Below are 288358 nucleotides of genomic sequence, written 5' to 3' on the forward strand. Positions count from 1 at the left end.
ATGTGTAGCCAGTCTATACATAAGTGTGTGCAGAATGTGTAGCCAGTCTATACATAGGCGTGTGCAGAATGTGTAGCCAGTCTATACATAGGCGTGTGCAGAATGTATAACCAATCTATACATAGGCGTGTGCAGAATGTGTAGCCAGTCTATACATAGGCATGTGCAGAATGTATAGCCAGTCTATACATAGGCAAGTGCAGAATGTGTAGCCAGTCTATACATAGGCGTGTGCAGAATGTGTAGCCAGTCTATACATAGACGTGTGCAGAATGTATAGCCAGTCTATAGATAGGCGTGTGCAGAATGTGTAGCCAGTCTATATATAGGCGTGTGCAGAATGTGTAGCCAGTCTATACATAGGCGTGTGCAGAATGTGTAGCCAGTCTATACATAGGCATGTGCAGAATGTGTAGCCAGTCTATACATAAGCGTGTGCAGAATGTGTTGCCAGTCTATAAATAGGCATGTGCAGAATGTGTAGCCAGTCTATACATAGGCGTGTGCAGAATGTGTAGCCAGTCTATACATAGGCATGTGCAGAATGTGTAGCCAGTCTATACATAAGCGTGTGCAGAATGTGTTGCCAGTCTATACATTGGCTTGTGCAGAATGTGTAGCCAGTCTATACATAGGCGTGTGCAGAATGTGTAGCCAGTCTATAGATAGGCATGTGCAGAATGTGTAGCCAGTCTATAGATAGGCATGTGCAGAATGTGTAGCCAGTCTATACATAGGCGTGTGCAGAATGTGTAGCCAGTCTATACATAGGCGTGTGCAGAATGTGTAGCCAGTCTATACATAGGCGTGTGCAGAATGTGTAGCCAGTCTATACATAGGCGTGTGCAGAATGTGTAGCCAGTCTATACATAGGCGTGTGCAGAATGTGTAGCCAGTCTATACATAAGTGTGTGCAGAATGTGTAGCCAGTCTATACATAAGTGTGTGCAGAATGTGTAGCCAGTCTATAGATAGGCGTGTGCAGAATGTGTAGCCAGTCTATACATAGGCAAGTGCAGAATGTGTAGCCAGTCTATGCATAGGCGTGTGCAGGATGTGTAGCCAGTCTATACATAGACGTGTGCAGAATGTGTAGCCAGTCTATACATAGGCGTGTGCAGAATGTGTAGCCAGTCTATACATAGGCGTATGCAGAATGTGTAGCCAGTCTATACATAAGTGTGTGCAGAATGTGTAACCAGTCTGTACATAGGCGTGTGCAGAATGTGTAACTAGTCTATAAATAGGCGTGTGCAGAATGTATAGCCAGTCTATACATAGGCATGTGCAGAATGTATAGCCAGTCTATACATAGGCGTGTGCAGAATGTGTAACCAGTCTATACATAGGTGTGTGCAGAATGTGTAACCACTCTATACATAGGCATGTGCAGAATGTATAGCCAGTCTATACATAGGCGTGTGCAGAATGTATAACCAGTCTATACATAGGCGTGTGCAGAATGTGTAGCCAGTCTATACATAGGCGTGTGCAGAATGTGTAGCCAGTCTATAGATAGACATGTGCAGAATGTGTAGCCAGTCTATACATAGGCATGTGCAGAATGTGTAGCCAGTCTATACATAGGCGTGTGCAGAATATGTAGCCAGTCTATACATAGGCGTGTGCAGAATGCATAGCCAGTCTATACATAGGCGTGTGCAGAATGTATAACCAGTCTATAGATAGGCATGTGCAGAATGTGTAGCCAGTCTATACATAGACGTGTGCAGAATGTGTAGCCAGTCTATACATAGGCATGTGCAGAATGTGTAGCCAGTCTATACATAGGCATGTGCAGAATGTGTAGCCAGTCTATAGATAGGCATGTGCAGAATGTGTAGCCAGTCTATAGAAAGGCATGTGCAGAATGTGTAGCCAGTCTATACATAGGCGTGTGCAGAATGTGTAGCCAGTCTATACATAGACGTGTGCAGAATGTGTAGCCCGTCTATACATAGGCATGTGCAGAATGTGTAGCCAGTCTATACATAGGCATGTGCAGAATGTGTAGCCAGTCTATAGATAGGCATGTGCAGAATGTGTAGCCAGTCTATACATAGGCGTGTGCAGAATGTGTAGCCAGTCTATACATAGCCGTGTGCAGAATGCGTAGCCAGTCTATACATAGGTGTGTGTAGAATGTGTAGCCAGTCCATACATAGGCGTGTGCAGAATGTGTAACCAGTCTATACATAGGCGTGTGCAGAATGTATAGCCAGTCTATACATAGGCGTGTGCAGAATGTATAACCAGTCTATACATAGGCGTGTGCAGAATGTATAGCCAGTCTATACATAGGCGTGTGCAGAATGTATAACTAGTCTATAGATAGGCGTGTGCAGAATGTGTAGCCAGTCTATACATAGGCGTGTGCAGAATGTGTAGCCAGTCTATAGATAGGCGTGTGCAGAATGTGTAGCCAGTCTATACATAGGCGTGTGCAGAATGTGTAGCCAGTCTATAGATAGACATGTGCAGATTGTGTAGCCAGTCTATACATAGGTGTGTGCAGAATGTGTAACCAGTCTATACATAGGCGTGTGCAGAATGTGTAGCCAGTCTATACATAGGCGTGTGCAGAATGAGTAGCCAGTATATAGATAGACATGTGCAGAATGTGTAGCCAGTCTATACATAGGCGTGTGCAGAATGTGTAGCCAGTCTATACATAGGCGTGTGCAGAATGTGTAGCCAGTCTATACATAGGCGTGTGCAGAATGTGTAGCCAGTCTATACATAGGCGTGTGCAGAATGTGTAGCCAGTCTATAGATAGGCATGTGCAGAATATGTAGCCAGTCTATACATAGGCGTGTGCAGAATGCGTAGCCAGTCTATACATAGGCGTGTGCAGAATGTGTAGCCAGTCTATACATAGGCGTGTTCAGAATGTGTAGCCAGTCTATACATAGGCGTGTGCAGAATTTATAGCCAGTCTATACATAGGCGTGTGCAGAATGTGTAACCAGTCTATACATAGGCGTGTGCAGAATGTGTAGCCAGTCTATACATAGGCGTGTGCAGAATGTGTAGCCAGTCTATAGATAGACATGTGCAGAATGTGTAGACAGTCTATACATAGGCATGTGCAGAATGTGTAGCCAGTCTATACATAGGCGTGTGCAGAATATGTAGCCAGTCTATACATAGGCGTGTGCAGAATGCATAGCCAGTCTATACATAGGCGTGTGCAGAATGTATAACCAGTCTATAGATAGGCATGTGCAGAATGTGTAGCCAGTCTATACATAGACGTGTGCACAATGTGTAGCCAGTCTATACATAGGCATGTGCAGAATGTGTAGCCAGTCTATACATAGGCATGTGCAGAATGTGTAGCCAGTCTATAGATAGGCATGTGCAGAATGTGTAGCCAGTCTATAGATAGGCATGTGCAGAATGTGTAGCCAGTCTATACATAGGCGTGTGCAGAATGTGTAGCCAGTCTATACATAGACGTGTGCAGAATGTGTAGCCCGTCTATACATAGGCATGTGCAGAATGTGTAGCCAGTCTATACATAGGCATGTGCAGAATGTGTAGCCAGTCTATAGATAGGCATGTGCAGAATGTGTAGCCAGTCTATACATAGGCGTGTGCAGAATGTGTAGCCAGTCTATACATAGCCGTGAGCAGAATGTGTAGCCAGTCTATACATAGGTGTGTGCAGAATGTGTAGCCAGTCCATACATAGGCGTGTGCAGAATGTGTAACCAGTCTATACATAGTTGTGTGCAGAATGTATAGCCAGTCTATACATAGGCGTGTGCAGAATGTATAACCAGTCTATACATAGGCGTGTGCAGAATGTATAGCCAGGCTATACATAGGCGTGTGCAGAATGTATAACTAGTCTATAGATAGGCGTGTGCAGAATGTGTAGCCAGTCTATACATAGACGTGTGCAGAATGTGTAGCCAGTCTATAGATAGGCGTGTGCAGAATGTGTAGCCAGTCTATACATAGGCGTGTGCAGAATGTGTAGCCAGTCTATAGATAGACATGTGCAGATTGTGTAGCCAGTCTATACATAGGTGTGTGCAGAATGTGTAACCAGTCTATACATAGGCGTGTGCAGAATGTGTAGCCAGTCTATACATAGGCGTGTGCAGAATGAGTAGCCAGTATATAGATAGACATGTGCAGAATGTGTAGCCAGTCTATACATAGGCGTGTGCAGAATGTGTAGCCAGTCTATACATAGGCGTGTGCAGAATGTGTAGCCAGTCTATACAAAGGCGTGTGCAGAATGTGTAGCCAGTCTATACATAGGCGTGTGCAGAATGTGTAGCCAGTCTATAGATAGGCATGTGCAGAATATGTAGCCAGTCTATACATAGGCGTGTGCAGAATGCGTAGCCAGTCTATACATAGGCGTGTGCAGAATGTGTAGCCAGTCTATACATAGGCGTGTTCAGAATGTGTAGCCAGTCTATACATAGGCGTGTGCAGAATTTATAGCCAGTCTATACATAGGCGTGTGCAGAATGTGTAACCAGTCTATACATAGGCGTGTGCAGAATGTGTAGCCAGTCTATACATAGGCGTGTGCAGAATGTGTAGCCAGTCTATAGATAGACATGTGCAGAATGTGTAGACAGTCTATACATAGGCATGTGCAGAATGTGTAGCCAGTCTATACATAGGCGTGTGCAGAATATGTAGCCAGTCTATACATAGGCGTGTGCAGAATGCATAGCCAGTCTATACATAGGCGTGTGCAGAATGTATAACCAGTCTATAGATAGGCATGTGCAGAATGTGTAGCCAGTCTATACATAGACGTGTGCACAATGTGTAGCCAGTCTATACATAGGCATGTGCAGAATGTGTAGCCAGTCTATACATAGGCATGTGCAGAATGTGTAGCCAGTCTATAGATAGGCATGTGCAGAATGTGTAGCCAGTCTATAGATAGGCATGTGCAGAATGTGTAGCCAGTCTATACATAGGCGTGTGCAGAATGTGTAGCCAGTCTATACATAGACGTGTGCAGAATGTGTAGCCAGTCTATACATAGGCATGTGCAGAATGTGTAGCCAGTCTATACATAGGCATGTGCAGAATGTGTAGCCAGTCTATAGATAGGCATGTGCAGAATGTGTAGCCAGTCTATACATAGGCGTGTGCAGAATGTGTAGCCAGTCTATACATAGCCGTGAGCAGAATGTGTAGCCAGTCTATACATAGGTGTGTGCAGAATGTGTAGCCAGTCCATACATAGGCGTGTGCAGAATGTGTAACCAGTCTATACATAGTTGTGTGCAGAATGTATAGCCAGTCTATACATAGGCGTGTGCAGAATGTATAACCAGTCTATACATAGGCGTGTGCAGAATGTATAGCCAGTCTATACATAGGCGTGTGCAGAATGTATAACTAGTCTATAGATAGGCGTGTGCAGAATGTGTAGCCAGTCTATACATAGACGTGTGCAGAATGTGTAGCCAGTCTATAGATAGGCGTGTGCAGAATGTGTAGCCAGTCTATACATAGGCGTGTGCAGAATGTGTAGCCAGTCTATAGATAGACATGTGCAGATTGTGTAGCCAGTCTATACATAGGTGTGTGCAGAATGTGTAGCCAGTCTATACATAGGCGTGTGCAGAATGTGTAGCCAGTCTATACATAGGCGTGTGCAGAATGAGTAGCCAGTATATAGATAGGCATGTGCAGAATGTGTAGCCAGTCTATACATAGGCGTGTGCAGAATGTGTAGCCAGTCAATACATAGGCGTGTGCAGAATGTGTAGCCAGTCTATACATAGGCGTGTGCAGAATGTGTAGCCAGTCTATACATAGGCGTGTGCAGAATTTGTAGCCAGTCTATACATAGGCGTGTGCAGAATGTGTAACCAGTCTATACATAGGCGTGTGCAGAATGTATAGCCAGTCTATACATAGGCGTGTGCAGAATGTATAACCAGTCTATACATAGGCATGTGCAGAATGTGTAGCCAGTCTATACATAGGCATGTGCAGAATGTGTAGCCAGTCTATAGATAGGCATGTGCAGAATGTGTAGCCAGTCTATACATAGGCGTGTGCAGAATATGTAGCCAGTCTATACATAGGTGTGTGCAGAATGTGTAGCCAGTCTATACATAGGCGTGTGCAGAATATGTAGCCAGTCTACTATACATAGGCGTGTGCAGAATGTATAGCAAGTCTATACATAGGCGTGTGCAGAATGTGTAGCCAGTCTATACAAAGGCGTGTGCAGAATTTATAACCAGTCTATAGATAGGCATGTGCAGAATGTGTAACCAGTCTATACATAGGCGTGTGCAGAATGTGTAGCCAGTCTATACATAAGTGTGTGCAGAATATGTAGCCAGTCTATACATAAGTGTGTGCGGAATGTGTAGCCAGTCTATACGTAGGTGTGTGCGGAATGTGTAGCCAGTCTATACATAGGCGTGTGCAGAATGTGTAGCCAGTCTATACATAGGCATGTGCATAATGTGTAACCAGTCTATACATAAGTGTGTGCAGAATGTGTAGCCACTCTATACATAGGCGTGTGCAGAATGTGTAGCCAGTCTATACATTGGCGTGGGCAGAATGTGAAGCCAGTCTATACATAGGCGTGTGCAGAATGTGTAGCCAGTCTATACATATGCATGTGCAGAATGTGTAGCCAGTCTATACATAGGCGTGTGCAGATTGTGTAGCCAGTCTATACGTAGTTGTGTACAGAATGTGTAGCCAGTCTATACATAGGCGTGTGCAGAATGTGTAGCCAGTCTATACATAGGCGTGTGCAGAATGTGTAGCTAGTCTATAGATAGGCATGTGCAGAATGTGTAGCCAGTCTATACATAGGCGTGTGCAGAATGTGTAGCCAGTCTATACATTGGCTTGTGCAGAATGTGTAGCCAGTCTATACATAGGCGTGTGCAGAATGTGTAGCCAGTCTATACATAGTCATGTGCAGAATGTGTAGCCAGTCAATAGATAGGCATGTGCAGAATGTGTAGCCAGTCTATACATAGGCGTGTGCAGAATGTGTAGCAAGTCTATACATAGGCGTGTGCAGAATGTGTAGCCAGTCTATACATAGGCGTGTGCAGAATGTGTAGCCAGTCTATACATAGGTGTGTGCAGAATGTGTAGAAAGTCTATACATAAGTGTGTGCAGAATGCATAGCCAGTCTATACATAGGCGTGTGCAGAATGTGTAGCCAGTCTATACATAAGTGTGTGCAGAATGTGTAGCCAGTCTATACATAGGCGTGTGCAGAATGTGTAGCCAGTCTATACATAGGCAAGTGCAGAATGTGTAGCCAGTCTATACATAGGCGTGTGCAGAATGTGTAGCCAGTCTATACATAGGCGTGTGCAGAATGTGTAGCCAGTCTATACATAAGTGTGTGCAGAATGTGTAGCCAGTCTATACATAAGTGTGTGCAGAATGTGTAGCCAGTCTATACATAAGTGTGTGCAGAATGTGTAGCCAGTCTATACATAAGTGTGTGCAGAATGTGTAGCCAGTCTATACATAGACGTGTGCAGAATGTGTAGCCAGTCTATACATAGGCGTGTGCAGAATGTATAACCAGTCTATACATAGGCGTGTGCAGAATGTGTAGCCAGTCTATACATAGGCATGTGCAGAATGTATAGCCAGTCTATACATAGGCAAGTGCAGAATGTGTAGCCAGTCTATACATAGGCGTGTGCAGAATGTGTAGCCAGTCTATACATAGACGTGTGCAGAATGTATAGCCAGTCTATAGATAGGCGTGTGCAGAATGTGCAGCCAGTCTATATATAGGCGTGTGCAGAATGTGTAGCCAGTCTATACATAGGCGTGTGCAGAATGTGTAGCCAGTCTATACATAGGCACGTGCAGAATGTGTAGCCAGTCTATACATAGGCGTGTGCAGAATGTGTAGCCAGTCTATACATAGGCGTGTGCAGAATGTGTAGCCAGTCTATACATAGGCATGTGCAGAATGTGTAGCCAGTCTATACATAAGCGTGTGCAGAATGTGTAGCCAGTCTATACATTGGCTTGTGCAGAATGTGTAGCCAGTCTATACATAGGCGTGTGCAGAATGTGTAGCCAGTCTATACATAGTCATGTGCAGAATGTGTAGCCAGTCAATAGATAGGCATGTGCAGAATGTGTAGCCAGTCTATACATAGGCGTGTGCAGAATGTGTAGCAAGTCTATACATAGGCGTGTGCAGAATGTGTAGCCAGTCTATACATAGGCGTGTGCAGAATGTGTAGCCAGTCTATACATAGGTGTGTGCAGAATGTGTAGAAAGTCTATACATAAGTGTGTGCAGAATGCATAGCCAGTCTATACATAGGCGTGTGCAGAATGTGTAGCCAGTCTATACATAAGTGTGTGCAGAATGTGTAGCCAGTCTATACATAGGCGTGTGCAGAATGTGTAGCCAGTCTATACATAGGCAAGTGCAGAATGTGTAGCCAGTCTATACATAGGCGTGTGCAGAATGTGTAGCCAGTCTATACATAGACGTGTGCAGAATGTGTAGCCAGTCTATACATAAGTGTGTGCAGAATGTGTAGCCAGTCTATACATAAGTGTGTGCAGAATGTGTAGCCAGTCTATACATAAGTGTGTGCAGAATGTGTAGCCAGTCTATACATAAGTGTGTGCAGAATGTGTAGCCAGTCTATACATAGACGTGTGCAGAATGTGTAGCCAGTCTATACATAGGCGTGTGCAGAATGTATAACCAGTCTATACATAGGCGTGTGCAGAATGTGTAGCCAGTCTATACATAGGCATGTGCAGAATGTATAGCCAGTCTATACATAGGCAAGTGCAGAATGTGTAGCCAGTCTATACATAGGCGTGTGCAGAATGTGTAGCCAGTCTATACATAGACGTGTGCAGAATGTATAGCCAGTCTATAGATAGGCGTGTGCAGAATGTGTAGCCAGTCTATATATAGGCGTGTGCAGAATGTGTAGCCAGTCTATACATAGGCGTGTGCAGAATGTGTAGCCAGTCTATACATAGGCACGTGCAGAATGTGTAGCCAGTCTATACATAGGCGTGTGCAGAATGTGTAGCCAGTCTATACATAGGCGTGTGCAGAATGTGTAGCCAGTCTATACATAGGCATGTGCAGAATGTGTAGCCAGTCTATACATAAGCGTGTGCAGAATGTGTTGCCAGTCTATAAATAGGCGTGTTCAGAATGTGTAGCCAGTCTATACATAGGCGTGTGCAGAATGTGTAGCCAGTCTATACATAGGCATGTGCAGAATGTGTAGCCAGTCTATACATAAGCGTGTGCAGAATGTGTTGCCAGTCTATACATTGGCTTGTGCAGAATGTGTAGCCAGTCTATACATAGGCGTGTGCAGAATGTGTAGCCAGTCTATAGATAGGCATGTGCAGAATGTGTAGCCAGTCTATAGATAGGCATGTGCAGAATGTGTAGCCAGTCTATACATAGGCGTGTGCAGAATGTGTAGCCAGTCTATACATAGGCGTGTGCAGAATGTGTAGCCAGTCTATACATAGGCGTGTGCAGAATGTGTAGCCAGTCTATACATAGGCGTGTGCAGAATGTGTAGCCAGTCTTTACATAGGCGTGTGCAGAATGTGTAGCCAGTCTATACATAAGTGTGTGCAGAATGTGTAGCCAGTCTATACATAAGTGTGTGCTGAATGTGTAGCCAGTCTATACATAGGCGTGTGCAGAATGTGTAGCCAGTCTATACATAGGCAAGTGCAGAATGTGTAGCCAGTCTATACATAGGCGTGTGCAGGATGTGTAGCCAGTCTATACATAGACGTGTGCAGAATGTGTAGCCAGTCTATACATAGGCGTGTGCAGAATGTGTAGCCAGTCTATACATAGGCGTATGCAGAATGTGTAGCCAGTCTATACATAAGTGTGTGCAGAATGTGTAACCAGTCTGTACATAGGCGTGCGCAGAATGTGTAACTAGTCTATAAATAGGCGTGTGCAGAATGTATAGCCAGTCTATACATAGGCATGTGCAGAATGTATAGCCAGTCTATACATAGGCGTGTGCAGAATGTGTAACCAGTCTATACATAGGTGTGTGCAGAATGTGTAACCACTCTATACATAGGCATGTGCAGAATGTATAGCTAGTCTATACATAGGCGTGTGCAGAATGTATAACCAGTCTATACATAGGCGTGTGCAGAATGTGTAGCCAGTCTATACATAGGCGTGTGCAGAATGTGTAGCCAGTCTATAGATAGACATGTGCAGAATGTGTAGCCAGTCTATACATAGGCATGTGCAGAATGTGTAGCCAGTCTATACATAGGCGTGTGCAGAATATGTAGCCAGTCTATACATAGGCGTGTGCAGAATGCATAGCCAGTCTATACATAGGCGTGTGCAGAATGTATAACCAGTCTATAGATAGGCATGTGCAGAATGTGTAGCCAGTCTATACATAGACGTGTGCAGAATGTGTAGCCAGTCTATACATAGGCAGGTGCAGAATGTGTAGCCAGTCTATACATAGGCATGTGCAGAATGTGTAGCCAGTCTATAGATAGGCATGTGCAGAATGTGTAGCCAGTCTATAGATAGGCATGTGCAGAATGTGTAGCCAGTCTATACATAGGCGTGTGCAGAATGTGTAGCCAGTCTATACATAGACGTGTGCAGAATGTGTAGCCAGTCTATACATAGGCATGTGCAGAATGTGTAGCCAGTCTATACATAGGCATGTGCAGAATGTGTAGCCAGTCTATAGATAGGCATGTGCAGAATGTGTAGCCAGTCTATACATAGGCGTGTGCAGAATGTGTAGCCAGTCTATACATAGCCGTGTGCAGAATGCGTAGCCAGTCTATACATAGGTGTGTGCAGAATGTGTAGCCAGTCCATACATAGGCGTGTGCAGAATGTGTAACCAGTCTATACATAGGCGTGTGCAGAATGTATAGCCAGTCTATACATAGGCGTGTGCAGAATGTATAACCAGTCTATACATAGGCGTGTGCAGAATGTATAGCCAGTCTATACATAGGCGTGTGCAGAATGTATAACTAGTCTATAGATAGGCGTGTGCAGAATGTGTAGCCAGTCTATACATAGACGTGTGCAGAATGTGTAGCCAGTCTATAGATAGGCGTGTGCAGAATGTGTAGCCAGTCTATACATAGGCGTGTGCAGAATGTGTAGCCAGTCTATAGATAGACATGTGCAGATTGTGTAGCCAGTCTATACATAGGTGTGTGCAGAATGTGTAGCCAGTCTATACATAGGCGTGTGCAGAATGTGTAGCCAGTCTATACATAGGCATGTGCAGAATGTGTAGCCAGTCTATACATAGGCATATGCAGAATGTGTAGCCAGTCTATACATAGGCGTGTGCAGAATGTGTAGCCAGTCTATACATAGGTGTGTGCAGAATGGGTAGCCAGTCTATACATAGGCGTGTGCAGAATGTGTAGCCAGTCTATACATAGGCGTGTGCAGAATGTGTAGCCAGTCTATACATAGGCATGTGCAGAATGTATAGCCAGTCTATACATAGGCGTGTGCAGAATGTGTAGCCAGTCTATACATAGGCATGTGCAGAATGTGTAGCCAGTCTATACATAAGCGTGTGCAGAATGTGTTGCAAGTCTATACATTGGCTTGTGCAGAATGTGTAGCCAGTCTATACATAGGCGTGTGCAGAATGTGTAGCCAGTCTATACATAGTCATGTGCAGAATGTGTAGCCAGTCTATAGATAGGCATGTGCAGAATGTGTAGCCAGTCTATACATAGGTGTGTGCAGAATGTGTAGAAAGTCTATACATAAGTGTGTGCAGAATGCATAGCCAGTCTATACATAGGCGTGTGCAGAATGTGTAGCCAGTCTATACATAAGTGTGTGCAGAATGTGTAGCCAGTCTATACATAGGCGTGTGCAGAATGTGTAGCCAGTCTATACATAGGCAAGTGCAGAATGTGTAGCCAGTCTATACATAGGCGTGTGCAGAATGTGTAGCCAGTCTATACATAGACGTGTGCAGAATGTGTAGCCAGTCTATACATAAGTGTGTGCAGAATGTGTAGCCAGTCTATACATAAGTGTGTGCAGAATGTGTAGCCAGTCTATACATAGGCGTGTGCAGAATGTGTAGCCAGTCTATACATAAGTGTGTGCAGAATGTGTAGCCAGTCTATACATAGGCGTGTGCAGAATGTGTAGCCAGTCTATACATAGGCAAGTGCAGAATGTGTAGCCAGTCTATACATAGGCGTGTGCAGAATGTGTAGCCAGTCTATACATAGACGTGTGCAGAATGTGTAGCCAGTCTATACATAAGTGTGTGCAGAATGTGTAGCCAGTCTATACATAAGTGTGTGCAGAATGTGTAGCCAGTCTATACATAGGCGTGTGCAGAATGTGTAGCCAGTCTATACATAGGCGTGTGCAGAATGTATAACCAATCTATACATAGGCGTGTGCAGAATGTGTAGCCAGTCTATACATAGGCATGTGCAGGATGTATAGCCAGTCTATACATAGGCAAGTGCAGAATGTGTCCAGTCTATACATAGGCGTGTGCAGAATGTGTAGCCAGTCTATACATAGACGTGTGCAGAATGTATAGCCAGTCTATAGATAGGCGTGTGCAGAATGTGTAGCCAGTCTATATATAGGCGTGTGCAGAATGTGTAGCCAGTCTATACATAGGCGTGTGCAGAATGTGTAGCCAGTCTATACATAGGCATGTGCAGAATGTGTAGCCAGTCTATACATAAGCGTGTGCAGAATGTGTTGCCAGTCTATAAATAGGCATGTGCAGAATGTGTAGCCAGTCTATACATAGGCGTGTGCAGAATGTGTAGCCAGTCTATACATAGGCATGTGCAGAATGTGTAGCCAGTCTATACATAAGCGTGTGCAGAATGTGTTGCCAGTCTATACATTGGCTTGTGCAGAATGTGTAGCCAGTCTATACATAGGCGTGTGCAGAATGTGTAGCCAGTCTATAGATAGGCATGTGCAGAATGTGTAGCCAGTCTATAGATAGGCATGTGCAGAATGTGTAGCCAGTCTATACATAGGCGTGTGCAGAATGTGTAGCCAGTCTATACATAGGCGTGTGCAGAATGTGTAGCCAGTCTATACATAGGCGTGTGCAGAATGTGTAGCCAGTCTATACATAGGCGTGTGCAGAATGTGTAGCCAGTCTATACATAGGCGTGTGCAGAATGTGTAGCCAGTCTATACATAAGTGTGTGCAGAATGTGTAGCCAGTCTATACATAAGTGTGTGCAGAATGTGTAGCCAGTCTATAGATAGGCGTGTGCAGAATGTGTAGCCAGTCTATACATAGGCAAGTGCAGAATGTGTAGCCAGTCTATGCATAGGCGTGTGCAGGATGTGTAGCCAGTCTATACATAGACGTGTGCAGAATGTGTAGCCAGTCTATACATAGGCGTGTGCAGAATGTGTAGCCAGTCTATACATAGGCGTATGCAGAATGTGTAGCCAGTCTATACATAAGTGTGTGCAGAATGTGTAACCAGTCTGTACATAGGCGTGTGCAGAATGTGTAACTAGTCTATAAATAGGCGTGTGCAGAATGTATAGCCAGTCTATACATAGGCATGTGCAGAATGTATAGCCAGTCTATACATAGGCGTGTGCAGAATGTGTAACCAGTCTATACATAGGTGTGTGCAGAATGTGTAACCACTCTATACATAGGCATGTGCAGAATGTATAGCCAGTCTATACATAGGCGTGTGCAGAATGTATAACCAGTCTATACATAGGCGTGTGCAGAATGTGTAGCCAGTCTATACATAGGCGTGTGCAGAATGTGTAGCCAGTCTATAGATAGACATGTGCAGAATGTGTAGCCAGTCTATACATAGGCATGTGCAGAATGTGTAGCCAGTCTATACATAGGCGTGTGCAGAATATGTAGCCAGTCTATACATAGGCGTGTGCAGAATGCATAGCCAGTCTATACATAGGCGTGTGCAGAATGTATAACCAGTCTATAGATAGGCATGTGCAGAATGTGTAGCCAGTCTATACATAGACGTGTACAGAATGTGTAGCCAGTCTATACATAGGCATGTGCAGAATGTGTAGCCAGTCTATACATAGGCATGTGCAGAATGTGTAGCCAGTCTATAGATAGGCATTTGCAGAATGTGTAGCCAGTCTATAGAAAGGCATGTGCAGAATGTGTAGCCAGTCTATACATAGGCGTGTGCAGAATGTGTAGCCAGTCTATACATAGACGTGTGCAGAATGTGTAGCCCGTCTATACATAGGCATGTGCAGAATGTGTAGCCAGTCTATACATAGGCATGTGCAGAATGTGTAGCCAGTCTATAGATAGGCATGTGCAGAATGTGTAGCCAGTCTATACATAGGCGTGTGCAGAATGTGTAGCCAGTCTATACATAGCCGTGTGCAGAATGCGTAGCCAGTCTATACATAGGTGTGTGCAGAATGTGTAGCCAGTCCATACATAGGCGTGTGCAGAATGTGTAACCAGTCTATACATAGGCGTGTGCAGAATGTATAGCCAGTCTATACATAGGCGTGTGCAGAATGTATAACCAGTCTATACATAGGCGTGTGCAGAATGTATAGCCAGTCTATACATAGGCGTGTGCAGAATGTATAACTAGTCTATAGATAGGCGTGTGCAGAATGTGTAGCCAGTCTATACATAGACGTGTGCAGAATGTGTAGCCAGTCTATACATAGGCGTGTGCAGAATGTGTAGCCAGTCTATACATAGGCGTGTGCAGAATGTGTAGCCAGTCTATAGATAGACATGTGCAGATTGTGTAGCCAGTCTATACATAGGTGTGTGCAGAATGTGTAGCCAGTCTATACATAGGCGTGTGCAGAATGTGTAGCCAGTCTATACATAGGCGTGTGCAGAATGAGTAGCCAGTATATAGATAGGCATGTGCAGAATGTGTAGCCAGTCTATACATAGGCGTGTGCAGAATGTGTAGCCAGTCTATACATAGGCGTGTGCAGAATGTGTAGCCAGTCTATACATAGGCGTGTGCAGAATGTGTAGCCAGTCTATACATAGGCGTGTGCAGAATGTGTAGCCAGTCTATAGATAGGCATGTGCAGAATATGTAGCCAGTCTATACATAGGCGTGTGCAGAATGCGTAGCCAGTCTATACATAGGCGTGTGCAGAATGTGTAGCCAGTCTATACATAGGCGTGTTCAGAATGTGTAGCCAGTCTATACATAGGCGTGTGCAGAATTTATAGCCAGTCTATACATAGGCGTGTGCAGAATGTGTAACCAGTCTATACATAGGCGTGTGCAGAATGTGTAGCCAGTCTATACATAGGCGTGTGCAGAATGTGTAGCCAGTCTATAGATAGACATGTGCAGAATGTGTAGCCAGTCTATACATAGGCATGTGCAGAATGTGTAGCCAGTCTATACATAGGCGTGTGCAGAATATGTAGCCAGTCTATACATAGGCGTGTGCAGAATGCATAGCCAGTCTATACATAGGCGTGTGCAGAATGTATAACCAGTCTATAGATAGGCATGTGCAGAATGTGTAGCCAGTCTATACAAAGACGTGTGCACAATGTGTAGCCAGTCTATACATAGGCATGTGCAGAATGTGTAGCCAGTCTATACATAGGCATGTGCAGAATGTGTAGCCAGTCTATAGATAGGCATGTGCAGAATGTGTAGCCAGTCTATAGATAGGCATGTGCAGAATGTGTAGCCAGTCTATACATAGGCGTGTGCAGAATGTGTAGCCAGTCTATACATAGACGTGTGCAGAATGTGTAGTCCGTCTATACATAGGCATGTGCAGAATGTGTAGCCAGTCTATACATAGGCATGTGCAGAATGTGTAGCCAGTCTATAGATAGGCATGTGCAGAATGTGTAGCCAGTCTATACATAGGCGTGTGCAGAATGTGTAGCCAGTCTATACATAGCCGTGAGCAGAATGTGTAGCCAGTCTATACATAGGTGTGTGCAGAATATGTAGGCAGTCCATACATAGGCGTGTGCAGAATGTGTAACCAGTCTATACATAGGCGTGTGCAGAATGTATAGCCAGTCTATACATAGGCGTGTGCAGAATGTATAACCAGTCTATACATAGGCTTGTGCAGAATGTATAGCCAGTCTATACATAGGCGTGTGCAGAATGTATAACTAGTCTATAGATAGGCGTGTGCAGAATGTGTAGCCAGTCTATACATAGACGTGTGCAGAATGTGTAGCCAGTCTATAGATAGGCGTGTGCAGAATGTGTAGCCAGTCTATACATAGGCGTGTGCAGAATGTGTAGCCAGTCTATAGATAGACATGTGCAGATTGTGTAGCCAGTCTATACATAGGTGTGTGCAGAATGTGTAGCCAGTCTATACATAGGCGTGTGCAGAATGTGTAGCCAGTCTATACATAGGCGTGTGCAGAATGAGTAGCCAGTATATAGATAGGCATGTGCAGAATGTGTAGCCAGTCTATACATAGGCGTGTGCAGAATGTGTAGCCAGTCTATACATAGGCGTGTGCAGAATGTGTAGCCAGTCTATACATAGGCATGTGCAGAATGTGTAGCCAGTCTATAGATAGGCATGTGCAGAATGTGTAGCCAGTCTATACATAGGCGTGTGCAGAATATGTAGCCAGTCTATACATAGGTGTGTGCAGAATGTGTAGCCAGTCTATACATAGGCGTGTGCAGAATATGTAGCCAGTCTACTATACATAGGCGTGTGCAGAATGTATAGCAAGTCTATACATAGGCGTGTGCAGAATGTGTAGCCAGTCTATACAAAGGCGTGTGCAGAATGTATAACCAGTCTATAGATAGGCGTGTGCAGAATGTGTAACCAGTCTATACATAGGCGTGTGCAGAATGTGTAGCCAGTCTATACATAAGTGTGTGCAGAATGTGTAGCCAGTCTATACATAGGCATGTGCATAATGTGTAACCAGTCTATACATAAGTGTGTGCAGAATGTGTAGCCACTCTATACATAGGCGTGTGCAGAATGTGTAGCCAGTCTATACATTGGCGTGGGCAGAATGTGAAGCCAGTCTATACATAGGCGTGTGCAGAATGTGTAGCCAGTCTATACATATGCATGTGCAGAATGTGTAGCCAGTCTATACATAGGCGTGTGCAGATTGTGTAGCCAGTCTATACGTAGTTGTGTACAGAATGTGTAGCCAGTCTATACATAGGCGTGTGCAGAATGTGTAGCCAGTCTATACATAGGCGTGTGCAGAATGTGTAGCCAGTCTATAGATAGGCATGTGCAGAATGTGTAGCCAGTCTATACATAGGCGTGTGCAGAATGTGTAGCCAGTCTATACATAGGCGTGTGCAGAATGTGTAGCCAGTCTATACATAGGCGTGTGCAGAATGTGTAGCCAGTCTATACATAGGCTTGTGCAGAATGTGTAGCCAGTCTATACATAGGCGTGTGCAGAATGTGTAGCCAGTCTATAGATAGGCATGTGCAGAATATGTAGCCAGTCTATACATAGGCGTGTGCAGAATGTGTAGCCAGTCTATACATAGGCGTGTGCAGAATGTGTAGCCAGTCTATACATAGGCGTGTGCAGAATGTGTAGCCAGTCTATACATAGGCGTGTGCAGAATTTGTAGCCAGTCTATACATAGGCGTGTGCAGAATGTGTAACCAGTCTACACATAGGCGTGTGCAGAATGTATAGCCAGTCTATACATAGGCGTGTGCAGAATGTATAACCAGTCTATACATAGGCATGTGCAGAATGTGTAGCCAGTCTATACATAGGCATGTGCAGAATGTGTAGCCAGTCTATAGATAGGCATGTGCAGAATGTGTAGCCAGTCTATACATAGGCGTGTGCAGAATATGTAGCCAGTCTATACATAGGCGTGTGCAGAATGTGTAGCCAGTCTATACATAGGCGTGTGCAGAATGTGTAGCCAGTGTATACATAGGCGTGTGCAGAATATGTAGCCAGTCTACTATACATAGGCGTGTGCCGAATGTATAGCAAGTCTATACATAGGCTTGTGCAGAATGTGTAGCCAGTCTATACAAAGGCGTGTGCAGAATGTGTAACCAGTCTATACATAGGCGTGTGCAGAATGTATAACCAGTCTATAGATAGGCGTGTGCAGAATGTGTAACCAGTCTATACATAGGCGTGTGCAGAATGTGTAGCCAGTCTATACATAAGTGTATGCAGAATATGTAGCCAGTCTATACATAAGTGTGTGAGGAATGTGTAGCCAGTCTATACATAGGCGTGTGCGGAATGTGTAGCCAGTCTATACATAGGCGTGTGCAGAATGTGTAGCCAGTCTATACATAGGCGTGTGCAGAATATGTAGCCAGTCTATACATAGGCGTGTGCAGAATGCATAGCCAGTCTATACATAGGCGTGTGCAGAATGTATAACCAGTCTATAGATAGGCATGTGCAGAATGTGTAGCCAGTCTATACATAGACGTGTACAGAATGTGTAGCCAGTCTATACATAGGCATGTGCAGAATGTGTAGCCAGTCTATACATAGGCATGTGCAGAATGTGTAGCCAGTCTATAGATAGGCATTTGCAGAATGTGTAGCCAGTCTATAGAAAGGCATGTGCAGAATGTGTAGCCAGTCTATACATAGGCGTGTGCAGAATGTGTAGCCAGTCTATACATAGACGTGTGCAGAATGTGTAGCCCGTCTATACATAGGCATGTGCAGAATGTGTAGCCAGTCTATACATAGGCATGTGCAGAATGTGTAGCCAGTCTATAGATAGGCATGTGCAGAATGTGTAGCCAGTCTATACATAGGCGTGTGCAGAATGTGTAGCCAGTCTATACATAGCCGTGTGCAGAATGCGTAGCCAGTCTATACATAGGTGTGTGCAGAATGTGTAGCCAGTCCATACATAGGCGTGTGCAGAATGTGTAACCAGTCTATACATAGGCGTGTGCAGAATGTATAGCCAGTCTATACATAGGCGTGTGCAGAATGTATAACCAGTCTATACATAGGCGTGTGCAGAATGTATAGCCAGTCTATACATAGGCGTGTGCAGAATGTATAACTAGTCTATAGATAGGCGTGTGCAGAATGTGTAGCCAGTCTATACATAGACGTGTGCAGAATGTGTAGCCAGTCTATACATAGGCGTGTGCAGAATGTGTAGCCAGTCTATACATAGGCGTGTGCAGAATGTGTAGCCAGTCTATAGATAGACATGTGCAGATTGTGTAGCCAGTCTATACATAGGTGTGTGCAGAATGTGTAGCCAGTCTATACATAGGCGTGTGCAGAATGTGTAGCCAGTCTATACATAGGCGTGTGCAGAATGAGTAGCCAGTATATAGATAGGCATGTGCAGAATGTGTAGCCAGTCTATACATAGGCGTGTGCAGAATGTGTAGCCAGTCTATACATAGGCGTGTGCAGAATGTGTAGCCAGTCTATACAAAGGCGTGTGCAGAATGTGTAGCCAGTCTATACATAGGCGTGTGCAGAATGTGTAGCCAGTCTATAGATAGGCATGTGCAGAATATGTAGCCAGTCTATACATAGGCGTGTGCAGAATGCGTAGCCAGTCTATACATAGGCGTGTGCAGAATGTGTAGCCAGTCTATACATAGGCGTGTTCAGAATGTGTAGCCAGTCTATACATAGGCGTGTGCAGAATTTATAGCCAGTCTATACATAGGCGTGTGCAGAATGTGTAACCAGTCTATACATAGGCGTGTGCAGAATGTGTAGCCAGTCTATACATAGGCGTGTGCAGAATGTGTAGCCAGTCTATAGATAGACATGTGCAGAATGTGTAGCCAGTCTATACATAGGCATGTGCAGAATGTGTAGCCAGTCTATACATAGGCGTGTGCAGAATATGTAGCCAGTCTATACATAGGCGTGTGCAGAATGCATAGCCAGTCTATACATAGGCGTGTGCAGAATGTATAACCAGTCTATAGATAGGCATGTGCAGAATGTGTAGCCAGTCTATACAAAGACGTGTGCACAATGTGTAGCCAGTCTATACATAGGCATGTGCAGAATGTGTAGCCAGTCTATACATAGGCATGTGCAGAATGTGTAGCCAGTCTATAGATAGGCATGTGCAGAATGTGTAGCCAGTCTATAGATAGGCATGTGCAGAATGTGTAGCCAGTCTATACATAGGCGTGTGCAGAATGTGTAGCCAGTCTATACATAGACGTGTGCAGAATGTGTAGTCCGTCTATACATAGGCATGTGCAGAATGTGTAGCCAGTCTATACATAGGCATGTGCAGAATGTGTAGCCAGTCTATAGATAGGCATGTGCAGAATGTGTAGCCAGTCTATACATAGGCGTGTGCAGAATGTGTAGCCAGTCTATACATAGCCGTGAGCAGAATGTGTAGCCAGTCTATACATAGGTGTGTGCAGAATATGTAGGCAGTCCATACATAGGCGTGTGCAGAATGTGTAACCAGTCTATACATAGGCGTGTGCAGAATGTATAGCCAGTCTATACATAGGCGTGTGCAGAATGTATAACCAGTCTATACATAGGCTTGTGCAGAATGTATAGCCAGTCTATACATAGGCGTGTGCAGAATGTATAACCAGTCTATAGATAGGCGTGTGCAGAATGTGTAGCCAGTCTATACATAGGCGTGTGCAGAATGTGTAGCCAGTCTATAGATAGGCGTGTGCAGAATGTGTAGCCAGTCTATACATAGGCGTGTGCAGAATGTGTAGCCAGTCTATAGATAGACATGTGCAGATTGTGTAGCCAGTCTATACATAGGTGTGTGCAGAATGTGTAGCCAGTCTATACATAGGCGTGTGCAGAATGTGTAGCCAGTCTATACATAGGCGTGTGCAGAATGAGTAGCCAGTATATAGATAGGCATGTGCAGAATGTGTAGCCAGTCTATACATAGGCGTGTGCAGAATGTGTAGCCAGTCTATACATAGGCGTGTGCAGAATGTGTAGCCAGTCTATACATAGGCATGTGCAGAATGTGTAGCCAGTCTATAGATAGGCATGTGCAGAATGTGTAGCCAGTCTATACATAGGCGTGTGCAGAATATGTAGCCAGTCTATACATAGGTGTGTGCAGAATGTGTAGCCAGTCTATACATAGGCGTGTGCAGAATATGTAGCCAGTCTACTATACATAGGCGTGTGCAGAATGTATAGCAAGTCTATACATAGGCGTGTGCAGAATGTGTAGCCAGTCTATACAAAGGCGTGTGCAGAATGTATAACCAGTCTATAGATAGGCGTGTGCAGAATGTGTAACCAGTCTATACATAGGCGTGTGCAGAATGTGTAGCCAGTCTATACATAAGTGTGTGCAGAATGTGTAGCCAGTCTATACATAGGCATGTGCATAATGTGTAACCAGTCTATACATAAGTGTGTGCAGAATGTGTAGCCACTCTATACATAGGCGTGTGCAGAATGTGTAGCCAGTCTATACATTGGCGTGGGCAGAATGTGAAGCCAGTCTATACATAGGCGTGTGCAGAATGTGTAGCCAGTCTATACATATGCATGTGCAGAATGTGTAGCCAGTCTATACATAGGCGTGTGCAGATTGTGTAGCCAGTCTATACGTAGTTGTGTACAGAATGTGTAGCCAGTCTATACATAGGCGTGTGCAGAATGTGTAGCCAGTCTATACATAGGCGTGTGCAGAATGTGTAGCCAGTCTATAGATAGGCATGTGCAGAATGTGTAGCCAGTCTATACATAGGCGTGTGCAGAATGTGTAGCCAGTCTATACATAGGCGTGTGCAGAATGTGTAGCCAGTCTATACATAGGCGTGTGCAGAATGTGTAGCCAGTCTATACATAGGCTTGTGCAGAATGTGTAGCCAGTCTATACATAGGCGTGTGCAGAATGTGTAGCCAGTCTATAGATAGGCATGTGCAGAATGTGTAGCCAGTCTATACATAGGCGTGTGCAGAATGTGTAGCCAGTCTATACATAGGCGTGTGCAGAATGTGTAGCCAGTCTATACATAGGCGTGTGCAGAATGTGTAGCCAGTCTATACATAGGCGTGTGCAGAATTTGTAGCCAGTCTATACATAGGCGTGTGCAGAATGTGTAACCAGTCTACACATAGGCGTGTGCAGAATGTATAGCCAGTCTATACATAGGCGTGTGCAGAATGTATAACCAGTCTATACATAGGCATGTGCAGAATGTGTAGCCAGTCTATACATAGGCATGTGCAGAATGTGTAGCCAGTCTATAGATAGGCATGTGCAGAATGTGTAGCCAGTCTATACATAGGCGTGTGCAGAATATGTAGCCAGTCTATACATAGGCGTGTGCAGAATGTGTAGCCAGTCTATACATAGGCGTGTGCAGAATGTGTAGCCAGTGTATACATAGGCGTGTGCAGAATATGTAGCCAGTCTACTATACATAGGCGTGTGCCGAATGTATAGCAAGTCTATACATAGGCTTGTGCAGAATGTGTAGCCAGTCTATACAAAGGCGTGTGCAGAATGTGTAACCAGTCTATACATAGGCGTGTGCAGAATGTATAACCAGTCTATAGATAGGCGTGTGCAGAATGTGTAACCAGTCTATACATAGGCGTGTGCAGAATGTGTAGCCAGTCTATACATAAGTGTATGCAGAATATGTAGCCAGTCTATACATAAGTGTGTGAGGAATGTGTAGCCAGTCTATACATAGGCGTGTGCGGAATGTGTAGCCAGTCTATACATAGGCGTGTGCAGAATGTGTAGCCAGTCTATACATAGGCGTGTGCATAATGTGTAACCAGTCTATACATAAGTGTGTGCAGAATGTGTAGCCACTCTATACATAGGCGTGTGCAGAATGTGTAGCCAGTCTATACATTGGCGTGGGCAGAATGTGAAGCCAGTCTATACATAGGCGTGTGCAGAATGTGTAGCCAGTCTATACATAGGCGTGTGCAGAATGTGTAGCCAGTCTATACATAGGCGTGTGCAGATTGTGTAGCCAGTCTATACGTAGTTGTGTACAGAATGTGTAGCCAGTCTATACATAGGCGTGTGCAGAATGTGTAGCCAGTCTATAGATAGGCATGTGCAGAATGTGTAGCCAGTTTATATATAGGCGTGTGCAGAATGTGTAGCCAGTCTATACATAGGCGTGTGCAGAATGTGTAGCCAGTCTATACATAGGCGTGTGCAGAATGTGTAGCCAGTCTATAGATAGGCATGTGCAGAATGTGTAGCCAGTCTATACATAGGCGTGTGCAGAATGTGTAGCCAGTCTATACATAGGCGTGTGCAGAATGTGTAGCCAGTCTATACATAGGCGTGTGCAGAATGTGTAGCCAGTCTATAGATAGGCATGTGCAGAATGTGTAGCCAGTCTTTACATAGGTGTGTGCAGAATGTGTAGCCAGTCTATACATAGGCATGTGCAGAATGTGTAGCCAGTCTATATATAGGTATGTGCAGAATGTGTAGCCAGTCTATACATAGGCGTGTGCAGAATGTGTAGCCAGTCTATACATAGGCACGTGCAGAATGTGTAGCCAGTCTATACATAGGCGTGTGCAGAATGTGTAGCCAGTCTATACATAGGTGTGTGCAGAATGTGTAGCCAGTCTATACATAGGCGTGTGCAGAATGTGTAGCCAGTCTATACATAGGCGTGTGCAGAATGTGTAGCCAGTCTATAGATAGGCATGTGCAGAATGTGTAGCCAGTCTATATATAGGTATGTGCAGAATGTGTAGCCAATCTATACATAGGCACGTGCAGAATGTGTAGCCAGTATATACATAGGCATGTGCAGAATGTGTAGCCAGTCTATACATAAGTGTGTGCAGAATATGTAGCCAGTCTATACATAAGTGTGTGCGGAATGTGTAGCCAGTCTATACGTAGGTGTGTGCGGAATGTGTAGCCAGTCTATACATAGGCGTGTGCAGAATGTGTAGCCAGTCTATACATAGGCATGTGCATAATGTGTAACCAGTCTATACATAAGTGTGTGCAGAATGTGTAGCCACTCTATACATAGGCGTGTGCAGAATGTGTAGCCAGTCTATACATTGGCGTGGGCAGAATGTGAAGCCAGTCTATACATAGGCGTGTGCAGAATGTGTAGCCAGTCTATACATAGGCATGTGCAGAATGTGTAGCCAGTCTATACATAGGCGTGTGCAGATTGTGTAGCCAGTCTATACGTAGTTGTGTACAGAATGTGTAGCCAGTCTATACATAGGCGTGTGCAGAATGTGTAGCCAGTCTATAGATAGGCATGTGCAGAATGTGTAGCCAGTCTATACATAGGCGTGTGCAGAATGTGTAGCCAGTCTATACATAGGCGTGTGCAGAATGTGTAGCCAGTCTATACATAGGCGTGTGCAGAATGTGTAGCCAGTCTATACATAGGCATGTGCAGAATGTGTAGCCAGTCTATACATAGGCGTGTGCAGAATGTGTATCCAGTCTATACATAGGCCTGTGCAGAATGTGTAGCCAGTCTATACATAAGCGTGTGCAGAATGTGTAGCCAGTCTATAGATAGGCATGTGCAGAATATGTAGCCAGTCTATACATAGGCATGTGCAGAATGTGTAGCCAGTCTATACATAGGCGTGTGCAGAATGTGTAGCCAGTCTATACATAGGCGTGTGCAGAATGTGTAGCCAGTCTATACATAGGCGTGTGCAGAATGTGTAGCCAGTCTATAGATAGGCATGTGCAGAATGTGTAGCCAGTCTATACATAGGCGTGTGCAGAATGTGTAGCCAGTCTATACATAGGCGTGAACAGAATGTGTAGCCAGTCTATACATAGGCGTGTACAGAATGTGTAGCCAGTCTATACATAGGCGTGTGCAGAATGTGTAGCCAGTCTATACATAGGCGTGTGCAGAATGTGTAGCCAGTCTATAGATAGGCATGTGCAGAATATGTAGCCAGTCTATACATAGGCGTGTGCAGAATGTGTAGCCAGTCTATACATAGGCGTGTGCAGAATGTGTAGCCAGTCTATACATAGGCGTGTGCAGAATGTGTAGCCAGTCTATACATAGGCGTGTGCAGAATTTGTAGCCAGTCTATACATAGGCGTGTGCAGAATGTGTAACCAGTCTATACATAGGCGTGTGCAGAATGTATAGCTAGTCTATACATAGGCGTGTGCAGAATGTATAACCAGTCTATACATAGGCATGTGCAGAATGTGTAGCCAGTCTATACATAGGCATGTGCAGAATGTGTAGCCAGTCTATAGATAGGCATGTGCAGAATGTGTAGCCAGTCTATACATAGGCGTGTGCAGAATGTGTAGCCAGTCTATACATAGGCGTGTGCAGAATGTGTAGCCAGTCTATACATAGGCGTGTGCAGAATGTGTAGCCAGTCTATACATAGGCATGTGCAGAATGTGTAGCCAGTCTATACATAGACGTGTGCAGAATGTGTAGCCAGTCTATACATAGGCACGTGCAGAATGTGTAGCCAGTATATACATAGGCATGTGCAGAATGTCTACATCGTGCAGGTGAGCCTTTTATTAGTGCAGGTTACAGGCTCATCTTATTTAACTGTCCTCTAAGTCAATATACAGAGTTTATATTATTAATATTACTACTGAGTTACCTTTGGGGTGGGCAAACGTTTTTTCACACCAGGGCACTCTGTTGAGTAAGTCCGCTACTGATTATACAGACTGAGGGCATACAAGTAGTTCTAATTCTTAGCCTGAGATAAGAAGCAGTATGATGTATGCCCCATTACAACGTACTAGAAATAAAAACATCTCTATATTTTGGAGTTAGCTTGTGCTGTTTTTATTACTGCATATATTTGCCTGAAAAGATAAAATGATAGGTGTTTTTTTAGCTATGCTAAGTGGACTTTTTTACTATGCATATTTTAATACATATGCACACATTTAATGCAGAGTTAAATTTAGTCTAATGACCCTGTAATGGAAATTCACCAGAAGAATATTATTACTTATCTCGGAAAAAAATAGATTTAAATGAATAAATATTCCATTCTCCTAGATTCTCTAAGTAGATTTTTGTAGTGCTATGATGCAGACTCACATATATAAGCGGATTTACACCAGAAAGGGATAACGAAACATCCCTTTCATGCATATTCTGATCTGAAGCCCAGCATCTCTTGCCAAAAGGAAACATTACTGTTGACATGCAGCTCTTGCCAGGACGAGTGTGTGAGTTACTCAACGCATTTTGCAGACGGAATATTTTTCAGAAGCAATAGGATGAGTGACTAACTAAATATATAGCTTTAGAAATTCTTTGTGACTTACTAAATATACTTTATATACTCACTAGACAATTAAGTAATATGCTGAGAAAATATGTTTCTCCTACAACTATGTAAATATTGACAAGTTTCTTTTAAACCATGGGTAGCTATCTTATCTATCATCTATCTATCTATCTATCTTTATTATCTATTATATATCCTACTATCTATCTATCTATCTATCTATCTATCTATCTATCTCTGTCTGTCGGTCAGTCTCTATGTCTGATCTTCATTTTGAAGCTTTAATTGTTGCATAGTTGCCTGAGAAAATACAAAACAAAGCAAATTAAAACATATAAGCTTTATTTATTGTCCAACAGTGCAATTATAGGTAAACAAAAACAACTGTAGATCTAGGCATAATTGTTCTAAATGTTTGCATTATTTTTCACTAAGAATAATTGGGGCTAGATTTTGATTCTGATGCAGAAATGGTGCTGGTATATGAAAAAAAAAAAAAAAAAAGATGGTTACAATAACCTACCCCTGATGAAATAACACTGATATTAATGTCACTTAATATATGACCCTCGGAGGGGCTATTAAACCTAACAGTGACCACTGTGTGCAATCAACTCTATACCTACTCTGTACTTTTTGGCTGACTCCAGACCCCCGGTCATGCCCAACCTTGACAGGGGGTCTGGAGATATTATTTCCGGTTATCAAATGTGACTTTAGTTTTCAAATGCTCATAATTAGATTGAATATCCACATTCGAAATTTCCAATGTAACATTTGATTTAACAAATACTATACAGAAGTTCAATAGTTCATTATTTTTGCACCAGGAATTTGCAGCAATATTGAGATCTAGACCTTTTATGGTTCATGTATGTATTTGTTACTTTTGTGCTTTATTTTTTTTTTTAGGAGAAACTAAGGGATCGCTCCTATATGACCAAGGTTGCATAATTACTTTCTGGGCTGCCAGCCCTTTTTTCTATAAAAATAAATATTGAAAATTATATTTTAAAACTACGACTGTAAACCAGGCTGTTTACTAATGCAGTGGAAGTATTGTGCAAAGTAAACTGGATTTAAATAGAAATAGAAGCATTATTGTAATATACTTCCATTAGCTAAAATGCTTCCCTGTAAAAGTTATTACGTTTTTTCAGTGGCATACGCACATATGCTGTTAGGGCCGTGCACCAGTTTTCAAGTTTAGAAAACTGGCAATGGTGTGCATTGTGTCTGTGAAGTCTTTACTTGTGTAATACAAGTCACTGCTGGCTCTGAGAAAGTCTACGTTTGAATACTGCTCACAATACACAATTTTACAACAGAGCCCTCCATTGGTTTTTAACAGTTAAAGGGGCAATCTAGTCAAAATTAAACTTTCATGATTCAAATAGGGCATGTAATTTTAAACAACTTTCCAATTTACTTCTTTTATCTAATTTGCTCAGTTCTTTAGATATCCTTTGTTGAAGAAATAGCAATGCACATGTGTGAGCCAATCACACAAGGCCTCTATGTGCAGCAACCAATCAGCAGCTACTGAGCATATCTAGCTTTTCAGCAAATGATATCAAGAGAATGAAGCAAATGAGACAATAGAAGTAAATTAGAAAGTTGTTTAAAATTACATGCTCTTTCTAAATCACGAAAGAAAATTTTTGGGTATCATGTCCCTTTAAAAGCAGTTTAAAAATAAATAAATTAAATGTAATAATATTGAAAAATTGTAAGTTTTTCTATTTTCCTCTTTTTATCCCTTTTATGGGACAACATTGTCTGATACATTGTACCATGGGTTCTGTGATTGCTAAGAGAGCACCTGCTATTTAAAGGGACATGAAACCCAACGTTTTTCTTTCATGATTCAGACAGAGCATGTGATTTTAAACAACTTTCCAATTTGCTTCTATTATCTAAATCGCTTCATTCTCTTGGTATCCTTAGTTGAAAAGCATATCTAGGTAGGCTCAGGAGCAGCAATGCATTACTGGAAGCTTGCTGCTAATTGTTGGCTGCACAAAGAATGCCTCTTTTAATTGGTTCCCCAGATGTCTTCAGATAGCTCCCATTAATGCATAGCTGCTCCTTCAAAAAAAGATACCAAGAGAATGAAGCAAAGTGGATAAAAGAAGTAAATTGGAAATTTGTTTAAAATCATGTGCTCTATTTGAATCATAAAAAATAAGAAAAAGGAATGTTTGCGGTTTCATGTCCCTTTAAAGTATGAGCTCTTCTTACTAGTGATTTTATTATCTAGAGCTTTATCCTATTTTCTCTCTGATGTCTTTTTATTTATTTCAATTTTAAACGGTTGATCTCAAGAGTAAGTTATTTCATTATTAATACACATTTAATTGTTTTAAAAGATAGATAATCCCATTATTACCCACTCCCCAGTTTTGCATAACCAACACAGTTATAATAATATACTTTTAACCTCTGTGATTATCTTGTATCAAAGCCTCTGCAAACTGCCCCTTTATTTCAGTTCTTTTGACAGACTTGCAGTTTAGCCAATCAGTGCCTGCTCCCAGATAACTTCACGTGCACGAGCACAGTGTTATCTATATGAAATACATGAACTAACACCCTCTAGTGGTGAAAAACTGTTAAAATGCATTCTGAAAAGAGGTGGCCTTCAAGGTCTAAGAAATTAGCATATGAACCTCCTAGGTTAAGCTTTCAACTAAGAATACCAAGAGAACAAAGCAACATTGTTGATAAAAGTAAATTGGAAAATTGTTTAAAATTACTTGCTCTATCTGAATCATGAAAGTTTTTTTTGGCCTAGACTGTCCCTTTAATTTCGCTCTTCTGGTTAGATTACTGGTGTGTTTATACACATGGGATCACTTTTATAGGCTGATTTTATAATAACAAAAATGGTTGTTGCTATATTTTGTAACATAGCTTTATATTTGTGATTTATGTGTAATCTAGCCCTAAAACAAATTCTATTTTACCTATTTATTTAAAGTGATGGTAAATTAATATAGTCTGGTAAGCTTGATTTGAAAATATATCTGATAAACAGTCCAGTCGCTAACTTTATTTCAGAAAAAAATGATAAAGTTTTATATTCCTTGATTCTTACTATTTTATTGCGGCATCCGTTCGCTCCGCACCCTTGCTGTTCCGGCTTTATGCACAGTGCCGTTGTAGAGCGGTCCCACGCAAACACATTGGCTAAATATTTTTTTTTTACAAACATGCCAGAGTGCCAGGAATGTGATTGGATAGCTGAGAAAACATCATTAAAAACCCCCCACAAACACTGACTGGCAGGGCTGCCGGAGCGCATATTACAATCAGACCAGTTTGCTTTAGTTTAAATATAAATACAAGGTGGTATTAACGTTTTTGATAAATGAAACACCTACTTATTTTTATAGTTGCATTGATTAATGATAGTCAGGCTGTTTGAATTTACCATCACTTTAACCTCTCACAATTGCAATATCTAAACACAATATATAGTTTTCTGTGTCATAAAAGGGCAAAACGAAAATGCTCTAATGTGCTATAGTATTTGTTATTGCTCTATTGCAGCATAAAACTATGTTTCTTTCATGTAATTGGCAAGACTCCATGAGCTAGTGACATATGGGATATACAATCCTACCAGGAGGGGCAAAGTTTCCCAAACCTTAAAATGCCTATAAACACCCCTCACCACACCCACAATTCAGTTTTACAAACTTTGCCTCCTATGGAGGTGGTGAAGTAAGATTTCTACGTTGACATGCGCTTCTCAGCATTTTGAAGCCCGATTCCTCTCAGAGTACAGTGAATGTCAGAGGGATGTGAAGGGAGTGTCACCTTTTGAATGCAACGGTTTTCCTCACAGTTGATCTATTTCATAGGTTCTCTGTTATCGGTCGTAGAGATTCTTCTCCTACCTCCCTTTTCAGATCGACGATATACTCTCATATTCCATTACCTCTACTGATAACCGTTTCAGTACTGGTTTGGCTATCTGCTATATGTGGATGGGTGTCTTTTCATTACTTAAGACACTCTCAGCTATGGTTTGGCACTTTATGTATTATATAAAGTTCTAAATATACTGTATGTATTGTACTTATATTTGCCATGATTCAGGTTTCAGTATATTTCCTTTTGCAGACTGTCAGTTTCATATCTGGGAAATGCATTTTTAGTAGTCTTTTTTATAGTCTTTTTTCAATTGACTGTCATTTTAAATTTGCGGGCAGAATTAGGCTCGCGAGGGCGCAAAATGTCAAACTATATTGCATCATTTTTGGCGTGAGATTTTTTTGGTGCGAAGTTATGTTTGATGACGCAAATTCATAATTTCCGGTGTCTTTGTCGATGCCAAGTCCTTTCACAAGGTTGCGTCTTCATTGACGAGAGTGTGTCATTTCCGGATGTTGTTAGCGCAAAATTTTTTTCTCTGTTTGTGCGTCATACTTGGCACCAAATATTTTAATTATTTTAAACCCCATTCCTTTATGCCTTTTGCCTTTTTTCTCTATCAGAGGGCTATGTTGTTTGCATTTTTTTCCCATTCCTGAAACTGCCATATAAGGATATTGATAATTTTACTTTTTATGTTGTTTTTTCTCTTACATTTGCAAGATGTCTCAATCTGATCCTGTCTCAGAAATCACTGTTGGAACCCTGCTGACTGATAACAGTTCTACCAAAGCTAAGTACATTTGTTGTAATCTTGTGGAGATTATATCTCCAGCTGTGGTTTGTAATAAGTTGTCATGATAAACTTTTACATGCAGAAAATGTGTCCTTCAGTAATAGTACATTGCCTGTTGCTGTTCTTTTAACATCTAATGTACAAGATATACCTGTGAATTTATAAGAATTTATTGCTGATTCTATTCAGAAGACTTTGTCTGCCATCCCGCCTTCTAATAAATGTAAAGGTCTTTTAAAAATTCTCATAAGTTGATGAAATTTCAAATGACCGACAACATACTGAATTATCCTCCTCTGATGAGGATCTATCTGATCCAGAAGATCCTTCCTCAGATATTGACACTGACAAATCTACTTATTTATTTAAAATGGAGTAAATTAGTTTTTTGTTAAAGAAGTGTTGATTATATTGGATATTGAGGAGACTAGGCCTCTTGATATTTAAACTTGTAAACGTTTCAATTCTGTTTATAAACCTCCTGTGGTTATTCCAGAGGTTTTTTTCCAGTTCCTGATGCTATTTCTGATATGATTTCTAAGAAATAGAATAGGCCTGGTGGTACTTTTATTCCTTCTTTAAGGTTTAAAACATCCTTTGCCAGCAGTTAGATTGGAGTTTTGGGAAAAGATCCCCAAAGTTGATGGGGCTATCTCTACTCTTGCTAAACGTACTACTATTCCTACGGAAGATAGTACTTCTTTTACAGATCCTTTAGATAGGAAACTTGAATCTTATCTAAGGAAAGCTTATTTATATTCAGGTCTTCTTCTTAGGCCTGCAATTCATTTGGCTGATGTTGCAGCTGCTTTAACTTTTTGGTTGGAAGCATTAGCTTAACAAGTATCGGATCATGATTTGTCTAGCATTTTTAACATGATTCAACATGCTAATAATTTCATTTGTGATGCCATTTTTTGATATCATCAAAATTGATGTTAAATCTTGGAATGCTGATATGACTTTTAAGTCCAGATTGCTATCTCTTTCTTTCCAAAGTAATACATTATTTGGTTCACAGTTGGATTCAATAATTTCAACTGTCACTGGGAAGGGAGTTATTTTGCCTCAAGATAAAAGATCTAAGGGTAAATCTAAAGCTTCTAACCGTTTTCGTTCCTAAATAAGGAACAGAAACCTAATTCTTCCCCAAGGAATCTGTTTCCAATTGGAAGCCTTCTTCAAATTGGAATAAATCCAAGCCATTTAAGAGATCAAAGCCAGCCCCCAAGTCCGCATGAAGGTGCTGCCCTTTTTCCAGCTCAGCTGGTAGGGGGCAGATTAAGATTTTTCAAGATGTTTGGATCAATTCGGTCCAAAAACATTGGATTCAAAGTATTGTCTCTCAGGGGTACAGAATAGGATTCAGAGTAAGACCGCCTGTGAGAAGATTTTTTTCTCTCATGCATTCCAGCAAACCCAGTAGAGGCTCAGGCTTTCCTGAAGTGTGTTTCAGACCTGGAGTTATCTGGGGTAATCATGCCAGTTCCATTTCAGGAACAGGGTCTGGGTTTTTATTTAAATCTATTCATTGTCCCAAAGGAAGAAAATTAATTCAGACCAGTTTTGGATCTAAGAATTTTGAATCGATATAAGAGTACCAACTTTCAAAATTGTGACTATAAGGTCTATTCTGCCTTCTGTTCAGCAAGGGCATTATATGTCCACAATAGACTTACAGGATGCATATCTTCATATTCCAATTCATCCAGATCGCTATCAATTCCTGAGATTCTCTTTTCTAGACAAGCATTACCAATTCTTTGCTCTTCCTTTTGGCTTAGCGACAGCTCCAAGAATCTTTTCAAAGGTTCTCGGTGTCCTACTATCTGCAATCAGAGAGCGGGGTGTTGCAGTGTTTCCTTATTTGGACGATATCTTGGTACTTGCTCAGGCTTTACATTCTGCAGAATCTCACACAAATCAACTACTGTTGTTTCTTTGATGACATGGTTGGAGGATCAATTTACCAAAAAGTTATTTGATTGCTCAGACAAAGGTAACCTTTTTAGGTTTCCTGATAGATTCAGTATCCATGACTTTGTCTCTAACAGACAAGAGACGCTTGAAATTGGTTGCAGCCTGTCGGAACCTTCAGTCTCAGTCATTTCCTTCAGTAGCTATGTGCATGGAAGTTTTAGGTCTCATGACTGCAGCATCAGATGTGATCCCCTTTGCTCGTTTTCATATGAGACCTCTCCAGCTTTGTATGCTGAACCATTGGTGCAGGGATTATACAAGGATATCACAATTAATATCCTTAAATCCCAATGTTTGACTTTCTCTGACTTGGTGGTTAGATCCCCATTGTATAATTCTAGGGGCCTCTTTCTTTCGTCCAACCTGGACTGTGATCACAACAGATGTGAGTCTTTCAGGTTGGGGAGCTGTTTGAGGATCTCTGACAGCACAGGGGGTTTGGAAATCTCAAGAGGCGAGATTACCATTAAATATTTTGGAATTCCGTGCGATTCTCAGGGCTCTTCAGTTTTGGCCTCTGTTGAAGAGAGAACCATTCATTTGCTTTCAGACAGACAATATCACAACTGTGACATATGTCAATCATCAGGGTGGGACTCACAGTCCTCAAGCTATAAAAAAAAGTATCTCGGATACTTGTTTGGGCGGAATCCAGCTCCTGTCTTATTTCTGCGTTTCATATACCAGGTATAGACAATTGGGAAGTGGATTACCTCAGTCATCAGACTTTACATCCGGGAGAATGGTCCCTCCACCCAGATGTGTTTTCTCAAGTTGTTCAGATGTGGGGGCTTCCAGAAATAGTTCTGATGGCATCACATCTAAACAAGAAACTTACCAGGTACCTGTCCAGGTCCAGGGATCCTAAGGCGGAAGCAGTGGATGCGCTGACACTTTATTGGTGTTATCAACAGGCTTATATTTCCTGCCTCTAGTTCTTCTTCTAAGAGTGATCTCCAAAATCATCATGTAGCAATCGTTTGTGCTGCTGGTGGCTCCAGCATGGCTTCACAGGTTTTGGTATGTGGATCTTGTTTGGATGTCCAGTTGCCAACCTTGGCCACTTCCATTAAGGCCAGACTTTCTATCTCAAGGTCCGTCAAGCCCTGCCTCAGAGAATTACAGCTCATTCTACTAGTTCAGTTTCCACTTCCTGGGCTTTTAAGAATGAAGCTTCAGTTGATTTGCAAAGCTGCTACTTGGTTTTCTTTGCATACATTTACTAAATTCTACCATTTTTATGTATTTTCTTCTTCGGAAGCAGTTTTTGGTAAAAAAGTTCTTCAGGCAGCTGTTTCAGTTTGATTCTTCTGCTTTTGATTTAAGTTTTTTCCTTTCATTTATGAGAATAAACTTATATTTTGGGTTGTGGATTAATTTTTTTCAGCGGAAAATGGCTGTTTTTATTTTTATCCCTCCCTCTCTAGTGACTCTTGCGTGGAGTTCCACATCTTGGGTATTGCTATCCCATACGTCACTAGTTCATGGACTCTTGCCAATTACATGAACGAAAACATAATTTATGTATGAACTTACCTGATAAATTCATTTCTTTCATATTGGCAAGAGTCCATGAAGCCCACCCTTTTTTTATGGTGGTTATGATATTTTTGTATAAAGCACAATTATTTCCAAATTCCTTTGTTGATGCTTTATTACTCCTTTCTTTATCACCCCACTTATTGGCTATTCGTTAAACTGTTGTGTGTGTTGAGGGGTGTATTTATAGGCATTTTAAGGTTTGGGAAACTTTGCCCCTCCTGGTAGGATTGTATATCCCATACGTCACTAGCTCATGGACTCTTGCCAATATGAAAGAAATTAATTTATCAGGTAAGTTCTTACATAAATTACGTTGTTTAACCCTTGCACTGGAGTTAAATTGATAGTTACTATTAGATCCAGAGCAGTTATACATAGTAACATAGTAACATAGTAGATAAGGTTGAAAAAAGACTGAAGTCCATCGAGTTCAACCTATACAAATCTAAAATACTTACAAAAAGCTCCAGTTAAGCTTAAATAACCCCATTAAAATGTGACCCATTTAATACTAGCAATCATATCCATGAATTTTGTTTATATACAGAAATGTATCCAGACTATTTTTAAATGTATCTATGGTATTGGCATTCACTACCTCCTTTGGTAATGAGTTCCACAATTTTATTGCTCTTACAGTGAAAAAACGTTTCCGTTGCAGGAGATTAAATCTCCTTTCCTCCAACCTTAAATTATGACCTCTTGTCAGAACCAATTTTCTTGGAATAAAAAGAGCTTCTGCCATCTCTGTATATGGGCCTTGAATATATTTATATAAAGTAATCATGTACCTCTCAAGCGCCTTTTTTCTAAAGAGAACAGACCCAGTTTGGCTAGCCTCTCCTCATAGGTTAATTTCTCCAATCCCCTTATTAGCTTTGTGGCCCTTCTCTGAACTTTTTCTAGTTCTGCAATATCTTTTTTAGCAATCGGTCCCCAGAACTGCATTCCAAACTCAAGGTGAGGTCTTACCAGGGCTTTATATAATGACAGAATTATGCTTTCCTCCCTTGAATCAATGCCTCTTTTAATACATGCTAGTATCTTATTAGCCTTTGAAGCCGCTGCCCTGCATTGTGCACTCATCTTTAGCTTGTTATCTATTACTACTCCCAAATCCCTTTCCTCCTGTGTTTGGCTAAGTCTTGTCCCATTTAAAAAATACATAGCCTGCTTATTTTTACTTCCAAAATGTAGAACCTTACATTTTTCCGTATGCACTACTGGGAGTTAGATAAACACATCCGGTGAGCCAATGACAACGGGTATATGCGTGTAGCTACCAGATTCCAGGTTTCCAGTAGTGCACAGCTGCTCCTGGGCCTACCTAGATATGCTTTGTAACAAAGAATACCAAAAGAACAAAATAAATTAGATAAAAGTAGTTATTTGAAAAGTCTCTTAAAATGGCATGGCTCTGAACCATGAAAGGTTAATTTTCACTTTCATGTCCCATTAAAAAGAGAATATTATATATATATATATATATATATATATATATATATATATAGGAAGTGTACAAAAAAACAACAAAAATAAATCAGACTTTAATAAAGAGATTGTTACTGAGATATTGGTGTAAATAAATTGACCTGACACCTCATTATACACTGTTTGTGTCAAGTGTCTGCTATGCTTTCCCCTCTTATTATACTAATGGATTTATCTGTGAATGAAAATGGAAACTTATATAAATAGAGCAGGTTAGTGACAATACAATAAAATACCTAAGTGTACTATATACTCAGTTTCTTTAAAGGGATATGAAACCCATTTTTTTTCTTTCATGATTCAGATAGAACATGCCATTTTAAGCAACTTTCTTATTTACTGCTATTATCAATTTGTTCTCTTGATATCTTTAATATCTTTATTTGAAAAGCAGGAATGTAAGTTTAAGAGCTGGCCCATTTTTGGTTCAGCATCTGTGTAGCGCTTGCTCATTGGTGGCTACATTTAGTCACCAATCCGCAAGTGCTACTCAGGTGCTGAACCAAAAATAGTCCGGCTTCTAAGCTTACATGCTGCTTTTTCAAATTAAGATACCAAGAGAAAATTAAGAAAAATGTATAATAGGGGTAAATTAGAAAGTTGCTTAAAATGGCATGCTCTATCTGAATCATGAAATACATTTTTTTTAAGTGACCACACTGTGTAGAATAACATAAGGATCAGAGAGAATTGAGAGGCTGTCACATGCCACCAGATTCATACATCTCAACTTTGATCTCATAAGTGATCAGGAGGCTTAGGAAGAGTCTGGGTGACTCTGTGGCTTTGTTCAGGTGGACTGTAGGGCTGACCCTGTTTCTCAGGGGCAGGGTTTGGATATTCCAGGGTGGGACTATACAGAAACAGGAGTAGAAGAGTGGTCAGAGTAAAGGAAAGAGCTCACAATCAATGACAGTCCCATAAAATGCAGGAAGGATGGAATCTCTGTATATTCATTGTATTTGCAACTGATGTAGTACAATTACTAAAACTAGAATTAAAACCAACAAGTAAATAAGTATTTTATTATGGCCCTAATGCTTGTTTATACGTATGTATATAACCCCTTTGCATGGTTAAAGTCCGTCTGCCGATGAAATACACAAAATGTGATTGGCTATTTTTTTTTGTCAATCACTTTGACATATATTGTTTAGACGTACCGACTTTATAACCTTATGTCCGATTGGACACATTGCTTTTGTCACTATCTCATTGGCAAATTTTCTTGTCAATTACTATGACACATATTGTCTGGATGTGCTGATTTTATAACCTTATGTCCGATTGGACACACTGCTTTAGTCACTAACTCATAACCAATAAACATATCTCTCTAAAGAAATGGTGGAAGAAAGCGTTCTATTGGCTTTCGAAAGTGTCAATCTCTGATTGTAATGAGGATTGTTTATGTATGTCATGTTGAATTATTGTATTATTAATAGATATGAGTTAGTTTTTGTACTTGAGGAAAACTATGCTATGGTTTCTATCAGTGCCTACAATCTATGCATATATGTCAATAATTAGCGATATTTATAATGTTAATCAGACACTGTTTTATGACATTTTATGATGTATATAGATTATAGGGTTTAACTAAATGGAACACCTTTTAGCTATAAAAAAAAGCAAAGCTGAACATTGCGATCCAAGCCACCTGAGGAAGAGAAGTGTTTCAATGAAACGCGTAGTAGAACTTTTTGGATTATTCGGGCGGTTATCCTGTTCTCCTGGTTGCAGTTTATTTGTTACCAACTGTTGACCGTGATTCCAGTAATTACATTGTGACACTTTAAGTGCAAATATCACTTCTATATTAGTACTTGTCACTTATTTTTTGTCATGTTTTTGCATATGTGAATACACCTATATATGTGTTTTTTTTATTTATTTTTTTAAATTTTTATTGAGGACATATATGAAAACACTAGACATACAGGCAATATGATAACAAAAAGCTTACATAAGAATTACAGTTGCCTATAGAGCAAAAGAAGACATGTACTGTATAGTCCTTGTTTCCATTCCTCCGATCTACAAATCAGACCACTCTTGGGTCTTTTGTGTTTAAATATATTAATGAGATTGTAATTTTATGCTGTAATCACAAATGCATCATAAAAAGAAACATGGAGCTATATTATAGTGAGTTTATAAAGAATAAAGATGTATGTGCCAGGACTGGACATTTTTATAATATGTAAAACATAACTGTAGTGACATATGTTTATAACCTGCAAACAAAAGTAAACATCAAGCCACAATCTTAAACTTATAACCAAAAGAAATGTATCTAGGTGCTAAGTATATTCTCTAGGATAAGGAGAGAAGATTGTTACTTGAAAATAGCAGTTGTTTTTGGTGCATGAGTTTCTCCATCCATCCTAGTGTGCTAATGTGGCCACCTAGTGGGTGCAGCATGGTAATGCTTGCCATTAAATCAACATAACATTCAGGAAAACTGCTAAAATCAGGGGTTATTGTTAAATGCAAGTTTGAGAGGTATAATATTGTTAGGATCTAATACAGTATAATGGAGAGATAGATTCCCCAATCCTACTTGTTTCTGTAAACAGGTCTTATCCATAAACTAGGAGTATACTATGGTTCTTTGAATATATAGTAGTCTGAGCTCCTGTACTCGTCTTTGGCCACTAGCCGCAATGCAGGAACATGTTACTGAGAGTCATTTAAAAGCCATTAATGGGAAGTAACATATATATATAAATGGTGTTAAAGTAAGTACACATTACTTTAGTCCTGTTATTCTGATTTTTCTTAGGGGAGAACTATAACTTCTAAATGTATCTTGTTTCTATGGTCATTAAATATAATATCCCACTTACATACTGAGTACATTGTGAAACAGTGATATAGACTGTTATAAGATACTATTCCATAATGCGGATAAAGTATCCATTAGGAATTAATACAATATGAGCCTACTAACATTAACAATAAAGGAAATTGGCAACAATGCAATAAAATGTGATCCTTCTTTTTCCAAGAGTGTATCGATACTAGGCAAATGAATGTAATGCTCTACCAAACTTACGGCTAGATTTAGAGTTTTGTCGGTAAGGACCCAAAAAGCTAACGCCGGCTTTTTTCTGGCCGCACCATAAAAATAACTCTGGTATTGAGAGTCCACATAAAGGCTGCGTTAGGCTCCAAAAAAGGAGCGTAGAGCATATTTAACGCAGCTTCAACTCTCGATACCAGAGTTGCTTACACAAGTGGCCAGCCTCAAAAACGTGCTTGTGCACGATTCCCCCATAGAAAACAATGGGGCTGTTTGAGCTGAAAAAAAACCTAACACCTGCAAAAAAGCCGCGTTCAGCTCCTAACGCAGCCCCATTGTTTGCTATGGGGAAACACTTCCTACGTCTGCACCTAACACTCTAACATGTACCCCGAGTCTAAACACCCCTAACCTTACACTTATTAACCCCTAATCTGCCGCCCCCGCTATCGCTGACCCCTGCATATTATTAGTAACCCCTAATCTGCCGCTCCGTAAACCGCCGCTACTTACATTATCCCTATGTACCCCTAATCTGCTGCCCTAACATCGCCGACCCCTATATTATATTTATTAACCCCTAATCTGCCCCCCACAACGTCGCCTCCACCTGCCTACACTTATTAACCCCTAATCTGCCGAGCGGACCGCACCGCTATTATTATAAAGTTATTAACCCCTAATCCGCCTCACTAACCCTATAATAAATAGTATTAACCCCTAATCTGCCCTCCCTAACATCGCCGACACCTAACTTCAATTATTAACCCCTAATCTGCCGACTTGAGCTCACCGCTATTCTAATAAATGTATTAACCCCTAAAGCTAAGTCTAACCCTAACACTAACACCCCCCTAAGTTAAATATAATTTTAATCTAACGAAATTAATTAACTCTTATTAAATAAATTATTCCTATTTAAAGCTAGATACTTACCTGTAAAATAAATCCTAATATAGCTACAATATAAATTATAATTATATAATAGCTATTTTAGGATTTATATTTATTTTACAGGTAACTTTGTATTTATTTTAACCAGGTACAATAGCTATTAAATAGTTAAGAACTATTTAATAGCTAAAATAGTTAAAATAATTACAAATTTACCTGTAAAATAAATCCTAACCTAAGTTACAATTAAACCTAACACTACACTATCAATAAATAAATTAAATAAAATACCTACAATTACCTACAATTAAACCTAACACTACACTATCAATAAATTAATTAAATACAATACCTACAAATAACTACAATGAAATAAACTAACTAAAGTACAAAAAATAAAAAAGAACTAAGTTACAAAAAATAAAAAAATATTTACAAACATAAGAAAAATATTACAACAATTTTAAACTAATTACACCTACTCTAAGCCCCCTAATAAAATAACAAAGCCCCCCAAAATAAAAAAATGCCCTACCCTATTCTAGATTACTAAAGTTCAAAGCTCTTTTACCTTACCAGCCCTGAACAGGGCCCTTTGCGGGGCATGCCCCAAGAAGTTCAGCTCTTTTGCCTGTAAAAAAAAACATACAATACCCCCCCCCAACATTACAACCCACCACCCACATACCCCTAATCTAACCCAAACCCCCCTTAAATAAACCTAACACTAAGCCCCTGAAGATCTCCCTACCTTGTCTTCACCTCACCGGGTTCAGCGATCGGTCCGGAAGAGGGTCCGAAATCTTGATCCAAGCGGAGCAAGAAGAGGTCCTCCATCCAGTAGAAGTCTTCATCCAAGCGGGGCAGAAGAGGTCTTCAATCGGAATTCGAGGGACCCCTATATTATATTTATTAACCCCTAATCTGCCCCCCACAACGTCGCCTCCACCTGCCTACACTTATTAACCCCTAATCTGCCGAGCGGACCGCACCGCTATTATTATAAAGTTATTAACCCCTAATCCGCCTCACTAACCCTATAATAAATAGTATTAACCCCTAATCTGCCCTCCCTAACATCGCCGACACCTAACTTCAATTATTAACCCCTAATCTGCCGACTTGAGCTCACCGCTATTCTAATAAATGTATTAACCCCTAAAGCTAAGTCTAACCCTAACACTAACACCCCCCTAAATTAAATATAATTTTAATCTAACGAAATTAATTAACTCTTATTAAATAAATTATTCCTATTTAAAGCTAGATACTTACCTGTAAAATAAATCCTAATATAGCTACAATATAAATTATAATTATATAATAGCTATTTTAGGATTTATATTTATTTTATAGGTAACTTTGTATTTATTTTAACCAGGTACAATAGCTATTAAATAGTTAAGAACTATTTAATAGCTAAACTAGTTAAAATAATTACAAATTTACCTGTAAAATAAATCCTAACCTAAGTTACAATTAAACCTAACACTACACTATCAATAAATAAATTAAATAAAATACCTACAATTACCTACAATTAAACCTAACACTACACTATCAATAAATTAATTAAATACAATACCTACAAATAACTACAATGAAATAAACTAACTAAAGTACAAAAAATAAAAAAGAACTAAGTTACAAAAAATAAAAAAATATTTACAAACATAAGAAAAATATTACAACAATTTTAAACTAATTACACCTACTCTAAGCCCCCTAATAAAATAACAAAGCCCCCCAAAATAAAAAAATGCCCTACCCTATTCTAGATTACTAAAGTTCAAAGCTCTTTTACCTTACCAGCCCTGAACAGGGCCCTTTGCGGGGCATGCCCCAAGAAGTTCAGCTCTTTTGCCTGTAAAAAAAAACATACAATACCCCCCCCCAACATTACAACCCACCACCCACATACCCCTAATCTAACCCAAACCCCCCTTAAATAAACCTAACACTAAGCCCCTGAAGATCTCCCTACCTTGTCTTCACCTCACCGGGTTCAGCGATCGGTCCGGAAGAGGGTCCGAAGTCTTGATCCAAGCGGAGCAAGAAGAGGTCCTCCATCCGGTAGAAGTCTTCATCCAAGCGGGGCAGAAGAGGTCTTCAATCGGAATTCGAGGGACGCCATCTTGGATGACGTCCCTTAAAGGAACCGTCATTCTTCAGTTGGACGTCGCCGGATGAAGATGGGTTAGATTAGGGGTATGTGGGTGGTGGGTTGTAATGTTGGGGGGGGTATTGTATGTTTTTTTTTACAGGCAAAAGAGCTGAACTTCTTGGGGCATGCCCCGCAAAGGGCCCTGTTCAGGTCTGGTAAGGTAAAAGAGCTTTGAACTTTAGTAATCTAGAATAGGGTAGGGCATATTTTATTTTGGGGGGCTTTGTTATTTTATTAGGGGGCTTAGAGTAGGTGTAATTAGTTTAAAATTGTTGTAATATTTTTCTTATGTTTGTAAATATTTTTTTATTTTTTGTAACTTAGTTCTTTTTTATTTTTTGTACTTTAGTTAGTTTATTTCATTGTAGTTATTTGTAGGTATTGTATTTAATTTATTTATTGATAGTGTAGTGTTAGGTTTAATTGTAACTTAGGTTAGGATTTATTTTACAGGTAATTTTGTAATTATTTTAACTATTTTAGCTATTAAATAGTTCTTAACTATTTAATAGCTATTGTACCTGGTTAAAATAAATACAAAGTTACCTGTAAAATAAATATTAATCCTAAAATAGCTATAATATAATTATAATTTATGTTGTAGCTATATTAGGATTTATTTTACAGGTACGTATTTAGCTTTAAATAGGAATAATTTATTTAATAAGAGTTAATTAATTTCGTTAGATGTAAATTATATTTAACTTAGGGGGGTGTTAGTGTTAGGGTTAGACTTAGCTTTAGGGGTTAATACATTTATTAGAATAGCGGCGAGATTCGGTCGGCAGATTAGGGGTTAATAATTGAAGTTAGGTGTCGGCGATGTTAGGGAGGGCAGGTTAGGGGTTAATAAATATAATATAGGGGTCGGCGATGTTAGGGCAGCAGATTAGGGGTACATAGGGATAATGTAGCTGGCGGCGGCGTACGGATGGCAGATTAGGGGTTAATAAGTGTAGGTAGCTGGCGGCGACGTTGTGGGGGGCAGATTAGGGGTTAATAAATATAATATAGGGGTCAGCGGTGTTAGGGGCAGCAGATTAGGGGTACATAAGGATAACGTAGGTGGCGGTCGGCAGATTAGGGGTTAAAAAATTTTAATCGAGTTGCGGCGATGTGGGGGGACCTCGGTTTAGGGGTACATAGGTAGTTTATGGGTGTTAGTGTACTTTAGAGTACAGTAGTTAAGAGCTTTATGAACCGGCGTTAGCCCAGAAAGCTCTTAACTACTGACTTTTTTCTGCGGCTGGAGTTTTGTCGTTAGATTTCTAACGCTCACTTCAGACACGACTCTAAATACCGGAGTTAGAAAAATCCCATTGAAAAGATAGGATACGCAATTTACGTAAGGGGATCTGCGGTATGGAAAAGTCGCGGCTGAAAAGTGAGCGTTAGACCCTATTTTGAGTGACTCCAAATACCGGAGGTAGCCTAAAACCAGCGTTAGGAGCCTCTAACGCTGGTTTTCACGGCTACCGCCAAACTCCAAATCTAGGCCATAAGGTCAGAAGTATAGATTTAACATTGTAAAACTAACAAATAAAAATAAAGTGAGAAACACAATGTTCAGATCTTGCATGTGTAGATGCAAACTCTAAAAACATGCAAGATCAATATAGCTGATTCAGGACTCTCATTAGCCAGTATCAAAACTTATGATCACCTGAATGGTTACTACAGAAAGGTGCAGTGGGCACCATGACTTGTCGACTGGCATTCCATTTACAAAGGATATCACAATTAGATGTTTTATTATTGTGAGTCCGATTATTGCTGATCCTTTACCATGTGTTTTTGTGTCCCTATAGTCATCGGTGAGGGGAGTTCCCGGTGGGGGCGATTCCACTGTACTTTTTGGAACTTGCAATACGGGAGTGAGAAGATTGTTATTTATATCAGATGGTAAGGCTGATGTCGTTAAGTGTTGTTGTGCTGGTCTGGGCAGCAGGATAAAGCTTAAGATTGAGATCTCCAGTTGATCAAGTGTTTGCTTAAGTAGCATAGTGTGGTGGCTGAGTGGATCATAAGTAATGACTATGGTAATCTCCCAATCCTCTGGTTTAGCCGATGGAACATGTGGAAGAGATGGTGTTTATTCTTGGACCTGCCGCATGTTACGGTTGTTCTCTTTTGTTACTCCATTTGGAAAGTTTGGTTCAAATTCTTTTTCATGCGATCCTTGTATTAAAGGTTCAGCATTCTCTATGATAGCTCTAGGTAGAGATTGTGGTATATGTTGAATAAAAGACTGTCACGGATACCGGGCTGCCAAGGCTACCCCCCCATACCTGGGTCACTGTTTATTACTACGTTTTCTGTCTCCTTGTGGCTTACGGGATGTCCCAAACTCCCTCTATTTTGTGTTCTCACTGTTTGTACCTCCTCATGGAAGAGCTGATTGCTTACCACCTGACCCCGTCCCGGCTGGCCGGACTCTTGGAACTACTAGCCAGCCGGGCTACCCCTACACCCTGCTGACCTTTACCCTAGGTCGCTCCAGTGGCCCTTTGTCCCAGAGCTCTGCTCTTTTGGGGATTGGTACCCCATGGAGGAGTGATTGCCAAAAGGGAGCTCCCTTGGGAATTTGGGGTTTTGGACCACCCTATAACCCCTACTCCCCCTGGCTTACCCAGTGTACCTTTGACCCACTGTCACTCCATTCCCCAGCGATGGATCATGATGCTTTTTGGACTGGGACACCTTGGGGTCCGGAGCTCTTCATTGGTATCCAGAAATAGCTGCTGCTCCCTCTGGATTACCCCAAAACCACCACCTCTGTATTACAGAGACTCTATGGGACTGTGGCTCCTATGGGGGTGCCAGTCTGTCTTGTGGGGTGGGAATGGTGGGAGATCTGGGGGCAAGGTAAGACCCTTATCATGATGAGCAGTGTGTTTCACAATAAAGTCTGTTCATGTTTCACCTGAATACTGGTCTTGTCTGGTTATTTGGGTGGGCTCTGGCTATAATCACTTCTCTCCGCTCTATAGCTACAAGTTCCAGGTACAGGTAGGACCCTCTTGGCGGAGCTAAGCTGGTGTCCGTCACAACTGGTTGGCAGCGGTGGGATGCTTCCGTCTACCTAGAATATCCAAACCACCAATTAAGCCCTCTTTGGATGGAGCAACGGTACTCTGGGCTTAAAAGAAGTACCCTTAAAGATTTGCTGGAAGTTCGTGGGAAAGTGGCCAGCAACAAGTCTAAGGCAGTGATCATTGCAGAGCTGATGGAAGGCGATCAGGCTAGTGAGCCCGGCAGTAGCCGGGGCAGTGATCGAGCCAGCGAGCACTCAACTGGGGGGACTGATATGTCTGAGGTTCAGAATGAGATCCGGTGGTGACTGGAACTCTATGAAACCACCCCACCACAGGAGATTATCACCCAGATAATTGCCAACACAACCTGCCTCAAGATGTTGGAGGTCCAGAAGGCTATGGGGGAAGCCGTGCCGGTTGATCTGGGGCCTGCTCCCCCTCCAAAGAAGCTGCACATGAAGCTTTCCATGCCTTTAAAGATGGAGACGAGGAGATAGACAGGTACTTACAAGTATTTGAGACGCAGTGCGAACTGCAAGGTTAACCTCTTGATTGAGAAGTTATTGGGAAGAGCATTGGAAGCCTTCAAGGCTATCCCCTCAGAGGGTAAAAGGAACTATGACCGGGTCAAAGAACACATTCTAGAGAGATACGCCATCATGCTGGAAGCTCAACCGACTGAAGTTCAGAGGATTACGGAGAATAGAGGGACAGCCTTTCACTGAGTGGGCGCACCAGTTCCCCCACTACTACCAGGACTACTACCAGTTCACCTAGGCTTCCAAGTAACCACCCTGGCTCAAGCCTCCCAGCTCATTCTCCTGGAACACTTTTATGATCATTCCCCACCGGAGGTATGAGAATGGGTCAGGGATCGTAAGCCCCGAGACGGTAGACCAAGCTGCCATCCTGGCAGATCAGTTTTTGTATGCTCGGTGTCAGGCGCAACCCGAACCTTGCCCAGCGGGCTGCTCCACTGCAGCTCCGGCTCGCCTACCGCAGGTACAACCCCACTCCTCTCTGCCCCAGTCCACCCCGGAAGACAGGAATCAGATGCTATGGATGCGACCAGGTGGGTCATGTCCGATCTAACTGTCCAAGAAACCCCCCCCGCTCAATGGACAAGAGCCCCTGCTGGGAGCTCCAGGGCCGCCGCTCACTGCTTGGAAGCAGAGAGCCCTGCTGACTCTGCTGCTTGGACCAAAGAGGAGTTTGGGATCCTACATGAGGTGGACCCAGTTCAAGCAGCCACAGACAACAACCGCCTACACCACCAGCAGTTTGCATGGATCAACGGCCAGCAGGTACAGGTACTACGGGACAGCGGAGCAACTGTTACTGTTGGGAGTAAGGTGCTCCGTATTCCTACAGCACAAATTCACCTGGATTGGGGTGCCAGCTCCCGTGCTGTGGAAGAAGGGGTCATGGCTCACTTACCCGCAGAAGTCTTGCTGGGGAATGGATTTGTGTACTGGGTGGCCCCACAGATGCTTACCCAGTTACCACCCGCCAGCAAGCTGGACTTCAGGCCACTGCACCTGATCAGGGGACCCAGGTAAGCCACTACCCCCTGACTTCTACCCCAACCGCTGACCCGGTCTCCTGGGCGTCCCTCACCGACTTCACCTAGGAGACATTGAGTGACCCGACATTGGCTCCGACCATGCCTGGGCAGGGATTGTCCCAGGGGAGCTAGGAGGGGACCGTTTTGAGTGGGACAGAGAGTTCTTATACAGGGTTACATAGGGGGGAGGCCCACAGATGGACAAATGCCAGCTGGTGGTACGACAAAAGTATCGGTGGACCTGCTGCACATAAGGCAAGACATTCCCCTGGCAACAACATCTAGGGATTACTAGGACCCGTCACTGATTTACCTAGACTTTATTCTGGCCAGGGATTACAGGGGATGTTAGGCAGTACTGTCGGACCTGTGATGTTTGCCAGAGAGTAGGCAAGTCAGGGGACTGCTCCAAAGCCTCCCTGCATCCCCTCCCTATCATCGATGAACCCTTCAGCAGAGTAGCTGTTGACATTGTTGGCCCATTGCCCTGTCCCAGTCCCACAGGGAAAAAATATATCCTGAGAGTGGTAGACTATGTCACCCGATACCCGGAATCAATCCCCCTGACCAATATCAGGGCAGAGACAGTAGCTGATGCGCTGCTTTGGATATTTCCCAGGGTGGGTTTCCCCCAGGAGATTATCTCAGACCAAGGAACCCAGTTTACCACTGAGCTCACACAGCAGCAATGGAGGCTTTGCGGGATAAGACCCCTGTCAAGCTCTCCATACCAAGACCACCGGGCTGTGCAAGAGGTTTAATGGGACCCTGAAGCAACTACTTAGGACGTTTATGGCCTCTCAGAAAGATTGGGAAAGATACCTGCCGCACCTCCTGTTACAGAATCCACTGGGTTCTCCCACTTTGAGTTAGTGTATGGCCGGAGGGTGAGGGGGGCCCTAGACTTACTTAGAGCCCACTGGGAAGGATCACTCCATTGTGGGTTATGTCCTGGAGTTCAGGGACTGACTGAAAGACCTCACCACTAGAGTACAAGAAAACCTTCAGATTGCCCAAGGTAGGCAGAAGCAGTGGTACAACAGGAATGATCATAACCGCACATTAGACGTAGGACAAAAAGGTCCTGGCCCTGAAGCCTGTAAAGACAGACAAGCTACAATATTCCTGGCAGGGACCCTATTGAGTGGTAGAGCAACTCTGTGATACGACCTACTTGGTAGCCAAATGTTCAAATGAACGGGTCTACTGGACCTTTCATGTTAACATGCTGAAGGCATACCAGGAGAGGCCGGAGGAGGTAACTGCCATATGTGCTCCTGCCATGGAAGACTCAGAGTCTCCACATGCCGGAGCTACCCAGCTGGAATAGGGCGCCCACAGGCGCAGGGGACATAAAGCTAGATTAGAGGCTAGGGACTGTACAGAGGGAGCAAGTCAGACAGGTATTAGAGAGCCGGCGAGACATGTTCTCCACTGATCCTGGGTACACCACAATAGCGGTGCACTGAGTGAGGACCACGGGACAGGCGCCCCTGCGGCAGCCGGCGTACCGGGTCCCCAACTTAGTTAGGGAAGATTTGTGCAGTGAGCTCAGGGAGATGCTTGACACAGGCGTTATTGAGCCATCCAACAGTCCCTGGGCATCCCCGGTGGTGCTGGTACCCAAGCGAGATGGGACTATCCAATTTTGTGTAGACTACCGTAGACTCAATGACAGAACCACAACCAATGACCTCCTAGACCGCATTGCCCATGGTAACTTCCTGACCACCTTAAACCTCTGCAAGGGGTACTAGCAGATTCCCCTGGATCCGTAATCTATTCCGAAGTCGGCATTCATCACCCCCTTCAGCATATACCAGTTTAAGGTCATGCCGTTCAGGATGAAGAATGCTCTGGCGACCTTCCAGAGGAGGGTGGATTGCCTCCTTGATGGCCTCCAGGATTATGACTGTGCAGACGTCATTGTGGTCTTCAGCAATACCTGGGTGGACCACCTAGTCCATCTAGGTACCATTCTGGACCCCAACTATAGTGCCCTGGCCAAACCTTTGACCGACCTGACCAGAAAACCCCCGACAAGTCCTGTGGTCCCCCGAGTGTGAGGCCGCCTTCCAAAACTTAAAGACAGCTCTAACTTCTGCCTCTATCCTGGCCGCTCCTAACTCATCCAAATGTTTTTGTGTCCATACAGATGCCTCTATGTTCGGGTTGGGAGCAGCCTATATCAGCAGGAAGCTATTGCCCAGGAAAGTAGGCTACGCGGCGGTGGAAAAAGAATGTTTGGCACTGGTGTGGGCCCTCAAGAAACTGCAACGTTATCTATATGGAACGGACTTCACCATGCTCACTGACCACAACCCCCTAGTCTGGCTCAACAGAGTTTCTGGGGACAATGGACGGTTGTTGCGGTGGAGCCTAGCCTTGCAGCCCTTGAATTTTACTATTTAGTACCAACTAGGAAGGAGTAATGGGAATGCTGATGGACTCTCCCGGCAAACTGAATTGGAGTAACTCACCAGACAGCTCCAGGCAAAACCGTGTGTGGATCTAGCCGGATCTGCCGGACTTTTCGAGGGGAAGCATTGTCACGGATACCAGGCTGCCAAGGCTACCCTGACTCCCCCTATTCCTGGGTCACTGTTTATTACCTAGTTTTCTGTCTCCTTGTGGCTTATGGGATGTCCCAAACTCTCTTTGTCTTATGTTCTCACCGTTTGTACCTCCTTATGGAAGAGCTGATTGCTTACCCCCTGACCCCTTCCTGGCTGGCCGAGCTCATGGAACTACTAGGCGGCTGGGCTAGCCTGGCACCCCACTGACCCTTACCCTAGGTCGTTCCAGTGGCTCTTTGTCCCAGAGCTCTGCTCTTTTGGGGATTAGTACCCCCTGGGGAGGGCAAGAGGTGGGGTGAGTGCCAGAAGGAGCTCCCTTGGGAACTTGGGGTTTCGGGCCCCCCTACAACCCCTACTCCCCCTGGCTTACCCGGTGTACCTTTGACCTGCTGCCGCTCTGGGCCCCATCGACGAATCATGGCGATTTTTGGAATGGGACACCTTGGGGTCTAGAGATCTCCATTGGTACCTGGGAATATGTGCCACTCCCTCAGGATCACCCCGAAACCACCACCTCTGTATTACGGGGACTCTATGGGTCTGTGGCTCCTATGGGGGCACCAGTCTGTCTGGCGAGGCAAAAATAGTGGGAGATCTGGGGGTCAGATAAGACCCTTATCATGATGAGCATTGTGTGTTTCACAATAAAGTCTGTTCGTGTTTCACCTGATTACTGGTCTTGTCTGGTTATTTGGGTGGGCTCTGGCTATAATCACTTCTCTCCACTCTATAGCTACAAGTTCCAGGTACAGGAAGGACCCTCTTGGCGGAGCTACCCAGTCAGGGTAGCCGGTGTCCATCACAAAGACTCTCTACTTTAGCAAAGCGTTGGTCCAGGGTTTGCGTTAAGTCACTCGCCCACTTGGCCGCCATCTTGGTACTCTCCATTTATAAGGGGGGGGTTATGACTTAAAGGTAGGCTGCCACCTTAGGCCTTATACTTCTGGTCTGTAGCCCTGTTTTCACAAAGACAGCAATTATGAGCTGGAATATATTCTAACGGATATCTCAGAAATTGACGGATTAGTGAGGATCCTTTCAGAGCTCCCAAAAAATGCGTAATGAATAATTGATTTATTTATTAGTGCTGTCTGATTTTTTTTTAAAGGGATACATACATACATAAAATAATTACTAAAACTAGAATTAAAACCAACAAGTAAATAAGTATTCTGTTATGGCCCTTTTGCTTGTTTATACGTATGCGCATAACCCCTTTGCATTGGTTAAAGTCAGCTCTGCCGATGAAATAAACTGCTTATGTTCAGAGGCCTTGTTCAGCTGTGCATTTGTCAGGCCATAGCTGACTTTAACTATGTGTTTATTCCCATTGAAATAGAGTATTTTTTCATACTGCAGCCTTCTATTCATTTAATGTCTTTATAAAACATCATTACAATATGTTACATGTGGTAATGCATTATCTCAGACAAGAGCTAAAAGCAAAAGTGGTTGGTCAGTTTCACATTTCGACAGCTGAGTGTTGCAAGTTCCTTATTCAAACAAATGTTGAAAACTATGTAGATTGTATTTTTGATTTATTTTTTCATAGGTCCCAATTTAAATTTGCAAATAGGGGTTTACACACATATGGTCTGATTCTCTCAAGCTCATCACTCAGACAAGACTATCTAAAAAAAACATTTGTTAGTATTACGAGGTACTAACAGGATCTACAGAATTTTGGAAAGGCGAGTTTTACCTTGGGAGCTGTGTATCTGACTAAGGGGCATTCCCTACATTTCTGTATGTGAAGACTTCAGAACTTAATCAGGCAGACAAAAGGAAAGGTAAAGTCCAGGCAGAAGGTTTAAATACCATAGAAAACAATCAACCAGGCAACACGACAAATAGGGAATCCATAAGCAAAACCAGTAGAGAAATTCAGAAAAGCCAGCAAGTTCAGATGAAATCAGAAGCTCAAACAGAATTAGGTTTGATGTTAGGGCAAAGAATATAAAGCTCAGTAGCCTTAAAGGGACACTAAACCCAAACATTTTCTTTCATGATTCCGGTAGAGAATACTATTTTAAACAATATTCCAATTTACTTTTATTATCTAATTTGCTTCATTCTTTAGATACCCTTTGTTGAAGAAATAGCAATGCACATGGGTGAGCCAATCACACGAGGCATCTGTGTGCAGCAACCAAACAGCAGCTAATGAGCCTATCTAGATATGCTTTTCAGCAAAGGCTATCAAGACGATGAAGCAAATTGAATAATAAAAGTAAATTAGAAAGTTGTTTAAAATTGCATGCTCTTTCTAAATCATGACATAAAAAATGTGGGTTTCATGACCCTTTAAATAGTCCTAGGCTGATTAGATAACTACCTGCAGTTGCAGGCAGGTGGAGCTAGAGAGCCAGCCAGTGCAGGTAGCAGGGGTAGGAAAATATCAAACTGAGCCAAAGCCTTCCAGTGGCTCAGAGGAATGTCACAGGCCCTGTAGGGTTGAGCCTTCTCTTCAATCTGGGTTCCAGTCTACTAACCGAGAAAGTCCTTACAGAATTTGCTGTGATAAGTAATACAAAAATGACATGCTCTAAGGATCAGCATGCCATGTTTTGTATTAGAATGTCCTTTAATGTATATTTACCATTAGCATTTTTACCACTTGTCAAGAATTAATTTCTAAAATATTAATAACAGGGAATACAGCCCATTTTGTAGCATGACAGAATGTTTTCTGCAATTAAGAAATTTGAAAGCACTTGGGGTGGCCTCGCTAAAATTTAGTGACATGGATTGATTCTTGCATGGACTCCCTATTTACTCAAGTCCCAGTGAGGAACAAGCTACCTTCTTATAGAATGTAATGAAGCTCTGTGGAATGGAGAATCTCATAATGAAAAGCGAACATGACAGGGAGAACCTGGCAATGATAAAATTTTTTTGAAGCAAATAAAAATCAAGCAGCGCTGTTACCAGTGTATTTTATCTTGTATTTACTTCTAGTTTCACATATATGTCTCTTTCTATTAGTGCAGTAGTGCATTTTGTGTTTAGAGCAAATTACATTTGGTAAGAAAAAACTGTGAGAAATGAGAGACCTGTGGGAAAACTTCAGACCTGTGCAAGGCAACGCTCCTGTCCATCGTGCTCATCAATGCTGCAAGACACAGTTTAAATTTGTACTTTAAATTAATTTTCTGCAGCGTTCTATGTGATTTTAATGTGCATTAATATAATTTTTAACAAATACTTTGATTTTTCCCCTTGCACACAGAAATGCAGGGTATGTGTCCCTTAGCGAGATACACAGTTTTCAAGGTGTAACTTGTCATTCCAGAATCCTGTAAAGGACTCCGAAGCACTGACTTTTTTTTTATAGATAATCTTTCCAGAGAGCTTTACAGAATTGTGACCTTACATTTATCTGAAAATAATTGTAAACCAACATGCTTGGAAGCACAGATATTTTTCAATACAAAATCTGTTTTGTTATTGGCTCATTCTTATTTTTGAATACACATATATTCTGTGAGCTTGTTGTAGCAAATAAATATGACATAGCTGGAAAATCAATCCAGCTCTATACTTTGTTGAGTAAAATGAAAGCTTTGTGAAGGACATTCTTTTATTGTACAACAGTGACAACTAGTGGTGTTTCTCTTGAATTGCATATGTAAGAAATAAGGCAACAAGCTAATTAAACTCATGATTTTCTCTAATTAAAAGTGTATAATTGTCTTTTAATGGTCTTGCATGAAAATATTTTTTTCTTAATGTGTTTTATTTAATATCTGCCTTGCTTCCAGATTAAATGTTTCCACTGTTCTCCCTCTGGTTCAGTTATGGATAATGCCTGTTTTAATTTTTGCTTGGCCACTTTAATCATGAGTGGTCTGCCAATCCCTGTTCAATAAATATATACAAATTGATGATGAGGATTTTTTTTTAGGCTCAATAATTTCTGGCAGGTTAGGCTATCATACTTCTAAATATTGTAAATTTATATTACAGAGGATTTTTTTCAGCATGTTTAGATTTTGTTTAGCTTTTGATTAATTGTATTTTTTTTATTGTTAAAAGGGACAGTAAAGTCAAATTTAAACTTTCATGTTTGTAATGTAACTTTCCAATTTGCTTGTATTATCTAATTTGCTTAATTCTCTTGGTAGCCTTTGTTGAAAGGCATACCTAAGTAGGCTCAGGAGCAGCAATGCACTTCTGGTATCTAGTTGCTGATTTCACATATGTTTCCTGTCATTGGCTCACCAGATTTAGTTAATTACCAGTAGTGCATTATTGCTCTTTCAATAAAGGATACCAAGAGAAAAGCACACGTTTTATAACATAAGTGAATTGGAAAGTTCCTTAAAATGGAGTGCTTTGTCTAAATCATGAAAGAAAAAGGTTTGGGTTGCATGTGCTTGCAGTGCACCAGAAAACAGATGATTTCTTTCTATGATATACAATATACCTTACATATTCAATCCTCTCACTGAAAGCATTTTTATAAAACCATGTTTAAGACCTCCCAACCATCTTTGATCCTCTATAATTGTCACAGGTTAGGAGATCTGCCTGCTTTCCCATGCTAGTTTCTAAAGCCAGGGCAAATGTCCTCTTTTTTTTTAGGGACTCCTCTAGCACCGCCCAGGATATGCTCAGCTCATCAAGGCTCCACCCACCTTATGCCCCATCCACCAAGCAAAACACGTGGCCTCATCCCTCTCGACATGTCCCTACCCACAAAACATCAGTGGCCTACAACCCACAAGACCCCTGACTTGACCCTGAAAGTCTTTGGGAAATACTGAGAGGTATTCTCATTCCATTGAATATTCAAATACATTTTATATACAAGTAATCATAATTTTAAGAGCAATCCTGCAAAAAAACCCAACAAACGATTTGGCATATTTTTGAGCTAGTGGTAGGTATAAAAAAGAATGACACATGCCTCCTGAGCATACAGATATTAAATATGTATATGTTCCTTGGCCCTATGCCTACACAATATCCCAGATCTTGCAACATGCTAAAGGCCTTCACAAGCATGGTGTTTTTATCACATACCTTAAAATGTCTGTATTTAGTTATCTGACAGCTCTACTTTAACCCCATAAATCTATATATTTTTCTAAAAGTGCAAACCTTAAGGAATATAAAAGTCCACAACAGATGCGGTATGGGAGATAACCTTAGAGGCATGTGCATAAGGTTGGGAGAGGATTTGAGGATGTGTATCAGGAAGAGAAAACAGCTGTCCATAAGAAAAGTAGAGAAACTGGGTACATGTGTAGTAGTGGGAAGAGTGCTGGCGTGTGTGTGCAGAAGGAAAGGGTTGTATAGTGTGAGTGTGTGTAAAAGATTGGGAGAGCATTGTGGTGTGCATACGGGGGGGGAGAGGGTCTGAGTGTTTGCATAAAGGTTGCAGAGCACCTGACAGTTTTTAAGATTAGGTGTGAGAAGATTCCTGGGGTTGTATGCGTAAGGGTGGGAGAGTACTTAGGGGTGTGTGCATAAGGGTGGGAGTGCCTGGGGGTATGTGCATTAGGGTAGGAGAGTGCCTGAGGGTGTGAGTGTAAGGGTAGGAGAGTACCTTGGGGTGCTAGTGTAAGAGTGGGAGAGTGCCTGGGGGTGTGAGTGAAAGGGTGGAAGAGTACTTGGGGGGGGGTGCATCAGTAGCGGACATACTAAACAAAAGGTCCTGGTGCAAGATTGGTTTTGGGGTCCCCCAAAGGTAACTTAGTAGAAAGCAAAAATATTAATTTACTTTCTGCTCTGTATAATAATTTTGAGGATAGACAGATGGACCTACAACCTGAACTAATAAAAGGCTCCCCTGCATTAGGATTGTAAACATTCTGCACACAACTGTATAGACTGGCTGTAATGGACCCCCTCCAACTCTTGGGTCCTGGTGCCAGTGCACCTGTTGCACCAATGGTAGTTCCGCCCCTGTTGTGCATAAGGGAGGGAGAGTTCCTGAAGGTGTGTGCATAAGAGAGGCGGAGTGCCTGGGGGTGTGAGTGTAAGGGAGGCAGAGTGCCTGGGGGTGTAAGTGTAAGGGAGGCAGAGTGCCTGGGGGTGTGAGTGTAAGGGAGGCAGAGTGCCTGGGGGTGTGAGTGTAAGGGAGGCAGAGTGCCTGAGGGTGTGAGTGTAAGAGAGGCAGAGTGCCTGAGGGTGTGAGTGTAAGAGAGGCAGAGTGCCTGAGGGTGTGAGTGTAAGGGAGGCAGAGTGCCTGAGGGTGTGAGTGTAAGGGAGGCAGAGTGCCTGGGGGTGTGAATGTAAGGGAGGCAGAGTGCCTGAGGGTGTGAGTGTAAGGGAGGGAGAGTGCCTGTGGGTGTGAGTGTAAGGGAGGGAGAGTGCCTATGGGTGTGAGTGTTGTATCTTTTGTTGAAAAGCTCAGAAGCATGTGCCAAGATTATATGACAACAGTTTTGCAAGACTGTGATCCATTTACATGATCACCAGCACTATTTCCTGCCATGCAGTGCTTCATATAACTACATAAGTATCTTTTAAATAAAGAATAGCATGAGAACAAAGCAAATTTGATAATAACAGTAAACTGGATTTTTTTTTAAATTGTTTGCTCTTTGTGAATCCCAAAAAATAAATGATTTTGTTCCATAATAAGAACGGACTGGATATATACTGTATATATCAAATGGTAAAAATTGTATTACCATTAAAAAGGTTTAGCTTCTTCACTACCAGGAGTTTCAGAGAAAAACTTGTCAAAAATACAGGTGATGATTTTTTTAGCATTTTTGCTAATACATAGTAGATAAGGTTGAAAAAAGACTGAAGTCCATCGAGTTCAACCTATACAAATCTAAAATACTTACAAAAAGCTCCAGTTAAGCTTAAATAACCCCATTAAAATGTGACCCATTTAATACTAGCAATCATATCCATGAATTTTGTTTATATACAGAAATGTATCCAGACTATTTTTAAATGTATCTATGGTATTGGCATTCACTACCTCCTTTGGTAATGAGTTCCACAATTTTATTGCTCTTACAGTGAAAAAACGTTTCCGTTGCAGGAGATTAAATCTCCTTTCCTCCAACCTTAAATTATGACCTCTTGTCAGAAACAATTTTCTTGGAATAAAAAGAGCTTCTGCCATCTCTGTATATGGGCCTTGAATATATTTATATAAAGTAATCATGTCACCTCTCAAGCGCCTTTTTTCTAAAGAGAACAGACCCAGTTTGGCTAGCCTCTCCTCATAGGTTAATTTCTCCAATCCCCTTATTAGCTTTGTGGCCCTTCTCTGAACTTTTTCTAGTTCTGCAATATCTTTTTTAGCAATCGGTCCCCAGAACTGCACTCCAAACTCAAGGTGAGGTCTTACCAGGGCTTTATATAATGACAGAATTATGCTTTCCTCCCTTGAATCAATGCCTCTTTTAATACATGCTAGTATCTTATTAGCCTTTGAAGCCGCTGCCCTGCATTGTGCACTCATCTTTAGCTTGTTATCTATTACTACTCCCAAATCCCTTTCCTCCTGTGTTTGGCTAAGTCTTGTCCCATTTAAAAAATACATAGCCTGCTTATTTTTACTTCCAAAATGTAGAACCTTACATTTTTCCGTATTAAATCTCATTTTCCATTCACTTGCCCATAGTTCTAATTTTAGCAAATCCCTTTGCAAAGAGAGTTCATCCTGCTCTGACCTAATGACCTTACTTAACTTAGTATCATCTGCAAAAATAGAGATGTCGCTATTTAATCCTTGCTCCAAGTCATTTATAAAAATATTAAAAAGAACAGGGCCCAGTACTGATCCCTGGGGGACGCCACTGATTACCTTTGTCCAATCTGAGTATGATCCATTTACTGCTACTCGTTGCTCCCTATCTTTTATCCAGTTATTTATCCATGAGCTAACATTTTCAGCTATTCCCAGTCCCTTAATTTTGTGCATTAATCTCTCATGTGGCACTGTATCAAATGCCTTTGCAAAATCTAAGTATATCACATCAACTGATTCCCCTTTATCTATATTTTTACTTACTTCCTCGTAGAATATAATTAGATTAGTTTGACATGATCTATTTCTCCTAAAGCCATGCTGATTAGAACTCATAATCTTGTTTACACGAATATGCTCATCAATATAATCCCTTATAATCCCTTCAAATATCTTCCCCACTATTGATGTCAGACTAACTGGTCTATAGCTTCCTGGATCATCCCTGCTTCCCTTTTTGAAGAGTGGCACCACATCAGCTTTACGCCAATCCTGGGGTACCATACCTGAGGATAATGAGTCTTGAAAAATTAAGAGTAAAGGTTTGTCTATAACAGTGCTAAGTTCACTTAACACCCTTGGGTGTATTCCATCTGGGCCTGGAGTTTTATTTACCTTAATATTTTTTAGTTTTTTCCTGATATCCTCTAAACAAAACCCAGTTAGTGGTATGGACTGGCATGTTCTATTCTGTTCCAAAGTATCATTCAATGGTTCCTCTCTTGTGTATACTGAAGAAAAAAACTGGTTTAGTACCTCAGCCTTCTCCCTGTCATTATTTATCATGCTACCCTCCACACATTTTAATGTACCTATATTATCCTTCTTAGACTTTTTGCTATTTATGTACTTAAAGAACCTTTTAGGGTTAGACTTAGAATCCTTGGCAATTAATTTTTCATTTTCAATTTTGGCTAATTTGATTGATTTTTTGCATGCTTTGTTACATTCCTTATAAATATTGTATGCTGAGTCTGTACTATTTTCTTTTAATAATTTAAATGCCCTACGTTTTTTCCTAATTTCTTTTAACACATTTTTATTTAGCCATAACGGCTTAGTTTTTTTATTTTTATTTTTATAACCATATGGTATGTATTGATATGTATATTTATTTAACAAATTTTTAAATATTATCCATTTATCCTCTGTATTTTTATTAGAAAATACATTGTCCCAATTTATATTATTTAATGATTTCCTTAAATCGTTGAATTTTGCTTTCTTGAAATCATTCCATTTAAACATAAATAGAGCTTTAAAAAAAAAAAAAAAAAAAAGGGATATAGATATACTGTGTATATATATATAAAAAAATAAGATTTTTTTATTGAAGAAATGTACTTTACAATTATAAAACTGTCATACATGGAAATAAAAGAGAAGTACAAGTAATACTTAGAGGAGATTTTTGCACATTTTGAACGATATTCATCTTTGTCCCTATTGTTTATAGTAAGGACCTCTCTTGGGCCATTAATTTTAACATAAAAAGGGGTATAGGGATGTTGTGAATTTAGTTATTTTATTAAGAGCATAGAAGTGTAATTTAAAAGTAGAAAAAGTAAAAGGGAGGTAAAAAAAGGGAAAGGAGTCAGAGGATGAAAGAGGCCAGAACTGGTCATTCTGTTTACGCTCTGGAGCTTAATATGTTAGGAGGGAAAGGTCTCATATATACTTCTCTAGAGACCAATAAGTTATATGTGGGATATATTAAGGGCGCTGCTGTTTCTTCTGCTGGCTAACGGGCGAGTGAAGGTGTATGTATAAGTTTAAGAAAACCGTGACCTATCTTTATTCGCTCCTTACAATAGAATTATACAGTCTGAAGAACAGCATTAATGGGCAGCATCAATTAAAGGATTATATAGAATTAAGCATCATAATTTGTGGATGATATGGTTGCTACATTAAACTACTGAAGCACATATCTCTCAAGAATTGTTATATGAACCATAAATTATACCAATATTAAAGATATATGAAGGCTCATTTAAAAATAATTAGCGTATCCTTCCCATGTCCTCGGCCGCTGGCCACAAGGGGAGGATCTTGATGTGAGTCACATGAGCCAAAATTATTAGGGGTGATATGGATAGAAAACTGCTAGAATTCAAACTGAAAAAAGTAAGGCAAACAATAACTTTTTAAACATTAGTTGGGCCTTATCTTTTACAAATCAGCCTGCCTGGCTACTATGGTAAACAATGTATTAAATATATTTATATAAAAATTTGAGGGAGGAGTTAATACTACTTTTAAAGAAAGCCTGGTGCAACCCTTTGAAGAAATGATATACAAAATAATATAGAAAGATTCAAGTGGCATACATTACTGTCACTTTAAAGAAAGGGATTGCTGCACACAGAGTTCTTAATAAAATTGTCATTTATTAAGTTACAATTTATTGTGAAAATATATCATCGATTGGATGCTGTCCAGTAACCCTGAACAGACCAACAAAACACATACAACATCTAACAAAAAAATCTAAAACCTAAATAAAGCAAGTAAAATTACCCTTTACAGATAAGCATAAACAATGCTGCACAATGAAGTCCTCTAAGCGATTACTGTAACCAACTGGCTGCACATAAGGTCAGAATTACTCACACAGTCCCCAGAGGATAGGGAGGATAAGCCAACGATCCAGAGGTATACCTCTATGTATTTAGCGGCAGCGTTTAAACAAACCTCCATTCAGCTTCAACCCTCAGACATGCAGATTCTTTGGTATGACGTCAGAGGTAGGAGGGTTTGTGGTGTTACACACCTCTCATCTAGTTGGCTTACTTCAAAAAGGCCTCCGTCTCATAGGCTGTCATGCCTGTCAGGTGCAGAGCTTGTAAATAGCTTCTATGTGGCTTACTTTCAGTGGGAAAATACCGATGCAGCAAAGTCCCATAAACACAGTTCTGTGTAAAGATACCAGTTAGGATATGTCCGATCCAAACCCTTCATGTAGGGTGTACTACGGATGTCCAGAAACTCCTCATACTGGCTGTTTAGTAGCTGAAAGGTCCACATATAGCAAATAAAGGGTGTATCTTGCAAAGGTAATCTTCATAACAAAGTATCCTCTTTTATAGCACCTGTGTGTGCTCAGGTGATCCACACAGGATTCCCCTTAAGGTGGACTTTACCATCTTAAGGATTTTAAATATATAAGGACTGCCCATATCACTATGCAGTTAGTAACAATGTTACAACATAATTCCTAGTCAACAACATTTTTTGTCACTACTACTTACAATGTTACATATTAAATGCTGATCTGTTTATATGGCGTTCAATCCCACATACATAATATTCATATAGAAAGAGAATAAACTTTAATTTACAGAAAGCAAGCATATTCCAATTAATCATTTAAGCCAAGTGAAAATCTAGTCCCCAATCTAAATATCCACTTGGCTTCCTTCTGAAGTAGAATTTTATTGTTATCACCTCCTCTTCCAGAGGAGATGCTATTGCCAATAACCACAAACTTGAGAGACTGTGCCTCACTATTGTGTGCACAAGCAAAATGCCTTGCTACATTAGTGTCTCTCAGCTTGTTGATATCATCCCTATGCTCTTGTACCCGGACCTTTATGGCCCTTTTTGTTTTCCTACATAAAAAAACGGGCATGAGCATCGCAGGAGGTATATAACCCTCACAGAATTGCAATTAAAGAAGAACCTAATATCATACATTTTTGATCCATCAACTGTAAATTTCTTTGTACTATCCATGTATACACAGTACACACAATGACCACATGGGAAGCTTCCTTTTATTCCCAAATTCTTACGTAACCAGAGTCTGAGGGTCCTCTTCTAAATTGGCTCCTAACAAGTCTATCTTTCAAACTTAAAGCCTTCCTAGCCACCATGGCAAGGTCTGTCCCCACAGCCTCTCCAATTTTCTCATCCATTGTGAGAAGGTGCCAATTTTTTTTCATAATTGATCTAACCTCCTCATATTGTTTATTAAATGTAGTAATGAATCTTATTTGATTCTAGTTCTTTTCCTCTTTCTTTTTATATGAAATATAATCTCTTGACATACTTCTTGCTTTCCAAAAGGTCTTTTTAACACAATTGTTAGAGTAACCCCTTTTCAAAAGTCACTCCTTCATTTTTAATGCATGGTAATCAAATTTAGAAAGGGAAGAACAATTTCTTCTAAGGCGCAGGAATTGGCCATACAGAATCCCCCTCTTTAGGTGCTCCGGATGGCCACTTCCAGTGTGTAAAACACTATTGGTCACGTTTTCCTTTCTATAATTTTCTGTAATAATAGCCTGTCCCTCCTTTTTAATTTGTAAGTCAAGAAAGGAAAGTCCTATACTACTAGTTTCTGTTGTTCCTATTCAGAAAGGTAACAAAGTCTTTAAATTCATCAGCTGTGCCATCCCACAGGATGAGCACATCGTCCACATATCGTATCCACATCTGAATATGTTTATTAGCAATATCACTTTATTTCTCAAAGACCTCACAGAGCTCCTAGGCCCCTAAGTGTAAGCAAGCATAGGGAGGGAGGGGAGAGCAATATGGCCAGTACAGGGGGGGAGATCCCGGGGAAGGGGGACACCCAGGGGTTACTAGATAACCCAAAAGATGAAGAACTACAGGTGGTTAACCTATCATTCCCCCTGAATTTGGCACATGTAGATCTCCTGAAGAAAGGATTGTCCTTCTACCCCTCAGCTAATCTAGACAAATGTGAGGTTATAAAAGGCCTCCATTTGTTTGCAAGGAAGGTTGTCTTGTCCCAAGTAATGAAAAGATTGGATAACACTACCCCTAATGTAACCATAGATGATGAAGAGACAATTAGGACTCTTGAGTCTCTCCTTGCTGATAATGAGCAAGGGGAGACTCAAGACTCTCATTTGAAAGAAAAAGCTAAAACGCTTAAACCTAAGTCATCATATATGCCATCTCTATCACTTGTTCCAACTGTTAATATCTTTGTGAAACAGGTTGAAAAGGAGATTCAATCTCTTGGTGAAGGACAAAGGTGTAACAATTTGAAACCAAGCAAAAGAGGTTCCTTAAAAGAACTAAGCACTGCCAAAAATGTAATAATAAAGCCGGCAGACAAGGGTGGCAAACTTGTCCTTATGGATGAATGTCTCTATGTAAATGAGGTAATAGAAATGAGAGGGCGCTATAAGCTAAGGTAACTAACACACCTAATCAGAGACAAGGATATACAGGACAATATATTGTGAAAATAATAATTTTACTTGGTGAAATAAATATCTCACAAGGGACGTCTCCCTGGTTAAAGGCACAGTACAGCAGACATATAAAGTAACAAATTTTAATAAGATGAATATGTAAAATTATATATATTACAAGGAATGCCACCCTGATTAGAAAAAAAGAGGATTGCGCAAAAAATAAAAAAGTAAAAAAGTCATAAAAAATAGTTAAAAACAATATTTTGAGGCAGATGGATCCTGTGCTCTGATCATAAGATTATGTTTGCAAATGGTATCTTGCCAGTTAGAACTGTAGCATATATTATCAATTATCAGAGCCAATTCAAATTGAAATTTGCTTAAATGTGTCATAAATATTACCGTCACTATGCGACTTAAACACAAAAAAGCTTTCAGTAAATCTATTCATGTATCATTATCCATATCATCAGCAAACAGAAAGTTTCGTTGTTCAGATACTGTGTATCCGCCTCTCACCTTGTGATCAGAAGAATATAACTGTAACTCACACAGTGTTGCAGCAGCTATAATCAATTTGCCACTGAAGCCGGTCTAATTCTCATTTGGTTAGCCTCTGGAGGAAAAGACACGCCACTCCTTACGTGTATGTGACCTGCTGGATCCCGGCTCCTAGCTTCTGAAACAAAAAACACGCTGCTCCTTGCGTGTAAGTAACCAGCTGGATCCCGGCTACTAGCCTCCGAAAGGAAAGACACGCCACTCACTTCATTAGGTACCTAGTATTTTACCCGTATTTTACCTGCACGTTTACGCTAAGAGCGGGTGCTTGCAAAATTATCTCCTCTGCCTGAGCCGGGATCCAGCTGGTAACATACACGCAGGGAGCGGCGTGTCTTTCCTTTCGGAGGCTAGTAGCCGGGATCCAGCTGGTTACTTACATGCAAGGAGCGGCGTGTTTTTTCTTTCAGAAGCTAGGAGCCGGGATCCAGCAGGTCGCATACACGTAAGGAGCGGCGTGTCTTTTCCTCCAGAGGCTAACCAAACCAGAATTAGACCGGCTTCAGTGACAAATTGATCATAGCTGCTGCAACACTGTGTGAGTTACAGTTATATTCTTCTGATCACAAAATATTGCCTCAAAATATTGTTTTTAATGATTTTTTATGACTTTTTAACTTTTTTATTTTTTGCGCAATCCTCTTTTTTTCTAATCAGGGTGGTATTCCTTGTAATATATATAATTTTACATATTCATCTTATTAAAATTTGTTACTTTATATGTCTGCTGTGCTGTGCCTTTAACCAGGGAGACGTCCCTTGTGAGATATTTATTTCACCGAGTAAAATTATTATTTTCACAATATATTGTCCTGTATATTCTTGTTTCTGATTAGGTGTGTTAGTTACCTTAGCTTATAGCGCCCTCTCATTTCTGTTATCTGTTTGTTCAATTTTACTGTCTTGGGGAGATGGTTGGAGAGAGGCTTAGGTAGTCTTTTAGATTATAGCGCTGTATATTTTGTGTATTTTGTTTTCTATGTAAATGAGGTCAAGCGCCAACTGAATGACAAATATCAGTAGGAGAAGCTAGATGTGAACCCCTGGGAAAAAATAAAAATTCCCTATTCAGACTGTTAAATGACGCAAAAAGTTGAGGCATAATTACCCCAAAAGAGCTTCTTTACTTATATCCTGAACATCCAGTGATGCCAGTATTCTATGTTCTTCCAAAACTGCACAAAAATATGAAATCCCCTCCAGGGAGGCCAATTGTCTCCGGGATTGGAAGTGTCACTGAAAGAATTGGCGAATATGTAGATCTACATCTATGCCCGTTTTTAGTGACACTTCCATCCTATGTCAAGGACACATCGGATCTTCTGAGAAGACTTGATGGTATTTGTGTTAGTGAAGCTACGATCCTGGCATCACTGGAAGTGGAGGGTTTATACTCTTCAATTCCCCATGAAGTGGGGTTGAAAGCTTTCTTAACACTAGGGGTCCAGAGTTTAAAGAGCACACAGAGTTTGTAGTATCACTATTGAGGTTAATTTTAGAAAATAATGTCTTTATGTTTGATGGTAAAGTATACCGTCAACTAAGGGGCACAGCAATGGGGGCGGTTTGCGCCCCGACTTATGCCTGCTTACACTTAGGGGCCTGGTAGCTCTGTGAGGTCTTTGAGAACTATAGTGATATTGCTGATGAACATATTCAGATGTGGATACGATATGTGGACGATGTGCTCATCCTGTGGGATGGCACAGCCAATGAATTTAAAGATTTTGTTACCATTCTAAGTAGGAACAACATAAATATCTTTCGAAACTAGTAGTATAGGACTTTCCTTTCTTGACTTACAAATTAAGAAGGAGGGACAGGCTATTATTACAGAAAATTATAGAAAGGAAAACGCGGCCAATAGTGTTTTACACACTGGAAGTGGCAATCCGGAGCACCTAAAGAGGGGGATTCCGTATGGCCAATTCCTGCGCCTTAGAAGAAATTGTTCTTCCCTTTCTAAATTTGATTACCATGCATTAAAAATGAAGGAGCGATTTTTGAAAAGGGGTTACTCTAACAATTGTGTTAAAAAGACCTTTTGGAAAGCAAGAAGTATATCAAGAGATGATATTTTGTATATAAAAAAAAAGAGGAAAAGAATCAGAATCAGATAAGATTCATTACTACATTTAATAAACAATGGAGGTAGTTGGATCAATTATGAGAAAAAATAGGCACCTTCTCACAATGGATGAGAAAATCGGAGAGGCTGTGGGGAGTCTGGGGACAGACCCTGCCATGGTGGCTAGGAAGGCTTTAAGTTTGAAAGATAGACTTGTTAGGAGCCAATTTAGAAGAGGACCCTCAGACTCTGATTGGTTACGTAAGAATAAGGGAATAAAAGGAAGCTTCCCGTGTGGTCATTGTGTGTACTGTGTATACATGGATAGTACAAAGAAATTTACAGTTGATGGATCAAAAATGTATGATATTAGGGTCTTCTTTAATTGCAATTCTGTGGGGGTTATATACCCCCTGCGATGCTCATGCCCGATTTTTATGTCGGAAAAACAAAAATAGCCATAAAGGACCGGGTACAAGAGCATAGGGATGATATCACCAAGCTGAGAGACACTAATGTAGCAAGGCATTTTGCTTGTGCACATAATAGTGATGCACAGTCTCTCAAGTTTGTGGTTATTGACAATGGCATCTCCTCTGGAAGAGGAGATGATAACAATAAAATTCTACTTCAGAAGGAAGCCAAGTGGATATTTAGATTGGGGACTAGATTTCCATTTGGCTTAAATGATAAATTGGAATATGCTTGCTTTCTGTAAATTAAAGTGTATTCTCTTTCTATATGAATATTATGTATGTGGGATTGAACGCCATATAAACAGATCAGAATGAAATATGTAACATTGTAAGCAGTAGTGACAAAAAAATGTTGTTGACTAGGAATTATGTTGTAACATTGTTACTAACTGTATAGTGATATGGGCAGTCCTTATATATATATAAAATCCTTAAGATGGTAAAGTCCACCTTAAGGGGAATCCTGTGTGGATCACCTGAGCACACACAGGTGCTATAAAAGAGGTGGTTCTGGGAGATTGATCATTCCCTGATGAAGCCTCTGACACACAAGTTTATGCTGGAGCTGAAACGTACATGACGTTGGCACTCAGTGTGTTATACCACTTGCTCTAATGGGGCTTTTGGATACTTTGTTATGAAGATAACCTATGCAAGATACATTGCTATATGTGGACCTTTCAGCTACTAAACAACCAGTAGGAGGAGTTTCCAGATATCCGTAGTACACCCTACATGAGGGGTTTGGATCAGACATATCCTAACTGGTATGTTTACACAGAACTGTGTTTATGGGAATTTTCTGCATCAGTATTTTCCCACTGAAAGTAAGCCACATATAAGCTATTTACCTGACAGGCATGACAGCTATGAGACGGAGGTCTTTTGGAAGTAAACCAACCAGATGAGAGGTGTGTAACACCACAAACCCTCCTACCTCTGACGTCATACCAAAGAATCGCCATGTCTGAGGGTTGAAGCTGAATGGCGGTTTGTTTAAACGCTGCCGCTAAATACATAGAGGTATACCTCTGGATCATTGGCTTGCAAGCCTTCCTTATCCTCTGGGGACTGTGTGAGTAATTCTGACCTTATGTGCAGCCAGTTGGTTACGGTCATTGCTTAGGAGGACTTCATTGTGCAGTATTGTTTATGCTTATCTGTAAATGGTACATTTACTTGCTTTATCTAGCTTTTAGATTTTTTTTGTTAGATGTATGTTTTTTTGGTGGTCTGTTCAGGGTTACTGGACAGCATCCAGTTGATGATATATTTTCACAATAAATTGTAACTTAATAAATGACAATTTTATTAAGAACTCTTAAGAACTCTTTAAGAACATTAAAGTGACAGTAATGTATGCCACTTGAATCTTTCTATATTATTTTGTATATAATTTATTAAGTATAACTGTATATAAGCTCAGTGGCTAAGAAAATATAACTGCTTTGATAAGGGCAGAGGCAGGAGTATCAGCTTTGAAAAGGCTGAGTGTATTCAAGTTATCGTTGAGGGAGTGTTGTCAATAGGATAGCATTTCCCCCTATGCCCATACACAAACTTACCCGAGTCCCAGGTAGTAAAGAATTATATGTTGGTATGTAGGCCAGACGAGGGTGTCCCAGTTACCTGCAGTCAAGGAATCCCCTATCCCATCTATTATGGTCTGCAGATGGTAAGACTTATTTCCTTAGGTATAGATGTAGAGATCAGGTCAGTGGCTGAAGTTGTTGAATCTCCTCTGGAAATAAGTTGTATCAGTATTAACGCAGGATTCCAGCCTGCTAGCCGGCTGGATCCCATGGTGTGTTGTATGTTTTTGTTCAGTTGCATGGTGTAGTTTGCCCAATGCCGTTTGCTGGAGCTTGTCAGACTCTTGTCTATGTCTGGTGAGCCTGCATCCAGAGATAAGGATACTGTGTTATTCAGTTTTTTTTCTGTTGCAGTGTCTTTATAGGGTTTAGTCGGGGTAGTAGTCCCACTTGATGCTTCTCGCTGGAAGTTCTGGTGGTGTTGGAAGGGGTTTTAGTTTATGTTTTATCTAGTATAGAGTCCTTGGTGCCTTTAGTAAAACAATTTAAATGGTTATCTGCCCGGGGTTCTGTCGATTAGGGATTGCATGAGGAGATCAAGCTTATTGAAGTAGTGATCTGCGGCTTGTAGATGCATTCCCGCCATAGCCACCATTTCTAAAGCTATTGCTGTGTCTTGTTCATAGGTCTGGGTTTTAGCCAATTGAGTTGCTTTTTCTAGGAATCTCGATGGTGATAATTTCATCATGGTGGATCTTTCCTTGGGTGTTGGTGTAAGTCTATTAGAGATATAACCAGTTGTGGCCAAGATACCTGTGATGAGCCGCAGCTCTAGATGCTCGTTCTAGAGTTCAGGTGTCAAAAACACAGAAGCTAAATTGTTGATTTACTCCGTACAGAGCTTACGAGTGATATGATGCTCAAGATCTGTATACGCGTAATGCCCAATCTCGGCGGTTATAAGGCTAATCGTCCGGAGCTCCAGAAAATTCGACCACTTCCGATCGCTAGTTAGACACACACACACACATATATATATATATATATATATATATATATATATATATATATATATATATATAAGGTATTGAGCTAGGCCTACTTTGGTATATTTCATGCCAATGTTTTGCCGGAAAATGTGATAAATTAAAAACGAATTGTTAACTTTTTCACAAACTTTGTGTTTCTCACTGAAATCATTTACATTCCACTTGTGCAGTTATAACACAAATGTATGTTAAAGCTTCTCTGGGGTCCCCTTTGTTCAGAAAAAGCAGACATCCATGGCTTTACCATTGCTTTTTGGTAAATAGAAGGCTTCTAATTGCAGCTGTTTAATGTACTTATCACATTCCTAGCAGTAAAGGTGTTAATAAGTTAACGGCAAGGGATATAGTATTCTAGTGTAAGAATTACCCTCCCACCTCCCTGATCTCTCACAAAAAGCTCTTTCCCCCACCACCCATACTCCTCACTACCATCTTAGGTACTGGCAGTAAGTCTGCCAATATTAAGTTTGTTTATTTGGCATAAATTAATTTTATATATTTATTTATTTTCTGCAGTGTGGGATCCTCCCAAACAGCTCTCTAACCCTTCCCCCTCTCAATGGTATCCGCTATCTTAGGTACAGGCAGCTGTCTGCCAGTACCCAGTTTAGGTAATGATTAAAATGTATTTATTTTTTATTTAGTGTAGCAGTTGCCCGACCTCTCCCCTAACTGAGATTGCCAATGTAGGGTCCCCACACAATGATTCCCAATTTTTCTTTAGTGAATCATCCCTTCCCTCCTTCTCTCATCCAAACATTATTTTCTGCAGTGTAGGGCCCCTCCCACTCACTCCCTTTCCCCTCCGCCTCTGTCCCCCCACGCACCCGCCTCCCTCCTTCACCTCCCAATGGCACTGAAGGAGATCATTAAAGACAGTGACACAGATTGTGTCACTGTCTGTAATGTTTCCCCCCCCTAACTGTCCCGATTTTTTTGTGGGACAGTCCCGATTTAAGGGGTCTGTCCTGGGAATATTGACGTCTGTCCTCATTTCCCATGCATTTTTTTTATTTTATTGGGCCCATACATGGTCATCACATGACCACATGCTACCAATACACAGCCAGTGGTTTTTGGCACATGTGACTGCATGTGCTGGGTTGACTCGTCTTTGAGCTCAGGCATGAGAAGGCAGTGACCGTGCCACTGTGTTGTCTCAAGGACTAACTTGGAAGTTCTGACTAGTCACCTCAGGAGCATCAATGTGTGTACTTACTAGTGGAATGTGGCAGTGTGCTGTGAGTCTCTGAGGATGGCGGTCAGGACTACTCTGGCCACGGGTAAGATCTGAGAGGAGTTCAGACTTGCTAGAGATTTATCTCCCCAGGCTGTTTATACACAATTTAATGTTTTACAGTTATACGATGGGCTTGTTGATGGAACAACATAGAAGATGCGGCTTGGATGAAGATGTTTGCCGGTCCGGATGTCCTCTTCTGCCCAGATAGGATGAAGATTTCTTCCCGAAGATGGACTTCTTCATTTGCCGCTTGGATCAAGACTTCAGCCGGAGGATGGACGTCACTCTTCAGCCCCCGCTTGGGCTTTAATGAAGACATCGGAGGCTCTTCTGGACCGATCGGTGAACCCAGTGTGGTGAATACAAGGTAGGGAGATCTTCAGGGGCTTAGTGTTAGGTTTATTTAAGGGGGGTTTGGGTTAGATTAGGGGTATGTGGGTGGTGGGTTGTAATGTTGGGGGGGGGTATTGTATGTGTTTACAGGCAAAAGAGCTGAATTCTTTGGGGCATGCCCCGCAAATGGCCCTTTTCAAGGCTGGTAAGGTAAAAGAGCTTTGAACTTTTTAAATTTAGAATAGGGTAGGGCATTTTTTTATTTTGGGGGGCTTTGTTATTTTATTAGGGGGCTTAGAGTAGGTGTAATTAGTTTAAAATTGTTGTAATATTTTTCTAATGTTTGAAAATATTTTTTTATTTTTTGTAACTTAGTTATTTTTTATTTTTTGTACTTTAGTTAGTTTATTTAATTGTATTTATTTGTAGGTATTGTATTTAATTAATTTATTGATAGTGTAGTGTTAGGTTTAATTGTAGATAATTGTAGGTATTGTATTTAATTAATTTATTGATAGTGTAGTGTTAGGTTTAATTGTAACTTAGGTTAGGATTTATTTTACAGGTAATTTTGTAATTATTTTAACTAGGTAGCTATTAAATAGTAAATAACTATTTAATAGCTATTGTACCTGGTTAAAATAAATACAAAGTTGCCTGTAAAATAAATATTAATCCTAAAATAGCTACAATATAATTATAATTTATATTGTAGCTATATTAGGGTTTATTTTACAGGTAAGTATTTAGCTTTAAATAGGAATAATTTATTTAATAAGAGTTAATTTATTTTGTTAGATTTAAATTATATTTAAGTTAGGGGGGTGTTAGTGTTAGGGTTAGACTTAGCTTTAGGGGTTAATACATTTATTATAGTAGCGGTGTGGTCCGGTCGGCAGATTAGGGGTTAATAATTGTAGGTAGGTGGAGGCGACGTTGGGGGCGGCAGATTAGGGGTTAATAAATATAATATAGGGGTCGGCTGTGTTAGGGGCAGCAGATTAGGGGTACATAGGTATAATGTAGGTTGCGGCGGTGTACGGAGCGGCAGATTAGGGGTTAAAAAATATGCAGGTGTCAGCGATAGCGGGGGCGGCAGATTAGGGGTTAATAAATATTATGTAGGTGTCGGCGGTATTAGGGGCAGCAGATTAGGGGTACATAGGGATAACGTAGGTGGCGGCGGTGTGTGGTCTGCAGATTAAGGGTTAAAAAATTTTAATAGAGTGGCGGTGATGTGGGGGGGCCTCGGTTTAGGGGTACATAGGTAGTTTATGGGTGTTAGTGTACTTTAGAGCACAGTAGTTAAAAGCTTTATAAACCGGCGTTAGCCCAGAAAGCTCTTAATTACTGACTTTTTTCTGCGGCTGGAGTTTTGTCGTTAGATTTCTAACGCTCACTTCAGCCACGACTCTAAATACCGGCGTTAGAAAGATCCCATTGAAAAGATAGGATACACAATTGACGTAAGGGGATCTGCGGTATGGAAAAGTCGCGGCTGCAAAGTGAGCGTTAGACCCTTTCCTGACTGACTCTAAATACCAGCGGTAGCCCAAAACCAGCGTTAGGAGCCTCTAACGCTGGTTTTTTTACGGCTAACGCCAAACTCTAAATCTAGCCGTAAAACTTTACACTTATAACTTCAATATTTAAACAACTAATTTAATAGTATAAATACATCTAAATATTATTCTAAAGGTGGAGCTTTGCTTTGAATACATCATTATATCTAGCATGTATTTGCTGTTGTGTTTAATATCCATTTACGGTCCATGTTGTGGTATATACACATGCAGATGGTCTGATATCTGAGAGCTTCACAGCACAGATATCTTTAGGAGGCCCAGGCTATTTCTCACATCTCAGGTTATAAAAGTGCCTGTGTGAAGAATTTATTGGCCCCTGCCTTTGTTTTTAAAATCCAATCCTCCTGGATATTGTGTGATTGTCACAGGTTGGGAAGTCTGCCCTCGCAGCTCTCAATAGCCCATTTACAGGGACTGCCCTTGCTATGCTCTTTACATATACAGATTCCATCCAACCTCACCCCTGAGATGTCATGCTGGCCCATGGCACTTCAACAGCTTTGTCTGCAAAAATACATTGTGCCACCACCTACAATTGCAACACATCTCCTTGTCCCAGAAAGCCTTTGGGAAATATTGGAAGGTATGCAGATATCAGATGTAAATTGACTTCTCTTAATGGCTAAAGCAGTGAGCCTGCACTTGACCCTTTTGGTCGGAGTTGAAATTTTCAGAAGTAATTTAGAGTAAAAGTAAGCAAAACTAATAATGTACATTGGAGTTTTTTTTTTTTTTTTTTAACCACAGGTCAAAATAATATGGAAATGCACTTTAAGCTTTGAGGCAGTTACATAGGAATTCTAAAGAAATTCTAATGAAGTATTACTTAAAGGGACATTAAATTGCTGTGCACAACTATAAAAGAATATTAACTAATCACTATCGGCTAGATTATGAGTTTTTGTCGGTAAACTGTGCGGTGCTAACGCTCCTTTTTTTCTCACCGCTCACTTAAGACAGCGCTGGTATTACAGGTTTTTTCAACCCAGTGTTAGCCTCTAAAAAGTGAGCGGAGAGCAAAATTTAGCTCCACATCTCACTGTAATACCAGCGCTGCTTACGTTAGCGGTAAGCTGGCTAAATGTGCTCGCGCACGATTTCCCCATAGGAAACAATGGGGCTGAGCTGGCTGAAAAAAAATCTGCAAAAAAAAAAAACAGCTGCAAAAAAACAGCGTTCAGCTCCTAACGCAGCCCCATTGTTTCCTATGGGAAAATACATTTTACGTCTACACCTAACACCCTAACATGAACCCCAAGTCTAAACACCCCTAATCTTACACTTATTAACCCCTAATCTGACGCCTTCGACATAGTCGCCACCTGCATTATATTACTAACCCCTAATCTGCCGCTCCGGACACCACCGCCACCTACATTATGCTAATGAACCCCTAATCTGCTGCCCCCAACATCGCCGCCACCTACATTATATTTATTAACCCCTAATCTGCCACCCCCAACGTCACCGTAACCTAACTAACAATTATTAACCCCTAATCTGCCGCCCCCAACGTCGCCGCCACTACAATAAATATATTAACCACTAAACCTAAGTCTAATCCTAACCCTAACACCCCCCCTAATTTAAATATAATTTAAAATAATCTTAATAAAATTACTACAATTAAATAAATGATTCCTATTTAAAACTAAATACTTACCTATAAAATAAATCCTAAGCTAGCTACAATATAACTAATAGTTACATTGTATCTATCTTAGGGTTTATTTTTATTTTACAGGTAACTTTGTATTTATTTTAACTAGGTACAATAGTTATTAAATAGTTATTAACTATTTAATAACTACCTAGCTAAAATAAATACAAATTTACCTGTAAAATAAACCCTAACCTAAGTTACAATTACACCTAACACTACACTATAATTAAATTAATTCCCTAAACTAACTACAATTAATTGTTCCAATCAGCCAATAGAATACAAGCTCAATTCTATTGGCTGATTGCATCAGCCAATAGGATTTTTCCTACCTTAATTCCGATTGGCTGATAGAATTCTATCAGCCAATTGGAATCTAAGGGACGCCATCTTGGATGATGTCATTTAAAGGAACCTTCATTCTTCAGTTGGACTTCGTTTGAAGAGGATGCTCCATGTCGGCTGGATTGAAGATGGACCCGCTCTGCTCTGGATGGATGAAGATAGAATATGCCGTCTGGATGAAGACTTCTGGCAATCTTGATATCTTCTTCTGCCTGGATTGGATGAAGACTTCGGCCCCTCTGGAGGACCACTTGTGCCCGGCTGGGTGAAGACGTCTCAAGGTAGGGTGATCTTCAAGGGGGTAATGTTAGGTTTTATTAAGGGGGGATTAGGTGGGTTATAGAGGGGTTGGGTGTGTGGGTGGTGGGTATTAATGTTGGGGGGGTATTGTATTTTTTTTACAGGAGCTGATTACTTTGGGGCAATGCCCCGCAAAAGGCCCTTTTAAGGGCTATTTGTAATTTATTATAGGGTAGGGATTTTTATTATTTTGGGGGTATTTTTTATTTTATTAGGGGGATTAGAGTTTAAAAAAATTGTAATTATTTTTTTATTTTCTGCAATTTAGTTTGTTGTTTTTCATACTTTAGTTTATTTAATTTAATTGTAATTAATTGTAGAGTAGTGTTAGGTGTAATTGTAACTTAGGTTATGGTTTATTTTACAGGTAAATTTGTACTTATTTTAGCTAGGTAGTTATTAAATAGTTAATAACTATTTAATAACTATTGTACCTAGTTAAAATAAATACAAAGTTGCCTGTAAAATAAAAATAAACCCTGAGATAGCTACAATGTAACTATTAGTTATATTGTAGCTATTGTAGGGTTTATTTTATAGGTAAGTATTTGGTATTAAAAAGGAATAATTTAATTAATTGTAGTAATTGTATTTATATTTATTTAAATTATATTTAAGTTAGGGGGTGTTAGGGTTTCCTTTTTTAATATCTTAAAGATGCAAGATGCTGAAACTTTGCAAATTCATACTGGGCACCACCATCTTGGAGCTCAAGTATTCTCACAGCTTGTGACAGAAGCTGTGCACACTCAAATATTAAATAATATTCCCCACTTTTTTACAGCTGTATCATTTGCTTGGAGTTAATGTGCATGATACATCATGTGAGCTTTACATTTGTGCAGTTTTACAGTAACACAAAATATATTTAAAAATGCACTCAACAATTAAATATAGCAATGCAGCAGCTACAAATTGTACAGCTCTTGCTTTGTATCATGCACCCCAACCTGATGCACTTATAGTTGTCAAAAAGTTGACAACCTCATTGATATGTAAATGCGCACTGCTTCTGTCACAGGCTGTGAAAATACTTAAGCTCCAAGATGGCGGTGCCAGTATGAGGAGGCGGAGCTTCAGTATCTGGCATCTTTAAGCTATTAAAACAGGAAAACAGAATTGAAAAGTGTTGCAGAAAAAGGATTATATGCAATGCCATAGTGAGTAGTTGCTATACTTTTGTTGTTGTGCACAGCAGTTAAAGGGACAGTATACACTCATTTTCATATAACTGCATGTAATAGACACTACTATAAAGAATAAGATGCACAGATACTGATATAAAAATTCAGTATAAAACGGTTTAAAAACTTACTTAGAAGCTGTCAGTTTGGCTCTGTTGAAAAGGCAGCTGGAAAGCCCACTGCAAGTGGCAAATAAGACACCCCCCCCTCCCCCTTCTTTTACATATGAAAAGACCCTTTACACAAACAGGAGCAAGCTGGAGAAGGTATCTGACGGTATTCACATAAAACTTTGGGGCTTGGTTAGGAGTCTGAAAATCAGAGCAATGTTATTTAAAAATAAGCAAAACTGTACATTTATTTAAAAAAAAAAAAACTTTATGGGCTTTATAAATAGATCATCTATAAAACATTTATGCAAAGAAAAAATGAGTGTATAATGTCCCTTTAAATACAAACCAGGAAGACAAAGCAACAAGATAATAATATTTAGAGATATTTGGGATATGACTGCACTGCTTCAATGTGTATAGTAATCAGGACCAAGGATAACTAAGGGTTTGGCATTAAACTACATAGACATAAATACATTGGTCATGTTCCAATTAGTTTTTTTTAACCTATTTTCATATTTTTTTATCTGCCTTTATTTCCATGCAATGTATGATTTATGGTGTTTTAACTTGTTCAAAGTAATTATAAAATGCCGGGGTTTGTATCCTTAGCTTTAAATATAGGGTTCATATAGCCAGCAATTATTTATAAAAATGCACACAACAGTACCATTAAAAAGTAATTCCTGTAAACATGAGAATTATATGTATATTGAACATCTGCTTTGAATTATAATACATTGGTGTGACAACAATATGCAGAAAAGCATCCTTGCAACAGCTGATGTCACTGTACAAAACCCAAAATTAACAACTGTGAGAAGTTATGAAGTGTATGAATAGAAAAGGTTACAGGCAACATCATCTCATCATCACAATATTCTATAATGAAAACCAGAATACAAAGGCTAAATAAAAGCTAAGTTTATTACTTTTACAAAACACTAATGACCTGTAAAATAGAATGTAATGAAACAAATGTAAATGTATTTATGTAAAACATTGACCTTTAACCTCTACACCAGCCCATTGACATATATCATGCAAAGTGCCCCATTTATCGGGCATCCTCTAGTTGACTTACACCAAAGTAAATAGATCACCACCAATAATAAGTAATATTAAAAAAATGCTCATTTCTAAATTGACCACAAAAGACTGGCAAATGGATGATTACATTGAAGGCACAATTGTTGTAAATGGAATTCCAAAGTAAAAAGAAAACATGTTTCTTGTGGACAGGACAACATATATAAAACAGAGGAGGACACATTTATGTCACAATCTAAAGATATACTGTACCAGTCTGGAAGCAGACCCTCAGTGCAGTGGTAAGATATGAACACACTTGGGGCTCTATTTAACTAGCTCTGTATGGAGCTTGATGGCCCCTGTTTCTGACGAGTCTTCAGACTCGCCAGAAACAGCAGTTATGAAGCAGCGGTCACAAAGACCGCTGCTCCATAACCTATCCGCCTTCTCTGAGCAGACAGACACACATCGCCACAATACAACACGATTGAGTACGATCGGGTTGATTGCCACCCCCTGCTGGCGGCCCATTGGCCCGCGAGTCTGCAGGGGGCGGCGTTGTGAGCTGCTGGTGCAATGCTGAATACGGCGAGCATATTGCTCACCATATTCAGCGAGGTCTGGCGGACCTGATCCGCAGTGTCGGATCAGGTCCGCCAGACCTTGATAAATATGCCTCTTGGCATCTAAACTGTGGGTCAGGTTACGGGATGGTGAATGGAAAAGTTGCCTATCAGATCAGTAGGCTGTAAACAATATAGGATGTATGTAAACTTGCTGAAATATACTTTATATAACTAAAAATATTTTAGAAACAGAACAAGGCTACAGAAAACATTATGGGTGTTGACAAGGATTCATTGTAGAGGAGTTGCAAACAGAAAGACTGCAGAACACAGGACTGGTTTTGACACTGGAATGTAGTATAAGAGCTGCAAAGTGAATTTCAAGCACAGATAATTTCTTGAATGCAGATTAGACTGAGGCTGTGAGTAGTACAGTTCATACTGAAAGTGAATGTAAATTTTGATGCTAAAGTGCCCGGTTTATAAAAATTTGATTAAAAATAGGGGCACTTTAATTCATCAAATTTTACATTTCACTCCTGTTGTGAAAAAAAACTTACCTTTTCTGATGTCAGAAATGATAGATAGGTCATCCTCCAATCATGGCTTCCCCCTGGGGGAATCAGTGTCTGATTCAACGCCGTGATTGGAGGAAGCCGGATTCCTCATTTTAGACTCAGGAAGAGGCTTTTGCGACGGGTGGAGGAAGCTGGAGCTGCTGTCAAGATTAAAAGGTAAGTTTTTTTTTTCCACAACAGGAGTGAAATGTAAATTTTGATGACTTAAAGTACCCCTGTTTTTAATCAAATTTTTAAAAACCGGGAACTTTAGCATAAAAATTTACATTCACTTGAAGCAGTCAGCAAAATAAAATACAGCAATGTATAGGGAGTTGAGACAAGTTGAAAATGACATAGATATCCACTTTATGCAGAGTGATACAAGTACCTTGTGCAGCAGTGTTATATGTTGCAAAGCTGATATTTATCCACTTGCAGAGCTTGTGCACAAACACACGGCTAGATTACGAGCTTTGCGTTATGAGGGGTGAGGTGCTAACTTGCATGTTATTATCACCACTCACTTCCCTACAGCGCTGGTATTACAGGTTTACAAAAACCCGGCGTTATCAGGCAAAAAGTGAACGTAGAGCAAAATTGAGCTCCATACCGCACTCCAATACCAGCGCTGCTGAAAGCCACGTTGAGATGGTTTTACGTGCTCGTACACAATTTCCCCATAGACATCAATGGGGAGAGCCGGCTGAAAAAAAGTCTAACACCTGCAAAAATGCAGCGTAAAGCTCCATAACGCAGATCCATTGATTTCTATGGGGAAACACATTTTATGTTTACACCTAACACCCTAACATGAACCCCGAGTCTAAAGACCCCTAATATAACACTTATTAGCCCCTAATCTGCCGCCCCCGACATCGCTGACACCTACATTATACTTATTAACCCCTAATCTGCTGCTCTGGACATCGCCACCACTATAATAAACATATTAACCCCTAAACCTCTGCACTCCCGCATCACAAACACTAGTTAAATATTGTGATAGAAGGGTAATGGGAAAGTTGTTAAATATTATTAACCCCTAATCTGCCTCCCCTAAAATCGCCGCCACATACCTACATTTATTAACCCCTAATCTGCCGCTCCCAACGTCGCCGCCATTATACTAAATTTATTAACCCCTAAACCTAAGTCTAACCCTAAAACCCCCTAACTTAAATATAAATTAAAATAAATCTAAATAAAACCTACTATCATTACCTAAATTATTCCTATTTCAAACTAAATACTTACCTGCAAAATAAACCATAAACTAGCTACAATATAACTAATAGTTACATTGTAGCTAGCTTAGGGTTTATTTTTATTTAACAGGCAAGTTTGTATTTATTTGAACTAGGTGGACTAGTTACTAAATAGTTATTAACTATTTACTATCTAGCTAAAATAAATACACATTTACCTGTAAAATAAAACCTAACCTGTCTTACACTAACACCTAACCTTACACTACAATTAAATAACTTACCTAAATTAAATACAATTACCTAAATTACAAACAAAAAACACCCACTAAATTACAAAAAATAAAAAAAGAAATGATCAGATATTTAAACTAATTACAACTAATCTAATAGCCCTATCAAAATAAAAAAGCCCCCCCCAAAAAAAACCTAGCCTAAACTAAACTACCGATAGCTCTTAAAAGGGCCTTTTGGGGGGCATTGCCCCAAATAAATAAGCTCTTTTACCTGTAAAAAAAAATATAAACAACCGCCCAACAGTAAAACCCACCACCCACACAACCAACCCCCTAAATAAAATCCTAATCTAACAAAACCTAAGCTCCCTATTGCCATAAAAAGGGCATTTGGATGGGCATTGCCCTTAAAAGGGCATTTAGCTCTTTTTCAGCCCAAACCCTAATCTAAAAATAAAACCCACCCAATTAACCCTTAAGAAACCTAACACTAACCCCCGAAGATCCACTTACAGTTTTGAAGACTGGACATTCATCCTCAACGAAGCCGCTAGAAGTCTTCATCCAAGTGGCAAGAAGTCCTAAACGAAGCCTGGAGAAGTCTTCATCCAAGCCGGCAGAAGTGGTCCTCCAGACAGCATCTTCTATCTTCATCCATCTGGCGCGGAGCGGCTCCATCTTCAAGACATCCAGCGCGGAGCATCCTCTCCATCAAAGTCTTCTTGCAGAATGAAGGTTCCTTTAAATGACGTCATCCAAGATGGCGTCCCTTGAATTCCGATTGGCCAATAGGAATTAAAGGTGAAAAAAATCCTATTGGCTGATCCAATCAGCCAATAGGATTGAGCTCACATTCTATTGGCTGATTGGAACAGCCAATAGAATGCGAGCTCAATCCTATTTGCTGATTGGATCTAAGAATAGGAATGAAGCTCAATTCTATTGGCTGATTGCATCACTGAATAGGATTTTTTCACCTTTAATTCCGATTGGCTGATAGAATTCTATCAGCCAATCGGAATTCAAGGGACACCATCTTGGATGACGTCACTTAAAGGAACCTTCATTCTTCAGTCCCCGTGGAAAGAAGAGGATGCTCCGCGCTGGATGGATGAAGATAGAAGATGCCGTCTGGATAAAGACTTCTGCCCGTCTGGAGGACCACTTCTGCCAGCTTGGATGAAGACTTCTCCTGGCTTCGTTGAGGACTTCTTGCCGCTTGGATGAAGACTTCTCCCGGCTTCGTTGAGGATGGATGTCCAGTTTTTTAAAGGGTTTATTGGGTGGGTTTTATTTTTCAGGGCAATAGGGAGCTTAGTTTTTTTTTAGTTAGGATTTTATTTGGGGGGTTGGTTGTGTAGGTGGTGGGTTTTACTGTTTAGGGGTTGTTTGTATTTTTTTTTTCAGGTAAAAGAGCTGATTTCTTTGGGGCAATGCCCCGCAGAAGGCCCTTTTAAGGGCTATTGGTAGTTTAGTTTAGGCTAGGGTTTTTTTTATTTTGGGGGGGGCTTTTTTATTTTGATAGGGCTATTAAATTAGGTGTAATTAGTTTAAATATCTGATCATTTCTTTTTTATTTTGTGTAATTTAGTGGGTTTTTTTGTAATTTAGTTAATTGTATTTAAAGGGTCATAATACCCAAATGTTTAAACACTTGAAAGTGATGCAGTATAGCTGTAAAAAGCTGATTAGAAAATATCACCTGAACATCTCTATGTAAAAAAGAAAGATATTTTACTTCAAAAGTTCCTCAGTAGCCACCTCCCATTGTAAAGGATTTCTAAGCAGCATATTAGTATGTCTGTCCCGGGACAACTGAAAGGATGAGCTTCGTGCACTCTCATATTATTTCACCAATCAGGTAAAGGAAGCTTACTATGAAATCTCATGAGAGTTAAGTCAAATCTCATGAGATCACAGTAAGAGTTCATGACCTCAGCACTGCTGATGCTGATTGGCTGCTGTTCATTTCTTCATTTTTTTTATTTTTTTTACCTGCAGCTGGGAGCAGCTGAGTATAACTTTTTACACAGAACTTACTCTGCTAAGCTGAGGAAATTGTGAGGTAAAATATCTTCCTTTTTTACATAGAGATGCTCAAGGGATATTTTCCTGTCAGCTTTTTATAGTTATACTGCATCAGTTTCAAGTGATTTAGCATATGAGTATCATGTCCCTTTAATTTAGGTAATTGATTTAATTGTAGTGTAAGGTTAGGTGTTAGTGTAAGACAGGTTAGGTTTTATTTCACAGGTAAACTTGTATTTATTTTAGCTAGGTAGTTAGTAAATAGTTAATAACTATTTACTAACTAGTCTACCTAGTTAAAATAAATACAAACTTGCCTGTGAAATAAAAATAAAACCTAAATTAGCTACAATGTAACTATTAGTTATATTGTAACTAGCTTAGGGTTTATTTTATAGGTAAGTATTTAGTTTTAAATAGGAATTATTTAGTTATTAATAGTATGTTTTATTTAGATTTATTTTAATTATATTAAAGTTAAGGGGTGTTAGGGTTAGATTTAGGGTTAGGTTTAGGATTAATATGTTTATTATAGTGGCGGAGATGTCCGGAGCGGCAGATTAGGGGTCATAAAATGTAGGTAGGTGGCGGCGACGTTGGGGGTGGCAGATTAGGGGTTAATAATATTTAACTAGTGTTTGCGATGCGGGAGTGCGGCGGTTTAGGGGTTAATATGTTTATTATAGTGGCGGCGATGTCGGGAGCGACAAATTAGGGGTTAATAATTTAATTTAAGTTTTTGCAATGTGGGAGGGCGGCGGTTTAGGTGTTAATAGGTAGTTTATGGGTCTTAGTGTACTTTTTAACACTTTAGTTTTTTTTTTTTTTTAAAAATACTTTATTTTTTCCAGTGTAGCTTACAGTGACAATCCAACTAATTACAAGAAATAATAAGAGGCATCAAAATACAATTTGTCAACAGGACTCATCACCTCAGCCGCACTGGGTTTTTACTTTTATAATCAACTTTCCGTAACCTCCGTGTCTCCTCTCTCATTCCCTTTCCACCTCTAATCTCCCTCAGCCCCTATTGTAGTTAATAAATTAACATTGAAAAACATCAAAATACATTTCTGATCCTGTTCTCATCTGATCTCTACTCTCCTTCCCTTCCCCCCCTTGCTGAACTTCTTCCTCCTCCTCCCTGATAGTTATCAGGCTTATTCCTCTTAACTTTTAGTAGATAAGCTCGCTGTAAGACATAAAAGATTTTATGCTCCTTTCCCTAATCTATACACATTTCCTCACCTCTCTCTTAACATTAATCATCCTCCAAGGCTCCGCCTTTCCATCTCTCCTTCAGGCGCCGCCCCAGAAACTTCCCCTCCCCCCTCTCCAGGACTAGTCCCCATGTTATTTGTTCGACCACTCCCTAAGTGAAAATATTCCATTGTCCTCTCATTTGTGCGTTTAGAATATAGTCTGAATCTTTGAGGGGATAAATTACTTGTTTTTGGTGAGGGATATCTAGTGTGCCTATAAGTGGTTCCCATTTGGTCATAAACCTCCTTGTTCTCCGTGTTATGTCTCCCTGGGTGTCTATTTGTTCATATATTATTTGTTTCCTTAAGCCTTCCTTGAGTTGCACCAAGTGTGGGGGAGTCTGTGCCAGCCACTGCTTAAGGATAAGTTTCCTAGCGTGTAGTATTACATTGTGTATGAACTCCCTGTGCTTTTTGAACTTCACCTGTGTGTGTAGGAATATCACCATTTCGGGCGTTAAACTGATTCTTTCCCCAGTGCTTCTCTCCAACCATCTCTGTGTCATACCCCAAAATCTTGTTAGTTTTGGACATTGCTATATCATGTGTATGATGTTTGGGTTAGAATTGGAACATTTTGGGCACAGGCCTGATGTATCTTGTTTCCATTGGTGAAACAATTTTGGCTTGATGTATGTATTATGAATCAATTTAGTATGAGATTCTCTTATTTCATTTGATAATGTAGCCTCTCTCACTTTTACAAAACTTTGTTCCATGCAGGTATCTGAGAAATCTTGCCCTATTAGTGTAGTCCAAGTATTCTTAATGTGTGTTAAGCTAGCTTTGTTCGGTCTTTTTTAGCCCTACCCAACCAGACAAGTTTAGTGGCAATGTGTTCCAGGTCACTAGCATTTGTTTCAAGTGATTCAGTAATGGGCTGGGTCTCTGGTTAGAGTAATACCTAGGTATTTAAAGGTGTGTGTGATTACTTTAAAATTATCCTCTAAAGGTAGATCTGGATTTTCATTCAGTAACCATAGTAATTCAGATTTGTCCTTATTTATCTGGTTACCGGAGATCTTACCGAAGTCTGCAATTATCTTAGTTATAATGGGGATATTTCTCCTAGGATCTCGTGTATGCAACACCATATCGTCCACAAACAGTGACAAGTGGAGATCCTCTCCACCCACCTCTAAACCCTCTGTTTCCTTCCTTACCCTAATGGCCAGGGGCTCCAACGCGAGATCGAAGAGAAGCGGGGAGAGAGGGCACCCCTGCCTCGTGCCCCTCTTGAGTACAAACGTTTTAGAAGGTGTTCCATTTATCAGAATTGCCGCTTGGGATTGCTATAAATAGTTTTGATAAACTCCATGAAGGGTCCCCGCATAGTGGTAAATAGGTGGTAGCACAAAATTTTATCGAATGCCTTCTCGGCATCTACTAAGATCAAGCAGGCCTCTTCCCTATCATGATGTATATCCTCCCTACCCAGTTTCCAAAAATGTGTGAGTAACAGCTTTAATTTCCTCATATTTTTAACTGCCGACCTACCCTTCACAAACCCGGTTTGATCTTCATGAACCAATAGGGGGAGTAATTCCGCTAATCTATTTGCTAGCAACTTGGTTAATATTTTATAGTCTGAATTTAGAAGGGATATTGGCCTATAAGACTGAGTTAAAAGTGGATCCCTGTCTGGTTTGGGGAGGACTGTGATGTTAGCTTCTGTAAATCTGTTGGACAATTTGGCTTTCCCCTCTAGAATTGCATTGAATAACAATGCTAACGTGTCTACCGTTTCCGCTTTGATCATTTTGTAGAATTCTCCAGGTAACCCATCGGGTCCCGGGGCCTTCTCCAATGGGAGTGTGTCAATGACTTTGCAATCTCTGAGGGCTGAATCCTAGCGTTTAGCATCTGTCATTGTTCCTCATCTAGCTGCGGGAGTGTCAAGTCCCTCCAGAACACTTCTTCCGCATCTAAATCTATTTCTTGGGAGTTATATAGGTTCGAGTAATAGTCCTGGAATGCTCTCTGTATTCCCTCGTCTGATGTAAGAATGCTATCTTTTTCTTTAATGGCCACTATGGTGTTTGGTTTCCTATCTAATTTAGTGAGCCTAGCCAATAGCTTCCCTGTGCGATTCCCGTATCGATAGTATTTAGCCTGTGAGCGGTTCTGAGCATTAACCAATATTTGTATGAGGTATGTGTCCCTAAGACTCTATTTTGTTCTGTGGGGCTCCGTAAATACTGATTTCTAGCATTCAGTAGCTGGCGTAAGAGTAGGTCCCCCCTCATTCTGCATGATTTCTGTACCTTAGCTGCATATGCTCTGATTACCCCCCTCAGTACCGCCTTTGCTGACTCCCAATATAAGGAGATGTCATTATTATGCTGAGCGTTCAGTTCCTTATAGGCCAACCACTCCCCAACTAGATACTTTCGTAAATTAAGATCATGGAAAAGGTGTACGGGGAATCTCCAACAAAGTGAGTTAGTAACCAGGAAATAATCTATACGTGCCAACGTTGTTTTGGCTGGGTGTAGACAAGTATAGTCTCTGGCTTCCAGATTACTGTCTCTCCAAAAATCGGACAGAGAGAGTGTGTTTCTAAAGTTTTTAAGCAAGCGTGTTTCCCCCTTTGAGCCTTGCCATTGCCCTGTTTGCCGTATGGAATATTGTAGTTATAAAATCTGTCCGCTGGTGTATGTGGTGCAATGTTATAGTCGCCCCCCATGACAATAGGGAGGTCTGAAAACTGTATGAGTTTGGCCTGGAGCCCAGTCAAAAATGCTTTATTTTCCGTGTGTGGCCCGTATACTCCGCATAGTACCACCTGTAGGCCTCCAATTTTGATTTTATCTATTATGTACCTCCCCTCTGTATCTGCCTCAACTTGTGATATAGAATAATCCAAGCCCTTGCGAAAAAGCATTGCAACTCCTCTGGCCCTCTTCCCCTGATACGGGGTGTACAAAACCTCCCTTATCCATCCCTGTTTGAGTTTCTGATGCTCTTTCTGGGAAAGATGAGTTTCTTCCAATATTGCTATGTCTGTTCTTTTAATGTTTAGTTGCCTAAGAATAGTTTTTCTTTTTATTGGGGATGTGGTCCCCCCTACATTCCACATGGTCACCTTCATTTTGTCCTGGTATGTATGAGTATCTTATATAGTTTAGGTAGGTCTCAGTTGGGGTTTCTAATGTGTGAATCGTGTATGGGGTACCTTACAATATTGGTCCATACGCCCAGGTCTCCCTGATGCTGTAGTTCTGCAAGGCTGTAGCCTCTTTTCCCTGGAGTGGCACCCAAAGGAGAGATGGTTCTGCTCTTTCACACAGATCACAGAAACATATAAATAGGCAACAATGGAGTCAGGTTGAGTGGTTTAAATCCCCAGACTGCAAATTTTAAACTTTAAGCTTTAAGCTAACCCCCTCCCTCCTGGTTTCAACCATATATTGCACACAAAATAGTAATGAAACTTTTCCCTTTTGTTCTCTTTCCTTCCCCCTTTTTCCATCTCCCTCCTCCCCCTTCCTCCCCCCTCCCCTCCTCCTCTCCAGCTGTTTGCAATCCCTTTCTCCCTCACCCTGTGAGCCCTGTACTCTCCCTCTCTAATACAAACAGATAGTCAGCACCTACAACAAATGTAGCATAGGAACATATGAAAGGTTAACAATAAAATTATGCTACTTGAATGAACTTTTAACACTTCAAACTGTAAACTTTGAACTTTTCCATACTTCAGGGTTTAATTCTATGATTCAAATGAAACCTTTATTATTCGCAATCTCCCCCACTCACTTTGCAAGGATACAATTGTCCATGGTTATGTCCATAAATGTTAGTTACTTTTGGCCTGTCCAGGCCCATCCCGAACTCTGGCTCATGGTATAGCGTCCTCCTCATTTGCCACTTGCTGCTTTTCTCTTTCTCTTTGAAGGTGTAACTTAAGTTGCGTTGGAGACTCGAAAAACAGTGGCCCCCTCTCTGTGTGCAGTCTCAGTCTCGCCGGAAACAGTAAAGCTGCTGTTCTACCCTATTCATTAAGTTGTTTACAATATGGTATGAATTCTCTTCTTTTAGTTGCTACCGTCGCCGAATAGTCCTGTAACAACAGGATTCTCCTTCCCCCATATTCCACTGAGGTGGTCTTCCTGTAGGCTTGTAGGATTGTTATTTTATCTTTGAAATTGAGATATTTCACCATGACTTGGCGCGGTTGTTGATTGTTGTCCCCTTGTCTTCTCTGGTCCCCCACTCTGTGGGCTCTTTCCACTGTGCAGGGTAGAGATTCCTTTGGGATATTTAGCAGGTTGGGTAGGATGGTCTCTGCAAACTCCACCAGTTGTGAGCCTGGAAGCGACTCTGGGACCCCCACCATCCTAAGGTTGTTTCTACGCGACCTATTTTCCAGGTTGTCAATTTTTGCCCACAACCTTTCATTTTGTTGCTGCAGGGAATGAACTTGAGATTCAGTTTCTCTATGCTGTGATTCTTCCTCTGCTACCTTTTGCTCTACCCGTGTTAATCTGCCATTGAAAGATTTGACTTCCTCTGTGAGAGAGTCCATGCCAGTCTGAAGCTGATCAATCTTTGGCAGGAATAATGCAGAAATTTGTGAGACAATTGAGTGCGTGTCCAAAGAGGTAGTAGGGGATGTGTCTTCTACAAGCCCTAAGGCCTGTTGGGCCTCTGCCTGATTTTTCTTCTTGTCTGCATTTTTTTGTCTATTTGCCATAGCGTCCGTTTTTTTAACGTATGAGTTATAGTATTTTTGCATACAGGTCTGGGAGACTAACAGCTGAGAGTTCCAACTGCACTTGATTAATGTGAAATTCCTCTCGTTGTGAAGAGGTGTAGCTTAAAATGAACTGGGCCCGTAAGTGCAGAGATAGCTCACCCCCTAATGTTGGTATGAGTATTATAGTTAGGCCTCTATAATGACCCCAGCTCGCTTGAATTCCTCTACAAATCAAGGGGAGATGGCACTTGTAAAATCTGTTGTTGTCAGTTTAATCCGCTTGGTCTGCCCTGTGTGGAGGGGCAGTGTACAGTTATGTGCGGGTCATCTGTGTTCCTTCTATATTAAACCAAGCTTGTGAGTATACCTTTTATTTGGCTGAGAGATAGAAAGTTTTATGTGCCAGAGCAGGTCCCCCAGTCAAGATCTATGCTGCCTTATTCTGTTGAAGGGAGTGTTAGTGTTAGTGCCCTGTCCCCAGCCTGTTTCATTCCGTGTCCTCTGTGCAGTATAAGGGCTGTTTATTTGAATGGCTATCAGCGTGATCTTACACTGCCTACTGTGTAATACTTTCACTGGGCTCCTCACACACTCTCCCCGCTCAACCTTCAGGGCTACCTGCAGCTCTCTACACACAAGCAGTACACTAGAGCGTCACTCCTTGTTGGGCCAAGATGGCGGTTTCCCGCCTTGAACTATCTCACCCTCTGGCACTGCTATTCCTTGAAGGGATCCTTCTCTTCTTCCTCCGTGTCGCCAGCACTCTGCCAAGCTCTAATCTGGGCTCAATTTGTTGCGGGGCTACTTCGTCTGTTACGGAGTTAAGCTCTGCTTAGGCAGCAGCCGCTGCCGTTCTCCTCCTCTGCTATCTGCGCCTTCAGAGGTGAGGGAATCAGGTGTTAGATTCCTTGCCGATTAAACTCCGGGCAGGCACTATGCTCCTGCCAAGGATGTCGGCTTGTTAACGGGCTAGTTTAACAGTGTTGGGTCCGATCAGGGAACACTGGCCCAGGAGCACCTTTCCCTGCATCCTCTCACTTTGCCCGCCCACCAGAAGTCCCTTAGTTATGTTTTTTTAGTTTAGTTTATGTTATTTGTAGCGTAAAACTCATAACTACTGACTTTAGATTGCGTTACGAATCTTGCGGTATAGGCTGTACCGCTCACTTTTTGGCCTCCCAGAAAAAGCTTGTAATATCGGCGCTATGGAAGTCCCATTGAAAAAAGACTTTACGCAAATTGCGTAAGTTAATTTGCATTACGTACAGCTTTTGCGGTACAGCTTTTTTGAGAAGACTCGTAATAGCAGCGGTAGTGAAAAAGCAGCGTTATAACCCATAACGCTGCTTTTTCACTTCCTAACGCAAAACTCGTAATCTAGCCAACAAGAAGCAGTTGCAAAGAATTTAGAACTGAAGCAATGTAAACTCACAGGAATCAAGATGAATACCAGATGAATGATCCAGAGCAGATTACATATAAAAATGTAGACAAAAGCTGTAGAAATCCAAATAACAGAGATTAGAATAAGGCAGATGAACAGACAGTGCTAACCTATGCTAATGCAAGGAATATGCCTCTGAGCAAGCCTTATAAAGGACCCAGGTGAAGCCAATAAGACAGACAGGAATCTCAGCAGTGAATGAAACTCCCACAGAAAGGTGATTGACTGATGCAGAAATCTAATGGAACATAAACAAAGCATCCAACATAAGGTTTTGCAAAAAGGAGCTTCTTAGAGGGACAGCAACAGTACTGGTGAGTCAGGCAAGTCATGACAATTTATCATTTATATTTCAATTATTATATTTGCTATGAAGCTACATTTTCTGCTCATATTAGGTCAGATTAAGAGTGGAACACTAATAGTTACGTGAGAGCGATAAAGAGTTTATTGTGGCTGTTTGAGCGCCAGGTTTTTTGCTCATATTACAAGTTGAAAGTAAACGCAATCTCTTAAACGTAATTGAAGTTAACGCCCGTCAGGTTACCGTGACCTCAGAGCTCTGGTTAAATATTTCACAAAAAAACGTTTCACAAAACACATCCAAATACATTACAAAGTACACTCATAATTACACCATCTAATAAAAAAAAATAAAAAAAATATATATTGCACAAAAAAGTTATAAAGGCTCAAAGATATGAGGTCTCAGGTGTTAGAAAAAAATATATTGGCTGATTGGAATCTTCAAATTCAAATAGGATTAGAGCTACTGATTTGAACAGCCAATTGGATTTCAGTAGCTTTCATCCTATTAGCTGATTTGAATTTTGAAGATTCCAATAACCCAATTGGAATGCAAGTGACGCCATATTTAAACGCGTAACTTGCATTCACTATTCAGTGTAAGGCCGTGATCGTATGAAGAGGATCCTCCACGCTCCATGGCTCAGCGGTTGCCGGACTTCAGTTCCGCGGTCATCTCCGCTCCACCCCGGCTTGGTCCTGGATGAAGATGGAAGATGTTGCCGGTCCAAAGATTCCAATCAGCCAATCGGATTGAACTTGATTCTGATTGGCTGATTCCATCAGCCAATCAGAATATTCCTACCTTAATTCCGATTGGCTGATAGAATCCTATCAGCCAATCGGAATTCGAGGGACGCCATCTTGGATGACGTCATTTAAAGGAACCGCCATTCGTCGTTCAGTCGTCGGCCAGGATGGATGTTCCGCGTCGGAGGTCTTCAGGATCCTGCCGCTCCGCTCCGGATGGATGACCATAGAAGATCCCGCTTGGATGAAGACTTCAATCGGATGGAAGACCTCTTCTGCCCCGCTTGGATGAAGACTTCAGCCGGATCATGGACCTCTTCAGCCCCCCGCTTGGGCTTGGATCAGGACATCGGAGGAGCTCTTCTGGATCGATCGGTGAACCTGGTATGGTGAAGATAAGGTAGGAAGATTTTCAGGGGCTTAGTGTTAGGTTTATTTACGGGGGGTTTGGGTTAGATTAGGGGTATGTGGGTGGTGGGTTGTAATGTTGGGGGGGGTATTGTATGTTTTTTTTACAGGCAAAAGAGCTGAACTTCTTGGGGCATACCCCACAAAGGGCCCTGTTCAGGGCTGGTAAGGTAAAAGAGCTTTGAACTTTAGTAATTTAGAATAGGGTAGGGCATTTTTTTATTTTGGGGGGCTTTGTTATTTTATTAGGGGGCTTAGAGTAGGTGTAATTAGTTTAAAATTGTTGTAATATTTTTCTTATATTTGTAAATATTTTTTTATTTTTTGGAACTTAGTTCTTTTTTATTTTTTGTACTTTAGATAGTTTATTTCATTGTAGTTATTTGTAGGTATTGTATTTAATTTATTTATTGATAGTGTAGTGTTAGGTTTAATTGTAGATAATTATAGGTATTTTATTTAATTAATTTATTGATAGTGTAGTGTTAGGTTTAATTGTATCTTAGGTTAGGATTTATTTTACAGGTAATTTTGTAATTATTTTAACTATTTTAGCTATTAAATAGTTCTTAACTATTTAATAGCTATTGTACCTGGTTAAAATAAATACAAAGTTACCTGTAAAATAAATATTAATCCTAAAATAGCTATAATATAATTATAATTTATATTGTAGCTATATTAGGATTTATTTTACAGGTAAGTATTTAGCTTTAAATAGGAATAATTTATTTAATAAGAGTTAATTAATTTCTTTAGATTAAAATTATATTTAATTTAGGGGGGTGTTAGTGTTAGGGTTAGACTTAGCTTTAGGGGTTAATACATTTATTAGAATAGCGGTGAGCTCCAGTCGGCAGATTAGGGGTTAATAATTGAAGTTAGGTGTCGGCGATGTTAGGGAGGGCAGATTAGGGGTTAATACTATTTATTATAGGGTTAGTGAGGCGGATTAGGGGTTAATAACTTTATAATAATAGCGGTGCGGTCCGCTCGGCAGATTAGGGGTTAATAAGTGTAGGCAGGTGGAGGCGACGTTGAGGGGGGCAGATTAGGGGTTAATAAATATAATATAGGGGTCTGCGGTGTTAGGGGCAGCAGATTAGGGGTGCATAAGTATAACGTAGGTGGCTGCGCTTTGCGGTCGGCAGATTAGGGGTTAATTATTGTAGGTAGCTGGCTGCGACGTTGTGGGGGGCAGTTTAGGGGTTAATAAATATAATATAGGGGTCGGCGGTGTTAGGGGCAGCAGATTAGGGGTACATAAGTATAACGTAGGTGGCGGTCGGCAGATTAGGGGTTAAAAAATTTTAATCGAGTGGCGGCGATGTGGGGGGACCTCGGTTTAGGGGTACATAGATAGTTTATGGGTGTTAGTGTACTTTAGAGTACAGTAGTTAAGAGCTTTATGAACTGGCGTTAGCCCAGAAAGCTCTTAACTACTGACTTTTTTCCTGCGGCTGGAGTTTTGTCGTTAGATGTCTAACGCTCACTTCAGACACGACTCTAAATACCGGAGTTAGAAAAATCCCATTGAAAAGATAGGATACGCAATTTACGTAAGGGGATCTGTGGTATGGAAAAGTCGCGGCTGAAAAGTGAGCGTTAGACCCTTTTTTTAATGACTCCAAATACCGGAGGTAGCCTAAAACCAGCGTTAGGAGCCTCTAACGCTGGTTTTCACGGCTACCGCCCAACTCTAAATCTAGGCCTTGGTTAACACCACACAGTTGTACACAATATTTAACATCGTAAGGCATGTTGTAGGCAACAAAGTGCAGTCTCGTCACCGTATCGGAAACTGCTTAGAGTCCAAAAAGTCTATTCTTGAACCATGTGGAGTGGCCAAGCTCTGTGTGTTAATGCAACATTTAAATAAACAAAACAACAAATAAAGCAAAACAAAAACATAAACAGTAACAAGTATTGATCATTGGTATCAATTGGTTTACATATCGTAGGGCATAGCTGAGCATATTAGGGGAGGGGGAGAGATGATCAGGGAGGCGCTGTTTGTACAACAATGAAGTTACTTATTAACACTGGTGTAAGACTCTTCATATGATCATTTATTATTGTACCTGTTCAGATCCCTTATGCAGAATACTAGAGTATGCTCTCCGTAATCTAGGAAGTAGTTGGATGCGATGCTATCAATAGTAAAGGTAAACACTGTTGATACTATTGTATATATGAGTACTTATATGCATCGGCGGATGGGTTTAGTCAATGTCCCCAGGCCCAGTCATTCAATCAGTTGGCCATTTGTTATGTCAGTCATGTTCTGTCAAGTATCTGCTTCGGAGCTCAGCGAGCACCACCTACCGTGCAGGTTTTCGTTAAGCATGAATACAGTGTTTTGAAAGGGGCGTAGGAGTCTTTCCCTTAGGTCTCTCGGTAAATACAGTAGGTATGGTTCCCACTTGTTTATAAATATTTTTATTCTGGCATCACGGTCCCCTTGTACATCCACCTGTTCTATCAAAAGCTGTTGATACACTGCGTGAGTCAGTTTTTTGAAAGGGGGTTCCCTGTTTCTAGCCCAATACTGTAACATTAATTTCCTGGCCATTAAAACAACTAGGTTAAAGAACTTTTGGCGTCTAGAGGGCAAGTCAGTGTCTGGAAAGAAGAGTATGTTTACTTCGGCCAAAGATATGTTAGTTTTAAGCATTGTTGACAACCAGAATTTAACTTTGCCCTAGTACCTTTGCAATTTAGGACAATCCCAGACCAGGTGTATTAAGTCCGGTGTGGGAGCCATACATTTAGGACATGTATTAGGTGCATCTGGAACCCACTTTGCTCTAATTTTAGGTGTTATATATGCCTGGTGTAGAAATTTCACTTGCGTTTCACGCAGGTTTGAAGACAAGGTGGCTGCTCTGACTGCTTGTATGCTGTGGGTGACATGTTCTTGCGTGACCTCAGGGATTCTTTGTCCTTGCCATTTAGTTACTATTTCCTGCACTGACCGTGTTTCACTGTGTGCTACTATTTGCTTATAGATAGGTGTAATGGAGTGTGTTCCCTGAATGGCCAGATTGCAGAGTGTGGCAATCTTGGTTATCTCTGGCGAAGTTAGTCCTGCAGAATGGAGATTCCGTACATAGTGCCTACTTTGAAAATAGGCGAATCTATGCGTGTTGGGGAGAGTGTATTGGGCTTGTAGGTCAGAGAAATTGAGTACCTGATGTGTGGTAGGATTGAGAAACTGCGCTGCCATCTTCAGCCCCTGGCGTTCCCACAGTTTAAAAACTGCCGTGGTGTATCCTGGTATGAAATTGGGATTGCCCTGTAGAGGCAGGTATTTGCTGAATGTGAATTCCATTCCCCATGTTTTGCAAAGTTTAGCCCAGGCCCTCAGCGGATCCCTAAATAGTATGTTATGTTTTATATGCGGGGGGAGGGATGAGAGCTGTGTATTTGGCAAGAAAGCTGGGTGTATTGGTGCTAGTAAGTCACATTCTACGGGGGGACAAAAATAGTCTGATTGGGTCAACCATCCCACTATAATTTTGATCAGGGATGTCCAATTGTACCATCTAAGATTGGGGAGGCTAAGCCCACCTGAGCAGATTGGCTTTGCCAGTTGAAGCCTACTTATCCGTGGTTTCCCTTGATTCCAGACAAACCTGCCAAACAAAGTTGTTAGGTCACTGAGATCTCGCTTTGTCATTAGAAGAGGGAGCATCTGGAGGGGATAAAGCAACTTTGGTAGGATGATCATTTTTAAGAGATGAATCCTACCTGTAATGGACAGGGGTAGGTTTCTCCACCCCTTCATTTGATTATGAATGAGGGTTATTGTATTGCCTATATTTAGATGGTATAATTTGTTAGTGTTTATATGTAAGTGGATCCCTAAATAGGTGAAAGTTCCTGTAGTCCCTTTCAAGTCTGTGCCCCGTAGTGGATTTTTTTGAGTGTTAAGCAGCCATGTTAATTCAGATTTGTCCGTGTTGATTTTGTAGCCTGTGAATTCTCCAAATTCGTTTAGCATGTGTAGCAATTTGGGTACATTAGTGTGTGGGTTGGGGACATATAACAAAAGGTCGTCGGCATAGAGGGATAAGTGCAATATCTGCCTATGGATTCTTAAGCCTTCACTGCATTGACGAATATAACATGCCAGTGGTTCAATTGCTAAATTGAAAAGCAGCGGAGACAGGGGACAACCCTGTCTGGTTCCTCTCTCCAGAAGGAATGGTGAGGATAGCTGGCCATTAATGATTATAGAAGCCGAAGGTGACGTATATAGTGTTTGGAGTGCAGTAAGGATATTTCCAGATATGAATATCTTTTCCAATAAACTTTTCCAAAGAGGTGTACAGGTGATCCCACTCTATTCTATCAAATGCCTTCTCGGCATCAATGGCGAGAAGGCACGCGTCAATATTGGGTTTCTGTGTATCTGTGTAGTGTGGGTTATTATAATGGGATATAACAGCTAGTGTCTTTCTAATATTAATCACTGAAGTGCGGTGTTTGATAAAACCGGTCTGGTCAGGATGTATTATGTTCGGTAGTATATCTGCTAATCTGTCTGCCAGGATTTTATTAAACAGCTTGTAGTCGCTGTTGAGCAACGAGATCGGTCTGTACGAGGAGGGTTGTGTAAGGTCTCTGTGTGGTTTCGAAAGTATGCAAATGTTAGCATCTGTAAATCTCGCATCTGCCGTGGATTTCCCTAGTAGGTAGGCAGAATATGTGGTGGCCAAGGTTGGGGCTATGTCTGTGCTAAGAATCTTATAATATTCAATTGGTAGAGAATCTGGGCCTGCCGCTTTCCCTATTTTGGAATTTCCAATAGCTCGTAACACCTCTCGTGTATGTATGGGAGAATTCAGGCTGTCTCTATGAGTATCCGACAGCTGAGGTATTGTAACCTTTTGCCAGAACATTCTTTTATCCACCTCTCTGATGTTTTGCCTGGTGTACAGAGATTTGTAATAAGCTGTGAATACTTGCATTATATCTTTAGTGTCTGTTTTGAGATGGTCCCCCGACTTAATTGCGGTTATAATGGATTTGGGCGTGTGGAGTCTTACTAAGTTTGCTAGGAGTTTGCCAGCTTTGTTACCGTGGCGATAGAACCTGCCTTGCCTGTGCAAGTTAAATTTATGATCTAGAATCTGTAAGTGCGTGTCTCTGTCTTTTTTAACCGTGTAGTATCTCTGGCGATTGGTCTCTGTAGGACTTGCTAAGTAAGCGTTGTAGGCAGTAGTTAGATCTGATAGGAGTTGTGTGGTGACCTTCTTTTGGGATTTAAAATGATGAGCTGTATATGCTGTGATTTTGCCCCTGATGACCACCTTAGAGGCATGCCAGAACAGGTCAGGATTAATTCTGTGCTGCTCATTATCTAGAGTGTATTCTAACCAGTATGCCTTTAGGTGTTGTCTAAAATCTGCGTTGGAGTATAGGTGTGAGGGAAACCTCCATTTTCGCTCTTGGGATTCTATTCTAAAAGGTTGAAGTGTTAGTCGTATAGGAGCATGGTCTGAGATCGTAATTGGAAGGATAGATGTGTTCAATATACTAGGGGTGATTAGGGGGGATGTGAGAAAATAGTCGATTCGTGAGAAAGTATGATGCGTCTTAGAGACACAAGTATAATCCCTTTGATCAGGATGCTGAGATCTCCATAGGTCGTGTAACCCCAATCCGTCTCTAAAATTAGTTACAATTTGCATTTCTTTTTTATATTTGGAGTGGATTCCCTTCTTTGTACTGGGATGTGATGGATCAAAAAATCTGTCTAATGGGAGGGCTTGCGCCATGTTGAAGTCCCCACCCACTATTACTGGTGAATCCGAGTGTAGGGCAATGAGTGACTGAAGGGATGACCAGAAGGCCTGATCAGAGTGGTTTGGACCATATACATTACATAGTTGGAAAGTGTGGGTGTGGATATGGAGCGAGGTAAAGATATAGCGTCCCTGTCTATCAATTTTTGTGTTAGAAAAGGTCAGCGGTAGATTTTTCCGTATTAGAATTGCCACCCCACGTTTTCTCCCCTCTGACGGAGAGTACATAATTTGTCCCACCCATCTAATCTTTAATTTTTCATGTTCCTCTGCAGTGAGGTGTGTTTCCTGCAGCAGTGCAATATCTGCATGAATGGAGTTAAGGTACTGGAGGATTCTACTTCTTTTAGTTGGAGATGTTATTCCCCCTACGCTCCAGGATATCACATTAAGTTTCGTGGTCATGGGAGTAGTTGGTGGGGAGATGAAGACAGCAGATATATTTGTTGGTGGGAAGGTAGGTTAGTGCCCCCAGTCATGTGTGTGTGCAATATGTCAAGAGAGAGGGGGTGGAAAGGCAGGATGTGGGTTTGCATGTGACGTGATATGTAGTGTGATGGGGGGAAGGACTCACAGGCATTGCTGAAAAGTAGTCGATCTGGGTTATTCATCCAAGTTCTGAGTGTTAGTCTCTAGTCAACCCGTCCGCCGAGCATAACAACCATGCCCTCTGCTAATAGAAGAAAATGATTAGTACACATGATATTGACGAGACATATAGGTAATGGGTGCTTCTGGTGTGGCACTTCATAGGGGTCAGACATTGCACAGTAGCCTAAGGCCAGAAAGGAAATCTTGATATTGATTAGGTAGAGCATATATACAGTACTGCTACAATGTTACAAAATTTGCAAATAAAAAAACAAAAACAAAAACAATAAAACACACAATAACCAACAGTTTCTACAAACTTATTTCCTACTGTAGTAGCAGTCCCAGGATTGAGAGGGTGAGTTCCCAGTGGGACCCCCTCCTGAGGTAGAACAGCGTCTTGAAGAGTGGCTCTCCAAAGAGTAACCACTATAGTGATGTGAAGGTCTTCGGTCGCTAGTGCCTCTTGTGTCCTAAGACACCCATGTCCAGAACCCTCCATCCTAAAAAAGAAACTTATATGCATGTGAATGTGAAATATGACATGCTCTATGGATCAGTTTGTTGCTGCTTTTCTTCTTCTAGATAGGCTTTCAATTCTTTAGGGGAGCGAAAGAACTTGGTACCTTGGGGGTCTGCAGCCTGAGTTTGGCGGGATAGAGAAGCGCAACTTGTCTACCTTCTTCATATAGTTGGGAGCAATAAGGGGCAAATTCTTTGCGCATTTTGGATACATCCGCTGAAAAGTCTTGAAATAGCAGAAGTTTTTTCCCCTCATAGATGATATCTGCCTTGTGTGACCTGTAGGCCCGTAGCAAAGTCAGTTTTTCCTGGTAGTTTAGACATTTAAATATGACCTGTCGGGGTCTTGTGGCTTTGGTAGTGGAGAGGCCGTTGTCTGGGCTGATGCGGTGCGCTCTTTCCACGTCCAGTGGGAGGCGATCCGGGTCTATGCCCAGAAGTCTGGGAAACGTTAGTGCTGTGAACTCCAATAAGTCTCTGTTCTTGATGTTCTCTGGGATTCCGATGATACGGAGGTTATTTCGTCTACTACGATTCTCCAGATCGTCGACTTTATCTTGGAGCGCTTGGTTTTGACGTAGTAGTTGTCGGAGGGAGGTAGAAGTGGTATCTTGGCGGTCTTCCAAGTCTGAAATCCTCTGCTCCGCCTGATTCATCCTTGTTGAAAAATGGCGCACCTCACTGGTTAAAGTGTCCATGCCTGCCTGGAGAGATTTCATCTTAGGCAGGAAGAAAGATTTTAATTCTTGCATGAGGTATGTGGAATCACTAACTGGTAAGTGAGAGGAGCTTGGTGATGGAGGGTTGTCAATCTGCGCCTCTGTGACGTGTCGTTGCCTCCTGTCCGCTTGTTTGGTCTTTGAAGTCATCTTGCTCTCCAAGGCACTAGAAAAAGGTTTGAAGTACTTATCAACCTTCATATGAAGGGCAGGAGATAGAGCGAATATAACAACAAAGTTCAGATGGATATTTTAGCGTTATGGTTTTAAGCCACTAAGTGGCGCTGCTGAACTGCAGTCAGGGGGCAGCTTATGTGATGTGTGAGATGGCTGGTTGGTAAATAAGCAGCTAAGCCACGTGGTTGAGTCATGCAGGCCTTGCTTGTGTCTTGGCGGGACCTCCAAATCTGGTTCTTTCCCAAAGGCAAAAGGGCACACTCTGCTATGGTGCAACTTCCAAAACCCTATATGATCTGTCACTGTGTTAGGGTGTCAGTGGATATGAGAGACAGAGTCCCAAAAAGTTGCAGAGAGCCTGTATAGTAATGGTGCACCCGTTAAAGCTGTATCACAATAGATTTAGGCAGGTGTTACAAACGTCCCCTGTATGCCTTTCTCTTACATTGACCAGTTATGCTTATTCTACAGAGAGCAGTGCCTCAAGTAACTGCAGAGCAGAGGCATCCAGCTAGGTCAGCAGGTTAATAGCTGCACAATGAGTTTCTGTCTGTGTATTTCCCACAATTGTTGTCCGCTTATTTATATATGGATATCCCCTTCATTGGTTGTCATTTATTCTCTTTTCAAATGTTCAAATTGAACCCCTTCTGTGTGACAGGTCCGTGATGGGTATGATAGGGAGTGTGAGCCCTTAACTGTTATACTTTGCGATACAATAAAGCTCCTTTGCACTCACCCTCCTTTCCGCTTGCTTTAGTGGTAAGGGACAGGACTTTCTCAGCTCTTGACTAGCTGCTGCGTGGTAGGGGTAATGATGGAGTTCTCGTCAGTTATAGAGAGATTGTGGGTGGAGATTTTGGAAGAAGGGGGAAAATAAGGAGCTCAGTTTTGGAGAGATTTAGCTTAAGATAGTGAGGACATCCAGGAAGAGATGTGAGAAAGACAGTTAGTGACACGGGTTAGCAGGGAAGGAGATAGGTCTGGTGCAGAGTAATAGATTTGGGTGTCGTCAGCATACAAATGATAATGGAAACTGTGGGACTTTATTAGGGAACCTTTTGATGATGTGTAGATTGTGAAGGGGACCCAGGACAGAGCCTTGCGGTACCCTGACAGAGAGTGGTGACGGGGCAGAAGAGGCCCAGAGAAGGCTACACTAAAGGTACAGTTTGACAGGTAAGAAGAGAACCACAAGATGGCTGCGTCACAAATGCCGAAGGATTGGAGGGTATGGAGCAAAAGAGGGTGGTCAGCAGTATCAAAGGCTGCAGACAGATCAAGGAGGAAAAGCAGAGAGAAGTGGCCTTTTGATTTTGCTGTAAGTAGGGCGTTGGTAACCTTTTCGATTGCTGTTTCTGTGTAGTGATGGGGACGAAATCCAGATTGCAGTGGGTCAAGGAGGGAGTTTAATGTAAGGAAATGGAATAGGAGTGCATATACTAGCTTTTCAAGAAGCTTTTAGGCAAGAGGGAGGAGGGAAATAGGGCGGTAGTTGGATGGGGAGGTTGGATCAAGGGAAGGTTTTTTGAGGATAGGTGTGACCAGTGCATGTTTCAGAGATGAGGGAAATATACCGGTGCTGAGGGAGAGGTTGAAATGTGTGTGAGTATAGGGGTAAGGGTAAAAGAGAGGGAGGGGAATAGCTGTGAGGGGATAGGGTCAAGGGGACAGGTAGTGAGGCGGGAGAGCAGTATAAGTGCAGAAACTTCTTCCTCAGTATCAGGGGAGAAAGAGCTATGGCTATGTGAGTTGTGGTTGATTGCGAGCATTTGAGGGTGTGAGAGAATGGAAGTATGTTGAGAGCTGATTTTGTTTCTGATGGAGTCGATTTTGTTATTGAAGTGGCTGGCAAAGTCTTGAGCTGACAGAGAAATTGTATTAGGAGGTGGGGGTGGGCAGAGAAGAGTATTGAAAGTGGAGAACAGACGTTTTGGGTTTAAAGAAAGAGTAGAGATAAGAGTAGAGAAGTAATGTTGCTTATAGAGATTAAGGACAGAATAGTAGTTCAAGATTAATTTGTAATGAAGAAAATCAGCTGAACTCCGAGATTTTCTCCAGTGCCGGTCAACAGTATAGGAACATCTGCGTAGGTACCGTGTCAGAGGAGTATGCCAGGACTGAGGATGAGTGTGTGATTTCGGAGCTATGGTAAGAGGGGCCAGATTGTCAAGGACAGATGTAAGGGTGGAATTATAGTGGCAGATAGATTGGTCAGGGCAGGAAAAGGAGAAGGATGAGAGGAGAGGTTTGAGGGAATTATCAGATATTACAAATGGAGTTAAAAAATATTTGCACAATTTTGAGTTAACATTGCTCAAGCTCAATCCCTATTCCTTTTGCACTCATAGGACTAGATTACAAGTGGCAAGCTAAAGTAAGCGAGGGTCACGATAAGCAATTTTACTAACTAGCATGCATATTATAAATAGAAAATAAACAGTTGCACTGGAGCGCATACAAAATTTGTTGCACAAGCAAACTTTGCGCTCAACGGATTTGTACCAAGCAGAACATAAAAAATGTTAAATAAAGTATTACACTCATATATACACTTTATATGTATAATTGTTGTAACCTGTATCTTCCACATTTAATAAACCGTTAATTAGTACTGGCAAACAAGGACTCAACTCTGTCTTTATTTGGATTATATATGCATAACTACCTTCGGCTTTAGTGCAGTTGGTCTAATGTGTGTCGGATTAGTGCGCGAGCGATAAGTGATTTTTGAACAGTGCACTCCATTGAAGTTTATAGTGAGAAGTTAATGCAATCACAATATCCAAAGTCCTGAAGTTAGCGTGCATCAGGTTTCGCTCTCACGCCAACTTTTTACTTTCATTTTGAAAATACACACCCTTATCTGGTCACATTAAAAGTTTACTTTGAGCACAGTTAGTTCACGAGCAAAAAATTGCAATAGCACACCACTTATTATCTGCCCACATTCAGTCCAAAGTTATTTTTTATCGCTTGTGCAATTGTCTAGAGCAAGCTTACTTATGCATGTCATCATGCTTAATCTATCGCATAATAGATTTCTATAGAAGTGTGCAGAAAAATTAATGTCGGACATCGCTCAAACACTAAGCTGAGAGTGTACTTAGCCTATTGTGTGTAATTAGTGGAGTTATTCAGATAGTTCTGTGCTATACTATTAATAATAATGTTTTATTTCAGATATCACTAAGCCCAACATGTTACAGTGGTGTTTTGGATTGAATTCAAGTGCAACACTTAGCTCACCACTTGTAATACTAGTGCAATGAGTGCGCTAATAAAGCGCTCTCTGAGCTATCCACGTGTAGGATGTGCTAAAAATGCTTTACCACTTCTTAGTGCAGTTTAGAGTGCAAGATAATGTGTGCTATTGGTTGCTCTCCACTTATAATCTATCCCTAAATGTTATTAAATAGTGTTATTAACTGTATATTTATTATTCAACATACAAATTATAATCTTCACATTACATTGCCTTTTTTAAATACAGCCTTGTGGCTAAAATAAGCAACTATCAAAATAAAATACTGACTTGTCAAACATATGGCAGAAAAGAGAGTGAATATTTTTGTTCTTATTTTTTTTTCTACGGCTGAGAGGATTTTTCTGGTGTTCATAATGGAAGAAGCCCTTGACTGTGTATAAACCAGGAGGACACCGGTATTAAAATGAATACTTATACTTGCTGATGGTGTTATCATGACAACATTCAGTCATTAAATGATCCTAAGACAAATTGAAAATGATAATAGTTAAACATTAAAAAAAGTAAAAAAATACTTTTTTTGGCATTTAATAAAATGATGTATCCTTTAATTTCCCATGTGGTGTCCCTGGATGTAAGCATAATGACCAAGATAACGCAATGAGTCCTACTTATCAAGCCATCAACCTCAAATACGCTGGAATTATGCAGCGTAATTGTGGAGAGCCTGATTCCCCTTAGTTATAAAAGCCTACAGACCGGCAAAAGTAGAAATTTGTGACGTAACATACAATCCGCCGGTCTCAGTCCGACACAGATCGATGCTTACGTCATCACAGATGTTCCAAATGCAAATTCTGCACTGTCTGACTACTTTTGCTAACAGGTTTGCTCGCCACTATTCCGACCCAACGTACCTGTTTTTCAATCCGCCGCCCTGGAGGCGGCAGATGCTATAGGAATCAATGGGAGTCTGAAAGCAGCGAAAGCTCATGTTCGATGCTGCCAGATATCCCATTGATTCCTATGGGAGAATAAAAGTAACGTTTACACCTAACACCCTAACATGTACCCCGAGTCTAAACACCCCTAATCTGCCGCCTTTTACACCGCCACCACCTACATTACACTTATTAAACCCCTAATCTGCCGCCCAACACCGCCGCCACATACATTATACTTATTAACCCCTAATCTGCTGCCCCGAAACCGCCACCAACTACATAAAGTTATTAACCCCTATCCCGCCACTCCCGGAGCCCACCGCAACTAAATATATGTATTAACCCCTAAACCCCTGGCCTCCCACATCACTAGCACTTACTAAACCTATTAATCCCTAAACTGCCAGCCCCCCACATCGCCATAAACTAAATTAAACTATTAACTCCTAAACCTAAATATTAACTCATCCCTATCTTATAATAAATTTAAACTTACCTTTAGATTTAAATTAAACTATATTAAACTAATAGTTAACCTACCCTAACTATTATACTAAAATTCCATTAAACTATATTAAACTAATAATTAATCTACCCTAACTGTTATACTAAAATTACATTAAACTATATTAAACTAATAATTAATCTACCCTAACTATTATACTAAAATTACATTAAACTATATTAAACTAATAATTAATCTACCCTAACTGTAACTAAAATTACAAAAAACTACAAATTAAATTAAATATATTATATAGTTAAACACCTAACCCTACTCAAATAATTTAAATCTACAATAAAAAATTACAAAGTTACAAAAAACTAACAGCTAAGTTACAAAAATAGCAAACACTAAGGCCTAGATTTAGAGTTCGGCGGTAGCCGTCAAAACCAGCGTTAGAGGCTCCTAACGCTGGTTTTGGCCGCCCGCTGGTATTTGGAGTCAGTGATTAAAGGGTCTAACGCTCACTTTACAGCCGCGACTTTTCCATACCGCAGATCCCCCTACGCCATTTGCGTAGCCTATCTTTTCAATGGGATCTTTCTAACGCTGGTATTTAGAGTCGTTTCTGCAGTGAGCGTTAGAGCTCTAACGACAAGATTCCAGCCGCCTGAAAATAGCAGGAGTTAAGAGCTTTCTGGCTAACGCCGGTTTATAAAGCTCTTAACTACTGTACCCTAAAGTACACTAACACCCATAAACTACCTATGTACCCCTAAACCGAGGTCCCCCCACATCGCCGCCACTCGATTAAAAATTTTAACCCCTAATCTTCCGACCGCCACCTACGTTATACTTATGTACCCCTAATCTGCTGCCCCTAACCCCGCCGACCCCTATATTACATTTATTAACCCCTAATCTGCCCCCCACAACATCGCCGCCAGCTACTTAAAATAATTAACCCCTAATCTTCCGACCGCAAAGCGCCGCCACATACGTTATCCCTATGTACCCCTAATCTGCTACCCCTAACACCGCCGACCCCTATATTATATTTATTATCCCCTAATCTGCCCCCCTCAACGTCGCCGACACCTGCCTACACTTATTAACCCCTAATCTGCCGAGCGGACCGCACCGCTACTATAATAAAGTTATTAACCCCTAACCCGCCTCACTAACCCTATCATAAATAGTATTAACCCCTAATCTGCCCTCCCTAACATCGCCGACACCTACCTTCAATTATTAACCCCTAATCTTCCGATCGGAGCTCACCGCTATTCTAATAAATGTATTAACCCCTAAAGCTAAGTCTAACCCTAACACTAACACCCCCCTAACTTAAATATAATTTTTATCTAACGAAATAAATTAACTCTTATTAAATAAATTATTCCTATTTAAAGCTAAATACTTACCTGTAAAATAAATCCTAATATAGCTACAATATAAATTATAATTATATTATAGCTATTTTAGGATTAATATTTATTTTACAGGCAACTTGGTATTTATTTTAACCAGGTACAATAGCTATTAAATAGTTAAGAACTATTTAATAGTTACCTAGTTAAAATAATAACAAATTTACCTGTAAAATAAATCCTAACCTAAGATATAATTAAACCTAACACTACCCTATCAATAAAATAATTAAATAAACTACCTACAATTACCTACAATTAACCTAACACTACACTATCAATAAATAAATTAAACACAATTGCTACAAATAAATACAATTAAATAAACTAGCTAAAGTACAAAAAATAAAAAAGAACTAAGTTACAGAAAATAAAAAAATATTTACAAACATAAGAAAAATATTACAACAATTTTAAACTAATTACACCTACTCTAAGCCCCCTAATAAAATAACAAAGCCCCCCAAAATAATAAATTCCCTACCCTATTCTAAATTAAAAAAGTTACAAGCTCTTTTACCTTACCAGCCCTGAACAGGGCCCTTTGCGGGGCATGCCCCAAGAAGTTCAGCTCTTTTGCCTGTAAAAGAAAACATACAATACCCCCCCCCCAACATTACAACCCACCACCCACATACCCCTAATCTAACCCAAACCACCCTTAAATAAACCTAACACTAAGCCCCTGAAGATCTTCCTACCTTGTCTTCACCATACCAGGTTCACCGATCCGTCCTGGCTCCGATATCTTCATCCAACCCAAGCGGGGGCTAGACATCCACTGAAGAAGTCCAGAAGAGGGTCCAAAGTCTTCCTCCTATCCGGCAAGAAGAGGACATCCGGACCGGCAAACATCTTCTCCAAGCGGCATCTTCTATCTTCTTCCATCCGGTGCGGAGCGGGTCCATCTTGAAGCAGGCGACGCGGATCCATCCTCTTCTTCCGATGTCTCCCGACGAATGACGGTTCCTTTAAGGGACGTCATCCAAGATGGCGTCCCTCGAATTCCGATTGGCTGATAGGATTCTATCAGCCAATCGGAATTAAGGTAGGAATTTTCTGATTGGCTGATGGAATCAGCCAATCAGAATCTAGTTCAATCCGATTGGCCGATCCAATCAGCCAATCAGATTGAGCTCGCATTCTATTGGCTGATCGGAACAGCCAATAGAATGCGAGCTCAATCTGATTGGCTGATTGGATCGGCCAATCGGATTGAACTAGATTCTGATTGGCTGATTCCATCAGCCAATCAGAAAATTCCTACCTTAATTCCGATTGGCTGATAGAATCCTATCAGCCAATCGGAATTCGAGGGACGCCATCTTGGATGACGTCCCTTAAAGGAACCGTCATTCGTCGGGAGACATCGGAAGAAGAGGATGGATCCGCGTCGCCTGCTTCAAGATGGACCCGCTCCGCACCGGATGGAAGAAGATAGAAGATGCCGCTTGGAGAAGATGTTTGCCGGTCCGGATGTCCTCTTCTTGCCGGATAGGAGGAAGACTTTGGACCCTCTTCTGGACTTCTTCAGTGGATGTCTAGCCCCCGCTTGGGTTGGATGAAGATATCGGAGCCAGGACGGATCGGTGAACCTGGTATGGTGAAGACAAGGTAGGAAGATCTTCAGGGGCTTAGTGTTAGGTTTATTTAAGGGTGGTTTGGGTTAGATTAGGGGTATGTGGGTGGTGGGTTGTAATGTTGGGGGGGGGGGTATTGTATGTTTTCTTTTACAGGCAAAAGAGCTGAACTTCTTGGGGCATGCCCCGCAAAGGGCCCTGTTCAGGGCTGGTAAGGTAAAAGAGCTTGTAACTTTTTTAATTTAGAATAGGGTAGGGAATTTATTATTTTGGGGGGCTTTGTTATTTTATTAGGGGGCTTAGAGTAGGTGTAATTAGTTTAAAATTGTTGTAATATTTTTCTTATGTTTGTAAATATTTTTTTATTTTCTGTAACTTAGTTCTTTTTTATTTTTTGTACTTTAGCTAGTTTATTTAATTGTATTTATTTGTAGCAATTGTGTTTAATTTATTTATTGATAGTGTAGTGTTAGGTTAATTGTAGGTAATTGTAGGTAGTTTATTTAATTATTTTATTGATAGGGTAGTGTTAGGTTTAATTATATCTTAGGTTAGGATTTATTTTACAGGTAAATTTGTTATTATTTTAACTAGGTAACTATTAAATAGTTCTTAACTATTTAATAGCTATTGTACCTGGTTAAAATAAATACCAAGTTGCCTGTAAAATAAATATTAATCCTAAAATAGCTATAATATAATTATAATTTATATTGTAGCTATATTAGGATTTATTTTACAGGTAAGTATTTAGCTTTAAATAGGAATAATTTATTTAATAAGAGTTAATTTATTTCGTTAGATAAAAATTATATTTAAGTTAGGGGGGTGTTAGTGTTAGGGTTAGACTTAGCTTTAGGGGTTAATACATTTATTAGAATAGCGGTGAGCTCCGATCGGAAGATTAGGGGTTAATAATTGAAGGTAGGTGTCGGCGATGTTAGGGAGGGCAGATTAGGGGTTAATACTATTTATGATAGGGTTAGTGAGACGGATTAGGGGTTAATAACTTTATTATAGTAGCGCTCAGGTCCGCTCGGCAGATTAGGGGTTAATAAGTGTAGGCAGGTGTCGGCGACGTTGTGGGGGGCAGATTAGGGGTTAATAAATATAACATAGGGGTCGGCGATGTTAGGGCAGCAGATTAGGGGTACATAGGGATAACGTAGGTTGCGGCGGTTTACGGAGCGGAAGATTAGGGGTTAAAACTGTAATGCAGGGGTCAGCGATAGCGGGGGCGGCAGATTAGGGGTTAATAAGTGTAAGGTTAGGGGTGTTTAGACTCGGGGTACATGTTAGAGTGTTAGGTGCAGACGTAGGAAGTGTTTCCCCATAGGAAACAATGGGGCTGCGTTAGGAGCTGAACGCTGCTTTTTTGCAGGTGTTAGGTTTTTTTTCAGCTCAAACAGCCCCATTGTTTCCTATGGGAGAATCGTGCACGAGCACGTTTTTGAGGCCGGCCGCGTCCGTAAGCAACTCTGGTATCGAGAGTTGCATTTGCGGTAAAAATGCCCTACGCTCCTTTTTTGGAGCCTAACGCAGCATTTGTTTTAACTCTCGATACCAGAGTTAAATTTATGGTGCGGCCAGAAAAAAGCCCGCGGAGCGTTAACAGCCCTTTTACCGCCGAACTCTAAATCTAGGCCTAAGTTACAAAAAAAACCAAAACACTAAGTTACACAAAATAAAAAAGAAATTGTCAAATATTTAAACTAATTACACCTAATCTAAGAGCCCTATGAAAATAACCCCCCCCCAAATAAAAAAAACCCTAACCTACAATAAACTACAAATACCCCTTAAAAGGGCCTTTTGCGGGGCATTGCCCCAAAGAAATCAGCTCTTTTACCTGTAAATAAAAAATACAAATACCCCCCCAACAGTAAAACCCACCACCTACACAACCAACCACACTAAAACTAAAACCCACCCAATAAACCCTTAAAAAAACCTAACACTAACCCCCGAAGATCCACTTACAGCTTTGAAGATCCGACATCCATCCTTAATGAAGCCGGGAGAAGTCCTCATCTAAGCCGGCAGAAGTCTTCATCCAAGCGGCCGAAGTCTTCATCCAAGCCCGCAGAAGTCTTCACCCAGAAGACATCTTCTATCTTCATCCATCCGGCGCGGAGCAGCTCCATCTTCAAGACATCTGACGTGGAGCATCCTCTTTTTACGACGTCTTCTTCGGAATGAAGGTTCCTTTAAATGACGTCATCCAAGATGGCGTCCCTAAAATTCCGATTGACTGATAGAATTCTATCAGCCAATCGGAATTAAGGTTGAAAAACTCCTATTGGCTATTGCAATCAGCCAATAAGATTGAGCTTTCATCCTATTGGCTGATCCAATCAGCCAACAGGATTGAGCTCGCATTCTATTGCTTCTTTGAGGATGGATGTCGGATGTTCAAAACTGTAAGTGGATCTTCAGGGGTTAGTGTTAGGTTTTTTTAAGGGTTTATTGGGTGGGTTTTAGTTTTAGATTAAGGTTTGGGCAGCAATAGAGCTAAATGCCCTTTTAAGGGCAATGCCCATCCAAATGCCCTTTCCATTTAGGGCTCAAAAGTGTTTGCATCCCCTTGGGCATAAATAGACCTCACTAGCACTCCTTCAAAAGCACCAACTCCTAAGTTCTATTTTACCACTATAAACGCTCCATAATCAGCCTACCTAAATAACAACATATAACATATTCCACAAATATGATATTATTATCATTTATTTGTATAGCAACACAATTTTCCGTAGTGCTGGGTACAGAGATAGGGGTATACAATGACAAGGATTTGTGATAAGATACAAAAACATAACAGACTAAACAAATTTTGTACAGGAGGAAGAGGGGATTATTTGGATATGGGAGAGAAAATATAGTTGGGAGTGAGGGTGTTGAGTGCTTTGTGAGTTAGAATTAATACTTTAAATTGTATTCTGGAGTGTATGGGGAGCCAGTGTAGATACTGGCAGAACAGAGAGCAGCTGATGTAGATCTAGCTGAAGCATTCATTTTTAGGTTCGCGACATCACTACATCTTATATCTTCATCCTTCCAACGCGGAGCGGCTCCATCTTCAAGACATCCGGCATGGAGCATCCTCTTCTGTCGCTGGCTCTTCAAGAATGAATTTTCCTTTAAATGACGTCATCCAAGATGGCGTCCCTTGAATTCCAATTGGCTGATAGAATTCTATCAGCCAATCTGAATTAAAGGTGAAAAAATCCTATTGGCTGATCCAATCAGCCAATAGGATTGAGCTTTCATTCTATTGGCTGATTGGAACAACCAACAGAATGCGAGCTCAATCCTATTGGCTGATTTAATCAGCCAATAGGATTTTTTCACCTTTAATTTCACCGTTAAACCTAAGTCTAAACCTAACCCTAACACCCCCTAACTTAAATATAATTTAAATAAAACAAAATAAATTTACTACTATTAAATAAATTAATCCTATTTAAAACTAAATACTTACCGATAAAATAAACCCTAAGCTAGCTACAATAGTAGCATTGTATCTATTTTAGGATTTATATTTATTTTACAGGCAACTTTGTATTTATTTTAACTAGGTACAATAGTTATTAAATAGTTAACTATTTAATAACTACCTAGCTAAAATAAGTACAAAGTTACCTGTAAAATAAACCCTAACCTAAGTTAAAATTACACCTAACACTACACTATCATTAAACTAATTACCTAAACTACCTACAATTAATTACAATTAAATTAAATAAACTAAATTATGAAAACCCCCCCCACTAAATTACAGAAAAAAAATTACAAGAATTTTAAACTAATTACACCTAATCTAATCTCCCTAATAAAATAAAAAAGCCCCCCAAAATAATACAATTCCCTACCCTATAATACATTACAAATAGCCCTTAAAACCTAACACTACCCCCTTGAAGATCATCCTACCTTGAGCATTCTTCACCCAGCTGGGCACAAGTGGACCTCCAGAGGGGCAGAAGTCTTCATCCGATCCGGGCAGAAGAGGACATCCAGACCGGCAGAACTCTTCATCCAGGCGGCATCTTCTATCTTCTTCCATCCGGATCGGGTCCATCTTGAAGACATCCAACGCGGAGCATCCTCTTCCTTCTTGATCTGACGACTGAATGAAGGTTCCTTTAAGTGATGTCATCCAGGATGGCGTCCCTTCAATTCCGATTAGATGATAGAATCCTATCAGCCAATCGGAATTAAGGTAGGAAAAATCCTATTGGCTGATGAAATCAGCCAATAGGATTGAAGTTCAATCCTATTGGCTGATCCAATCAGCCAATAGGATTGAGCTCACATTCTATTGGCTGTTCCAATCAGCCAATAGAATGTGAGGTCAATACTTTTGGCTGATTGCATCAGCCAATAGGATTTTTCCTACCTTAATTCCAATTGGCTGATAGGATTCTATCAGCCAATCGGAATTGAAGGGACGCCATCTTGGATGACGTCACTTAAAGGAACCTTCATTCAGTTGTCGGATGTCTTCAAAATGGACCCGCTCCACTCCGGATGGAAGAAGATAGAAGATGCCGCCTGGATGAAGAGTTCTGCCGGTCTGGATGTCCTCTTCTGCCCGGATCGGATGAAGACTTCTGCCCCTCTGGAGGTCCACTTGTGCCCGGCTGGGTGAAGACGGCTCAAGGTAGGGTGATCTTCAAGGGGGTAGTGTTAGGTTTTATTTAAGGGGAGACTGGGTGGGTTTTAGAGTAGGGTTGGGTGTGTGGGTGGGGGGTTTTAATGTTGGGGGGGTATTGTATTTTTTTTTACAGGTGAAAGAGCTGATTACTTTGGGGCAATGCCCCACAAAAGTCCCTTTTAAGGGCTATTTGAAATGTAGTATAGGGTAGGGAATTTTATTATTTTGGGGGGCTTTTTTATTTTATTAGGGGGATTAGATTAGGTGTAATTAGTTTAAAATTCTTGTAATTCTTTTTTTTCTTATGAAATTTAGTGGTTCCCCCCCCCCATAATTTAGTTTATTTAATTTAATTGTAGGTAGTTTAGGTAATGAGTTTAATGATAGTGTAGTGTTAGGTGTAATTGTAACTTAGGTTAGGGTTTATTTTACAGGTAATTTTGTACTTATTTTAGCTAGGTAGTTATTAAATAGTTAATAACTATTTAATAACTATTGTACCTAGTTAAAATAAATACAAAGTTGCCTGTAAAATAAATATAAATCCTAAACTAGCTACAATGTAACTATTAGTTATATTGTAGCTAGCTTAGGGTTTATTTTATCGGTAAGTATTTAGTTTTAAATAGGATTAATTTATTTAATTATGTAAAATTTATTTTGATTAATTTAAATTATTTTTAAGTTAGGGGGGTTAGACATAGGGTTAGACTTAGGTTTAGGGGGTAATAAATTTATTATAGTAGCGGCGACGTTGGGGTCGGAAGATTAGGGGTTAATAAATGTAATATAGTTGCGGTGACGTTGGGGGGGCAGATTAGGGGTTAATAAATATAATGTAGGTGTCGGCGATGTTGGGGGCAGCAGATTAGGGGTTCATAAGTATAATGTAGGTGGCGGCGGTGTCCGTAGCGGAAGATTAGGGGTTAATAATTATAATGTAGTTGTCAGCGATAGCGGGCAGCAGATTAGGGGTTAATAAGTGTAAGGTTAGGGGTGTTTAGACTCGGGGATTATGTTAGGGTGTTAGGTGTAGACGTAAATTTTCTTTCCCCTTAGGAAACAATGGGGCTGCATTAGGAGCTGAACGCTGCTTTTGTTGCAGGTGTTAGGTTTATTTCAGCCAGCTCAGCCCCATTGTTTCCTAAGTCAGCTTACCACTGATTTAAGCAACGCTGGTATTGAGGTGATGTGGAGCAATATTTTGCTCAACGCTCACTTTTCTGAGGCTAATGCCAGCTTGCAGAAAACTCATAATACCAGCGTTGGCTTTAGGGAGCGGTAAGAAAAAATGGAGCGTTAGCCCTGCACAGCCTTACCGACAAAAACTCATTATCTAGCCATAAGCTAGCTACAATATAACTAATAGTTACATTGTAGATAGCTTAGGGTTTATTTTTATTTTACATGCAAGTTTGTATTTATTTTAACTTGGTAGAATAGTTACTAAATAGTTATTAACTATTTAATAACTACCTAGCTAAAATAAAACCTAACCTAAGTTACACTAACACCTAACACTACACTATAATTAAATACATTAACTAAATTAAACTAAATTAAACACAATTACCTAAATTAAATTAGCTAAAGTACAAAAATAATGAACATATTACAGAAATTTAAACTAATTACACCTAATCTAATAGCCCTATTAAAATAAAAAAGCCCCCCAAAATTAAAAAAAACCCTAGCCTAAACTAAACTACCAATAGCCCTTAAAAGGGCCTTTCGCGGGGCATTGCCCCAAAGTAATCAGCTCTTTTACTTGTAAAAAAAAAGTACAAACAACCCCCCCAACAGTAAAACCCACCACCCACACAACCAACCCCCCAAATAAAATACTATCTAAAAAAAACCTAAACTCCCCATTGCCCTGAAAAGGGCATTTGGATGGGCATTGCCCTTAAAAGGGCAGTTAGCTCTTTTGCCGCCCAAACCCTAATCTAAAAAATAAAACCCACCCAATACACCCTTAAAAAAAACCTAACACTAACCCCCTGAAGATCCACTTACCGGGAGACGTCTTCATCCAAGCCAGTGGAAGTGGTCCTCCAGATGGGCAGAAGTCTTCATCCAGACGGCATCTTCTATCTTCATCCATCCGGCTAGGGGTTTAGGCTAGGGGTTTTTTTTATTTTGTGGGGGCTTTTTTTTTATTTTGATAGGGCTATTAGATTTGGTGTAATTAGTTTAAATATCTTGTAATTTGTTTTTTATTTTCTGTAATTTAGTGTTTTTTTGTGATTTAGCTAATTTAATTTAATTTATTTAATTGTATTTAATTTAGGTAATTTATTTAATTGTAGTGTAGTGTTAGGTGTTAGTGTAACTTAGGTTAGGTTTTATTTTACAGGTACATTTGTATTTATTTCAACTATGTAGTTATTAAATAGTTAATAACTATTTAATAGCTATTATACCTAGTTAAAATAAATACAAACTTGCCTCTAAAATAAAAATAAACCCTAAGATAGCTACAATTAGTAGCTAGCTTATGGTTTATTTTATAGGTAAGTATTTAATTTTAAATAGGAATAATTTAGTTAATATAGTAATTTTATTTAGATTTATTTAAATTATATTATATTGTTTATTATAGTGGCGGCGACGTTGGGGGCAACAGATTAGGGGTTAATAAGTGTAGGTAGGTTGCGGTGACATTGGGGGCGGGAGAATAGGGGTTAATAAATATAATGTAGATGTCGGCGATGTTGGGGCAGCAGATTAGGGGTTAATAAATATAATGTAGGTGGCAGTGATGTCTGGAGCGGCAGATTAGGGTTAATAAGTATAATGTAGGTGGCGGCGATGTCGGGGGTGGCAGATTAGGGGTTAATAAGTGTAAGATTAGGGGTGTTTAGACTCGGGGTTCATTTTAGGGTGTTAGGTGTAAACATAAATGGCTAGATTACGAGTTTTGCGGTAAGATGAAAAAGCAGCGTTAACAGGTCCTAACGCTGCTTTTTCACAACCGCTGCTATTACGAGTCTTGCAGGTTTAGGGGCCTTGCACACTTTTTTGGCCTTACCGCAAGCCGACTTACGAAAAGTTTGTAAACCCTTTTTTCTATGGGACTTCCATAGCGCCGGTATTACGAGTCTGTCCTGGGAGGCTAAAAAGTTAGCGGTACACCCTCTACCTCCAAGATTCGTAACGCATTCTAAAGTCAGTAGTTATGAGTTTTACACTACAACGCCGTAGCATAAAACGCATAACTAAAGTGCTAAAAAGTACACTAACACCTATAAACTACCTATTAACCCCTAAACCAAGGCCCTCCCGCATCGCAAACACTAAAATTAAATTTTTAACCCCTAATCTGCCGCTATGGACATCGCCACCACTATAATAAACATATTAACCCCTAAACCGCCGCACTCCCGCCTTGCAAACACTAGTTAAATAATATTAACCCCTAATCTGCCGCCCCTAACATCGCCGCCACTATATTACATTTATTAACCCCTAAATCTAAGTCTAACCCTAACACCCCTAACTTAAATATAATTTAAATAAATCTAAATAAATATTACTATCTTTAACTAAATTATTCCTATTTAAAACTAAATACTTACCTATAAAATAAGCCCTAAGATAGCTACAATATAACTAATAGTTACATTGTAGCTAGTTTATAGTTTACTTTTATTTTACAGGCAAATTTGTATTTATTTTAACTAGGTAGAATAGTTACTAAATAGTTATTAACTATTTACTAACTACCTAGCTAAAATAAATACAAATTTACATGTAAAATAAAACCTAACCTAAGTTACAATAACACCTAACACTACACTATAATTAAATAAATTCCCTACATTAAATACAATAAAATAAAATAAAATAAATTAAATTAGCTAAATCACAAAAAAACAAACAAACACTAAATTACAGAAAATAAAAAACAAATTACAAGATATTTAAACTAATTACACCTAATCTAATAGCCCTATCAAAATAAATAAAAAGCCCCCCAAAATAAAAAAAAACCCTAGCCTAAACTAAACTATCAATAGCCCTTAAAAGGGCCTTTTGCGGGGCATTGCCCCAAAGAAATCAGCTCTTTTACATGTAAAAATAAATACAAACAACCCCCCCAACAGTAAAACCCACCACCCACACAACCAGCCCCACAAATAAAAGCCTAACTAAAAAAACCTGAGCTCCCCATTGCCCTGAAAAGGACATTTGGATAGGCATTGCCCTTAAAAGGGCATTTAGCTCTATTGCAGGCCCAAAGCCCTAACCTAAAAAATAAAACCCACCCACTACACCCTTAAAAAATCCTAACACTAATCCCCGAAGATTCACTTACCGGGAGAAGTCTTCATCCAAGTGGCAAGATGTCCTCAAGGAAGCCAGCAGAAGTGGTCACCCAGACGGGCAGAAGTGGTCCTCCAGACGGACAGAAGTCTTCATCCAGACGGCATTTTCTATCTTCATCCATCCGGCGCAGAGCGGGTCCATCTTCAAGACATCCGACGCAGAGCATCCTCTGATTGGATCAGCCAATAGGATTGAGCTTGCATTCCATTGGCTGATTGGAACAGCCAATAGAATGCGAGCTCAATCCTATTGGCTGATTGGATCAGCCAATAGGATTGAAGTTTTTCTACCTTAATTCCGATTGGCTAATAGAATTCTATCTACCAATCGGAATCTAAGGGACACCATCTTGGATGACGTCATTTAAAGGTACCTTCAGTCTGTCGGAAGAATAGGATGCTCGGCGTCAGATGTCTTGAAGATGGACCCTCTCCACGCCGGAAGGATGAAGATAGAAGGTGCCGTCTGGATGAAGACTTCTTCCCATCTGGAGGACCACTTCTGCCCATCTGGAGGACCACTTCTGCCGGCTTCCTTGAGGACATTCTGCCGCTTGGATGAAGACTTCTCCAGGTAAGTGAATCTTCGGGGGTTAGTGTTAGGATTTTTTTAAGGGTGTATTGGATGGGTTTATTTTTTAGGTTAGGGCTTTGGGCCTGCAATAGAGCTAAATGCCCTAATAAGTGTAATGCCCATCCAAATGCCCTTTTCACGACAATGGGGAGCTTAGTTTTTTTTAGTTAGGCTTTTATTTGGGTGGTTGGTTGTGTGGATGGTGGGTTTTACTGTTGGGGGGTTGTTTGTATTTATTTTTAAAGGTAAAAGAGCTGATTTCTTTGGGGCAATGCCCCACAAAAGGCCCTTTTAAGGGCTAATGATAGTTTAGTTTAGGCTAGGGTTTTTTTTTATTTTGGGGGACCTTTTTTTATTTTTATAGGGCTATTAGAATAGGTCTAATTAGTTTAAATATCTTGTAATTTGTTTTTTATTTTCTGTAATTTAGTGTTTTTTTGTGATTGAGCTAATTTAATTTAATTTATTTAATTGTATTTAATTTAGGGAATTGATTTAATTGTAGTTTAGTGTTAGGTGTTATTGTAACTTAGGTTAGGTTTTATTTTACAGGTAAATTTGTATTTATTTTAGCTAGGTAGTTATTAAATAGGTCATAACTATTTAATAACTATTTTACCTAGTTAAAATAAATACAAACTTGCCTGTGAAATAAAAATAAACCCTAAGATAGCTACAATGTAACTATTAGTTATATTGTAGCTAGCTTAGGGTTTATTTTATAGGTAAGTATTTAGTTTTAAATAGGGATAATTTAGTTAATGATATTAATTTTCTTTAGATTTATTTAAATTATATTTAAGTTAGGAGGTGTTAGGGTTAGACTTAGATTTAGGGGTTAATACATTTAATATAGTGCGGCGACGTCGGGGACGGCAGATTAGGGGTTATTATGTATAGGTAGGTTGCGGCGACATTGGGGGTGGCAGATTAGGGGTTAATAAATATAATGTAGGTGTCGGCGATGTTGGGGGCAGCAGATTAGGGGTTAATAAGTATAATGTAGGTGGCAGCGATGTCCGGAGCGGCAGATTAGGGTTTAATAAATATAATGTAGGTGTCTGCGGTCAGGGGTGGCAGATTAGGGGTTAATAAGTGTAAGATTAGGGGTGTTTAGACTCAGGGTTCATGGGTGGTGTTAGGTGTAAACATAAAATGTGTTTCCCCATAGGAATCAATGGGGCTGCGTTACTGAAATTTACACTGCTTTTTGGGAGGTATTAGACTTTTTCTCCGCCGGCTCTCCCCATTGATCTCTATGGGGAAATCGTGCACGAGCACGTACGACCAGCTCACCGCGGACTTAAGCAGCGCTGGTATTGAAGTGCGGTATGGAGCACAATTTTGCTCTACGCTCACTTCTTGCCTTTTGACGCCGGGCTTTTAAAAACCCGTAATACCAGCGCTGTAGGTAAGTGAGCGGTGAGAAAAAACTGCTCGTTAGCACCGCACAGCTCATAATGCAAAACTCGTAATCTGGCCGATAATTTGCATGGATATGTTAATTGAACAGAAAATGTTGCTCTATCATTATTTCCTAGTGGCTGTAATATAAGTCATACAGCTAAATAACTAGATAGGGACAAGGCTCTTTCAGTCTGAGAAATACAGCTTTATTCAGTCAACAATTTTATTTTCATCTATTATTAAATTTTCATATTATTTAAACACTCTTTTAGATATGACAATAAAAAGGTGTGAATTGTTACTTTTGCTGAAAACAATTAAAACATTTTTCTATTGTATAATAAAACCGCTTCAGTCAAACAATTGTTAACACTTTTTTAATTAAAGCAAAGCTATACTTAGTAAAATTAGCCTGCAGAGGTCTCCCACGGATTGCTATGATCTTGAAAAAGCTTCCTATTAAAACATACATTGTTAACAATTTACAAGACTAGTTTTAACAATGTTATTGAACAAAGGAAAAGAATAAATATTTGTTAGAGAATCTGCTCTTTATTAAATAATGCAAAACATCTGGAAAAGGATGACAATTTAGACTCTGAAATTGTCCGCTGTAAATGGGTCAACATTCTTTAGTACTAAGAATGCAGGAAGAAAGAGTAAAGTCTATTTTTACATTTCATAATTGAGATGACATGGGAACTCATTCATAAATTTGTATATAATAAATATTAATAACTCTAAACATATCTTAACGTTAAAATTCTGTGTTCTTTATAAAAGAGTCAGAGAGACAAAAGTCCCATGTCTTAAATGTATTTCTTATCACTTACATCCAGGAAATGTCTAATATTCTTTTTGCATAAAATACTTGCTCTGAACTTATAGGGCGCAATCCCATATACGGCGCAGGTTTCGGCGCAAGCGTGGGAACCTGCACTGCCCGTAATTTCACCTCGCACATCGGGGTATTACATATACCCCGCCGGCAGTTCCTAAAGTGCCGTAAGTCTGATAAACTAGCGATGTCCAGAAATGAGCGTAACTACAAATTTCTGGAGTCGCTAGTGACTTACAGCACTTTAGAAACTGCCGGCGCCTAAGAAAAGTAAAGATAATTTTAAATCTCCCGTAACAGTCTAACACGCCTCCCAAAAATAGCCCGACACGTAAAACCCCTATATCCGCAATCCCCCCCTCTCACTACTAATAATAAATGTATTAATCCCTAGACCGACAACCCCCCACAACGCAATAAGCCTAATTATTAACCCCTAAACCGCCATAGCCCACAACGCAATTAACCTATTTAAGTATTAACCCCTAAACCGCCATAACCCACATAGGCTATTAAATGTATTAACCCCTAATCTGCCGTCGCCAACGTCGCCGCCACTATAATAAAGTTATTAACCCCTAAACCTAAGTCTAACCCTAACCCTAACACCCCCCTAACTTAAATATTATTTAAATAAATCTAAATAAAATTAATATTATTAACTAAATTATTCCTATTTAAAACTAAATACTTACCTATAAAATAAACCCAAACGCCTAGATTTAGAGTTCTGCGTTAGCTGTCAAAACCAGCGTTAGGGGCTCCTAACGCTGGTTTTGGGCTACCGCTGGTATTTAGAGTCAGTCAGGAAAGGTTCTAACGCTCACTTTGCAGCCACGACTTTTCCATACCGCAGATCCCCCTACGCCAATTGCATATCCTATCTTTTCAATGGGATCTTTCTAACGCCGGTATTTAGAGTCTTGTCTGAAGTGAGCATTAGAAATCTAACGACAAGACTCCAGCCGCAGAGAAAAGCCAGGAGTTAAGAGCTTTCTGGGCTAACGGTTTATAAAGCTCTTAACTACTGTGCTCTAAAGTACACTAACACCCATAAACTACCTATGTACCCCTAAACCGAGGCCCCCCCACATCGCCACCACTCTATTAAATTTTTTTAACCTCTAATCTGCCGACCGCACACCGCCGCCACCTACATTATACCTATGTACCCCTAATCTGCTGCCCCTAACACCACCGACCCCTATATTATATTTATTAACCCCTAATCTGCCGCCCCCAACGTCGCCGCCACCTACCTACAATTATTAACCCCTAATCTGCCGACCGGACCTCACCGCTACTTTAATAAATGTATTAACCCCTAAAGCTAAGTCTAACCCTAACACTAACACCCCCCTAAGTTAAATATAATTTTTATCTAACAAAATAAATTAACTCTTATTAAATAAATTATTCCTATTTAAAGCTAAATACGTGTAAAATAAACCCTAATATAGCTACAATATAAAGAAAACATTATATTGTAGCTATTTTAGGATTAATATTTATTTTACAGGTAACTTTGTATTTATTTTAACCAGGTACAATAGCTATTAAATAGTTAATAACTATTTAATACCTACCTAGTTAAAATAATTACAAAATTACCTTTAAAATAAATCCTAACCTAAGTTACAATTAAACCTAACACTACACTATCATGAAATTAATTAAATAAAATATCTACAATTATCTACAATTAAACCTAACACTACACTATCAATAAATTAATTAAATAAAATAGCTACAAATAAATACAATTAAATAAACTAACTAAAGTACAAAAAATAAAAAAAGAACTAAGTTACAAAAAATAAAAAAATAATTTACAAACATTATAAAAAGATTACAACAATTTTAAGCTAATTACACCTAGTCTAAGCCCCCTAATAAAATAACAAAGCCCCCCAAAATAAAAAAATGCCCTACCCTATTCTAAAATAAAAATAGAAAAGCTCTTTTACCTTACCAGCCCTTAAAAGGGCCTTTTGCGGGGCATGCCCCAAAGAATTTTGCTCTTTTGCCTGTAAGAAAAAACATACAATACCCCCCCCAACATTACAACCCACCACCCACATACCCCTAATCTAACCCAAACCCCCCTTAAATAAACCTAACACTAAGCCCCTGAAGATCTTCCTACCTTGTCTTCACCACGCCGAGTATCACCGATCCGTCCAGAGGAGGCTCCAAAGTCTTCATCCAAGCCCAAGCGGGGGCTGAAGAGGTCCATCATTTGGCTGAAGTCTTGATCCAAGCGCGGGCTGAAGAGATCCATCATCCGGCTGAAGTCTTCTATCAAGCGGCATCTTCAATCTTCTTTCTTCCGGATCCATCTTCATCCCGCCGACGCGGAACATCCATCCTGGCCAACAACTTCCAGACGAATGACGGTTCCTTTAAGGGACGTCATCCAAGATGACGTCCCTTCAATTCCGATTGGCTGATAGGATTCTATCAGCCAATCGGAATTAAGGTAGGAAAATTCTGATTGGCTGATGGAATCAGCCAATCAGATTCAAGTGCAATCCGATTGGCTCATCCAATCAGCCAATCGGATTGAACTTGAATCTGATTGGCTGATTCCATCACCCAATCAGAATTTTCCTACCTTAATTCCGATTGGCTGATAGAATCCTATCAGCCAATCAGAATTCGAGGGACGCCATCTTGGATGACGTCCCTTAAAGGAACCGTCATTCGTCGGGAAGTCGTCGGCCAGGATGGATGTTCCGCGTCGGCGGGATGAAGATGGATCCAGAAGAAAGAAGATTGAAGATGCCGCTTGATAGCAGACTTCAGCCGGATGATGGATCTCTTCAGCCCGAGCTTGGATCAAGACTTCAGCCGGATGATGGACCTCTTCAGCCCGATGATGGACCTCTTCAGCCCCCGCTTGGGCTTGGATGAAGACTTCGGAGCCTCCTCTGGACGGATCGGTGATACCCGGCGTGGTGAAGACAAGGTAGGAAGATCTTCAGGGGCTTAGTGTTAGGTTTATTTAAGGGGGGTTTGGGTTAGATTAGGGGTATGTGGGTGGTGGGTTGTAATGTTGGGGGGGGTATTGTATGTTTTTTTTTACAGGCAAAAGAGAAGAATTCTTTGGGGCATACCCCGCAAAAGGCCCTTTTAAGGGCTGGTAAGGTAAAAGAGCTTTTCTATTTTTATTTTAGAATAGGGTAGGGCATTTTTTTTATTTTGGGGGGCTTTTTTTATTTTATTAGGGGGCTTAGATTAGGTGTAATGTAATTTAGTGGGGGTTTTTGTACTATAGTTTATTTTATTTAATTGTATTAAATTTTAGGTAATTGTAGTTAATTTATTTAATTAATTTAATGATAGTATAGTGTTAGGTGTAATTGTAACGTAGGTTAGGCTTTATTTTACAGGTAAATTTGTACTTATTTTAACTAGGTAGCTATTAAAAAAGTTAATAACTATTAATAGCTATTGTACCTAGTTAAAATAAATACAAAGTTGCCTGTAAAATAAAAATAAATCCTAAAATAGCAACAATGTAATTATTAATTATATTGTAGCTATCTTAGGGTTTATTTTATAGGTAAGTATTTAGTTTTAAATAGGAATAATTTAGTTAATAATATTAATTTTATTTAGATTTATTTAAATAATATTTAAGTTAGGGGGGTGTTAGGGTTAGGGTTAGACTTAGGTTTAGGGGTTAATAACTTTATTATAGTGGCGGCGACGTTGGCGGCGGCAGATTAGGGGTTAATACATTTAATAGGCTATGTGGGCTATGGCGGTTTAGGGGTTAATACTAGACTAGGTTTATTGCGGTGTGGGCTATGGCGGTTTAGGGGTTAATAAAGTGTATTAGTTATTGTGGTGGGGGATTGCGGTTGACAGGTAGATAGACATTGCGAATGCGTTAGGTGTTAGTTTATTTTTGCAGGCATTTTCAGCAGTTATGGTGCTCCCATACTCAGCGCAAGGTCTGCTATGGCTGCCTTTTATGGCGAGGTGAAAATGGAGTAAGATTTCTCCATTTTTGCCACGTAAGGCCTTGAGCTGGATATTGGATACCGATTTACGACGCGGTCCCATGTTAACCTATGGGAGTAAAAATTGCGAGTGACGGGTGAAATATACGGGCGTAACTTGTATGGTACGCCATTTATGTGATACCAAAATCGTGCGAAATCTTGCGGGCGACGCTCTATATGTAATGGAGGCCATAGTATGTATGCAGACTTCCCATTTGTTTTAGATCAAAAATGTATGTTGCAGATCATTGCACCAAATAAAAGACACACAAGTATAGATTTCTATGCACTTTATTTACAACTTTGGGCTAGATTACGAGTGGAGTACTAATAGTTATGCCAGAGCAAAAAGGTATTTATTGCAGGAGTTTTTCGCTCATATTACAAGTTGAAAGTAAACGAGATCGCTTGAGCACAATTGAAATTAATGCAAGTTGGGTTAGCACAACCTCAGAGCTCCTTAGAGAAACAAAAAGTGGCACAAAACACAAAAAATACATTACAAAGTACAGTTACACTCATAATAACTATATAATAAAAATTATTAAAACAAAATATTGCACAAAAAAGTTGTAGGCACTCAAAGATATGAGATCTCAGGTGTTAGAAAAAAGAAGACAGGCAAAGGGCTTTAACATTGAGATACATACATATACATGTTTAACTATAGCTATGTATGTATATATTTATATGTTTATATATGTGTACAGATGTATTTATCTATTTATATGTGTTTATATGCATTTACAGATATACACACACACATATAAACACATAAATACATATGTATACATATATAGACATATATATATAATTGTACAGGACCCCTTTGAAGTTAAAAAGAGGAAACCATGAAAAACACATTTATGCAATATTCATATTTAACAAAAAGTGTTATACTGTGTATTTACTATAAATATTTCACATTCCAATGTTCTTCACATAGCAGAATATGCTCTATGCATTTTTAGCTAGATATTCCTATATATATATATATATATATATATATATATATATATATATATATATATATATCTGTATATATCTATACCTATATATAATCATCTATATATACAGCTGGGCCGTAAATAATTGGCCACTGGCACAACTTTCATAATTCTGGCTCTGCACGCCACCACAATGGATTTAAAATGAAACAACCGAGATGCAATTGAAGTGCAGACGTTGATCTTTAATTCAAGGGGTTGATCAAAAATATTGTATGAAACTTTTAGGAACCATTTTCATACACAGTCCCCTTATTTCAAGGGCTCAAATGTATTTGGAAATATTAATACAATCATAAATAAAATGTTCATTTTTAATATACTTATATATAATTCTTGCAGCACTATAGACAGAGAGTGGGAACAGCTGCAATCCAAATACATACAGCTGAGAAAAGAGCAGTGTGTAGTGACGCTGACAGAGTAACTACTGCTTAAATGACTTATTTATCCCTCACTGTCAGGTCTTTTAACCTTTCTCTCTATCTAATTTTTTAACCCTACTCTTTGTTTAGTCTTTTTGCAAAAGAACAAATATTTTATAACCTGCTGAAAAACACATTTATACAACAAGTTTTGTTGAAATGAAAAAAACTGAGATGCAATTAAAGTGCAGAATTTCATCTTTAATTCAAGGGGGTAGATTTATCATACCCCGGGAGGACATGATTTGCTATAGCGAATCATGTCCACTCTGCATTGCAGAATGCAGACAGTGTATGCTGTCGGCATTTAACAATGCACAAGCAGTTCTGGTGAACTGCTCGTGCAATGCCGCCCCCTGCTAGCAGGGGTGTCATTCAACCCGACCATATGTGATCGGGCAGATTGATGTCCACAGCCTCAGAGGTGGCAGACGAGTTAAGGAGCAGCAGTCTTAAGACCGCTGCTTCTTAACTCATGTTTCCGGCGAGCTTGAAGGCTTGAACAGAAACAGGTGCATTAGGCACCATTCGAGGCATGTTAAATCGGCCCCATAGGGTTGAACAAAAATATTGCATGAAACGTTTAGGAACCATTATTTCAGGGACTCAAATGTATTTGGAAATATTAACACAGTCATAAATAAAATAAAAAAAAGTAATACTTTGTGGAGAATCTTTTGCAGGCAATGACTGCTTGAAGTCTGGAATGCATGGACATCACCAAACGCTGGGTTCCCTTCTTTGTGATGCTTTGCCAGGTCTTTACTGCAGATGTTGTTTGTTCGTGACAGTTTTGTCTCCAGAAAGTGAAATGCATGCTCGATTGGGTTAAGATCAGGTGATTGACTCGGCCATTGCAGAATATTCTACTTCTTTGCCTTAAAAAATACCCGGGATGCTTTTGCAGTATGTTTTGGGTCATTGTCCTTCCATAAAGTAAAGTGCCATCCAATCAGTTTCACTGAATTTGGCTAAATGTAAGCAGACAATACATCCCTATACACTTCAGAATTCATCCGTCTGCTTCTGACTTCTGTCACATCACCAATAAACACTAGTGACCCAGTGCCATCAGACGTCATGCATGCCCATGCCATCACACTACCTCCGCCATGTTTTACAGAGGATATGGTATGCTTCGGATCATGAACTATTCCATGCTGTTCCAGAACTGGGCTGGCTTTTTTTTTTTTTTTGGCAAAGTCTAATCTGGCCTTGTTATTTTTGAGGCTTATGAATGGTTTGCACATTGTGGTGAACCCTCTGTATTTGCTCTCATGAAGTCTTCTCTTTATGGTAGACTTGGATAATGTTATGCCTACCACCTGGAGAATGTTCTTCACTTGGCTGGATGTTGCAAAAGGTTTTTCTTTACCATGGAATGGATCCTGCGATCACCCACCACTGTTGTCTTCCGTGGACATCCAGGCCTTTTTATATTTTGCAGAGCTCACCAGTGTGTTCTTTTTTTTCCGAAGAATGTACCAAACTGTTGATTTTTACACTCCTAATGTTCCTGATATCTCTCTGATGGATTAATATTTTTTGCAGCCTAAGGATGGGGGCTGTTTCCCTTGCATTAAGAAGTCCTTTGAATGCATGTTGTGGGTTCACAGCAACAGCTTCCAAATGCTAATGCCACCCCTAGAATCAACTCCAGACCTTTTACCTGCTTAATTGATGATGAAATAATGAAGGAATAGCCCACACCTTTCAATGAAACAGCTTTTGAGTCAATTGTTCAATTACTTTTGGTCCCTTGAAAAAGAGGGGGCTACATAATTAAGAGCTGTAATTCCTAAACCCTTCCTCCAATTTGGATGTGAATACCCTCAAAATAAAGCTGAGATATTGCACTTTAAGCCCATATTCATTATTTAACTGTAACTAAAATTAATTTAGTTATCAGCCGAAATAACAAAACTTGTGTCAGTGTCCAATTATTTCTGGACCTAACTGTATATATGTATAAATATGTTTTTTAGCAGGTTAAAAAATATTTGTTTTTTTGCAAAACAAAGAGTAGGGTTAAAATATCAGAGAGAAAGGTTAAAAGACTTGACAGTGAGGGCTAAATAAGTAATTTAAGCAGTAGTTACTCTTTTCTCAGCTGTACATTTTTGGATTATAGCAGTTCCCGCTCTCTGTCTAGAGTACTGCAAAAAAGTATAAGGGAGTGATGGACTATTTCATTGTGCTTAGAGAGAATAGGGGAGCAGCACAGGTGATAGCATGGGAGGGGAGCTCTAGAGGGAAATCAATTTTAATATGCAATTAGGCAGCACAGGGCAGCACAAAATTTACATGTAATCATTTTTTTTGCCCCCTGTGCACTTGCCCTGTTTGCCCATCACTCAAAGTGGCCATGATCCAGATATGCAAATATTTTACAATTGCATACATTTACATAACCCTTTCTATGACCTTGTTTTGCAATTGTTGCAGCTCTTATTATTTTTCTTCTATGTCAGTAATGGATAACTTTGGCACCCCAGATGTTTTGAAACTACATTTCCCATGATGCTCATCTAGACTGCAGCTTGCCTAAGTATCATGGGAAATAAAGTTTCAAAATATCTGAGTTGCCAAAGTTACGCATCATTTTTCTATATTAACAGTTCTAGTTTCCTATGCGAGATGCCATGTATTAGGTTTTTATACAGTATATAGCTATATTTATTAATGGCAGGTACCCCCACAAAAAATGCTAGAGAAGACATGTGGAGCGAACCGCAATGGGTCTTGAACATGATCTCACCTCCACAATGATGTCCCTCTGCAGCCTAAAACGGGTCCATTAATCTAGACCATTAGATAGAAGTTAGGAAATATAAGTATGGCATCATTATTATTACTTATGCTGGTTGCAGGGCTGGCCCTGCACTGCATTGTTGCTTCTCAGTGGGATTCCAACTGGAGCTGCCCGAAATTATTTTGGCGCAATCAGCAGTGTCATTCTCATCCTGGCTATCATTTGCAGGGCTGTATCAGATTATTCTGGGATATATAAAGCTGGATAAATTTGGTAAGGATAGTTTTGTATTATTTTTAATCCTGTTCATTGGAAAAGGATATCCATGCAGATTTTTCCAACAAATGCTCATGTACTTAAACTGGGCTTTTATCTTATGCTGTATGTATTTATTAAATAATTTTAAGCTCATGTTGGTGTTGTGTTATGTCATCTTTCTTTGTACATATAGTTTATTTTAGTATGTTACTAGTAGTTTCAGCTTATTGTACACTGATGCCAGTGAATTCTAGAGAAGCCCTGTCCCATAATAATACTCCTGTTTTTCAACTCTCTGTATTTCTGAAAATACCCATTAGAGCAACTCAATGCGTTTTTGACCAATGTATTTTACCAGAGGTGTACCTAGGCCTTGCTGGTCCACAGGGCAAAGACTGTGGTAGAGCCCCCAATATCAACAGAACTCTTTCTAGCTGTTTATAATCAGAAGAAGATTAGTAAGATAGCCACATAGTAGAAAGAGGAGCTGCTTCTCTGTGAATGTGAATCATCCTTTCAAGGCTGGATTGACATTCTAAGTTATCTGGAGCTGGACAGCTAAAATTTAAGGGGGTGGTCCTGCTTGCGAGGCAATGGAGCTGTAACACCCCTTCTCCTCCGAGCATGTTGTAGGGTGCTGCCCGTATAACAACACTCTAGCTTTTTTTTAATGATTAAAAACTAATATAATTTAATTTTGGAAAAACAATTTGGGGCAAGGAGTATCCCTGTAATTTGCTTGATAAAAATGGAGCATGTGCATTCTACAGATTCATGTAAAATAGGTCTTCAAATTTTTCCAAGGTGTCTTTTTACTCCCAGTCCAGTCTTGCATCCTTCTCCCTTGGTTAGTGTGTGGCAGAGAATATGCACATCCTTCCTGTTCAAATATGCTGGTAGTTTTTTTTTCTGTACAGCATTACTGTGGCCATCTTGGAAGCCCTGCCACCATATTGCAAAGGCAAGTCCTGGGATGCAGATGTAATGATGTCACTACTGTTTGCAGGGCTTCGATGGGCCCCCTAAAGGTGTGTGCCCAGTTTCAACTGAGACCTCTGAGACCACTGTAATTACACTCCTGCCTTGTATCTCTGTCCCTGTTTTGCACTTCTAGAAGCTCATCTCTGCCTTGTTTTTCTCTATATAGTATATAAGGTCCAGTTATTAGTGTCCTGTTTTGTCTCCACGTTTTCCTACAGTAAGTGTCTTTCCGTCTGTGTAGGATGCATATTTCCAGTCAATTGTTGTTTGGGATCTAAATCCTTATAATGATTTCCTTACTGCAGCAAATCCCACAGTTCGCATACTGTCTTGTTTATGAAGCCTGAAGTCCATGACCTGTAAGATAAAGCTGGGGCTTTCATTATAGTTTGTCCTGCATGATTTTCTGATTCACTCCGCTACATTAAATATGTTGTATTAGTAAGATTTATTTCTGCAGTATTACAATAAACATATTAGGTGAGCATGAAAATGTTTTTTAATGCATTAACACCTTGTTTGCTGCAATGTCTAACTGCAGTCCTTATTTTTTAACCTCTGCTGAGGCCACTTAGAAACAAATATGTAGCAGGGTTACGTTAAAGTATGCATTTCCGGTTCTTGGAACTAGAAACCTAGAATTGCCAGGGTTAAATTGCAGGAAAAAAAAGACAAAATAAATTAGCAAAGTATACTGCCATTTTTTTACTGCACTTGATTAAACGTTTTGGGCCAGATTACAAGTGGAGTGCTATTTAACGCTTCCGCCAAACATTAACTGTGCTACAAGTAAGCTTTTTCCGTGCATCTGGTTGTGCTCGTATTACAAGTTGAAAGTAAACTGTTTTTGCTTGTGTGCTAACCTTACGGGCTTTAACTTCAATTGCACTCAAGCGATCGCGTTTGCTTTCATTTTGTAATACAAGCGAAAAATCTGACGCGTGCAAATATTCACAATAAACCCCTTTTCGCTTGTGGGCAAAAGTTAGCACACCACTCGTAATCTAGCCCTTTATATTGCTATCTCCATGTGTTTACTGTCCCTTTTAATGGACAGGCATGTGTAACGTTATGTTAAATTAATCTTGTTAGAAGGTTTTATATAAGAAGTATTAATATATGAGACAGTGTATTTCCTTCCTTCCTTTCTCTTTCTTTGTTTCTTTCTTTTTCCCTGATGATCAATACATCGTCAGACCCACGTGAAATTGCCTTTTTTGCCTCGGAAGCCCTACAATCCGCTCTGGTGATATATTCCAAAAAAACCCTCTCTTTTCTGACAAGTGCCGATTTGTCTCCCATAAGAAATAATAGGGATCACAGCTTCAGAGAAAGTCTTCCCACATCACCACTCATATGTGATCTAGGAGGGGGGGGGCATGCATTTGAAGTGTTCTTACACAACATAGACTGTACTTTTGCTGAAACAAAAAATGATTTATGTTTAGGAACACTTCAAATAATACATTAGTTTAACTGTACATGCTATAGTTTTCATACACTGGTAAATATTGCCAATGAAAAGCTGGTGATGCTAATATGGCTGAAAAGGTGTATCTAAGATGGAGGGCAGGACTTTGAGTATTACCAACTCACGGTGATGTTTCTCCATTAAAATACAGGTTGCTTTCCTGGAACGCCAATCAAACTTCCACGGTACGTCTTTATATTCATGACCAAAAAATAAACCTTCCTATTAAACCTATAGGAGCTGTCGGGATGTGGGTATATGAAACATACATCTACAATGTTTTATTTATATGTATTTTATTGTGTAATGCAAGAATATGCATTGAATTTATTGCCATGTTTTTAAAAATTGTGTGATCATGTGATATTTATATTTAATAGAAGTCAGTAATCGCGACTTTCTAGTTTTATTTATTTATTGCCGATATAAGTTCTCTCTGTTCTGAAATTGTTAAAATATTGTCACTGCACTGTAACAAAGGTGTTCTATATTAATTATATGTTTCTTACAGTATGGTCACAATATTATAGTTACTGTTATACTTATTGTTCTGTAACAAACATGTTTTATATTAGTAACTATTGATGTCGCGAACCTAAAAAATTGGGTTCGCGAACGGCAAATGCGAACTTCCACAAAAGTTCGCGAACGGGCAAACCGGGCGATCCGCCATAGACTTCAATAGGCAGGCGAATTTTAAAACCCACAGGGACTCTTTCTGACCACAATAGTGATGGAAAAGTTGTTTCAAGGGCACTAACACCTGGACTGTGGCATGCCGGAGGGGGATCCATAGCAAAACTCCCATGGAAAATTACATAGTTGATGCAGAGTCTGGTTTTAATCCATAAAGGGCATAAATCAACTAACATTCCTAAATAGTTTGGAATAACGTGCTTTAAAACATCAGGTATGATGTTGTATCGATCAGGTAGTGTAAGGGTTACGCCCGCTTCACAGTGCGCAGTGGAGGTGATATACCTGCCCTGACCATGCTTTGCAGACCAGGTATCAGTGGTCAGATGGACCCTTGCCCCAACACTGTGTGCCAGACATGCCATTATAGCAGACTTATATGGCTTTGGCGTTGCTTTTTGGTAATTAGAAGGCTGCTAAATGCCACTGCGCACCACACGTGTTTTATGCCCAGCATTGAAGGGGTTAATTAGGGAGCATATAGGCAGCTTGTAGAGTTAATTTTAGCTTAAGTGTAGTGTAGTAGACAACCCAAAGTTTTGATCTAGGCCCATTTTGGTATATTTCATGCCACCATTTCACCGCGAAATGCGATCAAATAAAAAAAAATTGTTCACTTTTTCACAAACTTTAGGTTTCTCACAGAAATTATTTACAAACAACTTATGCAATTATGGCATAAATGGTTGTAAATGCTTCTCTGGGATCCTCTTTGTTCAGAAATAGCAAACTTATATGGCTTTGGTGTTGCTTTTTGGTAATTAGAAGGCTGCTAAATGCCACTGCGCACCACACGTGTTTTATGCCCAGCAGTGAAGGGGTTAATTAGGGAGCATGTAGGGAGCTTGTAGAGTTAATTTTAGCTTAAGTGTAGTGTAGTAGACAACCCAAAGTATTGATCTAGGCCCATTTTGGTATATTTCATGCCACCATTTCACCACCAAATGCGATCAAATTTAAATAAAATTAATTTTTTCGCAATTTTAGGTTTCTCACTGAAATTATTTACAAACAGCTTGTGCAATTATGGCACAAATGGTTGTAAATGCTTCTCTGGGATCCGCTTTGTTCAGAAATAGCAGAGATATATGGCTTTGGCTTTGCTTTTTGGTAATTAGAAGGCTGCTAAATGCCACTGCTCACCACACGTGTATTATGCCCAGCAGTGAAGGGGTTAATTAGGGAGCATGTAGGCAGCCTGATGCCCCTGTTTCTGCGTGAGCCTTCAGGCTCACCGGAAACAGCAGTTATGAAGCAACAGTCTTAAGACCACTGCTCCTTAACTGGTCCGCCGCCTCTGAGACTGCGGACATCAATCCGCCCGATCCTATACGATTGGGCTGATTGACACCCCCTGCTAGCATATGCTGTCGGCATTCAGCGATGTCTGGCGGACATGATACGCTACAGCACATCATGTCTCCAAGACAATGATAATTCGGCCCCAAATTTGTCCCTTTAATTGTGTTTTCTGTTAACAAACTGACGATTATAAATAATTCACATTATAAATAAAATCACATAGGTGAAAACTAAAAATTGGCTTGTTCTCCTCTCCACAGTCCAGGAACAAATAATTTATACACTATATTTTATAATGTGTTAAAACTACCATTATTCATTCTTTCACCTCTTTGGCCATAATGCAATATAATAATAAATACGTGCCTGTTTTGTGTTGTATTATTAAGTTATTTTCCTTAGTAGACAGTTTTCAATAGCTGCAATATCAGAATAGTATTTTATTCCCAGCAAGCAATGACAAGATTCCTCATTAATGTACATACAGCATTTCCTTAAATTTATCTCACTGTGTCTCACCAAGGAAAATATTAATCATACTTTCTAGTTTATATATCACACACAAGCTAAACTAGTGAAGTAGATCCAAGAAAAAAGAAAAAAGCTTAGCAAAAAGCTACATAAATAATAGTGACAACTATGAAGCATATTGAAGCAAAAAGAGACTAAGGTTAGTTTGTAAAGCAAATAAAGCTGTTTTGGGTGTCCATATTGCTAGAATATTCAGGGATGACAAATTAAAAATCATACACTGTCGGCAGTTAACAATGCACAAGCATTTCTTGTGAAATGCTTGTGCAATGCCATCCCCTGCACATTCACGGCCAATCAGCCGCTAGCAGGGGGTGTCAATCATCCTCATTGTACCGGATCGCACCTAAAAGTTGGCGGACAAGTTAAGGAGCAGCGGTCTTTTGACCGCAGCTTCTTAACTTCAGTTTCCAGGAGAGCTGGAAACTTCGGGGATAGATTAAATATACCCCGTAGTATCTACTGATAGGGGACAGTAATTCCTTTCTATCACCCAGATGCATTTCACCCCACCAGGTTGCTACAAAGGGCGACACAGCCTAGAGGGGCAAAATGCATCACTAATTTAGATTGTGTGGTTAATGGACTCAAAAAGCTTAGAGGTCAGCTATTAAACAAAGCCCTTATGTCCCTTCCCATTTGACCTAGAGAGACATGTGATCTAATTTAAAAGGGGAGACCCCAGGGTGCAGATGGTCACTGTAACAATTAATGATTATCTACACAGTTGAGCACCAAGGAGTTTTTATGGAGGTGGTGCAGGAGAATTATAGTCCCCTATATTCCCCCACTGAACTAATGGGGGGGGGGTGACATCCCTCATTAAGGAGATGATTCTTCTACTCTACTTTGTAGGTGATCACAAGGGTGAGAAATGGCTCAGCCCTGATGGAGCTAAAATGCGGAAAAGCCTTATTCTCAATTTAATTAGTAGTAATTACAAGGGCATGAGTGTTTTAAAGAGTTGCAGTACCCTGATCCATATATCACTATGTAAACATTATTATTTGAAGTTTGGTTGAGATGAAGTTGCTTGCTTTAAAGCAGTTTAGATTATTAATTTTTTGCTTTACTGCTTGGGTTAGTTGTTATCTGCAAGGATTTAACATATGCTCCTTAGACTATACATCAGGTACTGAGAATATTATTTCTTCATTACTTGGTCCTCTATCACTCTAGAATCTCTAGATATTATACAGGGTATGCAAAAAAATGTGTGTTAGAATATGCTCCATTTAAAAAAGTTCCATCTTTGAACTGATTGTTCTCATAAATATAACTAGAACTAATAAGTATCAGGTTATTGCTATGATAAGTATTATCTGATCGGTTCACTAGATCAGTGTTTATCAGATGGTTTAATCAAGTTGTTAGGTGTCCCCCCCAGGGGGGTAAGTGTCAGTGCAGGCCAAAGCCTGGGGCCTAGTGTACCACCTGAGGCATATGTAGATTATCTGATAAGGGCCCCTTAGAATGACTCAGACCATGCAGCATTATGATCGAAAGCCAATTCTGTTTATTGCACAGTGCAAGCCTTTCTTATAGTAACATACATGGTTAAGGGGATGACACATTAGGACTGCGTCATCTTACACAGTTATACAGAGCAAAATTAAAGGAAGAACTGGAACATGAGTTTCTCATAACAATAATTACATGGTCATAACAAACTACCATCTGCGGAGACAACAAGGTTTCTGAACCATCTTGTTTACATGATCTTATTCTATCTTATTTCTGGGCGTAGGGCCAGAGTACATTGGCAAGGCCGAACAGCTAAGGAAACTATCATAACATGCATATAGTTCTCACTACATGATAACCCAGTATAATAAAGTCTATTCATTACAAAATGGCTGCGAGAAACAAGATGGCTGCGAAGAACAAGATGGCTGCCATCAGGTTCATATTACCCCTAACACAAGTACTCCAAACATAACAGGTTGAAAGTATTTTCCCTTTTAAGCTGTTCAGTAGATTAATACTAGAGATTAGCTCATATCTTTTAGGTGTACTTCAGGAATGGAGTTTAGAAATAGTGCAATAGAAATTTATGTTTATGTCAGATTTTGTTATGAAAAATATACCCAGACTTGAATTATTTCTTATTTATGTCAGATAGATTCATGATTTTTTATATAACTGGGACCTTTTGCACAACTTACATGGTGTATCTGTGTTCATAAAGGACTCAAACAATGTCTACATGATATTTGTGGGCATTTTATTAAGTTTAAAAAGCATCCTGTGAAATGCTTCACATAGTCCCGTTTTTTATGCCGATATTCAATAACAAAATGACAAACTGGAATTAAAGGCAAAACTCTCAGGGTCACACTTTATAGCTGGAACCTCATGTCAGGATACATGTCTGAGATATATTGGTACAGAGTGGCAACATTCTGTATCGCTGGGTACAAAGATAGGGGTATACAATGACAAAGATTTGTTGTAAGATATCAATACATAAAAGACTAAAGAAAACAAGTTAATAAAGGAAAAAGAGCTCTCTACCCTGAACAGCTTACAGTCTACAGGTTGAGGGTGCAGTGACATATGGTTTGGATTAACTTGTCACATGGATTGTGGTTGCAGCAGGTGTATTTTGTGTAGGATAAATAGCAATGAGGTTCTCTATATAGGTGGGTTTTCAAAGAGCGACTGAAACTATATAAGGTTTGAGACAGTCTGAGCAGGGTAGAAATTTGCATAGAACAAGAGCTGAGGTGAGAGCGGGAATAAGAAATAATAGGAGTTGAAAGATATGTCAGAGGTTGATTGAAGAGGGCAGGTTGGGTTGTATTTAGAGATTAGTGATGAAATATAATTGGGTGTAAGATTGTTGAGTGCTTTAAGTTATGGTTAATAATTTCAATTGTATTCTAAAGTGTATGTCGAAAAAGTGTACAGACTGGCAGAGCAAGGCAGCTGATGAGTTGAAATATATAGGTTTGTTTAAGCAATGATTATTTTGAAAAACCAATTTAAAAACATTGTTTTTTTTCTCAAAATTTCCAATTATTGATTGAAAAATCCTCCACCTTTTCCGGTTTGGCAAGATATACATCAATAATAAAAAAAAACACTAATGACCAGATTACAAGTGGATAGCTAATTAACACTCCTGCTCGAACGTTAATTGCGCTAGATGTAAGCTTTCGGGTTGCGCTTGAAAGTAAACTGTTTTCGCTCTTGCATTAACCCGACCTCAAAAAGCTGAAGTTAGAATATCCCATGCACATTCCCGTATTCCCCCATAGAAGTCAATGAAGAAAAAAATGGAAAAAATACCTAACACCCCACTTGCATATTCTCATGTGTGCTAACCCGACAAGAAAATATGAATATTTCACATTCCAAAGTTCTGCACATACTGTAGCAGAATATGTTCTATTTATTCACAAATGCATATTTCTACATATATCTGATGGTATTTTGGTACAATATATATTTATACCTATATATATATATATATATATTTATTTATATATACAGTATATATATATTTATTTTCATGGTTATATATAGGTATAGCTATATACAGATATATATATATATATATATATTTATATATATATATATATATATATATATATATATATATATATATATATATATATATATATATATAGGCATATCCAGTGCTTTTTTTGTAAAAGAAAAGGTGCTGGGAATAAAAAAAAAGGTGCCGGTAATCATTGATTATTGATTGATATATTCTGCTCAGTAACTTTGAGAAAAGCACAGGGACACCCAAATTTACAATGTTTGATGTATTTTGCAACCCCTCTTGCAAAAAGTATTTACATGATGATTACTAGACATGTGTGTTTCGTTTCAGCCGAATTTCATTTTCTGACGAATTTTGGCCGATTCGGAGATTTGAATGCACCCGAATCGTCAAATTCTGAAAAATTCAGAAAATGAATAAATCAGTTTCTGAATTTTCGGATCCATTATTCATATTCAGAATTTTTTATTGTTCTATCTAAACCGCAGTTCCCTGACATCGCCGACACTAAGTAAGTCACAAAATATAGCTATTAACCCCTAAACCGCAGTTCCCCAACACAAGTTTGTGCTTGATTTTTATGATTTCTTCTATGATAGGTGCTTCTAAGCATTCTGAAGCCCAATTCCACTCCGAGTACAGTGTTTGTCAGAGGGACATGAAGGGAGTATTGCCTGTTGATTTTTATGGTTTCACTCATGGGAAATCTTTTCAAGGGTTCTCTGTCATACGGATTCATCTACTACCTCCCTTTTCAGATAGACAATATACTCTTATACCATTACCTCTGCTGATAGTTTTCAGTACTGGTTTGGCTTTCTGCTATATGTGTATGGGTGTCTTTGGTAAGTATGTATCATTACTTAAGACACTCTCAGCTATGTTTGGCTCTTTATGTATTAATATAAAGTTTTAAATATATGTATTTACTTATATTTGCTATGAGTCAGGTCTATGTGTATTTCCCTTTGCAGTCTAACAGTTTCAGTATTAGAATCATGTTTAAGGAAGTTATTTAAAAAAAATAAAAAATCTTATCTGGGGTTTAGTCTTTTTTTTCCAAATTGACTTGTTTTTTTACTTAAAATTCGCAGGCAAATCTAGGCTTGCCAGGGCGCAAAATGCTGTTATTTATTCCGTCATTTTTGGCGCGAATTTTTTTTGGCACAAATTTGCGTCTATAGTGTCGCAAGTTTTGTCATCTCCTGCGTCTTTATTGATGTTAGTTTGTTTGGCGAGAAGTCACGCTTGTTATGACGCGAGTTGCGTCATTTACAGATGTTGTTTGGGGCCAAAAAGTTTTCACTTTGCATTGTGCGTCATACTTGGTGCCAAATATTTTTTTGATTATATTACCACACTTCCTTTATGCTCCCTGCTCTCTTCATATTCTAGAGGGCTATGCTGTTTGCTTTTCTGCTTAGGAAGGGATTTTTTTGCCCCAATATAAAAAGAGTAAATCTAAAGCTCCTAATTGGTATTGTTCTTTTCGTCAGAATAGATAACAGAAAACCACTCCTTCCCCTAAGGACTCTGGCTCCAATTGAAAGCCATCTTCAAGTTGGAATAAATCCAAGCCTTATAAGAAACCAAAGCCAGTCCCCAAGACTGCATGAAGGTGCGGCCCTCAATCCAGTTCAACTGGTGGGGGGCAGATTGAAATTATTTCAAAACATTTGGACAGATTCTGTTCAGAATCAGTGGATTCAGAGTATTGTTTCTCAAGGGTATCGAATAGGTTTCAAGCCCTCCTGTGAGAAGATTCTTTCTCTCTCACGTTCCAACAAATCCTGTGAAAGCTCAGGCTTTCTGAAGTGTGTTTCAGATCTGGAGCTGTCAGGGGTGATTATACAAGTTCCGCTTCAGGAACAGGGTCTGGGTTTTTATTCAAATCTATTCATTGTCCCACAGAAAGAAAATTCATTCAGACCAGTTCTGGATTTGAAGTTTTTAAATCATTTTGTAAGGGTTCCAACTTTCAAGATGGGGACTATAAGGACTATTCTGCCTTTTGTTCAGCAAGGTCATTACATGTCCACAATTGACTTACAGGACCCTTATCTTCAAATTCTGATTTATCCAGATCACTTTCAGTTTCTGAGATTCTCTTTTCTAGACAAGCATTACCAATTTTTCACTCTTCCATTTGGCCTAGCAACAGCTCCAGGAATCTTTTTGAAGGTTCTCTGTGCCCTTCTATCTGTAATCAGAGAGCAGAGTATTGCGGTTTTTCCTTATTTGGACGATATCTTGGTACTGGCTCAATCTTTTAATTTAGCAGAATCTTACACAAATCAACTAGTGTTGTTTCTTCAAAGAATGACTCTGTCTTTAACAGACAAGAGACAAATGAAATTGGTTTCAGCCTGTCGAAACCTTCAGTCTCGATCCTTCCCTTCAGGGGCTATGTGCATGGAAGTTTTAGGTCTCATGACTGCAGCATCGGACGCGATCCCCTTTGCTCGTTTTCATATGAGACCTCTGCAGCTTTGCATGCTGAATCAATAGTGCATGGATTATACACGGTTATCACAATTGATATTCTTAAATCCCAGCATTCTACTCTCTCTGACTTGGTGGTTAGACCATCATCGTATTATTCAAGGGGCCTCTTTTGTTCGTCCTTCCTGGACTGTAGTCTCAACAGATGCAAGTCTTTCAGGTTGGGGAGCTGTCTGGGGGTCTCTGACAGCACAAGTGGTTTGGAATCCTGTAGAGGCGAGGTTTCCAATCAATATCTTAGAACTCCATGCTATTTTCAGGGCTCTTCAGGCTTGGCCTCTATTAAAGAGAGAACTTTTCATTCGCTTTCAGACAGACAATATCACAACTGTGGCATATGTCAATCATCAGGGAGGGACTTGCAGTCCTTTAGCAATGAAAGAAGTATCACGGATACTTTCTTGGGCGGAATCCAACTCTTGTCTAATTTCTGCGATTCATATCCCAGGTGTAGACAATTGGGAAGCAGATTATCTCAGCCTTCAGACTTGCATTTGGGGGAGTGGTCTCTCCTTCCAGATGTGTTTTTTCAGATTGTACAGATGTGGGGTCTTCCAGAAATAGATTATGATGGCTTCCCATCTAAACAGAAAACTTCCCAGATATCTTTCCAGGTCCAGGGATCCTCAGACGGAGTTCCTTGGTCTTACCAACTTGTTTATATTTTTCTGCCTCTAGTTCTTCTTCCAAGTGTGATCTCCAAGATCATAATGGAACAATGACATGTGTTTCTGATAGCACCAGCATGGCCTCACAGGTTTTGGTATGCGGATCTTGTCCAGATGTCCAGTTGCCAACCTTGGTCACTTCCTTTAAGGTCAGACCTTCTGTCTCAAGGGCCGTTTTTCCATCAGGATCTCAAATCACTAAATTTGAAGGTATGGAAATTGAACGTTTAGTGCTAAGTCATAGAGGTTTCTCTGACTCAGTGATCAATACTATGTTACAGGCTCATAAGTCTGTTTCAAGGAAGATTTATTATCGGGTGTGGAAAACCTACATTTCATGGTGTTCTTCTCATAAATTCTCTTGGCATTTTTTTTAGAATTCCTAGAATTTTACTTTCCCCATAGGAAACAATTTCTTTTTTATTTTCTGTAATTTAGTGTTTGTTGTTTTTCGTAATTTAGTTTTTTAAATTTAATTGTAATTAATTGTAGGTATTTTATGTAATTAATTTAATGATAGTGTAGTGTTAGGTGTAATTGTAACTTAGGTTAGGGTTTATTTTACAGGTAAAATTTTACTTATTTTAGCTAGGTAGTTATTAAATAGTAAATAACTATTTAGTAACTATTGTACCTAGTTAAAATAAATACAAAGTTGCCTGTAAAATAAAAATAAATCCTGAGATAGCTACAATGTAATTATTAGTTATATTGTAGCTATCTTAGGGTTTATTTTACAGGTAAGTATTTAGTTTTAGATAGGAATAATTTATTTAGATGTATTTAAATTATATTTAAGTTAGGGGGGTGTTAGGTTTAGAGTTAGACTTAGGTTTAGGGGTTAATACATTTAATATAGTAGCGGCGACGTTGGGGGCAGCAGATTAGGGGTTAATAAATGTAGTTAAGTGTCGGCGATGTTAGGGACGGCAGATTAGGGGTTAATAAAATGTAACTAGTGTTTGCGAGATGGGAGTGCGGCTGCTTAGGGGTTAATACATTTATTACAGTGGCGGTGATGTCCGGTCGGCAGATTAGTGGTTAAATAATTTTATTATAGTGTTTGCGATGTGGGGGGGCCTCGGTTTAGGGCTTAATAGGTAGTTTATGGGTGTTAGTGTACTTTATAGCACTTTAGTTAAGAGTTTTATGTTACGGCGTTAGCCCATAAAACTCTAAACTACTGACTTTAAAATGCGGTAGGAGTCTTGGAGGTAGAGGCTGTACCGCTCACTTTTTCAAGCGATCGTAATACCGGCATTAGGAAAATCCCATTAGAAAGATAGGATACGCAATTGACGTAAGGGGATTTGCGGTATGCTAAAATCGTGGAAAAAAGTGAGCCGTACACCTGTACCTGCCAGACTCGTAAAACCAGCGGGCGTTAAAACTCAACGCTGCTTTTTAGGGCTAACGCAAGACTCGTAATCTAGGCGCTAGAATTCTGTGCTTCCATAAAAAGTGTAAAGTACATATTCAAATATATTTTAAAAGGGCATGACTGTGCTAATATTGCAGTTAAAGAACATGAAACTCTTATTCATGATGAGATAACTTCCTTTATGGATTCCAGATGCTCCAGAAGCAGCATGGCGGCTTTTTGGTTTCCATATGCACCATTATCCATCAATCGTATACCATTGTGCGATTACAAGTTCCCCTTCCTGGAGAACAGTCAGTATATTTCACTGAAGATAATATTGAAACTGCAGTAGAAAGAACACAATTACGAAACACAACTTTGACTGCTTGGTTTAAGTTAAACCAAGAAGATTTATCAGCTCATGCATATCTTTACACTGATATTCCTCAGCATTTTGTTTTCATCAAAAGACAACAAAATGGAAAAAAAGAGTACAAGAACAAATAACACTATTAGTCGCATGTACTCAGTAAGTTTAATTTCAGATTTTAAGAGATTTTGTTTAAGCCTGCTTTTACTTCACATAAAGGAGCAACTTCTTTTGAAGATAGCTGAACAGTTGATGGTGTTCAATTTCACACATTTAAGGAAGCAGCTCAAAAACGTCTTTTTGAAGATGATCAATCATGGGATTTAACTGCTGCAAGTGAAATGATGCCTCGACAGCTTAGAGAGCTTTTTGCTCATATTTGTGCTTTAGCAGCTCCACCAAATGCTAAAGAGCTTTTTAAAAAGTACAAAGAAAAACTTTTTGAAGACTTTTAAAGACACCCTGGTCACACACCACAGTGTCAAAGTTGTTTAAATTATGCACTTAGAGATATTCAGAATATCTTGATTGTTAATGGAAAAAATTGTCAGTATTTTGGTTTACCAAATCCTCCAAACAATTTACCAGAAAATCGCAAAGACCTCTATGATGCTTCTTTTGAAAGTTATACGGGAGTCTAAATGAAGGCATCTGTCAGACAGAGCAGGAACGAGCTACATTGAGTGTAATGGCGCGGTCGGGCCGGGCTAGGACTAGACAGCTGCCCAGATGCGCTCAGAGGGAAAACCAGACTCGCTCAGTAGAGCACAGAGGGTGGGTCTGAAAAACCCTCTTTTTTAATAAAAATTCACAGGCAATATTATGTTATATAAAGCTAGCACTAATATAATGTTATATAATTCTGCACTATGTGCAGAATTATATAACATTATTTTCTAGGTTTACTGGCCCTTCAAAGAGAAATGACCTTCAAAGAGAAAGTTTTGAAGAAATCATTACTGCATCGAAAAATGACACTTTACCACAATGGTGTTATTTCCTTGATGGTCCTGGTGGTAGTGGTAAAACCTACCTATACAAGACTTTGTTGAGGACATTTAGAGGAAATAGTGAGATAGCATTACCAGTTGCTTCAACAGGTATTGCAACAAATTTGCTTGAAGGTGGAAGAACATACCACTCGCAGTTTAAGTTGCCAGTTCCTTTGTTGGATACTTTAACCTCTTCCATGAGGCAAATCTCTAGTGATGCGCACATTATCCGTACTTCAAAGATTATTATTTGGGATCTACCACGTCTTCCAGTGATGCACTCAGATGTGTCAACAAACTCATTCAAGAGTTGATGAATAATAAGAAACCTTTTGGAGGAAAAACAATTCTCCTCGGAGGTGATTTCAGACAAACTCTTCCTGTTGTTGCAAATAGAAGAAGATCTGCTATAGTTGAAGCCAGTATAAAATTCAATTCACTTTGACATAAGTTTAAGGTTTTGAAGTTGACAAATAATGTAAGATCTGTTGATCCTGAGTTTAGTTCTTGGCTTTTAAAGCTTGGAGATGGCATACTGACAAACGAGCATGGCTTTGATGAAGATTTCTTTGAAATTCCATCTCAAATGATATGCAAAGACTCCATTGTAAAGGAGATTTTTGGTGAACAGTCAAAAGATTCTGATGCTTTGAAGTTTGCCAAAATGGCAATTTTATGTCCAAAAAATAGTGATGTTGATAAAATCAATGAAGAAGTTCTTAGTTTGTTAGAAGGTGAAACCTCTACTTACTTAAAGGGACATTAAACACTTTGAGATGGCAATATAAAATGATAAATTGTATATGTAAAACAACTCTGCAATATACTTTCATTATTTATTTTGTCCTCTTTGCCTGTAATTCAATTCTGAAATTGTGAGCTTTTCAGTTTCTGTTAGAAATGGAAGTGCAGAGCACTGTTAAATCCAGCACAACCATTGGCTGCACACTCTAGTGACCTATTTATTACTGACCCTAATTGGCCACAGCAGAGAAGGTAACACAAGTTACAACATGGCAGCTCCCAGTGTTTTAGACACACTAAAATTTACACTTATTTTGTTTTAAACAACTAAGGAAACTTTAAAAAAATACATCTACATGTTAGTCATGGACTAATCTTTTCTTTGAATGCATCATTCTATCTAGCATGTATTTAGTGTTTAATGTCCCTTTAAAGGGACAGTATACTGTAAAATAGTTTTTCCCTTAATTTGTTTACAATTGCTTTTTTTTCCAACTGCAGAGTAAAGAATGTATGCATATTAGCTTTTTAAGGTTTCTTTGTGTATATTAAAGCTCTGATTTTGTGTTTTGAAGCCACAACCTAATAAAATGGGTTGAGCTTGTAGGTATAATCAGATCTCATTACTTTATCACATTGTGTACCTATACATGTTTCTTTATCTTATATCTGTCCATAAAACAATAACCAGTACTTGGAGAGAACAATGGAAAATCAACATTGTATTACCTTATCTCTGCTATATCCTACTGGGATTGTAAATTTCTTCTGCTGGCTGTGTTTACACAGCTTATCTATAGTTTGGACCTGCGGCCACAAACTTTCAGAATAGGTGGGGATACCACATGCTAAATCAACTATATAAAATGCCAATATAAGGGTAAAGGAGCTAATTGTAAACAATTTAATACACTCCAGCAGGTAAAGTGGGCCATTGGGAACAAATTAAAGGGGAGAAAATTTTTGAGTAAACTGTCCCTTTAAGCACTGATTCTATGAATGATGATGAATCACAGGAAGATCTTAAAATTGGCAGTATTATTATTATGCTTTTGCATAATCTTAACACCAAAAGAGGTCTTTCTAATGGCACCAGATTGGTTGTGAAAGCTTTGTTTCAAAATGTAATTATTGCTCAAGTATTAACCGGTACAGCTTAAGGGCAAAATGTCTTTATTCCTCGAATAGACTTAGCCCCAAGTAATACAGAACTTCCTTTTGTATTACGAAGAAGACAATCTCCAGTTAAATTAGCATTCGCTATGACCATTAACAAATCTCAAGGTCAAACTTTAGATAGAGTTGGCATCTATTTGCCAGAGACAGTTTTCTGCCATGGACAGCTATATGTAGCTTTTTCTCAGGTAAAAAGCTCTGCTGATGTAAAAGTTAAGGTCATAGACGGACAAGAACAAGGCTACTTATTAACTGGAAGTGATGCCTGTTTACAAAGAAGTATAAAAGTAGACATAATTTGAAGTGCAGCAATTTTGGATTTATTTAGGACATTAGTTTGTCCAAATAGGGTGCTGTTACACCTGTAGCTTATATATTTAAAATAAGTGTGACTAAATAGGTTGTTGCTATACCTGTAGTTTATTTTATTTAACATATTTTTGATATATTTAGGACCAGGGCCGTTTCTAGAAAATCTGGCTCCCAGGGCAAATTTCCAAAATGTGCCCCCCTCAAAGATTCTAAAGCCCCCCTCCTAGACTTTAGAATTTATGCTTTTGCGTAATCTTAACACCAAAAGAGGTCTTTGTAATGGCACCAGATTGGTTGTGAAAGCTTTGTTTCAAAATGTAATTATTGCTCAAGTATTAACCGGTACAGCTTAAGGGCAAAATGTCTTTATTCCTCGAATAGACTTAGCCCCAAGTAATACAGAACTTCCTTTTGTATTACGAAGAAGACAATCTCCAGTTAAATTAGCATTCGCTATGACCATTAACAAATCTCAAGGGCAAATTTCCAAAATGTTCCCCCCTCAAAGATTCTAAAGTCCCCCTCCTAGACTTTAGAATTTATGCTTTTGCGTAATCTTAACACCAAAAGAGGTCTTTGTAATGGCACCAGATTGGTTGTGAAAGCTTTGTTTCAAAATGTAATTATTGCTCAAGTATTAACCGGTACAGCTTAAGGGCAAAATGTCTTTATTCCTCAAATAGACTTAGCCCCAAGTAATACAGAACTTCCTTTTTTATTACAAAGAAGACAATCTCCAGTTAAATTAGCATTCGCTATGACCATTAACAAATCTCAAGGTCAAACTTTAGATAGAGTTGGCATCTATTTGCCAGAGACAGTTTTCTGCCATGGACAGCTATATGTAGCTTTTTCTCAGGTAAAAAGCTCTGCTGATGTAAAAGTTAAGGTCATAGACGGACAAGAACAAGGCTACTTATTAACTGGAAGTGATGCCTGTTTACAAAGAAGTATAAAAGTAGACATAATTTGAAGTGCAGCAATTTTGGATTTATTTAGGACAGTAGTTTGTCCAAATAGGGTGCTGTTACACCTGTAGCTTATATATTTAAAATAAGTGTGACCAAATAGGTTGTTGCTATACCTGTAGTTTATTTTATATAACATATTTTTGATATATTTAGGACCAGGGCCGTTTCTAGAAAATCTGGCTCCCAGGGCAAATTTCCAAAATGTGCCCCCCTCAAAGATTCTAAAGTCCCCCTCCTAGACCTCTGGTTACTCTGTCATTTAGAGGTCAGCTACAAAGCAGCAGTGCACTACTGGGATCTAGCTGAACACATCTGGTGAGCAAATGACAAGAGACAAATGTGTGTTTCGGCCAACCACCAGTTAGCTCCTAGTAGTGCATTGCTACTGCTAAGGATATGTACATATGCTTTTCAACAATGGATACCAAGAGAAAAAGAATAATAGAATTGTCTTAACATTTTTTGGTGTATCCTGAATTATGAAAGTTTAATTTTGTCTTTCCTATCTCTTTAAATATGTCCTTTTTCTACTACAATGTTTTTTTTCCAAATATATTGATATTATCTAAAAATATCTTTATATCTTTTACTAATTGCCATTATATTTATACTTTTCTTATAGCTATGCATATTTATTTGTTTAATGCATGTCAATCCCTTTAAATTCGTATACAAAATGTATCAACGCCCAATAAACTTTAAAGTTGAACTTTGCAAAAAATTAATCAGGTAAGATTTTCTAAAGGATTGCAATATGTCACTGGGTGTATTTGTAACATATTTAGGGGTCTATTACAATTATTTAGAAAAGTTATAACATTTTTTTTTTTTTACAAAATTCACTATTAAAGTCTGTGAGATTTTTGCACATAAATAATTTGATAAAGAACTGTAATAGCTGTTTATTTTTCAAATATATTATACACACAGGCAGTAATAGACAGACGTGCACACACAGGTAGTAATAGACAGAGATATGCACTCACAGACAGTAATAGACTGAGACATGCACTCACAGACAGTAATAGACAGAGACATGCACTCACAGGCAGTAATAGACAGAGACATGCACACACAGGCAGTAATTTACTGCCTGTGTGTGCTTAATAGACAGAGACATGCACACACCGGCAGTAACAGACAGAGATATGCACACACAGACAGTAATAGACAGCGACATGGGCTCACAGACAGTAATAGACAGAGACATGCACTCACAGACAGTAATAGACAGAGACATGCACTCACAGACAGTAATAGACAGAGATATGCACACACAGACAGTAATAGACAGACACGTGCACACACAGGCAGTAATAAACAGAGACATGCACATACAGGCAGTAACAGACAGAGACATACACTCACAGGCAGAAATAGACAAAGACATGCACACACAGACAGTAATAGACAAAGACATTCACACACAGACAGTAATATACCGAGACATGCACACACAGGTAGTAATAGACAGAGACATGCACACACAGGCAGGGATAGATAGGCATACACACACAGGCAGGGATAGATAGGCATATACACACACACAGGCAGTAATAGACAGAGACATACACACACAGATAGTAATAGACAAAGACATGCACACACAGGCAGGGATAGATAGGCATACACACACACACACACACACACTCAGGCAGTAATAGGCAGATACATACACTGGCAGGGATAGATAGGCATACACACACTCAGGCAGTAATAGCAGACACACACACAGGCAGGGATAAATAGGCACACGCACACAGTCAGGCAGTAATAGCAGACACAAGCACTCACATGTGAGTTTGTGAAAACTTGCCATTGTCATTATTGAGTAAATGACACATACACACACCCATCACTATTAAAGGGACATTATACACTCATTTTTTCTTTGCATAAATGGTTTGTAGATGATCTATTTATATAGCCCATAAAGTTGTTTTTTTTTAAAAATGTTTAGTTTTGCTTATTTTTAAATAACATTGCTTTGATTTTCAGACTCCTAACCAAGCCCCAAAGTTTTATCAGAATACCGTCAGATACCTACTCCAGCTTGCTCCTGTTTATGTAAAGGGTCTTTTCATATGCAAAAGAAGGGGGAGGGGGAGTGTCTTATTTCCCACTTGCAGTGGGCTTTCCAGTTACCTTTTCAACAGAGCTAAACTGAGAACTTCTAAGTAAGTTTTTAAACAGTTTTATACTGGATTTTTATATCAGTATCTGTGCATCCTATTCTTTATAGTAGTGTATTTTACATGCAGTTATATGAAAAAGAGTGTATACTGTCCCTTTAACCTTTATTAAACAATAAATAAATTTAAAAAAGCATAATGTCAAAAAGATTTTGTTTATTCAACAGTCCTTAACAGAAAACCTGTTCCTTAGTATGTGGAAACCCAAGTTTTTTAAAGCACCTTTTTTATTAGCTCAGTAAAATTAAAAATATGTACATATCATTATGTAAAGACCATGAATAATTTGTCATATGCATAAAACATCACCTCTTTAGTGACACAGATCAGTGAGATAGGAGACTGCTTTCCTCAGGGTGATTCCACTCCTTTTTACTTTCAGTTTTAGCTCTAAGTAGTTATCCGGTCTTAACATGCCCCTTTTGTGATCTTGTTGCTCCATTAGTATGTTTGACATCCAATGCAGCCAATTAACATAACAGCTTCCTTTCAAATATGTATATGCTTGTGATCTGTGTATTTTAACATTTGGTATACCAGTAGTTTATCAAGCAAGCACTGCTACTTTAACACAATAAAAAAAAAAAAAAATATATATATATGCTCCCCACTGCTCCCTAATGCGCCCTGAGCCACTGCCCAGTCTGCCCGCCCCTAGAAACGGCCCTGTTTAGGACAGCAGTCCATAAAAATACAGTATTGCTACACCTTTAGCTGAAATATTTATATAAAAGCAGATTTACAAAATAGGTTGTTTCTACATCTGTAGCTTAAAAAATAAATAGACTGCCCTTTGGGCAGGCTTATCGACTAGTTACAATATAATGCTCAATACATCCCCCATAGGGTTTGTTATTTCTTTCTATGTATTAAGGGATAGGAAAGTCAAAATTAAACTTGCATGATTCTGATAGTGCGTGTCATTTTAAGACACTTTTAAATTCACTTCTATTTTCAAATGTGCTTCGTTCTCTTAGTATACCTTGTTAAAAAATATATATGCACATATCATACACTAGTGGGAGCTGCTGCTAATTGGTGCCTGCACACATTTGTCTCTTGTGATTGGCTAAATAGATATTTTCAGCTTCCTGTCAGTAGTGCAATGCTGTCTCTTCAGCAATAGATAACAAGAGAATGAAGAAAATTGGATAATATTATTAAAATGGAAAGTTGTTTTATATTGTATGTTCTATCTGAATCATTAAATACAATTTTGGGGTTTACTATCCCTTTAAGTGACAATAATAAGAATTGTACAAAGATCAAATCACAAACAAACTAATATGATACAAACCTATTCTTATTATGCATAAGTAATGATTTCTTATTTGTCCCATGCCTTTTTAATACACTGGCTCATTCAGCTTGATTATGTGTTTACTTTCCATTTACAAGTATTCAAAGCAAACCAGGAAGTAATTACGTTTGTGTACATTTGTGAGGATTCTCAGAGATTCCAAATCATTATGAAAAACAACGCAAATAACAAAGCTGTATCATAATAGGAACATTCAAAAACAGCATGTCAGAGGTGCTGATAGATATTTGGAAGCAAAATCCATCTAGAAAACCAATAAACCAAATGCTACAGATTTTTGAAAGGATTAAAAGGGGGTTTGAAGGTAAACTCTCACAATGTATATCTTACAACCTTTGAAATATTATGTAGCTCAGAAACACTAACCCTTCATACCATATCCCTACTTTACTCACTCTTAATAACCCCTTCCACAATAATGCATACAACTACCATTACCTCCTGGCACAAATAACTCCCATACACACTGACAGAAAAAGAATGGACCACAATATTTTCTAGAACAAACAAATCTGCTCATTCAGTTACACTTCTGGAAACAAATTACAAATTCCTCCTCAGGTGGTATCTTACTCCACAGCAATTAAAATACATATTTTCTGAAGCATCCGACCGCTGTTGGCGTAAGTGTGCAGGTAAAGAAACACCCTATCACCTTTGGTGGACATGCCCAAGATTAGGAAAATACTGGCAAGAAATTAACTCCACTATGAGTACAATTTTAGATTAAATCCCCCTAGATCCCCTAATATACCTATTTCACACTATCCTTAAATTACCGTCCAAACAACATGTAGCTGTTCTCCAAATAGCCATATGCAGTGCTAAACAAATAATACCAAGACTGTGGAAGTCAGAGACTTCCCCCACCTTAAGCATGTGGAATATCCAGATGAATCGAAATTTAAACTTGGAGAGATATTTCTACTACTCTATCGATAAACTCGACTTTTACGCTGAAATTATGTTCTATTGGGAAACACACCATTCACCTTGGCCGTATAGGTCAAACCAGGTCATAGTTAATATTAGCTAAAGCCCCATTAAGAACTTATACCTAGAATAGAGTAAAAACACACTACAATGAACTTAAAATTACCAACATAAATTATGTGAAGTGGTAGTAAATAATTATGTTCTGTCTTCTTTCAACCTTTCCCTTGTTGTCTTTTCCTCCTTTTTTATCCCACATTTTTCCTCCCCCTTTTCTTTCTCCCACCAATACTTAATCACACATTGTTTAAGAGTTATTATGTCAACCAGAAAATACCAAAGTCCATGAAACGGACTACAAAACCATGACACTTATATGGCTTCTATGTTGGACAGAATTTGCAACAATTCATTTTTTATATTGTGAGTTACGATAACTTGAATATTGGACAAGTTTCTTTATTTGCAATATGATACTGTAAACAATTTGTTTTGTTCCTAAATAGTTGGGACTTTATGTGTAAAATACATCAACATAAATGTTCTGTCACTGTTATAAAAAAAAATAAAAAAAATAAAAAAAAATGTATATCTCACATATGAATATTATTTAACCCCTTAACGACCACGACGTACATTCTAAGTCACCGGTCATTAAAGATTTTCTTGTATATAATGACACGGGTCCTGACGCAAGCAGAAGGACCATGCTGTTATACCCTTTCTCCTCCATTCTGGCTACCAGAAATAGCGTGGTCTCGCCGCTGGACCATGCTATTAATAATGCAAGCCCCATAGAAAGACCAGTGACGTAAACTGTACATTTGGAAGCAAAATCCATCTAGAAAACTATATGCTACAGATTTTTTAAAAGATTCAAATAGGGTCTGAAGGTAAACTCTAAAAACGTATATCATGCATATAAACATTATTTAACCCCTTAATGACTGCAACGTACCATGTACATGTATATAATGGCACGGGTCCTGCCGCAAGCAGAAGGACCATGCTGTTATACCCTTCCTCCTCCCTTCTGGTCACCAGAAATAGCAAGTTCTCAGTGCTGGTGGCTAGAACATGCTTTTAATAATGCAAACCCCATAGCAAGACCAGCGACGTACCCTGTACATTTTAAAGCAAAATCCATCTAGAAAACCATCGAAATAGAAACATTCAAATTGATATATTTGTATCTATTATGTATCAATTTACTAGATTCCCTACCACATGAACTATTGAACTTCTAAATAGTATTTGTTAAATAGAATGTTAAATTCAAAATTTTGAATGTGGACATTCGATCTAATTATAAACATTCAAATTTGAAAGTGACATTCGAAAACTGTAAATAGCATTTGATTATAGAATTTTTAAGAATATTTATTTGTATCAACATTTGGATTTGTAATTCAAATTTCGGAACATTCGTTCTAACATTCGAATTCGGAAATTTACACATTCGCCCATCCCTAGTCTTTACGGTAAACTCTAAAAATGTATATCATGCATATGAACATTATTTAACCACTTAATGACTGCAACATGCTATATACGTCACTGGTTGTTAAGGGTTTTCTTGTTTAAAATGGTGCGGATCCTGCCACAAGTGTCAGGACCACGCTCTTATATCCTTCCTCCTGGTCCCTGAAAATAGTGCCAGCAGTGAGACTACAATATTAATAAGTAAACCCCATATAAAGACCAGCTTGTTAAAAATGCTTACACAATTTCACAAGACTTGTGAGAGAGCTTCAGACTAACCATGGGAATACCCCTTTTCAGTCATGGAACTGCCCTGTCCCTCCCACTTTCTGAAAGTATCAGTTTTAGTTTGCAATGCAGCAAATACAAGGTGCAATACAATTTGTGAAAGCTACACAGAAATATACAAAGTATATACAAAGTTATTAAAGTAACAGACACTTTCAAAGCATAATCAGAATTTGTAAAATGACTGCTAGATCAAAATTTAAATGTATTCAAATATAAATGAGAAAGTGCAAAGCAAAGCTGAAAGGACTCATCTGAAATGTATAGTAATAAAAATGCAATGCACAAAGTGTAAGTGTAACAAAACTCTCATATCACGCAGTGCTATATTGCATTGGGCTTGTCTCTGCTTTACATACATAAATGAGAGAGATCTTGCTGTGCTAGAGAGTTCCGCCCCTTTTATTTTGAAAATTCACCTTTGTGAAGTCTGAATTAAAATTTCTCTCAAAGCTGGAGAATCTTTGAATCTTTGAATATCAGGGTCTTGGTGAGAAAGGCTGGGCAGTCTGCAAAGCAGTTGTATTTTTTTCCAGTATCAATTTAGTTTTTTTTTAGTGATTGACAGTCATTAGGGATCATTAACAGTGCTTTTTTCCGGAAATGGAGTTTGAATACCTAGGGAGTTATCAAACTCACCTGTGTTGACTTGGTTATACTGTCATAATTAAAAAAAAAATGCCAATGATCCTTTTCTTTTGATATCAAACACAAATTTTGGAAAGTTTGAAATTGAGGCCAAAGGGATTAGTTAAGCATATTAAATGCAATGTACTTTATTTATTTATCTTTCCTGACTTCCTGTAGCTTAAAGTGTGCTCAAACGTTTTCAATCCCCAAACAACTATAGACTGGCATAACCTGAGATTTTAAATTCCAAGCTGTGTGTAATTATTACAACTCAGATATTTTTCTGGTCTTCTTACCATTCATAGTCCAGCCTATTAAAGAATTGTATTTATTAATTAATTAGCACTCCTGAGATATACTATATGGCCAAAATTGTATGGAGACCTGACTATCACACTATTATGAGTTTGTTGGACATCCCATTTCAAATCCATGGCCATTAATATGGAGTTGGCCTCCCTTTGTAGCTATAGCAGGTGATACTCTAAGGCTTTCTACAAGATGTGTGTCTTTACAGTAGGCACTATGTATTCAGGTAGGTAGAGTTCTCTTAGTATCTGCAACACCCAGATTCTTCCATCAGATTGCCAGATATTGAAGAGTGATTTATCACTCCATAGAACACATTTCCATTTCTTTAGAGTCTAACTGCGACATGCTTTTTACAATTCCACAATTGACACTTGAGATTGCGTACATATTTATGTGAGGCTTGTATACAGTTGCTCAGCAATGGAAACCCATTTCATGAAGCTCCTGACACACAATTATTGTGTTGCTTTCAGAGGCAGTCTGTAATTCTGCAAAGAGTGATGCAACAGATGCTAGGGAGTTTTTATTCACTACTTGGCCCCACTCTGTGAGTTTAGCTGTTCTAACACTTTGTGCTGTTTCTCCTAGACACCACAATAATAGCACTAGCAAATTATATGGGCAGATCAAGTTCCTGTAATTTGTGACATAGAATTATAATTCTATAAAGTCCTTCAATGACTACCCCACTGTTAATACTTTGTTTGTAAACATTTGTGAACCAATGTGTCGGCCTCTGCTTTAAATATAATAAAAGGACAAATATTTTTTTTTTTAAATGCCACATTTTTCAAATCTTTAGTTCATTCACTGATCTTTTGTCTCCAAGGATAGAAGCCCAGAGGTAACATTACAAATGTTTGTTTTCTATTACATCACTAAAAGGGATAGGAAAGTCAAAATTTGCAATAATCTTATAGAGCATGTAATTTTAAGACATTTTTTAATTTACTTCTATTTTAAAATTTGCTTTGTTCTCTTAGTATCAATTGTTTACAAAGAATATGCACATATCATGCACTAGTGGGAGCTAGTTGCTGATTGGTGCCTGCACATATTTTTCTCTTGTGATTGGCTAGCTAGATGTGTTCAGCTAACTGACAACAGTGCAATGATGTTTCTTAAACGGCCATGATACCCAAATGTTGAAACTTGAAAGTGATGCAGCATAGCTGTAAAAAGCTGACTAGAAAATATCACCTGAACATCTCTATGTAAAAAAGAAAGATATTTTACCTCAAAATGTCCTAAGTATTCACACCCCATTGTAAAGGACTTTAAGCAACAAATCAGTATGCCTGGTCCGGGACAGGCAAGGGAGTGAGCCTTGTGCACTCCCATGTTATTTCCCTATTCAGTGTAAGGAAGTTTACTATGAAATCTCATGACAGTTAAATGAAATCTCATGAGATCACAGTAAAATAGTTCATGGCTTCAGCCCTGTTGATGATGATTGGCTGCTGATCATTTCTTCATTTTTTTTTTTTTTTTTTATTTTTTTTTACCTGCAGCTGGACAACAGCTGAGTAAAACTTTTTACACAGAACTTACTCTGGTGAGCTGAGGAAGTTGTGAGGTAAAATATCTTTCTTTTTTACTTAGAGATGCTCAGGTGATATTTTCCTGTCAGCTTTTTACAGTTATACTGCATCAGTTTCAAGTGATTTAGCATATGAGTATTATGTCCCTTTAAGCAAATGATAACAAGTTAATAAAGCAAATTTGATAATAGAAGTAAATTGCAAAGATGTTTAAAATTGTATGTTCTATCCAAATCATGAAAGAAAATATTGGGGTTCACTGCCCCTTTAAATGCCAGAGTCCTAATTATATAAACCCATTACTGTCACCAATAGTGTCTAACTCATAGCACTGCAGTCAGTAATGTATTGGACATGATACACTTTGAGATTGAAAGTTAATTATATAAACCCATTACTGTCACCAATAGTGTCTAACTCATAGCACTGCAGTCAGTAATGTATTGGACATGATACACTTTGAGATTGAAAGTAGAAGTTGATACAATAGTTACAAGTGATCTTTTTCATAAAATGTAACCACATAAGCTTTTTTAGTAATCTCATATATTCATACAAGCCTTAAAGGGACATGAAACCCAAAATTTTTATTTCATGATTTAGAAAGAGCATGCAATTTTAAACAATTTTCTAATTTACTTGTATTAGCTATTTTGCTATTTTCTGAAAAAGCATATCTATATAGGCATAGTAGCTGCTGATTGGTGGCTGCACATAGATGCCTTTTGTGATTTGCTCACTCATGTGCATTGCTATTTCTTAAGCAAAGAATATCTAAAGAATGAAGTAAATTAGATAATAGAACTAAATGGAAAAGTTGTTTAAAAATTATATTCTCAACCTGAATCATAAAAGAAAATTTTTGGGTTTAGTTTCCCTTTAAAGTAATGATAAACTCCCCTATTTGAATAAACAGATCTGGGATGTTAGTGATATATAAGATGGAATTTAATTAATCAGTTGTATTGAAAATATGAGTAAACTTACTTTTTAATGTAGCACTGAAATTCAAATGCCCTGTGCTCCGGCCACCAACTTCAAAATGAGTTATTTTGGATTACTGGATCAACCCCTATGTGTTTAACCAACAGAAAAGGGTAAAAACATAGGTAAATTCCTGTTTGGGAGCTGCAAGCATTGAAACCACAGTGAGTCAGAAGTGGCAATCACATGGCCCTCCAATCACTAGTTGTGTTTGACTCATGAGCTACAATGCTTGCGGCTCACAAGCAGGAATTTACCTATGTGTGAAATCCATTTGAGCAAGGGTTTGTAATGAACAAATTAGAATGTACATTTAAAGACACAATACCTCAAAATGTTTACAGAATCCTAATTAATTATTGCTAAAAGTGAAATCTAGTTTGGGCCAAATTACGAGTTTGGGCCAGATTATCACGGGTGTTTGCGTTTGTCGGGTTTATGTCTAATATTACAAATTGAAAGTAAATGCGATCGCTTGAGCGCAGTCTCAATTTATGCTAGAATGATTACCGCGTCCTTAGAGCGCTGGTTAACTGTTTTGTGAATAAAAAAGTGTCACAAACCACATCAAAAATATATTACAAAGTAGAGTTACTCATAATAACACTATCTAATAAAAATTATTTTAAAAAAAAAAAACGTGCAGAAAAAAAGTTATAAGGGCTCAAAGATATGAGGTCTCAGGTGTTAAAAAAAGGCAGGCAAAGGGCTTTAACATAGAAATACATACATATACATCTCTAAAGATCTATATCTATTCATACATATATGTTTATATACAGTATATGTGTATAGATGTATTTATATGTGTATATATGTATTTATAGACATATATACACATATGATGAGAGGTAGAATCGGGTGTGTTCTAATAGCGCTTGCAGAAGATGTTCCTCATAAGCAAGTGGGGGAGAGGAGAAGATAGGAATATTTCCAGATGAGTATTAGATTATTGAGATGAAAATAAATAATAGTAAATGCTCACCTGTTTGATCACAGGGACCAGCGATCAGCGACGAGTGAATATGGGTGGTGTGTATTAACACCAAAACACATATGAGAGAGACAGGAGGCTATGCCCCCAAAAAGTAATATATGTGTGTATATATAAAATAATATATGGATGAATGTGGATAATTATAAGTATAAATATACAGAACTGAGAGATAACCACATGATTACTGTGGGAGAGGAACTGTGAAAACGGAGGCCACTTGTAGGAATTTCCAATTCTTACCACACTGTATATGTGGACAGAGATATACACATATAAATACATCTGTACACATATATACTGTATATAAATATATATGTATGCATAGATATACATATATGTTTATATACAGTATATATGTGTACAGATTGTATATATATGTGTGTACATATATGTATTTATATGTGTATATATGTATTTATATGTGTATATATGTATTTATATGTGTATATATGTATTTATATCTGTATATATGTATTTATATCTGTATTTATAGACATATATGCACACGTATATATATATATATATACGTGTATATATATATATAGGCGCATTGGATCCCTTTGCAGTTCAGTAGCAGTCACATGACTGGGAAAAAAGGGCGTTATTCTGAAACGGCGCAAATTGAATCGTCGTAAACCCAGGGCCACCTGTATATATATATATATATATATATATATATATATATATATATATATATATACAAGGTTATATGCTCAGCCTCTCTTCGTAAAGATGATGACAAAAAAGTTATTATAGATCCTTTGTTATTATCTATTGGTCTGCTGTAACTTGGGCTCAATGTGCAAAGGGGGGAAATGATTTGAACAAATGAAAAGAAATTTCAGATTTACCGCTTAATACTTTCGTTTTGAAACAGTCCCAATGTAAGTGTCCTGTCAGCAAACAAGCCAATCGCACACCTTGCCGCTGATACCACAGACAAACTGGACCGGAACGTCCACTACCGGATTTTCTCTTCTTACCGGTTCTTTCTGGCGTTCTTCGAAAGTGTGCTGCTCTGAGCTACTGCGGCTGACGTCTTACGTCATCAACCCCTAGCAGTCTTCGGCCCCAAGTATAGATGTCATCCGCTGTGCTCCACTCCTGTGTAAACCTCTCAACAAACAAACTGGAACCTCTGACTGGACTGCTGGCATATAGATAAGTGCAGTAGGAAAGGGAGAAAATGTCCAGACGTGGTTGCAGCATAAAAGGCAAGTCTTTAATCAAAAACCATTAAAAACAAGGGCATCCAAGCCAAAATGTGCAAAGTTAGATGGTAATGCCCCAGTCTAACGCATTTCAGCCCCTTAGGGCCGTACTCATAGACTGATGGGGTGCTCCGTAAGTGCAACAAATATATACAGGTGCATATTAATTAATTAAATACAATTTAAACAGACAGCTTAAAATCAATTACCTCTCACAAGCATATTAGTATAATTAACCCTTATTTCTTTCTTGGGTAAAAGAGTATGTAACTTAGCTTGTAGTTTTTATAACAATCATTATTATAATATTATTCTAACCTTATTCCTCAAAATGTTTTTGAACCTTATTTGTAGAGAAACTTTGCCCTCTGTTTCAAAAAACTTAATTCCTAACCTGGGACTTATATTGTCGTTATGTCCCATCAGTGTGTTGTTAATAGTGGCATATTTGCCATTACCTGTTCTCTCAATATATATATTTATAATTTTTGTTTTTATTCATTATTCCCAACACCACATTGTACATCCAATATTTATGTAATTCTGGATATTAGACTACTGTCTCTCGTATTAGGTGCAATAGAAATATATAGTGGAAAAACAAAAATAATAAAACAGATGTAAATGACTGTATCAAACTTATATGTCTAGAGTTTCAATATCCTATATGTTAAATATGTCCCATTACATGTCCATGTCTAGGTGCAAGTCATGGGGGTATGATGCAACATCTACCTTGTGTGCTATAAAATATCTGACCCCTAGAATGTTAAATGTCTATATTTAATAATCTTAAACACCCTTTAGTCTCATGGCTTATTTTTTCTTTCTTAAATATGCCTTAATGAGTGTGAATATACATTTGACATTCATTTGTGTATTATATTGGAGATCTACTTTATTTCGCAAAGTTAAAAAGATCAAATCTGGAGTTGAATCCTTGTGGTGTTCTAGTTTTTAAACACCAAATCCAATACACTTCACGTTTGCTTAAAATTTTATCAAGATCACCTCCTCTAACAGAGAGGGAGACTTTTTCTACAACTGTCCTTTTTTAAGAATCTGTATTTCGTGTATGATTTTCAATGAAATGTCTAGTTATTGGTAGCATCTTATCCTCTCTTTTTCTACTTGATTCTGTATCAACTGTAATACTAGATATATGTTCCTTTATACGTGACCTTACCTCTCATACGGGTTTTTTAATATACTGTAAATGAAATAATGTACACTCAATAAGGTATACTACCCCTTTTGTCCTGCAATTTACACAGCTATTGATGTCATAGCTTATTTCTGTGGTAACATACTTAAATATACTGCCCACTATGGCATGTTTGCACGCCTTACAATCCTTAAAACCACATTTGTGTAATCCCTTCACCTCTCTTTATTGGGAACAGAGGGGGAGACAATGTTTCCCAAAGTTTTTCATCTTCTATAAGTAGATCTCACATGTTTTTGTGGATCTATTTCAAAGCAATCTTCTGCAGCTAACATTGGTAAATGCTTTTAAATTATTTCACATACTTCCTGATAATGATTAGAGTACTGCGTGATAAATTGTATATCTTTATTGTCTTTATTTTTGTTTTTGTTTAGAATCCTTTCAAGAGAGAGTGATAAGGGACTTAGAAACTTTATACACGAATAACAAAGACAACCCACAACAATTCAAATATAACTTAATATATAAGGAGAATAAAGCTATACAAGAAAATCCTAAAACAGTGATAAGAAAATCAGACAAAGGGGGGTAGTTATCAAGCCGTCTACTTTTCTGGCTTCGCCGGCCCAATATGCCCGCCTAAGCTCGCCTACCTTCGCCGCCGCGGACCTGAAAAAATTAAAACATTCAGTTTGCGATATCACATTATTTATTATTTTTTGCTCACCCAAATTAACTGTATTACTACCACCATACATTGCTTTTAACCATAACATCCTGAAAAATGTATAGAGATATTTGTCAATCTCGAATTCATCACAGTCTTTTACAGGGCAAAAAGAAAGTCCTTTCATCAAAAGACTATGTTCAGTATCGGTTAGCTTGTATTTGGAGATATTAATGACTAGATTTTCTTCATCAGGCGTAAAGGGGTTAACATTAGGCAGTTCATTTATCTTGGTTTTTACTTTCTCATACCCCGCCGATATCTCCCTCCTCTCTGCTGTCTCTGCGGCTGTCGTTGCTGGTTACAGGAGCTGCGCGTACTCATCCGCTGCTCTTTTATGTTGGCGGTGTTTCCGCCCTCCCCTCCGGTGTCTCTGTCCAAACCGGAGTCTAAAAAACTCTCTCCAGAAGATGAGCCCTCTGCCCTGTCCTGATCGATCGTTGTTCTTTGCATTTTCCTCCAGCGTGGGCCTTCACGTGATCTTGATGTTTGGTCATGTGACCAATTGTATACTCGGTGATTAGCGTAATCCAGCTCATCTCTTACGAACTTGGTTCTCTTTCTCTCCTCAAGATCCAGGCGATATTGCGCCAACAATGTATCCACTTCATCTTTGGTGGTCTTTAACATTTCTAAGGTAAACTTTGTTTCCATTGATCGTTCAGTTTCCAGTACAATTCCTTTCTGTTTATCAATTTCTAACTGCAAACATTCCACAGTCAGGACAATTAGATCGAATGAACATTTGTTTAGTATGCTCTCAAACTTGCTTTCATAGAGCTCATGGTTAGCCAGAATGGTAAGTCTTAGTTTAACCCTTAAACCTCTGGGGATACTTTTTATCCGGTAGTACTCTGCAAGTGTAACAGAGTGTAGCTCCAGTGATATTAGTTTTCTTTTTGTTCTCTCATACTCTTTTTTAAAATCCACTTCAGCTGTGTTTCTTAAAAAGTTCCTTAATCCCAGGGCTAGAGAAGTGATGTGTGCTGGATCAACATCCGAATAGGAGAAAGTAGAAGGTTGTTTATCCTCCATTGTAATTTCACTCAGTGGAGGTGCTCGTAACTACGCTGATTCCATAAACAAAAAGTGTGAAATTGGAGTCCAGCACCATAAATTATAGGTAATTTCCAAGCTGTGTGCTAGTCACTGTGGGGCATCAGCAAAAGCCCCAGTGTATACAGTCCATGCACAAAATGTGACAGCACCACAGACTTTTTCTTTAAAGGTGAAAAATTCTCTTTATTTGGATAACACAACCTTAAAAAAGTGACGTTTCAGACCTACATAGTCCTTAATCATGCATAGTTAAAAACAGTTTAAACAGGGGGGGCGAAGTCTGCCTGGCGTCTGAGCGGTCGCATTCTAAGAGAGCTTTGCTCATACAATGTTTTTAATCTTTATTCAGACCGCTCAGTATAGCCCTAGACTTTCAAAAACGGTAGCTAATGACCCATAGATTGGTGTGGAGGGGCTAAGTAAGAGAGAGAAGATCTGAAGAGCCTGATCGGAGCAGCTCCTTGTCACCAGCAATACGCACACAGTGTGTTTGCAGGGCGGCCATATTACAGTCCACGTGGAACTTGGTGCGAGTGTTAATTCAGACATACTGATAGTTCTGAGCTGACTGAGATCATGAGCCCAACTACTTTATCCACATTTGGCACCTTGGGGCTTGAAAAGCCAGCTTACAAGCCGGAGTCCGATATTAGACATTGCCCCACAGCAAGAGACCCCATAGAGTGCTGGGAACGTAACATGTTGCTCTCACTAGACCTCCACTACTGGGATCTTCGGCAACATTTTGATCGGCTTTTGTTATCCCTAAAAGTGGCACTAATGAAACCAGAGGAGGTTCCCCTTATGCCATCCGACATGTTCTGTGTCTCGGATATCCACGCTGCTGCAGTACGAGATGCACAGTGTGTTATGGGCGACAGCCTTACTCAAGATACCGCTGAAGTTGCCGTAACTCTTGAAAATACCACTTGCCCAGCTATGGAGCTATCCCAGACTTTGAGAATTACGATCCGGAATCAGTATGCACTGCGCTCTCATGAAGAAGAGGCATCGGATTACTCAGACCGCATGACTACTGCTCCGTGTTCTACCCAGAAAACAGCACACTCCATTCCTCTCTGCAGAGAAGCAAGACCTACACAGCCTTCCTCCATGGCACAACGGAGCAGATCTCGACTCAGTGGACTTTCATCAAAGGAAACTCTGCAAGCCCATGCCGATATCCAACTGAACTATTCCACATTTAGCACCCAAAGAAGTGAATCAGCCCTACCAGCATTGACATACTGCAATTGTCGATTGGGTATAGGGTAAAGTGGAATGTACATCAATGTTAGTCGCTTATCTTGTCTGGAGTTAAAGCTTATACAGAGACATGGTAGAGACTATACAAGCTAATTTAAAAAGTTACAACCTGAGTTATGGTTTCCAACTATTGTTAATATTACAGTGTTAATCTGTTTTTTTTAGTGTATATCAACGCATCTATCCTTCTAGTGTCAGTACCTAGCTAGGAACTTAGTCGCAGCCTGCTATCTCTTGTTGTTTTCTTTAGGCCTACATGGATAATTATATAACTCTTCTCTCCTTTATAGTACTGTGGCTGATGTTCTAATAAGTCAGTAATGTGATCTGTTTTAACACTCCATATACTGGTAAATACGATGATATACCTCCCCACCCAATACAAGCAAAGGTAGCGCTGTGAGTAGTTTGTGGTTTGGGGTTCATTATCAAAATGCATGTATTGTGTAACTGGGGCGCAGATTGCTGCTTTTTCTGGTTGCTGCTTAAGTAAGGTTTAATGACTCAGAAGCTCACTTATAACTACAAAGGGCTCCCTATGTGTATTTACTATTCCTCATGTGTGTTTTGTGATATTTAATTATACGCCATAGAACTGCTTAGTTAGCTGTGCCCTGTCTCCCTTCCAATGCTATTTACATACTCAGACCAGGACTAACTTATACAACCCTTTGCTTTGTTCTTATGTATTTACGCTGTGTAGATTAGAATTTTGGATGCACTTGAAGACAGTCAAGGTTTACTCTAGTATTACTAATAGGGATTACTTGTCGTTATATAATTGTCAATTCAATTTACAGTAAGAGCAGTATTAATTGCAACTCCTCATGTTCATACAATATATCATGTGTGTATTCCTCTTTATATTTTTGTTTCTAGGAAATTATATTACCTACGTTGCATTTAATATTAGTACAAATGAGCTGTTTCTGTTGGGCCTCTCTCCTCCCTTTCCCGCCGGTACTGGTTGCCTGCGGGTCATACCCACACTCCTTTTTCCCACATCGCCCATAGTTGGCATTTCCCTAGGAGAGGGGCTCACCCAGAAGTTCCCTATAATATAATATATGCTACTGTCCCTCCCTCCACATAATGTTGCTGAGTGATACTCTCACTCATTTTATAGACAGCGAATTTACTTGTATTACGTGTTGGATTAAGACTCAGTTGCCCTCTACTTAACTATGACTCCTCTCTATATAACAGTGCTATGCTTCCCGCAGATCCCCATTTTGGTCATAGCTTTTTGTACATTGATAGCTTACATAGTCCCATAAATAAACTCATCCTGTTGCCCCATTACTGTAGGCTCCGCCCTCCCTGCTTTTTCCCCCCCCTCCCTTCCCCTTCCATAATTCAAGTGGCTCTAGCCCACTGAAACCCCTCTTCTTTCATGTTCTATTTGACCTCCTTATGGTCATTCTCAATACTAACTCCCCACATCAAGATAGAAATCTCTACTTTACTTATCCTATAGAGGTGGAGATTAGATTCCAATCACTAAAATATAAAATGAAGTCTCATCATTGTCTGCCCAAACTTATATCTGACACCTCTCTAGACATAGCATGAGATCCTATTGGTTCAGGCCAACCTTTTAATATTGCTATTGTTATTAATATTGCTATTGTTATGATTATTTCTGTAAGCCCTAAAACTCTTGACTCAATTTGCTGCCTGGAACAGTTACTCCCTCACTAGCCACATGGATAACCCATATATCATTTCACTGTGTGTTATACTTAGATGTCAATCTAATGCATGGGCAAATGTTGTATTTTGTATTTCATTGTTTGTTGAAACTTCAATAAAAAATATATTAAAAAAAACACAAAAAAAAAACAGTTTAAACAGACATTTAAAAAGGGTATCTGGACCAATCAGGTTTCAACTTTCAATGTTAATTGGATTAACTCATACCTGTCCAGGTATTACAGAATTCCTTTCATTAGTGACCTCTAGTGGTACCAGAATATATAACATGTTAATAATTATAAAAACAAATACAAAACATAATCCCTATTCAGACCATAAGGGTGTAGTGTATATAAGCGCTTGATCCACCATACTTCTTTTTGTTTCAGTTTTAGTTCCCTATTACCCCCTCTTCTATGAATGGGGATATGGTCTATTACTTGGAAACGGAGCTGGCTGACTGTATGTCCCATAATTGTGAAATGTGCAGATACTGGAAGTGACATGTCTTTAGATTTAATGGAAGCTTTATGTTGACTAAATCTATCCCTGGCGGCCTGTGTGGTCTCGCCAATATAGCAAAGCCCACATGGGCATTTAAGTAAGTGAATTACATAATTAGTCTGGCATGTATATAATCCATTAATTGTATATTGTTTCCTTTTGTCATTTTGTGCCAGGAATTTTTCTTTTATGATAGAATTGCATTGAGCACAATGTAGACAAGGGTAACACCCCTTATTAGGTGTGGTCAAATAATTAGTACTAGATGGTTTAATAGTGCCCACATCTGCTTTAACAATGTTATCCCTAAGGTTTTTTACCCGTCTATATAATGAATTATATACAGTATCTGGGTGAAAGCTTTCATATCTTAGCAAGGTATTTCTATCTGTTGGTTTGGTATAAAGAACAGTACTTAATCCAGTACCTTGTTTATATACAGTGGTGTCTAAGAAATTGACCTACAGTCAGCCAGCTCCGTTTCCAAGTATTAGACCATATGCCCATTCATAGAAGAGGGGGTAATAGGGAACTAGAACTGAAACAAAAAGAAGTATGGTGGATATATATATAATGATGTTGGAGGGCACTCACAGGATTTCTTTTGAAGCAAATAACAGTGCAATTGTATTTCCAAATTTGTTTCACATTAATTTAAATCAATGTGAAACAAATTTGGAAATACAATTGCACTGTTATTTGCTTCAAAATAAGTCCTGTGAGTTCCCTCCAACATCAATACACTTCTATATATACACAGGACTTATTTTGAAGCAAATAACAGTGCAATTTTATTTCCCAATTTTCTAAACTAATGTGAAACAAATTTGCAAATAAAATTGTACTGTTATTTGCTCCAAAATAAGTCCTGTGAGTGCCCTCCAACATCTAGTTTAAACTTTACACCCTAACATAACCCCCCTAGTCTAAACACTCCTAGTCCGCCGCCCCTGACATCGCCATCACTAAATACAATTATTAACATCTAATCCGCTGCACCTGACATCGCCAACACCTAACCTAACATTACTATTCTAATGAAATAAAATAAAAAACTACCAATTAAAAAACCTAAATTACACATTTAAAAAAACACTACGAAAAAAATAAAAAAATCTAACATTACAAAAAATAATAAACACTCAATTACGAAAAATAAGGGGAATTTGGCTCATTTACAGTGCCCCCTAATCTTAAAAAAAAAGAAACAAAAAAAACAAACAAAAACAAACTAACACTAACCCCAGAATATCTACTCATGGTTCCTGAAATACAGACATCCATCCAGGCGTCGAGAAGTCTTTATCCAGTTGGCGACATCTTCATCCATCACGGGGGCGTCTTCTATCTTCATCCCGGCGGCATGGAGTGGAGCTATCCAGGAAGGTGATGACATCCTGCACGGAGCGTCCTATTGGCTGATTTGATTCTTCAAAATTTGAATTTGAAGTGTCAAATCAGTCAATAGGAATGCAAGGTACGCCATTTTTAAACGGTTACCTTGCATTCAACTTCAGTGTACGGCGGCGATCGTATAAAGAGGAAGCTCCGCGCAGGATGTCAACGCCGGTCCTGGATAGCTCCTCGCCGCCAGGATGAAGATAGAAGATGCCCCCATGATGGATATAGATGTCGCCTCCTGAATAAAGACTTCTCGCTGCCTGGATGAAGACATCTCGCCGCCTGGATGAAGACTTCTCGCCGCCTGGATGGAGACTTATTGCTGCCTGGATGGAGATGGATGTCCGGACTTCAGGAATCGTGAGTAGATATTCTGGGGTTAGTGTTAGTTTTTTGGGTTTTTTTTGGGGGGGGGTGTTTTTTTTTAAGATTAGGGTTTTGGGCACTGTAAAAGAGCTAAATGTCCTTTATTTATTTAAGGCCAATGCCCCTTTAGGGGCAATGGTATCTTAGGATTTTTTTTATTTTGGAAAGGCTTTTTTTGTTTTTATAGGGATCAGATTAGGTGTAATTGTTTTTATTTTTGATAATTCTGTTTATTTTTTGTAATTTAATGTTTATTATTTTTTGTAATCTTAGATTTATTATTTTATTATATATTTATTATTTTTTATTATTTATTTATGTTAAAATAGTTATATTGTATATTTTAATTTAAAGTTAGGGGGTATTAAGTTTAGGGGTTAATAGTTTAATTTAGTGTTTTGCAATGTGGGGGTCCGGCGGTTTAGGGGTTAATAGACACTAGGCAGTAAGAGAGTCAAGATTCAGGTAACACTGTAACACGTCTACTGCTGTGTACAATTGCTGCAATAAGTCATATACAAGACTGTCAGAGCTGATTAAAGTTGCGTTATGCACTATGAGTGAAGATGCATTAACAGGTCAAATTAAGGACCATGAGAGCTAATTATACAGTGTTGGATACTTTGTGCACTGTGAGTGAAGATTTATGGTGTGAGGTTGGAATGTCAATTTAATAATATTACCACGGTCATAACCGACTGTGATTTATACAAGTAATCTGATATTGTGGATAAGACACAGCAGCCTATCTTGGTTTACATGTATACATGAGGCGCATTTATGAACTGTGACAGCGCAATAATTATCAGAATTTGCATTTACTGATACAAGGACTGTTTGACTATACAGGTTACATTGACTTAAGGGATTATCAAGAGATCTTCAGAAATACTGCACCATTAAGGCTGAGAGACTTTTTTCCTTTTTTTCTTATTATTTTTTATATTTATTTATACTGCAGGTGATGCCGGTCATTACCCACTTGGGACGCCTTGTGGGTAGTATATATATATATATTATTATCTTTTTTTCTTTTTTTTATTTTGAATGATGTGCGAATGCATTAATTTCATAAGTATCATTCAGCTCAATTGAGCGGTTTTGTATGGTGGATGGGGTTTGTGTGAATAAGAGTAGATGAACATTTGTACTCTCCAGACTATGCAAATTATTTGATGATTATTTTTTTTTTGGAGAAATTAAAGATTTCTAAGACTCTAATGCTGGGATTTATTTATTTAGATATTAGTTTAGAGTAAGGGACCAGACTCTATCCCGTGCATGAGCATATTTAATGTAAGGATTGATTGAAAGGTAGTGCTGTCACTTTGTATGTTTATCTATTAGGTTTATTATTTAGTTGCGATGTGGGGGGAGGCGGTTTAGGGGTTAATAGGTTTATTTAGTGTTGGCGATGTCGGGGGGTGGCGTATAAGGGGTTAGTAATTTTATTTAGTGTTGGTGATGTTGGGAACTGCAGATTAGGGGTTACTAGCTTTATTTACGGCTAGATTTAGAGTTTTGTCGGTAAGGACCCGCATAGCTAACGCCGGCTTTTTTCTGGCCGCACCATAAAAATAACTCTGGTATTGAGAGTCCACATAAAGGCAACGTTAGGCTCCAAAAAAGGAGCGTATAGCATATTTAACGCAGCTTCAACTCTCGATACCAGAGTTGCTTACGCAAGCGGCCAGCCTCAAAAACGTGCTTGTGCACGATTCCCCCATAGAAAACAATGGGCTGTTTGAGCTGAAAAAAAACCTAACACCTGCAAAAAAGCCGCGTTCAGCTCCTAACGCAGCCCCATTGTTTGCTATGCGGAAACACTTCCTACGTCTGCACCTAACACACTAACATGTACCCCGAGTCTAAACACCCCTAACCTTACACTTATTAATCCCTAATCTGCCACCCCCCCCTCTATCGCTGACCCCTGCATATTATTTTTAACCCCTAATCTGCCGCTCCGTAAACCACCGCTACTTACATTATCCCTATGTACCCCTAATCTGCTGCCCCTAACACCGCTAACCCCTATATTATATTTATTAACCCCTAATATGCCGCCCACAACGTCGCCTCCACCTGCCTACACTTATTAACCCCTAATCTGCCGACCGGACCGCACCGATATCATAATAAAGTTATTAACCCCAATCCGCTTCACTAACCCTATAATAAATAGTATTAACCCCTAATCTGCCCTCCCTAACATCGCAGACACCTAACTTCAATTATTAACCTCTAATCTGCCGACTGAAGCTCACCGCTATTCTAATAAATGTATTAACCCCTAAAGCTAAGTCTAACCCTAACACTAACACCCCCCTAAATTAAATATAATTTTAATCTAACGAAATTAATTAACTCTTATTAAATAAATTATTCCTATTTAAAGATAAATACTTAACTGTAAAATAAATCCTAATATAGCTACAATATAAATTATAATTATATTATAGCTGTTTTAGGATTAATATTTATTTTACAGGTAACTTTGTATTTATTTTAACCAGGTACAATAGCTATTAAATAGTTAAGAACTATTTAATAGCTAAAATAGTTAAAATAATTACAAAATTACCTGTAAAATAAATCCTAACCTAAGTTACAATTAAACCTAACACTACACTATCAATAAATTAATTAAATAAAATACCTATAATTATCTACAATTAAACCTAACACTACACTATCAATAAATTAATTAAATACAATACCTACAAATAACAGCCAATAGAATGCGAGCTCAATCTGATTGGCTGATTGGATCAGCCAATTGGATTGATCTTGATTCTGATTGGCTGATTCCATCAGCCAATCAGAATATTCCTACCTTAATTCCGATTGGCTGATAGAATCCTATCAGCCAATTGGAATTCGAGGGACGCCATCTTGGATGACGTCATTTAAAGGAACCGTCATTCGTCATTCAGTCGTCGGCCAGGATGGATGTTCCGCGTCGGAGGTCTGCAAGATGGATCCGGAAGAAAGAAGATTGAAGATGCCATTGATAGAAGACTTCAGCCGGATCATAGACCTCTTCAGCTCCCGCTTGGATGATGACTTCAGCCGGATCATGGACCTCTTCAGCTCCCGCTTGGATGATGACTTCAGCCGGATCATGGACATCTTCAGCCCCCTGCTTGGGCTTGGATCAGGACATCGGAGGAGCTCTTCTGCATCGATCGGTGAACCTGGTATGGTGAAGATAAGGTAGGAAGATCTTCAGGGGCTTAGTGTTAGGTTTATTTAAGGGGGGTTTGGGTTAGATTAGGGGTATGTGGGTGGTGGGTTGTAATGTTGGGGGGGGGGGTATTGTATGTTTTTTTTTACAGGCAAAAGAGCTGAACTTCTTGGGGCATGCCCCGCAAAGGGCCCTGTTCAGGGCTGGTAAGGTAAAAGAGCTTTGAACTTTAGTAATTTAGAATAGGGTAGGGCATTTTTTTATTTTGGGGGTCTTTGCTATTTTATTAGGGGGCTTAGAGTAGGTGTAATTAGTTTAAAATTGTTGTAATATTTTTCTGATGTTTGTAAATATTTTTTTATTTTTTGTAACTTAGTTTTTTTTTATTTTTTGTACTTTAGTTAGTTTATTTCATTGTAGTTATTTGTAGGTATTGTATTTAATTTATTTATTGATAGTGTAGTGTTAGGTTTAATTGTAGGTAATTGTAGGTATTTTATTTAATTAATTTATTGATAGTGTAGTGTTAGGTTTAATTGTAACTTAGGTTAGGATCTATTTTACAGGTAAATTTGTAATTATTTGAACTATTTTAGCTATTAAATAGTTCTTAACTATTTAATAGCTATTGTACCTGTTTAAAATAAATACAAAGTTACCTGTAAAATAAATATAAATCCTAAAATAGCTATAATATAATTATAATTTATGTTGTAGCTATATTAGGATTTATTTTACAGGTAAGTATTTAGCTTTAAATAGGAATAATTTATTTAATAAGAGTTAATTAATTTCGTTAGATTAAAATTATATTTAAGTTAGGGGGGTGTTAGTGTTAGGGTTAGACTTAGCTTTAGGGGTTAATACATTTATTAGAATAGCGTCGAGATTCGGTCGGCAAATTAGGGGTTAATAATTGAAGTTAGGTGTCGGCGATGTTAGGGAGGGCAGGTTATGGGTTAATAAATATAATATAGGGGTCGGCGGTGTTAGGGGCAGCAGATTAGGGGTACATAGCTATAATGTAGGTGGCGGCTCTTTGCGGTTGGCAGATTAGGGGTTAATTATTGTAGGTAGGTTGCGGCGACGTTGTGGGGGGCAGGTTAGGGGTTAATAAATATAATATAGGGGTCGGCGATGTTAGGGCAGCAGATTAGGGGTACATAGGGATAATGTAGCTGGCGGCGGCGTGCGAACGGCAGATTAGGGGTTAATAAGTGTAGGTAGCTGGCGGCGACGTTGTGGGGGGCAGATTAGGGGTTAATAAATATAATATAGGGGTCGGCGGTGTTAGTGGCAGCAGATTAGGGGTAAATAAGGATAACGTAGGTGGCGGTCGGCAGATTAGGGGTTAAAAATGTTTTATCGAGTTGCGGCGATGTGGGGGGACCTCGGTTTAGGGGTACATAGGTAGTTTATGGGTGTTAGTGTACTTTAGAGTACAGTAGTTAAGAGCTTTATGAACCAAAGTTAGCCCAGAAAGCTCTTAACTACTGACTTCTTTCCTGCGGCTGGAGTTTTGTCGTTAGATGTCTAACGCTCACTTCAGACACGACTCTAAATACCGGAGTTAGAAAAATCCCATTGAAAAGATAGGATACGCAATTGACGTAAGGGGATCTGCGGTATGGAAAAGTCGCGGCTGAAAAGTGAGCGTTAGACCCTTTTTTAAATGACTCCAAATACCGAGGTAGCCTAAAACCAGCGTTAGGAGCCTCTAACGCTGGTTTTCACGGCTAACGCCAAACTCTAAATCTAGGCCTTAGTGTTGGCGATGTGGGTGGGCGGGTGTCAGATTAGGGGTTAATAGGTGTAATATAGTATTTGCGATGCGGGGGGTGGCGGTTTACGGGTTAATAGGTAGTTTATGGGTGTTAGTGTACTTTGTAACATTTTAGTTATGAGTTTTGTGAAACTTTTTTTTTGAAAAATCCATAACTACTGGTCTCAGATGGTGGCATGGCTTGTGTTGGTATAGGCTGTAACGCAAGCATTTTAGCCGAAACGCACAACCTGTAATACGGTGCTATGGAAAATCCCGCACTCAAACATAATTTTTTGAGTGCAGAATGGACATTGAGTTACAGGCTAAAATGCTTGTGATATAGCTATACCACCGCGACTCATAATATGCGTTAGCAGCTATTCCACACGCAATGGGCAATTTTTCTGTGGTATAGTCGTACCATGCCATAAACTCGTAATCAAAGCCATTGTTATAATGTATTCACATAATGGTCCAGCAAAAAATAAACAATTATTAGCTACAGAACATTTTATATGTGGGTTATAGAAAATTATAATTAAAAATAGACTGCTGAAATGCTCAGACATGCTCTCATACTAGAAAAAAATAAATTAATACATAATTGGTTACAACTGCCCCATGCTAAGATTATTTTTTTACTAGAATTTTAATAAATTGTAAATAATGAAAAAATAGAACTTTTTAATTCCTGGTTTTAAAAGAAAAAATGTTAGAACTCTGAATCAGTTTAATATATTATTATATTTCTGAATTTATTAACATAAGATGTTTATTTTAGACATATTTCCAAAGTAAGGAAACCTTCTATAGGATCTCATACAATAAATAATTTTATAACTGATCCCCATTCTACATTGTGGGCTTTAATCATCTATTTTTTCGTTCAAAATCCCTTAATTGTTGCATGGGTATAAAAAAGATATCATATAAAAACATTTCTACTAATATATTTTAATCTGTTTGATGTGTTTGATCAAAAGTAAAACAGATTTCTGGCAATTGAAGTGTAACATTATCTTGTTTGTTTTCCTGTTGCAAACTCTTTATGCGCTTTAAAAATGGTGTAATTTGATCAATGTACTACGAAGTGTGTCCAATTAGATATTTTCATCACATAAAGAAAATTAGATTGATTTTCCACATAGTAATCTCCTTTTCTACAGTTCATGCTTTTGTAATCTCTTAATTATAGTTTTGTATGCTTTTGTCTTTTTTCTCTATTTCTCTATTTAGGAGATTAAATTGTTATTTTGTAAATAAACATACAAGATTCGGTAGATCATTTTCTTAAATATGATGAGAAGAGTCTTATTTGATTTTTTAGCATAAATATTAGTATATAGTTAATAATATATTTATAATGTCTATGGTTATAAGTGTGCGTGTCTATGTATGTATATATATGTGTGTGTGTGTGTAATATATATATACTGTATATATATATCAAAAACAGAAATAGAAAGAGAGGCGGTATATGAGCTTTTTACCTCCACAGTTAAAGGACTAGTCAACACATTAGATTTGCATAATCAACAAATGCAAGATAACAAGACAATTTAATAGCACTTAGTCCGAACTTCAAATGAGTAGTAGATTTTTTTATAACAAATTTCAAAGTTATGTATATTTCCACTCCCCTTGTACCATGTGATAGCAATCAGCCAATCACAAATGCATATACGTATAGTCTGTGAATTCTTGCACATGCTCAGTAGGATCTGGTTACTCAAAAATTGTAAATATAAAAGACTATGTACATTTTTTTAATGGAAGTAAATTGGAAAGTTGTTTAAAATTACATGCTGTATCTGAATCATAAAAATTTAATTTAACCTGAGTGTCCCTTTAATGAATTCAGCACTCTTTTAGAAACAATTAATCAAATAATCATGTGACACGGATAACCTCAGGTGCAAGCTTCAAACAAACTAATTTATTACCCAATGTATAGGGAGAGCTACCATACAATAAAAACATGCCTAAAGTAGAAACAGTCCACATATATAAACATCAGCATATCTTTGTGCACAAGAAAATATTTATTAGCTAGGAAAAATAAAATAAAAGTGTACACTTTAAATAATTTGTTTGCTTTTCAGCATTAAACATGGTTTCCTTTGCAACTTGATGAGTTAACCGACATTTAGAAATGGACCGCGGTAAACACCGCACTTAAGGTCCCAGCTGACACGGCAGGATAGAAAGGAGAGGGAACTCTTCACTTACTTCCTTTTCCACATATGACCTCACACATCCCCAGTCACCTTACTGTAAGACTTTAAGGAATGGCCAGTAACATCAAGGAATCCAAGCAATAGTGAGACCTCAGACTCTTTCCCTGCCGCTCCACACTCGCAGTTTAGCTTCAGTATCTCCTGACACACCTCTCAGTGTGATGTCACTCCAGGCAAAGGCTGTTATAAGTTATCAAGCCAGGTTAGGTAACACATTTCAATGGATTAACGCTGTATCCAAACTGTATCCAAACAATTCATTTGCATCATATGCACGCATAGGCAGTCACCATAAAGTTGTCAAAATGGGTAAAGCCTCCCAGGGCAACAGATAGCACGCCAACATATATGTTTCACCCCCCTCACTGTGTGCTTTAGGGGGCTTTGTCAGGGCTAATGAAAACACTAATCAGTCTGCTTTTTAAACCCTTAGGTCCGCCTTCTTCATATTTAATTGCTGTAGGTGACAATTTGATATCAGAACCCACTTATCAGATTCTGTGTAGGAAATATGATGTAAGTAATGAATTGTTGTTTCTTTGAAAGTGTGCACAAACATAAAATCGCAAAAAATATTTAGCATAATAGAAATTTCTAAAGTATATATTATTGCTGTGGGCGAGACTATTAGAACGTACTTCCTAAAATTTGTACATGATCTAAATGAGCTTAGTAAATAAAAGAAACATTTTTTTTAAAGTGTGCACAAACATAAAAATGTGTCCACGGCGAGGTCCACTCATCCTTTCATCCTTTTGAGGTTGATAAAATGAGCAGCGCCTTGAGACCCTTACAGGGTGATTAGCCGCGCTTTACAAGTACCCAATACACACATACATACATACACAAACGTAAAAATGAAATAAAGTTTTTTGCACAAAAGCAATGACTAAAGTATTAAATAATCTGTTGAGATGTATGTAAAATAAATATGGTTGTGGCCATCCTCCACTTAATTACTTGTAGATGGTTTTAAATGTATTGTTTATGTATTCATTTAAGAGAATGAAGAAGGCGGACCTAAGGGTTTAAAAAGCAGACTGATTAGTGTTTTCATTAGCCCTGATGAAGCCCCCTGAAGCACACAGTGAGGGGTGAAACATATGTTGGCGTGCTATCTGTTGGCCTGGGAGGCTTTACCCACTTTGACAACTTTATGGTGACTGCCTATGCGTGCATATGATGCATATGAACTGTTTGGATACAGTTTGGATACAACGTTAATCCATTGACATGTGTTACCTAACCTGGCTTGTTAACTTGTAACTTGCCTGGAGTGACATCACACTGAGAGGTGTGTCAGGAGATACTGAAGCTGAACTGCGAGTGTGGAGCGGCAGGGAAAGAGTCTGAGGTCTCACGATTGCTTGGATTCCTTGATGCCACTGGCCATTCCTTAAAGTCTTACAGTAAGGTGACTGGGGATGTGTGAGGTCATATGTGGAAAAGGAAGTAAATGAAGAGTTCCCTCTCCTTTCTATCCTGCCAGCTGGGTTCTTGAGTGTGGTGTTTACCGCGGTCCATTTCTAAATGCCGGTTTACTTATCATGTTGCAAAGGAAACCATGTTTTATGCTGAATAACAAACATTGGGTAATAAACAAGTTTGTTTGAAGCTTGCACCTGAGTTATTCCTGTCACACAATTATTTGATTAATTGTTTCTATTAAGTCTTTATTAAGTCTTTATTTAGGGTCTGCACCATTACCTTTGAGGGGTGGTCTTTAGAGCTTTTGCTCTTTAGTTATTAGAATGTAATTTTGACTCTCACAATTTATTTCTTAGTTCATATATATATATATATAGTCAGACTGTGCAAAAGTGTTTTAGGCAGGTGTGAAAAAATGCTGTAATGTAAGAATGCTTTCAAACATAGAAATGTTAATTTATTTTTTATCAATTAACGAATTGCAAATGAATGAATAGTAGAGAAATCTAACTCAAATCAATATTTGGTTTGTCCACCCTTTACCTTCAAAACAGCATCAATTTTTCTAGGAACACTTGCACAAAGTCAGGGATATTTTGTAGGCAAATAGTCAGGGGCATGATTAAAAAAATATACAAAACAAGTGTGAAAGATCATCAATTTATTATGTAGGTTGAAACACAATCATTAACTGAAACAGGAACAACTGTTTTGGAGGAATAATAATTAGTGAGGAACAGCCAGACTCTACTAATAAGGTGAGGTTGCTGAAGACAGATTAATGTCAAAGTCATACACCATGGCAAGACAGAGCACAGAAACAAGACACCAGGTATTTATACTTAGCAAGCTCTCTCAAGCAGATATTTCAAGGCAGACAGGGGTTTCCAGATGTGCTGTTCAAGCTCTTATGAAGAAGCACAAAGAAATATGAGCAAAGTTGAGGATCGTAGATGCAGTGGTTGTCCAAGGAAACTTAGTGGTGCAGATGAAAAATACATCATGCTTACTTCTCTTCACAATTAGAAGGTTTGCAGCAGTGTCATTAGCTCAAAATTGGCAGAAACCAGTAAAACTCTGGTACACCCATCTACTGTCCGGAGAAGTCATGTCAAAAGTGGTCTTTATGGAAGACTTGCAGCCAAAAATCTATACCTCAGATGTGGAAATAAGGCCAAGCAACTCAACTGTATAAAAAAACATAGGAACTGGGGTGCAGAAAAATCGCAGCAGGTGCTCTGGATTGATGAGTCCGAAGGGTTGGAGATCGGTATAAGAATGAGTCTCCTTACAAGTTTGGGGCTGCATTTCTGGAAATAGAGTTGGTCAGCATTGCAATGCCATCAGGGAGGAATCTGATTGGCCCCAAATATATTCTGCAGCATAACGACAACAAGTATACAACCAAGTCATTAAGAACTTTCTTCAGTGAAAAGAAGAATGAGTCCTGGACGTGATGGTATGGCTTCCTCAGAGACCTGATCTCAACATCATTTAGTGTGTCTGGGATTACAGACAGAAGCAACTAAGGCTGCCTAAATTCACAGATGAACAGTGGTTAGTTCTACAAGATGTTTGGAATACCTTAAAATGTTTTGTGGAAGTTTACTAGAAGAATTAAGGCTGTTTTGAATACAAAGGGTGGACACACCAAATATTAATTTGTATTTAGATCTTTCTTTTGTTCCATCACTTTGCATTTTGTTAATTGAATTGAAAATAAACTATTAACATTTCTATTTTAGAAAACATTTGTCACACCTACCTAATACTTTTACACAGTACTGTATAAATTTACATATATTGATAATTCTTTATCCTCAAGAGCTGTAGGCATACCATATTTAATGACATATCTGTGTTACTGGCATTTTTATTTTCCTAAACAGGATTGTCTGAAAAAGCTATTCTCTAACAAATGAGGGTACATGTTGGACAGCAGTAACTATAACAATTATTATAGTTTATTTTTCCCATGGCAATGCTAGTTATCATTAATTCATGTAAAAGATTTCTTATCATATGCACGTCTAGCATTGAGCCACAGTGTTTTGTGTGAGTGTGGACACAGTTATGTTTTTTTTTTTACATTTTAAAAGCTGGTTACCCTAGTGTATGATAATATAGAAAATAAAAACTAGATTCAACATTTCGACAATAATTTTATCTAGTATTTCCCCCACTTCCCTACACTTTTGATATTCATAATCAAGTATTGCAGCATCTGTATTTTTATTTAAACAGTTCTAATTTGAACAGCAGTTAAGAAAATAGCGGTAGTTTGAAACTGTTACCAGTTTATCGTAAGCATCTGTGCCCTTGTATTACAAGTTCAATAAGAGATAACCAAGGATAAAAGTGAACTGTGATTCACATCACATACAATATCACTATTCATCATGAGCATACTTTACAATACAATTGTTTACATTTAAACAAGCACAAAGAAAGTTTCCCAGTTAAAACATTTCATTAACTTAAACGGGTATTTGAACAACTCGTAAAATCCACAGATCCTTAGAGTGATCAAACACCACACACAAGAACCCCAGTCCCATAGCTATCCGGCATCCACATATGCGGAGTAGGGAGCTAAAGACTCACCCTTCTACCATGATCAGCCCTCTGTCGTTTGCTTCCCAGTTACAAGTGGTCCTTGGGGATGTATATCTGCAGCGTGAGAGCAATTTCAGTGAAACCAGCCGGCTCACATAGAACACAGTCTCCTCTCCAGTGCTTGCTTCTGAGTGTAGCGTATGACGTTAGCGGGAGTGTGTGTGGGTAGGTGTGTTGCTCATGGCTAGTTAGCTTCTCTCCGTGGCGATTGAAGCCGTATCTTGAGTATCCATGGACTAAGGCAGCATAGGTTAACGAGTGTGGGGACACAACAGGAATTCTGCCAGAAAAGGGACTCCTTGTAGTCCCAGTAAAGAGTAAATGCAAAAGAGGAAGCAGGAATCCTGAGGCGTTAAAAATCCATATTCTTTATTCAAATTCGGATAAAATCAATAGCACCAAAACACAGGAAAATAAAAAGCAGGATTGTCTGACTAGTTTTGGCGTGTTGCCGTAATCATTAACCTACTGTATACTAGTGAATAACTTTAAAAGGGTATACTACACAGGTATTGGGTAATTGACAGGGAGGAACAAAACCTCATCTTTAACCCTTCACTGATCTTGACTCAATATTCGCTTTAAACATGATGATTATAGCTCAACACAATGAACTAAGGCTTTAACATTGTATATATGAGGACTAGATTATAACAGGCTTAAAGCTTTAAACCGCATTCACGTGAGGTTCTTTACATTTATAACTTCTTACATATATTCTACATATAGAATAACATTTACACCTACAGTAATCAAAACATTTAGCCATTGTCATTCTATATATGAAGGCTATGGTGCAGATGAAAGCAGAGAGGATAGCAGTCAAATATATATATATAGGTATAATGTGTAAAGGGTAACAGTGCAATAAGAATGAGCATGACACGGTACCTTATTCGTATAGACAATGGTACAATCTGCAATATATATAAAGCTCCTTACTGGGCCATGATATTTGTACTACAGGAGGCCTATACCAGAGTATATAACTAGCTGTACAAACAGCAATTCAGTGCCAATGGTTAGTGAGATCGAATTCTGAATTGAAACCATCAGGGACCTGGGTTTGTAATTTAAAAATCCAAAAGGTTTCCTGCCTGGCCAGGAGCTCATCCTTGCCCCCCCCCCCAGATGGTTGCCTGATGGTTTCAATTGCCCTCCACTTAAAACCTATCACATCCCCCTCGTGCACCTCAATGAAGTGTCTTGATAGGGCACATCATAGTTTCTTGTTTTTTATGTAGCCAAGGTGCTCACGTATCCTGGTTCGTATGTCTCTGGTGGTCATACCCACATATTGACTATGATGATGGACACATTCAATTAGGTACACGACATAGGATTCCAGAACAACAAAGTGATGAGCTGCACCAGGGTACTTGTTAAAAAACTTTTATTGTAGGTCACAATATCTTCCTTCCAGAAGCATTATTTCACAACAATAAAAAAGGACATTGTGGTGTGTATAGAAGTCACCCAAAGAGCTTATTTCTGACGCGTTTCAGCCTAACTGGCCGTAATCGTAGCATAATGCTCATAATCCCAATCCACCTTTAAATACATTGTGCTAAATTGTGATTGGATAAAACAATTATCCTGGGCGGTTTCTAAGAACACACCTTTTATACAGATACACCAATATAAAGTATTATTCATATATGTTTGATAAACAATAATAAGTAATGTAAACATTATACAATTGCTTTTGCTCAGATGAACTCCCGGTTGGGACTAACAGTTGACTTATAGCCTGAATATTATAGTTCTAGTCTTTACACTTTTGTTAACTTTTTTATCTCAATTTCAAAGTCTGCCAAAATATCCTTATCATTTTTTATTGCCCTAAGCTCTTCTACCTAGGCTTTTGAGTCCCTTTTTAAACTGTTAGAAAATTGAGTCAATAAAAAAACTGAAAAATCTGCACAAATATGCAAAGACTTACAAAAAACTTTTTTTGCATAAAATACTTTCCTTGTCCCTTTGCTGGGGACTTATGTTGCCAAACATAATCCAATTAAATAAATAAATAAATAAATAAATGAACTTATACATGTGCTCCAAATATACTTCATTTAAATTCCAAATCTCAATTTTAATTTTCAGTCTCCGAATTTAAATTCAATTTCAAGCCGTACTCAGGGGATGCCCTTGGACACACAGACCCAAGAATCTTTATTCCCAAAAATTGATTATATCGAATTCTGAATTCAGACCTGTGGGGATTCTAGTCCTGAGTCTGTGTATCCAAAAGGCCTCCCTTTTGGCTAGGAGTTTGTCTCTGTCTCCACCCCTTGCCTTACAGGTTACTTGTTCAATGATTGTCCACCTCATTGTGTCTACATTCTTATTGTGTGTCAATTTAAAATGCTGCACTAATGGTGTTGTCAATTTCCCTGCTTTGATATTATTTATATGTTCACGTATTCTGTCCCGTGTTTCTCTGGATGTGAGTCCTGTGTATTGGACTCCACATTGTACACAGGTTAGCAAATAAACCACATAAGTGGCTCGACAATTCAGGCATGAGTAGTGCCTGAATTGTTCCCCTGTTACTGTACTTGAGAAACCTTCACCACACTGTAAGAATCCACAAGCTATACATGATGTATAGCTACATTTGAAGACTCCTTTAAATCTTAACCATGATGATTGGTCAAGTTTTGTGGTGCTTATTTGTGTGGGAGCTAGAATATTAGCTAATGTTTTCCCTTTTTTGAATGCATACCTGCACCCCTTTGATACAATATCACTAAGATCATCATCAGCCGATAACATACGGAAATGCTTCCGTATGATATTGCAGATCTGATGATATTGGTTACTATATCTAGTGATAAAGGAAACACCTTCGAAAGCATCTTTTTTCCCAGGCTTCTCTGATTTGAGAAATTGTGACCTGTTTCTTTTGGCTATCTCTAATCTAGAAATAGACACTTCCTTTCTTTTGTAACCTCTTTGACATAAGCGGTCCTCTAGTTCTGAAGCCTGTATGTCAAATTCCTCCTGAGTTGTACAGTTACGTTTCAAACGTATAAACTGCCCTTTTGTAACAGATCGAAAAACCCTTTTATGGTGGTTGCTTTTCGCGTGGAGCAGTGTATTTCCTGAGATGGGTTTTCTAAACACCTTTGTAAACACTTTGTTTTCTTTACTCATTAGTGTTACATCTAGATAGTTGAGCTGTGGAGATAGTGGACCCTGGAAAGCTAAGATCAATTACTACAGGAGATATATAGATGATCTTCTGATCATCTGGGAAGGAAGTGAATCAGAAGCTGAGGACTTCCTAAGGCACCTCAATAACAATACAGCGGGGATTAAACTAACACATGAGTTTAATGTCACACAGCTCAACTATCTAGATGTAACACTAATGAGTAAAGAAAACAAAGTGTTTACAAAGGTGTTTAGAAAACCCATCTCAGGAAATACACTGCTCCACGCGAAAAGCAACCACCCTAAAAGGGTTTTTCGATCTGTTACAAAAGGGCAGTTTATACGTTTGAAACGTAACTGTACAACTCAGGAGGAATTTGACATACAGGCTTCAGAACTAGAGGACCGCTTATGTCAAAGAGGTTACAAAAGAAAGGAAGTGTCTATTTCTAGATTAGAGATAGCCAAAAGAAACAGGTCACAATTTCTCAAATCAGAGAAGCCTGGGAAAAAAGATGCTTTCGAAGGTGTTTCCTTTATCACTAGATATAGTAACCAATATCATCAGATCTGCAATATCATACGGAAGCATTTCCGTATGTTATCGGCTGATGATGATCTTAGTGATATTGTATCAAAGGGGTGCAGGTATGCATTCAAAAAAGGGAAAACATTAGCTAATATTCTAGCTCCCACACAAATAAGCACCACAAAACTTGACCAATCATCATGGTTAAGATTTAAAGGAGTCTTCAAATGTAGCTATACATCATGTATAGCTTGTGGATTCTTACAGTGTGGTGAAGGTTTCTCAAGTACAGTAACAGGGGAACAATTCAGGCACTACTCATGCCTGAATTGTCGAGCCACTTATGTGGTTTATTTGCTAACCTGTGTACAATGTGGAGTCCAATACACAGGACTCACATCCAGAGAAACACGGGACAGAATACGTGAACATATAAATAATATCAAAGCAGGGAAATTGACAACACCATTAGTGCAGCATTTTAAATTGACACACAATAAGAATGTAGACACAATGAGGTGGACAATCATTGAACAAGTAACCTGTAAGGCAAGGGGTGGAGACAGAGACAAACTCCTAGCCAAAAGGGAGGCCTTTTGGATACACAGACTCAGGACTAGAATCCCCACAGGTCTGAATTCAGAATTCGATATAATCAATTTTTGGGAATAAAGATTCTTGGGTCTGTGTGTCCAAGGGCATCCCCTGAGTACGGCTTGAAATTGAATTTAAATTCGGAGACTGAAAATTAAAATTGAGATTTGGAATTTAAATGAAGTATATTTGGAGCACATGTATAAGTTCATTCATTTATTTATTTATTAATTTAATTGGATTATGTTTGGCAACATAAGTCCCCAGCAAAGGGACAAGGAAAGTATTTTATGCAAAAAAAGTTTTTTGTAAGTCTTTGCATATTTGTGCAGATTTTTCAGTTTTTTTATTGACTCAATTTTCTAACAGTTTAAAAAGGGACTCAAAAGCCTAGGTAGAAGAGCTTAGGGCAATAAAAAATGATAAGGATATTTTGGCAGACTTTGAAATTGAGATAAAAAAGTTAACAAAAGTGTAAAGACTAGAACTATAATATTCAGGCTATAAGTCAACTGTTAGTCCCAACCGGGAGTTCATCTGAGCAAAAGCAATTGTATAATGTTTACATTACTTATTATTGTTTATCAAACATATATGAATAATACTTTATATTGGTGTATCTGTATAAAAGGTGTGTTCTTAGAAACCGCCCAGGATAATTGTTTTATCCAATCACAATTTAGCACAATGTATTTAAAGGTGGATTGGGATTATGAGCATTATGCTACGATTACGGCCAGTTAGGCTGAAACGCGTCAGCAATAAGCTCTTTGGGTGACTTCTATACACACCACAATGTCCTTTTTATTGTTGTGAAATAATGCTTCTGGAAGGAAGATATTGTGACCTACAATAAAAGTTTTTTAACAAGTACCCTGGTGCAGCTCATCACTTTGTTGTTCTGGAATCCACTGAAACGGAGCTTGCACAGAGGTAGCTTGTAACCGCTATCGACCTAGCCAGCACCCATCGGACAGTTCTGACAGCTGATCGAACAGCTGAGGAGGAGGAAGCCGAGAGTAAAGATTCCGGTGACGTCAGACGCCAAGGTACCGCGAGTGGAGAAGGACCCAGGAGGAGAGCGGAATACAAGCCGGAGGCAGAAAGAGAGGGACTCTGATCTGTACCATCCCACTGCCCCGGAGGAACGAGTAAGCTCTCTGAGGACGGGCCAGACTCTGCGAGTAGCGGAAAGCGGCAAGAACCCGGGAACATTCTCCAAGCAGGGGTGAGTCTATTTACAAGACATCTCTATCTTGGTACATTACAAGTTTGGGATCATCTATCATATCAAGTGAATAGACTGGGCGGTTATATTAGGTGCTCACACAACCAATGACTTTTACATGACATAGGATGTTGAGCATTTCACACATACTTTAGTTTCAAAGGTTTGATTGGTGAAACATGAATAGAACCCTTTTCCCTCTACAATGAATTCACATGCTTTGTACCTGCCCCCCCCCACATTTATATGTCCCATGAATACTTAGTCTGGGGGACAGAATATTGCCTAGGGTAAAATTTCTTGAATAAACACATTTGAACTCCTTCTCAACTATCGTTTTTAGGCCTTTGTCCCCATATAGTAATGTAAAATACTTTTTTAGTATTTCACAAACCTCATTTAACTCTGAAGAGTACTGTGTAATGAACAAAGTGCGTTCATCCCCAGTGTTTTTTTGGCTTAGGGCTAAAAGTATCCTGTCTGCTCATTCTAGCCACTTCCTTAGCCACATTCCCAACCATATTTGGCTGGTAGCCTCTCTCAATCAATCTATTCACCATGTGAGTACTTTCCACTACAAAATCTGTATCAGTATTACAAATCCTTCTAGTACGCAACAGTTGTCCTTTGCCATACCTTTGAAGACAAGTCTAGGATGCACATTTTTGTTGTGTAATAGTGTATTGCCTGAGATAGGCATTCTGTACAATTTGGTAATAACTTTTCCAGACACAGTATCCCCCCCTAGGGTGATGTCTAAAAAGTTGATCTTTTGTTTGCTCCACTCAAATGTGAAGCTAACACCATTATCACTGCTATTCAAGAATTGCACAGCATTTTCTGCATCAGTTTCATCGGATGTCCACACTATTAGCAGGTCATCTATGAAGCATTTATAAAGGTGAATACTTCCTACAAAGGGATTGCTATCTGCATAAATAAAGCACCTCTCCAGCCAACCCATAAAAATGTTTGCATATGAGGGGGCGAATTTTGCTCCCATGGCAGTGCCCTGCTCCTGCAGGTAGTAAACCCCCTCAAACAGAAAATAATTGTGTTGGAGAAGAAACATAGTGACCCTTAATATAAACTTTATTACTTGGCTTTCCATATCATAGTGTAGCTCCAGAAAATATTTTCTAGCTATAATGCCCAGGTGATGTGGGATGCTGGAATATAAGGACACTACATCTATGGTAAGCCAACTACAATTAGATGTCTATATTAATTCTTCTACCAATTGCAATACATGTGTAGTGTCTTTGATATGGCCATGTAATGATGAAACAATAGGCTGTAGTACAGTGTCCAGCCACTCAGACAGTGGCTCCAAAAGGGAGCCAATGCCTGAGACAATGGTCCGTCCCTTTACATCTACCAGACCTTTGTGAACTTTGGGTAAATGGTGAAACACTGGGGTAATAGGATTGGTTACGTATAGATATTTCATAGTTTCAATATCCAAAATACCCCAGTGTACACCATCATCCAATAAGCCATAGAGCTCTTTCTGGAATCTATTGACAGGATTGCAAGATAGAATGGTATAAGTGTTAAGATACTCTGTCTTCTTGCTTCTGTAATGTAGGCTGTCCTATCCAAGAGGACCATACTTCCACCCTTGTAAGAATTTCTTATTAAAATAGACTGATTGTTCTTGAGAGTGCTCAAAGCCTCCTTGTCTCTTACTGACAGGTTGTGTTTTGCGACTCTCTTGGATTGCTGTAAATGTGTTAAATCTTTAACTACCCATTTGTGGAACAATTCCAAGGCTTTACCTTTACTGTGTATTGGATAGAACTGAGATGTCATTTTAAATTTGGCAGGGGAACTGATGTGGAGTCACTAGAAGTATTGGATTCTCGATAAAGATTCTCCAGGGTTGTTAGGTCACAAGTGTCTACAGAGGTGGGTACATATCTTTTAATAGGCTCTGTTTCAGAACACACATCATCTGGTGTTTGAGCCAAACTAGTACTTGTAGAAAAGTGTTTATGTAAGGTAAATTTTCTGATAAATCTATTTACATCTATTATCATGAGAAATAGATAAAAGCTACTGTTGGGACAAAATCCCAGGCCATAGTTTAAAACTCTGATTTCGGCTTGAGTGAGTTTGTATGATGATAAATTTATCACACTATCTAAAGGTGACGATTCCCTTTTACGTTTTCCCTGAGGGAGTACCTGTGTTGTCTGTTTACAGATTCCTTCCTTTCCCCTGTGGGTTGTTTCAAAACCGGTCGAAAAACCTGAATCTTATCAGTAAGGGTCTGGGTAGTACATCCCATTGATCTATCAGCACTGGATCAGGAGTTAGCAATTATGGGCCCCTGTGTGACATGGTTGGTGTTTTGGGGTCTAGCTCCCTGATCTACAATATTGTAAAGATTACCACTGCTGCTTGTTACACCGGTTTGTACCTTGTTTTCAGAATTCGGGGCTATGTGAATAATCTCATTTCCAGATCCTAAGTTATCATCTCCTGAGGTAGAGGCTGCAAAGGATGATTGGTCATCATCAGTGTCAATGTCTACAAATGTTACTTTTTCTTTTTTTGCTTGTTCCTTATGTGTCTATGTGAGAAACTGCCAGGATTTGGGTCTATTACCACACTATCATTGCCAGTGTTGTTTTTTTTATTATTAATATTTTTATTTTTATTAGCAATGGGCCTATTTCTGAATCTCCTAGGCTTATGCCAGATAAAGATCCGATTTTCCTGGTAGTCTCTCTGGTGCTTTTCCATTCATTAACAAAATCATCATTACTAACAACATCAAAATTAGGAAATTTCTTGACTCTTAACCCCCTGGGGATCATACTAGGATCTAAATATTTCCATGTATCTAATTTTAGACTTGTCTCTTTGAGTCTCATGATTTCCAAGGAGTAAAATAAGTCTCCCAACTTTACATCTTGTGATTCATTTTGAAAAAAGTCCTCCAATTCCAAGTCTTCAAAGTCAGAGTCATTAGGGGGTAATAATGAGTAATACTGTCTTGTGTTTCCATTTCGTATTTCGAATGGTCTGGTGTGTTGAAATGGTAAGTAACTGATAGTCCTCCAATCCTAAGCAATGGGAGTAAACTGGGATCAAGGAAACAAATAAACAAGCACAAGGAAAGTTTCCCAGTTAAAACATCTCATTAACTTAAACGGATATTTGAACAACTCGTAACCACATGAAAAACAAAGTTATGCCAGTAAAGTCCACAGGGAATCATTCACAAGTTACAGCCAAAGAACCCCAGTCCCGTAGCTATCCAGCATCCACATATGCAGAGTAGGGAGCTAAAGACTCACCCTTCTACCATAATCAGCCCTCTGTCGTTTGCTTCCCAGTTACAAGTGGTCCTTGGGGATGTATATCTGCAGTGTGAGAGCAATTTCATTGAAACCAGCTGGCTCACATAGAACGCAGTCTCCTCTCCAGTACTTGCTTCCGGGTGTAGCGTATGACGTCAGTGGGGGGGTGTGTGGGTAGGTGTGTTGCTCATGGTCAGTTAGCTTCTCTTTGTGGCGATTGAAGCCGTATCTTGAGTATCCACGGACTAAGGAAGCATAGGTTAACAAGTGTGGGGACACAACAGGAATTCTGCCAGAAAAGGGACTCCTTGTAGTCCCAGTAAAGACTAAATTCAAAAGAGGAAGCAGGAATCCTGAGGCATTAAAAATCCACCTGCTAGATTACGAGTTTTGCGTTATGAGGGAAAAAGCCTCATAGCGCTGCTTTTTCCCTACCGCCACCACTATACTAAAGTTATTAAACCCTAAACCTAACCCTAAGTTTAACTCTAACACCCCTAACTTTAACCCCTTAAGGACCAATGACGTACGCCATAAGTCCTAAAAAAACAGTTACAGTTAATGGCCGAGGTTGTATGGCGTACGTCCTTGGTCTTGGAAAGTGGTGGAAGCGATCCTGATCGCTTCCAGACGCTTTCCGGTTATTGCAGTTATATCGAGGCATCTTGCAATAACCCAGATAAGAGAAATTGGATGAGTCAGGGAGCTCAGTGATAACAGTTATAGCCTACCCACTATTCACACTCCTCACAAAGTGTGAAAAAATAGAAAAACTTAGAAAAAGGGGTTGTGGGTGGCGCCACTGAAGGCTAACTGTGTAGCAAATAAAATAAATAGTATAAATAATTAATACAATACCGATGCTGTAAGTCAATTACGATCAAATGCCAAAAATTATTTGTTAAAAAGCCCCTAAAGTCTAAACGTTAGGTAATAACTTACAGTCTCACTAAACCTTCTATGCTCAAATAATTAATGCAAATTACAAAAAGAGATTTTGATAATAAAATTAATTTAATATTAATACATAAAATCAATAAACAATCAAATACATATAGCTATAATTGCACCGGTGCTAGTAAACTAAAATGCCATCAATTAAACATATATTAAATTCATAAGAGGTCTAAAAAGCAATTTCATAAATATTAGCTTTGACTATTTCACTATTTCATATAGAGCTAAATACACAAACAAAGATACATTAGTTCATAAGAATAAAACAGCATTGTAAAATAAACGGTAGGACAGAAACAAAAATTATAAGAGAGTTAGTATAGCAGCATCTCTTAATGTCCCTTTGAATAGCTTTGATATCCCTTTAAATAACTTTGCAGCGTGAGTGCTAAAATGTTTCAGTTAATCCCGTTCCAGATAAAAGATGGTAATGTTGCAACATATATTACAAATGACTTGACTTTTTTTCCTTCTAGTGTGCTTGTAACTTAGTTTTGTAACTTTATAGCAGGTTAGAGGTGAATCAAAACAGTGTAGATAGGTTTTAGATTAACAGTTCTCACCTACACGCCAGGTAATCCCTTAATGGAACACAGTCTGATCCCAATGTTAAATAACCACCGGGTTATCTCCTTAACAATTGGACCTTGCTCCTCGATGAAAGGTAAAGTGTAGTCAGCAGCTTTCTACTTTAGCCGTAAGAAAAATTCCTTCTACTATATGAATTGTGTAGAGACTCAGTGCGCGCACTATTTTTGAAAATCCCGCTCCTACCGTTCAACCAATCAGCCTCCCTTCTTGCTTGGTTAGTTCAAGCTGTTGATCTTGGCTTGATGGTGCGGTTCTGGGAGCTCAGTAGCAGTTCATACGAGGCTCTCAATCAGCCTCTCCCTGGTTTGCAAACAATCTCGCAGGTGTTTGGGAAATCAGTACATCCACGCGTATCGGCTTTAGGCCTTTGTCAAGATAACTGTTCCCATGTCTTCTTCTCCTAATAAAGGCCAGCAGCAGCTGCACAGGAAGTAAATGGGAGGGGAACAACAAAACAAAACACTGGAGCTCCACTATAGACAGGAAACATGTGACCTCCACTCAAAACTGAGAGAAAATTGAGTGGAGGTCACATGTTTCCTGTCTATAGTGGAGCTCCAGTGTTTTGTTTTGTTGTTCCCCTCCCATTTACTTCCTGTGCAGCTGCTGCTGGCCTTTATTAGGAGAAGAAGACATGGGAACAGTTATCTTGACAAAGGCCTAAAGCCGATACGCGTGGATGTACTGATTTCCCAAACACCTGCGAGATTGTTTGCAAACCAGGGAGAGGCTGATTGAGAGCCTCGTATGAACTGCTACTGAGCTCCCAGAACCGCACCATCAAGCCAAGATCAACAGCTTGAACTAACCAAGCAAGAAGGGAGGCTGATTGGTTGAACGGTAGGAGCGGGATTTTCAAAAATAGTGCGTGCACTGAGTCTCTACACAATTCATATAGTAGAAGGAATTTTTCTTACGGCTAAAGTAGAAAGCTGCTGACTACACTTTACCTTTCATCGAGGAGCAAGGTCCAATTGTTAAGGAGATAACCCGGTGGTTATTTAACATTGGGATCAGACTGTGTTCCATTAAGGGATTACCTGGCGTGTAGGTGAGAACTGTTAATCTAAAACCTATCTACACTGTTTTGATTCACCTCTAACCTGCTATAAAGTTACAAAACTAAGTTACAAGCACACTAGAAGGAAAAAAAGTCAAGTCATTTGTAATATATGTTGCAACATTACCATCTTTTATCTGGAACGGGATTAACTGAAACATTTTAGCACTCATGCTGCAAAGTTATTTAAAGGGATATCAAAGCTATTCAAAGGGACATTAAGAGATGCTGCTATACTAACTCTCTTATAATTTTTGTTTCTGTCCTACCGTTTATTTTACAATGCTGTTTTATTCTTATGAACTAATGTATCTTTGTTTGTGTATTTAGCTCTATATGAAATAGTGAAATAGTCAAAGCTAATATTTATGAAATTGCTTTTTAGACCTCTTATGAATTTAATATATGTTTAATTGATGGCATTTTAGTTTACTAGCACCGGTGCAATTATAGCTATATGTATTTGATTGTTTATTGATTTTATGTATTAATATTAAATTAATTTTATTATCAAAATCTCTTTTTGTAATTTGCATTAATTATTTGAGCATAGAAGGTTTAGTGAGACTGTAAGTTATTACCTAACGTTTAGACTTTAGGGGCTTTTTAACAAATAATTTTTGGCATTTGATCGTAATTGACTTACAGCATCGGTATTGTATTAATTATTTATACTATTTATTTTATTTGCTACACAGTTAGCCTTCAGTGGCGCCACCCACAACCCCTTTTTCTAAATCTTGCAATAACCCACCTTGGCCATCCGATGCAGAGAGAGCCACTCTGTGGCCCTCTCTGCACCGGACATCGATGGCCGGTATCGTTGGTGGGTGGGAGCCAGTCTGGGAGGCGGTGGGTGGCCATCCATGGGCCGTGTGATGTGGAGGGGGGCGGGATCGTGGGCGGGATCGCCGGGTGCACACACAGGAGCGGGTGGGAACCGCTGCACTACAGAAAAATATTGTAAAAAAAAGTGGCAGAGAGGGGGCTACAAAAATAAAATTAAAATGATCTAAGGGATCGGGGGGGGGGGGTTAGTCTTTGGGGGGACAAGCTAAACTACAGAAAAAATATTAAAACAAATATATTTTACTGTAAACTGGGTACTGGCAGACAGCTGCCAATACCCAAGATGGCTACCAATAAGTTAGAGTGGGAGGGTTAGAGAGCTGTTTGGGGGGGATCAGGGAGGTTGGGGGATAAGGGGGATCCTACAGAGCAGCATATGTAAATATGCCTATTTAAAAAATATATATATATCAAAGATCGCTTTTATTTTAGTACTGGCAGACTTTCTGCCAGTACTTAACATGGCGGGGACAATTGTGGGGTGGGGGAGGGAAGAGAGCTGTTTGGGAGGGATCAGGGGGTGTAATGTGTCAGGTGGGAGGCTGATCTCTACACTAAAGTTAAAATTAACCCTGCAAGCTCCATACATGCTACCTAATTAACCCCATTCACTGCTAGCCATAATACACGTGTGATGCGCAGCGGCATTTAGCGGCCTTCTAATTACCAAAAAGCACCACCAAAGCCATATATGTCTGCTATTTTTGAACAAAGGGGATCCCAGAGAAGCATTTACAACCATTTGTGCAATAATTGCACAAGCTGTTTGTAAATAATTTCAGTGAGAAACCTAAACTTTGTGAAAAAATTTGCGAAAAAGCGAACATTTTTTTTATTTGATCGCATTTGCCGGTGAAATGGTGGCATGAAATATATCAAAATGGGCCTAGATCAATACTTTGGGATGTCTTCTAATAAAAAATATATACATGTCAAGGGATATTTTTAGGGATTTCTGAAAGATATCAGTGTCCCAATGTAACTAGCGCTAATTTTGAAAAAACTGGTTTGGAAACAAAATTTGGACCTTTGAAAAAGCCGAAACGCTATCGGCGAAACATGTTAGGGATGGGTATCAGTTAAATACCCTGTCGTTCTTTTTAATGGCATAGCTACCTTTAATTACTCTATTACTAAAGTGGCGAACAAGGACTAGATTAATACTTGACTCTGGGCACTGTTCCGAAAGTACCAGTGGCAAACTTTAAAGGCACTTTATAAGCTGATATTACAAAAACCATATCCGCTAACCGCTGTCACTACTCCTTCCTTCCTTATATAAATTTAAATGATACATCTAAAATATATATACGGTGACACCTTAAGGCTATAGCGACAAGGTAGCAAGGAGTGGCGTTGATAAATTATTTAACAATATTTAAAGTAAGAACTGCTAGTCAGTTAGTGTGGCAGGCTAAACATATATTGAACAATGTTCTATCGATATTCAAAAGCATAGAAGCTAGATGCTGGTACTTGTAGCAGCAAACGTCTTTTTGATAATACAATAATATACACTTTAAACGTCTCTAAACCACCATTAATAATTGCTTACAACGGTTGATATATAAGAAACTAAAGATAAAACAATTTCTTGATACTGTCAAAAACTATGGTTAAACGTTTAAACTAGCTATTTAAGTTTGCACTTTAGCAACTAGTACCTAACTATTGATACAAAAAAATATTGGATACCTAGAAAATAATACCCACAATATATCTACATAAGTATTTAAAACACTGGTTTTTGTTCAGTAAATGCTGCAGATTTCAAAGGCAAGATACTGGAATTCTGCCAGATGACTAGACAGTTTAAGTGATAGAAAAAGCTAAACAACTTTTGCCACAAAGTACAAATTACATAAGTATTAAAATTGGTGAAACATTAACACCACTATCATTGTAAACACAAACTCGAAATTCTCAAGAGCAATTGTGTTAAAAGTACACCAAGCACCTGTACATATCAGACATAAATTTGAGCCATTTACACTCAAAAAACTCCTGTTATAACAACAGGTTAATTATACAGTATACACTGATATATACAAATTCTAGCTATTAGAGCCAGCGTAATATATTCGTGAATGAAAAAATGGAGTATTGATTAAATATATGCTGTTGCTTTATACATATATCAATAATACAACCTGGTATAATAGAGTAATAATTTAAAAATACTAAGCTCAATTTAGAAATCCATTCACTATGATAATGGAAGGTGCAAACATACTGTAGTACCTCCGTTACTAGTATCCTTTACTGATACAAATTTTTGTATCCATCTTCAACACAGGATTACCCTATCAGATACAGTAACAACTCCAGTAGGGAAACTGATAGTATTGGATAACACTATATACAATAAGAAAACTATCAGTTAGATAGACTAACACCAATCAGTATCTATATAATCCACCTATAAATCTAGTCCTAAACAACTGATTTCGTTGATACTTAAGAGCCACTTATAATTTCAAAGCTGCTATGTGTTTTTAAAATGCACACACGTACACTTCATATGTTATAGTTTGTTGCGTGGGTGGTGGGTTTTACTGTTGGGGGGTTGTTTGTATTTTTTTACTGGTAAAAGAGCTGATTTATTTGGGGCAATGCCCTGCAAAAGACCATTTTAAGGGCTATTGGCAGTTTAGGCTAAGGTTTTTTTTATTTTTGGGGGGGCTTTTTTATTTTAATAGGGCTATTAAATTCAGTGTAATTAGATTAAATATTTGATAATTTCTTTTCTATTTTGTGTAATTTAGTGTTTATTTTTTTTGTAATTTAGATAATTGTATTTAATGAATGTAATTTATTTAATTGTAGTGTAATGTTAGGTGTTAGTGTAAGAAAGGTTCGGTTTTATTTTACAGGTAAATTTGTATTTATTTTAACTAGGTAATTAGTAAATAACTATTTACTAACTAGTCTACCTAGTTAAAATAAATACAAACTTAGCTGTGAAATAAAAATAAAACCTAAGCTAGCTACAATGTAACTATTAGTTATATTGTAGCAAGTTTAGTTTTTTTTTATAGGTAAGTATTTAGTTTTAAATAGGAATTAGTTAGGTAATAATAGTAAGTTTTATTTAGATTTATTTTAATTATATTACAGTTAGGGGTGCTAGGGTTAGGGTTAGGTTTAGGGGTTAATAACTTTAGTATAGTTGCGGCGGTGAGGTTGGGGTGACAGATTAGGGTTTAATAATATTTAATTAGTGTTTACGATGCAGGAGTGCAGCGGTTTAGGGGTTAATAAGTGTAATGTAGGTAGAGACGACATTGGGGCAGCAGTTTAGGGATTAATAAGTATATGTAGGTGGCGATGATGTCGGGGGTGGCAGATTAGGGGTGTTTAGACTCGGGGTTTATGTTAGGGTGTTAGGTGTAAGCATAAATTTTCTTTTCCCGTAGGAATCAATGGGACTGTGTTACGGAGCATTACACTCCTTTATTGGAGGTGTTAGGCTTTTTTTTAGCCGACTCTCCCCATTGATGTCTATGGGGAAATCGTGCACGAGCACGTAAAACCAGCTCAAAGCAGCGCTGGTATTTGTGTGCGGTATGGAGCTCAATGCTGCCATATTGCCTGCTAACGCCGGGTTTTTGCAAACATGTAATAGCAGCGCTATTAAAGGTAAGTGGTGGAAATAACTTGCAAATTATTACCGAGCCGCTCATAACGCAAAACTTGTAATCTGGCCGCATATTCTTTATTCAAATTCGGATAAAATCCATAGCACCAAAACACAGGACAATAAAAAGCAGGATGGTTTGACTAGTTTTGGCGTGTTGCTGTAATAATAAACCTGCTGTATACTAGAGAGTGAATATCTTAAAAAGGGTGTACTGCACAGATATTGGTTAATTGACAGGGAGGAACAAAACCTCCTCTTTAACCCTTCACTTATCTTGACTCAATATTTGCTTTAAACATAATGATTATATTTCAACACAATGAACTAAGGCTTTAACCTTGTATATATGAGGACCAGATTATAACAGGCTTAGTACAAATAAAGCTTTAAACAGCATTCACATGAGGTTGTTTACATATATAACTTCTTACATATATTCTACACATAGAATAACATTTACACCTACAGTAATCAAAACATTTAGCCATTGTCATTGTATATGAAGGCTATGGTGCAGATGAAAGCAGAGAGGATAGCAGCCAAAGATATATATATATAGGTATAACGTGTAAAGGGTAACAGTGCAATAAGAATGAGCATGACACAGTACCTTATTCGTATAGACAATGGTACAATCTGTAATATATATAAAGCTCCTTACTGGGCCATGATATTTGTACTATAGGAGCACTATACCAGAGTATATAACTAGCTGTGCAAACAGCAATTCAATGCCAATGGTTAATGAGATCGAATTCTGAATTGAAACCATCAGGGACCTGGGTTTATAATTTAAAAATCCAAAAGATTTCCTGCCTGGCCAGCAGCTCATCTTTGTTCCCCCCTTAGATGGTTGCCTGATGGTTTCAATTGCCCTAAACTTAAAACCTCTTACATCCCCCTCGTGCACCTCAATGAAGTGTCTTGATAGGGCACAGCATAGTTTCTTGTTTTTTATGTAGCCAAGGTGCTCATGTATCCTCGTTCCTATGTCTCTGGTGGTCATACCCACATATTGACAACAAATTTGATCTCATTAACCATTGGCATTGAATTGCTGTTTGCACAGCTAGTTATATACTCTGGTATAGTGCTCCTATAGTACAAATATCATGGCCCAGTAAGGAGCTTTATATATATTACAGATTGTACCATTGTCTATACGAATAAGGTACTGTGTCATGCTCATTCTTATTGCACTGTTACCCTTTACACGTTATACCTATATATATATATATATATATCTTTGGCTGCTATCCTCTCTGCTTTCATCTGCACCATAGCCTTCATATACAATGACAATGGCTAAATGTTTTGATTACTGTAGGTGTAAATGTTATTCTATGTGTAGAATATATGTAAGAAGTTATATATGTAAACAACCTCATGTGAATGCTGTTTAAAGCTTTATTTGTACTAAGCCTGTTATAATCTGGTCCTCATATATACAAGGTTAAAGCCTTAGTTCATTGTGTTGAGCTATAATCATTATGTTTAAAGCAAATATTGAGTCAAGATAAGTGAAGGGTTAAAGAGGAGGTTTTGTTCCTCCCTGTCAATTAACCAATACCAGTGCAGTACACCCTTTTTAAGATATTCACTCTCTAGTATACAGCAGTTTTATGATTACGGCAACACGCCAAAACTAGTCAAACCATCCTGCTTTTTACTGTCCTGTGTTTTGGTGCTATAGATTTTATCCGAATTTGAATAAAGAATATGGATTTTTAACGCCTCAGGATTCCTGCTTCCTCTTTTGCATTTAAGCGTTTAGATTGTTACTGTTGTACAGTGTAAAAGGACAAAAGCAATTTACATGTACGAAATGATTTTTTTGACTTACAATAGAAAAGCAAACCTTGTCAATTAATTAGTCATACATTAGAGCTGGGGCATTGTGGGTATACTGTGCATGTGCCTATGAGGTGTAATATATATGTATTATACAGTAAACATGTTCCTTATACATGTATACATGCTTGTTAATTGTAAAAAATGTTTTTGTATTTTGGACTGTTGGTTTAGAAACAAGATTAACAGTTATTAAAATATTAATATCCCACAGAAAAAATGTCTGTGGCTTTTCCTGGTCACAATAGCGCATTTTTAAATATTTCTCACAAAGTGAACATGTTTTGTAAAAAGGTGACATTTCTAACACTCACCTAGATTACAAGTGTTGCGGTACGGCTATACCGCTGAAAAAGTGGCCTTTGTGAGTGGAATATTCAGTTCACCCGTCTTACAAGTTGCGGCGGTGCAGCTGTACCGCTAGCGCTTTAGCTGATACTGCAACTCTCCATTGCGCACTCAAAAAATGGCTTTTGAGTGTGGAATATTCAGCTCACCCGTATTACAGGATGTGCGGTTTGGCTATTATGCTAGCGTTATAGCTTATACCACCATGATCTATTCCGCTATCAAAGACCAGTAGTTATGGATTTTGCGAAACAAAAATGTTTTACAAAACTTATAACAAATATGTTACAAAGCACACTAACACCCATAAACTACATATTAACCCCTAAACTGCCACCCTGCATCGAAAATATTATAACAAACCTATTAACTCCTAATCCGCCGCCCACGTCGCCAACACAAAATAAATCTATTAACCCCTAATCCACCGACCCCCCTTCCCACATCGCCAACACTAAATAAACCTATTAACCCCTAATCCGCCGACCCACCCCACATCGCTAAAAACTAAATAAACCTATTAACCCCTAATCCGCCACCCACACACATCACAACTACCTAAATTAAAGTATTAACCCCTTATCTCTATCCCCCTGCATTGCAAATACTATAATAAACCTATTAACCCCTAAACTGCCGACCCCCACATCGCTAATACTAAAATAAACATATTAACCCCTAAACCACCAGCCCCCACATTCCTAATACTAAAATAAACCTATTAACCCCTAAACCGCCAGCCCCCACAGTCCTAATACTAAAATAAACATATTAACCCCTAAACTGCCGGGCCCCCACATCACGACACACTAAATTAAACTATTAACCCTTAAACCTAGCAGCCCCTAACCTTAAATTAAAGTTACAATATAACTACCTTAATATAGATAAAAACTTACCTGTGAAATAAAAAAAAAACTAAGCTTAAACTATAAACTTAACAAAACTGTTTTAAAAAACTAAAATATAAACTAAAAATAAAAAACTAAATTACAAAATTAAAAAAGCTTAAGACTACGGAAAAAACAACTAAAAGTACAAAAAATTGTCTAACTGTCTAAAATTACGAAAAATAAAAAAAATAAAAAAATGACAAAAAATAATAAATGAAATGTATCCAAAATAAAAAAAAACTAATTTAATACCCCTATAAAAACAAAAAAAGCCACTTTAAAATAAAAAACCGCACTCAAACAATAAACTACCAATAGCCCTTAAAAGGGCCTTTTGTAGGTCATTGCCTTAAAGCCATCAGCTCTTTTACATTAAAAAATTACAAAGTACCCCCTAACAGTAAGAACCCCAAGCGGCAACGGCAGTCTTCGGCGACGTGGAGGTCCTCTTCATGTGATCGTCAGCCGCACACTGAAGATTGAATGCAAGGTACCCGTTTTGTTATTGGGGTACCTTGCATTGATGAGAGCTGCTTAAATCCTATTGGCTGTTTAAATCAGCGAATATGATTGCAGTAGCTCTCATCCTATTGGCTGATTTGATTTGTCTTTGTCTGATGAAGGGGTGAGATCCCCAAAACGTCACATGTCTCTTTGAATATTAAATAGCACTTTGCCTGTTTGGATATTAATACTACTTTGCCTGTACCCTGGTCAATGCTGAAGTAGGAGTGCGCTTTCTACTATATATATATATATATATATATATATATATATATATATATATATATATATATATATATATATATATATATATACATCATATATTGGATGTGATTACAGCTTTTGGAAAAAAAATTTAAAGTTACAACTACATTCAAAATGACACATCATGCCAAACAGATTGATTTTCTTGATCTTAGAGTGTACAAAGGAGAAGCCGGTTTTGGTACTACACTCTTCCAAAAATAGATGGATAGGAACTCTCTACTAGAAGTAACAAGTTGCCAACCACCAAGTTTGAAAAGGGCATTACCCAAATCGCAATTAAAGAGAGTGGTGCGCAATAATACTGATGATGGAAGGAAGAGGGACCAGCTGCTAGCCATGAAACAGAGATTTGAAGATAGAGGCTATGGTGCCATACAAACCCATCAGGTCTTGAGTGACACCTTAGACATGACACAAGAACAGGCATAGTCTAAGATGAAGAAGGAAGATAATAAGAGCAGAATGATTTTTACAACCACCTTTACTACTGAAAGGATAAACTTTCCCAAGCCTCTGAAGGAACATTGGGACATTCTGGACACTGATAAGTCTTATCATTTGACCAGATGGATACCCCTATGGTTGGTTTCAAACGTGGATGCTCCTTGAAGGATATTTCTCTTGTAAGGTGTATCCAGTCCACGGATCATCCATTACTTGTGGGATATTCTCATTCCCAACAGGAAGTTGCAAGAGGACACCCACAGCAGAGCTGTAATATAGCTCCTCCCCTAACTGCCATTCTCTTGCAACACTCAACAAGCTAGGATGTTGTAGGAGAGAGTGGTTAAATATAGTTAGTTTATTTTCTTCAATCAAAAGTTTGTTATTTTTAAATAGTACCGGAGTTGTGCTATTTTATCTCAGGCAGTAAATAGAAGAAGAATCTGCCTGAGGTTTCTATGATCTTAGCAGGTTGTAACTAAGATCCATTGCTATTCTCACATATGTCTGAGGGGATTACACAGATGAGGTTACTTCAGCGAGAGAATGGCGTGCAGTTTATTCTGCTATCAGGCATGTGCAGTTATAATTTTTTCTAGAGATGGAAAACACTAGAAAATGCTGCTGATACCGGATTAATGTAAGTTAAGCCTGAATACAGTGATTTAATAACGACTGGTATCATGCTTACTCCCAGGGGTAATACCCTTATGATATTGCAATATAAACATTTGCTGGCATGTTTAATCGTTTTTATATATGCATTGGTGATAAAACTTTATTGGGGCCTAGTTTTTTCCACATGGCTGGCTTAAATTTTGACTAGAAACAGTTTTACTGAGGCTTTCCACTGTTATAGTATAAAATTTACAGTTGGTGCAGTTAAAATTACAAACTGTGACATCCAGCATCCCTCAGGAGTCCCCTGTATGCTATAGGACATCTCTAAAGGGCTCAAAGGCTTTCCAAAGTCGTTTATTGGGGAAGGTAGGACCACAGCTTGCTGTGGCAGTTGGTTGTGACTGTTAAAAAAAAAACAAAACAAAAAAACAAAAACAAAAAAAAGTCTATTTCGTTTTTTTTTTATCCGTTTTTTGAACTAAGGGGTTAATCATCCATTTGCAAGTGGATGCAATGCTCTGCTAGCCTATTACATACACTGTAAAAAATTCGTTTGATTTACTGCATTTTTTCACTGTTTTTCAAATTCTGACAAAATTTGTTTCTCTTAAAGGCACAGTATTGTTTTTTATATTTGCTTGTTAACTTGATTTAAAGTGTTTTCCAAGCTTGCTAGTCTCATTGCTAGTCTGTATAAACATGTCTGACATAGAAGAAACTCCTTGTTCATTATGTTTAAAAGCCATGGTGGAACCCCCTCTTAGAATGTGTACCAAATGTACTGATTTCATTTTATGCAATAAAGATCATATTCTGTTTTTAAAAAAATTATCACCAGAGGAATCTGACGAGGGGAAAGTTATGCCGACTAACTCTCCCCACGTGTCAGACCCTTTGACTCCCGCCCAAGGGACTCACGCTCAAATGGCGCCAAGTACATCTAGGGCAGTGATGTGCAATGAGGTCAGAGGCTGGTGAGGCACTAGATATGATACGCCGGAGAAACACATGTACAGAGGGCCGCAAGTACCCCCAACAGGGCAGGTTTAAATGATAGCTGAACCAGTGCACAGGTGACATAATCAGGTGATGGGTGAGAGCAAGTTAGTAACCACTGAGTTACTGATCAGCTGATTACTTCACCTGTGCACTGATTTGGCTATAATGAAAATCTAGCCTGTTGGGGGTACTTGAGGACCATTGTTGAGAACAGTGATGTGCAGTGAGGTCAGAGGCTGGTGAGGCACTAGATATGATACGCCGGAGAAACACATGTACAGAGGGCCGCAAGTACCCCCAACAGGGCAGGTTTAAATGATAGCTGAACCAGTGCACAGGTGACATAATCAGGTGATGGGTGAGAGCAAGTTAGTAACCACTGAGTTACTGATCAGCTGATTACTTCACCTGTGCACTGATTTGGCTATAATGAAAATCTAGCCTGTTGGGGGTACTTGAGGACCATTGTTGAGAACAGTGATGTGCAGTGAGGTCAGAGGCTGGTGAGGCACTAGATATGATACGCCGGAGAAACACATGTACAGAGGGCCGCAAGTACCCCCAACAGGGCAGGTTTAAATGATAGCTGAACCAGTGCACAGGTGACATAATCAGGTGATGGGTGAGAGCAAGTTAGTAACCACTGAGTTACTGATCAGCTGATTACTTCACCTGTGCACTGATTTGGCTATAATGAAAATCTAGCCTGTTGGGGGTACTTGAGGACCATTGTTGAGAAACACTGCACTAAAGCACCAGCTCATCGGAAATGTATTGATTACCTGGAGAATAAAGCACACATACTCTGCTCACTGACACCCACACACACTCTGCTCACATACACACTCACACAATTCTGTGGCACAGTGCCAGTTACTAAGCAATTAGAATGATACACAATCTCTTCTCTACTCACTACTGTATTGTAAAAATAGAAATAATTTACCATACAAATTTTACACAAAGGACAAGTTATCAATACTGCCAACGCAGCTGCTGCAATATGGTATTCATATGCACGTGCACATCCCACTTAGGTATGCTCTTCAACAAAGGACACCAAAGGATACCAAAAGAATGAAGTACATAATAATAAAAGTAAAATAGAAAGTTTTTTTTTTTTTTGTGCAATTTCTATCTGAATGATGGAAATGTAATTATGACTTTCATGTTCCTTTCAAAAACTAATTTAATTTGCTGACATGGGGCCAGTAACAGTTGATGTTAATTCTCAAAATATAAATAACTAGAAAAGTCTATTAAAATAGCATGCTCTACCTCAATCATGAAAGTTTAATTTTAAATGTGACTATGTGTTTAACCAGTTACTTTACAGTGGCATTATTTCTAAAAACATTAAACAACTGCAATAATTACATATAATTTTTAAATTACTTATTATCTCCTTTTAATTAATATAAACTTGTATAAAAGCAGCACATATTAAAAACACAATGCAACAGCTTTCAATTGATTTGTGAATTACAAGTTAACAGCAGTCTTTAAATAAATGGAGACACAGAGAAAAATAAAAATAGATACTGCATCCTCTGACTGAACAGACATAACATATATGGAGTTTGTACCTAATTAAATCAAATAACCATGAAAAGGGGAGGCTTAGTAATATTCAATGTCAAAAACTTTAATTTAAATAATGTGGACACTGCACACTTAACTTCAAACTCTGGGTTTTAAATTATGGATTTAAATTTGAATTGACCCTTTGACTTCCTGTAAGTATTGGGTTATGCTCACTTACTGTCCCCCTGTTAATGAGCTGTATCTGAACACAATGTGTGAATCACAAGAGATGTAGAATACTACTTTACTCTTCTGCTTGGGTTATGCTCACTTACTGTCCCCCCTGTTAATGAGCTGTATCTGAACACAATTTGTGAATCACAAGAGATGTAGAATACTACTTTACTCTTCTGCTTGGGTTATGCTCACTTACTGTCCCCCTGTTAATGAGCTGTATCTGAACACAATATGTGAATCACAAGAGATGTAGAATACTACTTTACTCTTCTGCTTGGGTTATGCTCACTTACTGTACCCCCCCCCCCTGTTAATGAGCTGTATCTGAACACAATTTGTGAATCACTAGAGATGTAGAATACTACTTTACTCTTCTGCTTGGGTTATGCTCACTTACTGTCCCCCCTGTTAATGAGCTGTATCTGAACACAATTTGTGAATCACAAGAGATGTAGAATACTACTTTACTCTTCTGCTTGGGTTATGCTCACTTACTGTCCCCCCCGTTAATGAGCTGTATCTGAACACAATGTGTGAATCACAAGAGATCTAGAATACTACTTTACTCTTCTGCTTGGGTTATGCTCACTTACTGCCCCCCCCCTGTTAGTGAGCTGTATCTGAACACAATTTGTGAATCACAAGAGATGTAGAATACTACTTTACTCTTCTGCTTGGGTTATGCTCACTTACTGTCCCCCCCTGTTAGTGAGCTGTATCTGAACACAATTTGTGAATCACAAGAGATGTAGAATACTACTTTACTCTTCTGCTGGGGTTATGCTCACTTACTGTCCCCCTGTTAATGAGCTGTATCTGAACACAATGTGTGAATCACAAGAGATGTAGAATACTACTTTACTCTTCTGCTTGGGTTATGCTCACTTACTGTCCCCCTGTTAATGAGCTGTATCTGAACACAATGTGTGAATCACAAGAGATGTAGAATACTACTTTACTCTTCTGCTTGGGTTATGCTCACTTACTGTTCCCCTGTTAATGAGCTGTATCTGAACACAATGTGTGAATCACAAGAGATGTAGAATACTACTTTACTCTTCTGCTTGGGTTATGCTCACTTACTGCCCCCCCCCCTGTTAATGAGCTGTATCTGAGCACAATTTGTGAATCACAAGAGATGTAGAATACTACTTTATTCTTCTGCTTGGGTTATGTTCACTTACTGTCCCCCTGTTAATGAGCTGTATCTGAACACAATGTGTGAATCACAAGAGATGTAGAATACTACTTTACTCTTCTGCTTGGGTTATGCTCACTTACTGCCCCCCCCCCCCCTGTTAATGAGCTGTATCTGAGCACAATTTGTGAATCACAAGAGATGTAGAATACTACTTTACTCTTCTGCTTGGGTTATGCTCACTTACTGTCCCCCCCTGTTAATGAGCTGTATCTGAACACAATGTGTGAATCACAAGAGATGTAGAATACTACTTTACTCTTCTGCTTGGGTTATGCTCACTTACTGTCCCCCCTGTTAATGAGCTGTATCTGAACACAATTTGTGAATCACAAGAGATGTAGAATACTACTTTACTCTTCTGCTTGGGTTATGCTCACTTACTGTCCCCCCTGTTAATGAACTGTATCTGAACACAATTTGTGAATCACAAGAGATGTAGAATACTACTTTACTCTTCTGCTTGGGTTATGCTCACTTACTGCCCCCCCTGTTAATGAGCTGTATCTGAACACAATGTGTGAATCACAAGAGATGTAGAATACTACTTTACTCTTCTGCTTGGGTTATGCTCACTTACTGTCCCCCTGTTAATGAGCTGTATCTGAACACAATTTGTGAATCACAAGAGATGTAGAATACTACTTTACACTTCTGCTTGGGTTATGCTCACTTACTGTCCCCCCCCCCCTGTTAATGAGCTGTATCTGAACACAATTTGTGAATCACAAGAGATGTAGAATACTACTTTACTCTTCTGCTTGGGTTATGCTCACTTACTGTCCCCCCCCCGTTAATGAGCTGCATCTGAACACAATTTGTGAATCACAAGAGATGTAGAATACTACTTTACTCTTCTGCTTGGGTTATGCTCACTTACTGTCCCCCTGTTAATGAGCTGTATCTGAACACAATGTGTGAGTCACACTAGATGTAGAATACTACTTTACTCTTCTGCTTGGGTTATGCTCACTTACTGTCCCCCTGTTAATGAGCTGTATCTGAACACAATTTGTGAATCACAAGAGATGTAGAATACTACTTTACTCTTCTGCTTGGGATATGCTCACTTACTGTCCCCCCCTGTTAATGAGCTGTATCTGAACACAATTTGTGAATCACAAGAGATGTAGAATACTACTTTACTCTTCTGCTTGGGTTATGCTCACTTACTGTCCCCCCCCCTGTTAATGAGCTGTATCTGAACACAATTTGTGAATCACAAGAGATGTAGAATACTACTTTACTCTTCTGCTTGGGTTATGCTCACTTACTGTCCCCCCGTCAATGAGCTGCATCTGAACACAATTTGTGAATCACAAGAGATGTAGAATACTACTTTACTCTTCTGCTTGGGTTATGCTCACTTATTGTCCCCCTGTTAATGAGCTGTATCTGAACACAATTTGTGAATCACAAGAGATGTAGAATACTACTTTACTCTTCTGCTTGGGTTATGCTCACTTACTGTCCCCCCTGTTAATGAGCTGTATCTGAACACAATTCAACAAAAACACTAAACCACATTCATTAAATTATCATTTTCACTAACTAACAGAATCCCTTTCAGTAAAATCTATGGCTGCAGCACTTACTACAATAAAATGTGGATGAAACACTGCTCTCTGTGCCTCTCTCCCTTTCCTGCTCTGTAAGGATTCAGGAAGTGACAGTGGAACATTCCACTGCACTTAGAGGGGAAGAACAGAACTCTCTTTTTCACTTTAGCAAAGCTGTCAGCTTCACAGGACAGCAACAAACTAAATGAAAGTTGTTTTTTTCCGTTTTTGTTTTGTTTTATATGATTTAACATCCAGCCCCAACTCTATGTTCCACTTACTAATGCCTCTCACTGGATTGGGTCAGCCCAAATGGGACTGCCTCAAATAAGCAGATAATGGGCCATGCAATGATCTTAACCACTTTCATCCAGTAGATGGCGCAGCATGTTGTGTAATGGTGGGCAGACCTGCTTGTGCCTCTCCATTGCACAACATATAGCTGTGAGAAAGACAAAAAATGCTGGGGGGAAAAAATGCAATTTTTTTTATTTTTTTAAAGCCAATAAAAAAAAATATTTATTTTTGCCCATATGAGAGGTGAAGCACTGCCTCACCTGCCTCTAGTGACTGCACATCACTGGCTGTATCTGAACACAATTTGTGAATCAAAAGAGATGTAGAATACTACTTTACTCTTCTGCTTGGGTTATGCTCACTTACTGTCCCCCCTGTTAATGAGCTGTATCTGAACACAATTCAACAAAAACACTAAACCACATTCATTAAATTATCATTTTCACTAACTAACAGAATCCCTTTCAGTAAAATCTATGGCTGCAGAACTTACTACAATAAAATGTGGATGAAACACTGCTCTCTGTGCCTCTCTCCCTTTCCTGCTCTGTAAGGATTCAGGAAGTGACAGTGGAACATTCCACTGCACTTAGAGGGGAAGAACAGAACTCTCTTTTTCACTTTAGCAAAGCTGTCAGCTTCACAGGACAGCAACAAACTAAATGAAAGTTGTTTTTTTCCGTTTTTGTTTTGTTTTATATGATTTAACATCCAGCCCCAACTCTATGTTCCACTTACTAATGCCTCTCACTAGATTGGGTCAGCCCAAATGGGACTGCCTCAAATAAGCAGATAATGGGCCATGCAATGATCTTAACCACTTTCATCCAGTAGATGGCGCAGCATGTTGTGTAATGGTGGGCAGACCTGCTTGTGCCTCTCCATTGCACAACATATAGCTGTGAGAAAGACAAAAAATGCTGGGGGGAAAAAATGCAATTTTTTTTATTTTTTTAAAGCCAATAAAAAAAAATATTAATTTTTGCCCATATGAGAGGTGAAGCACTGCCTCACCTGCCTCTAGTGACTGCACATCACTGATCTAGGGCGCCCATAGCGTTTACTTTACAAGAAATGGCGGCAGTCATGGATGATACACTGTCAGCGGTATTAGCCAGACTACCTGAACTTAGAGGTTAGCGAGATAGCTCTGGGGTGAGACAAAATGCAGAGCATACTGATGCTTTAAGAACCATGTCTGATACTGCCTCACAATATGCAGAAGCTGAGCTTCAGTCAGTGGGTGATGTTAATGACTCGGAAAGATACCTGATTCTAATATTTCTACATTTAAATTTAAGCTTGAACACCTCCGCGTGTTACTTAGGGAGGTTTTAGCTGCTCTGAATGACTGTGATACCATTGCAGTGCCAGAGAAATTTTGTAGACTGGATAAATGCTTTGCAGTGCCGGTGTGTACTGATGTTTTTCCAATACCTAAAAGGTTTACAGAAATTATTAATAAGGAATGGGATAGATCAGGTGTGCCGTTCTCTTCCCCTCCTATTTTTAGAAAAATGTTTTCCAATAGACGCCACCACACGGGACTTATGGCAGACAGTCCCTAAGGTGGAGGGAGCAGTTTCTACTCTAGCAAAGCGTACTACTATCCCTGTCGAGGACAGTTGTGCTTTTTTAGAGCCAATGGATAAAAAATTAGAAGGTTACCTTAAGAAAATATTTATTCAACAAGGTTTTATCCTACAGCCCATTGCATGCATTGCCCCTGTCACTGCTGCTGCGGCGTACTGGTTTGAGTCTCTGGAAGAGGCTTTACAGGTAGAGACTCCATTGGATGACATACTTGGCAAACTTAGAGCACTTAAGCTAGCCAATTATTTTATTTCTGATGCCATTGTTCATTTGAATAAACTAACGGCTAAGAATTCTGGTTTTGCTATACAGGTGCGCAGAGCGCTATGGCTTAAATCATGGTCAGCTGACGTGACTTTAAAATCTAAGCTACTTAACATTCCCTTCAAGGGGCAGACCCTATTCGGGCCTGGTTTGAAGGAGATTATTGCTGATATCACGGGAGGAAAAGGTTGTGCCCTTCCTCAGGACAGGTCAAACAGTCTAATTTTCGTGCCTTTCGAAACTTCAAGGCAAGTACGGCATCAACTTCCTCTAATAATAAACAAGAGGGAACTTTTGCTCAATCCAAGACGGTCTGGAGACCAAACCAGACCTGGAAAAAAGATAAGCAGGTCAAAAAGCCTGCTCCTGCCTCTAAGACAGCATGAAGGAACGACCCCCTATCCGGTAACGGATCTAGTAGGGGGCAGACTTTCACTCTTCGCCCAGGCGTGGGCAAGAGATGCTCAGGATCCCTGGGCGTTGGAAATTATATCCCAGGGATATCTTCTGGACTTCAAAGCTTCCCCCCCAAAAGGGAGATTTCACCTTTCACAATTATCTGCAAACCAGATAAAGAGTGAGGCATTCTTACACTGTGTACGAGACCTCCTAGTTATGGGAATGATCCATCCAGTTCCAAAGGAGGAACAGGAACAGGGTTTTTACTCAAATCTGTTTGTGGTTCCCAAAAAAGAGGGAACCTTCAGACGGATTTTGGATCTAAAGATCTTAAACAAATTCCTCAAAGTTCCGTCGTTCAAGATGGAAACTATTCGTACCATCCTACCACTGATCCAGGAGGGTCAATATATGACTACAGTGGATTTAAAGGATGCTTATCTTCACATTCCGATACACAAAGATCATCATCGGTTTCTCAGGTTTGCCTTTCAAGACAGGCATTACCAGTTGTAGCTCTTCCCTTTGGATTAGCTACAGCCCCAAGAATCTTTACAAAGGTTCTAGGGTCGCTTTTGGCGGTCCTAAGGCCGGGGGCATAGCAGTAGCCCCTTATTTAGACGACATCCTGATACAGGCGTCAAACTTCCAAATTGCCAAGTCTCATACGGACGTAGTACTGGCATTTCTGAGGTCGCATGGGTGGAAAGTGAACAAGGAAAAGTGTTCTCTATCCCCACTCACAAGAGTTTCCTTTCTAGGGACTCTGATAGATTCTGTAGAAATGAAAATTTACCTTGACGGAGTCCAGGTTATCAATGCTTCTAAATTCCTGTCGGGTTCTTCATTCCATTCCGCGCCCTTTGGTGGCTCAGTGTATGGAAGTAATCGGCTTAATGGTAGCGGCAATGGACATAGTGCCGTTTGCACGCTTACATCTCAGACCGCTTCAACTATGCATGCTCAGTCAGTGGAGCGGGGATTACACATATTTGGCCCTTCAACTGAATCTGGACCAAGAGACCAGGGATCCTCTTCCCTGGTGGCTATCTCGGGTCCATCTGTCCAAAGGTATGACTTTCGCAGGCCAGATTGGACTATTGTAACAACAAATGCCAGCCTTCTAGGTTGGGGTGCAGTCTGGAACTCCCTGAAGGCTCAGGGATCGTGGACTCAGGAGGAGTCTCTCCTTCCAATAAATATTCTGGAACTAAGAGCGATATTCAAGGCTCTTCAGGTTTGGCCTCAGTTAGCAACTCTGAGGTACATCAGATTTCAGTCGGTCAACATCACGACTGTAGCTTACATCAACCATCGAGGGGGAACAAGAAGTTCCCTAGAGATGTTAGAAGTTTCAAAAATAATTCACTGGGCAGAGATTCACTCTTGCCACCTATCAGCTATCCATATCCCAGGTGTAGAGCACTGGGAGGCGGATTTTCTAAGTCGTCAGACTTTTCATCCGGGACAGTGGGAACTCCATCCGGAGGTATTTGCACAACTGATTCTCCATTGGGGCAAACCAGAACTGGATCTCATGGCGTCTCGCCAGAACACCAAGCTTCTGTGTTACGGATCCAGGTCCAGGGATCCCAAGGCGACACTGATAGATACTCTAGCAGCGCCCTGGTCTTTCAACCTGGCTTATGTGTTTCCACCGTTTCCTCTGCTCCCTCGACTGATTGCCAAGATCAAGTAGGAGAGAGCATCGGTGATTCTGATAGCACCTGGTATGCAGATCTAGTGGACATGTCATCCTTTCCACCATGGTCTCTGCCTCTGAGACAGGACCTTCTACTTCAGGATCCTTTCAACCATCCAAATCTAATTTCTCTGAGGCTGACTGCCTGGAGATTGAATGCTTGATTTTATCAAAGCGTGGCTTCTCCGAGTCAGTTATTGATACCTTAATACAGGCACGAAAGCCTGTCACCAGGAAAATTTACCATAAGGTATGGCGTAGATATCTTTATTGGTGTGAATTCAAGGGTTACTCATGGAGTAAGGTCAGGATTCCTAGGATTTTATCTTTTCTCCAAGAAGGTTTGGAAAAAGGATTGTCAGCTAGTTTCTTAAAGGGACAGATTTTTGCTCTGTCTATTCTTTTGCACTAGCGTCTGGCAGATGTTCCAGACGTTCAGGCATTTTGTCAGGCTTTAGTTTGAATCAAGCCTGTGTTTAAACCTGTTGCTCCACCATGGAGCTTAAACTTGGTTCTTAAGGTTCTTCAAGGAGTTCCGTTTGAACCTCTTCATTCCATAGATATCAAACTTTTATCTTGGAAAGTTCTTTTTTTTTTGGTAGCTATTTCCTCGGCTCGTAGAGTCTCTGAGCTATCTGCCTTACAATGTGATTCTCCTTATCTGATTTTTCATACGGATAAGGTAGTCCTGCGTACCAAACCTGGGTTCTTACCTAAGGTGGTATCTAACAAGAATATCAATCAAGAGATTGTGGTTCCATCCTTGTGTTACACAATCTGGACGTGGTCTGTGCTTTAAAGTTTTACTTACAAGCTACTAAAGATTTTCGTTAAACATCTGCTTTGTTTGTTGTCTACTCTGGACAGAGGAGAGGTCAAAAGGCTTTGGCAACCTCTTTTTCTTTTTGGCTAAGAAGCTTAATCTGCTTAGCCTATGAGACTGCTGGACAGCAGCCTCCTGAAAGGATTACAGCTCATTCCACTAGAGCTGTGGCTTCCACTTGGGCCTTTAAAAATGAGGCTTCTGTTGAACAGATTTGCAAGGCGGCGACTTGGTCTTCGCTTCATACTTTTTCAAAATTTTACAAATTTGATACTTTTGCTTCTTCGGAGGCTATATTTGGGAGAAAGGTTTTACAGGCAGTGGTTCCTTCCATTTAAGTTCCTGCCTTGTCCCTCCCTTCATCCGTGTACTTTAGCTTTGGTATTGGTATCCCACAAGTAATGGATGATCCGTGGACTGGATACACCTTACAAGAGAAAACACAATTTATGCTTACCTGATAAATTTATTTCTCTTGTGGTGTATCCAGTCCACGGCCCGCCCTGTCATTTTAAGGCAGGTAATTTTTAAATTTAAACTACAGTAACCACTACACCCTATGGTTCCTCCTTTCTCGGCTTGTTTTCGGTCGAATGACTGGCTATGACAGTTAGGGGAGGAGCTATATTACAGCTCTGCTGTGGGTGTCCTCTTGCAACTTCCTGTTGGGAATGAGAATATCCCACAAGTAATGGATGATCCGTGGACTGGATACACCACAAGAGAAATAAATTTATCAGGTAAGCATAAATTGTGTTTTTGTTACACCCTGACCATAGGACGAGTTACAGCAATTGAACATGGCTAAGTACCACTAAGAAAGGTTGTTTCCGGTGTAGTGGCTGCACTACTTGTGGGGGCATAACCCAAAGTAACTGTTTTACACACCCTTCGACAAACAAGAAGTTTAACTTCAGACATAGGGTAAGCTGCACTACCGCATTTGTTGTTTATCTGCTACACTGTCAGTGTGGCAGATTTTATGTGGGTAAGACCCAAGATAATCTCAGAACTAGAATGGCTAACCATCGGTCAGCCATTCAGTGCTAGCAAAAATGGGGAATCTGACCAGCCAGTGGCTAGGCACTTTGTGGAAAATGGGCATAGTGTCTCTGATATGAGATATATCATAATAGACCATATACCTATTCCACAAAGGGGAGGTGACAGAGCCAAGTGTTTACTACTAAATGAGTCCCAGTGGATATTTAATTTGCATACTATGTACCCAAAGGGGCTGAATATGTCTCTTGATTATCAGTGCTTTTTGTAGTAACCGGTTGGGTAGGGTGGCTTCCAAACTCTGATTATGAATTGTATCTGAGGGTATTATTACCATCTTGCACTCTTGTATACGAGTATAGCCTTTGTCAGCATAGTGATTAATTGTTAGTATCACATTATAGTTTTAGTATGATTAAGGTATGATCAGGGCAAGGGAGATTAGAGTAGGTGTAATTAGTTTAAAAAAATTGTAATTATTTTTTAATTTTCTGTAATTTAGTGTTTGTTGTTTTTCGTACTTATTTAATTTAATTGTAATTAATTGTAGGTAGTTTAGGTAATTCATTTAATTATAGTGTAGTGTTAGGTGTAATTATAACTTAGGTTAGGGTTTATTTTACAGGTAAATTTGTTTTTATTTTAGCTAGGTAGTTATTAAATAGTTAATAACTATTTAATAACTATTGTACCTAGTTAAAATAAATTCAAAGTTGCCTGTAAAATAGAAATAAATCCTAAAATAGCTACAATGTAACTATTAGTTATATTGTAGCTATTTTAGGGTTTATTTTATAGGTAAGTATTTAGTTTTTAATGTATTTAATTGTAGTTATTTTATTTAGATGTATTTAAATTATATTTAAATTGGGGGGGTGTTAGGGTTAGACTTAGGTTTAGGGGTTAATAACTTTATTATAGTGGTGGTGATGTTGGCGGCGGCAGATTAGGGGTTAATAAATATAATGTAGGGTTCGGCAATGTTGGGGCAGCAGATTAGGGGTTAATACATATAATGTAGGTGGTGGCGGTGTCCGGAGCGGCAGAGTAGGGGTTAATAATTATAATGTAGGTGGCGACGATGTCCGGGACGGCAGATTAGGGGTTAATAAGTGTAAGATTAGGGGTGTTTAGACTCGTGGGTTCATGTTAGGGTGTTAGGTGTAGACATAAAATTCCTTTCCCCATAGGAATCAATGGGGCTGCGTTAGGAGCTGAACGCTGCTTTTTTGTAGGTGTTAGGTTTTTTTTCAGCCAGCTCAGCCCCATTGTTTCCTATGGGGAAATTGTGCACGAGCACTTTTAGCCAGCTCACCGCTACCGTAAGCAGCGCTGGTATTACGGTGAGATGTGGAGCTAAATTTTGCTCTCCGCTCACTTTTTTGAGGCTAACGCCGGGTTTAAAAAAACCTGTAATACCATCGTTGTCTTAAGGGAGCGTTGAAACAAAAATGCAGGTTAGCAACGCACCCCTGTTACCGCAAAACTCGTAATCTCGGTGTATGTTACTCTCAGATGTAGGACAAGATATCTTTAAAGTGAATGTAAAATTTGACGAATGTATGCCCGGTTTTTAAAAATCCTTTTAAAAACAGGGGCACTTTCATTCATCAAAGTTTACATTTTAGCGGTTTTGTTAAAAATATATTTTTGTTAAAATATTTACCTTTTCTGCTTGCAAAGCACTTCCTCCGCCCGTTGCTCGTCTCTTCTTATGTCAGCGATGACGAATCCGGCTTCCTCCAATCATGGCTCCCCCCCAGAGCAAATTTGCCTGAGGCCATACTAATATGTAAACTTTGACATGCATGTGAATTTAAATTTTGTCTAGAATGTCCATTTTTTTATTCAACCTATCTTTACCAAATGATTGCTAGTCTATCTTCAAGCTATGTAAGCCTCTCCAGTGACCCTTTAAATTTGAACGCAGAACAGCATTTATGTTAAAAAATATACATAACATTCTACTGAAACTATAACAATTAAGTAAAAAAATTGCTGAAATATATTAAGAAAATATTGTAACAAGGAATAACATTTTCAACTCACGATATTTCTTAAATACACAATTTTTCTATTCTAGCCTTTCTTTTTTTCCCCATGAAAATACTCTGGCCCCTAATCATTATTTAGCACATTTATATCCAATCTGGAAAGTATTAGCGTCTCCTTTATTTAGGATACGTGCAAGGAAACTAGTAATGGGCATCTTTCCAAATATATCAGGAATAGCTCAGACATTTTGCAAACAATTACTTTTCAGGCTGATAGGCTGTAATGCGCTGAATGCTGAAATAGTTCATAATAAGCAGTTTGCTTGCTTTAGCAAGGACTAATTATATACATTCTAATAGACTGTTGCACAAAAATCAGTTGACAGCACAATATAGTTTACAAAATTATTCTTATACAATCATGCACAAATATATCATTAAAACATAATTTAGTGTCTTCCAATAGAATTTGAGATAATACAATTCTAAGATTGTTGTACAAAAATCAGTTGACATCACATTTGTCAGTATTGTCAGCATTGCTTTTGTTTACCTTTCTGTGTCATCATGGTCGCATCGTTTTTGGGCGGCGCTTCTTGCGTCGTGGTGGCCACATCATCCTTGGGTGCTGTTACTTGTGTCATCATGGTCACATCGTTTTGGTCATCGCTACTTGCGTCATCATGGTTGCATCATTTTTTGGGCGTTGTGTTGCATCGCTTGAGTCACTTTTGGCGCAACCTTTAGGCCTTAAAGTGTCAGTAAACCTAAAAATAATGTTATATAATTCTGCACATATTTACAACTCTATGATTGACACTATTGATGAGATAACTGCAGACAGAGATGGTGTATTAGATCATATCAACCAAAGAGAAGGGAATAATAGTAATGATCTTAATGATCAAGTATTAATTGATGTTCATAGTTATAGGGTAAGGGCGCATGACCTTCTGGGTGAACCAGAAAATAATGTATGTAACATAGAAGATGCAGTGTCTTTATTGAGAACGCTGGAAAAATTATTAATTAACGATGTAAAAGAATGGCAGGATCTCACCCTGCTTGATAATTATGTCCTTCATAACATAGTACCGAGGGGACTTAGAATTTTTTAATACCCAGCTTTTAGTTTAGAGGATGTGGAGTTCTCATCAGAGTGGGATAGCATTCTACATGAGTGCTCTATGAAATTAATTAAACTTTTAATTAAATATAGGGAATTAAGAGTAAAAAATCTCAAAATAAAAATAGATGAAGTTGAGAGTAAAATTAAACCTCAACTGGGTGAAGACAAAATAAACACATTACATAAAAATATAATTACACGAACTAATGCATTGAATGTAGATATCAGGGCTAAGAAAGCTCAAAAGCTTAGAAGGGATATTGAAGATTATAGGAAAGATGACCTTTTTCCATTAAAAAAGAAAGGTCCCTATTACAACAATAGGAAGTCACAGGAATTGACTAAAGTAATAGTGAATAAAGAGAAAGTAAATGTGACCAATAATGAACCTAAAAGTGTAACTAACACGGAACCTGTCTCCAGAAAGCTTAATTTTCAAGCAAGCCACTACCAGAACCTTGCTATATCGAGGAGAGTTGCAGTACCGAAGTGAGCCAGCTGGTCAGCTCTGATTACCAGCCTGCTTCCACAAGCACACTGGTGTGCTTAGACGTATTGTGAGTACCCTGTGTAAAGAATATCACCAGTTTGTGCACACCTTGCTGATATCGATACACACATGTGCGCCTCTTTCTTTCCTAGATACAGATTTTCCTAATTCCTTGCTGTGATCAGCTTGAAGAGTGCAGCCGGAGTGAAGTTCATCCTGAGGGTGGACAGTTTGGAGATCACAATGTAAAACTTCATATTCGAACCTCATATTCGAACTGTTTTAAGGAAAATGATGGACATTTATCGCTGGAAGTTGAATACACGCAATTAATGAGGTTCCCCGTTCCATTCTTTTTTGTTATTGATGTTGGGCATTGTTTGTAATTTATCATTTGTTACCCACACCAACCCATATAGCGCCCTCTGGTAAACTTAGGTTTGTTTGTATAACTGTAATGTTTAAGTATGAACTAGTACCCTTGTTCATGCAGGACCACTCAGTCTCACACCTTACCTCGGGTTCACTAAGATCTAACTTGTGTGAACCCTGTTATGCTCATAGATCTGAGGGTCACTACTGTAGGATACAGAGTGAAGATGGTATACCAAAAGGAGTTGGATATGAGCTAAACAGTAATATAGTATGGTAATGTAGGATAACTCAGAATCCAAAGTTTAGGGAGAAGCTTATTCACATCCAAATGAGTTGTAGACTCGCATCACACACATATAAAATATTTACATAACTTGCACAGGCACACACACACACTTTAGATAGAGTTGTGCAGAGTAGCTTCGTTGGTTAAAGTCAGTTTAAGCACATAAAGTTCATCAGAGGTTAATGCAAATGGAGAAGTGCTATTTAGGCAAATGATAGATACGGCAAAAGTCACTGTGCAAGTCAATATAGTGAATCACAAGCGGAATAGTACATGTAACAGCAAGTGCATGAGATAAACTGGTTAATAGCTTAGTATGGCAGGTAGACTTGATTACTTGATTATTTGAGGCAAGCAGTAGCAAATGACATGAAAGGCAAGATATCCTTATTTGTAAATTGGTAATACAGACCGGTAATCCAGATGATATTATATACAAACCGACTTCCCAAATAGTATCCTCAGAGTGGAGCAGAAGCGGAGTTACCGGAGCAGAAATGCACACAGCGTGTGCCGAGATTCAGTGAGAGTGTGTGGCGGCTGCGGTTTCACCTAGTGACGTCACACGCCAATGGACCAGCATGCGAGTAAGCAGGAAGCAAGCAGCGAGAGAGACAGGAACAAAGTTGTGGAGCTGCAAAACCACAAGACTTGAGTAACAAGAACTAGCATCAGTAGCAGGAAATCCCAACTTAGACAGGAGGGAATAGCTGGGTGCGAAGTGTTCAGGAACAGTGGGTGACTGAACAAATTACCAAGCAACGTTCAACAGTAGGTGGAGCCTTAAATAGCAGTATGATAATTAGTTGTTAAAGGTACAGAATGGTAAAATCCTGACAGAACTCCCCCCTCAAGGAGCCGCTCCGCGGATCAAGGACCAGGACGTTCAGGATTTCTCCGGTGGTACAGAGAGAGGAGTTGGGGGGCAGAGAAGTTTGAGGATGGCTCCCACGAATCCTCCTCAGGAGCATAACCCTTCCATCTTACCAAATACTGTAGTTGATCATGAAGGTATCTGGAGTCCAAGATAGATTCGATTTCATATTCAACATCATCACTGACTTGAGGAACAACAGAAGAACTCTGTAAGTTACCCCTGACCAAGGAGTAGGGTTTTAACAAGGACACATGGAACGTTGGATGTATCTTCAGAGTAGATGGTAATTGTAGAGTCACGGCATTAGGATTGATTACTTTAATAATCTCATACGGACCTAAATACAATGCACCTAATTTTTTACTAGGAATCTTTAAACGTAGGTTTTTTGTACTAAGCCAGATCTTGTCGCCAACAGCATAATCCGGAGGTTTAGATCTGCGTAAATCATAATGATGCTTCTGGGTAGTTTGTGCCACTTCTAATACTGTTTTTAAAGAAGCAAAACCATTAGCAATGGAATTGACTGTATCATTTACCATTGGAAGTGTAGAATCGGACGTACAGGTAGGATGATACGATGGATGAAACCCATAGTTGATGAAAAATGGTGTGGTTTTCATTGAGGAGTGTAGTGAGTTGTTATGAGCAAATTCGGCAGTGGCCAACAGTGAATGCCAATTATCTTGTTCTAAAGTACAATAGCAGCGGAGATATTGCTCAAGTGACTGATTAGTTCTTTCCGTTTGCCCATTTGTCTGGGGATGATAGGCTGAGCTAAGTCTTCTACAGATGTTGAGGGTACGACATAGCTGGGTCCAGAACCTGGATGTGAATTGTGACCCCCTATCCGTAGTGACAGATTTAGGCAATCCATGAAGTTTCACTATGTTGTTTAAAAATAGAGAGGCAGTTTCTGAAGCTGTTGGAAGACCCCTGTGGGGGATGAAATGAGCCATTTTAGAAAACAAATCAACCACCACTAATATGGTGTTGAAATTTGATGAAGATGGTAAGTCCACTATGTAATCCATGGCGATGTCTGTCCAAGGTCTGTCTGGGATTGGTAGCGAAAGAAGGTAACCATAAGGGCGGTTATGTGGGTGTTTTTTAGTGGTACATGTGGGACAACTTTGTACATATCGAGTGACTGTGTCATTCATTTTGGGCCACCAGTAATCTCTCTTTAATAAATGCAATGTTTTATGAACTCCAGGATGACCTGCTAATAGTGAGTCATGAGCATAACCAACAATCTCATCCCTAAGAGCTTCAGGTATATAAAGTAGATTGTCATGGTAGTACAAACTGTCCTGATGTTTGTTTAATCCAAGTTGCTGCAAAGATGAGTCCTGAGAGAGATGCTGTTTTAGGGTGGTTTTAAAGCTGGTAGTTAAACAGATTATTCTGTCTGGAGGTATGATAGATTCAGGTGTTTCTATATGTGAAGGTTTCGGATCCTTCCGAGAAAGAGAGTCTGCCTTGAGATTTTTGGAGCCGGGCCTATAAGTTATGATATAATCAAATCGTGAAAAGAAAAGACTCCACCTGACTTGACGTGAAGTCAGGGTTTTGTTGGATTTCAGAAATTCAAGATTCCGATGCTCAGTATATATCAGAATAGGGTGTTGTGTTCCTTCCAAAAGATGTCTCCAGAACTCCATTGCGGATTTGATAGCAAGTAGCTCCTTATCACCAATACCATAATTCATTTCTGCAGAGGTCATTACTCTGGAGTAGTAAGATATTGGGTGAAGAGGTTCTGTTGGAGACTTTCTTTGAGAAAGGATTGCCCCAAGGGCATACTCGGAAGCATCAACCTCCAGGGTGTATTGACAACTGGGATCTGGGAACTGTAGAATCGGAGCTGTAATAAATTTCTGTTTCAGACTAATGAAAGAATCTTCTGCTGACTGATTCCAAACAAATTTTATATGTTTACGTGTTAAGTAAGTCAAGGGTTGAACAATATGTGAAAACCCTTTAATGAATTTGCGATAAAAGTTCGCGAACCCTAAGAATCTCTGGATTTCTTTCTTATTACGGGGAGCAGGCCAATTGGTTATAGCATCCACCTTGTTAGATTCCATGGAGATACCTAGAGGGGATATGTTGTATCCTAAAAAGGAAATTGTATCTGTATTGAATATACACTTTTCCAGCTTAGCAAAAAGACGATGAGCTCTTAATCGTAGTAAAACCTGCTTTACATGTGACACATGTTTTTCGTATGATTCCGAGAATATAAGAATGTCGTCCAGATAGATGACAATACATACATCTAAGAGATCATGAAACACATCATTTATGAAACACTGAAACGTCGCCGGTGCGTTGCATAAACCAAACGGCATTACAGTGTATTCATAAAGGCCGTAACGTGTACGGAAGGCTGTTAACCACTCATCCCCTGCTCTCATCCTAATCAAATTGTAGGCACCTCTAAGATCCAATTTTGTATAAATTACAGCACCACGTAACCGTTCAATTAGTTCAGGAATGAGAGGCAGGGGGTATCTATTTTTCTTTGTACATTTGTTAAGTTGCCTATAGTCAATGATTGGACGGAGACTACCATCCTTATTCTTAACAAAAAACATAGAAGCTCCAACTTAGGATGTGGAGGGTCTAATGAAGCCTTTTTTTAAGTTATCATCCAAATAATTTTTTAAATGAGCTAATTCTGGCTCAGAAAGAGGATATATATGTCCTATAGGTATGGTACTGTTTGGTATGAGATCAATAGGACAATCATACGTCCTGTGTGGTGGTAGTGTGTCTGCCTCAACCTTATCAAAAACGTCACTAAATTCTTTGTAACATTCAGGTAGGCCATTGACAGATAAATGGTATAAAGAGTGTTTGGTAAAACATGAATGTTTACAAAATGCTGAATCAAATATCACAGACCCCTCACACCATGAAATAGTGGGGTTGTGTCTTATTAACCAGTTCAAACCAAGTATCATAGGATATACTGAAGTGGGAAGTACATCGAAAGACAATTGCTCAATATGACCAGACTTAGTTACTACAGTAATAGGAATGGTGTGATGTGTTATTGGACCTGAACTGAATAGTGAGCCATCAACCAAACGTATGGCAAGTGAAACACTCTTTTTTATTAGTGGGATCTTATTTTTAACAACAAAAGAAATATCTACAAAATTCCCAGATGCGCCAGAGTCAACTACGGCCTGTACGTCTATCTTCCGGTGATGCCACTGTAGGGAGAGAGGAAGGGACAAATGAGAAGTGAAATCATGTACCATATTGATTATATGATAACTAGGAGGTGTCTTACCCTTCTTTTGGCGAAGAAGTATTGGACAATCCTTAACAGTGTGATCTTTGTCAGCACAGTATAAACAAAGGTTCAATAATTTGCGCCTAGCTTTTTCTTCTGGTTTTAGAGGAGCACGAATCACTGCTACATCCATAGGTTCATCAAGGGACCTTGCTGGCAAGGTTGAAGGTGTAGCATGATAAGTGGGTAATTTTCTGTAACTTGCATCACTGAAGGATCTTTCAGATTTTCTTTCCCTTAATCTTCGGTCTATACCAATGCTAAGTGTCATGAGGGCTTCTAAATCATCAGGAATGATACCACGTGCAAGCTCATCTTTCATTGCTTCACTGAGACCTAATCGGTATTGATTCCTTAAGGCTGGAGTGTTCCACTGAGTGTCTGGTGCCCAACGTTTGAAATCTGTGATATATTCTTCCACGACTCTCTTCCCTTGACGTAAGGACCTAATAGCTGTTTCTGCTGTGTTCTGTTTATTATGATCCCCATAAAGCTGAGACATGGCAGAAAAAAATGCATCGAGAGAATTTAAGATGGGATCATCCTTTTCATAATAGGTATTAGCCCAAGACCTGGCCTCACCACGTAAGAATGAGATAACAGTTAATACCCTGACCCTATCTGTTGGATATGATTTAGGTTTCAGAGTAAACATCAGTGTACAAGAGTTCTTAAAATCCCTGAATAAAGCTCTCTCCCCAGAGAATTTTTCAGGAGGGCTAATTAAAGGTTCAGCTGAATTTTCAGCTACAGGAGGTTTACTGGCAAGCTGCTCATTTATGAATTTTCTGATATTTTGGTTCTCCAATTGTATCTCCCTTAGTCCCTGTATCATGTGATCCATACTTTGAGCTAGGGAGCCAACCCTATTGTAAAGCTCTGTTATATCCATTAAACAAAGTACTAGTTATCTTTATAGGCTTGGTAATATGTAATGTTTAAGTATGAACTAGTACCCTTGTTCATGCAGGACCACTCAGTCTCACACCTTACCTCGGGTTCACTAAGATCTAACTTGTGTGAACCCTGTTATGCTCATAGATCTGAGGGTCACTACTGTAGGATACAGAGTGAAGATGGTATACCAAAAGGAGTTGGATATGAGCTAAACAGTAATATAGTATGGTAATGTAGGATAACTCAGAATCCAAAGTTTAGGGAGAAGCTTATTCACATCCAAATGAGTTGTAGACTCGCATCACAAACATATAAAATATTTACATAACTTGCACAGGCACACACACACACTTTAGATAGAGTTGTGCAGAGTAGCTTCGTTGGTTAAAGTCAGTTTAAGCACATAAAGTTCATCAGAGGTTAATGCAAATGGAGAAGTGCTATTTAGGCAAATGATAGATACGGCAAAAGTCACTGTGCAAGTCAATATAGTGAATCACAAGCGGAATAGTACATGTAACAGCAAGTGCATGAGATAAACTGGTTAATAGCTTAGTATGGCAGGTAGACTTGATTACTTGATTATTTGAGGCAAGCAGTAGCAAATGACATGAAAGGCAAGATATCCTTATTTGTAAATTGGTAATACAGACCGGTAATCCAGATGATATTATATACAAACCGACTTCCCAAATAGTATCCTCAGAGTGGAGCAGAAGCGGAGTTACCGGAGCAGAAATGCACACAGCGTGTGCCGAGATTCAGTGAGAGTGTGTGGCGGCTGCGGTTTCACCTAGTGACGTCACACGCCAACGGACCAGCATGCGAGTAAGCAGGAAGCAAGCAGCGAGAGAGACAGGAACAAAGTTGTGGAGCTGCAAAACCACAAGACTTGAGTAACAAGAACTAGCATCAGTAGCAGGAAATCCCAACTTAGACAGGAGGGAATAGCTGGGTGCGAAGTGTTCAGGAACAGTGGGTGACTGAACAAATTACCAAGCAACGTTCAACAGTAGGTGGAGCCTTAAATAGCAGTATGATAATTAGTTGTTAAAGGTACAGAATGGTAAAATCCTGACAATAACTAACAAAGACAAGGCTCATAGCAAGGAGGGAGCCTGGAACTTAGTAGAATCTAAGGGGAATAAATCTAGACCCAAAGAAAAGAATAGTGTACAGGTACACCAATATTCCACCCATAACAGTAATTTTGAGAAAGAGGTACCTAACATGGCACACAATAATAGATATGATGTATTTAGTAGGAATAATGAAGAAGAAATCATAGATTGGTACTCACAAGGAGCTAAACCCAAATTTCAGGGACCTAGGGGGCAGCCTTATCAGCAGAATAGACATAATAATACGAATAGGAATTATCCCCCTTCTCCCCCTCCCTCTTCGTCTTCTTTTTTAGAGAGGGGGAGACAGAATTGGGGTCCACCGAGGGAACAGAGACAATATCAGGGGAATTGGAGACAAGAAGGGGAAATGAGGAGGGAACCTGTAAAAAGAGGAAGAGAACAAAGAGAGGATGTAGAGGAGGGGTACTGGTTCAGGGAAAGAAAAAATGCAAGGATGAATTAGAAAGAGCTAAACAAGATATTTTTAATCTATCGGATAAAGTACTAAATGACCATGAAATTAAACTTTTGGGCAAAGGGTTAAAATTTGCTCCTAAACATCCCCCCAATAAGTTTGAAATGTATATTGATCTCCAAAAATATGTACGGAAATTAACCCTAAAGAGGTACTATCTAAAGGATCAAATTACAAGAAGTACATCTATGCTAGACTCAAAGGACATTAAGTCCCTGTCTATCCTTAAGTCCCTTGAAAAAGAACAATATGATTATCAACAAGATAATATTGATATTAATTTAAGTATTACTGATCTGAGTATTCATGAGGAAGAGATAGGTATACAACACAGTGATTTAAAACGTAAGTCCATGTTTAATCCCATTCATGCTCAAGGGGAATATATAAAAATATTTAATGATTTAGTCACTAAAGATTTTAACGAGGCCTTTGATAAGAAGGCGGGACATTTTGTACATAAGTTTAATGATAATATCACTATACAAGAAAGAAAAGCCCTGAAGGAGTTAACTAAAGATACTAGTGTGGTAATTAGGCAAGCGGATAAAGGGGGTGGGATTGTTGTTCAGAATCGAGGGGACTACATCGCTGAGGCTGACAGATTACTCAGCGACAACACCACCTATTATAAACTAAAGAGTGATCCCACCGCTGAATATAATAAGATCTTGAGAAATATACTGATTAAGGCCAAACAAAGGGAAATTTTATCTAGTGATGAATTTGGATATGTGTATAATCCTTGCCCTAAAATACCCATTTTTTATCACATCCCAAAGATCCATAAGGACCCCTTGAGACCCTCCGGAAGGCCTATTATATCCGGCATAGATTCCATAGGAAGTAATTTGTCAGTGTACATTGACTGGTACCTTCAACCAATGGTCAAAACAATAAAATCATACATTAGAGATACAGCTGATATTATAAATAAAGTAGAAGGTATGGAATGGGACCCTAACTTCATTTGGATGACATGTGATGTTTCCGCCCTCTACACAAATATCCCCCATGATTTAGGTGTAGTTGCCTTTAGAGAGATGTGTGGAGGATGGAATATCCCAGAAATCCATGTAGATTTTCTGACAGAAGCTATTTATTTTATATTAGAATATAATTATTTTCAGTTTGAGGGAACTTTCTACAGGCAAATACAGGGTATGGCCATGGGTACCACGATGGCACCGTCATATGCCAACATCTATATGGCCTATTATGAGAATAAATGTATTTGGAAAAATAATCCATATAGAGATAATATACATAAGTTTTACAGGTATATAGATGATATAGTACTTATATGGAAAGGAACGGAAGAAGAAGCAAGTGAATTTTTAAAATACATGAATAACAATGCATATAATCTCACTTTCACGAGTTGTACTAACAGGGATTCTATCGATTTTTTAGATATTACCCTTTTCATAAAAGAAAATAAAGTGGCTGTTAGAAACTTTAGAAAGCCATCAGACAGAAATGGCTTTTTAAATGCCACTTAAAAAGGTGGAAGGACAATATCCCTTATGGACAGTTTAGACGCATTAGGCGGAACTGTACATATGAGGATGACTATATGGACGAGGCCAAAGTTCTGGAAAATAAACTGTTAGTAAAAGGATATAACAGAGATTTAATTGAAGAGGCAAAGGAAAAGTGTAGAACTTTCCCCAGAGATTATAAGAGTACCAAGAATAACAACAGATTCCAGGATAACCACAGTCAGGTGAAATTTATCACCACATATAATGAGGGTGCTCAAGTAGTTAAGAACATTTTGAAGAAACACTGGGAAGTACTAAGGGGTGACCCTATTTTAAAAGATCAAATAGGAATGAATCCCCAGGTTATCTTTAAGAAAAATAGGAACTTAAAAAGTATGGTGACTCCCTCAAAATTAAAAAGTAACATTATTCCCTCCTCCCACTGGCTGCAAGCACAAGCTGGTACTTTTAAAATGTTTTAGAAAAAATTGTATCATGTGCGATCATGTCTTGAAGGGTAATGAAATATACAACTTTGATAAAAGTAAAAAATACATAATAGAGGGTAGAACAAACTGTAAATCCACATATGTGGTTTACCAATTGTTATGTAAATGTGGGAAAATATATGTAGGTCGTACAAAAAGATGTATAAAAAGAAGGTGGTACGAACACGTTGAGAACATTAAATCAGGGTATGATAAACATAGTGTATCTAACCATTTCAATTATGTACATAATAGGGATTTTAGTGATTTGAAGATTAGAATTTTGGAACAAATTAAACCTGGACCATGTCCTAATAAGAGATTGTTGCTACTTAGAAAGTGCGAAACCAAATGGATCCATCGCTTAGAGTGTTTGGAACCAAAAGGTTTAAATATTGATATTGACCTCCAGGCATTCATGGGTTAATATAAAATTTTTTCATCTATTTTATTTATTTAGGTATTTAATAAATGTAATACTCCACATCCTCAATTTTTTTAGGTAATAAATATTAGGCTTATCTTATTATAAATTTTAGTATTAGGTCTACTAGGGATAGAGTTTTTTTATAGAGTTTTTTTTTTTATAGATTTAGTATTGGGCTAGTTTTATATCTTGATTAATTCTTGTGGCTTTATACATTGTTTGCATTTATGTTGGTGTTTTTATATGGATCAAATGATTTTATGAATTATAATATAGCTATATATATCTATTTTTATACAGCTAAATGCATTTAATACTTGTTTAGATATGTTGCTATTTTAGTGTAGTTATATATGTGTGAGCCTTTTTTAACCACTAGTGCCCATATAATCCAAGTAATCTGTCAGATACGAGTGTATTAGGATATATGTGGTAAAAAGGTAAATCCCTTCCTGAGAGGAAGTATGTCAGAGGTGTGTGTATAAATTGCAGTCCTACAGGTAGTTTGTTAGCTTGTATTTTCATATACCCCTGAAGAAGTCTGCCCGTGTGCAGAGGAAACGCGTAGGGTAACTAACTCCTACCATCAAAGTGTTTAGGACTGCTGCTCTTTTGAGTTTCTCTTTGGCACCTGCCGTATGTGACAGGAAGTGGGTCTCTTGGTGCTGCTGGTCGGCGTCTGAGGTGTTCCCGCTGAGATTTGCTACAGGCGAAAGACAACTAGCCAGAGGGTATTACCGCTCATACATTACTGTCATCTTGTGTGTGTCATTTACCTGAATAAACGCTGCTGTGATTCGTGGATGCGCTGTTTTCTTCTTGTCATTTCTATTTGAATAATAAAAAAAAAATAATAATAAAAAGATTTTAGGCCTATGTATTAAAGTATACAAAAGTGTAATTGAATTATGTTTATCCTATCCCTAGCACAACTATAAATGAGCTTCAACTGTCAAGTAATCACTGTATAGCATATTGCATGGCAGGGTTCTGAATCCTGCAACATACAATCTAGTCTCTCAGGGAACAGTGGAATAAATACAATTTTCAGCATTAAATTGTATAGAAGCAGGCAAAAATAAAATATTTCTTCTAAAGATAATTTAAAAATGTAAAAATTGCATCTTCAGTTTAAACTTTGTTTAAATACTTCAGATCAAAACAATAGTATACCAGTCGAGGAGCAAACTATCAGCTACATGAAAGAACGGCATGGGTGTTTTTTTCTATATGTTGCAAATATGAAGAGTGAAAAGATCATTGTAGGGTCAAACACCATATAAAACCATCATCCATTCAGGTGCAGCTCATAGACAGCCTAAAGTGCTCACATTCTCAGTAAAATGGTATTAAAACTACCATCAAAACTCAAATTGGTTTATTTTTCCCCTCTCTATACATAATGCAATTATACATCATTTTCTTGGCTCCTCAACTAAGTGATCACTTTGCTGCATTGCTACTCTATTTTCTATCTTTAGAAAACCTCCTTTCATTGTTGGTGATTTCAACATCCCTGGTGACAATTCCACTGCACCTGGGGGAACAAAGCTTCTCCAGCTCACATGCTGTTATAGTCTGTAACAATAGACTGACCATCTCACTAACAAAGATGGACACACCCCTGAACTGGTCTTTAGCCATGAAAGCACTCTTTTACAACTAAAAAATATCCTGTTTCTGACCATCCTCACATGCAGTATCACATTACTCCCTACTCTTCCACCAGCTACCTCCCCAATTTTCAAAAAATAATAAAATCACTAGATCTGAAAACCCTGCTCTACTCCACCTCCTCTCTTCCTGTGCCGACCACCTCTCACTATAACTATGCACTTACATTAGTCCTTGACAATGTGGCCCATCCTACTACAGCTTACAAATTACACACTAATCCTCAACCCAGGCATACTCATATGGCATGCTACCTACACATGTTCCCTGCACTGCGAAAGTTAAGTCTCACTGTTCAGCTGACTTTCTTCACTATAAGTGTATATTTCACTCCTACTACTCTGCATTTTACCTATCTAAACAACATTACTTTTCAATGATTTCCTCAACCCCAAAATGTATGTTTTTCCATTTTCAGTTTCCTTTTTCGCCTGTCTCTCAGCTCAAGATTTAGCCAATCACTCAATCTCTCGCCATGCTAGCAGTTCCCAACCTCCACAACCACTCACAAGCATCCTAAACCCACATAACCTCAAATCCTTTGCCCCTGTTACACAGGAGGAAATAGCTGTCCTCATATTGTCCTCCCATCTTACTACCTGTCCACTTGATCCCATCCCCTTACAACTACTAATATCCCTCTCACTTACTTTTACTCCTATCCTAACACATACAGTATATTCAATCTCCCCCTCAGGACTAGTATATTTCCTTCACCACTTAAACCTGTACTAATCACACCCATTATTAAAAAATCTTATTTAGATCTACCCCCTATCCAACTAGAACCCTTTTGCTCTACTACCCTCTTTTCCTTAAATCTTTTTAAAAGTATACACGTCTATCAAACCTTCTGACATCAAACTCCCTCCTTGATCCTTTGCAAACTCTAACACTCCACAGATACTGCACTCAGTATGGTTACTAATGACCTACTACTAAATCTAAATGCCTTTATCTTCGTTTATCCTTTTCAATCTCTCTACAGCCTTTGAAATCTTTTGCTCCAAATCCTTCAATTTCGTCAGCATTTGTGGCATGAGTGATAAAGGGACGTAGCGCTCAACAGACGTAGTGCTCATATTATGAATTGAAATTAACCACGTTTGCTTGAGCACCATTTAATTATGTCTGGTTAGCGCTACTTCAGAGCTCTGGTTACACTCGACTAAAAAGTTACTCAAAACACATGAAAAATACATTGTACAGTTTCAATAATAACACAATCTAATAAACATGATAAAAATAAAAATATTGCATAAAAAAAGTTATAAGGGTTCAAGTCTTATGTATTAGAAAAAAAAAAGTTTAGAAATCAATATTTGTGGGGAATATACCTAATTTTCAATCACAGCTTTCATGGGTCTTGGCATAATCTCCACCAGTCTTTCACATTGCTGTTGGGTGACTTTATGTCACTCCTGGCACACAAATATTCATATTTTCATGTCCCACTTCTGTGGGAAATACGTTAATGCGATCGCAATATTCAAATTTTGTCTTTTTGCGAGTGTAGGGTTTTTTGCTAAGCCTCCGTTTAGCAAAGTTAATGTACGAGTGGGAACCCTAATTTGCGCTCCACTCATAATCTATCCACTAGTGGGCTGTACTTGCTCCATGAGCAAAAAAGTCTCAGTCCTCACGCAATATCCTGGGATTTGTCAATTCTTACTTAAAAATTAGTAAAAGAATGTATTGGGGGGTTAATGTTTGAAAGTTTTTTCTGTGTTTCAAAAGGGGCCTTAAATGTTTGCCTTGGCTAATGCCTCACTCTAGAGTCACCTCTGCCTGTAAATCACCTTCATGCAAGGTGATCAACAACAGTTGGCAACTCATGGGCAATTCATCTGTTATGTTACTACCACTTAGAAAAGTTACCATTGCATATTCTAACTAGGTTTATAACACTTTAGAAACTGTTGATGCTATAAATAAATAATTAAAAATAATAATAATATAGTTCTGACACAATAAGATTACAATGAATTTACTACTATGTTTTCTTTTGCATATATTGCTTGCACAATAAGTGGTATCATAGACCAAAACGTATATATTTTCTGAAGATAACATTGAAGGGGCTTAAAATGTTTGCTTTATTTATGAAATGTATGTTTTGATGCAGAATCACATTAAGGGGCCGATTTATTAAAGTCCGGCAGACATCGCTAAATGCTGACAGCATACACTGTCGGCATTTAACATTGCACAAGAAGTTCTAGTGAACTGCTTGTGCAATGCCTCCTCCTGCAGATTTGCGGCCAATTGGCCGCTAGCAGGGAGTGTCAATCAACCCGATCATATAGGATCAGGCGGATTGATGTCCGCAGCCTCAGATGCAGCGGATCAGTTAAGGACTTAAGACCGCTGCTTCATAACTGCTGTTTCCGGTGAGCCTGAAGGCTCGCATGGAAACAGGGGCATCAGGGGCAATTCGGCCCTTAATAAATTAGCCCCTAAGTATTGAAATTTTCAAAAGTTTGCTCTTTGTTTCTCTGTACTATGCTAGTTTTAATATGGCTCACTCACATTAACAATGCCCTCTTGAATTCATCCGTTTATTTACCAGAATAAGTAACACGGAATGACAAATGATTACTACCCTTCCAAAAACATTTCTTGAAAGATTTTCTTTTTATTGCTTATTTATTTGTACTTCTCTGTTATGATGTTCCTAAATTTAGACATTATTTGGTTTGTGGATTCTCCAACTGTGCCAGGGAAATTGTCTGCTTTGGCAGACTTTGTGTTTCTTTGGCATTTTCCCAGCTGGGTATATATGAGTGGTACTTGCTATATCCATTTATCCTTGTATAAAAGACTTGGAAACATATTTATTTGCTAAATAACCTCTTCATTACTATTATTTCTGTCTTTTGAATATCTCCTGTCAGGTGGAAAGTGGCATTGGCAGTCTTATCTTTTTGACAGACTTAAAGGGACATTACATTTAAAATGTAATTTTCAATAAAAAGTTTGATTATATGCATCAACTTATGTATCTATTTGGCCATAGCAAAAGGAAATAAGATAAGCAACAGTCAAATTGCTTTTCAACTGGGGTGTGCCTGGGCTGCAAAACCATGCAAAAAGTTGTAATTTTTTTTTAAATATTAATTTTGCAATGTAGTCAATGAATTCTCATTTATTTAAAAATGACCTTAAAGTGATGGTAAACTTTAACATTTTTATTTACAATCGGCTAGAATACAAGTGTTATGGTACGGCTTTTAACGCTGAAAAAACGGCCATTCCAGTGTAATGGCCAGGAACGCATATTACAAATTGTGTCGGTATAGCTAAACCGCAAGCATTTTAGCCTGTAACACAACGTCCATTCCGCACTCAAAACATTTTTGTTTTTGTGTGGGATTTTCATGGCGCCGGTATTACAGGTTTCACAAAACTCATAACTAAAGTGTTACAAAGTACACTAACACCCATAAACCACCTATTATTAACCCCTAAACCGCCATCCTCCTGCATCGCAAACACTATTTAAATTTTATTAACCCCTAATCTGCCACCCACCCACATCGCAACTATTAAATAAACCTAATTACCCCTAATCCGCCGCCCCCAACATCGCTGACACTATATAAACCTATTTATCCCTAAACTGCCGCTCCCCGACCTCGCCGCCACTATAATAAAGTTATTAACCCCTTAACTTCTGGCCTCCCACATCTCCGCCACTAAATAAACCTATTAACCCCTAAACCTCTGGCCTCCCACATCGCCGTCTCTAAATAAACCTATTAACCCCTAAACCGCTATTCCCCCACATCGCAAAACACTAAATTAAACTATTAACCCCTAAACCTAACACCCCCTAACTTTAAATTAAAATTACAATATAACTATTTAAAAAAATAAAAACTTACCTGTGAAATAAAAATAAAACGTAACATTAAATTATAAATTAACCTAACATAACTATTCTAATAAAATAAATTACCAATTAAAAAATCTAAATTACGGGGGCGGAGCCAACAACCAAGCTGAGTAGTCGTGTTTGAGAGAGCTCCTGCAGAATTTGACTCAATACTCTTGCAAATGGGGACCAATCCTAGGCAATTTATCCCAAATTAAACTTAGTACAAGCAGATCTACCTCTCCATTGATCGTGGGATTTCTTGCTTTATTTGTATAGCAGATTTTCCTTCCGACTGTCATTACCAACTAGGAAAATCCCAGGCCTCTGCGGCCTACTACAGTTGTGATGACAGTTATGATGGAAGACTATTCAGCTATTCATGAGGCCTTATGGGAGCTAGCTTTACAGATGTCAGCAAATTTCGAGGACCTATCAATTGGCTTAAGGGCCATTGTGGAACAAAAGGAGTTTAGGAGTCATGACAGACCAAGTAACGTGAGTGCCCCGACACGCACAGAACAATCTCTCTTGCGAAGGGACCTGCCTGTGGAAGTGGTGGTAGAAGGTTTTATTTGTACACATGGTGTTCCCGTAAGCTACAATGATTGTGTACTTGATGCGACAGGCTCTATGAGACAGACAACTCCACGATCGATGGCACGGAGGGAGCTTTTTATCATCATACCTCTTACGATTTGTGACTGGAAGGAGCCATTACCGCTACACTACAGCGCTGAGGACACGGATCAGCCAGGGGTGAGGATACTTCCCGTGAATACCCTTGGTACTTCTGAGGTTCTGTGGAGCTACAACTGCTCCATATATGGTGCTTTGCTTTTTCTGGGGAGTAGCGTTCTGACTGACCACCTGCCCTTATACAAGGGAGCTTTGAGGCTGCATCTCTCCGGATTGGTGTGGAACGTTCTCTGTGCAACAAACAGATCGCTACCGCAGGAAACTAGAGAGCAAGGTGGTCACTTGTGCGATTATGCTCCAGCAGGCATAGGCTAACTTATTGTGTCTTATATAGATTGGATTGCCGGAACATATGCCTATATGTGTAATCCACCCCAAGGGACTCTATAGTTTAACTGTTCTGAGTTTGATTACGAGTAACTAATTTGGACTTTTCCCCTACTAATACTGACTTTGAAACTCTTTTGCTTTACATCCTCTGGTACCCCAAGAAGTAAGAATGAGCAGATGACATAGACATCACCCTAGGGATATATCTTCCTGAATAGAGCTAGTTTAAACCACATGTTTGTATATCTTCTCATAATTTTCTTGGCACCTGTAAATGTAATAATTATTTGTTATATTCATAATACTCCCACATTATTTTGAAAGATATGAACCACATTTCTACTGCATATTTTGCATTATAACAGATAAGCAGTCACAAAGCGGTTGTATCTTTTCTTTGTTATCTGCTTATTACCCTCTCTTACTTTAAATTGCTCTCAGCTATTAGCAATTTGCATTGACATGTATAAATATGCAATACTAGTGCCTACAGTAATGTTTTTCTAAACTTTCTATGTCTTTCCTGACTTCCACTTGGAACACAACGTGGTCTCTTTCTCAGTGATTAATTTGAACTAGAATCATGGAGCTTCCTATACCATATATGTGCTTTAGATAATATATATTCTTCTGGTATATTAACCATGTTGTATATTACATCCTATAACAGTGAGACACTAATTGACCATATATAACACCTTTATAGAAGAAGGGAAACATTTCAGCTGGCTTTTACCATTAGACACTAGCTACATTTCCAAACGTACACAGTACATTCTTATTTGACAGCAGATTGCTCAGTTACACAATATAACTCCCCTAGTAGTATACTGCTCTTCAGTACTTCTTGATATTTTATTGCTCCTCCTTTCATATGTTCCTTGGTAATAATGGGAGACAGCGTAAGTTTTGAAATATTGATCCATAGAGCCCTCTAAGTACTACTGACCCCACCCATTTGTAGAGATATTACATACCCAATGTAGAGATCTTAATTAAGTAGCTGAAACAGCAGCTATATTTAGAGCCTCAAACTGTCCTAGAAAAAGAGTTTATATATCCATAGTTTAAACTTCTACTCCACTTTATGGAACATATGTTTATATGAGGAACAAGGTATGCTCACAACCATCACCCTCATATCTATTTAAAGCTCTCTAGTATCACTGCTGCCAGTGGCCGAGGTAACACAATATTTATACCTGTGTCATATACCACTGTCCCTAGGTATTTAGCCCCTTTGACTCAGGCCTCCTATATTGGTATGACTAGGCTCTACATTATTCTACTTAGATGTTGGGTCCCTGTGAAGCTCATACACCAGTTTATGCAGCTCTGAAGGTATTATAAATTACCTGCCCTTGATATACTATGTGTATTATGTCCATCTCTCACATTACCTCTATTATAAGATATTGGTCCAGGATGTCATATTGCTCTCTATGAGCATTTAACCCTTATAATCTATGAATTACCTAACCTTCCCCCAATATATTAGAAAGTAGGTAGAGTTAACTTGCATTCTATTCTTAACCTGAGTGTAGTAATTGTCTATGGGACCTATTGGCAGGGCGTTGCAGTGTTACTCTTTTTTAGTGACAATCCTGTGATATTAGATATCTGATCCTTATATCTAAGAGTGACAGTTCTCTTGCTCAGGGGTTCAAAGACTAAGCTAAGATATAGATATAGTTTGTTTTTTCATTAGCCCGCAAAGATGTGTATATGTTTAGGCGCTAGTGGGTACACTTAATGTATTTAATACTCTTTGCTCTTCTAACTGTTTATGGAATCATGCTATGCTTATGCTTTATTATATTTATGTTCCTAGGATATGGCATTGCTTATGTTGAGTTTTATATAAATACAAAATTATTTGTCTCTGGTGGGCTCCTCCCCTCCCTTTCCCGCCGGTACTGGTTGCCTGCGGGTCATACCCCTATGCCTTTCTCCCACATCGCCTATAGCTGGTAATTCCCTAGGGGATGGGCTCACCTGGAAATCTCTTATGTTCCATACATACTAATGTCCCCCTCCCCACTTAATAATGCTGGGAGTTACCCCTATCCATTTTATAGAGAGTCAATCCCTAATGTTGGTCACGATACCGTTGTATTATGTGTTTAATTCTACTCTAGTCTTCATATTCCGTGTGCTAAGATTCATTCTGGTATATAAAGCATTGTCTCCAGGTTATAATGAGACTAATGAAAGCTCACCACTTTATCCCTTTAATTAAGTATTCCAATTTATACGCTGTCTAGATATTTTTAGGAGTTTACTTGGCAATTAAAACTAATGCTCACTTAGGGTCCCGATAATAGTTAATTCAAGATTGACATCCCGACTGGCTCCGCCCTCCATCCCCCCCCTATTATATTTCGAGCGGCTCTTGCCCGCTGCATCCCCCCCCCTTTTAAACTATAAAGCTAATCCCCCTCTGGCCCTAATTGTATCTGAGTGGACACTTCAATTTGCCTGCTATATGGCCCAGGGAGGACTATTTTTGTTTTATTGTTATTACCTTTATTATAAAACTGAAGTCTTATTGTAAACTGCCCAAATTCTATAACATTACGTGTGCTGTTTGGATACATTATACCCTTACTGTAGGGTTTTGTTTGTAACACTTTTCTAATAATATTGTAATTGCACTTTTCTGTAAATGCTTTGGGGCATAACCTTGGTTGTATCTGTTTATGACTTCAATAAAAAAATATATTTAAAAAAAAAAAAAATCTAAATTACAAATTTAAAAAAACCTAACACTACACTACGAAAAAAATAAAAAAATCTAAAATTACGAAAAATAAAAAACACTAAGCTTACAAAAAATAATAAATGAAATTATCAAAAATAAAAACAATTACACCTAATCTACTAGCCCTATAAAAATAAAAAAAGCATTGCCCTGAAGAAATCAGCTCTTTTACCTGTAAAAAATACAGTCCCCCCAACAGTAAAACCTACTACCCAACCAAACCCCAAAATAAAAAAAAAACCTAAGCTACCCATTGCCCCTAAAGGGGCATTTGTATGGCCATTGCCCTTTAAAGGGAATTCAGCTCTTTTCCAGAAGTCCAAAGCCCTAATTTAAAAAAAAACACATCAAAGAAAATGAAAAAAAAACTAACATTAACCCCAGAATATCTACTCAAGATTCCTGAAGTCCGGACATCCATCTTCATACAGGCATCAAGAAGTCTTCATCCAGGCGGCAACACCTTCATCCATCTCGGGGACTTCTTCTTTTTTCATCCCAGCGGAGCCATCCTGGAGCCAATCCCATCCTGCGCGGAGTGTCCTCTTCATACGGTCACCGTCGTACACTGAAGTTAAATGCAAGGTACCCATTTCAAAATGGCATACCTTGCATTCCTATTGGCTGATTTGACTCTTCAAATTCAAATCAGCCAATAGGATGAGAGCTTGTGAAATCCTATTGGCTGTTCAAATCAGCCAAAAGGATTTCAGTAGCTCTCATCCTATTGGCTGTTTTGAACAACCATTAGGATTTTAGAAGCTCTCATCCTATTGGCTGATTTGAATTTGAAGAATCAGTGAAAAAGAGCTGAATGCCCTTTTAATTTTGGGGAGTTGGTTGGGTGGTGGGTTTTACCGTGGGGTGACTTTGTATTTCTTTTTACAGGTAAAAGAGCTGTTTAACTTAGGGCAATGCCCTACAAAAGGCCCTTTAAAGGGCTATTGGTAGTTTATTGTAGGCAAGAGGGTGTTTTTATTTTGGGGGTGCTTTTTATTTTTATAGGGCTATTAGATTAGGTATAATTGTTTTATTTTTGATGATTTCGTTTCTTATTTTTTGTAAGCTTAGTGTTTTTTATGTTTCATAATTTAAGCGTTTATAATTTTTAATTTTCTTTTGTAGTGTGTCTTTTTTAAATTTGTAATTTAGATTTTTTAATTGGTAGTATTTATTTTATTGGAATAGTTATGTTAGGTTAATTTATAGGTTAATGTTAGGTTTATTTTTACTTCACAGGTAAGTTTTTATTTCTTTAAATGTAGTTATATTGTCATTTTAATTTAAAGTTAGGGGGGTGTTTAGGGGTTAATAGTTTAATTTAGTGTTTTACGATGTGGGGGGGGGTGGCGGTTTAGGGGTTAATAGGTTTATTTAGTGGCAGCGATGTGGGAGGCCGGAGGTTTAGGGTTTAATAGGTTTATTTAGTGGCGGCGATATGGGAGGCCGGAGGTTTAGGGGTTAATAGGTTTATTTAGTGGTGGCGATGTGGGAGGCCGGAGGTTTAGGGGTTAATAGGTTTATTTAGTGGTGGCGCTATGGGAGGCCGTAGGTTTAGGGGTTAATAGCTTTTATTAGTGTTTGTGATGTCGTGGAGTGGCGGAATAGGGGTTAATAACTTTTATTAGTGTTGGCGATGTCGGGAGTGGAAAATTAGGGGTTAATAACATTATATAGGTGTCGGCGTTGTCAGGAGCGGCAAATTAGGGGTTAATAACTTTATTTAGGTGCCGGCGATGTTGGAGCGGCAGATTAGGGGTATTTAGACTGGGTTTATGTTAGGGTGTTAGAGTGAAATAACGCAACTTTTTTGGCGTTAAATTTGCACCTTGTTTAACACAAAACTCGTAATCTAGGTGAATAATCATAAATTAAAAGATGGGGACTTTAATTCATGAAATTATATAATTATATAAATGTTCCCAAGGTTTAATTATTTGTTAATATTTTGTTTTCTCTTGATATGGGAACAATAATTTGATGCATTGAGGGCAGCTGATTATTTTATTTCAATTGGTAATTTAGGTCTAAATTTATATGAAGCTGGTGTTTGATGAATAAAAGTGAGTGAAATAATGTATCTGTGTGTACATGGGGTGTAAAAACACTGCTTTTATATATATATATATATATATATATATATATATATATATATATATATATATATATATAAATCAATGTAAATATTTGAATAGGAAATTAGTACATCTAGGCAAGTATCCCCGCTTGCTTTTCCCCAGAAATTCTTAATATACAATGTTTCCAATGCACAAGAGAATTGTGGGTAAGATATGCAAATTAGATATGCAAATTCTCAGTTTTTTTGCTTCAAAAATACTGTTTTGTCACAGCGATCCTTTTAAACAGGATTATGACAGCAAACCAGAAATCACTCACTAGACAAGCCTGTTTCGTTCTTTTTGGAACTCATCAGTAGGAGATAGATTTCTAGTTGCTGCATTGGAAAAGCTATTTTCATGGTTAAACCAAAATTCATTAAAATTATGGGGGGAGATAAAAAACTGAATATATATATAGTAGGGTCCAAGAGTCTGAATCTACCATCAGCACCTGGATTTATATGATCATGTATTAAGAAGTAGCAAAATATTGTATCCAAATTATACTTATATTTCAAGAATAAAATATGTAACACTCAGATAAATCAATTTTATTCTCTTTGGATATAGTAGGGTTAAACCATCACCAACTAATTTTTAAATTTTTAAATTTAAAAAAATATTTATTTAATAAACTATTAGAATATTGTGATTTTGTTAACTCCTCTCAACAGTTTTCTAAGGGGTGCACTGAAGAAAGCCTTTTAAGTTATTGTTCTCGTGCTAACCTGACACTGAGCAAGATAAAATGCACTAAAGCAAAAGATGCGTTATTAATACTTCCCATTTCTATGTTCTTCACTTAGAAGAAAATAATCTTTAATTTTTAAAATATATATTTCTATATATTTTTATTTTTTGAAAAATATATACCTATTCCATTATAAATTTATGAATATATACATATATATATAATTTTCTTCTAAGTGACAAACATAGGAATGTGAAGTATTTCTATTCAAAACACATTAAAACATTAAAATTGTTTAAAAATGATATTGCATGTGCACATACATATTTACACATATAAACACATAAATATTCATGTACACACATAAATACACACGTATTTCACATATATCCAGCACACACACATGCACATTAAAGGGACAGTCTAGTCAAAATTAAACTTTCATGATTCAGATAGGGCATGCAATTTTAAACAACTTTCCAATTTACTTCTATTATCTAACTTGCTCAATTCTTTAGATATCCTTTGTTGAAGAAATAGCAATGCACATGTGTGAGCCAATCACACAAGGCCTCTAGGTGCAGCAACCAATCAGCAGCTACTGAGCTTTTCTAGATATGCTTTTCAGCAAGCGATGTCAAGAGAATGAAGCAAATTAGATAATAGAAGTAAATTAGAATGTTGTTTAAAATGACATGCTCTTTCTAAATCACGAAAGAAAAAAATTGGCTTTCATGTCCCTTTAACATGTTAAACTTGTTTGTCTCTGTGATATTCAACCACTCATGGCATATGACGATTGCAGGGATCTATTTGCGTTATTTATTTCCTTTATAGGTGGTTACCAAATCATATTATGAATGAAATGTAATATAACAGCACAAAAAACAGGATACAAAGATAATGGTTGTAACAATATTTTAGAATGTAAATCAATCAGCAAGACGAAGCAATATATGGCATTTCCTAAAGCATACATGAACTTGTTACATAATGAGAAGATAGGGCATCATTAAAGGGACACTCAAGTCAAAATTAAACTTCATGATTCAGATAGAGCATGCCATTTTAAACAACTTTTCTATTTACTTCCATTAACAAAATGTGCACAGTCTTTTTATATTTACACTTTTTGAGTCACCAACTCCTACTGAGCATGTGCAAGAATTCACAGCATATACATATATGCATTTGTGATTGGCTGATAGCTGTCACATGATACAGGGGGAGTGGAAATATACATAACTGCAATTTATTTAACAAAAATCTACTTCTTATTTGAAGTTCAGACTAAGTGCTATTGCATTGTCTTCTTATCTTGCATTTGTTGTGTATGCAAATCTACAGTGTTGACTGGTCCTTTAACCCTTTGAGTGTCAGGGAGTGCAGCAACACATTGCATCCATATGTTACATCTAAGTCACATGCCTTAAAGGGACATTCCAGTCAAAATTTAACTGCACATAGATTAATTACTTTTTGAATAGAAACATATTTGCAATATACATGTATTAGCAAAAATGCTTCTAGAAAACATTATCACTGTTTTAGTATTAATATTTTTCTCTACATGTGCTTGTGAAGCATATCTAGATATTTTCAGTGCACCAACATTTTAAATACTGCAGCTGTGGGGTTTGTATCATGTCAACAATTAACAAATTGAGTCATTACCAGATAAAACAAGCACCTTAGACTCTCTGAGCAAGTGATTTGTTTAAAATGCCGGTGCACGGTGCATACTTAAATGCACATTTGAAACCGCTATATTACAAAAATGCTTCTATTCAAAACTGAAATGCACCCATGTGGATTCCAATTTTGGCTGGAATGTCCCTTTAAAGTGAACTATATCACTGGGGATGGTGCTTCATTGTGCACCCCACACAATTTATAATTATTATTAAACTATTTAATGTTTTTACTTATCTGGCTAAAGTAGAGCTGAAGCGGTTCACTGACTGTATGGAGCATGGTGTTTTTTTCTTTCTTCAGTAAGGAAGGGTCCTAAGACATGCCACCCATATAATCATATGCATGTGACACATGAACGTCTCTATGTGAAAAAGGAAGATTTTTTTACCTCAAAATTTCCTCATTTTACCAGGAGCTGCATATATAGGAAACCTTAGGACTGGGTATGTGAAAAAGCCACGTCTACTCCCCAGAGCAACCAAGTTACCCACACACACTTGTCCCTCAGTTGCTTGTGCAATCCTGCCCCCTGCTAACTGGTGGCCAATCGTCTGTGAGCAGCGGCTGTTAATAATCCTGATCTGATCAGATTGGGATGCTTTCACACACATTTTAGGTGGCAGAGAGATTAAGCAGCAGCGGTTTTAAGACTGCTGCTACTTAACTAAAATTTCAGGCAAGCCTGAAACTCTGGAGGCCCAAAGCTGTTTTCACAGCTTGATAAATGGGGCCCATTGTGGGAACTGCAGATCTGCCCTTGTCCTGTCTCAGAATTGATCTAAACATTCATTTTTATTTTTTTGCACATCAGTAGCTGCTGCTGCCTTCATTCTGACTGCACTGAGGACCGTCTGCTTCCCTAGTTACACTCACTCACCCTCTGGTACTGCAGTATATCTCAGCCTAGTTAGCCTCCCCTGCAGTATATCTGAGTATAGTTCTGTACTGCAGTATATCTCAACCTAGTTAATCTCCCCTGCAGTATATCTGAGTATAGCTCTGTACTGCAGTATATCTCAGCCTAGTTAATCTCCCCTGCAGTATATCTGAGTATAGTTCTGCACTGCAGTATATCTCAGTCTAGTTCATCTCCCCTGCAGTATATCTGAGTATAGTTCTGTATTGCAGTATATCTCAGTCTAGTTCATCTCCCCTGCAGTATATTTTTGCCTTGTTCTTAGCTGAAGTGCATCTATTAACTCTTTAGTAAGCTATACTCTTCCTAACCACTTGTAATCTTTTAGTAGATTTTGATATTTGTAAATGAACCAACATGTTCACAATTTAGGAATTTGTATTCTTTAAGTAAAGGTTACATAATCTACTAAATAGAATATTCTCTCTGTGACCAATACTGTAATAGTCCTTTTTTCCAACAAACAGCTAACCAGCTACATCGAATATAATAATTTGTCTTCGTCAGTAATATTCTACAATGCATGCCGGCCTGATCTGGCACTCTACACAAGACTGAGATCTCAATTAAAGTTTAGGATACCATCCTTTAATACCCTAAATGCCCTACTGACTCATAATTGGAACAATCAAGATCCAGAAGGAGCAATTGGACTACAGGTTGTAATATTTATGGAATCAATATAACATTTTTACAGAGAGACTGCAGAGCTTTCCAAAATACAGGTTTATGCTTTAAATGAAAAGTGTGGAAAAATATGTGCATTAATCATATATGAATTAAATAATGCTTGCTTAGACTAACACACAAATTCCTGCTTTAAGCCAACTTTTTTGTTTTTGGCTGAAATGCAAACAGAGATAAAAAAAAATGGTGGGTAATAAAAATATTATCTAAAGTCAGAAGAAATGTTTTGCCAACATATAATGCAAGAGTTCAGTTAAGCTGGTGCAATGTGTGCCAGTTTAAGTTTTTCTTTTGCAGTATGTTTATCTGCTTTATGAAAAATATATAGAAACAGAGACAAATGAAATAAAAAAGTATCCTAGAAAAAATATATTCAGTCTGGAAAACATGATAATATGGAGAAATGCAATGTATAAATATAAATGTATGTAAGCAAAAATGTAAGTTTCCATAAGTGCAATAGAACACCATGTAGGAATACTTGTAACTGGATTTAGGAAATAATAAACCAGATGACAAGTTCCTTTTTGAAAGTACATGCAAATCATTTTCAACATAGGCATTTGCTTGAGGAATATTCATAATACTAAATTGCTATGTGTGTATATATAATGATTTAACCAATAATGGCAAAATATTGTAGTTTTAGGACAACATTGGGACACCTTGTATGGCGGTGACTGGCTAAGCAGAATATGGCCAGTTTGGAATAGACATTTTAGCTCTGTTGAGTGCCAGATGTGTTCAAGGTAAATCAATAGCACTCCCATATTTGTGCTGGTATTTGAATTTGAAAATAAAAGTTATCACTCCAAAGACTAAGGGCACTAACATCTGGAAAATGAATTATTTGACTATGCTAACTCCCTTTCCCTATAGACTTCTAGGGGCTCTCAAAAGCCTTCTTTCTTTCCAAGGGCATGGAGAGTCCACAAATCCATTCAATTACTAGTGTGAATTCAACTTCTGGCCACCAAGTGGAGGCAAAGAGCACCCCAGCAAAGCTTTAAGTATCCTCCCATTACCTACAATCCCCAGTCATTCTTTGCCTGTGTAACATTGTAGGTGATGTTCCGAAGGTGTCTGAAGAAATCAAGTTGTTAATCCTTAAATGGGTAATTTTCCATGCAAGCAAGGATTTGGGTTATGCTGTGTCCATGTAATTCTCTTTAGTAAGAGTAATGGTGACTTTTAGCAGTTGATGGTGATGGTTAGGTGGTCTTTGCTTACCTTCCAACATTTGCTACCCCTATATAGAAAACCAAGGTTGGTTACTCTGTTTTTTCTTTATCTACAGGTCAATGTCAGTGAGGATTCTGTCACATCTGCTTGCTGTACCTGTCCTACAGCGGAGCCACAGGTAAGTGCTTTTACCTTCTAGGAGTTCTTGTTTTAAAAAAGATAAAAATAAACTGAATAGAGTTTTTGATCTCATACCTAAATCTGTGAAGGTTTTTCCTGCTCCAGACCGTAAGTCTGACACTATATCTCAGGAATGGAAGAAGCCGGGTGTTCCTTTTAACCCATCTCCTGTGTTGTGAAAGATGTTTCCTGGCCTTATTCAGTGCAAGATCTGTAACGCACTGTTCCTAGAGTCTAGGATAGTTCACCTTTTAGAGACCCTATGGATAAGAAACTGGAGGGTTATTTAAGAAAGATATTTTTTTTTCTTCATCAGGGTTTGCAGCGGCAACCAGTTGCTAGTATTGCGACAGTTGCTGGTGCAGCCTCTTATTAGTGTGACTCTTTGTCTGATCTAATTTCAGAGGAGACTACTATAGAGGAGATCCCGGATAGGATCAAGGCTCTAAAGCTGGCTAATACATTAATCTGTGATGCCAGTATGCAAATTGTTAGGCTGGGAGCCAAGATGTCTAGTTTTGCTATACTAGCCCGCAGAGCCCTTTGGTTAAAGTCTTGGTCTGCGGATGTGACTTCTAAATCTAAGCTTCTGTCTCTACCTTTTTAGGGTAAGACTTAATTTGGTCCTGGTCTGGCAGAGATAATTTCCATGGTTACTGGTGGAAAGGGAGTTTTTTTTACCACAGGATAAGAAGAATAGACCCAAAGGTCATCAGACTTCTAATTTTCGTTTCTTTTGTAACTTCAAGGGACAGAGATCTTCCTCGTCCTCTAAATCTGAGCAAGCCAAGACTTCTTGGAGAGCTAGGCAGCCCTGGAACAAGGGCAAGCAATCCAGAAAGCCTTCCGCTGAGGCTAAATCAGCATGAAGGGGCCTCCCCCGATCTAGTTCTGGATCAGGTAGGGGGTAGGCTTTCCTTTTTTCAGCAAGCTTAGATTTGCGACATTCCAGATTCTTTTGCAGTGGATGTAGTCTTTCAGGGATACAGGATAGGATTCAAGTCTTGTCCCCCAGGGTCAGATTCCTATTATCAAAATTATCTTTAAACCAGATAAAGAGAGAGGCCTTCTTAGGGGCCCATTTATCAGCAGTCTAAAGACCACTGCTCCATAACCTATCCACCTGCTCTGAGCAGACGGACACACATCACTGAAAATCAACCCAATTGAGTACGATTGGGTTGATTGACACCTCCCTGCTGGCGGCCGATTGGCCACAAATCTGCAGGGGGCGGCGTTGCACCTGTAGCTCACAAGAGCTGCTGGTGCAATGATGAATGCAGAGAGCGTATTGCTGTCTGCATTCAGCGAGGTCTGGCGGACCTGATCTGCACTGTCCGCCAGACCTTTGATAAATATTCCCCTTAGGGTATCCCTGCATAAGGGATTTGTCCTTTCTGGGAGTGATTATCCCAGTTCCTCTAGCAGAACAGGGTCAGGGATTTTATTCAAATCTTTTTGTAGTTCCTTGGTGCCAATTACCAAGGTATGTTTTCTGGAGACAATCATAGACTCAGTATCTATGAAGATTTTTTTGATAGAGGTCAGAAAATTCAAACTTCTGGAGGCCTGTCCTCTTCAGTCCTCTGTTCATCCATCGGTGGCTGTATGCATGGAAGTAATTGGTCTCATGGTGGCATCAATGGACATTATTCCATTTTCCATCTGAGAACTCTACAGTTATGTATGCTCAATCAATGGAATGGAGACCACTCGGATCTCTCTCAGAGGATAGTTTTAGACTCTCAGACAAGGATGTCTCTGTCTTGGTGGATCTCCTAGGATCATTTGTCTCACGGCACTTGTTTCCTGAGACTGTATTGGGAGATTGTGATGACAGATGCCAGCCTGTTAGGCTGGGGAGCAGTTTGGGGGGTCCCTGAGAGCTCAGGGACATTGGACTCAGGAGTTTGCCCTCCCTATGAATATCCTAAAATTGAAAGCAATTCTCAATGTTCTATCAGCTTGGCCTCAACTGAGTTTAGTCCGGTTTTTCAGATTTCAATCAGACAACATCACTTCGGTGGTGTATATCAACCACCAAGGAGGAACTCTGAGCTTGTTAGCTATGAAGGAGGTGACTCACATTGTTCAGTGGTCAGAGTCTCACAATTGTCATCTCTCTGCCATTCATAGCCCAGGTGTGAACAACTGGTAAGCGGATTATATGAGCAGGCAGACGTTTCATTTAGGGGAATGGCCTCACCTTCCGGAAGTTTTTTCAATGTTAACCCTCAAGTGGGGAGTTCCGGAGCTGGATCTGATGTCATCTCATCTAAACACCAAGCTTCCAAAATACAGAGCAAGATCAGGAGATCCTCAAGCAGCTCTGGTGTCTAATATATCTATTTCCTCCAGTTACCCTTCTTCCTTGGGTGATAGCTTGTATCAAACAAGAGCAGGCGATTCTAATAGCTCCAGCATGACCTTGCAGAACTTGGTTTGCAGACCTAGTGAGGATCTCATCATTTCCCCCTTGGAAATTGCCTCTGAGGAAGGATCTTCTACTTCAGGGTCCTTCCCTCCATCCAAACTTAGTCTCTGTGAAGCTGACTGCTTGGAGATTGAACGCTTAATCTTGTCCAATGAGGTTTTTCTGTGAAAGTTATTGAGACTATATTTCAGGCTCATAAGCCTGTTACTTGCAATAATTATTATTAAGGTATGTCATAAATACCTTCTTTGGTGTGAATCTAGGTGTTTTTCTTGGAGAATTCCCCGTTTTCTGTCCTTTCTTCAGGAGGGCCTAGAGAAGGGTTTATCAGTCAGTACCCTAAAGGGTCAGATTTCGGCTCTGTCAATTTTTCTGCAGAAGCGTCTGGCAATTTTGCCAGATGTTCAATCTTTTGTCCAGGCTTTGGTTAGAATCAGGCCTGTGTTTAGGTCTATTGCTCCTCCTTGGAGTCTTAATCTGCTTCTCAGAGTTCTGCAGCAGGCTCTATTTGAGCCTATGCATTCTGTTGATATCAAGCTACTGTCCTGGAAGGATTTGTTTCTGCTGGCAATCTCCTCTGCTTGTAGAGTTTCAGAGCTTTCGGCTCTACAGCATGATTCTCATCTTATTCTTCATGTGGGTAAGGCGGTTCTCCGTACTGTGAGGATTTCTACCTAAGGTGGTCTCGGAAAGCAATATTAACCAAGAAATTGTTGTTCCTTCATTTTGTCCTAATCCTTCCTCTAAGAAGGAGCGGTTATTGCACAATTTGGATGTTGTGCATGCTTTAAGGTTCTATTTACAGGCTACAAGAGATTTTTGTCAATCTTCTGCTCTTTTTGTTGTCTTTTCTAGTAAAGGGAGAGGTCAGAAGGCCAATTCTTCTAATCTCTCCTTCTGGTTGAGAAGTGATTTTTGATTGACTTAGACAGCTGGACAGCAGCCTCCAGAGAAAATTATGGCTCACTCCACTAGGGCTGTTGCTTCCTCTTGGGCCTTTAAAAATGATGCTTCTATGGACCAGATTTGCAAGGCAGCCACTTGGTCATCATTGCATACTTTTTCCAAATTTTATAGATTTGAAGTTTTTGCCTCAGCTGAGGCTTCTTTTGGGAGGAAAGTTCTTCAAGCGTGGTGCCTTCTGTTTAGGTTAGCCTGTATTGTGTATCCCTCCCTTCCATTCTGTGGACTCTTGCTTTGTTTCCCACTAGTAATTAAATGGATTAACGGACTCTCCATGCGATTGGAAAGAAAACATAATTTATACATATCTGATAAATTCTTTTGCTTCCTGGCATGGAGAGTCCACTACCCGTCCTTATTTTTATTACAGCATTTTGTAATTTTTCTAAACCTCCAGCACCTCTATACCCTTTGTGTCTTTTTCTATTTCATTGCACGGTTTATTTTGCTGCACTCTGGTTTATATTACGCTGACATTTATGTACTGCCATTTAGCAAAAGACATGTATATTAGGTATGCACTGTTATCACTATGTAAAACTGTTGCCGTTCCCTCTTCCACAACTTGTACCACAATTTATTTATGTATTTTTATTGGCTCAAACGTATTAAAAAATCAACTTTAATTATTCAATAGAGAATATCAGAAAAAATACACAAATCAATATATTACAACTAATAGGGAAATCATCTAAAAACACCTTTGCTGCTTTTTAAAAAAAAAAAAAAAAAAAAAGAAAGAAATCTCATATTTTTATACCTAAATCAATTTTCTCAAGCCTTTTAATCTTTTTAAAGGTTTAAGAATTGTTACAAAATAAATACACACATTGTAGGAATCTTCTTGCTCCTGAAAAAGTGTAGTTTGTAGTTCTTTCCAAACTGTAAAACTCTTAGGCTGAGTTTACAATGGGGGTCTTAGTCATATTTGGCTGCTCAATAGCCATAAAAATATCTGCCAGAAAAGTAGAACACCATCTGACAGTTTACAAATCTGTCAAACTTTCATTTTGTGATCCCCAAATTGCACCTGAAAAAGTTGTATCTCTCTTCCCCTCAAGCCAAAAAACAATAATAGTTAACTATGTTCAGCTTGCCATATGCTGTTGCTACTAAGCATAACGGTTAAACATGTAAATCCCACACATTCAATTAATTCATATAATAGGCAAGAATTCTTTTATGTCTAATATTTTATATAAATATGAGAATAAACTGCATTCAGTACTGAAATATTATATATTAACCTAATAACAAACCCATAATTATGTAAATAAAATATTATTTAAAGTCATGAAGAACAAATATATTATCTAAGTACATGAGTCTGACTTAGATGTCAACAAAATAGCATATTAAGGCCAAGATTACAAGTAAAGCATAAAAATCATAAGGCTAGATCACTAGTGGAGCGATAATTTATTGCATGCCTGAAAATGGTCAATTTGCCCGCCTATGGGACGCACAATAAATAACCAGCCATTACAAGTGGCTGGTTATTGCTACCATGGACTTGTGGTAGCAATTTGCGCTCAGAAAATTAACCAGAGATAAGATCTCTGGTTAATTTTCTAAATTTCTCCCAATGGCCCCAAATTTCCGTATATAAATCTTTATTAAAAAATAAAAATGGTAGCATCTTTATTTTTTTAATAAAGTAATTGTTAAAAGCAGTTATAAGCAGTTAAAAGTGGCAGCTGTGAAGTGTTAAAAAATAAATGCAACTGAAAAATACATTTACATTGCGGTCTATGGGAAGTATGTGTTCCCAGTAAATATATATGTATACTATATGCTTATATACATATATATTTTTATGGGTTAATATGTGTATTATCTGCACTATCAATAATGCTCCACTTGTAATATGGGCCTAAGTAATTTTTTTTATCTATCTGCTAGTTTATTGCGGCTGAGTTAATCACAGGTGAAAGTCTCATGGGAAAAACAATTATTTTATACCATTGGGTTACATTTGCTAAGTTACACATTCAGAAATTATAATTTTCCCCTAAAGACTACTAATAGTTGCTGAATGTTAAATTAAATTGCAGGTGGTGTTACATTTAAAACGTCTTTTTTTGTGCACTTTTAAAAAAGGAATGAGGAAATATAAATCTAGAGGAAACGTTAAAGTGAAGGTCAACTTCACGCAACTGCCCCACAACATTGGATAGACTTTGCAAAATGATGGTGGGTTTAATTCATCAAATTTGTTATATTTCAGTATTTTTAAAAAAAATTAAACTTTTAAGCGCTCCGACGATAAGTGCAGCTCTCCCGCCCGGCATTTTGTCAAATTGATTGACAGATGAAGATTCTTAAAAGAACGAATCCTTGTTTTCCCCTGGGCCGTGATGTTTATGCAAAGGGGATGAATGCCCCTTGGGGGAAACAAGGATTTGTTCTTTTAAGAATCGTCATCTGTCAATCAATTTGACAAAATGCCGGGCGGGAATTCTGCACTTATCGTCGGCGCACTCAAAAGTCTATCCAATGCCGTGGGGCAGTTGCGTGAAGTTGGAGTACAAAAATGTTAGCACTATGAAGCACTAACCCCGCTCAATTTAAATAGTGTTCCTATTCTTGCACTATTATTACAAGTAAAAAGTTATCACTTGAGCAAAAGCTTCCTGTGTGCAAACATCTTGAAGTCAGACAGACAGATAGTAAAGTGCTGTTATTGTTTTAAAGGGATATGATATATTACAAGGTGTGTGTGTGTATATATATATATATATATATATATACTGTGTGTGTGTATATATGTATAAGTATATATATATATATATATATATATATATATATATACACACATGTGTGTGTATTTGCATGTATATATGTGTGCGTATTTGCAAGTATGTATGTAAATTTGTATGTGTGCTTATGTATGTGTGCGCATATGTATACATACATACATACATACATATATACATATATACATACACACATATACCTACACACATACAAATTTACATATATATATATATATATATATATATATATATATATATATATATAATACTAGAGAAGGAATGCACTCACTGGATTTGTGCAAGTAGCGTGTTTTATTGGCACATCAAAATACAAATAGTGCCAATAAAGCACGCTACTTGCACATATCCAGTGAGTGCATTCCAAGAGCTGTGGTTAGTTGTTTCTCGCAAAACAAAAAAGTGTCACAAAACACATAAAAAATACATTACACAATACAGTTACACTCATAATAACACTATCTAATAAAGATTATTACCAAAAATGATTGCAAAAAAAGTTTTGCTGTCAAGTAAATGAAAACATGTAAAGGCATATTTATGCAATATTCATATTTAATAAAGGATTGAACTACAGTATGTATTTACTGTAAATATTTTACATTACAATGTTCAGCAAATAGCAGAATTTATTCTATGTATTTATAAATAGATATTCCTATATAAATAAGTATATATATATATATATATATATATATATATATATATATATATATATATATATATATATATATATATATATAGTATAGATATATAGTGTACCAAAATGTCATCATAGCTATATAGAAATATGTATTTACGAATAAATAGAAGATATTCTTCTATGTGAAGAACATTGGAATGTGAAATATTCAAATTTTCATGTCAGGTTAGCACACTTGAGAATATGCAATCAGGTTTACATGCGTGTTAGATGGTGGCACAATATCGCTCCTGATGTTTGAATTCACATGTGGAGTCGGTTCTCATACCTGACTGGCAGTGATGTGTGTAGGACGTGGCTGGAGTGGGCATCCACATATGATATTGTGCTTTGTGGGTAAGTTGCTGGGTCTGTGATTGGCTGATGTCTGTCACATGGTATAGGGGGCCAGAAAATGGGAGAAAAACTAAATTTGTCAAAAAAAAATCTACTGTTTATTTGAAATTCAGAGTAGGTGTTATTGCATTGTATTTTTATTATGCACTTATTAATTATGTAATTCTACTGCATTGAGTGGTCCTTTTAGAGTGATCCTGTGGACAGCAATACACCTAACAGAGAGTCACCTGGACAACTCCAAAGCTCCAGACTGATTTGCTAACACCTGCTTTAACACTCTATTGTGAGTACCATTTTGGGAAATAAAGTAAAGATATGGTTGTGTTTTTTGATGCGCTATGTGGCGCCCCTTATATGCATTGCATTTTCAGATGGAAGACTCATAAAATGTATTAGTTTTTTTAATGGAATATATATTAACTATGCCTACTTTTTATGTCACCATGTTTTTTTACCTTTACTGTCTGTTGAATAACTTGTTAAAGTAACAGGATTGATAAATAGTAATTTCCAAGTCAACACTAAAATAAATTCATCTATATGAAGAATTTTTATGAATAATAGGTACATTATTTAAACAATTCTGTAATAAATTCAATGCTTAGCCAACGTGTATGTGTTTCTTTGAGGCATGATGCTCAAATATTGAAGCAAATGAAAGTGATGCAGCATAGATGTAAAAAGCTGACTAGAAAATATCACCTGAACATCTTTGTTTAAAAAAGGGAAATATGTTACCTCAAAATTTCCTCAGTAGCCACATCCCATTGTAAAGAAACTTTAAGCAGCCAATCAGGATGCTAGTCCCGTGACTAGTGTATTAGTACATTTTGAAGTTGTATTATTTGTCTCCCAGTTAAATTTAGGCAAAATTGTTTTTGTAGATTTGGCCGTAATCATCATCTAATTTCCCATGCAGCTGGATGGGAAATGTTTTACTTGCAGTCACAAACTATTGTACATGTTTTTGCCCTGCAGCACTTGAAGGGCTTAGCCATTTATAATGGGATAAATTTCAGCAAATTTCAAAAGCTGTAAGGATTTGTAAAAGTACAGTTAACACCATCATTCAGAATTAAAGGAAAAATATAGTCAATCTTCTATAATCATATTGAGTAACTATAAACTCCCAGCCTGTGTGTATTAGCACAGCAGATTGCTATTCCACTTGTGAATATGTTCAAGTGCATCACTATTACAACTGAGTGATCTGCACTAGGAGGTGCCTTCTGTTGTTTTCTCTTTTGTTTGTAGATACTGCAAAAATGCTTCTAATCAAAACTGAAATCCATTGATGTGTATTAATGTCCACCTAAACTGTGGCTTCACTGCTGTGCAATATCTGCTTATATACCATACTTATTGTAGAAACTTTTTTCATAAAAAGGATATGATTTTATAAAGTTAAAAACAGATATATAGCTTAGTTTAGGCTTATAAAGTAAAGAAACACTAATTTTAAAAGAACAGTAGAAAACTAATCAAGTAACATAATTTGTAAAATAAAACGATCTTGTGTATTTACATTTTCATGGGCATTTAATTTGCCATCTGCAGGGTTAGATTACAAGTAGAGCAGTATTTAGCGCTCCTGTTTGAGCATAAACACTGCTGGAAAATTCTGAAGAGAGTTACTTTTTCAGGGAAATTTTAGAGGATAAACCAAGGTTAGTTTTTAGTAAGTCACCCACTTTAAAAAACATATTAGCACCTAGTAAAATTAGTTTAGTCCTATCACAATCATGTGTAATCCTATTGGCTCTGGCAAGGGGCATGTGTAAACCACCCACTTTTTGATTGGCCTATAGTTCTTATATCACTTGATGAAACAGCTTTTATGCTGAGAAATGCGTTGCTGTATGGTTTTAATTTTTAATAAAACTTTTAATTATCCTAGCTCCTGTGACACTTTTTGTTGCCACCGCTCCTATCTTTTTACCACTCAGACTTCTCAGACATTTAGGATCTCATACCGAGTTGGTGACATAACAGTGGGGGTGTCTACAAGATGAATTGGGACGCCTGAGATGGTTGTGAGTCAGTCGAGTGGCTCTGAAGCCTCGACCTGCCTGTGTTGGTACTCTGTGTACCCATCTAAATTGTGAGTGCACATTTTTATCTCCTTCGTTCATCCTGTATATATGTGCTGGTCTGCACTATGAGGTACCACTTCTTCTATCTTATAGGACCCTGATTACCTCTCTACACTATTAACCCCTAAACCGCCACATCCCCACATCGCAAACTATTAACTACACTTACAACTTCTAAAACACCTCACCCCCACATAATAAAGTACCCAATACACTATTAATCCATAAACCGCCACATCACAAAGTACCCGCTACACTAATTACAACTAAACCACCACAACCTTATATTGCAAACTACCACTCTACACTATTAACTCCTAAACCACCACAAACCTTATTACAAAATACCCCCTAACCAGCTAACCCCCTAAACTTACACCCACTAAGTTATCTAAAAAGATAAAACTAACCTTACCAGAACAACAACAAAAAAACTAACATTACATGAAAGAAAAAAAGGCTACCATTACAGAAAAAAATACCTACCAATACAGAGAAAAATGAACAAAAATAAAAAAAACCAGTTATGCCTATTTTAAAACTAAAGCCCCCACTTAAAAAAAGCACCCCAAAATAAAAAACCTTATACTAACACTAAACTAATATACTCTCTATCCTATCAGGGCAAGTTTTAGAGTAGGTTTTTTAGATACCCTTTTTTTTGGGGGTAGTAAGGTTACTTGTAGAATGGGGTAGTATTTATTTTTGTGAAGAGCTAAAACACTTTACAGCAATATGCTACAAAAAGCCCTTCTAAGCGCTATTACTAAAGTTTATTTTAGTGTTAGTATATGTTTTTTATTTTGTGATAGGTTTTGTGTGTGTTTTTTTTAAATGGGGCTTTAGTTTTAGAATAGATATTTTTGGTATTTTTCTGTGTGTGTATAATTGTAGGCTTTTATTTTCTGTTTTTTTTCAGGTAACATTAGTTTCTTTTTAGGGTAACTTAGGGGGTGTTAGGTTAAGTGGGCTAACTGTTCAGGGGGTTTAGATGTTAGTAGGTATTTTGAGATGGTGGTTTTGTGGTTTATTGGTTAATATACAGTGGGGCAAAAAAGTATTTAGTCAGCCACCAATTGTGCAAGCTCTCCCACTTAAGAAGATGAGAGAGGCCTGTAATTTTCATCATAGGTATGAGAGAGAAATGTGGAAACAAATCCAGACAATTACATTGTCTGATTTGGAAATAATTTATTTGCATATTATGGTGGAAAATAAGTATTTGGTCACCTACAAACAAGCAAGATTTCTGGCTCTCACAGACCTGTATCTTCTTCTTTAAGAGGCTCCTCTGTCCTCCACTCATTACCTGTATTAATTGCACCTGTTTGAACTTGTCATCAGTATAAAAGACACCTGTCCTCAACCTCAAAACAGTCACACTCCAAACTCCACTATGGTGAAGACCAAAGAGCTGTCGAAGGACACCAGAAACAAAATTGTAGACCTGCACCAGGCTGGGAAGACTGAATCTGCAATAGGCAAGCAGCTTGGTGTGAAGAAATCAACTGTGGGAGCAATAATTAGAAAATGGAAGACATACAAGACCACTGATAATCTCCCTCGATCTGGGGCTCCACGCAAGATCTCAACCCGTGGGGTCAAAATGATCACAAGAGCGGTGAGCAAGCATCCCAGAATCACACGGGGGGACCTAGTGAATGACCTGCAGAGAGCTGGGACCAATGTAACAAAGGCTACCATCAGTAACACACTATGCCGCCAGGGACTCAGATCCTGCAGTGCCAGACGTGTCCCCCTGCTTAAGCCAGTACATGTCCGGGCCCATCTGAAGTATGCTAGAGAGCATTTGGATGTTCCAAAAGCGGATTGGGAGAATTTCATATGGTCAGATGAAACCAAAGTAGAACTGTTTGGTAGAAACACAATTCGTCGTGTTTGGAGGAGAGAGAATGCTGAGTTGCAACCAAAGAACACCATACCTACTGTTAAGCATGGGGGTGGCAACATCATGCTTTGGGGCTGTTTCTCTGCAAAGGGAACAGGACGACTGATCCGTGTACATTAAAGAATGAATGGGGCCATGTATCGTGAGATTTTGAGTGCAAACCTCCTTCCATCAGCAAGGGCATTGAAGATGAAACATGGCTGGGTCTTTCAGCATGACAATGATCCCCAACACATCGCCCAGGCAAAGAAGGAGTGGCTTCGTAAGAAGCATTTCAAGGTCCTGGAGTGGCCTAGCCAGTCTCCATATCTCAACCCCATAGAAAACCTTTGGAGGGAGTTGAAAGTCCGTGTTGCCCAGCGACAGCCCCAAAACATCACTGCTTTAGAGGAGATCTGCATGCAGGAATGGGCCAACATACCATCAACAGTGTGTGACATCCTTGTGAAGACTTACAGAAAATGTTTGACCTCTGTCATTGCCAACAAAGGATATATAACAAAGAATTGAGATGAATTTTTGATATTGACCAAATACTTATTTTCCACCATAATATGCAAATAAATTCTTTCCAAATCAGACAATGTGATTGTCTGGATTTGTTTCCACATTTTGTGGTGGCTGACTAAATACTTTTTTGCCCCACTGTATGTTAGTGGGTATTTTTTAATGGGGGTTGTTGGGTTTAGGAGTAAGTGTTAAGGGGTATTTTGCAATTGGGTTGTGTCAGTCTAGGGGTTAAAAGTGTAATATGGATTTGAGAGAAAAAAACACTGCAATTTCACAATCATGTTGATGACACTCCATTCATAATCTAGCCCTAAGGCAAGTGACCTACCTACCACTAACTGCATGAAATGTATCCAATTTTAAACATCTTTCCAATTTTCTTCTATTACCAATTTTGCTTCATGATCTTGGTATCCTTTGTGGAAGGAGCAGCAACACACTTCTGGGAGCTAGCTAAACACATCAGTAAGCCAATAATAAGAGGTATATATGTGCAGCCACCAATCAGCAGCTAGCTCCTGATCCTACCTAGCTATGCTTTTGAACAAAGGATACTAAGATAACTGTCAGGGTTTCACCCTAATTTTGTTTGTTATTTGCTGCAACCTTGACTCACCTGTCTCTCTCTTGGTCTGAAGCAGAGTGTGTAATGCTGCCCACTACAACCAGGCTCCCTCTTATGGCCGAACTGGAGAACATCATCAGTGAGAGACAGGTTGCAGTCCTAGAATTATGATGTAATCACTTACTATTTAAAGTGCCTCTGTTCAGTCTGCCCTTGCCCTTGCGCTGTCTCTGACAGCTTGTTTGATATCCCTTCTGTTTCCTGATCCCTGGCTTGTATTAAATTGCACTAGCCCTGTAAACCCTTCTGACTCACACTGCAAATTTGAATCAGGGTGCCCCACAAGCTATGGCTGCTACTGCTCCTGTTACCGCTGCTGCATCTAGTCTTTCTGGGTGCATGTTAAGTTCTGCAGCTCTTCCTCAGTGATAGGAAGGTGATCCTAACCAATGCAGAGGTTTTTTTGAACCAGGTGGGCATTTATTTTGAGATGTCACCTTAGGCATTTCCCTCTGACAGAGCTAAGGTGGGATTTCTCATCTCTTTACTCTCTGACACGGCTCTTGCTTGGGCTAACTTAGACTAATAAACCTGTGATATCTAATTGCCCTGAATTTGTGGCCTCCTTTCGAAGGGTTTTTGATGACCCCGCTCAATCCTCCTCTGCTGCTAAACATCTCATGTCCATTCAGCAAGTTATGAGATCTGTAGCCCAGTATGCCATTAATTTTGTACACTTGCAGCAGAGGTAGGTTGGAACAATGAAGCCCTTGTTGCCGCCTTCTCTCATGTCATGGGCTTTCCGATGCGATTAAAGACATAGTTGCTGCCAGAGATTGACCAGAGGATCTCAAAGGCCTTGGTGTCTTTTCTAATCCTAATTTACATCAGACTCAGAGAGACACCCTCTTTCAAGGAAGAAACCTTTGGTCATGGTTGTCCTTTCCTGGGTTGACTCCTCCATATCACCCAGGCTCTTGTTTACTCTGGTGCTGCGGGCTATTTCATTGATAGTGCTTTTGTATCACAGCACTCCATTCCTGTACTGCCTCAGTCCACTCCACTTGCTATTGACACCATTGATGGCAGGCCCCTTCAGCCAGCACTCGTTAGTCATGAAACTGCTCCATTATCCATGGCTGTTGGGGATCTCCATTATGAAACTCTCCAGTTTCAGGTGATAACCTTTCTGCATTTTCCAGTTGTTCTGAGTTATCCCTGGCTCCAAAAGCACAATCCTTGTCTCGACTGGTGTAGGTCGGAAATATTGTCATGGTCCCTGCAATGTTCTTCCACTTGTCTCCGAAAACCAGTCAAAATCTTGTGCACTTCTTTGGTATCTCTATTGCCAGAGTAGTACCGAGAGTTCAAAAATGTGATCCGGTAAGTTGCCTTCTCACTGGTCTTATGATTGTACCATAGACCTGCAACACAGAGCCATTCCTCCTCGCACCGGGTTTACCCTCTGTCTGTTGCGGAGAAAAGTGCTATAGAGGAGTATTTTGTGGATGCCCTATCTGCAAATCCTGCTCTCCAACAGGGACTGGCTTTTTCTTCATGAAGAAGAAGAGTGGCGAGTTAAGATTATGTATTGATTATAGGGGTTTTAATCGTCTTACCATTACAAATGCTTACCCTATTCTGCTCATCACAGAACTCTTTGACTGCCTCAAGGGAGCTACGGTATTTTCTAAACTCAATCTGAGAGGAGCTTACAATCTTGTTAGGATCCAGAGGGCACAGAAACAGCATTTAACACTAGGAGCAGGCATTATGCATATCTTGTTATGCCCTTTTGGCCTATGCAATGTTCCTGCTGTTTTCCAGGAATATATTAATTATGTCCTATGAGATATGGTGCAACAGTGTGGTGTACTTAGACAACATTCTCATACACTCACCCACACTTGGGGCTCATTGTTCTGCTGTCACTCGGGTACTTCATAAATTGCATGAGAACAGCCTGTTTTGCAAACTCGAGAAATGTGAGTCCCATTAAACTCCAGTAGCCTTCCTTGGTTATGTAATTTCCATTGCAGGGTTCTTCATGGATCCTGACAAGTTATCTGCAGTTCTACAGTGGCCTCCCCCAGTTGATCTTCAGTCTATTCAGCGTTTTTTGGACTTCGACAATTACTATAGAAAGTTTATTAAAAATGTTTCTTCCTTGGTCCAACCTATCACTTACATGACCTGTAAAGAGAATGATCCACTCCATTGGTCTCCTATTGAAATGAAGGCCTTTGAGGGTCTTAACTTAAGACTGCCTTTGCTGCCCCCCGGTTCTGGCTCATCCTAACCCTGGTCTGCCTTTCATTCTAGAGGTCGATGCGTCTGACACAGGAGTAGGCAACCTCTTATGTAAAAGTCCTATGCCTGAGGGTTCCTTGCATCCATGTGTTTTCCTTTCTTAGAAATAATCACCAACGGAGTGCAATTACGAAATAGGCAACATGGAATTACTGGCCATAATTTTGTCACTCAAGGAATGGAGGCACGTTCTCCTCTAGTCATTATGCGGCGAATGGACGAATGGGCAATTTTCGGATTAATATGTATTCATCCAAAGACAAATTCACATGTCTAGTTTCTATTTAAACAGTTTTTACTTCATTCAAAATATGTCACCATGCTTAAATGTTGACATTTCATAGTATGATAGGACGTTTAGCATATAACATAAGATCCAGCAATATGTTTTATTTAATTATGCTGCACACTTGTCTAGTTATTATAAAAATAGACAGGATCAAAGTTATTCTACAAGTAAAAAATGATCTCTATTCTAAGCTGTCAGATAATAAATGTTGTATAGTTCACTCAGGTACAGGTCCATAAAGAATTCTGACAATTTGCAAACATTACCTAATGTTTTGTAATTGTCTCTCATGGATAGTTAAGTTCTCTCTTGTAGACAAAACATAATTTTTATTGAAATTGACCTGGTATTAATTTATTATGATTTTGCTCTGTTAAGGGAGTTTAAATTATTCTCTGTGGCTGCAATTTAATGTTTTCTTTGATTAGAACACTTTCCCCATATGGTTTCTTACCTTGGATAATTAAACTCGGATTGTAATAGACATGATTTTCATAACATGTCACAAAGTGTTTGGGTTAATGATATGTATGTAGTTGGTGCAGTGAGTAGTTATATTAATTTGATAAGAAACTTCTTTTTTTCTTTTTTTCTAATTGTGTCAGGGGTATCAGGGCTAAAATGACTAAGATTCTCCAGAGAAGGTTTGCTAGAAACAAACCATGTTCTGTTTGGATTGTTGAAGAGTTCAGCTGTTCAAAATTAAATTTATAAATATATAGCATAACATTTTTGTCTGACCTTAGACAATCTCTATCCACACATTGTAACATATGGAAAACAGTTCTAGATATAAATCATTTGAATAGATGTATCTAATCACATTTCACATATGAAAATATACATTATGTTGGAAAAAAGACAAACTGACAACAATTAAGTTTAGCATTGTTGACTTTGATTTAATATATTTTTATTAAAGAGCAGTCTTTTTCTTTTCAGATGACCTGTTTAGTAGCGAGCATTTATCTTTTTTCTATATTGGTTTGTTTCTCAAATCGGAATACTTTCTTCTCATTTTACACAGCTGAGATTCAAAATTTATGATAGAGATTGTGTCACAAACAATATCTGTGACAGATTTACAGTGTGTTACAATATCTGGAAAGTATTTTATGATAGTTTTCCAAGTACAGCTTCTGAAATTAATTTTGTCAATGGTTTTGTGTCATTAAATAATATACAAATGTTACAGATAACTTCTATGCAATATATCTGTCATGTGCTGGTATATTGTTATCTACCGTGAGCTATACAGTATTTATTATACTGATATGGTGCAATATTGAAGCGATTTGTTTTGGGAAATTGAAAGCACATGTTAACCAATGAAAATGGAATGTGGGATGTGATAAGAATAGGAGACATCTATAGTCCAAAAAGTAGAGTGATAGAAATGTTACTGTATATATGCAAAAATACAAATATAAAAATAGCTTATACTCAACTTTTATAACTCTCAGATCTCCCAACATTTTAAACCCAAAACTTTCATGGTCAAGTAGGGTTAATATTATTTAAAATTAGATTAAAGGGACAGTCTACACCAGAATTTGTATTGTTTTAAAAGATAGATAATCCCTTTTTTACCAATTCCCCAGTTTTGCATAACCAATACTGTTATATTAATACACCTTATACCTCTGTGATTACCTTGTATCTAAGCCTCTGCAAACTGTCCCCTTATTTCAGTTCTTTTAGCCAATCAGTGCTGACTCCTAGGTAACTCCACGTGCTTGAACACAATGTTATCTATATGACACACATGAATTAACACCATCTAGTGGTAAAAAACTGTCAAAATATATTCAGATAATAGGCGGCCTTCAATAGTCTAAGAAATTAGCATATGAGCCTCCTAGTTTTAGCTTTTAACTAAGAATACCAAGAGAACAAAGCAAAATTGGGGATAAAAGTAAATTGGAAAGTTGTTTAAAATTACATGCCCTATCTGAATCATGAAAGTTTGTTTTGGAATAGACTGTCCCTTTTAATACTATTGTGGCGTATTTAGGTTGTGTGCTGCCTTAGGCACTTAAAATTCTACTGCCTCCCCAGGTTTAAGGCCTTTTTTTTGGTCAGGCCCAAACACAGATTTCTTTAAACAATACTTCCCCAAACACAATACCAAGTGCTGAAAGCCAACAAAACTAAAGGCAATAAAAAAATAAATGGATGGTTCAGAGTTACCTCTAAACTGTAAGCTCCATGGGCAGTCTCTTATTATACTCCCCTAGAATGTAAGCCGCTCTATCCCTCCACATCCAGCACTATGGATCCAGATAGCAGAGTCACAGTCGACTCCAAACAAGTGCTCCACTGGTGCCCCCCCCCCCCATGTAGGAACTGCAGCTGGAGGTCCTACTTTAAGGGAGGGAGCGCTCAGTGGATTAGTCACACAGTTTCTTAAGTCAGTGCCAACCGTGCTGCTAAATTCATGCCAGGCGGCAAGCGTTAAGTCAACTGCCGCTACCAACAGAGACTCAAAAGTACTGCCCCCCCCCTTCAATTTTTTGCCCAAGGCAAGTGCTTTGTTTGCCTAGGTGAAATAAACTTCTGGTTGCACGCCACTTAGAGAAGCCAAAAAGTTATTCTGTAACCTAGATTTTCTTCAAAAATGCTTAGATCAATAGCTGTTACAGCCATTTTGCAGCATTTTTTAAAAAAACCTATGTAATGGAATTTGTCAACTCCAAGAAACATTTACAATGAGATGTTTTGCTCAAAAGCAAGAGGGGCTTAATTACAATACATTTCTGGTGTCTTGCTATATAATAAAGGCTGTGACACACTGCAAGTGGAGCGGTGCGCAGCGTGTAGATGCGGCTGTGCGCGCTCAGTGTGTCCTGCCTTTTCATCTCTGAGCACTCTGGGGCGTCAGGTTGCGTAGCTGAGCGCTCAGAGATGAAATAATTGAACTTTAGAAGCGATGCGACGCGGTGCGAAGCAGCTGCATCGCCTCGCACCGCTCCGCTTTCAGTGTGTCACAGCCTTAACAAATCAGCCAAGTCTAAACATTTGTGTAAAAGAAATTATCCTCTTGTTTGCTACAGCTGTATTCCAATAGCCAAACTCCACGCACCATTTGCCTTATATGGAAAAGCCAATCTGGACTGAGAGCCACAAAATGTTGTTCTTTGCATGGATGAACCATTACTAAATACTTATAATTTCAAGATTTGGAAGTACCTACCTTTCTACCAATCTGAACTTTTGTCTGCAGACAAAAAAGTTAGCCACTCTCATTATGTTAGTATTAAAGGGACAGTCTACACTAAAATTGTTATTGTTTTAAAAGATATATAACGCCTTTACTACCCATTCCCCATCTTTACACAACCAACATTGTTATATTAATATATTATACTTTATAACATTTACACCTCTAAATTTCTGCCTGTTTCTAAGCAACTACAGAAAGCCTCTTATCATATGTTTTTTATTTGTATTTCACAACAGGAGACTGTTAGTTCATGTGGGCCATGTAGCTAACATTCGGCTAGATTGCGAGTTTTGCGGTAAGAACTGCTCGGTGCTAACTTGCAAGTTATTGTCACTGCTCACCTCCCTATAGCACTGCTATTACAGGTTTACAAAAACCCAGCGTTAGCAGGCAATATTGCAGTGTAAAGCAAAATTGAGCTCCATACCGCACTCCAATACCAGCAAAATTGAGCTCCATACTGCACTCCAATACCAGCGCTGCAGTGAGCTGGTTTTACGTGCTCGCGCACGATTTCCCCATAGACATCAATGGGGAGAGCCGGCTGAAAAAAGCCTAACACCTGCAATAAAGCATCCCCATTGATTCCTATGGGGAAACAAAAGTTATGCTTACACCTAACGCCCTAACATAAGCCCAGAGTCTAAACACCCCTAATTTGCCACCCTGACATCGCTGACACCTACATTATACTTATTAACCCCTAATCTGCCTAGGTGTCGGCAATGTCGGGGGTGGCAGACATCACCTGCCCCTGACATCACCAACACCTACCTACACTTATTAACCCCTAATCTGCCGCCAACAATGTCGCCGCCACCTACATACACTTATTAACCCCTAATCTGCCGCCCCCATTGGCAGCGCCACTATACTAAAGTCATTAACCCCTTACCCTAACCCTAAGTCTAACCCTAACACCCCTAACTTAAATATAATTAAAATAAATCAAATAAAAATTTCTATTATTACCAAAATAATTCCTATTTAAAACTAAATACTTACCTGTAAAATAAACCCTAAGATAGCTACAATATAACTAATATTTACATTGTATCTATCTAAGGTTTTATTTTTATTTCACAGCTAAGTTTGTATTTATTTTAATTAGGTAGACTAGTTAGTAAACAGTTATTAGCTATTTACTAACTACCTAGCTAAAATAAATACAAATTTACCTGTAAAATAAAACCTAACCTGTATTACACTAACACCTAACATTACACTACAATTAGAACAGCCAAAAGAATTGATTGGAACAGCCAATAGAATGCAAGCTCAATCCTATTGGCTGATTGGATCAGCCAATAGGATTGAAGCTCAATCCTATTGTGTGATTGCATCAGCCAATAGGAATGTTTCTCCTTTAATTCCGATTGGCTGATACAATTCTATCAGCCAATCGGAATTCAAGGGACGCCATCTTGGATGACGTACCTTAAAGGAACCTTCATTCTTCAGTTGCCGTTGGAAGAAGAGGATGCTCCGTGCCAGATATCTTGAAGATGGAGCCATCTGCGCTGGATGGATGAAGATAGAAGATGCCGTCTGGATGAAGATTTCTGCCCGTCTGGAGGACCACTTCTTGCCGCTTGGATGAAGACTTCTCCCTGCTTCATTGAGGTCTTCTGCCCGCTTGGATGAAGACTTCTGCTGCTTCGTTGAGGATGGATGTCAGGTCTTCAAAAAATGTAAGTGGATCTTCGGGGGTTAGTGTTAGGTTTTAGTGTTAGGTTTTTTAAGGGTTTATTGGGTGGGTTTTATTTTTAGCTTAGGGACTTTGGGTGGAAAAAGAGCTAAATGCCTTTTTAAGGGCAATGCCCATATAAATGCCCTTTTCAGGGCAATGGGGAGCTTAGCTTTTTTTAGTTAGGTTTTTATTTGGGGGGTTTGGTTGTGTTGGTGGTGGGTTTTACTGTTGGGGGGTTGTTTGTATTTTTATTACAGATCATTTCTTTTTTATTTTGTGTAATTTAGTGTTTGTTCTTTTGTAATTTAGTTAATTGTATTTAATTAATGTAATTGATTTAATTGTAGTGTAATGTTAGGTGTAAGTGTAAGACAGGTTAGGTTTTATTTTACAGGTAAATTTGTATTTATTTTAGCTAGGTAGTTAGTAAATAGTTAATAACTATTTACTAACTAGTCTACCTAGTTAAAGGGACAGTCTACACCAGAATTTTTATTGTTTTAAAAGATAGATAATCCCTTTATTACCCATTCCCCAGTTTTGCATAACCAACACAGTTATATTAATATACTTTTAACCTCTGTGATTATCTTGTATCTAAGCCTCTGCAAACTGCCCCTTCATTTCAGTTCTTTTGACAGACTTGCAGTTTAGCCAATCAGTGCCTGCTCCCAGATAACTTCACGTGCACGAGCGCAGTGTTATCTATATGAAATACATGAACTAACACCCTCTAGTAATGAAAAACTGTTAAAATGCATTCTGAAAAGAGGTGGCCTTCAAGGTCTAAGAAATTAGCATATGAACCTCCTAGGTTAAGCTTTCAACTAAGAATACCAAGAGAACAAAGCAAAATTGGTGATAAAAGTAAATTGGAAAATTGTTTAAAATTACATGCTCTATCTGAATCATGAAAGTTTTTTTTGGCCTAGACTGTCCCTTTAAAATATATACAAACTTAGCTGTGAAATAAAAATACAACCTAAAATAGACACAATGTAACTATTAGTTATATTGTAGCTAGCTTAGGGTTTATTTTATAGGTAAGTATTTAGTTTTAAATAGGAATTATTTAGTTATTAATAGTAGGTTTTATTTAGATTTATTTTAATTACATTAAAGTTAGTGGGTGTTAGGGTTAGACTTAGGGTTAGGGGTTAATAACTTTAGTATAGTGGTGACGACGTTGGGGGCGGAAGATTAGGGTTTAATAAATGTAGGTAGGTGGTGGCGATGTTAGGAGCAGCAGATTAGGGGTTAATAAGTGTAGTGTAGGTGGCGTCGAGGTCGGGGGCAGCAGATTAAGGGTTAATAAGTATAATGTAGGTGTCGGTGGTGTCGGGGGCAGCAGATTAAGGGTTAATATGTTTATTATAGTGGCGGCGATGTCCGGAGTGGCAGATTAGGGGTTAATAATTTTATTTTAGTGTCTGCGATGCGGGAGGGCCTCGGTTTAGGGGTTAATAGGTAGTTCATGGGTGTTAGTGTACTTTTTAGCACTTTAGTTATGAGTTTTATGTTACGGCGTTGTAGCATAAGACCCATAACTACTGACTTTCAGTTTACGGTATGAATATTGATGATATTGGCTGTACCGCTCACTTTTTGGCCTCCCAGGAAGACTCGTAATACCGGCACAAAGGCAGTCCCATTGAAAAAGGACTTTTGGAAAGCTGCGGTAGTTACGTTGCGTTACAGCCAAAAAAGTGTGTGGTGCAGTTAAACCTGCAAGACTCTTAATAACAGCGGTAGTGAAAAAGAGCCTTAACGCTGCTTTTTCACTCATACCGCAAAACTCGTAATCTAGCCGATTGTGTTCACGCCCGAGGAGTTGTTTAAGAGTTAGCACAACACAGTACTAATGCAAGTCAATAGATAACTGTGTCGGTTATGCAAAATTGGGGAATGGGCAATAAAGGGATTATCTATCTTCTAGAACAATGCAAATTATACTGTAGACTGTCCCTTTAAGTTTATTGTTTTGCAGTCGGTTATCTGTTAAAGTCAAATAGGGAAATATATGGAGCAGGGTTAACATTGAGAAGTAAGCAGGGTGCATGTCAAGCTCTGGGCTAGATTACAAATGGCATGCAAGTTAGTGCGGGTCTCGATAAGCAATATCATAATCGCACTATATTGTGTGCCTATTACAAGTTGAAAATTAAAGCGTGCGCTTGAGTGCAAACAGACTTTGCAACTGGTCGGGTTAATGTGTCTCAAGACCTAGGGGTCAATTTATTATTGTGCGGATGGATATGATATGATGTAGTGTATCATGTCCGCCGCACATCGATAAATACCGACAGCATATACATAGAATTTATCATTGTACCAGCAGTTCTTGGGAACTGCTGGTGCAATACCGCCCCCTGCAGATTCGCGGCCAATTGGCTGCTAGCAGGGGGTGTTAATCAGCCCCATCATATTCAATCAGGCTGATTGCTGTCCGACCACCTCAGAGGTGGCGGATGAGTTAAGGAGCAGCGGTCTCAGGACCGCTGCTTCTTAACTTCCACTTCAGGTGGAACTAAAGCGGAGTGGGTCAGAAGCAGCATCCGCTGCTTCATAAATCGACCCCCTAGTGATAAGTGATACACTTATATATACACTTTCCGATAAAAATGATTCACAAAAATAGTTATATATATATATATATATATATATATAGTGTGCAATCATTTAACCAAGTAATTTATTTTATATGTATCCGCATTAGAGTATGATGAGCTATGAGATAGATTTGTATCAGTAGCAACATGTATATTTTGCTGCCAATGTAAAATTACTTTTGCTATGGGAGAAGTCTCACATTGTAACTTTTCCAGATGTTTCCGTAAAGCATTGAGACTCTTCAAGTTACATTAAAGAAAACATTAATTAGCTATTACATGCAGCTTAGACGGCTGGTTTTCTACCATGCACAGCTAACGTTGCTCAGTTGTAAGCACTATTACTTATTCATATAAAGCAAAGGAATCTTCAAATAGAGAAAACAATATAAACATATTATTTTATATATTATGAAAGCATTTATAACAATTTAAGCTAGACTTTATAAAGGACATTTTAAATTTGCAAGCTTTATATAAAGCTTGCTAAAAATACTTTATGTGTCATTGGTACATTTATGAGGCTGTGCAAAAATTAATTATTGACTGCTAATTACTCTAGCTGTAGTTTTTATTTTATGTATTTTTTTAGCATGTTTCAGATTTGCTGATATATCATACCAATAAGATTCATGTCAGTTGAGCAGGAAATACTGTTGAAATAAAGAATATGTTGGGTAGTGTTATACTGGAAAGATCATGTCAAACAATATCAGCAATAGTCATTTAAAAAGGATGTTATGACTGGAAAGGTTGAAGATGATGATGTTTGTAAGATATATTATTCTTGTGAATCTCTATATCCCCTTAATGCTCAATAAAATTATAATATGCACCTCAAATTATAGACTTATTTAAGTGTAATTCACTGCCCAGATGACCGAAAGTGCCACAATGCAGTGAAATATTAAAAATCTACCCATTGCCATGTCGAGAAAGTAGGCAACTATTCAAAATGGCTGACAGTACTGTTTAGCGCATTGTCAAGAGGCATTTTACCATACATTTCAGTGGGTGGCGATGCTGCTCTGATACGGCCATAGAGATTAAAAACAGCATTGTTATCTACATTAAAAATGTAATGTATGTATTGGGTACTTGTAAAGCGCGACTAATCACCAAGGCGCTGCTCATTTTATCGACCTCGGAAGGATGAAAGGCTGAGTGGACCTCGCCGGGGATCAACCTGCAACCCATGGGCTGCTACAGATCTCAGCCACAGTGCCTTTGCATGCTGAGTTATCTGTCTGGCTAATGATCCCTTTACAAAGTACTGTATGACAAAGCAATTTGTAAACAGAAACTCAACCCCTGTTCTTACAATACAATATATGGGGGATTGTGGGTATATGATATATGTATTTACATTGTTTATTGTATATGTATTTTATTGTTTTATATATATATATATATATATATATATATATATATATATATATATATATATATATATGTATATATATTCTTCTGTAATAAATATATATATATATATATATAGATATATATATATATATATATATATATATATAGTCTCTTAAAATGACATGTTCTGTTTAATTTTTACTTCCATGTCCCCCTTAACCAATGAGTTAAGTTAGAAATGATAAAATAATATTACTGCTCTTGACAACCAGTAGCACAATTGGTAGGGGTGATATAAAAACTCAAGTAAAACCAACTATTTTTATTAGCTCCCAAACAATATAGATTTAAACGCTAATATTGATATATCAAACAGAAAAATAATACCATGACATAGTGACGTGAACTTGCAGGTGCGCATAAGCACAGTCTAAACAATAAGCCTGTGTTATTATCGTGGTTTTTTTTTCTAGCACTGCATATGCTCCAATAAATATACTTTCCACATTCTTGGTATTGTTTGTTTTACTTGCTAAGCATGTCATTTCAGAAGTATCTAAAGATCATTGAAAACAAAACCTAGCCAAGTATTCAAAGTTTCAACATTCAATAATCCTTTGATTTTTAGATAAGCCAGTTCATATTGAAATTGTGACTTTTATTAACAGCTACTCTGCACTGTATATAGTTACTTGAGCTTATGTTTAAATTCCGAGCAAAGAAAGAGAGGATAAAATGTTTCAACCAAATTTAGAATTGAATAAAAAACAACTCAAGGACATTGTGAAGAATGAAAAATATTTGTGCAATTATCATCATGTTGACAGCAATATTCCAAAATTATAAACATAAATCTGGTTTCTATAATTTCTTTGTGGTTTATAAATACTAAAAATAAGAAGTAAACAATTATTTTTCTTGTATGATAATAGCTAAATGTGTACTAAATTTCATTATGATAACTTGGTATTGTTAATGAAACCTTTAATTTAATATTACATTTCAAAATTGAATGAATTACATAGCTAAACATTCTATTATTCGAACAAATATTTTTGAATTTTATTGAAAAATTCGAAAATTGAATGTTAGAATGTTATATAAACATTCGAAATTCGATTTGAACGAACGAATGTATCAAAATTTGTTTTAAATTTCGAATTTTTAGAAACATTTGCCCATCCCTATAGGAAACCCAAAAAACTGATTTTGAGTTTTAAATTTATTACTGATTTGAACAGCCAATAGAATTTAAGCAGCTCTCATCCTATTGGCTGATTTTAATTTTTCAGCCAATAGGAATGCAAGGGTACCCTAATATAAAAGGGGTACCTTGCATTCAATCTTCAATGTGCGGTGGACGATTGCATGAAGAGGACCTTCCACGCATCCATCGACCGCTCCGCCTCCGCCATGTAGATAGAAGATGCCAGTCGCGCTATGGATGAAGATGAAGCTGCCTGGATGAAGATGTTTTGCCGCTGGGAAGAAGATGGATGTCCGGACTTCATCAATCATGAGTACCGATTTTGGGGTTAGTGTTAGTTTATTTTTAATTTATTGGCAAAAGAGCTGTTAACTTTAGGACAATGCCTTACAAAAGGTCCTTTTAACCCTTTGAGCCCTAAGCACTTTCCCACCTCGGTGCTAAGGTGATTTGTAGGTTTTTTAATTTTTAAAAAAATGTTTAACTTTTTTTTTCAGATCCCCAAGAATTATACAATTGGAAAGGTTAAACGATTACCTTTCCAACGGTAGGTCTAGGAGGTCTGTAGATGCTTAGATGCCTGAAATAAAGGCTTCTAAGCAGCATGTCCCCTTTCCCTATATTGTACATTGTATTTTGTTAATAAAGTCGCGTGGTGGCGTCATCCAGTTATAGCGCGTGACATCACCATGCAAAATGTGAAACCCCGGTGATGCCTGTAACTATACAGGCATGATTGCCGGGGTAGGAGTGGGTGGGAGCCCCCAGATCTCTCTCAAGATGGGAGAGTGCTAGCGACGGTTCTGAGCTGTAGTTAGCACCTGAGTGGGAAACTCTGCGACAGCTCAGAGCCATCGTTAGCACTCAAGGGGTTATGAGCTATTGAAAGTTTTTTATAGATTAGTTTTTTTTTTATTTTGAGGTGTTTTTTTTTAACAGGGGTATTAGAATAGCAATAATTTTTCTTAATTTGGATAATAATTGGCCAGATTACGAGTCTTGCGTTATGAGCTGTGCGGTGCTAACAAGCAGTTTTCTCTCATCGCTCACTTACCTGCAGCCCCATTGATTCCTATGGGGAAACACATTTTATGTTTACACCTAACACCCTAACATGAACCCTGAGTCTAAACACCCCTAATCTTACACTTATTAACCCCTAATCTGCAGCCCCCGACATCGCAGACACCTACATTATTCTTATTAACCCCTAATCTGCTGCCCCCAACATCACCGACACCTACATTATATTTATTAACCCCCTAATCTCCCACCCCCAATGTCGCTGCAACCTACCTACACTTATTAACCCCTAATATGCTGCCCCCAATGTTGTCGCCACTATATTAAATGTATTAACCCCTAAATCTAAGTCTAACCCTAACACCCCCTAACTTAAATATAATTTAAATGAATCTAAATAAAATTACTATCATTAACAAATGTATTCCTATTTAAAACTAAATACTTACCTATAAAATAAGCCCTAAACTAGCTACAATTTAACTAATAGTTACATTGTAGCTAGCTTAGGGTCTATTTTTATTTTGCAGACAAGTTTGTATTTATTTTAACTAGGTAGAATAGTTATTAAATAGTTATTAACTATTTAATAACTACCTAGCTAAAATAAATACAAATTTACCTGTAAAATAAAACCTAACCTAAGTTACAATAACACCTAAAACTACACTACAATTAAATAAATTAACTAAATTAAATTCAATTAAATTAATTAAATTAAATTAGCTAAATCACAAAAAAACAAACACTTAATTACAGAAAATAAAAAACAAATTACAGATCTTTAAACTAATTACACCTAATCTAATAGCCCTATCAAAATAAAAAAGCCCCCCCAAAATAAAAAAACCCTAGCCTAAACTAAACTATCAATAGCCCATAAAAGGGCCTTTTGTGGGGCATTGCCCCAAAGAAATCAGATCTTTTTCCTGTAAAAAAATACAAACAACCCCCCAACAATAAAACCAACCACCCACACAACCAACCCCTCAAATAAAAGCCTAACTAAAAAAACCTAAGCTCCCCATGGATGGGCATTGCCCTTAAAAGGGCATTTAGCTCTATTGCAGGCCCAAAGCCCTAACCTAAAAAATAAACCCACCCAATACACCCTTAAAAAAATCCTAACACTAACCTCTGAGGATTCACTTACTGGTGGAAGTCTTCATCCAAGCGGCAAGATGTCCACAAGGAAGCTGGCAGAAGTCGTCCTCCAGACAGCTGGAGTGGTCCTCCAGATGGGCAGAAGTCTTCATCCAGACAGCATCTTCTATCTTCATCCTTCTGACGCAGAGCGGCTCCATCTTCAAGACATCCGGCGTGGAGCATCCTCTTCAAACAACGTCTTCTTCAGAATGAATATCACTTTAAGTGACGTCATCCAAGATGGCGTCCCTTAGATTCCGATTGGCTGATAGAATTCTATCAGTCAATCGGAATTAAGGTCGAAAAAATCCTATTGGCTGATGCAATCCAATTGACTGAAAGAATTCTATCAGCAAATCGGAATCTAAGGGACGCCATCTTGGATGACGTCACTTAAAGTGATATTCATTCCGAAGAAGACATTTGAAGAGGATGCTCTGCTCCAGATGTCTTGAAGATGGAGCCGCTCCGCGTCGGAAGGATGAAGATAGAAGATGCCATCTGGAATGAATACTTTTGCCCATCTGGAGGACCTCTTCTGCCCGTCTGGAGGACCACTTCTGCCGGCTACCTTGAAGACATCTTGCCGCTTGGATGAAGACTTCTCCCGGTAAGTGAATCTTTGGGGGTTAGTGTAAGGAATTTTTTAAGGGTGTATTGGGTGGGTTTATTTTTTAGGCTAGGGCTTTGGGCCTGCAATAGAGCTAAATGCCCTTTTAAGGGCAATGCCCATCCAAATGCCCTTTTCAGGGCAATGGGGGGATTAGTTTTTTTTAGTTAGGCTTTTATTTGGGGGTTGGTTGTGTGGGTGGTGGGTTTTACTGTTGGGGGGGTTGTTTGTATTTTTTTTACAGGTAAAAGAGCTGATTACTTCGGGGCAATGCCCCACAAAAGGCCCTTTTAAGGGCTAATGATAGTTTAGTTTAGGCTAGGGTTTTTTTTTTGGGGGGGGGGGGCTATTAGATTAGGTGTAAGTAGTTTAAAGATCAGTAATTAGTTTTTTATTTTCTGCAATTTAGTGTTTTTTTTGTGATTTAGCTAATTTAATTTATTTAATTTTATTTAATTTAGTTAATTTATTTAATTGTAGTGTAGCGTTAGGTGTTATTGTAACTTAGGTTAGGTTTTATTTTACAGGTAAATTTGTTTGTTTTTATTTTAGCTAGGTAGTTATTAAATAGTTAATAACTATTTAATAACTATTTTACCTAGTTAAAATAAATACAAACTTGCCTGTAAAATAAAAATAAACCCTAAGATAGCTACAATGTAACTATTAGTTATATTGTAGCTATCTTAGGGTTTATTTTATAGGTAAGTATTTAGTTTTAAATAGGAATAATTTAGGTAATGATAGTAATTTTATTTAGATTTATTTAAATTATATTTAAGTTAGGGGGTGTTAGGGTTAGGGTTAGAATTAGATTTAGGGGTTAATACATTTAATATAGTGGCGGCAACTTTGGGGACCACAGATTAGGGGTTAATACATGTAGGTAGGTGTCGGCGATGTTGGGAGCAGCAGATTAGGGGTTAATAAATATAATGAAGGTGTCGGCGATGTCCGGAGCGGCAGATTAGGGGTTAATAAGTATAATGTAGGTGGCGTCGATGTTCGGGGGGCAGATTATGGGTTAACAATATTTAACTAGTGTTTGCGAGGCGGGAGTGTGGCAATTTAGGGGTTAATATGTTTATTCCAGTGGCGGCGATGTCCGGAGCAGCAGATTAGGGGTTAATAATTGTATTATAGTGTTTGTGATGCGGGAGGACCTCGGTTTAGGGGTTAACAGGTAGTTTATGGGTGTTAGTGTACTTTTTAGCACTTTAGTTATGAGTTTTATGCTACAGCGTTGTAGTGTAAAACTCATAACTACTGACTTTAGAATGCGTTAGAAATCTTGGAGGTAGAGGCTGTACCGCTCACTTTTTGGCCTCTCAGGATAGACTCGTAATACCAGCGCTATGGAAGTCCCATAGAAAAAAGGGTTTACAAAGTTTACGTAAGTCGGTTTGTGGTAAGGCCAAAAAAGTCTGTGGTGCCCCTAAACCTGCAAGACTCGTAATAGCAGCGGTAGTGAAAAAGCATCATTAGGGCCTGTTAACGCTGCTTTTCAGTTTAACGCAAAACCCGTAATCTAGACGTTTGTTTGTCATTTTTTGCAATGGTAGTTTTTTTATTTTTTGTAATTTTAGTGTTTATTTTTTTGTAATTGTAGTTTTTATTTTTTTGTAATGTTAGGTTTTATTATTTTAGGTAATGTTAGGTTTTTGTATTATTATTTTTTTAAACAAGTAATGTTATTTTTTTTTTTTTAAGTTTAGGCTTAGGTTTTATTTTTATTTCCCAGTTAAATTTGTATTTATTTTTAAATAGGTAGTTAGTAATTGTAACTTTAATTTAGGTGTATTTTAATTATGTTAAAGTTAAGGGGTGTTAGGTTTAGGGGTTAATAGTTTAATTTAGATAGTTGCGATCTAACTAGAGCTTAGAGGTTAAACATTTTATTAAGGCCTAGATTTAGAGTTGGGCGGTAGCCGTCAAAACCAGCGTTAGAGGCTCCTAACGCTGGTTTTTACCGCCCTCTGGTATTTGGAGCCAGTCATTAAAGGGTCTAACGCTCACTTTCCAGCCGCGACTTTTCCATACCGCAGATCCCCTTACGTCAATTGCGTATCCTATCTTTTCAATGGGATCTTTCTAACGCCGGTATTTAGAGTCGTGTCTGAAGTGAGCGTTAGAACTCTAACGACAAAACTCCAGCCGCAGAAAAAAGTCAGTAGTTAAGAGCTTTCTGGGCTAACGCCGGTTCATAATGCTCTTAACTACTGTGCTCTAAAGTACACTAACACCCATAAACTACCTATATACCCCTAAACCGAGGTCCCCCCACATCGCCGCCACTATATTTACATTTTTTAACCCCTAATCTGCCGCTCCGTATACCGCCGCCAAATACGTTATCCTTATGTACCCCTAATCTGCTGCCCCTAACACCGCCGACCCCTATATTATATTTATTAACCTCTAATCTGCCCCCCACAACGTCGCCGCCAGCTACCTACAATTATTAACCCCTAATCTGCCGACCGGAGCTCACCGCTAGTATAATAAATGTATTAACCCCTAATCCGCCTCACTCCCGCCTCAATAACCCTATAATAAATAGTATTAACCCCTAATCTGCCCTCCCTAACATCGCCGACAGCTAACAAAGTATTAACCCTAATCTGCCGATCGGAGCTCACCGCTACTCTAATAAATTGTTTAACCCCTTAGCTAATTCTAACCCTAACACTAACACCCCCCTAAGTTAAATATAATTTTTATCTAACGAAATAAATTAAGTCTTATTAAATAAATTATTCCTATTTAAATCTAAATACTTACCTGTAAAATAAATCCTAATATAGCTACAATATAAATTATAATTATATCTTAGCTATTTTAGGATTAATATTTATTTTACAGGCAACTTTGTAATTATTTTAACCAGGCACAATAGCTATTAAATAGTTAATAACTATTTAATAGCTACCTAGTTCAAATAATTACAAAATTACCTGTAAAATAAATCCTAACCTAAGTTACAATTAAACCTAACACTACACTATCAATAAATAAATTAAATAAACTACCTACAATTATGTACAATTAAACCTAACACTACACAATCAATAAATAAATTAAATACAATTCCTACAAATAAATACAATTAAATAAACTAACTAAAGTACAAAAAATAAAAAAGAACTAAGCTACAAAAAAATAAAAAAATATTTACAAACATTAGAAAAAATTACAACAATTTTAAACTAATTACACCTACTCTAAGCCCCCTAATAAAATAACAAAGACCCCCAAAATAAAAAAATGCCCTACCCTATTCTAAATTCGGATGACGTCCCTTAAAGGAACCGTCATTCATCGGGAAGTCGTCGGAAGAAGAAGATGGGTCCGCTGTGGAGGTCTTCAAGATGGAGCCGGTCCTCATCGGATGAAGATAGAAGATGCCGGTTGGAAGAAGATGGTTGCAGGTCCGGATCTACTCTTCTTCCCGGATAGGATGAAGACTTTGGACCCTCTTCTGGACTTCTTCAGCCGTCGGATGATGGATGTCTAGCCCCCGCTTGGGCTTGGATGAAGATTTTGGAGCCTGGAACGATCTGTGATACCTGGCATGGTGAAGACAAGGTAGGAAGATCTTCAGGGGCTTAGTGTTAGGTTTATTTAAGGGGGGTTTGGGTTAGATTAGGGGTATGTGGTTGGTGGGTTGTAATGTTGGGGGGGGTATTGTATGTTTTTTTTTACAGGCAAAAAAGCTGAATTCTTTGGGGCATGCCCCACAAATGGCCCTTTTCAGGGCTGGTAAGGTAAAAGAGCTTTGAACTTTTGTAATTTAGAATAGGGTAGGGCATTTTTTTATTTTGGGGGTCTTTGTTATTTTATTAGGGAGCTTAGAGTAGGTGTAATTAGTTTAAAATTGTTGTAATTTTTTTTCTAATGTTTGTAAATATTTTTTTATTTTTTGTAACTTAGTTTTTTTTATTTTTTGTACTTTAGTTAGTTTATTTAATTGTATTTATTTGTAGGAATTGTATTTAATTTATTTATTGATAGTGTAGTGTTAGGTTTAATTGTAGATAATTGTAGGTAGTTTATTTAATTTATTTATTGATAGTGTAGTTTTAGGTTTAATTGTAACTTAGGTTAGGATTTATTTTACAGGCAATTTTGTAATTATTTGAACTTGGTAGCTATTAAATAGTTATTAACTATTTAATAGATATTGTACCTGGTTAAAATAAATACAAAGTTGGCTGTAAAATAAATATTAATCCTAAAATAGCTACAATATAATTATAATTTATATTGTAGCTATATTAGGGTTTATTTTACAGGTAAGTATTTAGCTTTAAATAGGAATAATTTATTTAATAAAAGTTAATTTATTTAGTTAGATTTAAATTATATTTAACTTAGGGGGGTGTTAGGGTTAGGGTTAGACTTAGCTTTAGGGGTTAATCCATTTATTACAGTAGCGGCGAGATTCGGTCGGCAGATTAGGGGTTAATAATTGAAGTTAGGTGTCGGCGATGTTAGGGAGGGCAGATTAGGGGTTAATACTATTTATTATAGGGTTATTGAGGCGGGAGTGAGGCGGATTAGGGGTTAATAACTTTATTATAGTAGCGGTGCGGTCCGGTCGGCAGATTAGGGGTTAATAAGTGTAGGCAGGTGGAGGCGACGTTGAGGGGGGCAGATTAGGGGTTAATAAATATAATATAGGGGTCGGCGGTGTTAGGGGCAGCAGATTAGGGGTACATAGGGATAATGAAGGTAGCGGCGGTTTACGGAGCGGCAGATTAGGGGTTAAAAAAAATATGCAGGTGTCAGCGATAGCGTGGGCGGCAGATTAGGGGTTAATAAGTGTAAGGTTAGGGGTGTTTAGACTCGGGGTACATGTTAGGGTGTTAGGTGCAGACGTAGGAAGTGTTTCCCCATAGTAAACAATGGGGCTGCGTTAGGAGCTGAACGCTGCTTTTTTGCAGGTGTTAGGTTTTTTTTCAGCTCAAATGGCCCCATTGTTTTCTATGGGGGAATCGTGCACGAGCACGTTTTTGAAGCTGGCCGCGTCCGTAAGCACCGCTGGTATCTAGAGTTGCAGTGGCTTTAAATTATGCTCTACGCTCCCTTTTTGGAGCCTAACGCACTGAAAACCCAGCCATTCTGTGAACTCTAACTACCAGCGGTATTTAAAAGGTGCAGGGAAAAAAAAGCCTGCGTAGCTAACGCACCCCTTTGGCCGCCAAACTCTAAATCTAGGCCTTAGTGTTTGCGATGTGGGGGACGGCGGTTTAGGGGTTAATAGGTTTATTTAGTGTTGGCGATGTGGGGGGATGGCTGTTTAGAGGTTAATAGTTTTAGTTAGTGTTGTCAATGTGGAGGGACGGCGGTTTAGAGGTTAACAGGTTTATTAAGTATTGGCGATGTGGGGGGACAGAGGTTTAGAAGTTAGTATGTTTTTATTTAGTGGTGGTGATGAGGGGGGAAAGCGTTTTAGAGGTTTATAGGTTTTTTATTTAGTTTTGGCGATGTGGGGGACGGCGGTTTAGATCATCTCATTTCGGCATATTCATTATGTTAAGTTAAATTGTTTTTCAGATTAATTCGTTATTTCGGATCCATTCTTTATTCATATTCATTATTCTATTCTAAACTTTATAAATATAAATAAAGAGTGGATCCGAAATAACGAATGGATCCAAAATACGATGTAACTTATTATAACTAATTTTCAAAAACGAAATTCTTTATTTAGCTTAACTAATTTTCCAAAGCAAAATTATTTATTTAACTAATGAAAACGAAATGAAACTAAACTTATTTTTTTCACAGTGCACATGTCTGCTCTCTATTGACTTCTATAGGGATAATATGTTAACGCTGTGACAATATTTGGTTAGTGCATATCGGGTTTCAATCACGCACAAACTTTTTACCTTCAATTTGTAATATGCGCAACAAAAGTTTAATTCTATCAAAATTGACTCTCCAGCAAAAGCACTAAATAAATAACACAAAACTTGTAGTCTGGCCCATATTTTGATAACTAATATACTTTAATATACTCTGCACTGTTCCCTCTAAGGTGTGCGACTGTGCACTCATACCTCTTTCCAAGACAGCGCACGCGGATTTTAACAAAAACGCACAGCTAAGACAGAAAGTCTGTATTTGTTTGAGGGGGAGTTTTTTTGTTTGTTTTTTTTACACACAAAATGATGGTAGATAAGTCACTCACAGTACTGATACAAACAAACCTATAAAACCTCCTTAACCCTTGAAGGTAAAAAAAAAGTTAGCGTTCAAAGTTAAAGTATGAAATAGAGATGGGAGACTATTAAAATATATATAAATACATTTATTACAATCAAAAATTATTTGGTGCACAAATCTAGCCAATAAAAGATCACAATCATATTAAAATTGCATATACTCAAAATCAATACAAAATAAAAAGTTCATAAGATAAAAGGTCAGGTAGAATCCTCAATCCACTGGAAATATAATATCATCATAAACAATCCACATAGGAATACATAGTAACATAGTAACATAGTAGATGAAGTTGAAAAAAGACAGAAGTCCATCAGGTTCAACCTATACAAATCTAAAATACTTACAAGCTCCAGTTAAACTTAAATAATCCCACTAAAAGGTGACCCATTTAATACTAGCAATCATATCTATGAAAAGGTATGTAAACAATTTTTAAATGTATCTAGGGTATTGGCATTCACTACCTCCTTTGGTAATGAGTTCCACAATTTTATTGGAAAAACGTTTCCGTTGCAGGAGATTAAGGCCTCTAGTTATCGAACTCCGTATGTACCTGCCTTCGCCAGGCCCCAATACGCTCGCCTAAGCTCGCCTCACATCGCCGCCGCGGACCTGAATACGTTCGCCAAAGTTATCAAAAAAGCTGTCAAAAAGCCGCGCACCAAGTACGGGGCGATGAGCAGTGGACTGTGATAGTTATCACTCATCTGATCTCGCTGCTCTTCGGCTTTTCTACAGCTTTATTGATAAGCTGTCACTAAGCACCCACACTATACTGTTCTACCCCCTATACCGCCGCCCCCGTAACTAAAAAAAGTTATTAACCCCTAAACCGCCGCTCCTAGACCCCGCCGCATCTATAGTAAATATATTAACCCCTAAACCGCCTCTCCCGGACCCCGCCGCAACTATAATAAATGTATTAACCCCTAAACCGCCGCTCCTGGACCCCTCCGCCACCTACATAATACCTATTAATCCCTATCCTGCCCCCCCTATACCGCCGCAACCTATAATCAAATTATTAACCCCTAAACCTAAGCCACCTATAATAAATTTATTAACCCCTATCCTGCCGATCCCATACCCCGCTGCAACTAAATAAATTGTTTAACCCCTAAACCGCCGCTCCTGGACCCCGCCGCGACCTATATTAAACTTATTAACCCGTAATCTGCCCACCCTACACCGTCGCCACCTATAATAAATTTATTAACCCCTATCCTGCCCCCCCTATACCGCTGCAACCTATAATCAAATTATTAACCCCTAATCCTAAGTCTAACACTAACCCTAACACCCCCCTAACTTAAATATTAATTAAATAAATCTAATTAAATATTACTCTTATTAAATTAATTATTCCTATTTAAAACTAAATACTTACCTATAAAATAAACCCTAAGATAGCTACAATATAACTAATAATTATATTGTAGCTATTTTATGATTTATATTTATTTTACAGGCAAATTTAAATTTATTTTAACTAGGTACAATAGCTATTAAATAGTTATTAACTATTTAATAGCTACCTAGATAAAATAAAAACAAATTTACCTCTAAAATAAAAACTAACCTAAGTTACAATTACACCTAACACTACACAATCATTAAATTAATTATTCCTTTTTAAAACTAAATACTTACCTGTAAAATAAACCCTAAGATAGCTACAATGTAATTAATAATTACATTGTAGCTATTTGAGGATTTATATTTATTTTACAGGTAACTTTGTATTTATTTTAACTAGGTACAATAGTTATTAAATAGTTATTAACTATTTAATAACTACCTAGCTACAAGAAATACAAAATTACTTGTAAAATAAATGCTAACCTAAGTTACAATTAAACCTAACACTACACTATCATTAAATTAATTAAATAAATTACTAGCCAATACCTACAATTAAATACAATTAAATAAACTAAACTAAATTACAAAAACAAACAAACACTAAATTACAGAAAATAAAAAAATATTAAAAGAATTTTAAACTAATTACACCTAATCTAAGCCCCCTAATAAAATAATAAAAAAAATAATAAAGTCCCTACCCTATTCTACATTAAAAAGTAATCAGCTCTTTCACCAGCCCTTAAAAGGGCTTTTTGCGGGGCATGCCCCAAAGTAATCTTTTGCCTGTAAAAAAAAATACAACCCCCATTTAAACCCACCACCCACATACCCCTACTCTAACCCACCCAAACCCCCCTTAAAAAAAACCTAACACTAACCCCCTGAAGATCTCCCTACCTTGAGTCGTCTTCACCCAGCCGGGCCGAAGTCTTCATCCAATGGTGCAGAAGAGGACATCCAGACTGGCAAAAGTCTTCATCCTATCCGGGCAGAAGAGGACATTCGGACCGGCAGACATCTTCATCCAAGCGGCATCTTCTATCTTCATCCATCCGATGAGGAGCGGCTCCATCTTCAAGACCTCCGGCGCGGAACATCCTTCTCCACCGACGACTAAACGATGAATGAAGGTTCCTTTAAGTGACGTCATCCAAGATGGCGTCCCTCAAATTCCGATTGGCTGATAGGATTCTATCAGCCAATCGGAATTAAGGTAGGAAAAATCTGATTGGCTTATGCAATTGTATTTCTTTTAGCTAGGTAGTTACTACTGTACCTAGTTAAAATAAATACAAAGTTACCTGTAAAATAAATATAAATCCTAAAATAGCTACAATGTAATTATTAATTACATTGTAGCTATCTTAGGGTTTATTTTACAGGTAAGTATTTAGTTTTAAATAGGAATAATTAATTTAATGATAGTGTAGTGTTAGGTGTAATTGTAACTTAGGTTAGTTTTTATTTTACAGGTAAATTTGTTTTTATTTTATCTAGGTAGCTATTAAATAGTAAATAACTATTTAATAGCTATTGTACCTAGTTAAAATAAATTTAAATTTGCCTGTAAAATAAATATAAATCCTAAAATAGCTATAATATAATTATTAGTTATATTGTAGCTATCTTAGGGTTTATTTTATAGGTAAGTATTTAGTTTTAAATAGGAATAATTTAATTTAATTAATATTTAAGTTAGGGGGGTGTTAGGGTTAGTGTTAGACTTAGGTTTAGGGGTTAATAATTTGATTATAGGTTGTGGCGGTATAGGGGGGGCAGGATAGGGGTTAATTAGTTTAATATAGATGGCGGCGGTATAGGGGGGGCAGGATAGGGGTTAATAAATTTATTATAGGTGGCGACAGTGTAGGGGGGAAGATTAGGGGTTAATAAGTTTAATATAGGTGGCAGCGGGGTCCGGGAGCGGCGGTTTAGGGGTTAAACAATATATTTAGTTGCGGCGGGGTAGGGATCCGCAGGATAGGGGTTAATAAATTTATTATAGGCGGTATAGGGGGGGCAGGATAGGGGTTAATAGGTATTATGTAGGTGGCGGTGGGGTCCAGGAGCAGCGGTTTAGGGGTGAATAAGTTTATTAGAGTGGCGGTGGGCTCCGGGAGCGGCGGTTTATGGGGTTAATAAGTTTATTAGAGTGGCGGTGGGCTCCGGGAGCGGCGGTTTTGGGGTTAACATGTTTAATATAGGTGGCGGCAGTGTAGGGGGGGCAGATTAGGGGTGTTTAGACTCGGGGTACATGTTAGGGTGTTAGGTGCAGACATCTCCCATAGAAATCAATGGGATGTCGGGCAGCAGCGAACATGAACTTTCGCCATGGTCAGACTCCCATTGATTCCTATGGGATCCGCCGCCACCAGGGCGGCGGATTGAAAACCAGGTACGCTGGGCCGGAAAAGTGCTGAGCGTACCTGCTAGTCATTTGATAACTATCAAAAGTAGTCAGATTGTGCGGAACTTGCGTTCGGAACATCTGGAGTGACGTAAGAATCGATCTGTGTCAGACTGCGTCCGGCGGATCGTAGCTTAGGTCACAAAATTCTACTTTTGCTGGTGTGTAGGGCTTGATAATTTAGGCGAATCAGCCTCGCCACAAATACGCTGCAGAATTCCAACGTATTTGAGGTTGACGGCTTGATAACTAGAGGCCTAAATCTCCTTTCCTTCAACCTTATATTGTGACCTCTTGTCACAAACAATTTTCTTGGAATAAACAGAGCTTCTGCCATCTCTGTATATGGGCCTTGAATATATTTATATAAAGTAATCATGTCACCTCTCAAGTGCCTCTTTTCTAATGAAAACAGACCCAGTTTGGCTAGCCTCTCCTCATATCTTAAATTCTCCAATCCCCTTATTAGCTTTGTGGCCCTTCTCTGAACTTTTTCTTAGTTCTGCATTATCTTTTTTTACGATTGGTCCCCAGAACTGCACTCCATACTTAAGGTGAGGTCTTACCAGGGCTTTATATAGTGACAGAATTATGCTTTCCTCCCTTGAATCAATGCCTCTTTTAATACATGCTAGTATCTTATTAGCCTTTGAAGCCGCTACCCTGCATTGTGCACCCATCTTTAGCTTGATATTTATTACTACTTCGAAATCCCTTTCCTCTTCTGTTTGGCAAAGTCTTGTCCCATTTAAATAATACTTAATAATTCCAAAATGTAGAACCTTGCATTTTCTCGTATTAAATCTAATTTTCCATTTACCAGCCCATACTTTTAATTTTTGCAGGTCCCTTTGCAACGAAAGTTCATCCTGCTCTGACCTAATGACCTTACTTAACTTAGTATCATCTGCAAAAATAGAGATGTCGCTATTTAATCCTTGCTCCAAGTCATTTATAAAATGATTTTAAAAAACAGGGCCCTGTACTGATCCCTGGGGGATTCCACTGATTACCTTTGTCTAATCTGAGTATGATCCGTTTACTACTACTCATTGTTCCCTATCTTTTATCCAGTTATTTATCCATGAGCTTACATTTTCAGCTATTCCCAGTCCCTTAATTTTGTGCATTAATCTCTCATGTGGCATTGTATCAAACGCCTTTGCAAAATCTAAGTATATCACATCAACGGCTTCCCCTTTATCTATATTTTTACTTACTTCCTCAAAAAATCTAATTAGATTAGTTTGAAATGATCTATTTCTCATAAATCCATGCTGATTAGAACTCTTGTTTACATGAATATGATCATCAGTATAATCCCTTATAATCCCATCAAATATCTTCCCCATTATTGATGTCAGACTAACTGGTCTATAGCTTCCTGGATCATCCCTGCTTCCCTTTTTGAAGAGTGGCACTACATCAGCTTTACGCCAATCCTTGAAAAATTAAGAGTGGAGGTTTGTCTATAACAGTGCTAAATTCCCTTAACACCCTTGGGTGTATTCCATCTTGGCATCGAGTTTTATTTACCTTAATATTATACAATTTTTTCCTGATAGCTTCAATACATAACCCAGTTAAAGGTATGGGCTGGCATGTTCAATTTTGTTCTGAAGTATCATCCAATGGTTCCTCTCTTGTGTATACTGAAGAAAAAAAATGGTTTAGTACCTCAACCTTCAGCCTTCTCCCTATCACTGTTAATCATGCTACCCTACACACTTTTGAATGTGTATAGTCTATTTTCAATGGGACTTCCATTGCGCCGGTATTACAAGCTTGTCCTGGGAGGCCAAAAAGTGAGCGGTATAGCCTATACCGTCAAGATTCGTAACGCATTCTAAAGTCAGTAGTTTTGAGTTTTACACTACAATGCTGTAGCATAAAACTCATAACTAAAGTGCTAAAAAGTACACTAACACCCATAAATTACCTATTAACCCCTAAACCGAGGCCATCCCACATTGCAAACAATAAAATAAAATTATTAATCCCTATTCTGCCACTCCAGACATCGCCACCACTATAATAAAACATATTAACCCCTAAACCGCCGTGCTCACGCCTTGCAAACACTAGTTAAATATTATTAACCCCTAATCTGCTGTCCCTAACATCACCGCCATCTACCTACATTTATTAACCCCTAATCTGCTGTCCCAAACGTCGCCGCCACTATATTATATTTATTAACCCCTAAATCTAAGTCTAAGCCTAACACCCCCTAACTTAAAGGGACAGTCTAGGCCAAAATAAACTTTCATGATTCAGATAGAGCATGTAATTTTAAACAATTTTCAAATTTACTTTTATCACCAATTTTGCTTTGTTCTCTTGGTATTCTTAGTTGAAAGCTTAACCTAGGAGTTTCATATGCTAATTTATTAGACTTTGAAGGCCACCTCTTTTCAGAATGCATTTTAACAGTTTTTCACCACTAGAGGGTGTTAGTTCACGTATTTCATATAGATAACACTGTGCTTGTGCACGTGAAGTTATCTGGGAGCAGGTACTGATTGGCTAGACTGCAAGTCTGTCAAAAGAACTGAAATAAAGGGGCAGTTTGCAGAGGCTTAGATACAAGATAATCACAGAGGTTAAAAGTATATTATTATAACTGTGTTGGTTATGCAAAACTGGGGAATGGGTAATAAAGGGATTATCTATCTTTTAAAACAATAAAAATTCTGGTGTAGACTGTCCCTTTAAATATAATTCAAATAAATCAGCCAATCAGCCAATAGAATGTGAGCTCAATCCTATTGGCTGATTGGATCAGCCAATAGGATTGAAGTTCAATCCTATCGGCTGATTGTATTAGCCAATAGGATTTTTTCAACTTTAATTCCGATTGGCTGATAGAATTCTATCAGCCAATCAGAATCTAAAGGACGGCATCTTTGATGACGTCACTTAAAGGTACCTTCATTCGTCGGGTAGTCATCGTTGGAAGAGGATTCTCTGTGCCAGATGTCTTGAAGATGGATCCGCTCCGCGCCGGATGGATGAAGATAAAAGAAGAAGATGCTGTCTGTATGAAGACTTCTGCTCATCTGGAGGACCACTTCTCCCAGCTTGGATGAAGACTTCTCCTGGCTTCGTTGAGGACTTCTTGCAGCTTCGATGAGGACTTCTCCCGGCTTCATTGAGGATGGATGTCGGATCTTCAAAACTGTAAGTGGATCTTCAGGGGGTTAGTGTTAGGTTTTTTTAATGGTTTATTGGGTGGGTTTTATTTTTAGGTTAGGGCTTTGGGCTGCAATAGTGCTAAATGCCCTTTTAAGGGCATTGCCATCCAAATGCCCTTTTCAATGGGTAGCTTAGGTTTTTTTAGTTAGGGTTTTATTTAGGGGGTTGGTTGTGTGGATGGTGGGTTTTACTGTTGGGGGGGTTGCTTGTATATTTTTTTTCAGGTAAAAGAGCTGATTTCTTTGGGACAATGCCCCACAAAAGGCCCTTTTAAGGGCTATTGGTAGTTTAGACTAGGTTTTTTTATTTTGGGTGGGCTTTTTTTTATTTTGATAGGGCTATTAGATTATGTGTAATTAGTTTAAAGATCTGTAATTTTTTTTTATTTTCTGTAATTTAGTGTTTGTTTGTTTTTGTTATTTAGATAATTGTATTGAATTTAGTTAATTGTATTTAATTTAGGTAATTTATTGTAGTGTAGTGTTAGGTGTTAATGTAACTTAGGTTAGGTTTTATTTTACAGGTACATTTGTATTTATTTTAGCTAAGTAATTAGTAAATAGTTAATAACTATTTAGTAACTATTCTACCTAGTTAAAATAAATACAAACTTGCCTGTAAAATAAAAATAAACTATTAGTTATGTTGTAGCTATCTTAGGGTTTATTTTATAGGTAAGTATTTAGTTTTAATTAGGAATTACTTAGTTATTAATTGTAGGTTTTATTTATATTCATTTTAATTATATTTAAGTTAGGGGGTGTTAGGGTTAGGGTTAGACTTAGGTGTAGGGGTTAATAAATATAGTATAGTTGCTGCGATGTTGGGGGCGGCAGATTAGGGGTTAATCATTTTAGGTAGGTGGCGGCGATGTTAGGGGCAGCAGATTAGGGGTTAATAATATTTAACTAATGTTTGCAAGGCGGGAGTGCTGCGGTTTAGGGGTTAATATGTTTATTATAGTGGCGGTGACGTTGGGGGCGGCAGATTAAGGGTTAATAAATGTAGGTAGCGGAAACATTGGAGGCAGGAGAATAGGGGTTAATAAATATAATGTAGGTGTCGGGGATGTTGGGGGCAGCAGATTAGGGGTTCATAAGTATCATGTAGGTGGTGACGATGTCCAGAGCGTCAGATTAGGGGTTGATAAATATAATGTAGGTGTCAGCAATGTCGGGGGCGGCAGATTAGGGGTTAATAAGTGTAAGATTAGGGGTGTTTAGACTCGGGGTTCATGTTAGGGTGTTAGGTGTACACATAAAATGCGTTTCCCCATAGGAATCAATGGGGCTGCGTTACGTAGCTTTACGCTGCTTTTTTGCAGGTGTTAGGCTTTTTTTTAGCCGGCTCTCCCCATTGATGTCTATGGGGAAATTGTGCACGAGCATGTACAACCAGCTCACCTCTGACTTAAGCAGCGCTAGTATTGGAGTGCGGTATGGAGCACAATTTTGCTCTACGCTCACTTCTTGCCTTTTAACGCCAGGTTTGTAAAAACCTGTAATACCAGCGCTGTAGGAAAGTGAGTGGTGACAATAACGTGCAAGTTAGTACCGCACCCCTCAGAACGCAAAACTCGTAATCTAGCCGTATGTTATTTAATGATTTCCTTAAATCGTTGAAATTTGCTTTCTTAAACTTAAAAGTCTTGGTTAAACACTGCTTATGAAAAGAGATTTCAAATGTGACCATGTGATGATCACTGTTACCCAAATGTTCTATTATATCTGTATTATTTGATAGCACTAAATCCAATATAGCGTTCTAGTAATTGGCTCCTCTATTAATTGTGACAAGAAGTTATCCCTGAGAACATTTATAAATCTATCCCCCTTAGCTGAATTACTAGTTTCATTGGCCCAGTTTATATCAGGGTAGTTAAAATCTCCCATCTCATCATAGTCCTCTTCTGCAACTAAGAGCTCCAGCACCCCCATTTTACCTGTCATGCTTCTTGTATTTTTTGTCATACATTTTATTTTTATGTGCTTTCTGCTGCTACTTGGTGTGCTTTCCTTCATACTTTCTAATGTGACATTTCTTAAGTCTTCCCTTTCTTGAGATATTAAAGGAGTGACATATTCACAGACTCTTTTCTATTGTGTTCTAACTGACCCTTCCCCCTTCTCTAAACGTGCTACCATCCTTTTCCCCAACACACCTGCACCCATTTCATTCAGGTGCAATCCATCCTTACTGTACAAATTGCACCTAAGTGATAAGTCACCCCAGTGCTCTAAAAATTCAAACCCCTCATTTTTACACCATGTTTTTAGCCATGATTTAACAGACCTTAGCTCTTTTTGCCTTACTGAATTAGCACAATGCACTGGTAATATCTCAGAAAATATTACTTTGGAGGTCCTTGCTTTAAGCTTGCTACCTAACTCCCTGAAGTCATTTTTTAAGACTCTCCTTCTCCTGCTAATTACTTCATTAGTACCAATATATACCATGACTGCAGGGTCAGACTCACATCCTAAACTTTAAACACACAAAGATGAACAGTGGCACTACTTAGACTTTTCCTCTTGTAATGAGTCAAAATCAGAGGTGAGAGTTAGATTAATTCTACAGTATGTTAGAGGAAATGGTGCTTGTGCACAAATATAAATATATACACAAAGGAAGAATGGTATAAAGGATACCAGACTGCCCAAAGTATGCACTTGCAGCACTCTAGGTCTGAACTAAAGATTGGGATTCCGTAGCAGGATATTAAAATATAACTTTTATTGGTATTAAAGTTAAAAAACCAAAATTTGTTTGGTTAATACACACACGATTAAAATTTGCTCCAGTGCTTGAATCAGTATAATGAGTTACACATTAGATCACTATTCATGATAATTCGGCCTGAATAAATTCACTAGTTATAGTGATCTAAATAGTTCAGTAAATCAACTTGGTAATGGTTACCATCAAAGTATTCATCTAAATAGTAGAGCTTATATATAAATTCTGGTCAAGGTTGTGTACTCTTAGCTAAATAAACTCCTGCTATCATCATTCAATATAATGGATGACAGCAGAGTAGAGATTATTAATAATAATTATTATCCACGAATAGGGGTACTGGTGAATTAAATATTCACAAAAATGAGGGTTTGATCAGTTGTAACCTGGGTTATAATTTTAACCTATATATTGGTATAAATAGTAATGTGTGCGTGCTTGGTGCTACTGTAGTTTTCAAAATTTCATTAGGTATATATTCCTAAAAATTGGAGTACAGTTATAATCACAATAAGCCTAGTTCTGTGTAGCCCAGACCTCCGATCTGGCCACTTTGGGTCACTTAAAGTTATTAAATAGTTAGATTCTGATTAGTCCATATAGTAATTGCTGTAAAAGTTACTATGGCTTATGTTAATCCACCTTTATAAATTTTAGGCGTATGTTTCATAGAAAACTAAATCTACTATCCCGGCGACTCCCAGATTTGTATCAATTGACAAGTGTCCCAAAGTTTATTAACAGTGCCAAAAATTATTATTATTCTGATCCAGTGTGTGGAAATTGAAATTAGGTGCCCTTTGGCACAGCCACTGTTATGGTAACAAGTCTTACAATTATCAGTCCTCAGTTTGTAACATTCTTCTCATAGGGCATTTATACACTGGGTTTTCTAACTACAGTTAAATTTGGTATACCCACTTTCAATAAATATTTCTTATGATTTAGTTTCAATTAAATAACCGTGTTATAATATCAATTAATTTCGAAAACTCTGAAAGCTGTGTTCAAAGTTAAAGCTCGGTCTGGCACAACCCAGATTATAAATATAGAGTTAACGGTCCATTAGACGTAATGAATATCTGTCTGTTTTTTGTTTAATTCGCAACAATGTTGCAGTTTGATATATATGTTTCGGTTTAAGCGCTATGTGGTACCGCTAATGCTGTCACTATCGGTCAGTGTCAACCGCACTCATACGTTTGTAAGGTCTTACAATGCACGCACATTCACACACTAGTTAGATAGTTTAAGTTAAAACTGGCACAACCCAGCTATTATAGTAATATCCACAATGTGGCATATAATTTTTCAAAAAACTTAGTTAACTATTAATGAAATAAAGTCTGGCACAACCCAGGCTATATGGTATTAGCTCGTTATTGTATATATAATAAGAAAGATTTTTCTATAAACACCATGTAGCAGTCCCTATTCGGTACCCTGACCAAATAGGTCAAATAACAATGTTATAGCTCTATAGTTGCGGTAACCCTTTGCTCCACATGATTTTAGCGATACTGGGCTAGTTTAAAATACATAGAAAATAGAGCGTGAACGAGTTCAACACTCTCCCCTGACGCGTTTCGCCCGATTGGGCTTTATCAAAGGCAGCGAGCCGCCGTGTTTGTGGGGATATATACCCTGTGGGACCGGAAGTCCCGCCCCCGCTCCACTCTGATAGGTATTCTAATTGGTTCTGAGTGAATTGACAGACAGCTATTTGCTCTAATCGTAAAGTCATGTTTACGGACCTGCATGAGTCATACTCATGGGTACTGCGATTGGTTCTGACTAAATTGATAGACAGTTGATTACTCCAATAGCACAGTAACGTCTACACTACTACATGGCCCGTATTGTGAAGAAAGATATTTATATTGTATACATTATCGTAAGAAGATTTGACAATAATAAACTGACTCTCAAATATTTATATCAAACCATTATTAATACAAATTGGATATTCGTTATAGGATATTGATCATCGGAATTCCTAAGATTCAATGCTCTAAAAATAATAATGATAATAACTCTGGGGTACCATACAGTCTCAAATTTTGTGGATATCATAAATCTGTAAATATGTTAACAAATGTTCCTGTGATTATAGTCCACATGATAAACTCTATGTCATCATTAAGTATGAAATACTTGAATCTACATTTACTCTTCGACCACCATAATTTTGGTTCAGTATTTTAACCTATTTACTATTCATTATTTAAGCAATTACGTTCAAATGCTCACTGGAGCATTGCTTCAAAAGCATTATAGATTAGTATACCAGAATTAATTTCTGCAGCTATTTTTATATAAGCAACTGCTGGTTCAATTTTCAAAATTAGTTTATTCCAAGGGGGAATAAAATGAAAGTGTTGTGTGTAAAACATCTATTCAGTTGTTGTATGTGTACTGTCTTCCTTACACCTGAATCAAAGTGACATGTGTACTTCTTCTAATAAACTTTTATTTGACTGGAATATGCTATGTTATTTGTGTACAAACAAACATGTGAATGTTGTGGGGCAGTGAAGAGATGGGAAAAGGAGGTGACAAGGAGGTGACAAGGGAATAAGTGTGATAGGAGTGAAGGAAGGTGTTTATAAGAGTTTAATTATATTTAAAAGTGTTGCTAGGGGTGCTAGAAAAATAAATATAAAACTCAAAAATTATTAGATTTCAAAACCAGAATCACTTTTATATGTGAGTATGTCATGGGAGTGAATGTCATTTATTCCCTTGTGAGGATTTGATAAATATCGTTCGATGCTTAACTTATTTATCATATAAGTTATAATATAGTTTATTGTAATAAACATAAACCTCACTATGATTTGGGGGAAATGGCAATGTTAGCTATTAGATCATATACTGTTGTATAAATGTACAAAATGAGACTAGGTACTGTATCAATATTTTATCAATATTTTAGCAGATCTCCTAATATTACCCTGTCTGGTGTTTTCATTAGGGACTATCAATAGTTGATCATTTGATTCTAGGTATGTTCATATGATCCTCATAGAGATAATGCTCTCTATATTAAAATGAGACTTTTATAGAGTTGGATATCATTCTATGATTTTATCTTGTTTTATAATCATGAGTTTTTGTAAACACAGAAAAAAATCCTGTTTTCATAGGTAAATTTGTACGTTTGGCCTTGTTCTTTCTTGTCCTTTATTGGAAGAGTTTATTGTTCTCTTCGTGATTATCCTTAGACATAAAGATTATTTTATCTTATTCTTTCTTTTGTCAGGTTAAAAGATTATTCTACTGATAATTACAGACAAACATACAGGTTGTTCTGTTCGTTAAGACCCCAAGGTTGGACCGAATTTAATAAATAGATCCATCGGCTTTCAGATTTCAATAGTGCCGTTTCAAGGTCCCCTCCTCTGAACCCTAGGCTGACTTTCTCAATACCCCAGCATTGTAAATCTCTTTGGTTTGAGTTGTGATGTCTTAGGAAGTGTGCAGCTACACTAGTTAAGGTCTTTAATTCTTCTTTATCTTTGGCTGCATTTTTGATGTTCCTTAAATGTTCCTGAAGTCTTACTCTTAGTTTCCTAGTTGTCATTCCGACATAATATAGGTTGCAAGTGCATTGGAGTACATAGATTACACTTTCAGTATTGCAACTTATGTATCGTTTGATTTTATGATTTTTTCCAAATCTATCTTTAATCCCAGTAGTGTTTTTCATAAATTTGCACGTGCTGCAATTCCCACATTTGTGAGCTCCCGGGTTAAATGCTGAGGTGGTCTTTTTCCTTTGGAAATGACTACTGGTCACAATATCTTTGATGTTTTTAGTCCTCCTAAATCCAAATGAGGGGCTTGGACCCAAAATGGTTTTCAATAAAGGGTCAGTCATTAGAATATTCCAATGTTTCTTAATTATGTTCACAATTTGTGGAGTTTGAGTATTGTGAGTCAGAATTAATCTGGGGATTTGAGAGTTAGTTTTTTTCTGTCTTTTATGAAGTAAATTTTGGCGTGGTGTTAGACGGGCTCTCTGTTTGGCCTTTTTGATCGATCTTTTACTGTAGCCTCTTTTCAGTAATCTTTCTTCCAGATCTAATGCTCTCAATTCAAAAGTTTGCGCTTTTGAGCAATTTCTGCGAAGTCTCAGGAATTCCCCTGTTGGAAGGCTTCTCATTGTGCCTGGGGCATGTGCACTAGTGCTATGTAATAAGCTGTTGGTCGCAGTAGGTTTTCTAAACAGATCAGTGCTAATGACCCCATCTCTGTTCTTGCGGATGGTAATGTCCAGAAAGTTAATCTGTGTCAGACTCTCCTCATGAGTTAATTTAATGTTAAGTCGATTGTTATTCAGATGACCAAGAAATTCTTGTAACTCCAAATGAGTGCCTTCCCATATAAAGAAGATATCATCTATGAATCTAATCCATAAAGGTATTAGATCCGTGTATTTCTGATTCTGTTCCGTAAATACATATTCAGTTTCCCACCATCCGAGGAACAAGTTGGCATATGTAGGTGCACACGTAGTGCCCATAGCTGTTCCCCGGGTCTGTAGGTAGAATTGGCTGTCAAATGTAAAAAAGTTGTAACTCAGTACCATCCTAAGTAGTTTAAGGACGAAGTAATCATGTTCCTCGCCTTCTTCCGAGTTTTTGTCCAAGAAGTATTTTACAGCTTGTAAGCCTTGTTCATGGTTTATAGATGTGTAGAGGGATTCCACATCCGTGGTTACCAGCCATGTTGTATCATTCAGTGTCAAATGTTCAAGTCTTTGTAGGACTTGCATTGTATCCTGTACATATGAAGGCAGTTCCTCTACGTAGTGTCGTAGTCTATGATCTATGTACTCACTCGCCTTTTCTGTTAAACTTCCAATCCCAGAAACAATTGGGCGTCCTGGTGGTACTTCGGCATTTTTGTGGATTTTTGGTAGCATGTAAAAGGTGGCGATTTTAGGATTGTTGACCGTAAGGAACTTCTTTTCCTTGATAGTAATTATCCCTTCATTGTGGGCTCTATTTATTAAATTGGTATAGATTTTCATGTATCCATCCATTGGATTGTAGAGCAGTTTGGTATAACAGGATTTGTCCTTTAATTGCTTTGCAGCTTCTCTCAGATACATATCTAATGGCCAAATTACTATATTGCCACCCTTGTCAGAGCCTCTTATCACAACTTGATCCCACTGCTTCATTTCCTGGATAGCCATATGTTCTTTGTAAGTTAAGTTATATTGTGAAGGTATTATTTGTAGTGATGTTACATCTCGACACACTAAATCTTTGAATATTTCAATCTGTGGAGAGTTCACAAATTTTGGTACAAAAGTTGATTTGTTATTGAGTTTATCCCTCCATTTTGCTGGAGTTTGTGGTTCTGATTCAGTTAATAAATTTTCTAGATCTCTGAGGCTGCTAAGCTCTTCTTCAGACCAACCATCTGGGTTAGAGTTATGAGAAAAATGTTTTTTCAGAAGTAGTTTCCTTATATATAACTGAATATCTTTGACAGTCTCAAATTTATCAACATTGTTGGAGGGGCAGAATGACAGGCCTTTTGAGAGTACCGACATGTGTTCAGGTTCAAGTTGTATATTTGATAAGTTTATTACTCTCAATGATTCAGACGAATCTGGGAGAATGGGCTCTGATCCCTTCTCTGTGATCTCCAGGGTCCCTGGTTGTCTTTGTATGGTCTCGTTCGTCCCCTCGATGGTTTTTTGTTTGCGCCCCCTGCCTCTGCGTGTCCTCCTCCCTGTTCTCCTACATCTAAAAAATCCTTTCTTTTATTCCTACTAGAGGATCTTGATGTAATCGTGGATGTAGGCTTAGGGGGTTCTTCATTATTAGATTGGTGGTTTGTAGAACTTCCTTCCTCACCATCAGTGTCAGAGATGTCACTTTCGATTATGTTCACTTTGGGGTTCCTGTTGTTGATATTGTTTCTATAGAAGCCATTCTTTCGCCATTTGTAGACTCTATTATTATTGAAGTCACTGATATCTCTATTTAACTTTCCCTGTTTTGTAGTTTTAAGTTCGAGTTCATATTTATCAAGTTCCTGCTGATAGGATTTATACAGTTGGTTGAAGTCTTTGAGGTGTTCAAATTTTTTTAAAACCTCATTTTGTTCTTTGATTTTTGTTTCTAATAGTTCATACTCTGATTTATCATGTTTAACAAGTATGCCCATGAGTTTTGCTGAACACTCAGATAAGGCTTCTTCCCATTCAGTGGTAAGAGCTGGATTTTTGAACTCAAAGGCCGGGAAGAGCTGAATTCTAAGCCCTCTGGGTATCAATTTTCTTTCAATGTACTTTTCAAAAAAGTGGCGGTTCCACCATACTTTATCTTGGCGATACATAGTTCTATGAACATCTTTAAGCGCCCCATCTAGTGTCGTTGCTGTAGTAGTGCTCCCTGCAGTGTTATCTCCTTCAAAAATCTCATTTAAGTCAGCCGTTCTTTTTAGTTAGCTAGCCTGTCTGTCTAAATCAAATGTAGAATCCATGTTGTAGTGGAGTAGTTTGTGTGCTCTACTGTTCTGAATTCTGGATCACCCAGATATACACACTTTAAACACACAAAGATGAACAGTGGCACTACTTAGACTTTTCCTCTTGTAATGAGTCAAAATCAGAGGTGAGAGTTAGATTAATTCTACAGTATGTTAGAGGAAATGGTGCTTGTGCACAAATATAAATATATACACAAAGGAAGAATGGTATAAAGGATACCAGACTGCCCAAAGTATGCACTTGCAGCACTCTAGGTCTGAACTAAAGATTGGGATTCCGTAGCAGGATATTAAAATATAACTTTTATTGGTATTAAAGTTAAAAAAACAAAATTTGTTTGGTTAATACACACACGATTAAAATTTGCTCCAGTGCTTGAATCAGTATAATGAGTTACACATTAGATCACTATTCATGATAATTCGGCCTGAATAAATTCACTAGTTATAGTGATCTAAATAGTTCAGTAAATCAACTTGGTAATGGTTACCATCAAAGTATTCATCTAAATAGTAGAGCTTATATATAAATTCTGGTCAAGGTTGTGTACTCTTAGCTAAATAAACTCCTGCTATCATCATTCAATATAATGGATGACAGCAGAGTAGAGATTATTAATAATAATTATTATCCACGAATAGGGGTACTGGTGAATTAAATATTCACAAAAATGAGGGTTTGATCAGTTGTAACCTGGGTTATAATTTTAACCTATATATTGGTATAAATAGTAATGTGTGCGTGCTTGGTGCTACTGTAGTTTTCAAAATTTCATTAGGTATATATTCCTAAAAATTGGAGTACAGTTATAATCACAATAAGCCTAGTTCTGTGTAGCCCAGACCTCCGATCTGGCCACTTTGGGTCACTTAAAGTTATTAAATAGTTAGATTCTGATTAGTCCATATAGTAATTGCTGTAAAAGTTACTATGGCTTATGTTAATCCACCTTTATAAATTTTAGGCGTATGTTTCATAGAAAACTAAATCTACTATCCCGGCGACTCCCAGATTTGTATCAATTGACAAGTGTCCCAAAGTTTATTAACAGTGCCAAAAATTATTATTATTCTGATCCAGTGTGTGGAAATTGAAATTAGGTGCCCTTTGGCACAGCCACTGTTATGGTAACAAGTCTTACAATTATCAGTCCTCAGTTTGTAACATTCTTCTCATAGGGCATTTATACACTGGGTTTTCTAACTACAGTTAAATTTGGTATACCCACTTTCAATAAATATTTCTTATGATTTAGTTTCAATTAAATAACCGTGTTATAATATCAATTAATTTCGAAAACTCTGAAAGCTGTGTTCAAAGTTAAAGCTCGGTCTGGCACAACCCAGATTATAAATATAGAGTTAACGGTCCATTAGACGTAATGAATATCTGTCTGTTTTTTGTTTAATTCGCAACAATGTTGCAGTTTGATATATATGTTTCGGTTTAAGCGCTATGTGGTACCGCTAATGCTGTCACTATCGGTCAGTGTCAACCGCACTCATACGTTTGTAAGGTCTTACAATGCACGCACATTCACACACTAGTTAGATAGTTTAAGTTAAAACTGGCACAACCCAGTTATTATAGTAATATCCACAATGTGGCATATAATTTTTCAAAAAACTTAGTTAACTATTAATGAAATAAAGTCTGGCACAACCCAGGCTATATGGTATTAGCTCGTTATTGTATATATAATAAGAAAGATTTTTCTATAAACACCATGTAGCAGTCCCTATTCGGTACCCTGACCAAATAGGTCAAATAACAATGTTATAGCTCTATAGTTGCGGTAACCCTTTGCTCCACATGATTTTAGCGATACTGGGCTAGTTTAAAATACATAGAAAATAGAGCGTGAACGAGTTCAACACTCTCCCCTGACGCGTTTCGCCCGATTGGGCTTTATCAAAGGCAGCGAGCCGCCGTGTTTGTGGGGATATAT

The sequence above is a fragment of the Bombina bombina genome, chromosome 5, assembly GCF_027579735.1.
Source record: "Bombina bombina isolate aBomBom1 chromosome 5, aBomBom1.pri, whole genome shotgun sequence".
NCBI lineage: Eukaryota > Metazoa > Chordata > Amphibia > Anura > Bombinatoridae > Bombina > Bombina bombina.